This window comes from Pelodiscus sinensis, chromosome 1, assembly GCF_049634645.1.
Source record: "Pelodiscus sinensis isolate JC-2024 chromosome 1, ASM4963464v1, whole genome shotgun sequence".
NCBI classification, from domain to species: domain Eukaryota; kingdom Metazoa; phylum Chordata; order Testudines; family Trionychidae; genus Pelodiscus; species Pelodiscus sinensis.
This window is the reverse complement of record NC_134711.1, coordinates 1385473-1664522: the sequence shown is the minus strand read 5'-3', so window position 1 is coordinate 1664522 and position 279050 is coordinate 1385473. Positions and strand designations below refer to the sequence as shown.

Genomic DNA, 279050 nt, shown 5'->3' with positions numbered 1-279050 from the left:
GGAGAGGGCTCGGCACAGTGCGTAGGCTGGGTGGGGGAAGGGTGGGGGCTACTGGAGATGGGGGGGGGCTTGGCAGGGGCCGGGAGGGAGAAGGGAGATGGGGCAGTAGTTGGGGAGGCAGGTGCAGGTCAAAGGTCAGCCTGAGGAAGGAGGGACCAGGTCTGGGCTGTGTTTGGGAAGAGAGAATCCGGGGGGGGAGGTTACTGTAGGATGGGGACGGAAAGGGGGCAGGGCAGGGGTGACGGGACAGTGCAGAGGGGACACACTGGTGCCCATGAGGGGAGAAGGTTGTAGCAGTGGGGGAGGGAGACCCTGGTGGCCACATGAAGGGATCGTGGGGCCTGGGATGTGCCCAGCCCCTGGGAGCCAGAGCCGTGGGGCAGGGCAGCTGCCAGAGGCCAAGCCGGGCCGGGCGCTCACCTTGTTGGGGTCGTGGAGTCCGATCCAGACGCGATCCGTGGAGGTCGCCGTGCTGAGGTATTGGGCGACTATGTTGGTTTCTGCGTCATTGAGGATGGAGGCCAGATGGGCCCCAGTCTGCTCGTGCTGACACTCTATCTGCAGGGGGACATGGGCCAGGCCTGTCACCCTGGCGGAGGATGCTCATTGCCCCGGTGTGGGGTCCTGCTCCACCCGGCTGCAGCGGGGCAGTGGCAGGAGAGAGGAGAGAGAGTCCCCTCTCGGAGCCTGTTCCTGAGCCCCAGAGCCGGCACCCAGACAATTCACCTCAGCTGCCCCTCTTCAGAGCCAGTCACCAAACCCACTAACCTGCCCCACCCCATGGATCCTGGAAATGAGCCTCCTACCTCAGCATCTGACCACGTCAGCTTCTCAGAGAAGAACTTGTAGCAGTGGTCTCTGTAGTGGAACCAGCCACGGGAACAGGCTGCGGCCTTTCTCACCAATCGAGGCTGGAGAGCACGCTCCCTTTGGGGCGAGGCTGTTGTGGAGGCGAGAGAGGGAACGGAGCTGTCAGTAGCCGCCCGTCCAGATTCTCCAGACTGCCAAAAACACTGTGACATTTTGTCCTCTCCCAAAATGGCCCCTCTGTCCTATTGCCCCTCAGCTAAAAGAGCTGCCCCTCTCACCCTCTTTCGCTGTGGCAGTGAGGCTGTGCTACTGACAATGACCGGTGTCCCCTCCCCCATGGGACAGGCACTGAGGTGTCCTTAAGGAAGATGTGCAGCTCCTGTCATCAGTGGGGGGGAGAAGCAAGAGGGAGAACAGTGAGGTAATAGCCTCTCACATGTCTGCACACCAATGCAAGCAGGAGCTCCCTAAAAAGAGGGGGAAGCAGTGATGCCAACTCCCACACGAGGAGGAGGAGAAGGTATTTCCAGAAGAAACAGTAGAAATATTCATAGAAATATCCTATACAAAGAAAGGACAGGAGCAGGTATTAATAGGGGGATTTCAGTTTCCCGGCTCTTGGTTGGGAAAACGTGAACATTTCACAATGTCCTTGGGCTGTCTGAGGAGCGAAGGGGAAGAAGGTCCGAGGACAACAGTCACCTCAGGGCTAATTCTGACTCACAAGGAGAAATTGGTTGTGGATCTGAGGTTCTAAGGCAGCGAGGAGAAAGTGCCCCTGAACGCACAGAAGGAGGGAAGGGAAGGAGTGAGCATCGGCAGCAACAGCAATGGCATTGAACGAGGTTTATTTAATAAGCTCAGAACTGGCCGGTGAGGGCTCGTGGGAGGAAAGTCGAGGAGAAAAGGGAGTTCCTCAGAGCTGGCCATGTCTCCAAGAGACGATATTAAAGGTGCAACGGCGCATTCTCCCCACCCAGGGGCTGAGCTGCTGGCCGGGGTCTGGATCGATGGGTTGGGTGGGGCAGAAGCTCGGGGAACCCAGTTCTGATGGCTGCTCCCCCACGGTGCGGCTGGCCCCCTGGGTGAAATGACTTCACGTCCCATCGGGGCAAACAGAGCCTGGGGTGTCCAGGCCGAGGGGCCGGGCAGGGACTCACCTTCCAGCAAGGGGTTAAAGATCAGGCAGCCGAGGAGGCAGAGGCTGAAGAAGGCGACTGGGCCCATCGTCTCGCTTCCCTGGGGAGAAAACACACACGGGGGATGGGCGGGGGAGCCTGACACCCCCCTGGAAAAACTCCCCCCCCCATGGGGCATTTCCCGGGGGGGCTCTGAGGGGGGGGGGCCTGTGTGCTAAGGAGCCTGGCCAGGCTGAAGGGCCCCAGAGAGATCCCAGCCCCCAGCCTCGGGGTCCCTGCTCAGAGCCCGTCTCCCTGGCTCCAAAGGGCCCTTTGGTTCTCCCCCTCGCTGAGCCGCGCCCCAGGGACAGAACCAGACACCCAGCAGGGAGCCGGGTCCCAGCTCCGCAGGGCCTGGGCTCTGCAAGCCGCACGGCCAGGGACCCCCACACCAGGGCTGCAGGGGGGACTCCAGAGGGCAGCAGGGAGGCCGGGATCACTCAGGGGACCCAGGAACCGGATCCTCAGCACAGTGATTCTCAGAAGGGGCATTTGCCATCCCCCGCTGCCCCTCCCCCAGTGCTGGGCTGGCAGGGCCCCACACAGCCCCCCCATGGGACCGGGAGGGGGGAGCAGGCGGCGGGAGGGGGGAGTTTGGAAGGGCCCCAGGGCCAGGCGGGGGGCCGGTCTGTGTGCACATGGCTGGAATGGCAGCAGCAGGGGCAGCCCCTCGGCCACAGTCCTCTGGCCAGAGAGCAGGGTGAGTGCTGGGAGCACAGAGCCTCTTGTCTCCACCCAGCGCCCGGGACACCAAATACCCACTGACCCCCCCCCCGGGGCCTTTTCCCCCTCACAGGTGTGTGAACCACACTCATTTCCCCCCCATGGACCCTGAGTGTCTGGGAAGCCGACACTATGTGTGTGGGGTGGGGGAGAAGAGCGGAGGGGGGATAGTTGCTGCACCCCGGGGAGGGGCTGGATCCCCCTGGCACCGTGACGGGGAGAAGGGCCCAATGGGGGAGCCGCCCTGCGGAGCGCTGGTCCAGCAGGGACTGGGCACGGGGCCGGGGGCTGGGCCTCGCTGTGCACGGGAAGCAGTGAGACCCAGAGGGGTTCCTGGCGCACACAAGGCACCAGCCCAGCAATGGCCCCACTGCCACCAGCCACCAGCGCAGGGGGGAGACGTGGGAGGGAGCCGGGGACTCACCTGATTGTCGCTGGGGAGCTGCTCTGGTGCCGGGTCGGTCCAAGTGCAGCCTGACGGGGCACTGGCCCTGCCTGGGCATTTATAGACCAGTGGGGGAAGGGCTGAGAGGGGACCAGTTATCGATAGTGAACATGCAACTCCGAGAAGATGGCAGATACAGTCATTTCCTACCCACGCAAGTGGCGATAAGGGGAGTCACGACCCACCTGCCAGCTGGTCTGTGGCCAGGCGCACGTGCTTGTCAGGGCTCAGCTAAGAGATACGATAAAAGCTGGCCCTCCCGTCTCCCCCTGCCAGTGCTGAGATCCATGGGGCTGTAGGGAGCAAATGCAGAGCGCTCTACTTAGGAAGGAACAGCTGTAGCCAAAATGTAGTATTTTAGGGTTTGCAAAAGAGTATAGTAAGTATAATGAATTAACTTTGATAGGCGCTACACTAACCCTCCGTTAGTTTGAATTTAAATCGAACTAACGGAGCCCTTAGTTCGAACAAGGTAATCCTCATTCCACGAAGATTAAGCCTAGTTCGAACTAGCTAGTTCGAATTAAGGGGTATGTAGCCCCTTAATTCGAACTAGTGGGAGGCTAGCCCTCCCCAGCTTTCCCTGGTGGCCACCCTGGCCAACACCAGGGAAACTCGTATGCCACCCTCCTGGGCCCGGACCACTTAAAGGGGCACGGGCTGGCTACGGTGCCCGTGCCAGGTGCAAGCCTGCCAGCAGCCAGCCAGAAGACCCTGCACCTGGCACGGATCGAGCCACCCACCCGATGCCCCCCAGGCCTCCACCTCTTCCCAGGACCAGGCTGGCGGCTCCTGGGAGCTTGCCCAGGACTGCAAGAGGCGGGCACCCGCCTGGGCTAGTACGGACATTGTGGACCTCGTCCACGACCTCCGCACTAGGCACAGGAAAGTGGCCGTCTAGGGCAGGAGAGCTGCCAGCCTGGCCACCCAGGAGCAGGTGTGCAAGAGAATCAAGGGGGTCCAGTGAGACCCCCGACCCTGAGCCCTGAGCTTACAATGGTCGTCCGTAAGAAAAGCAAAAAAAGATTTTGAGGAACAGCTAGCCAAAAACTCAAAAAGAAATAAAAAAATGTTTTTTAAGTACATTAGAAGCAGGAAGCCTGCTAAAAAGCCTGTGGGTCCCCTAGATGATCGAGCTATAAAAGGAGCAATCAAATACGATAAAGCCATTGTGGAGAAACTAAATGATTTCTTTGCTTCAGTCTTCACGGCTGAGGACGTTGGGGAGATTCCTGAATCTGCACCATCCTTTGTGGGTGATGAATCTGAGGAACTGTCCCGGATTGAAGTGTCATTAGAGGAGGTTTTGGAACAAATAGAAAAACTTAATGTTAACAAATCTCCGGGACCGGATAGCATTCATCCAAGGGTTCTAAAAGAACTTAAATGGGAAATTGCTGAGCTATTATCTGTGGTTTGTAACCTATCCTTTAAATCGGCTTCCGTACCTAATGACTGGAAGGTAGCCAACATGACACCAATATTTTAAAAGGGCTCTAGATGCGATCCTGGCAATTACAGACCGGTAAGTCTAACTTCAGTACCGGGCAAATTAGTCGAAACAATAGTAAAGAATAAAATTGTGAAGCATGTAGAAGAGCATAATTTGTTGGACAAAAGTCAACATGGTTTCTGTAAAGGGAAATCCTGTCTTACTAATCTATTAGGGTATGTCTACACTACCCTCCTAGTTCGAACTAGGAGGGTAATGTAGGCATACCGCACTTGCTAATGAAGCCCGGGATTTGAATTTCCCGGGCTTCATTTGCATAAGCGGGGAGCCGCCATTTTTAAATCCCCGCTGCTTCGAACCCCGTGCAGCGTGGCTACACGGGGCTCGAACTAGGTAGTTCGGACTAGGTTCCTATTCCGAACTACCGTTACTCCTCGTGAAATGAGGCTACGACAAATCAGGAAAGAGATCTTGGAGTTATCATGGACAGTTCTCTGAAAACTTCCACACAGAGTGCAGCGGCGGTCAAAAAGGCAAATAGGATGCTAGGAATTATTAGGAAAGGGATAGAAAATAAGACCCAGAATATCTTACTGCCCCTGTATAAAACTATAGTACGCCCACATCTTGAATACTGTGTACAGATGTGATCTCCTCACCTCCAAAAAGATATTTTGGCCTTGGAAAGGGTTCAGAAAAGAGCAACTAAAATGATTAGGGGTTTGGAACGGGTCCCATACGAGGAGAGGCTAAAGAGACTGGGACTTTTCAGTTTAGAAAAGAGGAGACTGAGGGGGGATATGATAGAGGTCTATAAAATCATGAGTGGTGTGGAGAGGGCTGATAAAGAAAAGTTATTTATTAGTTCCCATAATAGAAGAACTAGAGGACACCAAATGAAATTAATGGGTTGCAGGTTTAAAACTAATAAAAGGAAGTTCTTCTTCACACAGCGTGTTGTCAACCTGTGGAACTCCTTGCCAGAGGAGGCTGTGAAGGCTAGGACTATAATAGAGTTTAAAGAGAAGCTGGATAAATTCATGGAGGTTAGGTCCATAAAAGGCTATTAGCCAGGGGATAAAATGGTGTCCTTGGCCTCTGTTTGTCAGAGGCTGGAGAGGGATGGTAGGAGACAAATCGCTTGATCATTGTCTTCGGTCCACCCTCTCTGGGGCACCTGGTGCTGGCCACTGTCGGTAGACAGGATATGGGGCTAGATGGACCTTTGGTCTGACCCAGTACGGCCGTTCTTATGTTCTTATGTTCTTATGTCCTGGGTCAGACCAAAGGTCCATCTAGCCCAGTAGCCTGTCTGCCGACAGTGGCCAACAGTAGGGACCCTGAAGGGGATGGACCAAAGACAGTGACCAAGCCATTTGTCTCGTGCCATCCCTCTCCAGCCTTCCACAAACCTTGGGCAGGGACACCACTCCTACCCCCTGGCTAATACCACTCCATGGACCCAACTTTCATGACTTGATCTCACTTCCCTTTAAACTCTGTTCTAGTTGTAGCCTTCACAGCCTCCTGCAGCAAGGAGTTCCACAGGTTGACTCTTTGCTTTGTGAAGAAGAACTTTCTGTTACTAGTTTGAAGCCTGCTACCCATTCATTTCATTTGGTGTCCTCTAGTCCTTCTTTATGGGAAGTAATGAAGAACTTTTCTGTATGCACCCTCTCTACCCAACTCCTGCTTTTAGAGACCTCTATCCTGTCCCCCCTGTGACGTAGTGGGGGAACCTGTCTGGTTTCTATGCTGCTGGCTCTGGGGTAACCCCCACTGCTGCCGTGGGTACCACGACCCAGCAAAACAGGATGAGTCACTATGCAAAGGGATCTCTCAACCAGTATGGCCAGACACCCCCCATGGAGAGGAACAAAGGAAGGTGGAATGCTGCCCTGGCTGGGGGGGCAGGGCTGGAAGAGTGTTGGTTAGTGGCTGTCTGGGAGCATGGAGGAGACAGCCTAGGGACAGGGGCTGGAGTTTAGGGGCCAGTCTCCCCCATCTCAAGGGGGCCTGAGGCATCCTAGCCCAGCTCTGTGACCAGATTACATCTGTGCTGTGCTGTATCCTGGAGAGGCAATAAACTTCCTCTATTCCACCGGCTGGTGCAGTCTGTTTGTGCCATTTCGGGGTGCAGGAGACGGGGGACCCCCAACGCGCCATCACACTCCCTCCGTCTCCTCTTTTCTAAGCAGAAAAGTCCAAGTCTCTTTAGCCTATCTTCATATGGGACCTGTTCCCAACCCCTGATCATGTTAGTTGCCCTCCCCTCTCCCAGCCTCTCTCTTCCCCTCTCCCACCTCCTTTTCCCAGTCTCCCCCAGTTTTGTTCAATAAAGACAGATTCAATTTTTGAACACAATTGTCCTTTATTTTGTACATCAAGAAGAGGGGCTAGGGAAGGGTAAGTGGAAGGAGGTGAAGGAGGAATGGGGCACGAGTCCCCAATGGGGAGGACTGGGGTGGCTCTGCGGGCTTCTGGGGGTGGAAGCTCTCCTGCAGCCCCCCAATTGCCCCCTCTCCCCAGATGGCAGCCTGCGGCAAGTGCAGCCGGGCTGATGGCCGAGTGGTGTGATGTGCCCAGTGTGGGCACTCAGGGCACTCCAAGCCAGGACTGCTTTGCAAGCGGGGCACCCCTTAGAACTGTCTGTCCGGGGTGGGGGGTCGGGACCCTTTAAGCGCAGCCCTCGGCTAGCCTGAGACAGCAGCTCCACGCTCTGAGTCCTCCTCTGATGCCCTGCCGGCACTGCTTCCGGCCATCCTTAAGCCCGGTTCAGGGTCCACTTAATGTGGACGTGCTAGTTCAAATTAGCAAAACGCTAATTCGAACTAGTTTTTTAGTCTAGATTCGTTAGTTCGAATTAGCTTAGTCTAGATCTAACTAATTTAGTTCGAATTAACGTTGTAGTGTAGACATACCAGGTCAGACTTAGTGTGTGGGGCTGCGGCCTGAGTCTAGCCGAGGTCTGTACTTAAAGGGACCCGACCCCACCTCGGACAGACAGTTCTCAGGTTTCTCTGCTTGCTGGTCCACCTCGCTGAGGGACAGCAAAGCATTCGTGTCTCAAAGTGCTCTGCTTGCCCTCGCTCAGGACACCACGGCACCCTGCAACATGGAACCAGACCTGTGCCTGGGCATGCCGGTGAGTCTCATGGGGTCCTTGCCATCAGCCCGGCTGCACTTGCTGCAGGCTGCCATGTGGGAGGTCCAATAGGGGGCTGTCAGGATCCAGGAGGCCCTGCGGGAGAGTGTGCACCCCGAGGAGCCCTCAGAGCCACACTGGTCCTCCCCACCGGGGGCTCGTGCCCCATTCCTCCCTCACGTCCTTCCACTTACCCCTCCCTAGCTTCCCTTCCTGATGTCAAATAAAAGACATGTGTTTTCAAAAATATTAACTGGGTTTATTGAACACAACTGGGAGGGGGAATGAAACTGTGGGGAGACGTGGGAAAGGAGGTGGGAGAGGGCAGGAGAGAGGGTGGGAGAGGGGAGGGGGAAAACTGGGAGGAGGGAGCTGGAAGGGGGAAGCAAGGGGAAGAAGGGGGAGGGGAAGCTCAGGGATCAGGGGTGGGCGTCTCGCCGGACCAACCGCCTTCCAGCACGGCGAGGGAGGGGGCCTCGGTGTCCCCTGGGGGATGGGATGGAGGGTGTGGAGGTGGAGGAGGAAGAGGTGGGAGGGGGGCAGGAGTGGGAGGAGGAACAGTAGTTGGGGGGGCAGGAGGCGCAGGACCGGCACAGGGCACCATGCTCTGCAGCAGGGCCTGCAGGTGACAGTTCCTCACTCGGTCCTCCACAAGCTGCTCCCGGCAGAGCTGCAGGTCTTCCCGCATCCAGGCCTCGATGGTGCAGTGCAGGGCTCCCAGGTGCTGGTCCCGGTACTCCTGCTGCATGGTGGCGGTCCGGAGCAGGCCGCAGGTGCAGGAGCGTGTCCCGGGCGGGGTGGTGCTCCCTGCACGAGCAGCGGGTGCAGCTGTAGAGAAAGAAGAGAAGTGGTCAGTTCTCCCTGGGGACGCAGAGGATGATGCCCAGCCCACCCCGCAACGTGAGGGCGACCGTGCCCTGCACCGTCAGAGCCGTTGTGCTTGCACAGAGGCCATGGTCAGGATGCCTGGCTCTCCCCGGGACTGGGAGCTGCCCCAAGACCGCACCCATGCGCCTGTGCCGTGTATAGTGCGGTCGGGGCGGGGTGGAGATGTCCCCTGCCTCTGTGTAGAGGGTGTGTGTGAAGGGAGAGAGTCCTGCTGGGTCCTGTCCCAGGGTTGGGAGAGTGTCAGGTCTCTTCACACACGCATGTGCCTATTGGGCCATGGCCCCTGGGTGTCACGCAGCTGGAGCCACCTGCCCAAGGGTGGCATGGCACGTGCTCGCATGTGCACAAGTGGCTGCGTGATCCGTGGGAGGCATGGCCCATGTGCGCGGCCCCTAGTCTCCCTCCCCACCTCCCCCCCAGGCAGGGGACAGTGCTGGCATTTACCCAGTATGGCTTCCCTGGCCAACCCTGCCGACTCTGGTGCCGGAACAGCTGGCGGTGGCCCCTCCGGTCCCAGCTCGCTGCCTCCCGGGCTGGCGCGGACCGCCCCACCACCCAGTAGTTGGTCGAGGGCGGGAAAGTAGGGGCAGGTGGCAGCCCCTGCTGTGGCGCCGCCCCCGGTGGCCCTGGCATACGCCTGCCGCAGCTCCTGGGTGCGCCTGTGTCCCTTTCAGCCCCTGCTGGCCCCTGGGTGCTGGGGGACTGGGCGGGGGACAGCTGGCTGTCGCTGGCTGCCTGGCTCATCGTGGGGCCACTGGGTCAGGGGCAGAGACTGCTGGCAGGGCTGGCTCCGGCAAGTGTCGTCTGGCCAGAGTCTACCCCTTTAAGTGCCCGGGGGGACATGACAGCAGTTTTGAGGTATCTAAAAGGGTGTTACAGGGAGGAAGGGGGAAAATTGTTCCCCTTGGTCTCTGAGGACGGGACAAGAAGCAAAGGGCTTAAACTGCAGCAGGGGAGGTTTGGGTTGGACAGTAGGAAAAGCTTCCTACCTGTCAGAGTGGTTAAGCACGGGAATCAATTGCCTGGGGAGGTTTTGGAATCTCCATCTGTGGACATATTTAAGAACAGGTTAAACAGACACCTGTCAGGGATGGTCTAGACGGTGCTGGATCCTGCCGTGAGGGCCGGGGACTGGACTCGATGACTATCGAGGTCTCTTCCAGTTCTAGTGTCTAGATCAGGGGTCTCCAAACTACGGCCCGCGGGCCGGATGCGGCCCGCGAGGCCCTCTCATCCGGCCCGTGGAGACCGTCCCTGGGGCGCCGCCGAACGGGCCCTTCTTGCCGCGGTGGGGGGGCCCTGTCAGGGGTGTGCGGCGTGTACTCACGCCGCGCCGGGGCAGGAGAAGCGGGCCGCTCCGCTGACAAGCGGCCGCGCGGCGGCAAACGGCGCAGGGGGCGGGGGTTAGCACGGGCGGCGTTCCCCCGCCCAGACTGACAGGGCAGCCGGCCAATCAGGGGGCAGGATGGGCGGTGGTGGTAACGCCCGCCCGGCGACGTGCGGGGGAATGTGAACCCCGGCGGGAACTTTAAAAAGGTGACCCCTGATTTAAATCGATATTAAATTCTTTCAGATCTCTCCTAAAACACCAGATCTAGTGCCTAAAATCAGCTTCTAGGTGAGGAAAAATGTTAATTTTTAATGCTTCATTTGTCCCTTGCTCCTTTTAAGTATTTTTCTCTCTGGATTTCTTCTCGCTGGCCTGAAGGGTGAGTTTTCCCCAGTGCATTAATGCAGTACCCCATAGCATGTGCCTGGCATGCTGCTAATTTGTTTTTGGAACAAGTACAGGCCAACAACTTGACGCACTTTCAGCAGTGCAAGGTCTTCATGGCTGAAGCAACAGCTGAGTTCCCCACGTCTGAAATATGTGAAGAACAATTTGAGAACAAACTTGTCCGATGATAATCTCAGGTCACTGTTGATGTTAGGGACAACAAATCTAAAGCCAGAAATGTCTGCTATTTTGGCATCCAGGAAACAATTTCACCATTCACACTAATACAGGTGTTCATGAGTAGTGTATCAATGTGTTATTAAATAATAACTGAATAAAATAATATTAAATAAATAATTAAAAGCAACATCCATGTTTTGATTGTTTTTTATTTGGACCTCAAGTGTGTAGTCGGCCCCTGAACTGCTGTTTGATAGTTAATGCGGCCCTCGGGCTGAAAAGTTTGGAGACCCCTGGTCTAGATTGTAAGACTGAAAACGAACGCCCTGCTTCCCATCTCATGATCACTGCTTCCCAGTTGTCACCCATCTCTACTTCACCTATTAGTTCCTCCGGGTACGTCTACACTACAGCGCTAATTCAAACTCACTGAGGGTATGTCTACACTACCCCGCTAGTTCGAACTAGCGGGGTAATGTAGGCATACCGCACTTGCAAATGAAGCCCGGGATTTGAATTTCCCGGGCTTCATTTGCATAAGCGGGGAGCCGCCATTTTTAAATCCCTGCTGGTTCGAACCCCGTGTAGCACGAGGTGTACTGGTAGTTCGGAATAGGAATCCTAGTCCGAACTACCTAGTTCGAGCCCCGTGTAGCCGCGCTACACGGGGTTCGAACCAGCGGGGATTTAAAAATGGCGGCTCCCCGCTTATGCAAATGAAGCCCGGGAAATTCAAATCCCGGGCTTCATTTGCAAGTGCGGTATTCCTACATTACCCTCCTAGTTCGAACTAGGAGGGTAGTGTAGTCATACCCTGAGTTAGAATTAGTTAATTCGAACTAAGCTAATTCAAACTAACACGTCTAGAACTAAAAACTAGTTCGAATTAGCGTTTTGCTAATTCGGACTAGCGCGTCCACACTGATTGGACGCAGGGGGGCATTTAAGGGCAGCTGAAACAGGTTCTGGCAGGGCATCAGGTCAGTAGTTGCTTTGTGTGGCTGCTGTCTGAGGCTATCTCTGAGGCTCGAGCTTAAAGGGACTCCCCTGGACAGCCGGTTCTCAGCTTTTTCTGCTTCCTTGCCAACCTCGCCGAGGGACAGCAAAGCGTTGCTCTCTGTGCCCGTCTGTGTCGATGCTTCCCTTCGGGGACGCCACCACAGGTGGCAACATGGAGCCAGAGCTCGCCCTGCACCTTCTGGTGCACTTTCTGGACTTGCTGCTGCAAGCCTGCCACCAATGGCTCGAGGCTGCCTGGCACCACCTGGTGCACGTCAGCCCCCTGCCTCTCCACCTGGCCGCCCTGGGGTCCGTGGAGGAACCGCGGCGGCGCCCCGGCACCGGCGTGCCCCGCCGCGTCTGACGTCTGGACACCAGCACCGAATGGTGGGACCGCATCGTCCTGGAGCGCTGGGAGGACCGACAGTGGACCCAGAACTTCAGGATGAGAAGGGACACCTTCCTGGAGCCCTGTGAGTGGCTCGCCCCTGCTCTGCGCAGAAGGGACACTCGCATGAGGCCCGCCATCCCCCTCCAGAAGCAGGTGGCCATCGCCCTCTGGAAGCTCTCCATGCCGGACAGCTACCGATCCGTCGGGAACCAGTTCGGCGTGGGGAGATCTACCGTCGGAGCGGTGCTCATGCAGGTATGGCGCTCGTCGGCCACTGCGCCGGGGCGGAGGGGGCTGCGAGGAGGGGATGGGCCGCCCCAGGGACAAAGGGGGGGCGGGAGGAGGCGAAAGTACCCCGCACCGGAAGGGTCAGTCTGTCCCGGCCGTAATACACGCCGCCAGGGGGGTTGCTTCTGGGAGTGAGGCGTGGGGCACTGCCAGGGCACGAATGCTCCCAGCCACCCGGATGCCCCACTGATTGGCGCTTTGCTGTGTCTCTCTCTGCAGGTGGTCAAGGCCATCAACCGGGTGCTGCTCCGCAGGGTGGTCCGCCTCGCCGACCCGGACACCGTCATCTGGGGCTTCGGCGCCCTCGGCTTCCCCAACTGCGGGGGGGCCATCGACGGGACGCACATCCCCATCCGTGCCCAGGAACACCAGGTATCCCGTTACGTGAACCACAAGGGGTACTTCTCCGTGATCCTGCAGGCCGTGTGTGACCACCGGGGACAGTTCACGGACATTAATGTGGGCTGGTCCAGCAAAGCACACGATGCCCGGGTGTACCGCAACTCCTCCGTGTGCCAGCGGCTGCAGGACAGAACCTTCTTCCCCGACCGCCACATCAGGGTCGGGGACGTGGACATGCCCGTCTGCCTGGTGGGGGATGCCACCTACCCACTGCAGCCCTGGCTCATGAAGCCCTACACGGGGCACCTCAATCCCTCCCGCCAGGCCTTCAATGCCAGGCTGACCAGGGCCCGCATCGTGGTGGAGGGGGCCTTTGGGCGACTGAAAGCCCGCTTTCGATGCCTCCTCACCCGTCTGGACCTGGCCGAGCACAACATCTCTCTCCATGTTGTGTGCTCCACAATTTCTGTGAGCGAAAGGGGGAGGCTTTCCTGCCAACCTGGATGGCTGAGGCTGACCGCATGGCTGGACACTACGGTCAGCCCCGCACCGCCGCCATCCGGGAAGCCCAGCGGGGGGCCGTCCGGATCCGGGAAGCCCTGTGGGAGAGCTTCCAGGTGGAGGAGAAGGACTGACCTCTCCCTTACATGCCCCACTGGGGCCTTCTTCCACCCTACCCCCCTTCTCCTTTCCCCTCCCTACCTACTGTAAAATAAAGACACCTGTTTTTCAACCAAAAACGTCTGTTTATTTCACATAACTGGGGTGGAGGGAGGGAGGAATGAGGGTGGGAGAGGGGAGGGGGAAACCTGGGACGAGGGAGCTGGAAGGGGAGGGAAGGGAAGAAGAGAAAGGAAAGCTCAGGGGTGGGAGTCCGGCTGCCTCTCCCGTCTCGCCACACTGCGGGTCCGGGGGCATCGGTGGGGAATGGTTGTGGAGGGTGGGGCAGGAGGGACGGGGGGTGTGGAGGAAGCAGGAGCGGGAGCAGGAGGGGGAGCTGGAGAGGCAGGGGGAGCAGCAGGGAGAGCAGGGGGAGCAGCAGGAGGAGCAGGGGGAGCAGGAGCAGGAGGAATTGGGAAGTGGTCTAGCAGGCTCTGGAGGTGGCCTCGCAGGGCACGGCCCTGCTCCTCCAGGGCCTCCAAACTCCTCCGGCGCAGCCTCAGGTCCTCCTGGACCCAGTGGTCCTGGAGACGGAGCTGTTGCTCCAGGAACTGGAGGTGTCGCCTCTGGTACTCCTCTTGGTTCCTGGCTCTCCTGCTTGCCCGGGCGTGGGCGGCTGCTGCAGGCGGTGTGGTGCGCCCTGCAGTCCCAGGTGCTGCAGCTGTGGTGCAACAAGACCAGCGGTCAATTACCCCAGGGGCCCAGGTGTGTGAAACTCAGCTCCCATCTGCAAGGCCAGGGCCCCTGCAGGCTCCCCAGCTGCTGCTCCATGGTGGGCAAGGCCCAGGCGCACGGTCCCGGGGCTCCCTCTCGCCCCAGCCCCCCGTACACATAAGGGGAGCACGATGGTACTCACAGGTGGACGCCTCCCTGGCCTCGGACGACACAGGCGAGCGGCTCTGTGGGGTGCCTCGGGGTTCCCGGGTCCTGGGCAGGCTGCCGGCAGGCTCCTCCTCCTCCTCCTCCGTCTCCAGGAGCGGTCCCTCTGCCCCGGGGTCTATCATGTCCCGAGGGGCAGGGACGGCATGAGCCCCCAGGAGGTGGTCCAGGGCGTGGAAGTGGGGGCAGGCCTCCGGGTCGGCCCCTGGTTGGCACGCCCAGGAGTAGGACTGCCGCAGGTCTTTGATCTTGCAGCGCACCTGCTCCCGGCTGCGCTGGTGGCCCCTGGCGGCCAGGCTGGTAGCCATGCGGCCGTAGACGGCCGCGTTCCTGTGGCTAGTGCGGAGATCGTGGACATTGGAGGCTTCCCCCCAAACCTCGATGAGGTCCACGATCTCCGCACTTGACCAAGCGGGAGCCCGCCTCTTGCGTCCCCGGGCAGGCTCCTGGGAGCCGCCAGGCTGGTCCTGGGGAGCATTGGAGGGCTGGGTGTCCTCGGGTGGCTGGCTCATGTTGTGGTAGATGCAGGGTCTGCTGGCTGGGTGCTGGCAGCCTTGCAACTGGCACAAACTGTGTAGCCAGCCCGTGGCCGCCTGCAGCAGCCAGCCCGTCCGAGGCCGGGACGGGGGCAGACAAGTTTGCCTGGTGTTGGCCAGAGTGGCCACCAGGGCAAGCTGGGAGGGGCTAGCCTCCCACTATTTCGAATTAAGGGTCTACACAGCCCTTAATTCGAACTAGTAAGTTCGAAGTAGGCTTAATCCTCCTGGAATGAGGATTACCTAGTTCGAACTAAGCGCTCCGTTAGTTCGAATTAAATTCGAACTAACGGAGCGCTAGTGTAGCGCCTATGAAAGTTAGTTCGAACTAACTTTGTAGTGTAGACATACTCTCCCTGTTTGTGAGCAGCAGGTCAAGCTGCGCACGGCCCCTGGTTGGATCCTGCAGCACTTGTACCAAGACGTTATCCCCAACATTCTCCAAACACTTCCTGGATTGTCTGTGTCCTGCCGTATTGGTCTCCCAACAGATGTCAGGGGGGTTAAAGTTCCCCATAAGAACTAGGGCCTGCGATCTGGAAACTTCTCTTAGTTGTCCTAAGAAAGCCTCATCTGCCTCATCCACCTGATTCGGCAGCTTGTAACAGACACCGACCACAACATCACTGCTGTTGGTTGCACCTCTAATCTTAACCCATAGACTCTCCGCTGGCTTTTCTCCCTCTATATACTGGAGTTCTGAGCAATGAGCAATCGTAGTGCTCTCTTACATACAGTGCAACTCCTCCTCCTCTTCTCCCTGCCTGTTCTTCCTGAACAGTTTATACCCTTCCATGACAGCGCTCCAGTCATGCGAGTCATCCCACCAAGCCTCTGTTATCCCAATTAAATCATAGTTCCTGGACTGGGCCAGGGCCTCCAATTCTTCCTGTTTGTTATCCAGGCTACTTGCATTAGTGTGCAAACACCTCAGATTACCAATTGATCACCCTACCCTCTCCATTCGAATCAGGGCTCCTCCTTTGTTGCTCGTTCCTCTTTGCATTTCTTCCCGGTATTCGACTTTCCCATTCACCTCAGGGTTTTGGTCACTGCCCCCACAACGAACCTATCCCCACTTTCACACCACAATCATTCACTGGTAAATCACGCGATGAGCCAACCCCACAGGACTTTGGGCTCCCAGAGATCTTTAGCTTAAGTACAAGGGGCGTTGTTGGAGGGCGAATGGGGAAGCCAAAACAACCCCCCTGAAGAAGAATGAGCAAGAGAGAAAGAAAGAGAGAGACAAGCAACCAGCTTCCCAATGAACGTTATTTATTTCTGGGTCATGAGTATAGATATATGAGGAGCCAAACACACAAAACTGTGACTATCTTAAATCTAACAGTTACAAGATTAAATCTAAATTTACAGATGTTAGGGTAGCTAACCATATAGCAGTTTACATAGGGCAGGGTCAGGAGGCTATGCTTGTGGGGGAGGGGAAGAGAGAGAGAGAGAGAGAGAGAGAGAGAGACCTCACCAGTCCATGGAGCTTGCACTGAGCGGGGTTCCCAGATGCTGATGGGAGCCGGGGGTCCAGAGGGCAGGAGACCAGCAGAGCAGAGCCCCCAGCACGATCAGACAGGAGATGAAGAAGCCTCAATGGAACTGATGCAGTTTAAATCCAGGTATCAGAACAGTTGTTCTTGGGCAAGGGTAGGAGTTTGTATAGAGACAGGACAATACAGTAGTTCAAAGAGACACTGCATGTGTTTAAGGGTTAACGGAGGTGAGACAATAGACTGATCACTCCTGGCTAGGGGGGATGTTCCTTGAAGGAATTCACAAAGCAACTAGACAGTTTCAGTGTCAATAGGATCCATGACTAGAACTGGTCTGATAATGACTAATTTGGGGGTGAGCAGGCCTGGGTTCATTAGCATCTGGAGCAGAGATTTCCCATCAGGCCATGCTTCTTTCCTTTCGATATCCCATAGTTCAGTGCAGTTCCTGCTTTGGAAGAGCTGGTCCCCATGTTGTATGCTACTGGAGATGTCTCTCTGGTCTATCTTCCATGCAGATGAGGCTGGGATGTCTCCTTAATTCTATCCCCCTTGTCTGGAGGGGTTAGCTGAGTCTTCCCCGGCCTTTTTATTGCTTTGTCTTTGATTCTAGCAGAGGCCTGGGGGAAGGGGATGGTTTCAATGAGTGTCACTCCTGGCTCCCCAAGAGCACAGGGCTGGTAGGTAACAAGTCCCCCCGTTGATGGGGTGCTTGCGCTGAGCAGGTATCCCCATCGCATCCTTAGTCCATGGTAGTGAGTCTGGTCTTCAATCCACTGTAGCCGTCGCATCACTCGTTGGATCCAGCAAACCAGTAGAATCAGACCAATTCCTAGTATAATTTGGAAACCAATGATCAGCACAATGGGGTGAAGCATAATATTTACAAGACCAGTTGCACTGGGGCTCCACCCAGCAAAATCTCCCACCAGGAGCGATGGCCTGTGTCTGCAACTCTAACTGCTAGCCGAGAGATCTCCTGGTTCTAGGGCTGAATCTCAAGTTTACCCTTCTCCCCCAGAGTTTGGAGTGTCTGAGGCTCGTGTTGTAAGGAGGTTACAATAGTTTAGTCCCTAAATAGCATTGAGACCCATGCCCAGTGCAATGGGGGGAATCTCCTTGTATAACTCAGGGTGGGCTCTGAAATGCTGTACAGTCCATATAGCACAGTAAGCGTGCTATCCCAGCTAACAATTGTGGTTACATCACAGAAACAGCGATGAATGTGAGGCACCGTGGGTTGAATCCAGTATCTATTATTTAATACAATGCTACCTCTTGTTGTTACACGCACACATGCTTTACCAATATAGACACTTCGGCTACGTCTAGACTACAAGCCTCTTTCAAAAAAGCCTCTTATGAAAAAGAGAGTGTAGACTATAGCCAATACTTTCGAGAAAGCAAGCCGCTTTTTCGAAAGAGAGCACCCAGGCAGTCTCATAGACTTGTAGACTTTAAGGTCAGAAGGGACCAACCATTACGATCATCTCGTCTGACCCCCTGCACAGTGCAGGCCACAGAATCTCACCCACCCCTCCTAGAATAATCCTCTCACCTATATCTCCAATATTGAAGTCCTCAAACGATGGTTTAAAGACTCCAACATGCATAGAATACCCCAGCAGGGACCCGTGCCCCATGCTCCAGAGGAAGGTGAAAAACCTCCAGGGCCTCTGCCAATTTACCCTGAAAGAAAATTCCTTCCCGACCCCAAATATGGCGATCAGCTGAACCCTGAGCATGTGGGCAAGACTCACCAACCAGACACCACCAAGAAAAGTTCTCTATAGTAACTTCTATCATCCCACCATTGGCCTATGTACCACTGATAGGGAAATGTCAATTAATTACCAAGATCGTGTTATCCCATCAAACCATCCTCTTCATAAACCCATCTAGCTCAATCTTGAAGCCAGGTAGGTCTTTTGCTCCCACTGCTTCCCTTGGAAGGCTGTTCCAGAACCTCACTCCTCTGATCAGCATCAGTCTCCGAAAAAGCACAGTTTGCATTACATAGCGCCTTTTTTTGAAAGAGCACTTTTGAATAAAGGGGTTCTTCCTCGTAAAACGAGGTTTTCCACGGTCAAAAAAACTGCCACATTCTTTCGATTTACAGAAAGAACGCAGCAGCAGTCTAGATGCAGGAGACGTTTTTTCAAAAAAACTCTGTAGTCTAGACACACGATAGCCCCCCCGAACCAAAATTATTACCCCCCCCTCTGGGTTACCCTGGCAGACTCTGAGTTGGCCTTGGCTCCCCCTCCCTACCAGCGACACTGCGCCTCTCCCTGATCTGCCAGCCGACAGAGCCCCAGGAATCTAGGTCATCTCCTTGGGGGTTCCAGTGGCTTTACTCACAAAAGCTTATATCCAAATACATTACTTAGTCTCTAAAGGCCAATATAGTTGCCCATCTATAATAGGGAGATAAGGACAACTCAAGAAACTACAGGTTAGTCAGCTTAATGTCAGTTCCAGGAAGATAATGCAGCTAACAACAAAGGAAACGGTTTGCAAACATCTAGCAGATAATAAGGTGATAAGTAATGGTCAACATGGATTTCTCTCTTGGATAAGATAACAAGCTGTGTGGAGAAGGGGGAAGTGGTAGATGTGGTAGAGATTTCAGTGTCATTTGGAACCGAGTCGCGTGGCCTTCTCATTAATAAACAAGGGAAATGCAACCGAGATGGGGCTGTTCCAAGGTGGGTGCATAACGGGTTGAGTAACTGCTCCCAGAGAATAGTTCTCAATGGGTCACAGTCATGCCAGATGGGACTAAAGCGTGGGGTTCTGCAGGGGGCAGTTTTGGGACCGGTTCTGTTCAGCATCTTCATCAATGATTTGGATGCTAGCCTAGAGCAGGGGTGAGCCATGGACCGCGTCTTGCCTGGATCTGGCCCCTGAGCTTGTGGAATCTCCATCGCTGTGGACAATTAAGAGCAGGCTGGACAGACACCTGTCAGGGATGATCGGACGGTGCCTGGTCCTGCCATGAGGGCAGGGGACTGGACTCGATGCCTCTCAAGGTCCCTTCCAGTTCTAGCAGTCTAGGATTTTTTGATTCATGCCAGTGTAGCCCAAGGTCCAGTGTGTTTCAGCAGCAGCCCTGGGAACTACAAGTTGTGGACTACAAACTGCGGCATGTTGGGAGAACTTCCTGGGTCCTGCCAGGACGTGCCCTCTGCCTCCAGCAGGGTCTCAGCAAGGATGGTGCTAGAAGCAGCACACAGGCTGCATGCTGAGAGGAGGGGCTGTTGAACTGTTTTTTACAGAATAAAGCCTGTTGCTGGTGATTTGTCGGAGTGGGTCTGGTCTGAGGTGCACTCACACACACACAACGCAGAGCACACCAAGCAGCCTCAGGCCTAGCCCTCCCCCCACAGTGGTGTAAGAAGTCACAAGCTTCCCCTATGCTGAATAACCTCACACTGGGCTAGCCAACAGGAGGGGTTACACCAGATTCTGTGAGCAAGTCCTGCCTCTCGCTCATAGCCCGTCTGTGCTTCACATCAGCAAAGCTTAGAGCTCTACTTTGGCCACGTCTCAGGCCTCATACCAAGCCTCTGATGCAAGGGCTTACATCTCAGGCTTTCGTCTTGCTACAGCAGTGTTCCTGAAACTGTGTTCCAGGGCACAGCCGTGTGCTGCGAGGCAGTCGGAGGTGTGCCATGGAGAACAACAGAATTCAAAATGGCCCCCTTAAAGGGGCACCTTTTTTTTCCCTCAATAACTTTCCCCCGACCCTTTTCCCCCAACAATAACAACAACAACCCCTTTTTTATGGCTCAGCAAAAAATGCATGGTGATCTTCATTAAAAAAATATTTTTTGGTGTTTCTTGGTCTTAAGAAGTTTAACAAACACGGTGCTACAGCACATGGCACGAGGCTTTTTCCTCTTCTGTGGTGAATTCCTGATTCTGCACCTTAACTTGGCCACTTGTTTCTCTGGAGCACTGGCCTGTTTGTTTTGTTTTGTAATTTTGCTGTTTCCTCCTGCACTTGGGAGGAACTGAGAAGAAGTACCAAAACGCTAACACAAGCAAAAGGCCAGAGCTCTCCATATCTGAAGATGTCAGGTGACAATAGGATGAAGATGGAGTCTTATGTGAACAAAATATATTTCGGCCCAATACAGGCTACAACTGATAACAGGGTTAGCAATAATTCTCATCGGCTTGTCTCAAAATAGTGAAAAATGGCAGAAAAACTTGGCTCCCTCCGTCCCTAGGCAGCTGCACATCACATGGAGTTCCTCGTGGAAAAGCAACGACCCTCTCCCTTCATTCCAAGTTCAGGATGCGGATGTGGTCACCTCATCTCAGAAAAGATCTCTTGGCATTGGAAAAATTAAGAAATGGGCAACCAAAATGATGAGGGGTTTGGAACGGCCGCCCCATAAGGAGAGATGAGTAAGACTGGGAGTTTTCAGCTTAGAAAAGAGAAGATTCAGAGGGATATGTCAGAGGTCTATAAAATCATGACTGGTGTGGAGAAAGTGAATAAGGGAAAGTTAGGTTATGTCTACACTACAGAGTTAGTTCGAACTAACATTCGTAGGCGCTACACTAGCGCTCCGCTAGTTCGAATTTGAATCGAACTAGCGGAGCACTTAGTTCGAACTAGGAAAACCTCATTTTACGAGGATTAAGCCTAGTTCGAACTTACTAGTTCGAATTAAGGGGTGTGTAGCCCCTTAATTCGAACTAGTGGGAGGCTAGCCCTCCCCAGGTTTCCCTGGTGGCCACTCTGGCCAACACCAGGGAAACTCTATGCCCCCCTCCCGGCCCCGGACCCCTTAAAGGGGCATGGGCTGGCTACGGTGCCCGTGCCAGGTGCAAGCCTGCCAGCACCCAGCCAGCAGACCCTGCACCTGGCACGGCACAGAGCCACCCACCCGATGTCCCCCAGCCCACCCCCTCTTCCCGGGACCAGGCTGGCGGCTCCCGGGAGCTTGCCCTGGACCGCAAGAGGCGGGCACCTTCCTGGGCTAGTGCGGACATCGTGGACCTCGTCCACGATCTCCTCACTAGGCACAGGAAAGTGGCCGTCTAAGGCAGGAGAGCTGCCAGCCTGGCCACCCAGGAGCAGGTGTGCATGAAAATCAAGGGGGTCCACTGAGACCCCCGACCCTGAGCCCTGAGCTTACAATGGCCGTCCTGGGTCAGACCAAAGGTCCATCTAGCCCAGTAGCCTGTCTGCCGACAGCGGCCAACCCTAGGGACCCTGGAGGGGATGGACCGAAAACAGTGACCAAGCCATTTGTCTCGTGCCATCCCTCTCCAGCCTTCCACAAACTTTGGGCAGGGACACCACTCCTACCCCCTGGCTAAGACTACTCCATGGACCCAACCTCCATGACTTGATCTCACTTTCCTTTAAACTCTGTTCTAGTTGTAGCCTTCACAGCCTCCTGCAGCAAGGAGTTCCACAGGTTAACTATTTGCTTTGTCAACAACAACAACAACTTTCTCTTACTAGTTTCAAGCCTGCTACCCATTCCTTTCCTTTGGTGTCCTCTAGTCCTTCTTTATGGGAACTCAGGAAGAACTTTTCTGTGTGCACCCTCTCCACCCAACCCCTGCTTTTAGAGACCTCTATCCTGTCCCCCCTCCGTCTAATCTTTTCTAAGCTGAACAGTCCCAGTCTCTGTAGCCTCTCCTCATCTGGGACCTGTTCCCAACCCCTGATCATGTTAGTTGCCCTCCCCTCTCCCAGCCTTTCTCTTCCCCTCTCCCACCTTCTTTTCCCAGTCTCCCCCAGTTTTGTTCAATAAAGACAGAGTCAATGTTGGAAGAAACGTTATCTTTATTTTGTACATCAATAAGAAGGAGGGCTAAGGAAGGGTATGTGGAAGGAGGTGAGGGAGGAATGGGGTACGAGCCCCCGATGGGGAGGACTGGGCTGGCTCTGCGGGCTTCTGGGGGTGGAAGCTCTCCTGCAGCCCCCCGATTGCCCCCTCTCCCCAGATGGCAGCCTGCGGCAAGTGCAGCCGGGCTGATGGCCGAGTGGTGTGATGTGCCCAGTGTGGGTACTCCGGGCAATCCAAGCCAGGACTGCTTTGCAAGCGGAGCACCACAGAGTACTGTCTGTCCGGGGTGGGGGTCGGGACCCTTTAAGCGCAGCCCTCGGCTAGCCTGAGACAGCATCTCCATGCTCTAAGTCCTCCTCTGATGCCCTGCCGGCACTGCTTCTGGCCAGCCTTAAGCCCTGTTCAGGGTCCACTCAATATGGACTTGCTAGTTGGAATTAGCAAAACGATAATTCGAACTAGTTTTTAGTTCTAGACACATTAGTTCGAATTAGCACTGTAGTGTAGACGTACCCTTATTTACTTGTTCCCATAGCACTTGAATGAGGGTTCACCACATGAAATGAATAGGCAGCAGGTTTAAAACAAACCAAAGGGAGTTTTTCTTTACACAGTGCACAGTCAACCTGTGGAACTCCTTGCCAGAGGATGCTGTGAAGGCCAAGACTTCAAAAAGAGTTCAAAAAAGAGCTAGATAGATTCATGGAGGTCAGGTCCATCAATGGCTATTAGCCAGAAAGGGTGGAAATGGTGTCACTAGCCTCTGTTTGTCTGTCTCCCTCCCCCCTCCCCGCGCCCCATGGGATGCCTTGGCAGCTGACAGGGCTTAGTACCCAGGCTCCCCCTGCTCAGCTTAGCTCAGGTCTTTGTCTTCTCCATGAGCTGGTTGGTTCCGGTCGGCCTGGGCGGGTGGAGAGTGGCAGGCGGGCGCTGCTGCTGTCCCCTGGTTTACACCCGCAGTCCCTGTGTCCAGGACACAGCAGCCCAGGCGCATCCTGCCAGGTGTTGCTGGGGGCTGCTCTCATCTCAGGTGGGACGAGGGGAGGCTGCTTTGACTGTGGGCGCCAGTGAACCCGCCCAGTGGGCGCCAGTGAACCCGCCACGAGTGGTCTGCGCGGTGCACTGCAGACGGGTGGCTCTGGGAAGAAGGATGAAGGCGTTTGAGGCACGTGGCCTGTTCTCGTCCATCCTCCCTGCTGAAAGCAAAGGCCCAGGGAGAACAATGGACCGGTGACCCCCCACAGTCTGAGCCGGGGAGCCCTGGGCCTGGCACTGCTCCCGCGCTCCAAGCCGTGAGGCTGTGCAGGGCTGGCTCCCTGGGAGATGCTGCCAGTGGGTCGGGGTATCGGATCGGGGGAGCTGGACCCATCGCAGGTAACAGAGGGGTCGTGTTTAAGGGGGGCTCTGGATCAGCTGCTCTCTCTTGAGTGACACCCGGCAGTAAACACCCCCCGGCCTTTGGCACCATGCTCAGAACCCAGAGCGAGCCCAACGTCGAACAGGCCTGGAGTCTGACCTGCCGCGTCACCCGGATCAGGCTCCCCTGTACCCAGAAACCTGCCACGGCAGGGACGTGGTTACGTGGCATGTGCCCGGTGTCCTCGCAAGGTACCTGATGCTGCAAAATGGCACAAAAGCCCCACGGTGCAAACCAGTCTGCTCTGGGGGGCAATTCTCTCCCTGCCTGGGGCGTGTGAGCGAGGGCCAGCAGCCAACTCCAGCGCCTTGGTCACCCCACAGGGCTTGGGGGCCAGGCAGCTCTCGGGGCCACACAGAGGTGCTGTGCACACTTCAGTGCCACTCTCGGTGCCACAACACTTCGGGTTTGCTAACAAAGAATCCGAGAACCCCAGGGCTGGCGGAGCCCTCGGGAATCATCGAGTGCAGCCCCCGCCCAACGCAGGACCAACCCCCACTCAGTCATCCCAGCCAGGGCTTGGTCAAGCCGGGACTTAAACACCTCTAGGGATGGAGATTCCACCCCCTCCTCAGGGAACCCGGCCTAGTGCTTCCCCACCCGCCTAGGGAAAGAGTTTTTCTTAATATCCAACCTAGACCTCCCCACTGTAACTTGAGCCCATTGCTCCTTGTTCTGCCGTCTGTCACTACTGAGAACAGCCTCTCGCCAGCCTCTTTAGAACCCGCCTCCCCCTCCTTCAGGAAGCTGACGGCTGCTCTCAAACCCTCCTCACTCTGCTCTTCCGCAGAGCAAGTGTAGGGCCGGTGTAGACACCCCATTGGATTGGATTGCTTGAATCGGCCCCTGGAAGGTGTCCCACAAAGCCCATCCTGACGGCTCTGGGCAGCGCTGTGGGACCAGGCCCCGTGTTCTTCAGGTGTTTTCAGCAGCAGAACTTTTACTCGAGTGACTTTTTTGGGGACTTCTTCCACCAGTGACTGTGGCTCCCAGACTCCTTCCCACAAATCCTCTCTATTTCTCCTCTTGAAATTCAGCTCAAAGGGTGAACTGTGCAGACCCGTGAAGCCAGGGATATGACTTCCGACCCGGCTACTGGAGAGATCTTACAAAGCACGGGTCCATGGGGACGAGGGATCCAGCGGGCGCGGTTGTCAGGGTCTGGCACGGATCCCCTCTCAGCCCGGGGCCGTATGATGCCTCCATTAGTGCTCTGGGTGGAGACCGAGTCCTGCCCCTCAGCCCAAAGGCCAGATCCAACCTGCCTCGCTCTAAGTTCCCCTCCTTCCTATCCAGTGGGGTCCAGGCTATTCAGGACCAGAGGGGGCTGGATGGACTCATCTACGTGGGGCCAGAGGAGACACACACAGACCTGCATGCTCAGGAGAGTTTATTGCTGCAGCCGTAGAGGGGGCAGGGATGTAACTAGCACAGAGACACTGGGGGGAGGCAGTTTGCAGCTGGAGACCTGAGATCCGTTCCCCCAGGGAGGGGAAGGCTTGGCTCTGGATGCCACAGAGCAGCCAAAAGGCTGGGACGTTGCCTGATCGTTCCCCAGGGGCCCGGTTCTTTGGGATAGGACAAGAAGCTTAAACTGCAGCAAAGGAGGTTTAGGTTGGAGCTTAGGAAAAGCTTCCTACCTGTCAGGATGGTGAAACACTGGAATAAATGGCCATCGTAGACAAGTATCTGGAGAGACCACAGCTGAGATGCCGGTTGCAAGAAGTGGCCGAAAAATTCCAGCAGAGGGTCGGGGAAGCCAATGGGAACCGGCCAATTGGAGCTGAGAGATTGTGCTGGGGGTGGGAGTAGCCAGTGGGAGCCAGCAGAGAGCCACGGGGAGCAGCCAGCCGCTCTGTGGGTCCTGCTGGGCTGCTGGCCGGGAGCTGCCTGGGTAAGCACCTCTAGCACCCCACCCCCTCCTGCACCCCACTCCTTGTTCCAAGTCACCCCACCCTCTCCCCAGGTCACCATTCAAACCTTCTGCATCCCCCCTGGTCCTCCCCCAAGTGAGAACTCCCTCCCACACCCTGCTCCCTCTACTCCATCCCTCCCCCAGGCCAGAATCCCCTCCTGCACCCAAACTCCCTCTCAGACCCTGTGACGGAGGGGGGGTTTTGTCCACCCTAGGGGTCCAGTGTGTTCACTCTGGTTTTGCATTCGCTGGTTGCTTTGTTGTGCTGTGACCGATTCCTAATATCCTGGGTGACTCGCCAGTGATTGTGTGCGTGTGCCTCAGTTTCCCTGGGCACTGCAGCACTATGCACGAGGAGCGGGAGGCCGGGCATGACTCCCTGTGCAAGTATGTTCAGTCTCTCAGGCCCTGAGGAGCAGGTGACAGCCAATAACATGTCCGAACTGGGACTGGGAGCAGGACAAAGCAGGAGGCGGGGCAGCCTGGGGGGCTGTGAGCAGTGGCTGGGAGTGTGAGTTGGTTTTTTCTGCTGGCTGGGGGAGAAGGGAGCCTAGCTGGCCTGGGGGGCCGGGGCCCAGGGCTGGGGCTCTGGGCCCCCTTTTTCCCCAAGATGGATGGCACTGGCTGCTCCTGGTTCCTGTAACAAGGAGTCTGAGCTACGCTGGGTCCTTGTCAACCAATAAACCTTCTCCCCTCCTGGCTGGCTGAGAGTCACATCTGACTGCGGATGGGGGTGCAGGACAAACAGGGTCGTTAAAGAAAACCTTCCCAAACCCAGGGGCGTCTCTCTCGGGGGAGAGGAGGAACCAGGCCCGGGGCTTGTTTGTCAGGGCGGCTCCGGGACACCCGGGCAGGCTCCGACACTCCAGCGCGGCGCAGAGGGTAGGACCCAGGCAGGACTGGACAAACGAGAGACCCCCCCTTACACTGTCCCCACAGCGCTGTGCACAAGGCAGAGGGCCCGGGGTCGTGTTGCCGAGGGCACCAGCGCGTGCGAAGGTCGGATGAGTAAATGGCCTTTCACACCCCAGCCCCTTTCCCTCTGCTGCTCCCCCCGTGGGTCTGTGACCTGCAGCAAAGCGCCCGTGTCCAGAGCTGTGTCCACAGGGGTCCCCCTCCCATCCGGGGAAAGGGGGAGACGGGCACTGAGCAGCGTTTCCACGGCTGCCCCGGCCCCTGCAAGTCCCTCAGGGCTGCTGCTGCCGCTATCTCTGCTGGCACTTGCTGCACACGCCCGGGGGAAGGGGGGTGAGGTGTGACCTCGACCTCCCCTCACCAGGCCATGCTGCCCCCTCCCCCGACACCCCACATGGCTCTGAGTGTAAGGGGACTGTTACCCCTTACTAAAACTCTGTGGGAGTTTTTTTGGTTTGCCAGCTCCCAGCTTCAGAAGGGGAAGGGTCCATGAGACTGACAGACCCCAGTGACAATGGAAAGCAGCCAACACTCCAGCTCAGCCTGACTGACAGGTTGGACAGGCCAGTGAGGAAGGGGAGAGGCCAGGCCCCGTCCTCCCTGTGAGCTGGGATTGTTCTGGCTCTCTCTGAGCAACCAGAGAGCTGAGACACAGCCCAAGGAGTGCAAGCTGTGTGCTGAGGGGCAGTTTTTGCAGCAGCTGGGCCTGACACACAGCTCAAGGAGCGCAGACCCTGTGTTGAGCAGCAGACTGGCAGTGCTCAGAGAGCAAAAAGGAACAGAGAAGCAAGGCAAGGAGCTAGAGACTGGCAAAGCAGCACAGCCTGCAGCTGGATGTGGTGAGCAGCTGGGAACTGCAAAGTGTGGGGAGAGGCTCTGGACTGGGAGAGGGGGCTGGCCACTTAGAGCTTGAGGCTGTGTGGTCACTGCCAGAGCAAACGTGTCCAGCCTGCAGCCCCTCCCTCCCCCGCAGCACATCCAAGGCCTCTAAGGAAGAGACTGTGGACTGTCCTTACACTCTGCAGGCTGCTGTTTTGATGTCCCCGTGCTACAGAGCAGGGCTGTGTGTTCTCATTGAACCTCTCTCATTTTTTTCTTATTCTATTCTCTTTAATCAGTTGATGTTTATTAAATTGTATTTGCTTTGAACCTGATGAAGTGATCACTGGGCCAAGAAGGCCTGCAGTGTAAAGAGAGCACCTCGGAGTGGGGACACCCTGACTCCTGCCCCTAGTGACTACAAGGTCGGGGATTAAGCCCCAGGAAACCTGGGCCCAGCCTTGTTGGGGTTTCAAGGGCTCTGCTACTCAGGAGAGTGGAGGGTGAGCCCTCAGGATCAGGGGAGCCGTGGGGTAAAGGAAGTGGGAGCGGGGACTCAGATCCTTTCTCTGGTCCATTTCACCGGGGTGGTATAGAAGCCAGGAAAGTTCCCCACAATAGCGGGACCATTCCCCCGCTTACATGAGGATGGGGCCTGGCCAGGCCGGGCAGGGGTGGAAGTGGCCCTTGGTTCCCATGGAGACGGAGCTGCCCGGAGCTCTCCCAGGCTGCCCCAGCCAGGAGCCCAGAGGCAGGGAGCCCGGCTCCTCCCGATCCTGCCTCCCCTCAGCCCCACGCCCGGCTGGAGCGCTCCTGCCCCTGCAGGGCTCCGCACAGCGCCTGAGTCCCCTTCACGAGGCTGCCAGCTGGGGCTGCCCTCCTGGGCCTGGCCTGCCGCAGCCCATTGCAGGGGGGAGCCAGCGCCAGCCCCATCTGGGGACTGTTTGCTCCTGGGGGCTCACAATGGTCCCCCCTGGATGCTCCCCGAGACCCAGCCTCTGTGCTCCCTCGTCCTGGGGAAATCGAGCCAGGCCAGGGCAGCCCGGGGAGCAGCACCCCCAGGTGCAAACCCAGCTGGCAAGAGTCGCCCCCAGCCTCGACCCCACAGTGAACCTGGCTGGGGGAGGGCCTCATGGCTCCATGCGCACCCCTTAGTCCTCAGTGGCTGCCACGGCCGTTAGAACAGCACCTGCAGGTGCCCAGTTTCTGTGGGGACAGACACGAGGGAGGGATTCTTCCCAGTGTGGGCGCCCAGAGGCACCCTGCTCCGGTGACACAGGCGGTGTCAATGCCTGCTCAGACACAGCTCAGGATAATACGGGTTTGACCCCTCTGGGAGGAGAGATGTTGCGGGTCTCCCTCGACAGACACACAGCTTTGTGTACAGTCGCCGGGCCAGCTTCAGTGTCAACATCAATGGTTCTGTTCCTGGGCAGAGGGTGGAGCCGGTGGCCAATTAGGTCTTTGTCCCCTGACGTGTAACGAGTTAAGGTTTGTCAGCCTCCCCTGGAATGTAGCCCTGGCAACCAACAAGAACTTCTACATCTTCCGAATGTCGTGTCCAACGCTGTATTTCTTCATCAAAGTTGGACGTCCAAGCTCTCCAGCCAGCGAACAGCGTCGCTGGTTAGATTGTGGGGATCCTTCAATGATCCAGGGAATTTTCATGTTGGGCATTCCGCGACAATGTGGTGCAGAGCTGGAGGACTTCCACAATCACAAAGTGGAGATGGCAAAATATTCCACATATGCAGTAGATAACCGCACCTGTCCTGAGGGGTCCTAAGCTGGTTTAGGACACAGCACAGTGTCTGGGGAAGATCGAAACCTTTCTGTTCAGTGGTGGAATCCTACACAAGATATTTGTGTGGGACGTCTGCTTGCTGCCATTCAGCTCGCTAGCTTTCCTGGATGTTGGCCGTCACTTCCTTCACTCGCTGCCAGGGGGCTTACGGGATCTTACACGCGATGATGGTGTCTGATCGAGGTATTTCTGGATGGGAAGAGGTTGGCTGCTGTGGTGGATACGTAGGTAGAGTCTGCATTCCTGCTGCCGTGGACGGATGCTCGGTGGGGCGATGTTTGCCAGTGGCGGTAACTGTTCTACGGCAGTGAGCTTTACAATTCCCGTTGTCACTTGCATGCGCGCCAGGCACTGACCTTGTGTTGCGACGCGTCGGGTGTCCCCCGACCCTGCACCCAGTCTGCAGCAGGATGAGACGCTGCCAGGAGAATAGAGAGAATGTATTGCTTCTGCGAGGTACAGCACGGCCCGGTTCTATGTGGGCATTGAAGTGAGGGGCAGGCAGCCTCAGACCCCTTGTGGGAGCGATCCACAGGCCCCTGACCCCCCAGTACTCAGCTTAGTCTCTTCTCTTCATGTTTTCCCAGCCAAGACAGTCCCTTCTCCAAACCACCCCCTCCCTTTGTCCAAAACCCTTCCCTGCTCTCCTGAGAACGGGTTGGGCCAGGGTCCACCTGACATGAGGTCCCTCAGGGTGACCCCCGCTGGACAGTGCTTACAGACACAGGCCAGTAGGGGTCGCCCACAGCTCAAGCATAGCGTCCAGTGAATGCCAGAGTGTACAGCACACCCACTACGTCACACCTGGCTGTCACGGGGTAAAAGGCAGGGGAGCACCCAAATCCGACATGCCCCGCAGAGAAGCCAGTTTCTAAACACTGGTGCCAATTTCCCTTTCCCTGTGGGTGGAGAAGGAACCACCCCTTGGATGTCTGTGGGCTGAGAGCTGTGTGACACTGGTGCATGTGAAAGGGAAACCCGGCCCTGCATCCCCTCTGACAGCCAGTAGGTGGCGCTGCGCCCCCACATGCCCACGGTCCATCCCGGGCTATGAGGGCCCCAGGTGGATCAGAACTGGAGCAGCTCTGGGCCCCGCACTGCACTGGGGGGTGTCTTGTGCCTCACAACTCGCCAGGGGTCCCCGAGATCCAGGCGGCAGCTGGAGCTCATGGAGGAGGGAAATACAGAGGGAGCCGCTGCCAATTGGGCTGGGAAAAGGGCCACAGCTGGATCCTCAGGGGTGTTCTCCAGGCCACTTTGCGGGGAGGAAAAAGACTCCACCCACCCACCTACTCACCTCCCTCGCAGGGCTCTAGCTAGTCCCTCTGTCTCCCCCTTATCCAGTTCCATCTGTCCGCCTGTCCCTCTGTCCTGAGATGTTTAGCTTGTGGTCTGAGAAAGGGAAATCCTGGCAGGAGCAGTCTGGCCTCTGAGGGCTGACTCCTTCCCATCCCTCCACGTGGCCTCTTTTCTGGCCCACTTCTTAGACAGCCTGCTCTGGGCTACCCCTTGCTGGAGTGGCACACCGGGGCCATGCCCTTCCCTTTATCTCTGCTCGCCAGGGCACCTGTTTGGAATCAGAGAATCCTAGAATCCTAGGGTATGTCTAGGTGTACCGGTAGTTCGGAATAGGAAGCCTAGTCTGAACTATCTAGTCCTTGCCGCGTGTAGCCGCGGGCACGGAGTCCAAACTAGCAGACATTTAAAAATGGCGGCGCCCGGCAAGATACTAATGAAGCCCGGGAAATTCAAATCCCGGGCTTCATTTGCAACTTCGGTTGCCTATGTTAACCACCCTAGTTCGAACTAGGGTGGTAGTGTAGACATACCCCTAGAGACTAGATCTGGAAGGGACATCGAGAGGCATCGAGTCCAGTCCTCTGCCCCCATGGGAGGACCCAGCACCCTCTAGAACATCTGTGACGGGGTGAAGCAACCCCGTCACCAGCCGCGGACGGAGGGATCGTCCACGGCTCAGGAAGCCGTGGGTTCAGCTCCGGTGGTGCAGGGGAGCCCGACGACGGATAGCTTCCATACGGGGATGTGGGGAGCAGTGGCCGGATGGAGGGAGAGTGGCGCAGGGGAGCCCGACGACGGACAGCTCCCGTATGGGGACGTGGGAGCAGCGGCCGGCCGGAGGGCGGGGTGAAAGCCGAGCGGTGACACCTGCTGATGATGTCGCCCGATGTCACCGGTGCTCCGGGGAGAAGGGGAGTCGGACACCCGGAAGCAGGGGAGGACGGCACAGGGAGGGATAAAGAGGGCCGGGTGAGCGAGGGAACAGGGGAGGTTGCAGAAGGAAAGGACTGGGCAGGTAACGGAGGCCCCGGAGAACCGAGGTGAAGAGAACCCCGGGACGGCCACACCAGGGTAGAGCGTGGGTCGGGCTCGCCGCTGGCAGGGTTGTAAGGCCCAGTGAGGGTCACGGAGCTGTGAGCAGACGAGTTTAGGGGCAAGCCCCCACCTGCTTCCACTGGGAGCAGAGCTCCTGGTGTTAGGGCCCTTGGCCGGGGTCTGGGAGTGAGGGAGGGCCCAGACCCCACCCTGCCAGTGGGGGTTATAGCCGCGCCTTGAGCGGCCTCGGAACAGTATTGATAAAGCACAGGCGGGCCACACGTGACACGTGGTGGAGAATGTGGGCAGGGTCCTGCGCCCTGTAGTAAGGGCAGGGAAATAGGGATACTCTAGTGGTAGTATCTGTCATCTAGGGTCAAATAAGCTACTCGAATGGCTGGTGGAGAACCAGTGACAGCTACAGATGAAGGTGCTGCAACAAATCTCAGCAGAATTCCAGAAGCAACAGTGCCAGCTGCTACACAAACGAAAGGAGAGCGGCTCCTCAAGTACAGAGGCTCCAGGTCAATGTACGGGGCCTATGGGGGGAGACGACGAGGTGACACTGAACACCGGCCTCCTGATTAGATTGGCCAAGTTAGGGCTGGAGGATGATGCCGAAGCCTTCTTAGTGACCTTTGAACGGGTGGCGACGGACGCTCAATGGCCCCAGGAACACTGGGCCACGATATCGGCCCTCTACCTTTCAGGCCCGGCGCAGCTGGCCTACCGTACCATGTCAGATCGGGACGCGCTATGCTACTATAAAGTTAAGGAAGCGATATTAGACCAACTGGGTATTTCACCCGAGACGTAAAGACAAAAATTCTGGGCCTCCAAGTATGGGACGGGGGAGCGCCCCAGGGCAGTGGCCCAGTGGATCAAGGAGGCCGGTATGCGGTGCTTGGAACCATCCACTAAGTCGGCATCACAGGAAGCTGACCTGGTGATCTTAGAGCCGTATCTGCAGGTACTGCCCCCCGAGGGCCAGCGATGGGTGCACCGCCACCTCCCCGGGACCCTCGAGGAAGCAGTCACATTAATGGAACATTTTATGGCTGCAGAAAATGTTCAGGAGAAGGAGAAGCCGGGGATAGGGGCCGGTCCAGCTGGACGAGGCGGCTCGGCCACACGGGGGAGGGAGACCCGGATTGAAGGGGGGTTAAGCCCGAATATTGCTCCCAGTCGAAGGATGGACCGGAGGCTAGCCCCCATGTGGCACGGCTCAGAAGGGAAGAATGGGGAAGAGGCTCGGAGCATTGAGGAGAAGTGGTCGGACTCCAGGACCCCGCCTCCCCCCGAAGGTGACCTGTTTCCAATGCGGTCAGGAGGGCCACTTCCGGAGAGAATGCCCGATGATGGATTGTATGTTTGGACAGCCTTCCTCGAGGAAAGCCCCAAGGCAGGAGGTAAGCAGAGGATGGATAACACGGAAGGTACAGTTGAATGGGAGGATGGTCGAGGTGGTATTGGACTCGGGATGTGGGCAAACCTTAATTCAGGCGGACTCCCTAGAGGCAGGGGTACTTTGCGGCTGCCCCGTGTGGATCCGGTGCATGCCCGGAGATACTCGTTCGTACCCAACCACGCGGGTGGTCCTGCACGATGGGCAACGGGGCGGGCCCCTGCAGGTGGCCGTGGCAGACCGGTTGCCGTATCCCGTCTTGTTGGGGAGGGATTGGTCCGGGTTTCGCCAGCTCTTACAGGGAAAAAACGAAACCCCTGGGGGACGAAGCAAAGCAGTCTGGGTGGCCCAGAAGGAAGGAAGCTCCCGCCGACCACCGCCTAGCAGCGGAGAGACTGAACGGCAATGACCCCGCACGGCGCTGGAACCGGATGTAGGGGATTTTATGGTATTACAACGGGAGGATCCGACGCTCCAGCACGCATGGGAAAACGCCCTGGTGATGATGGGGGATGAAGAGGGGGGAGGCAGGCAATCCGAGCAAGGACCATACTTCGAAGTCCAGGGGGACAAACTGTACCGGGTCCAGAGGGGGAGCGAACAACGAGGGGAAGAGGTCCAACTGCTCGTGCCTAAGGCCTGTCGGGGGAGGATGATGGAATTGGCACATGACAACCCTTGGGCGGGGCACCTAGGAGTGGAGAAAACCCAGCAACGAGTACTACAGCGGTTTTATTGGCCGGGGATATACCAGGACATTAAGAACTTTTGTGCCTCCTGCTCCCAGTGCCAACTAACTTTGGGGGCGAGGGTACCCCGGGCCGCATTGGTGCCCCCCCCCGGTCGAGGAACCCTTCGAGCGGGTGGATTTAGATCTTGTGGGGCCCCTCGAGCAGATGCGAAGAGGGCATCAGTACATCCTGGTCGGTGCGGTTCTGCATTGATTTTCGGAAGGTGAAAGCCATATCAAAGTTTGACGCGTACCCAATGCCCCGTATCGACGAGCTCCTGAAACAACTTGAACGGGCCAAATATTTGTCGACGATTGATTTAACAAAAGGGTACTGGCAGATCCCATTGTCACCAGAATCAAGGGAGAAGACAGCCTTCGCAACCCCGTTCGGCCTGTACCAGTTTGTCACCATGCCATTTGGTCTCCACGGAGCAGCCACTACTTTTCAACGACTAATGGACCGGATCCTCAGCGAGCATCGGGGCTACGCGGTCGCCTATATTGACGATGTCATCATCTTCAGCGCGTCTTGGGAAGAACACCTCCAACACCTAGAAACGGTATTGCAGGCACTCAGGCATGCGGGATTAACTGCCAACCCGAAGAAGTTCCAATTTAAGAACCACTTCACATTGGTAACCGACCACGCGCCCTTAAAGTGGATCCAGACAATGAAGGACACGAACGTCCGGGTATTACGCTGGTACCTGAGTCTGCAAACCTACCATTTTGAGGTGCTACATCGCCCGGGCAAGGACAATCAAAACGCCGATTGCCTCTTGCGCATACCCGAGGAAGGGTATGGGGAGGCAGCAAGTATAAGAACTACCAAAAGGGGGGAGGTGTGTGACAGGGTGAAGCAACCCCGTCACCAACCGCGGATGGAGGGATCGTCCACAGCTGAGGAAGCCGTGGGTTCAGCCCCGGTGGTGCGGGAGAGCCCGACGACGGACAGCTCCCATACGGGGATGTGGGAGCAGCGTCTGGCCGGAGAGCAGGGTGAAAGCCGAACAGCGACGCCCACTGATGACGTCACCCGACGTCACCGGCACGCCAGGGAGGAGGGGGTCTGACACCCGGAAGCTGGGGAGGGATAAAGAGGGCCGGGCGAGCGAGGGAACAGGGGAGGACGCGGAAGGAAAGGACGGGGCAGGTAACGGAGGCCCCGGGGAACCGAGGTGAAGAGAACCCCAGGACAGCCACACCAAAGTAGAGCGTGGGTCGGGCTTGCCGCTGGTGGGGTTGTAAGGCCCAGGGAGGGTCGCGGAGCCCATGAGCAGGCGAATTTAGGGGCAAGCCCCCACCTGCTTCCACCGAGAGCCGAGCTCCTGGTGTTAGGACCCTAGGCCAGGGTCCGGGAGTGAGGGAGGGCCCAGGCCCCACCCTGCCAGTAGGGGTTATAGCCGCGCCTTGAGCGGCCTAGGAACAGTACTGATAAAGCACACGCGGGCCACGCGTGACACCATCCCTGACAGGTGTCTGTCCAACCTACTCCTAAATATCTCCAGGGATGGAGATTCCACAACTCCCCCCTCCCACCCCCGGCAATTTATTCCAGTGTTTAACCACCCCGACAGGTACAAAGCTTTCCCTAATGTCCAACCCTAACCTCCCTTGCTGCACGTTAAACCCATTGCTTCTTCTCCTGTTCTCAGAGGCCAAGGAGAACAATTTCCTCCCCTCCTCCCTGTGACACCCTTTTAGAGACCTGAAAACCGCTAACATGTCCCCTCTCCGTCTTCCCTTTTCCAAACTAAACAAGCCCAAAATTCCTTCAGCCTTCCCTCATAGTTCATATTTTCTAGACCTTTAATCATTTTTGTTATTCTTCTCTGGACCTTCTCCAATTTTGCCCCATCTTTCTTGAAATATGGTGCCCAAAACTGGACATGACACTACCACCGAGGCTAATCACCACAGAGCAGAGCGGAAGAATGACTTCTCGTGTCCTGCTCACAACACTCCCAAGCACAGCTTAGTTTATGATACAGGCAAAAAGCAAGACCTAATAGCAAACATTGCAATGAAGCCATGTCCTAAGATAGAAGAAATGACCATAAGAAGCCATGGTCTCTTCCTGCCTTAACACCGGGGTCTGCATTTATGAGCGTACCCGATGCAAAACTACCAACAGCGCAAGCCATTCTTACCCTCTGTTGGGATTTTGTGGTTCCCAGAGAGCCAGGTGCTGGTCAGAATCAAGGGTCTTCGATACTTCAATTCAATAAGACTTTATTCCATGTGCACAAAGGGAGAGCCCCTGGGACTAAAATCCGCCAGAGCCCCTCGAACAAGGAGCCCCTCCCCTTGCTGTTTTATAGCACATGGCAGTTACATAACACTTTACATAACAAGTTATATAAGACAAACTTCTAAACCAATCAGATTCAACCTTTCTGTATATGGCTTTGTTTGTCACATGCTTGTCCTTCTCCACTCCACGGGTGTGTCTAGACTACAGAGTTTTGTTGACAAAAGTGGACTTTTGTCGACAAAACTATACCTGAGTCTACACTACCGCTGAGTTCTGTCGACAGAACTCAGCAGTTTTGTCGACGCTGGTAAACCTCATTTTACGAGGCATAACACCTTCTGTCGACAGAGTTTCTGTCGACAGAAGGTGTTATTGCATGTAAACTGTCCTTTGCGTCTACACTATCATGTCGACAAAGCAGCTTGCTTTGTCGACAGAACTCAATGTAGTCTAGACGCTCTTTGTTGACAGAAGTTTTGTTGACAGTATCTGTCGACAAAACTTCTGTCGACAGAAGCCTGTAGTCTAGACGTACCCCACATCTTGAGTTCACCCCCCTTCCCTTGGCCTTTTCTAGACTGTTCCTAAGGTGGTGAGCCACAGCATATTTCTTTCTGCATATCTACTTTCCAAACCACATTTTGTTTAAAATGAACACGTGCATACCCTTCACCCGCTAATCAGGAAATGGGGCTGGGAAGGTGAGAAAGAAGGATACAGAGCTTACAAGCCAAACATACAGAACTTAGAGCCTTCACTATACTTATTATCAGGGCTCGCCAAACCGCGGTGAGCCCCGCTCGCCAGCTGTGCTGTCCGGCTCTTCCCAAACCCGGCTCTTCTGGGTTACAATCTACTCGCCACGGATGAGTAGATTATATAATTTGTCGAGCCCTGCTTATTATATTCTTCTACAAACCCTAAAATCCTACATTTTGGCTACAGTTGTTCCTTCCTAAGTGGAGCGCTCTGCATTTGTCTGTGTTGAATTTCATGCCATTTACCTCAGACCATTTCTCTTCAAAAATCATTTTGAATTTTATTCTTGCCCCCAAAGCAGTTCTCTGTAGGGGAGCCCCAGCTCCACCAGGCAGGGAGGGGCAGGGGGACCCGTCACCAGCTGGGAAGAAGCCCAGGCAAGAACCTTGGAGCTGGGGGGGCACCAAGCCAGCCTGGGCTCTGGACGTCAGACCCGTCACAGCTCCACTGTGTAACTGTATCGAGCTGCATCCGATCTCTGTTCTATCCATTTCCCAGTCTCCTGCTCAGGGCGGCACTGGGGTGAGGGGTGGGGTGGGGGGCTCCTGGGCAGCTCCCGCAGACTCGGGCCTTGGCTCCCTGCCCCAAAGCAAAGGCTGGGATGGGCCCCATGTGGGAGGTGGGGGGAAGCATTGTGAACCCCGTCCCCCAGCACTGCATGGAGCTAGTTCTGTGCCCCTAATGCCAGCTAGTCCCCCCGAGAGCTGAGGCCAGGCCAGAGCCAGGCCCTTACAGTGACCGGCCCCTTGTCCCCTGCTCTGATTGGTTGCCCTTTTCTTAAGTTTGTCCAATGCCAAGAGATCTTTTCTGAGATGAGGTGACCACATCCGCATCCTGAACTTGGAATGAAGGGAGAGGGTCGTTGCTTTTCCACGAGGCACTCCATGTGATGTGCAGCTGCCCAGGGACGGAAGGAGCCAAATTTTTCTGCCAGTGTTAACTATTTTGAGACAAGCCGATGAGAATTATTGCTAACCCTGGGTATGTCTACACTACGCCGCTAGTTCGAACTAGCGGGGTAATGTAGGCATACCGCAATTGCAAATGAAGCCCAGGATTTGAATTTCCCGGGCTTCATTTGCATAAGCCTAGTTCCAACTACCTAGTTCGTGCCGTGTGTAGCCACGCGCCACGGGGTTCGAACGAGCGGGGATTTAAAAATGGCGGCGCCCCGCTTATGCAAATGAAGCCTGGGAAATTCAAATCCCGGGCTTCATTTGCAAGTGCAGTATGCCTACATTACCCCGCTAGTTCGAACTAGCGGGGTAGTGTAGACATACCCCCCTGTTATCAGTTGTAGCCTGTATTGGGCCGAAATATATTTTGTTCACCTAAGACTCCATCATCATCCTATTGTCACCTGACATCTTCAAATTTGGAGAGCTCTGGCCTTTTGCTTGTGTTGGCATTTTGGTACTTCTTATCAGTTCCTCCCAAGAGCAGGAGGAAAAATTACAAAACAAAACAAACAGGCCAGTGCTCCAGAGAAACAAGTGGCCAAGTTAAGGTTCAGAATCAGGAATTCACCACAGAAGAGGAAAAAGCCTCGTGCCATGTGCTGTAGCACCCTGTTTGTTAAACTTCTTAAGACCAAGAAACACCAAAAAATATATTTTGTAATGAAGAACACCAATGATTTTTTGCTGAGTCACAAAAAAAGAGGGTGTTGTTGTTGTTGGGGGAAAAGGGTCGATGGAAAGTTATTGAGGGGAAAAAAAGGAGCCCCTTTAAGGGGGCCATTTTGAATTCTGTTGTTCTCCGTGGCACACCTCCAACTGCCTCGCAGCACACGGCTGTGCCCTGGAACACAGTTTAAGGAACACTGCTGTAGCAAGACGAAAGCCTGAATCATAGAATCTCAGGGGCCAGATCCAGGCAAAACAGGGTCCATACCTCACCCCTGCTCTAGGCTAGCATCTAAATCATTGATGAAGATACTGAACAGAACCGGTCCCAAAACTGCCCCCTGCAGAACCCCACTCTTTAATCCTGCCTGGCACGACTGTGACCCATTGAGAACTATTCTCTGGGAGCAGTTACTCAACCCGTTATGCACCCATCTTGTAACAGCCTCATCTAGGGTGCGTTTCCCTAGTTAATTAACAAGAAGGTCGTGGGAGTCTGTTCCAAGTAACTTACTGAAGTCTATACCACATCTACCACTTCCCCCTTCTCCACACAGCTTGTTATCTTATCCAAGAGCGATACCAGGTTTTCTTATCCAAGAGAGAAAGCCATGTTCACCGTTACTTATCACCTTATTATCTTCTAGATGTTTGCAAACCGTTTCCTTTTTTTATTAACTCCATTATCTTCCTGGAACTGACATTAAGCTGACTAATCTGTAATTTCATGAGTTGTCCTTATCTCCCTATTATAAATGGACAACTATATTGGCCTTTAAAGACTACGTAATATGTTTGGACATAAGCTTTTGTGAGTAAAGCCACTGGAACCCCCAAGGAGATGACGTAGATTCCTGGGGCTCTGTCGGCTGGCAGCTCAGAGAGGGGCGCAGTGTCGCTGGTAGGGAGGGGGAGCCAAGGCCAACTCAGAGTCTGCCCGGCAACCAATAGGGAGTGAGATGCCCCTCCCAGGGAGTGCAGGAAAGGGGAGAAGCTGTTTTTGAAGTAGTCTGGAGCCAGCCAAGGCCAGGGCAGGACTGTCTGTGTGGAGAGCTAGTAAGCCCTAGGCCGACATACAGGGTCCCCCCTGAGACTGGCCTCTAGGGACCTGAAAGCAAGATCCCTCCACTGGGCTTTTCCTTCTCCACTCCCGATTCCCAGTTTGGAGAGTTTGCTGGGAAACGTCCCCAGCCAGGCTGAGTTAGCCCCCAGCTCCCTAGTGAGACCGGTCACCACATGGTCAGCTCTGCTCTGTGGCTAGTTCCGGGCTGCTGCCAGCTGGGTGTGTGTCTGGGCGCTGGGCGAGGAGACTGCAGGTTGGATGTTAGTACAGTTGTGTAATCTGCCCCTTGAGCCCTGCACCCCTTTGTGAAGAGGGGAAATCCTGGCACCGAAGCAGCCGGATTCCTGCTGCACCCACGGGGAGGTGGTTACCCCAAAGTTGGTACAATGGGGGCCATGGGAGGTGGCCAATGAAAGCTTGTGTTCGACTGATTCTGTGTGTGCTCCTCATGTACTCGCGTGATGTCTGTGTGTGGAGTTATGATTATGGGCTCTGTGCTGGTACTGGGAGTTTTCCCTGGATATAAAATGCCAGGAGGCAGACTCCATCTTGCCTTCAATTCTGCTACTGATCCCAGAGGCAGCCTTGCGAGGAACAGAGAGCTGAGAAGAATCATGGTACCATCCTGACATAGGATGTACACCAGAGACTTTTAAGTAGGAATAAGGGATCTTCCGGAAAAGGGTTTATTTTCTGCAAGATCCCGTCTAGACTGGCGCTTTTCTCCGGCAAAACCCCGAGCCGGAAAAAAGCGGCAGCCATGTTCATGCAAATGCCGCGGGGGATATTTAAATCCCCCGTGGAATTTGCAATTCCGAAGTGTCTCATTAACATCCCTTTCACGGAAAAGGGTGCCAGTGTAGACACAGCCTTAGATTTTAGATTCTAAAGGATTGGTCCAGTGCGATCTTGTGGGTAAGGTCCAAAATATTTTGTTAGTCTTTAAAGTGCTACCAGATCATTTGTTGTTTTTAAAGTTTATCCTCGTATATTAGTTCTCATTCGTTTGTTTTCCAGTACAGGTCCAGACCACCTCAGACAAGAGATGGAGCCCCTGCTGGACCCGCCTGGGCAGCAGAACGGCTCCTCTATGAACAGAACTTCTTCCTTCAGTGAAGTCCTCGTACATGCATGAAACCGCAAGGCCGCTTGAAGGGTATTCAGCCTGCTCAGTGCACACCATGGGTCTGCTGTGGTCTCTCCTGCAATCAGAGAGGGGTCCATCCGGCCCCACACACCTCTGCCTGCCTCAGCTGCCTATGGGAGACTGGTCAGTGTTGCCAGATTCATATTTTGACCTAGGAGAGCAAGGCTGGACTCCGATCATTTTGAAAATCAGCTGCCTCTAAAGTTGAACAAACGTTTTTGTAAATAATCATTGCAATGGTAAAATGCTAGAAATGCCCACGTGTGACTGTGGACAAAATAAATACAGTTCTGTCATTTGACTCCTGTATTTGATTTGGCCTCTCGTTAGTTTTGTAAATGAAGGCTGCAACTGCATCTACATTCCTGATTTGAAATATAAATGTACAGTATATGTGTGTATATAATATATACACACACACACACACACACACGTATGTACATATGCACACATATAAATATATATATTCATGCACATTATTTATATATATATACACACACAGTGCTTGGTTTGCGACAGTACGCCCCAGGACTGCATACCGGGTGGCTCCTATTTTCCCATCTTACTTGAATTGAATGGGATTCCCATCTGGTGTACAGGAACCTGTTTCCTGGAATGGCTTGGTTCCTGATGGAAGCGCACCTGGGACTCATGTCTCTTAAAGGAGCCTTGACCACATGCTTTTTCCTCAACAATTTTGAGCCTAGAGTGCCCTCATCTTTTTGCCTCTAGTGTGTGCGTGTGAAAAATAAAGTTGCCCTACAATAACGCAGTTAGTTAACCAAAGAGTTTCTACTTTTTACTTCTGGATACTTGAGTACAATGCTAGTTTTCCAGGAGGATACTTCGACTGTTACTGAGTTATGTTTGTTTCACAGCAGCAGTACTTTTACTCAAGTGACTTTTTTGGGGACTTTTCCCACCAGTGACTGTGGCCCCCAGACTCCTTCCCACAAACCCTCTCAATTCCTCTGCTTGAAATTCGGCTCAAAGGGTGAACTGTGCAGACCCGTGTGGCCTGGGACATAACTTCCAACCCGGCTACTGGAGAGATCTCACAAAGCAACAGTCCATAGGGATAAGGGATCCAGTGGGTGCAGCTGTCAGAGTCTGGCATGGATCTGCTCTCAGCCCAGGTCCATAGGATGCGTCCATTAGTGCTCTGGGTGGAGATCGAGTCCTGCCCCTCAGCCCAAAGGCCAGATCCAACCTGCCTCGCTCTGGGGTCCCCTCCCTCCCCTCCAGTGGGGTCTGGGCTGCTCAGTACCAGAGGGGGCAGGATGGACACATCTACGTGGGGCCAGGCATGGGGCAGAGGAGACACACACAGACCTGCATGCTCAGGAGAGTTTATTTCTGTAGCAGCTGCAGCTGTGGAGGGGGAGAGAGGGAGGGGGCAGGGGTGTAACTAGCACAGAGACACTGGGGGGAGGCAGTTTGCAGCTGGGGATGTGAGAGCTGCTCTTTCAGGGAGGGGAAGGACTGGCTGACGATGCAGCAAAGCCGAAAGTCTGGGACGTTGCCTGATGGTTCCCCAGAGGCCCGGTTCTTTGCAGCCCCGGCGCTGAGCTCCCCGTCGGGCACAGGCAATCGACTCCTTTTGCTAGAGACTGTACATGCAAAAAAAGAGCTTTCCCTGTCACTGTGACCATCGTTCCAGTTCCTATAACCCAGGAGGCAAGACAGAAATCACTGGGGTGGGGGAAGAGCAAGCGGGTGGTGCCCTGGCAGTGCCCCCCTCCCCGGATGGCATCGTGCGGAGAGACGACCCCGCGGCTGTGTCACCCACTCCCAGCCTCTGACAAAGTTTTTCTTATTGTCCAGCCCGAGCGTCTCTTGCTGCAATTCAAACCCTTCGCTTCTTGTCCTGCCACCAGAGGTTACTGAGAACAATTTTTCTCCCTGCTCCTTGCAACCCCCTTTTAGATATTTGGAAGCTGCTCTCCTGCCCCCTCTCCGTCTTCTCCTCTCCACAAGGAACAAACCCCATTTTGTCAACCTTCCCTCCCAGCTCATGTGTTCGAGAAGGTTCATCAGTTTCATTGCTCTGGACCTTCTCCAGTTTGTCCATATTTTCCCTGCAATGTGGTGCCAGAACTGGACACACTATTCCAGCTGAGGCCAATGTGGGGCAGAGCAGAGCAGAAGAATCGCTTCTCGGGTCTGGCTCCCAACACTCTGGTTCATGCCGCCCAGAAGGAGGTTTTCTGTTTTTGGCAGCCGTGTGGCACTTGTTGATGTGAAGTGATGGGATTAGAACAGCCCCTCTCCCGGACGGGTGAGCCGTGGCCAGAAAGGGGTTAAACAATCCCAGGCCAAACGGCTGGGAGTGAACTTGTCCGGGCGTGTGGGAGCAGTTGGCCAGTGACAAGTAGGACCAGCCAGGGCTGGGAGGCACATGGGCGGTGAATTAGAGGGAAGACTAGTTGGATGTGCAGTCCTGCCCAGCCAGCCACTAGCTCCAGTGCGGCATGGCCCAGCCAGCGGCGAGACTCTGGGGTGCGGGGCCCTGGCACCAGGGGGCAGCTCTCGGGCTTAGGCCACCAGGACGCAGGCAGGCGAGTGGTGCTGGTAACATGGGGAACCCAGCTACCTCCCCTGCACACGGTGCGGCCACCTCCCTCCCTGCATGAGCGGCTTCGCTCTGCTGCCGCCAGAGTTGCACCGGGGTGCGCCAGGGGCCGGGCACAGCACAGGATGGCCTCTCCCAGGAGCAGCTGTGGTGCAGGCCTTGGTGATTGACCCAGAGCTGGCCAGGTGGTTTTAAAGTCTTGGCCATGATGTTACGCCATTCCCGGGCATCTCTCAGCTCAGCTGTTGCGCGGAACGTGGCGCATATGTAACCCACACCTCTAGGCTGCACCTAGACTGCCTTTTGCGGAAAAACTTGCCAGTTGTCTACACTGGCTGCTTGATTTCACGCAAAAGCACTGACATTCTACTGTCCCAAATCAGTGCTTCTTGCACAAATGCTTTGACGTTCCCGTTCGGGCAAAAGACTTGGGGGAGAGGCTGTTTTGGAGGCGAGAGAAGGAGCGGAGCTGTCAGTAGCCGCCCACCCCCCTCACCCTCTTTCCCTGTGGCAGTGAGGCTGTGCTACCGACAATGACCGGTGTCCCCTCCCCCAGGGGACAGGCACTGGGGTGTCCTCAAGGGAGATGGACACCCCCTGTCTTCTGTGCCAGGGCGCTGGGGAGGTCGACAGAAAGGGGCAGCAAGGCGGTGGAGTCAGAACAGACGGAGACTGTGGGGTGAGGGCGGGGAGCACTGGGTGTCAGGGCGACACTGGTGGGGCAGGGAGCAGAAGGGAAGTTGGGCACAGGGGTACAGCACAGGCTGAAGGGACCCCATGTGCTACTTTGCTAACCTAACAGAGCCTGGGGTCTCCAGGCCGAGGGGCCGGGCAGGGACTCACCTTCCAGCAAGGGGTTAAAGATCAGGCAGCCGAGGAGGCAGAGGCTGAAGAAGGCGACTGGGCCCATCGTCTCACTTCCCTGGGGAGAAAACACACAAGGGGGATGGGCGGGGGAGCCTGACACCCCCCTGGAAAAACTCCACCCCCCCCCATGGGGCATTTCCCGGGGAGGGTTCTGGGGGGGGGCTGTGCGCTAAGGAGCCTGGCCAGGCTGAAGGGCCCCAGAGGGATCCCAGCCCCCAGCCTCGGGGTCCCTGCTCAGAGCCCGTCTCCCTGGCTCCAAAGGGCCCTTTGGTTCTCCCCCTCGCTGAGCCGCGCCCCAGGGACAGAACCGGACACCCAGCAGGGAGCCGGGTCCCAGCTCCGCAGGGCCTGGGCTCTGCAAGCCGCACGGCCGGGGACCCCCACACCAGGGCTGCAGGGGGGGACCCCAGAGGGCAGCAGGGAGGCCGGGATCACTCAGGGGGCCCAGGAACCGGATCCTCAGCACAGTGATTCTCAGAAGGGGCATTTGCCATCCCCCGCTGCCCCTCCCCCAGTGCTGGGCTGGCAGGGCCCCACGCAGCCCCCCCATGGGACCGGGAGGGGGGAGCAGGCGGCGGGAGGGAGGAGTTTGGAAGGGCCCCAGGGCCAGGCGGGGGGCCGGTCTGTGTGCACATGGCTGGAATGGCAGCAGCAGGGGCAGCCCCTCGGCCACAGTCCTCTGGCCAGAGAGCGGGGTGAGTGCTGGGAGCACAGAGCCTCTTGTCTCCATCCAGCGCCCGGGGCACCAAAACCCACTGACCCCCCCCCCCCCCGGGGCCTTTTCCCCCTCACAGGTGTGTGAACCACACTCATTTCCCCCCCATGGACCCTGAGTGTCTGGGAAGCCGACACCATGTGTGTGGGGTGGGGGGAGAAAGCGCAGAGGGGGGATAGTTGCTGCTCCCTGGGGAGGGGCTGGATCCCCCTGGCACCGTGACGGGGAGAAGGGGAGAAATGGGAAGCTGATCTGGTGCCGGATCGGTCCAAGTGCAACCCACATGGGGCACTGGCCCTGCCTAGCCATTTATTGACCAGTGGGGGAGGGGCCGAGAGGGGACCAGTTATCAATAGTGAACATGCAGCTCTGTGAAGATGACAGATACAGGGATGACAGATGTGAAGATGACAGATACAGTCACTTCCTACCCAGACAAGTGGCGATAAGGGGAATCACGACCCACTTGCCAGCTGGGCTGTGGCCAGGCGGACGTGCTTGTCAGGGCTCATCTAAGAGATACGATAAAAGCTGGTCCTCCTGTCTCTTCCTGCCAGTGCTGAGATCTATGGGACTGTAGGGAGACCTCTCAGGGCTATTTGAGTGAATAGGGTCAGACCCCAGTGGAGACCGTCTGGGAAGAACTATTGGGGTCACTGGCATCAGACCCCAGGGGGTAGAGTACAACATGGGGAGCGGTGGTATCTGGCTGTAACTCATACGTCCTGCATCTGTGAAAGGCGAGGGGCTAAGGCCTGCAGGGCAGCAGAGGTCACAGAACACTGAGTAGAGGGATCAGAGCAGGCATTGGGGGATACTGGTGGAAGTCAATTCTTTGCACAAAACAAACTGCGGAGTCAACACTGGCTCTCCATTGACAATAAAGGGAGGGGAAAGAAAAAAAGTCTCTCGTAGGGTAGAAGATTTTGGTGCCAAAACCAGGCATTTCCCTGATAGCAATCGAATCGCAGTGTGAACGGTCCCCCTGTTTTGTTGTCGAAGGGCAGGTTTGAGTGGCAAACTTTGGTTGTGGAGACCAGGCCTAAGGGTTTAGCTACACAGTAGCCCCAGGAGTGTGCAGCTCAAGAAGGCGTCACCGGGCCTGCTGTCGGCCCGCTGATAGGACAGAAATACGCAGTGAAGATGCCGTGGCCCAGACCCTGCCTAAGGTAGCCAACTTTCTACTCACACGCAACCAAGCAACCATGCCCCACCCCTTGTCCCACTCTTCCAGCGGGGCTCTGTCCTTTCTCTGTGGTTCCACATGTCCAATGTCTGTGGACCAGACCAAGCAGGGAGGGGCTGCAAATGCTTTGGGGACAGGAATAAAATTAAAAATGATTTGAACAAACCAGAGAAATGGTCTGAGGTAAATGGGATGACCTTCAGTAAGGAGAAATGCAGAGCGCTCCACTTAGGAAGGGACAACTGCAGCCAAAATGTAGGATTTTAGGGTTTGTATAAGAATATAATAAGTATAGTGAAGGCTCTAAGTTCTGTATGTTTGGCTTATAAGCTCTGTATCCTTCTGTCTCACCTTCCCAGCCACCGTTCCTGATTAGCAGGTTGGAATGGCTTGTGCTGTTGGTAGATCCGCCTCGGGTACACTCCTAAATGCAGACTCCGGTGTTAAGGCCGGAAGAGACCGTGGCTTCTGTGGTCATTTATTCTATCTTAGGACATGGTTTTATTGCAATGTTTGCTATGAGGTCTTGCTTCTTGTCTGCATCATAAACTAAGCTGTGCGTAGGAGCGTTGTGAGCCAGACACGAGAAGTCATTCTTCCGCTCTGCTCTGCACTAGTTAGGCCTCAATTGGAGTGTCATGTTCAGTTCTGGGCACCATATTTCAAGAAAGATGGGGAGAAATTGGAGAAGGTCCTGAGAAAAATAACAAAAATGATTAAAGCAGAGATTAAATATATCCGGGGATAGTTAAAAGTAGGTTAAACAGACACCGGTCAGGGATGGTCTAGATGGGGGTGGATCCTGCCATCAGGTCAGGGGACTACGCTCAATGACTCTCTTCCTAACAGTGTCTATGATTCTAAGACTGAAAACGAACACCCTGCTTCCCAGTTGTCACCCACCTCTACTTTCCCTCGTAGTTCCTCCCTGTTTGTGAGCAGCACGTCAAGTTGCGCATGGGCCCTGGTTGGATCCTGCAGCACTTGTACCAAGACATTATCCCCAACATTCTCCAAACACTTCCTGGATTGTCTGTGTCCTGCCGTAGCGATCTCCCAACAGATGTCAGGGGGATTAATATCCCACATAGGAACCAGGGCCTGCGACCTGGAAGTTCCTCTCAGTTGTCTGAAGAAAGCCTCGTCTACCTCATGCACCTGATTCAGCGGCCTGTAGCAGACACCAATCACAACATCACTGCTGTTGTTTGCACCTCTAAACTTAACCCATAGACTCTCAGCTGGGTTTTTCCCTCTATAAACTGGAGCTCTGAGCCATCCTAGGGCTCTCCTAGGGTATGTCTACACTACAGCGCTATTTAGAATTAGCTTATTTCGAATTAGTTCATTCGAAAAAAAGCTAATTCAGAATAACGCATCTCGACGTAAAAACTAATTCAAAATAGCGTTTTGCTATTTCGCCTTAGCGCGTCCACACTGATTGGACACTGGGGCGCATTTAAGGGCGGCTGAAACCGGTTCCAGCAGGGCATCAGGTCAGTAGTTACTTTGTGTGGCTGCTGTCTGAGGCTATCTGAGGCTCGTGCTTAAAGTTCTCAGCTTTTCCGCTTGCTTGCCTACTTGCCGAGGGACAGCAAAGCATTTTCCTCTGCACCTGTCTGTGTTGCTGCTCCAGTTCTCCTGAGGGCTAGGAACGATTCCTTTGATGTTATCCAGGAAAATGGGTCTGCTACGGTGTGTCTAGACTACAGGGTTTTTTCAAAAAACTTCCCTGCATCTAGACTGCTGCTGCATTCTTTCGAAAGTAAATCGAAAGAACGCAGCAGTTTTTTTCGACTGTGGAAAACCTCGTTTTACGAGTGTAACCCTTCTGCCGGGTAGGCCTGGCAGCAACCAGGGCTGGGTTCAATATCTTGGGATCCATCTCACACAGAACCGGCTCAAGCCTCCACCCAGTAATCTGGGACATTCACACATCCCTGCGTGCCTCTGAGGCTGTCTAGACTGTAGGGTTTTTTTTGAAAAAACTTCACCTGCGTCTAGACTACAGCCGCGTTCTTTCGAAATTAAATCGAAAGAACGCGGCTTTTCTTTCGACGGCGGTACTCCTCATTTCACGAGGAAGAATGCCTTTTTTCGAAAGTGCTCTTTCGAAAAAAGGCGTTCTTGAATGCAAACAGGGCTTTTTCGAAAGAGAGCATCCAGACTGCCTGGGTGCTCTCTTTCGAAAAAGCGGCTTTCTTTTTCAAAAGTACTGCTTGCGGTCTAGACGCTCTTTTTCGAAAAAGGCTTGCAGTCTTGACGTAGCCTGAGAGGCAATATTTCCCCACTCTTAAGCACAGGGTCTGAGTGCAGGAAAGAACCATTTAATGAAACGAGAGGCTGTGTTTACATTTCTACACTGGCCGTGAGTATTTGCACAAGAACACTGACCTTGTAATGTACAAAATCAGTGCTTCTTGTACCCTCTCGGTCTTCTCTTCTCCAAACTAAACAGGCCCAATTCTTCCAGCTTCCCTTATAGCTCATGTTCTCTAGACCTTGACTCATTCTTGTTGCTCTTCTCTGGACCTTCTCCAGTTTCTCCACATTTTCCTTGAAATGGACTGGACACAACACTCCGACTGAGGACTAATTAGTGCAGAGCAGAGCGGAAGAATGACTTCTCATGTCTTGCTTACAACACTCTGTCAGCCCACGTCCCCTGGGCTGTTCCACGAGGAAACCCTCGCTGTGTGCTCCCCATCACCAGCCCTGCCCCGAGTCCGGCGGATGGTCCTCGAAAATTTCACCTCTCAGTGGGTGAGTCAGCTGGCCAACGAGGTGAGGTAGGGGGGCCTCAGGCCCGCCCCCACTCCGAGCCCCGACCCAGGGCCCTAAGGACTTGGGACAGCGCCCCCAGTTCTGGTTGGTGGGGGTAAACCCACCCCAAAACATACCAACCCCCTGGGATCGTTACCCTGCCCTGGGTCGCTTCCTACCTCCCCCCACGGTGCCTCTCTTTCAGTCGGGTCTGCTCTCTCCGCCAGGGCTTCTCTCTCCGCCTCCTCGGCGCATCCAGACTGGGTTGCTCTCCCCGTCTCCTCCGCTCTCCTACCCCGCCTCTGGCGGCGGTGCCTCTTTTAAGCATCCCGCCACCGGGACGCCCAACGTGCCAAGGAGGGACCTACGTCGGCGCCTCAGGCCACTCCTCCTTCCTGCCTCTCTGCTAACTCTGGCTCAGCCCGGAGCCACCGGAGGCTCTGAACATGCACAGGTTTGGTGGGAGCCAGCCCTCTGGCTCCGCTGCTTCTCAGCGTCTGCAGGGGATCGCTGGACTCGGGCGCTTTCTGCCTGTTCACACCCCTGACCCCCTCCTTGTCCGCGGCAGAGCAGGCGGCGCAGCACTGGGGCCGGTGCGGCGACGCCAATTCTCCCCAGCACACCGGGAACGGTGCCTCCGCAGTGCGGGGCACGGACGTCGTCCCGTCACACACTCCTAAGCACAGCTTAGTCTATGATGCAGACAAGAAGCAAGACCTAATAGCAAACTGCCATAAAACCAAGTCCTAAGATAGAATAAATGACCATAAGAAGTCATGGTCTCTTCCTGCCTTAGCGTACCCAAGGCGGATCTACCAACAGCACAAGCCATTCCTAGCGCTAATCAGGAAGGGCGGCTGGGAAGGTGAGACAGAAGGATACAGAGCTTATAAGCCAAACATACAGGACTTAGAGCCTTCATTATACTTATTATAGTCTTATACAAATCCTAAAATGCTACATTTTGGCTGCAGTTGTTCCTTCCTAAGTGGAGCGCTCTGCATTTGTTCGTATTGAATTTCTTGCTATTTACCTCAGACCATTTCTCTGGTTTGAATTTTATTCCTATCCCCCAAAGCACTTTCCACTCCTCCCTGCGTGGTCTGGGCCACAGCTGTTAGCCGTGCAGGATCGCGGGGAAAGGGTAGAGCCCCACTGGAGGAGTGGGGTAGGGGGTGGGGCATGGATGCTTGGTTGCGTGTGAGTAGAAAGTTGGCTACCTTAGGCAGGATCTGGGCCATGGCATCTTCACTGCGTATTTCTGTCCCACCAGCGAGCTGACAGCTGGCCCAGTGACGCCTTCCTGAGCTACACACTTCTGGGGCTACTGTGTAGCTAAACCTTTAGGCCTGGTCTCCACAACCAAAGTTTGCCACTCAAACCTGCCCTTCAGCAACAAAACAGGGGGACCATTCGCACTGCGATTCGACTGCTGTCGGGGAAATGCCCCGTTTTGGTGACAAACAATTTTCACCCTACGAGAGACTTTTTTTCGTTTCCCCTCCTTTTACTGTCAATGGATAGCCAGTGTGGCCTCCGCTGTTTGTTTTGTGAAGACAATTGGCTTCTGCCAGTATCCCACAATGCCTGCCCTGAGCCCTCTGCTCAGTGTTCTGTGACCTCTGCTGCCCTGCAGGCCTTAGCCCCTTGCCTTTCACAGCTGCAGAAAGTATTAGTCACGGCCAAATACCACCGTTCCCCATGTTGTACTGTACCCCCTGGGGTGTGATGCCAGTGACCCCAATAGCTCTGCCCAGACATACCCACTGGGGTCTGACTCTACCCACCCCAATAGCCCTGAGAGGGTTCCCTACAGCCCCATGGATCTCAGCACTGGCAGGGAGAGACAAGAGGACCAGCTTTTATCGTATCTCTTAGCTGAGCCCTGACAAGCACGTGCGCCTGGCCACAGACCAGCTGGCAGGTGGATCGTGACTCCCCTTATCGCCACTTGCGTGGGTAGGAAATGACTGTATCTGCCATCTTCACAGAGTTGCATGTTCACTATCGATAACTGGTCCCCTCTCGGCCCCTCCCCCACTGGTCTATAAATGCCCAGGCAGGGCCAGTGCCCCGTCAGGCTGCACTTGGACCGACCCGGCACCAGAGCAGCTCCCTAGCGACAATCAGGTGAGTCCCCGGCTCCCTCCCGCATCTCCTCCCTGCGCTGGTGGCTGGTGGCAGCGGGGCCATTGCTGGGCTGGTGCCTTGTGTGCGCCAGGAACCCCTCTGGGTCTCACTGCTTCCCATACACAGCAAGGCCCAGCCCCCAGCCCCGTGCCCGGTCTCTGCTGGACCAGCGCTCCGCAGGGCGGCTCTCCCATTGGGCCCTTCTCCCCGTCATGGTGCCAGGGGGATCCAGCCCCTCCCCGGGGCACAGCAACTATTCCCCTCCGCTCTTCCCCCCCACACACACACATGGGCTGTGTCTACACTGGCCACTTACTCCGGAAAATCAGCCGCTTTTCTGGAATAACTTGCCAGCTGTCTACACTGGCCCCTTGAATTTCTGGAAAAGCACTGACGATCTACTTTAACATCATCAGTGTTTTTCCGGAAAAATTATGCTGTTCCCGTTTGGGCAAAAGTCCGTTTCAGGAAAACTGTTCCGGAAAAGGGCCAGTGTAGACAGCACAGATTTCTTTTCCGCAAAAAAGCCCCGATCGCGAAAATGATGATCGGGGCTTTTTTGCGGAAAAGCGCGTCTACATTGGTACGGACGCTTTTCCGGAAAAAGGGCTTTTCCGGAAAAGCATCCTGCCAATGTAGACGCACTTTTTCCGGAAATACTTATAACGGAAAACTGTTCTGTTTTAAGCATTTCCAGAAAATCATGCCAGTGTAGACGTAGCTGTGGTGTCGGCTTCCCAGACACTCAGGGTCCATGGGGGGAAATGAGTGTGGTTCACACACCTGTGAGGGGGAAAAGGCCCCGGTGGGGGGGGGGGTCAGTGGGTGTTTGGTGCCCCAGGCGCTGGGTGGAGACAAGAGGCTCTGTGCTCCCAGCACTCACCCCGCTCTCTGGCCAGAGGACTGTGGCCGAGGGGCTGCCCCTGCTGCTGCCATTCCAGCCATGTGCACACAGACCGGCCCCCCCGCCTGGCCCTGGGGCCCTTCCAAACTCCTCCCTCCCGCCGCCTGCTCCCCCCTCCCGGTCCCATGGGGGGGCTGCGTGGGGCCCTGCCAGCCCAGCACTGGGGGAGGGGCAGCGGGGGATGGCAAATGCCCCTTCTGAGAATCACTGTGCTGAGGATCCGGTTCCTGGGTCCCCTGAGTGATCCCGGCCTCCCTGCTGCCCTCTGGGGTCCCCCCTGCAGCCCTGGTGTGGGGGTCCCTGGCCGTGCGGCTTGCAGAGCCCAGGCCCTGCGGAGCTGGGACCCGGCTCCCTGCTGGGTGTCCGGTTCTGTCCCTGGGGTGCGGCTCAGCGAGGGGGAGAACCAAAGGGCCCTTTGGAGCCAGGGAGACGGGCTCTGAGCAGGGACCCCGAGGCTGGGGGCTGGGATCCCTCTGGGCCCTTCAGCCTGGCCAGGCTCCTTAGCGCACAGCCCCCCCCAGAGCCCCTCCCCGGGAAATGCCCCATGTGGGGGGTGGAGTTTTTCCAGGGGGGTGTCAGGCTCCCCCGCCCATCCCCCTTGTGTGTTTTCTCCCCAGGGAAGCGAGACGATGGGCCCAGTCGCCTTCTTCAGCCTCTGCCTCCTCGGCTGCCTGATCTTTAACCCCTTGCTGGAAGGTGAGTCCCTGCCCGGCCCCTCGGCCTGGACACCCCAGGCTCTGTTGGCCCCGATGGGACGTGAAGTCATTTCACTCAGGGGGCCAGCCCCACTGTGGGGGAGCAGCCATCAGAGCTGGGTCCCCCGAGATCCTGCCCCACCCGACCCATCGATCCAGACCCCGGCCAGCAGCTCAGCCCCTGCGTGGGGAGAATGCGCCGTTGCACCTTTAATATCGTCTCTTGGAGACACGGCCAGCTCTGCGGAACTCCCTTTTCTCCTCGACTTTCCTCCCATGAGCCCTCACCGGCCAGTTCTGAGCTTATTAAATAACCCTCGTTCAATGCCATTGCTGTTGCTGCCGATGCTCACTCCTTCCCTTCCCTCCTTCTGCGCGTTCAGGGGCACTTTCTCCTCGCTGCCTTAAAACCTCAGATCCACAACCAATTTCTCCTTGTGAGTCAGAATTAGCCCTGAGGTGACTGTTCCCCTCGGACCTTCTTCCCCTTCGCTCCTCATACGGCCCAAGGACATTGTGAAATGTTCCCAACCAAGAGCCGGGAAACTGAAGTCCCCCAATTCCGACCGGCTCCTCTGCTTTCTATTTAAAAGATTATTTCTGTTGTTTCTCCTGGAAATACCTCCTCCTCCTCCTCCTCGTGTGGGAGTTGCTGTCACAGTTTCCCCCTCTTTTTAGGGAGCTCCCCCTTGCATTGGTGTGCAGACGTCTGAGAGGCCCTTCCCGCACGGTTCTCCCTCCACTTCCAGTTTTGCAGTTTTCTGTTTCCCACCCCACACGTAGCCTCTGTTAAGTTCACCTCTGGGATTTTTCCACCTGCCTCTTTTCAACCTAGTTTCAAGCCCCGTCCCTAGGTTGGCAAACGAGCATGTGGGGTCCCTTCAGCCTGTGCTGTACCCCTGTGCCCCAACTTCCCTTCTGCTCCCTGGCCCACCAGTGTCGCCCTGACACCCAGTGCTCCCCACCCTCACCCCACAGTCCCTGTTTACTCTGACTCCACCGCCCTGCTGCTCCTTTGTGTCGACCTCCCCAGCGCCCTGGCACAGAAGACAGGGGGTGTCCATCTTCCTTGAGGACACCCCAGTGCCTGTCCCCTGGGGGAGGGGACACCGGTCATTGTCGGTAGCACAGCCTCACTGCCACAGGGAAAGAGGGTGAGGGGGGTGGGCGGCTACTGACAGCTCCGCTCCTTCTCTCGCCTCCAAAACAGCCTCTCCCCGAAGTCTGCGTGGTCTCCGGACTGGATCGGGGATGAACGCCACAGCCTGTCCCCGTGGCTGGGGTCGCTATGGAGACCACTGCTACGGGTACTACCGTGATTCCGTGACCTGGTTAGCGGCTGAGGTAGGAGGCTCTTCTCCAGGATCCATGGGGTGGGGCAGGTTCGTGGATTTGGTGACTGGCCCAAGGTGGGCGGGGGTTGAAGAGGTGGGGGCCCTGCGGATCAGGAACAGGCTCCGAGAGGGGACTCTCTCATGCCCCTGCCCCTCTGCAGCCGGGTGGGGCAGGACCCCACAGCAGGGCAACGAGCATCCTCCCGCAGGGTGACAGGCCTGGCCCATGTCCCTGCTGCAGGTGCAGTGTGAGAATCACCATCCCGGGGCCCATCTGGCCTCCATCCTCAATGATGCAGAAAGGGACGCGTTGGGCCAGTACCTCAGCAAGCTGACCTCCGGGGATGTCTGGATCGGACTCCACAACCCCTGCAAGGTGAGCGCCCGGCCTGGCTTGGCCTCGGGCTGCTGCCCCGCCCCACGGCTCTGTCTCCCAGAGGCTGGGCACATCCCAAACCCCACGATCCCTTCATGTGGCCACCAGGGTCTCCCTCCCCCACTCCTACGCCCTTCCCCCCTCACGGGCACCAGTGTCTCCCCTCTGCACTGCTCCTGTCTCCCATCCTCCACCCCACATTTTCCAGCCACTTTTCCCTGCCCAAGACTCGATCCCGCTCGCTCCCTTGGTCCCTTGTCCCCTGCTCTGAGTGTCCGGAGCTACCGGTCCTGTTGCCTTGGGGCCAGGCTGGCGCTGAGCCCTCGAGAGGGAAACGGCCCCGAGTCCCCTCCCCCGACCCCCAGCGTCTCCATCACAGACACACGTCGATTTTGCTCCCACCGGCTGAGACCAGCACAGGAAGCTCCCTGCCCCCCCGGCGGGCCCTGGCCCCTGGGGACTGCCCCCCCCCCGAGTGACTGCAGCTTGGGGCGGGGATTTGGTCCGTCGGCGAAGGGCTTGGGGGTCAGAAGGGAAAGTTGAGGGGCTGAACGTTACTGTGACGTCCGTGTCTCTGGGCTGCCCCTTCCCCCGCTCTCGCCCCGGCCTGAGCAGGGCCCTGCTGCATGCGGGTTTGGTGTGTCTATGGTGCTGCATCACCAGGGTCTCTTCTGCCTGGCCCCCCACAACCTTTCTCCCCTGGATCTGCAGGGCAAGAACTGGCTGTGGTCAGATGGCTCCCGCTTTCACTACACAACTTGGGTGCCCAATGAACCAAACAACCTTGGAGGCAAGGAGTACTGTGGTGAGGTGTACGCATCCACCGGTAAGCAGAGGCTCAAACACACCTGCTCCAGCAAAGGAGCCCCACCAGGACCCTGCGCACACCACACAGCCCGCTCAGGGCCTGGCCTCCTGTCCCATCTCCCTGCCTCTCCCCCGGCTCCCCCAGCTGATCTCTGTGACACAGGAAATGTCTGTTTCCATGGCAGCATCTCTAAGGTCCAAGTACCCACATCCAACTAGTCTTCCCTCTAATTCACCGTCCATGTGCCTCCCAGCCCTGGCCGGTCCTACTTGTCACTGGCCAACTGCTCCCACACGCCCGGACAAGTTCACTCCCAGCCGTTTGGCCTGGGATTGTTTAACCCCTTTCTGGCCACGGCTCCCACGTCCGGGAGAGGGGCTGTTCTAATCCCATCACTTCACATCAACAAGTGCCACACGGCTGCCAAAAACAGAAAACCTCCTTCTGGGCGGCATGAACCGGAGTGTTGGGAGCCAGACCCGAGAAGCGATTCTTCTGCTCTGCTCTGCCCCACATTGGCCTCAGCTGGAATAGTGTGTCCAGTTCTGGCACCACATTGCAGGGAAAATATGGACAAACTGGAGAAGGTCCAGAGCAATGAAACTGATGAACCTTCTCGAACACATGAGCTGGGAGGGAAGGTTGACAAAATGGGGTTTGTTCCTTGTGGAGAGGAGAAGACGGAGAGGGGGCAGGAGAGCAGCTTCCAAATACCTGAAAGGGGGTTGAATGGAACACGGAGAAAACTTGTCCCCAGTAACCTCTGGTGGCAGGACAAGAAGCAAAGGGTTTGAATTCCAGCAAGAGAAACTAAGGTTGGACAATAAGAAAAACTTTGTCAGAGGCTGGGAGTGAGTGACACAGCCGCGGGGTCGTCTCTCCGCACGATGCCATCGGGGGAGGGAGGCACTGCCAGGGCAGGCACCACCCACTTGCCCTTCTCCCACCCCAGTGATTTCTGTCTTGCCTTCTAGGTTATAAGAACTGGAATGATATTCCCTGCGAGAAGAAAAACACCTATGTTTGCAAGTACATGCTGCAGTGAGAGGAGCTGTTTGCCTGGGCCCGACAGGGAGCTCAGCGCCTGGGCTGCAAAGAACTGGGCCCCTGCGCACGATCAGGCAACGTCCCAGACTTTCGGCTGCTTTGCTGCATCAGGGGCCAGTCCTGCCCCTCTCTGAAAGAGCGGCTTTCAGGTCTTCGGCTGCAAACTGCCTCCCCCCAGTGTCTCTGTGCTAGTTACACCCCTGTCCCCTCCCTCTCTCACCCTCTACAGCTGCAGCTGCTACAGCAATAAACTCTCCTGAGCATGCAGGTCTGTGTGTGTCTCCTCTTTCTCATGCCTGGCCCCATGTAGATTGGTCCATCCAGCCCCCTCTGGTCCTGAGCAGCCCGGACTCCACTGGAGGGGAGGGAGGGGACCCTGGAGGGAGGCAGGTTGGATCTGGCCTTTGGGCTTAGAGGCAGGACTGGGTCTCCACCCTTGGCACTAAGGGAGGCATCGTACGGCCCCGGGCTGAGAAGGGATCCATGCCAGAACCTGACATCCGCGCCCGCTGGATCCCTCATCCCCATTTACTGTTGCTCTGTGAGATCTCTCCGGTAGCCGGGTCAGAAGTCATGTCCCTAGCCACACGGGTGTATACAGTTCACCCTTGAAGCCGAATTACAAGTGGAGAAATTGAGAGGGTTTGTGGGAAGGAGTCTGGGGGCCACAATCAGTCAGTTGAAAAAGTCCCCAAAAAAGTCACTTGAGTAAAAGTACTGCTACTTTGAAACATGTAACTCAGTAAACGTCAAAGTATCCTCCTGGAAAATGACTGGAGTAAAAGTACAAAAATATCTCATCTCAATTGTACTCACGTATCAGGAAATAAAAAGTAGCCGTTCCATGGAAATCTGTGGCTAATCAACTGCATTATTGTAGGGTTACTTTCTTTTTCACACACATATATCATATATATAGCAGCCCAGTGTCTGAGAGTCTGTAATGCCGAAATGCTGGCTGTTCCCTCTGGGGGGCGCTGTTGCCTGAAATGCTGGCTGTTCCCTCTGGGCGGCGCTGTTTCCTGAAATGCTGGCTGTATCCTCTGGGGGGCGCTGTTTCCTGAAATGCTGGCTGTATCCTCTGGGGGGCGCTGTTTCCTGAAATGCTGGCTGTTCCCTCTGGGTGGCGCTGTTGCCTGAAATGATGGCTGTATCCTCTGGGGGGCGCTGTTTCCTGAAATGCTGGCTGTTCCCTCTGGGGGGCGCTGTTGTTGAAATGCTGGCTGTATCCTCTGGGGGGCGCTGTTGCCTGAAATGCTGGCTGTTCCCTCTGGGGGGCGCTGTTGCCTGAAATACTGGCTGTTCCCTCTGGGGGGTGCTGTTGCCTGAAATGCTGGCTATTCCCTCTGGGCGGCGCTGTTTCCTGAAATGCTGGCTGTTCCCTCTGGGCGGCCCGTGCTGCATGGGGGACACGGGGCCCAAACAGTCGCTTGCGCCCCTTGCTCCCACGTGGCGGCCTGACTGAGCAGTGCAGAAGTCATCTGAGTACCACGATGGGAGGCAAAGAGGGGTGGGGCGATGACGTGCGGTCTGACAGCGGCTCCAGGCCCCGTCCCTAGCCATGAACATCACCGTCCCGTCCCCCTTGGCCTCCCGCCGTGGCGCTCGGCAGACTTCTGCGCTGCTCAGTCAGGTCACCGCGTGGGATCAAGCGGCGCAAGCGACTGTTTGGGCTCCCCGCCCCCCATGCAGCACGGGGAGTGCGAGGCCCAAATGGCCATTTGGGCTCCGCGGTCCCCTGAGTGAGAGGCAGGAGGGGGAGGAGAGCTGAGAGAGAGAGAGGGGGAGGCAGTAGGAGGAGGGGGAGAGAGAGAGAGAGAGACCGGAGGCTCAGGAGAGAAGACCGACATGGAGGAGAGACCTGAAAAGCCCGTCTTATGACGGGCTAATTGGCTAGTATATATATATATACACACACACAGAAAACCACCACACGTACACATTGTAGGCAAAAAGGTGTCGGCATTTTAGGCTCAAAGTTGTTGAGGAAAAAAAAATACTGTCGCGGTCCCTTTAAGAGCCGTGTGTCCCAGGCGCACTTCCATCAGGAGCCAAGCCATTCCAGGAAACAGGTGCTGGTACGCCAGAGGGGAATCCCATTCCATTCAAGTAAGATGGGAAAATAGGAGCGGGTATGCGGTCCTGGGGCGTACCGTCACAAAAGAAACACTCTGGGTATGTCTACACTACCCTGCTAGTTCGAACTAGCGGGGTAATGTAGGCATACCGCACTTGCTAATGAAGCCCGGGATTTGAATTTCCCGGGCTTCATTTGCATAAGCGGGGATCCGCCATTTTTAAATCCCCGCTCATTCGAACCCTGTGCCGCGCGGCTACATGCGGCACAAACTAGGTAGTTCGAACTAGGCTTCCTAGTTCGAACTACCGTTACTCCTCGTGGAATGAGGAGTAACGGTAGTTCAAACTAGGAAACCTAGTTCGAACTACCTAGTTCGTGCCGCGTCTAGCCACGCGGCACAGGGTTCGAACGAGCGGGGATTTAAAAATGGCGGAGCCCCGCTTATGCAAATGAAGCCCGGGAAATTCAAATCCCGGGCTTCATTTGCAAGTGCGGTATGCATACATTACCCTCCTAGTTCGAACTAGGAGGGTAGTGTAGACATACCCTCTGTGTGTATATATATATATATATATATATATATATAATATGCATGCAAATATATACTTGTATGTGTGCATATGTGTCTATGCAGGGCTTGACAAACTCCGGTGAGCGCTACTCGCAAGCCCCGCACCGCGCATGCGCCAGACCGGCACTGCACAGGCATGAAGCGCCGGTGCATGGGGAGCATGGAGCAACCAGCTGAAATCTAGTCGCCTCGGTCGAGTAGATTCAGCAGTTTGTCGAGCCCTGTATATATGTGTGTGTGTGTGTATATACATGTATTATATACACATATACTGCACATTTATATTTCAAATCAGGAATGTAGATGCAGTCGCAACCTTCATTTATAAATCTAAAGAGAGACCAAATTAAATACAGGAGTCAAATGACAGAAATGTATTTATTTTGTCCACAGTCACAAGTGGGCCTTTTCTAGCATTTTACCATTGCAATGATTATTTACAAAAACATTTGTTCAGCCTTAGAGGCAGCTGATTTTCAAAAGGATCGGAGTCCAGCCTTGCTCTCCTAGGACAAAATATGAATCCATCAACACTGACCAGTCTCCTGCAGGCAACTGAGGCAGGCAGAGGTGTGTGGGGCCAGATGGACGTCTCTCTGATTGCAGGAGAGACCACAGCAGACCCACGGGCTACGTTTAGACTGGCATGATTTTCCGCAAATGCTTTTAATGGGAAAGTTTTCCGTTAAAAGCATTTGCGGAAAAGAGCGTCTAGATTGGCACGGACACTTTTTTTTTTTTTTTGCAGAAAAGCGTTTGTGCCAATCTAGACGCGGTTTTGCGCAAGAAAGCCCCGATCGCCATTTTCACTATCGCGGCTTTTTTGTGTAAAACAGTTTTTAGTTGTCTGCACTGACCCTCTTGCGCAAAAACATTTCCGGAAAAGGGCTTTTGCCCGAATGGGAACGTCAAAGCATTTGCGCAAGAAGCCCTGATTTCAGACAGTAGAACGTCAGTGCTTTTGCGCAAATTCAAGCGGCCAGTGTAGACAGCTGGCAAGTTTTTCCGCAAAAGCAGCCACTTTTTTGGAAAACCTTGCCAGTCTAGACACAGCCCATGGTGTGTGCCGAGCAGGCTGAATACCCTTCAAGCTGCCTTGCAGTTTCATACGTGCAAGAAGACTTCATTGAAGGAAGAAGTTCTGTTCATAGAGGAGCCGTTCTGCTACACAGGCGGGTCCAGCAGGGGCTCCATCTCTTGTCTGAGGCGGTCAGGACCTGTATTGGAAAATAAATGAATGAGAACTAATAGAAAAACGAAGATAAACTTATAAAACAATAAATGGTCTGGTAGCACTCTGAAGACTCACAAAACGTGTAGATGGTTTCATGAGCTGTTGTGGCCCGGGCCAGTGGACGTTCATTACCCAGTCTGGCTCTCCCCCCCTCCCTAGTGTGGAGAGGACACACCGGCCTTTCTAGCCCGCGCTGAGATTCCACCCAAAACACACTGTTTCATCAGATGTCAGACTGGTTTAGTAACTGCAGACAGATCAATTGTACATAATTATAATCAAAGCAATGAGCATGTCCCGGGGGTCAGGGAAGTCTCACAGTCTGTGATTTCCACTGCCCGCTGCAACATTGTCTGCCCTGGGCTGGAGTTCCCATCCTGTCCCGTCTCCACAGCTCCCAGCCTCTGTTTGTGGAAAACAACTAGCAGTCTAAGATAGAGGTTAGTACCAGGGGGCATGATCACATGACCCTGCAGTGTTAATGCAGCAGCTCAGAAGCCGTCTGGGGAAGGTGGGCGATTAGCTCCTTCAACCTTCACTCTTCCCCCTAACGGCCATTAACTCACCAGCCAGGCCGTTGCTGTTTGCCTGGCTCTGCACGTTGGTGGTTGGTGTCTCGTCCACGTTCCTAGCACAAGGTGCAGACGTGGTTCATGCAGACAATAGAACAGCCGTAGCCAGGAACTTGTAGCCTCTGCCGTGACACCTCACGTGACCCATCCTGCGCCTAATACAACCATCGTCACATCACCACAATCTCCTCATGAAGGGACTAGTCCCACAGCGCTGACGAGAGCCAAAGGCCGGGGGGTGTTTAGTGCCGGGTGCCACTCAAAAGGGGCCAGATGATCCAGAGCCCCCCTTAAACACAACCCCTCTGTTACCTGCGATGGGTCCAGCTCCTCCGCTCAGATGCCCCTGACCCATTGGCAGCATCCCCCAAGGAGCCGGCCCTGCACTGCCTCGCGGCTCGGAGTGCGGGCGCAGGGCAAGGCCGAGGGCTCCCCGGCTCAGACCATGGAGGGGTCACCGGTCCATTGTCCCATTACTCTTCGGGTGACCAGTTCCCTCTGATTCTGACTGCGGCCTGATGCCCCTTGAACCCCGATCCCTTGCGGCAGGGCTCCATCCAAGCCAGTCGCTGCCCGTTCCGTGTGTTCCTCCCTAGCGGGGTCCTTCGCATTTCTCCTCCATCCTGTTGGCCTCAGGCCACGTCTCCAGCGTGGCCAGATCACTTGCAATTAGGAGCCTGTGTTTACCTTCTGTGCTCCGGCCGTGCAGCGGCTGCCTGGCCCCCTGCCTCCTGCCTAGCCCCCTGCCTAGCCCCCTGCAGGTTTTCCTCCTGACCCTGGTGGCTTCTTGCTCCCTGGTGGGATGGTTGTCCAAGTCCTTCTCGCTGCTGCTAACCCGGCGCTGGACTTGGCTGCCTGGAAAAAGTCAGCTTCCAGCGACAGTCTCTGCCACAGCCACAACAGTGACCTTGGCTCGGCCTTGTCCAGTTGGCACCTGCCCAGGCCAAAGCTGCCAGGGCCGTCTGTCCGCCAACCGAGGCTAATTCAGCCATATGCCCAGCGGGCGTGTCTGGTTCACTGGCTGAGGCCTCTGGACGGACACTTCTGCCCCAGCCTCTCCCATTAAGGGCTGCCTGGCGCTTCCCCCGACAGACTCCACATGTTTGCTGCCCGGCTGTGATGAACATGGGTCACTCGCAGGCCCCGAGTGATGAGGAGCCGCTGTCTGGGGAGGAGCAGGACCATGCGGTACCCTAACCCCCTCCCCCGCATTGGACATGTGTTCCTGGGGTTCAGTGGAATCACAGCGACAGCATCCCATGGGCCCCTCCGTCTGTGCAGGGGGCGTGGGACGAGTAACGGGAGGGGAGGAGAACGCCCGGCCTCCCGGCCACCCTCCTCCCCAGGGGCAAAGCAGGGACCTTGCCTCCCCCCAGACTTACTCCCTCTGCTGCTGCGAAGGACCAGACTGGATCTGGGCACTGCTGAGGGCGTCTGCTTGGGCACATTGCTCAAATTCAGGGCTGCTTACCCCCTGGACTGGAGACCTTTCCAAACAGGCCACAAACCAGTCACACCGAGCGCTTCAGCTGTCAATCTGGCCAGCAGGAAACCTCACGAGCAAAACCCCTCAGACATCCCAGCTCTCCCTGTGTCACCATCAGCCCTGGGCCTGCCCACAGGTGAGGGGTTATAGGACCCAATCTCACCAATCCCAGATAGGTCCCCCCAGTCCCAAAGAACCAGCCACAGTTCCCGGTCAATTTACATTTTGGATCTTGCCCACAAGATCACGCTGGGCCGATCCGTTAGAATCTAGCATCTCAGGGTTGATTAACAAAAGAAAGAAAAGCATGAGAGTGAAGAGGTTAAGGAGAATACATGACATGCATTGAATCTCCCAGCTCTTGATGCAGGCTCTCAGCAGAGATGTTACAAACTGCTAACTTAAATGTCTCTGCTGTACATCCTGTGTCAGGATGGGCCAACAATTCTTCCTGGCTCTCTGTTCCTCGCAAGGCTGCATCTGGTACCTTCCAAGCTGGAGCAGGTCACATGGCCCAGTGACCTATCCCTGTGCCCCATTGCAGCAGCCATGACATTGGCTGGTTTGCAGATACCAGACACCTTCCTCAGGTGTGTACTGGGCACCTTGAGAGCCATGGTCCCTAATGAGCATAGTCATTGACTGGACAGTCCTTCCTCACAGCAGGCAATCCAGGCTATCACTCTGTCTTGTGTGGAGAACACTCACAGTATCATCTTTATTAATGGAGATTGCCTGTCTCCTAGAGCTGAAAGGGACCTTGAAAGGTCATTGAGTCCAGTCCCCTGCCCTCACAGCAGGACCAAGTACCATCCCTGACATCATCACAGAGGCCACATTCATAACTCCACACACAGACATCACACGAGTACATGAGGAGCACACACAGAATCAGTAGAACACAAGCTTTCATTGGACACCTCCCATTGTACCGACTTTGGGGTCACCACCTCCCCGTGGGCATAGCAGGGATCTGGCTGCTCCCCTTAAAATCCAGAAACGTGACACCTAGTGATTCCCCTGCTCGCACAGGGCCGCCCAACCAGCAAGAGCTTCCGCCGGCCAGGCCGTTTGGTCCTTCAGAGCCGAATGGCACCTTGTGAGCCCCGTCTGGGAACCGTTCCTGACCTGCCACCTCACACCTGCCCTGGGACACCTTTCCCTCTGGGCCGCCTATCGGGGTGGCTGAATCTATCTAGGTTGGATGGACACCGGGCAGGGATGGTCCAGATGGTGCTGGGTCCTGCCAGGAGGGCGGGGGACAGGACTCAATGACCTGTCCAGGTCCCTGCCTGTTCTAGTGCCTGTGATTCTACAGTTCTCTGATTCTGTCTCTCTAGCGTTGCCAGTCGGCTCTCAACCGCCACATTGCGCAGCCGGGCCCTCTGCCAGGGGTGATCTGAAGCAGCTTTAAAACCACGTCCCAGAATTGACCACGGCTTATAGAGTCAGCAACCGGCACCTCAGTGAGCATGTGCCAGGCTCCCTGTCAGTTCTGCCCAGGACAGCACCGACCACGACATCACCCCTGTTGCTCCCACCTCTAAACTTACCCCATAGACTCCCAACAGGCTTTTCTCCCTCTAAATACTGGAGCTCCGAGCAATCCTAGTGCTCTCTTACATACAGAGCAAGTCCTCCTCCTCTTCTTCCTGCCTGTCCTTCCTGACCAGTCCATACCCTTCCATGACAGCGCTCCAGGCATGCGAGTCATCCCACCAAGCCTCCGATCAGTCAAATCATAGCTCTGGGACTGCACCAGGGGTTCCAGTTCTTCCTGTTTGTTTCCCAGGCTCCTTGCATTCGTGTACAGACACCTGAGATAACCGTCCGATTGCCCGACCTTCTCCATTCGAATCGGGGTCCTCCTTTGTTGCTCCTTCCTCCTTGTGTTTCTTCCCGGTATCTCACTTCCCCACTTACCTCAGGGCTTAGCTCATCCCCCGATGAACCTAGTTTAAACCTCTTCTTACTAGGGCCGTGTCGGCACCAGCACCTTTGTCAGCCGAGCGTTGGGGAGAAAAACACCCCAGTTCTAGGGGATGGTTTAATCCAGCGGCTACACAGGAGGGTGGACAGACGCACCACTGCTCTGCGGTACAGTCTCGGCTTGGAGCCTGCCTGCAAAGATGCTCTTCCCTTTCCGTTAATATCCCAACTACCCTAGCAACCCTTGTGCCTGAATCCGCATCCCGTGGTCGAAGAATCATTGCTTTTCCACGAGGAACTCCATGTGACGTGCCCAGGCAAGACAGGGTCCATACCTCACCCCTGCTCTAGGCTAGCATCTAAATCATTGATGAAGATACTGAACAGAACCGGTCCCAAAACTGACCCCTGCAGAACCCCACGCTTTAGTCCTGCCTGGCACAACTGTGACCCATTGAGAACTATTCTCTGGGAGCAGTTACTCAACCCGCTATGCACCCACCTTATAACAGCCTCATCTAGGGTGCGTTTCCCTAATTTATTAACAAGAAGGCCGTGGGAGTCTATTCTAAATAACTTACTAAAGTCTCTACCACATCTACCACTTCCTCCTTCTCCACACAGCTTGTTATCTTATCCAAGAGAGATACCACGTTGCTTTGACATAATTTGTTTTTACCAAATCCATGTTAACCGTTACTTATCACCTTGTTATCTTTTAGATCTTTGCAGACAGTGTCCTTTTTTTATTTGCTCCATTATCGTCCTGGAACTGACATTAAGCTGACTTATCTGTAGTTTCGTGAGTTGTCCGTATTTCCCTTTTTATAGATGGGCAACTAGATTTGCCTTTAAAGACTAAGTAATGTATTTGGGCATAAGCTTTTGAGCATAAAGCCACTGGAACCCCCAAGGAGATGACGTAGATTCCTGGGGCTCTGTCGGCTGGCACCTCAGGGAGAGGCGCAGTGTCGCTGGTAGGGAGGGGGAGCCAAGGCCAACTCAGAGTCTGCCTGACAACCAATAGGGAGTGAGTTGCCCCTCCCAGGGAGTTCAGAAAAGGGGAGAAGCCGTTTTTGAAGTAGTCTGGAGCCAGCCACAGCAAGGGCAGGACTGGCCGTGTGGGGAGCTAGTAAGCCCCAGGCCGGCATACAGGGTCCCCCCTGAGACTGGCCTCTAGGGATGTGAAAGCAAGATCCCTCCGCTGGGCTTTTCCTTCTCCACTCCTGATTCCCAGTTTGGAGAGTTTGCTGGGAAACGTCCCCAGCCAGGCTGAGTTAGCCCCCAGCTCCCTAGTGAGACCGGTCACCACGTGGTCAGCTCTGCTCTGTGGCTAGTTCAGGGCTGCTGCCGGCTGGGTGTGTGTCTGGGCGCTGGGCGAGGAGACTGCAGGTTGGATGTTAGTACAGTTGTGTAATCTGCACCTTGGGCCCTGCACCCCTTTGTGGAGAGGGGAAATCCTGGCACCGAAGCTGCCCGATTCCTGCCTGAAGAGGATCCCTGCCAGCAGAGACCAGCCCCCTGCAGTGACTGAGGAGTCCAGAGTCGTCTCTGAACCTGAGGATCATTCATGGACTTTGTGAGTGAACCATCTCTTAGTGAGTCAGTCGAGGGATTTGTTTTGGGGACCTCCTACTCCCTGAACGGTGTCCTCAAGCCAGGGAGGAAGGCTTTGGGATGTTATAACCTGCTGCACATGAAACCTGTGGAGGGATTTACCACTGTCTCCCGCTTGTGAGTCCTTTGGGCTGCGCGGAAGCCAGTCAGCCACCCTGTGAAACCACGGCAGAGAAGAACGTTGTGGTCATAGGTCATCAAGGACCCCAACAAAGTACGTGTACCAACGGGACACTGATCTTACATTCACTACATCGAGTCACATGACTGGGGCAACCACAGCGTGGGCACCGGTGAAGCTAAAAATAGTGTTTTACCCTGTTATGTTCTATTTGTCTCCTGTTTAATATAATTATTGTGTTGGATGTATTGTGTGTGTTTGTGTTATTTCTTGGAGGTCTCCAACTATCTGGCAAGTAAGTGGGGATTACCCTGTGGTTAGAATTTTCCTCCCAAGCTGCCCTGGTGACATTTTCTTCTCGCCCTTTTATGTCTTTAGCTAATTGGAGCTCGTTTTGTGTCTTGACCTTTCTAATTTTGCCCCTACGTATTTACGTTATTTGTATTCATCCTTTGTAACTTGATCTAATTTCCCCTTCTTGTGGCACTCCTTTTGGATTTTAGATCATTTGAGACCTCCTGGTTAAGCCAAGGTGGTCTCCCGCCGTACTTCCTATCTTTCCTTCTGCAATGGAATAGTTTGCTCGTCTGCCCTTAATAATGCCCCTTCGAAAAACTGCCAGCCGTCTTCAGTTGTTTGTCCTCTTTAGACTTGTTTCCCAGGGACCTTACGTACCAGCTCTCGGACTTTGCTAAAATCCACCTTCCTGAAATCCATTGTGTCCATGTTGCCGTTCTCCCTCCTACTCATCCTTAGAATCATGAACTCTAGGATTCCACGATCACTTCCACCCAAGCTGCCTTCCACTTTAAAATTCTCAACCCGTTCCTCCCTATTGGTGGAAAGCAAATCTAGGACAGCTTCTCCCCTCGTAGCTTTCTTCACTTTCTGAAATAAAAGGTGGGGAAAGCTACTAGGGGGAGGCTATTCTACAGGGCTGATGTTTCAGAAATGCACATTCCTAAGACATGCTCTATATCCTTTGTAGTTTGTTTGTTTCTGTATTTCTAATCAAAGGTTAAAATATTGCTCGCATTTGTCCTAATACCAGGTGAGTGAGCAAATGAAAATTGCTTAATAAGGAACAGCAGTGAGTTGTGTTAGCCCAATTATGCCATTTACATTCATACAGTATTTCTGGAGTTCTGCTTAGTACCTGGGAAACTGGGGTGCAGGGACTAGGGGCTGGGTCCCAGAGATCCCCAGAGGGCTGCCCCCTTCTGGGGCAGAAGAGCTGTTATCCTACAGGTTGCTCAGTGCACTCTGTGGGGTTCTGCAGGGATCCATGTTGGGACCAGCGCTGTTCAACATCTTCATCAGTGGATGAGATCATGGCGTAGAGACTCACTTCTAACGTCTGTGGAGCAGACAAAGCAGGGAGGGGTTACAAGTGCTTTGGGGGACAGGAATAAAATTCAGAATGATTTGGACAAAGCAGAGAAATGGTCTGAGGTAAATAGGGTGACATTCAATATGGACAAATGCAGAGCGCTCCACTTAGGAAGGAACAACTGCAGCCAAAATGTAGGATTTTAGGGTTTGTATAAGAATATAATAAGTATAGTGAAGGCTCTAAGTTCTGTATGTTTGGCTTATAAGCTCTGTATCCTTCTGTCTCACCTTCCCAGCCACCCTTCCTGATTAGCGGTAGGAATGGCTTGTGCTGTTGGTAGATACGTCTCAGATACGCTCATAAATGCAGACCCGGTGTTAAGGCAGGAAGACACCATGGCTTCTATGGAAATTTACTCTATCTTAGGACATGGTTTTATTGCAATGTTTGCTATTAGGTTTTGCTTCTTGTCTGCATCATAAACCAAGCTGTGCTTGGGAGTGTTGTGAGCCAGACACGAGAAGTCATTCTTCCGTTCTACTCTGTGCTGATTAAGCCTCAGTTGGAGTCTTGTGTCCCGTTTTGGGTTCTGCATTTCAAGAAAGATGTGGAAAAATTGGAGAAGGTCCAGAGAAGAGTAACAAAAATTATTAAAGATCTAGAAAACATGAGCTAGGAGGCAAGCTGAAGGATTTGGGCTTGTTTAGTTTAGAAAAGTGAAGACAGAGAGGGGACATGACAGTAGTTTTCAGGTATCTAAAAGGGTGTTTCAGGGAGGAGGGGGGGGATCCATCTCTTTGGCCTCTGATGACAGGACAAGAAGCAATAGGGTTAAACTGCAGCAAGGGAGGTTTAGGATCCTACCTGCCAGGGGGTATGTCTACACTACCCCCTAGTTCGAACTAGGGAGGCTAAAGGAGGCATTTGAAGTTGCAAATGAAACCCGGGGTTTAAATATCCCAGGCTTTATTTGCATCTTCCTGTCCGGGCACCATTTTTAAATCCCCTTAGTCCGAACTAAATGCCCGCAGCTACAGCGGCAGTCAAACGTTAACTCGAACTAAGTCCTTAGCTTGAGTTAACTGTTACACCTCATTCCACGAGTTCAGACTAAGGGGATTTAAAAATGGGAAGGAGTCAACCCCCAGAGGCCAGGCTGCCCCGCCGGGTTTTCGCTTTCTCAGACCACAAGCTAAACATCTCAGGAGGGACGGGCGGGTGGACAGACGGAACTAGATAAGGACACCGCGAGACAGAGGGACTAGCTAGAGCCCTGCGAGGGGGGTGAGTAGATGGGTGGGTGGAGTCTTTTTCTTCGCCCCAAAGTGGCCTGGAGAACACCCCCGAGGAGCCAGCTGTGGCCCTTTTCCCAGCCCAGTTGGCAGCGGCTCCCTCTGCATTTCCCTCCTCCATGAGCTCCAGCTGCTGCCTGGATCTCGGGGACCCCGGTGAGCTGTGAGGCACAAGACACCCCCCAGTGCAGTGCGGGGCCCAGAGCTGCTCCAGCTCTGATCCACCTGGGGCCCTCACAGCCGGAGATGGACCGTGGGCATGTGGGGGCGCAGCGCCACCTACTGGCTGTCAGAGGGGATGCAGGGCCGGGATTCCCTTTCCTATGCATGGGTGTTGCACAGATCTCAGCCCACAGACCTGAGGGGTAGTTCGTTCTCCACCCACGGGGAGAGGGGAATCGGCTCCAGTGTGTGGAAACTGGCTTCTCTGCAGGATTTGGAGTCTCCGAGGCCCGGTGTGACGGGGGCTTGAACCCCCGCACTAAGCACAGCGCCACTTCGGCTCTGGGGAGCGGGCTCTGAGCCGCGCTGGGTCTGCCGCCCATGCACAGCAGTGCGCCGAGATGCAGCGGGGCGTAGGACCCAGAGGAGAGGGAAGGCGGGGGATGCCACAGAGTCGCCCCGACACCATGCTGAGCACGGGGAGCTTAAAAGGAGGTTGGGACGCACACAATGGGGAGAAAGAGCCGGGAAGAAGCGAGGTGGAGGCTGGCTGCATTCTCCCCAGCAGGAGACTGGCCGTGGGGAGCCGAGAGGACCCCGACCTCGACCCCAGCAACTGGCCCCATCCAGAGAAGAGTGGAGAGGCCAGAACCCCAGAGAGGAACCCCGGCCGGACGTTGAGTGATGGGGTCAACTGGAACTCAGGGGCATGGCCAGTGAGGGAGGGGAGGCCATAGAGGGTTAAGAAACATAGAAGAGGCAGAGCGGGGGATACAGTGGCAGGGTGGTCCCCGGAGGTGGCCCCTGGACTCTGTTACTCCCCTCTCTGTGAATTACGAGCCTGTAACTCATGATACGTCCCCAATTACTGCTCCCCACCGGGGGTTGTGCTGTCTTGCTAGTTTATGGCTGGTTAAACAAACATGTCTGTTTCTTAAGTATCAGAGGGGTAGCCGTGTTAGTCTGAATCTGCAAAAGTGACGAGGAGTCCTGTGGCACCTTATAGACTAACTGAAGTGTAGGAGCATGAGCTTTCGTGGGCAAAGACCCACTTCGTCAGATGCATGTAGTGGAAATTTCTTGCTGATCTATGTCTGTTTCTTGCTGATCTCAAGCTTTCCTAGCCATGTTGTCCACTGTTAACTAGGCCTCATGCCTCAGACCGGCCCGTGGAGTTTGGGCATTTGGGAGAGATTCCTAACAGAGACTGGTCAAGATCTTACATACCTGTTCTTGGGCTTTTGGCCTTTCAGTGCTCTGTAAGCGAGGGGAGCCAAGCGCGGCCAGAACCGGCAGTCCCAGCAGAAAGGGTGGAGGCAGGAGACCCACAAGGGCCCCCGGAGACCCTTCAGGGCGTGAGCCAAACCCGGAGACTCACAGCAGCGGTGAGACGGGTCGGAGAGGGACTGAATCCTGAAGCTTTGCTTTGCCTTGCTCTGCCCCTTGTGCCGTGCGGGCAGCGTGCAGGTGTGTGTGTCCGTGGGGCTTGGCAAAGGAACTTGGGTCCTTGTTCTAATGGGATACGGCTCCCAAACTGTCAAACTCGGATCTCGAGAGCCTCTGGGGCCAGACAGCGGGAGAGGGCCCAAGCCATGGAGTTGGCTGGGGAGGCTGACAATGGGTCTCTGGGTGCAAGGAAGGTGGGATGCTCAAGTCTTCATGGCGAAGACGTGTGCCAGACCCTGAATCTGCTTAGCTGCCCACCCAGCTCCCTCCAGCCCCGGCTCCCTGCAGCTAGATTCAAAACTGCCTGTGTCCCTGTGGGTCCCAGCCCCCTGCAGCCAGCTGACGAGCCACCCGTGTCCCTCCAGGCCCAGGCCCGGCTCCCTGTCCTGGAAAAAGCTTCACCTGCCGGCAGCCAGAGCTGAGCTGGGATCTGCAGCCGGCACAGGCCGGGAGAGCTTCTGAACAAGCCTCCTGCCAAGCAGCTGATGTGGAGATGGGCTTCCTGCCAAGCAGCTGACTGGCCAGCTGGGGGGAGCTGATTGGCTGCGGCACCTGCAAGCCGCTGACGGGGCCGCCCAGGCGGTAGCAGATCGGTGCCAAGGGCTGATCCTCGCCCGGTGCTGAACACTCACTCTCGGGTCCCAGGGGTGACCCCGTCTGGTACCCCCAGTCCCAGCCCCTCACCTGACAGCTGTCACCCGGCTGGTTCACCCGCCGAGCCGTCCCGCCCGGTCGGTCTCCATGGGGGACCACGTCTCTGCTTCGATTCCCAACACGCCCGTTTTGGTTCGCTGGTTTCCTGTCCCGCATGGTCTCATCTGCCAGGCCGGGTCTGAACACCGCCCCGGGGTGGCATCAGGAAGCCCCTGGGTTTCCATCATTCCGCCTGTCTTATTTCTGAACCCTCCCCGGCTCACACCCAGCGGTGTGTCTCCCCTGCCCAGCGACGGAGCAAACAGGGGACAGAGGAGGTGAACCCGGGCGGACAGTCGCCGGCGTCTCACAGCATCCACACACGGCGCACGTTCCTGGTTCTAATCCCCGGCACAGGGGCGGGGCAGGCTGGCTGCAGCTCTGTACTGCCAGGGTTCAGGGGAGGCCCATCCCCAGAGCCAATGGGGCACAGCTGGCCAGACACCCCTCCAGCCGGTGAGCCCCAGAGACTGGGTGTGGCCTCCCCTCGCCATGCAACGCTGGGGCGCCTCCCCTCACCCTGGTGCCCCGTGTGCACAACAGTCTGAGTGTGTCACAGCCGTGCCTGGCATCACCCTCGCCCCGTGGTGCAGTGGCAGGTGGGTGTCATTAGCCCCGGCGCAGCCTGGGAACTGGGGAGGCCACACAGGAGGCCGCTGGTGGCCACGCCGGGAAGGGAACCCAGGGGTCCTGGCCCAGGCCGTCGGTGTCAGGGACAGGACGTGGTTCCTAGAGCCCCGTCGATGTGCCTGGAGCCCGAACCCGCTGGGCAGTGCGGGCTGCCTGTCTAGGGTGGCCAGAGAGCAAGTGTGAACAATTGGAACACGGGGGCGGGGCTAAGGGGTTGTAGAAGCAAAGCCCCAGACATTGGGACTGTCCCCTTGAAATCAGGACGGGTGGTGACCCTGGTGCGCCCCTCTCAGCACCCCATCCCGGGAGTCTGCGACGGCTCCCAGCTCCGGCTCCGCGTCCTTCCGCTCCGGCTCGGCGGGCTCCGGCTCCTGGCTCGGCGGGGCTGATGTTTGCACAACAGCTAGACCCATCGCGGCTCTGGGGAGCTCAGGGTGAGGGGTGGGCCAGACGAGAGAGGAAACGTTGGTTGTCACAGAGAGCTGGGGGGGGAGACCGAGACCTGCCCCTTAGCCCAAGGGCCAGGCCCAACCTGCCTCCCTCCGGGGTCCCCTCCCTCCCCTGCAGTGAGGTCCAGCCTGCTCAGGACCAGAGGGGGCTGGATGGACCCATCTACGCGGGGCCAGGCATGGGACAGAGGAGACACACACAGACCTGCATGCTCAGGAGAGTTTATTGCTGTAGCCGCTGCAGCCGTCGAGGGGGCAGGGGTGTAACTAGCACAGAGACACTGGGAGGAGGCAGTTTGGAGCTGGGGAACCTCAGAGCCACTCTCAGGGAGGGGCCGGACTGGCCCCAGATGCAGCAAAGCAGTGGAAAGTCTGGGACGTTGCCTGATCGTGCCCAGGGACCCGGTTCTTCGCAGCCCAGGCGCTGAGCTCCCCGTCCGGCCCAGGTGAGCAGCTCCCTCGCTAGAGTCGATACTTGCAAACGTAGGCGTTTTTTGTGCTACAGTTTTTATCATTCCAGTTCTTATAACCTAGAATGCAAGACAGAAATCCCTGGGGCAAGTGGGGCCATTCCTGCCCTTGCGAAGACCCCCCCCCCACATTGCACAGTGTGGAGGGAAGACCCCGCGGCTGCTCACGAGGCTGGAGGGGAAGCCCCATGTGCTCAGACAGGGCCAGACTCCCTGAGGGACGCTGGGTGTCAGTGTAACAGCGGGAGACTCCGGCTATTGTGCTGAGAGCCCGACGGGGCCGGGTAGCGCTAGGCACTGTGCCCACGCACACACTGCAGGACCATCCCGCCCCAGGGAGAGCCCAGCCTAAAGAGGCAGGAAAGGAAAGGAGTCCCACAGCGGGGAAGTGACTTGACCAAGGTCACCCAGCAGAGCGGTGGCAGGGCTGGGGATAGAACGCTCAGACTCAGGCGCATCAGGGCAGGGCGAGGCCGTAGCATGGCCCTGAAGAGTGAGTCACTCACAAATTGGCGAGGGGGCTTCCTCTGGTCAGCCAGGTCTGTGCTGTCGCCAGTGAATGGGGCGAGGCTTTCTGCCCCGCCCCACCCCCTGCGCCCAAACCAGCAGCTGGAGGCAGGAAGCTCCAATGGGCAGCTGGGGAGTCCAAGATCTGCTCTGTCCAGGCCTGACATCCCTGCGCGAGGGGCGGGGGAGGTGCAGCTGATGCTCTGGCCATGCAAGTTGTTACCACCACAGTCGGAGCCGCCCTGAGGTGCCTCTAACCTGCCGGGGGGGCAAAGCAGCCCCCTGCTGTCTCCTGCCTCACAGGGCAAAAGCCACCAAGAGACCGAACAAAGAATCCACCTGCCCCCTCCGGATCAGCCAGGGGGAGTCGCCGGGCTCCGGCCGTCCCTGTAACTGACCATCTGACAGGAGCCGCCCTCGCCCTGGGGCACGCGGGGGAGGATTCACCGGCTGAGATGGGGGGCAGAGGGAGCCGGGGGAGAGGCAGGGAGAGGGGCCAGGAGGCCAGCCCGCAGCGGGCTGCAGGGTGTGCGCAGGGTCCCGGCGAGAGGTCTGCTCACCGCTCTTCCTCAGCAGCTGGACGCAGTGCTCTTTGCCACGCTGGTTGTTTGGCTCCTTGGCGTTCCAGGCTCTGTAGCCGAACTGGGAGCCGTCCGACCACCGGAAGCGCCGGGCCTGCAGCCAGGGGAGAGGTTGTGGGTCTCGGGGAGGAGAGACACACCTGCGCCCCATGCAGCAGGGCCCTGCCCAGCCCGGGGGAGAGTCAGGCACAGGCTGGGCACCTGCCAAGCCCTTTGCCCGAATGAACCTCGGCACCAGGGTGCAGAAATGTTGGGGGTGCCCAGCACCTGCACCTCCCCCCCTGCCCAGTCGCCCTCCCATCCAGATTCCCAAGGCTCGGGGAGGGAATTGGTTGGAGAAGGGATGCCAGTTCTGGGTAGCTGTGTGGGCACCAGGCCACCAGGCCAGGCATCTTCCTGGTTGTTGGGGCACCATGGGGGGCAGGGGGCTTCCTGTGCTGGTCTCAGCCGGTGGGAGCAAAATCGACGTGTGTCTGTGATGGAGACGCTGGGGGTCGGGGGAGGGGACTCGGGGCCGTTTCCCTCTCGAGGGCTCAGCGCCAGCCTGGCCCCAAGGCAGCAGGACCGGGAGCTCCGGACACTCAGAGCAGGGGACAAGGGGCCGGTCACTGGAAGGGCCTGGCTCTGGCCTGGCCTCAGCGCTTGGGGGACTGGCTGTCTTGGAGGACACAGAACTAGCCCCATCCAGTGCCGGGGGAGGGGATCCCCAGGTGAGGGAGCGACCAGGACTGGCCTTAGCATAGGGCGCCACTAGGACCCAGGGTGCAGAACATTGTGTCTGCTGCGGGTGCAGACGTGCATCTGGGGGCGTCATCTGAGCTCCCCGCCTCAAGTGCCAAAACGCTGTGGGCCGGCCTGGGAGTGACCAGCACCGCGGGGCCGTGCAGAGGTCGAGGGGCAGAAGAACCAGGGGTCTTGGGCAGGGAAAAGGGTCTGGAAAACATGAGGGAGGGGGAAGAGAGAGGGGTTGTGGGGGGAGGGGGAGGGCTTGGCACAGTGCGGAGGCCGGGAGGGGGAAGGGAGACGGGGCAGTAGTTGGGGAGGCAGGTGCAGGTCAAAGGTCAGCGTTAGGACTGGGGGGACGAGGACCAGGCTGTATCTGGGAGGGAGAAGCCAGAGGGGAGGGGCAGGGGATGGTAGGATGGGGACGGGAAGGGGGCGGGGGCGAAAGGGGCAGTGCAGAGGGGAGACGCTGGTGCCCATGGGGTGGGGCATGGTGTAGCAGTGGGGCAAGGAAAACCGGGCAGCCCCATGAAGGGATCGTGGGGCGTGGGACCTGCCCCGCCCCGGGAAACAGCCAGTGGGGGGAGCAGCTGCCAGCGGCAGAGCCAGGCCGGGCACTCGCCTGCTGGGGGTCGTGCAGGCCGATCCAGACGTCGTCCTTCAAGCGCGCCGCGGAGATGTACACGGCCAGCCTTTGCGCTTCTGCCTCACCGAGGATGGAGGCCAGGTGGGCCCCGGGGCGGTGGTACTGACACTGCACCTGCAGCAGGGACGTGGGCCAGGCCTGTCACCCTGGACGCTGATTGCCCCAGTGTGGGGTCCTGCCCCGCCTGGCTGCACCAAGGCAGGGGCGGCTGAGAGGGGAGAGTCCCCTGAGCCCCGGAGCCAGGCACTAGCCACGTCAGCTCTGCAGCCTCCTCCCTCCCCCCCTCCCCCCACACACAAACCTCTCTAGGGATACAGCCCGGGTCTGTGGTGATCTCAACAAACCCCCGCAGCCCCTCCCAACACCCCACCCTGCCCCACAGATTCCTGAGAAAAGCCTCCTACCTCTGCGTCGTTCCAAGTCCTCTTACCGGCGAAGTAGGCATAGCAGTGTCCTCGGTAGGACAGCCAGTCACTGGGACAGGACGCCGCCCGCACGCCTGGTCCGAGAGAGGGGCCGGGCCGGGGAGAGAGGATTTGGGAGCTGACCTGCCGGCTCTCGTCCGTCCAGCTGCCCCATATCTCCCCAGGCCCTGTCAGCCTTTGCCCTCTCCCCAAAGGGCGGCTCCCGCCTGTGACGTTCTGTGGGGCTGCAGCCGCTCCCAAACAGCAGCGGCCGCTGCCTGGCCCCGTTGGCTTTGGCCGTGGGGCTGTGCTACTGACAGGCACCGCTGTCTCCTCGCCGAGGAAGGATGGGCGCCTGGCAGCAGGGAGCTCGGCAGGGAGGGGAGGCGGCTGAACCAGAGTCCGCAGGGGGCTGGGGGTGGGGACGGGGAGAATTCCTGGAGGACCCAGTGGACTAGGGAAAGGCAAACACAGAGCCTGCCCAACGAAGATCTGGGACGTGCCCGACCAGCAGCCTGACTGCGAAACTGGGGGAGATTGAAGCAGTTTGGAAGCCCGAAGGGGATCACTGGGTTATGAGCCCAACGAACATGGAGCTGAGGCAATTGTACCGTGCCAAGCCCCCGCATTCCTGGCCTCAGCCTCTGGCCCCGTGGAGCTGGGGGAGCCGCACACGTGACGGGTCCTGGGTTCAGTCAAGTGTTTGACGCACTTCCCCGGAGTATTCTCCCCAGCCGAGTGGGAGGCATCGAACCCTGCAATCCTGGGGCTGGAGGAGCCCTCGGGAGCCATCGAGTGCAGCCCCCGCCCAAGGCAGGACCAACCCGACTCAGTCGTCCCAGCCAGGGCTTGGTCAACTGGGACTTAAAGACCTGTAGGGATGGAGATTCCAGTCCTCCCTAGGGAACCCAGCCCAGGGCTTCCCCACCTGCCTAGGGAAATCGTTTTTCCTAATCTCCAACCTAGACCTTCCCCTCTGCAACTTGAGCCCATTGCTCCTTGTTCTGCCCCCTACCCCCACTGAGAACAGCCTCTCGCCAGCCTCTTTGGAGCCCCTCTTCAGGGAGTTGAAGGCTGCTACCAAATCCCCCCTCACTCTTTGCTTCTGCAGACTAAACTCCCTCAGCCTCTCCTCGTAGGTCGTGTGCTCCAGCCCCAGAATCATTTTGGTCGCCCTCCGCTGGACCCTCTCCAATGTGTCCACATCCTTTCTGTAGGCGGGGGCCCGGAAGAGGACACACTACTCCAGATGTGGCCTCGCCAGAGCCGACTAAAGGGGAAGAATCCCTTCTCTAGAGCTGCCGGCAATGCTCCTCCTAACGCCCCAACGTGCCATTCGCCTTCTTGGCTACAAGGGCGCCCTGCTGACTCATCTCCAGCTCCTCATCCCCTGTATCCCCTGCTTTGTGGCCAGGGCTGGGACCCTGAAGCTGCAGGGCTGAAGGCCGGGACCAAGTGGCCGTAGCCCAGGGGTTAGCGCTGGAAACGCCACAGCTGGGGTGCGGTGGCTAGTGGGGCCCTGGCAGAGGCGCTGAAGGGAGGCTGTGGGTTTTCTGTCGTGGGGAGGTTAAGGAACAGGTTGACAAACTCCTCTCACAGATACTGTGGCTTGGCCCTGGCTCCCTGGGGGTGGCTGGACTAGGGCCGTCTGGAGGCTCCTGCCAGCCCCCACAGGGCTAGGCGTCTTCAATAGCTGAGGGCCCACAGAAGGGAGGGAGCGGGAAGGCGGGGAGCTACCGACAGACGAGATGGGGGTGGGCGTGGGTGTGAACCCAAAATAAAGAGTGGAGGGACCCGTTCGGGACGTTATTGGCGCTTTCTGTTCCCTGCTGGGGATGGGATCCCCCAAGTCACCCCTAGGCAGCAGCAGGCCTGGGGGGAGGGTTTTAGCTCCCAGCCTGGCTCCCACACTCAGCCCCGTCGGGCTCAGAGACGCCCCCTGCTCTGAGAGCCAGGGCAGCAGGGCGCAGCCTCTCCCCTCGGGCAGGGGCTGAGCTGCTGGCCGGGTGTCACGTTACTGGATTTTAGGGAAGCAGTCAGATTACTGCTGCACCCATCGGGGGGGGGAGGGTTGCCCCAAAAGTGGTACAAAAGGGACCATGGGAGGTGTCAAACGAAAGCTTGCCTTCTACCGATTCTGTATCTGCTCTTCATACACCTGTATGTCTGTGTGTGGAGTTAGGAATATGTATTCTGTGTTAATACTGGAGGTTTCTCTGTATGGGATTGAGCAGTAGACGAAGAATGCTCAGCCTATGGACATGCTAATGAGCAAGTCTCCATGGACCAACAGCCTTCTATAGGCCAAGGACATACCTCAAGCATGGTGACTGATACCTAGGGGCTACCAGCAGGGAACACAGGGACAAGCCACTGGCCAGGTGACCTGCTGCAGCCAAGAAGAGGCCAGGAAGGAGGGATAAAGATGCCACGTGGCAGCCTCCATTTTGTCTTCAGAAATTCTCCTGAATCTAGATGCAGCCTCGCAGGGAATCATGAGCCAGGAAGAACTGTGGATCCATCCGGACATAGGATGTGCACCGAGGACTTTTAAGCCAGCAGCAGTAACATCTCTGCTCCAAGCCTGCATTGAGAACTGGGGGTATGTCTACACTGCATCCCTAGTTCGAACTAGGGATGCAAATGGAGACAATCGAACTAGTTAATGAAGCGGGGATTTAAATATCCCGCGCTCCATTAACATGATCTCGCCGGCGCGCTAGTTCGAATCACAGCTGATTCGAACCAGGAAGTGCGCGCCGGGACGCGTTAGTTCGGACTAAAGCCCTTAGTCCGAACTAATGTTACTCCCCGCTCCCCCCACTCCCCTCCCAGCCAGCTCCACTCCCTGCCGGCCAGTTCCCCCCCCCCCCATCTCCTGCAGCCAGCCTGTCACGTTGCTGGATCTTGAGGGGAGCAGCCAGATCACTGATGCACCCATAGGTGGGGGTGTTGGCCCCAAAAATGGTATAGGAGGGGGCCATGTGAGGTATTGAATAGAAGCTTATTATCTGATAATCCTATGTACGCTGTTCATGTGTTTGTATAATGTCTGTGTGTGCAATTATTAGCATGTACTTGTATGGACACTGAAGATTTCCCTGCATGTGGTTAAGCATTGGGCAGGGCCGAGCCTGTGGACATGCTAATTACCGAGGCCCTGTGGAACAATGGCTCTCAATGGGCCAAGGACACACCCAAAGAATGGGGGCTGTCATCTGAAAGCAGCCAGCAAGGAACACAGAGATTGGCCTCTGACCAGGTGACCTGCTACATACTAGAAGAGGCCAGGAAGGAGGTATAAAGAGGCCATGTGGTCGATTCCATTTTGTTCTCAGCTCAGCACTTCATCCCAGAGGCAGCATTGCAGGGAGCCGCTAGAGCCTGCATCGAGTACTGGGAGATTCGGTGCATGTAACGTACTATTCTTTAACAACCTTACTCTCAGGCTTTTCTTTCTTGTAATAGTAACCCTTTAGATATAGATTCTAAAGGATTGGCCCAGCGTGATTTGTGGGTAAGGTCCAGAGGGTAAATTGACCAGGGATCTGTGGCTGGTTTCTTGGAACCGGACAGAACTTGTTCGGGGTAGGTGGGATTGGGTGCTAGGACCCCCCACCTGTGTATGAGGCCCTGGGCCATCTGGGGCACGGATATTGCTGGGATGTCGGAGGGGTTTTGCTGGTGAGGCTTCAGGCAGGCAGCTGAAGCGCTCTGTGGGACTGGTTTGTGGCCTGCTTGGACAGGTCACCAGTCTGGGGGCTGTAAGGAGCCCCGGATTTGACAATTCGCCCTGAGCGGACGCCTTCAGTTGTGCCCAGACACGGCACGGACCGTCACACCCTGCCTGGGCATTTATCGACCGGTCGGGAGGGAAGGGGCCCAGGTATCCATAGTGAACATGCAAATCTGCGCAGATGGCAGATAGAGCCATTTCCTGCTCCGAAAAGCAGAGATAAGGGGAGCCGCAATCCACATGTCAGGTGGAAGTGCCATCAGGGCCCAAATAACAGATACAATCAGCCTGGTCCCTTCCCTGGCCTCCCCCTGTTCCAGCGCAGAGCTCCGTGGGGCTGTAGGGTGCGTCTCAGCACTGTCGGGGTGGCGAGCGTCAGACCCCACTGGGCACAGTCTGGGCAGCGCTAGGGGGGTGCTGGGATTAAATACGTTCTTCTGTTGATCACTGTCAATCTGTTCCCAGTGTTAGCTGTTGGGGTTTCCGTATACGACGATCGCGCCTTTGTGAAATCAACATGGAGTCCGGGGTGGTGAACCATGAACCCATCTTGTGATGGCACCAGCCACCGTGAGTCTGGACTGCGCCCGCGGGAACCAGTCCCATCCGGTTCTTCCCGCCAGAGACTGCCCAGAAACGGTCCATGAAGAGCCGCAGAAGAACGCTCTGAAAATATGCAACGTAGTATTATTGATCAGTGACGTGGTGATTAACAATAACACCAATAAAACATCGCACTCTCGGACCTCCTTTCACGGGACGTCTGCTGCTGCAACGGCTCACGGTTCTTTGCCGTTTGCATCCTAGCTGGTCAAATCCAGCTTCTTGCGCAGTCAGGCTGCCCTGTGCCAGTCTTATGGCAGGGAGCTGAGGACATGGGGGTGAAGGAGTCAGGGTTGGTGTGTATGTGCAGCTCAGGGTCAGGGGTTGGGGTGCATGATGGGCTCATGGCATAGGTTTGGGGGTGTGTGGGAGTACAAGGGTGTTGTGGAAGAAGCTGGGGATGTGGGGGTGCAGGAGTCAGGGACAGACCCCAGCAGGTACAGTCTGGGCAGCCCTATTGGGGTAACTTAGGACAGACTCCGGAGTGTACAGTCTGGGCAGAGCTATTGGGGTGACTGGGGTCCACCCCCAGAGGGTACCGTCTGGGGCAGATTCAGATGCCCTCAGCTAATTAGCAGAGCACCGCAGTGTCCATAGCTGGCAGCTTGTGTTTCTCTTGGTGGTGCACATCCTAAGTGCTAACAGCTAATATAGAATCCACCATTTAGTACGTACCAGACTATTGGTTGTCTTTTAAGTTTATCCTGTGAATCAATGTTTGCAGAGGGAAATGTTTAAGTGAGTCTTTGAAGACAAGAATGTTAATTGTAATCAATGAATGTGAAAGGAGGGACATAATGAAGGGATGGGTCATTGACACAGACTTCCTGGGAACCTGGGCGCAAGCAAACAATACATAAGAACTGCCAGGCTGGGTCAGACCAACAGACAGTGGGCAATACCAGATGCCCCAGAGGGAGGGAACACAACAGTTAATACTCACGTGATACTTCCCCTGTCACTCAGCTCCAGACACACAGAGGCTAGGGGCACCATTCCTATCCATTCAGGCTAATAGCCATTGATGAACCTAAACTTCATGAACCTATCTAGCTCTTTTTTGAATCCTGTTAAAGTCCTAACTTTCACCGCATCCTCCGGCAAGGAGTTCCACAGGTTGACTGTGCGCTGAATGAAGAAAAACTTTGGCATGTCACTGAGTTGTATTTAAAACCTACTTCCGTAGGTTTGAAACCCTCGAGAATGAAACAAAATGTTTCTTTGGCTCACAACAAAAGATGTTCCCTCAGACTTTTTGGGTTTTCAGCTGAGTCCCAGAACTGCTGATTCCCACAGTTCTTTCCATATTCCAGGGCCAAGCAGTTGGTAAAATCTGGTCCTTGCTACAAAGGACAAATGAACACATATGAAAAGGACAAATCAAATTTCAGAATATGCAATCATGTGCTGAAAGTGCCCGTCTGCTATGTACATTGGACAAACGTCTCAGACACTTCGTCAAAGGATCAATGCCCACAAAACAGATATCAGACAGGATCACAAAGAAAAATCAGTTTCTTGCCGTTTCATCCAGAAAGGACACTGTCTCAACGACTTAATTACCTGCATCCTGCTTCAAAAGCCTTTTAAGACTTCACTTCAAAGAGAATCCTCTGGACTGTCATTCATGCTTAAATTTGACACTTTACACTCAAGTTTGAATAAAGATGCTAATTATCTTACCCATTACAAAGATAGCTTCCCCAATTATCACCTCTAATATCATTAGCTCACAGACATTTACTTCCCCCTCCCCCATCCCCCTTCCGTTCTGAAATGTGATTTGTCCTTTTCATATGTGTTCATTTTTTAATTGTATCCTTTGGTATATATGGTTGTGACTATTTTCTTCCACTATTTGATCTGAGGAAGTGGGTCTGGCCCACGAAAGTTCATCACCTAATAAACCATCTTGTTAGTCTTTGAAGTGCTACATAGTCCTGTATTTTGTTTCAGCTACACCAGACTAACACGGCTACATTTCTGTCACTATCCTAATGCTGGGGTGAGTCAAATGCAGCCCACAGGCCGGATTCAGCCCCCCAAGCAATTGTATCTGGCTCGTGTGAGCCGCAGCCAGGCTCCCTGCCTCTCCAGTCCTTGCATGTTCGTCAGACTGCTGTGAGCACCTGGGGGAAGGCTTCACGTGCTTCCCTCATCCCCAGCACAATCTTGCAGCTCCCATTGGCCACTTTCTGGACAATAGGAGCTGCTTGTTTGCAGGACAGGCAGCATGCAAAGTACCAATCCGCCTCCAGGCTCGCATCATTCAGAGCAGCACATGGCTCCTGCCGACTGCTCTGCGTGGCCTGTGGGCACATGGAAGGCCAGTGTCACATTACTGAGTTGGAGGGAAGCAGCCAGATCGCTGCTGCACCCCTAGGTGGGGGTGTTGGCCCCAGAAATTGGTATGAAAGGGAGCCATGTGGGGTATTGAATGGGAGCTTATTGTTTGTTAATCTTATGTACGCTATTTATGTGAGTATATAATGTCTGTGTGTGTAGGTAGGAATCTGTAATCTGTGTGGAAGCTGAATATTTCTCTGAATGTGGTTAAGCATGGCTATGGACAGGCTGAGTAGCAAAGCCCTGTGGAACAATGGCTCTCAATAGGCTATGGACACACCCAAAGAATGGGGTTTGTCATCTGAGGGCAGCCAGCAGGGAACATAGAGATTGGCCTCTGACCAGGTGACTTGCTGCATACAAGAAGAGGCCAGGAAGGAGTATAAAGAGGCCATGCGGTCGATGCCATTTTGTTCTCAGCTCAGCACTTCATCCCAGAGGCAGCACTGCAGGGATTGAAGAGCCCGGAAGACCTGTGAACCCATCCTGATCGTAGGATGTGCAATAAGAACTTTTAAACCAGCAGCTGTAACATCTCTGCTAGAGCCTGCATCGAGAACTGGGAGATTCGGTGCATGTAACATACTGTACTTTAATAACCTTACTCTCATGCTTTTCTTTCCTGTAATAATAAACCTTTAGTTGTTAGATTCTAAAGGATTGGCCCAGCGTGATTTGTGGGTAAGATCCAGAGGGTAAATTGACCAGGGATCTGTGGCTGGTTTCTTGGAACCGGACAGAACTGGTTTGGGGTAGGTGGGATTGGGTGCTAGGACCCCCCACCTGTGTATAGGCCCGGGGCCGTCTGGGGCATGGATATTGCTGGGATGTCGGAGGGGTTTTGCTCGGGAGGCTTCAGGCAGGTTGATGAAGCGCTCTGTGAGACTGGTTTGTGGCCTGTGTGGAGAGGTCACCAGTCGGGGGCTGTAAGTAGCCCCGGATTTGAGCAGTTCGCCCTGAGCGGACGCCCTCAGCTGTGCCCAGACACGGCCCGGTCCGTCACAGCCAGGAGTCCAGCTGAGGAACCTGGTGGGCTGGTGGCCAGGAGCAATCCAGGTAAATGCCTCCTGGTCAGAGCCTGCATCTGGCATCCCAGCCCCTCCCTCTCCCAACCCTCTTGCCTCCTGTACTCCCCTCTTAAAACCTTTCCCCCCATCCCTTGCCTCCCTCCTATTCCCCTGCCCCAGGTCACAACCTCCTGATTCCCTCCCCTGGGCCAGAATCCTTTCCTGCAACCATACCCCCTCCCAGACCCTGCACCCCCCCTGTATCCCAGGCCCCTGTCCCAGGTCACAGTCCCCTCCTTCATCCAATCTCCCTCCCCGACCCCACCCCGCCTCCTGTACCCCAGCGCTTTACCCCAAGCTCCCCACTGCGCCAACCTCCCTCCCAGACCCCGCACCTCCTCCATTAATACTGTGGAAGAATGCAGCCTGCACCACTTTCCAAATTCCTAGCATGGCCCCCCATCAAACATTATTGTTCTCCCCCCCCCCAAATGGATTATCCAGTGGGTGAGTGAAGGAGGAATCTGGAGTCAAGGACTAAATACACAGTCAGGGGATGCAGCCAGCAACTCGGTGGCTCCGGATATAAGGAAATGGACAGCAATGGCTCCATGGCGCCATGTGCTGCCCCTTGTCTACAGGCCCTGAGCCCACAGCTTCTACTGGTCACGGTTCCCTATTACTGATCACTGGGAGCTGCAGGGGCAGTGTCTGCAGGCAAGGACAGTGTGTGGAGACCCCCTGCTCTGCCTCTCTCAGGGGCTGCAGGGACACGCCAGCCACTTCCAGGAGCAGCCGTCACCATGGGGATAATGACTCCAGCCAGGGCAGGTTCTCCTTCCCATACCCTGCACAGCAAGCAGGAGGCTCCCGGGGAGCAGCTCCAAGGCGGGGAGCAGCTCCAAGGCAGAGAGCACGAGCAGCATGACTGTGGCGGGAGGGCAAGTGAAGTGCCAGCACTTGAGAGCTTCCTGGCCAAACCAGTCAGGTTCCCCTGTCAGAGGCTTCAAGATCGACTGGTAGATCCCGATCGACTGGTTGGTGACCACTGGCCTCGCCTCTGTTTGGCAGAGGCTGGGAATGGGTGACAGGAGAGGGATCTCTTGATGGTTCCCTTTTCTGTTCACTCCCTCTAGGGCACCTGGCCTTGGCCATTGTCAGCAGACAGGACACGGGGCTGGATGGGCCTTTGGGCTGACCCAGTCTGGCCGCTCTTATGTTCTTATGTAAACCGCTGAGAATGATCATTGTTACATTCCCCTTACATGGTAGGTGGGCTCCTGAAATCACATCCCTGACCCCGTCTCCTATCCCGTTTGCAAGGCAAAGCCACTGTGCTCGGCATCTGAAACTGGACTTAGCGAGACAGTTTGCTCCCTTGTTCCTCTGGCACCATCGTGCACCCGCACCTCTTGGCTGTGCGCACGTGCAGGGCTGGGGCCAAAGGGGGCGAAGGCTCCATCGAGGTCTGTGCAGAGACAGAATCGGCCCACAGCTGGTCCTTTTCTGTAGGCCCATTCCAGAGCAGCATTTGTTGCTGTGGGAACTCCCTCCTCTGCCCTGGGCCTAGGCACTTATCCAGGAGTGCAAGCGGATACGGGACACTTGGCATGAGGGAGCAGGGTTACATAAAAGGCACGGGGCCGATGTTGTCTCTCTAGCTGTTATCACAGTACTATTTACCTACGAGGCAAACAGTGTATTCAAGGGAACCTGTACGTTGACAGAGGGTGTGACCGGGTAGTTTTTTTAGAGGCAAAGGTTCATCTAGCCCAGTAGCCTGTCTGCCGACAGTGGCCAGCACCAGGTGCCTTGGAGGGGGTGGACCAAAGACAATGATCAAGCGATTTGTCTCCTGCCATCCCTCTCCAGCCTCTGACAAACAGAAGCCAAGGACACCATTTCTATCCCCTGCTAATAGCCTTCCAGGGACCTAAGATCCATGAAATGATCTAGCTTTTCTTTAAACTCTGTTATAGTCCTAGCCTCCACATCCTTCTCTGGCAAGGAGTTCCACAGGTTGACTATGCGCTTTGTAAAGAAGAACTTCCTTTTATTAGTTTTAAACCTGCTACCCATTAATTTCATTTGGAATCCTCTAGTTCTTCTATTATGGGAACTAATAAATAACTTTATTCACTCTCTCCACACCACTCATGATTTTATAGACCTCTATCATATCCCCCCTCAGTCTCCTCTTTTCTAAACTGAAAAGTCCCAGTCGCTTTAGCCTCTCTTCATAGGAGACCCGTTCCAAACCCCTAATCATTTTAGTTGCCCTTTTCTGAACCCTTTCCAAGGCCAAAATATCTTTTTTGAGGTGAGGAGACCACATCTGTACACAGTATTCAAGATGTGGGCGTACCATAGTTTTATACAGGGGCAGTAAGATATTCTGGGTCTTATTTTCTATCCCTTTCTTAATAATTCCTAGCAACATATTTGCCTTTTTGACCGCCGCTGCACACTGTGTGGAAGTTTTCAGAGAACTATCCACGATAACTCCAAGATCTCTTTGCTGATCTGTCGTAGCCAAATTCGCCCCCATCATACTGTACGTATAGTTGGGGTTATTTTTTCCAACGTGCATTACTTTATACTTATCCACATTAAATTTCATTTGCTATTTTGTTGCCCAATCACTCAGTTTGGTGAGATCTTTTTGAAGTTCTTCACAGTCTGCTTCTGTTTTGACTATTTTAAACAGCTTAGTATCATTCGCAAACTTTACCACCTCACTGCTTACTCCTTTCTCCAGATCATTTATGAATAAGTTGAAAAGGATTGGTCCCAGGACTGACCCTTGGGGGACACCACTAGTTACCCCTCTCCAATGTGAAAATTTACCATTTATTCCTACCCTTTGTTTCCTGTCTTTTAACCAGTTCTCAATCCAAGAAAGGACCTTTCCTCTTATCCCATGGCCATGTAATTTACACAAGAGCCTTTGGTGAGGGACCTTGTCAAAGGCTTTCTGAAAATCCAAGTATACTATATCTACTGGATCCCCCTTGTCCGCATGTTTGTTAACCTCTGCAAAGAACTCTAAGGGTATGTCTACACTACCCCGCTACTTGGAACTAGTGGGGTTAATGTAGTCATCCGCAATTGCAAATGAAGCCCGGGATTTGAATTTCCCGGGCTTCATTTGCATGAAGCCGGCCGGCGCCATTTTTAAATGCCGGCTAGTTCGAACCCCGTGCCGCGCGGCTAATCCGAACTAGCTGTACTCCTCATTCCACGTGCACCCCTGCAACCTCAGTAGCACTTCCCGACTGTTCCCACTGGGGTCTGACCCCAATAGCCCTGCCCGGACTGTCCCCACTGTGGTCTTACCCCAATAGCCCTGCCCGGACTGTCACCACTGGGGTGTGACCCCAATAGCCCTGCCCAGACTGTACCCACTGGGGTCTGACCCCAATAGCCCTGCCCAGACTGTACCCACTGGGGTCTGACCCCAATAGCCCTGCCCGGACTGTCTCCAGTGGGGTCTGATGCTAGTGACCCCAATAACCCTGCCCTGACTGTACCCACTGGGCTGTGATCCCAATAGCACTGAGAGGGTTCCCTACAGCCCCATGGATCTCAGCGCTGCCGGGGGAGAGGGGAGGACCAGCTTTTACCATATCTCTTAGCTGAGCCCTGACAAGCACGTCCACCTGGCCACAGCCCAGCTGGCAGATGGGTCGTGACTCCCCTTATCGCCACTTGTCTGGGCAGGAAGTGACTCATCTGCCATCTTCACAGATTTGCATGTTCATTATCGATAACTGGTCCCCTCTCAGCCCCTCCCCCACTGGTCTATAAATGCCCAGGCAGGGCCAGTGCCCCGTCAGGCTGCACTTGGACCGACCCGGCACCAGAGCAGCTCCCCAGCGACAGTCAGGTGAGTCCCCGGCTCCCTCCCGCGTCTCCCCCCTGCGCTGGTGGCTGGTGGCAGTGGGGCCATTGCTGGGCTGGTGCCTTGTGTGCGCCAGGAACCCCTCTGGGTCTCACTGCTTCCCGTGCACACTGTGAGGGGGAAAAGGCCCCGGTGGGAGGGGGGGGGGGTCAGTGGGTGTTTGGTGCCCCGGGCGCTGGATGGAGACAAGAGGCTCTGTGCTCCCAGCACTCACCCCGGTCTCTGGCCAGAGGACTGTGGCCGAGGGGCTGCCCCTGCTGCTGCCATTCCAGCCATGTGCACACAGACCGGCCCCCCGCCTGGCCCTGGGCCCCTTCCAAACTCCCCCCTCCCGCCGCCTGCTCCCCCCTCCCGGTCCCATGGGGGGGCTGCGTGGGGCCCTGCCAGCCCAGCACTGGGGGAGGGGCAGCGGGGGATGGCAAATGCCCCTTCTGAGAATCACTGTGCTGAGGATCCGGTTCCTGGGTCCCCTGAGTGATCCCGGCCTCCCTGCTGCCCTCTGGGGTCCCCCCTGCAGCCCTGGTGTGGGGGTCCCTGGCCGTGCGGCTTGCAGAGCCCAGGCCCTGCGGAGCTGGGACCCGGCTCCCTGCTGGGTGTCTGGTTCTGTCCCTGGGGCGCGGCTCAGCGAGGGGGAGAACCAAAGGGCCCTTTGGAGCCAGGGAGACGGGCTCTGAGCAGGGACCCCGAGGCTGGGGGCTGGGATCCCGCTGGGACCTTCAGCCTGGCCAGGCTCCTTAGCGCACAGCCCCCCCCCCCGAAACCTCCCCAGGAAATGCCCCATGGGGGGGTGGAGTTTTTCCAGGGGGGTGTCAGGCTCCCCCGCCCATCCCCCTTGTGTGTTTTCTCCCCAGGGAAGCGAGACGATGGGCCCAGTCGCCTTCTTCAGCCTCTGCCTCCTCGGCTGCCTGATCTTTAACCCCTCACTGGAAGGTGAGTCCCTGCCCGGCCCCTCGGCCTGGATACCTCAGGCTCTGTTTGCCCCGATGGGACGTGAAGTCATTTCACCCAGGGGGCCAGCCCCACCGTGGGGGAGCAGCCACCACAGCTGGGTCCCCATAGCCCCTGCCCCACCAAGCCCATCGATCCAGACCCCGGCCAGAGCTCATCATGTAGTTTCTACACCAATACTTCCAGTGTTTCCATTTATTCCCCACTAGAAGATTTACCCGGCCTTGCCCGGATACTTAAATAAGTTCTTGTTTCTTCATTTGAATCGTTGCTCTGGGGTGGGGCTGGGGAGGAGGGGTGCAGGGTGCAGGCTGCTCTGGGGAGAGAGGACAACCCCAGCCCTCTCTCACCCCAGCAGCTTGGGGCCAGGTGAGACGCGCCTCTCCCTGGATGCTGTAGCCCCAGTGGGCCCAGTCGGGGGAGAAGTGCATGGCCCCAGATTCCCAGACAGACTCTCAGAAATCTATAGCAGAGAGCTGTCCCTTTCTCCGCCCCTGCCCCCTGCTGGCCCAGTGCGGTTACTGCTGTCCTGGTCCCATCTCTGCCCCTTGCTGCCCCCTGTGGGCATTCTGCAGCATAACTCCCTTCTACCAGCCCCCTCCCTTTCCATTTTATGAGAAACAATCCAGTTCCACACACATCCCATTGCCCTGGCACCACCGTACCCCGACGTTGCTTTAAGTTAGAGGAGAGGAAGCTGCCTACCAGATTCGGTGGTTCTCATCCTACCATTTAGCAGGAGTTCTTGAACAAACAGAAAGACAAGAAACTTCTCAAATCCATAGAGAGCTACTCCTTGCATCGGTGTATAGGCATCTGAGAGGCCGAGCACGTTCCCGCACGGATCTCCCTCTTGTTGCTCCTACGACCTCCCCCCACTTTTGTAGTTTTCTGTTTCCCACCCAACACGTAGCCTCTGTTAAGTTCACCTCTGGGATTTTGCCACCTACCTCTTTTAAACCTGGTTTAAAGCCCCGTTCCTAGGCTGGCAAAGTAGCACATGGGGTCCCTTCAGCCTGTGCTGTACCCCTGTGCCCCAACTTCCCTTCTGCTCCCTGCCCCACCACTGTCACCCTGACACCCAGTGCTCCCCACCCTCACCCCACAGTCCCCTTCTGCTGTGACTCCACCGCCCTGCTGCTCCTTTGTGTCGACCTCTCCAGCGTCCTCGCACAGAAGACGGGAAGTGTCCATCTTCCTTGAGGACACCCCAGTGCCTGTCCCCTGAGGGAGGGGACACCGGTCATTGTCGGTAGCGCAGCCTCACTGCCACAGCGAAAGGGGGCGAGGGGGTGGCAGCTCTTTTAGCTGAGGGGCTTCAGCCCCACTGAAAGCAACAGGAGAGAGGGGCCATTTTGGGAGAGGACGAAATTTCACAGTGTTTTTGGCAGTCTGGAGAAGCTGGACGGGCAGGTACTGACAGCTCTGCGCCCTCTCCCCCCTCCACAGCAGCCTCGCCCCGACGTGAGCGCTCTCTCCGGCCTGGATCGGGGATAAAGGCCACAGGCTGTCTCAATGGCTGGCTGCACTACAGAGACCACTGCTTGAAGTTCTTCCCTGAGCAGGTGACCTGGTCAGCGGCTGAGGTAGGAGGCTCATCTGCAGGATCCATGGGGAGGGGCAGGTTCGTGGGCAGAGCTGAAGGTGTTTGGTGATTGGCCCCAGGTGCAGGGTTGGGGAGGTGCGGGCGAGGTGACAGGGACAGGCACCAGGAGGGGACTCTCTCCCCACTCAGCAGCCCCTGCCCCGCTGCAGCCGGGTGGGGCAGGACCCTGCACCAAAGCAATTGCCGTCCTCCCCCAGAGTGACAGGCCTGGCCCATGTCCCTGCTGCAGGTGCAGTGTCAGCAACACCAGCCGGGGGCCCATCTGGCCTCCATCGTCAATGAGGCAGAAAGGGACATAGTGGTCGAGTATCTCAGCATCTCGGGCTCCAAGGATTATGTCTGGATCGGACTCCACGACCCCAACAAGGTGAGCGCCCAGCGCCGGATTGGCCTCTGGCAGCTGCCCCGCCCCACGGCTCTGGCTCCCCGGGGCTGGGCACATCCCAAACCCCACGATCCCTTTGTGTGGCTACCAGGATCTCCTTCCTGCACTCACGGGCACCAGTGTGTCCCCTCTGCACTGCCCCTGTCTTCTCTGCCCCCGTCCCCTTTCCGTCCCCATCCTACCTTAACCTCCCCCTCCCCTCTGGCTGCTCCCCCTCAAATACAGCCCAGCCCTGCTCCCCCCAACCTGGTCCCCCCAGCCTCAGGCTGACCTTTGACCTGCACCTACCACCCCAACTACTGCCCCCTCCCTTCCCCCTCCAAGCCCCCCACTGTGCTGAGCCTTCCCCTGCCCCCCACAGCCCGTCTCTCTTTCCCCTCCCCACATTTTCCCTGCCCGAGACTCAAGGTTCTGCTCTCGTTTGACCTCTGCACTGTCCCCAACTGCTGGTCCCTCCCTCAGCCTGGGGGTCCCGCCCTGGCCTGGTTCTCTGTAGGGGACCCCAGCTCCACCGGGCAGGGAGGGGCAGGGGGACCCGTCACCAGCTGGGAAGGAGCCCAGGCAAGAACCTTGGGGGAGAGGGGGAGGCACCAAACCAGCCCAGACTCTGGCCAAAAGGCCCGTCACAGCGTCCCCTGTGTAACCGCATCGATCTCCAGCCGAGCTCTGCTCCATCCGTTTCCCGCCCCTGCTCGGGGCGGCGCTGGGCCATGGGAGAGCCCAAGCAGCTCTCACAAACTCGGGCCTTGGCCGGGCCCTATGTGGGATGGGGGGGGGGAGGCGCTGTGAGCCGTTCTCCAGCCTGCTCAGCCATCCAGCTCTCCCCCTCCCCCGGCACTGCATGGAGCTAGTTCTGTGCCCCCCAAACCCAGCCAGTCCCCCCAAGCGCTGAGGCCAGGCCAGAGCCAGGCCCTTCCAGTGACCAGCCCCTTGTCCCCTGCTCTGAGTGTCCGGAGCTACCGGTCCTGCTGCCCTGGGGCCAGGCTGGTGCGGAGCCCTCGAGAGGGGAATTGGCTCCGAGTCCCCTCCCCCGACCCCCAGCGTCTCCATCACAGACACACGTCGATTTTGCTCCCACCAGCCAGGAAGCCCCAAGCAGGCCCTGGCCATTGGGGACTACCCCTCCCCCCACCCCCGAGTGACTGCAGCTTGGGGGGGGGATTTGGTCCGTCGGCGAAGGGCTTGGGAGGCAGAAGGGAAAGTTGAGGGGCTGAGCGTTACTGTGACGTCCGTGTCTCTGGGCTGCCCCTTCCCCCGCCCTCGCCCCGGCCTGAGCAGGGCCCTGCTGTATGCGGGTTTGGTGTGTCTATGGTGCCGCATCACCAGGGTCTCTTCTCCCCTGGCTCCGCAGGACAGAACCTGGGTGTGGACAGATGGCTCCCTCTTTGGCTACAGTGCTTGGAAACCTGGGGAACCACACAACCTGAACAACAATGAATTCTGTGTTGAGCTGCTGGTCACCACCGGTAAGGCAGAGTCTCAAACACACCTGCTCCAGCGAAGGAACCCTGCCAGGACCCTGTGCACACCACACAGCTCGCTCAGGCCTGGCCTCCTGTCCCGGCTCTCTGCCTCTCCCCCGGCTCCCCCAGCTGATCTCTGTGACACAGGAAATGTCTGTTTCCATGGTAGCATCTCTAAGGTCCAAGTAGCCACATCCAACTAGTCTTCCCTCTAATTCACCGTCCATGTGCCTCCCAGCCCTGGCTGGTCCTACTTGTCACTGGCCAACTGCTCCCACACGCCCGGACAAGTTCACTCCCAGCCGTTTGGCCTGGGATTGTTTAACCCCTTTCTGGCCACGGCTCACACGTCCGGGAGAGGGGCTGTTCTAATCCCATCACTTCACATCAACAAGTGCCACACGGCTGCCAAAAACAGAAAACCTCCTTCTGGGCGGCATTAACTCTGTATTGTAGACATAGCTTGACTGTTAAGAAGTTAAGCGCTGGAAACAATTGCCTAAGGCAATGTGGGATCTCCCTCCCTGGAGATTTCTGAGAGTAGATTATAGACAAGTGGGGATGCTCTAGTTGGTGTTTGGTCCTGGTTTGAGTGCGGGGGACTGGGCTAGAAGAGCTCTCAAGATCCCTTCCAGTTCTATATCTACATAAGAACATAAGAACGGCCGTACTGGGTCAGACCAAAGGTCCTTCTAGCCCAGTAGCCTGTCTGCTGACAGTGACCAGCACCAGGTGCCCCAGAGATGGTGGACTGAAGACAATGATCAAGCGATTTGTCTCCTGCCATCTCTCTCTAGCTTCTGACAAACAGAGGCCAGGGACACCATTTTATCCCCTGGCTAATAGCCTTGTATGGACCTAACCTCCATGAAATTATCTAGCTTCTCTTTAAACTCTGTTATAGTCCTAGCCTTCACAGCCTCCTCTGGCAAGGAGTTCCACAGGTTGACTACACGCTGTGTAAAGAAGAACTTCCTTTTATTAGTTTTAAACCTATATCTATAGTCTGGGTTCGACAAATCTCTGAATCTACTCGCCCGTTGTCACGGACCGGGCCGTGTCTGGGCACAACTGAGGGTGTCCACTCAGGGCGAATTGCTCAAATCCGGGGCTCCTTACAGCCCCCAGACTGGTGACCTCTCCAAACAGGCCACAAACCAGTCCCACAGAGCACTTCAGCAGCCTGCCTGAAGCCTCATGAGCAAAACCCCTCCGACACCCCAGCAATATCCGTGCCCCAGATGTCCCCGGGCCTATACACAGGTGGGGGGTCCCAGCACCCAATCCCACCTACCCCGAACAAGTTCTGTCCGGTTCCAAGAAACCAGCCACAGATCCCTGGTCAATTTACCCTCTGGATCTTACCCACAAATCACGCTGGGCCAATCCTTTAGAATCTATATCTAAAGGTTTATTATCACAAGAAAGAAAAGCATGAGAGTAAGGTTGTTAAAGAATAGTACGTTACATGCACCGAATCTCCCAGTCCTCGATGCAGGCTCTAGCAGAGATGTTACAGCTGCTGGTTTAAAAGTTCTTATTGCACATCCTACGATCAGGATGGGTTCACAGGTCTTCCAGGCTCTTCGATCCCTGCACTGCTGCCTTTGGGATGAAGTGCTGAGCTGAGAACAAAATGGCATCGACAGCATGGCCTTTTTATACCTCCTTCCTGGCCTCTTCTTGTATGCAGCAAGTCACCTGGTCAGAGGCCAATCTCTATGTTCCCTGCTGGCTGCTCTCAGGTGACAGCCCCCATTCTTTGGATGTGTCCTTGGCCCATCAAGTGCCATTGTCCCACAGGGCCTGGCTAATCAGCCTGTCCATAGAAATGCTTAACCACATTCAGAGAAATATTCAGCTTCCACACAGATTACAGATTCCTACGTGCACACACAGAAATTATACACTCACATAAATAGCGTACATAGGATCAGCAGACAATAAGCTCCCATTCAATACCCCACATGGCTCCCTTTTATACCAATTTCTGGGGCCAACACCCCCACCTAGGGGTGCAGCAGCGATCTGGCTGCTTCCCTCCAATTCGGTAATGTTACATCTGTGGCGCCCCATTCACGGATCTTGCGCATGAGCAGTGCGGGGCAGGCAAGTAGGTTTTGTTGCCATTTGTCAAGGCTTGTCTACAGTTATTGCTCACTTCTTGATATGCAGGTTGGGTATGAGATCTTCAGGTGGCCCATGGGTGGGTTTTGCCACCCTGATTCAGAGGCAGCCAGGGGCTATTTTGTCCCTAGGGCAATTGAGAGCTGCCTCAGGGCTGCTCTGACAGAGGCAGTAACAAATTGGATGTCTAGAGCGCAGGGGCGTCAGCCACACTCCCGCTGTCCCCGGTGCTGCGGAGGCCAGGACTTAGCAGGGAAGCTGTCTGCTGGGGAACCCCGGCTGGCCATCACGCCGCTTGCTGTTGTGTGCTGGCGTGGCGCAGGCGGTGGAGCAGGGCTAGTCCCTTTGGCTGGCGATCGCACAGAGCCCCGGCTGACCAGGGGACGCTCACGCGCTAATTCCGGAGGGACTCATTCCTCGTGGGCCGGGCCCGTCGCACGGATCCGCACTAATGCTCCTTCCCCCCATGCACACGGGGGAGGATCCCCCCCCCATTATCTCCTACTTAAACCTGTCCTTCATCCAGTCACTGAGCAGGAACAACGTCACGTGACCTGCCCGGCCAATCACACACGCAGGAAATGGAGGCGGGGAAAACGTTGCCCCACACGTGTGGGCCCCTGTCTCTGAGTGACGCTCCCGGGGAGCCTAATCTGAACTAGCTACTCCGTGTCGCGTGTAGCCGCGCGGCACGGGGTTCGAACTAGCCGGGATTTTAAAATTGAGGCTCCCGGATTATGCAAATGAAGCCCGGGAAATTCAAATCCCGGGCTTCATTTGCATGTGCGGTATGCCTACATTAACCACCCTAGTTCGAACTAGGAGGGTAGTGTAGACATACCCTGAGTGACGCTCCCGGGGTGGCTGGGCGCTGGGAACGGAGCCGTTCATCAGCCAGGCACCGCAGCGCTGCCCTGTGGGGGGAGATGCTGCCGCTGGCCCAGGCCCAAACCCCAACGTGGAGGAGATGGAGGTCGGGCCGGCCCATTCAGCCCCGAGCGAGCTGGGGCCCTCATCCGCAGCGTGTCTCCCCACGGGCCCCGACCCGGCCTCTGTGCTCTGCTCTCGGGCCTCCTGCGCAGCCGCGGGGTCGTCTCTCCGCACGATGCCGTCGGGGGCGGGGGTCACCGCCAGGGCAGGCACCACCCACGTGCCCTTCCCCCGCCCCACTGATTTCTCTCTTGCCTTCTAGGTTATAAGAACTGGAACGATGTTTCCTGTACATCGAAAAACGCCTATGTTTGCAAGTATCGACTCTAGCGAGGGGGCTGATCGCCTGCGCCCGACGGGGAGCTCAGCGTCTGGGACGCAAAGAACCGGGCCCCTGGGACACGATCAGGCAACAGACTTTCACGCGCTTTGCCCCTCCCTGAGAGAGCGCTTCTCAGTCCCCAGCTGCAAACTGCCTCCCCCCAGGGTACGTCTACACTACATGCCTCTGTCGGCAGAGGCATGTAGATTTGTTTGTTCAGCAAAAGTAAATGAAGCCGCGATTTAAATGATCGCGGCTTCATTTACATTTACATGGCTGCCGCGCTGAGCTGACAAACAGCTGATCAGCTGTTTGTCGACTCGCCGCTAGTCTGGACGTTCCCCCTGTCGACATCAAAGCCCTTTGTCGGCAGCCCTGGTAAACCTCATTCCACGAGGAATAACGGGGCTGCCGACAAAGGGCTTTGATGTCGACAGGGGGAACGTCCAAACTAGCGGCGAGCCGACAAACAGCTGATCGGCTGTTTGTCGGCTCAGCGCGGCAGCCATGTAAATGTAAATGAAGCCGCGATCATTTAAATCGCGGCTTCATTTGCCTTTGCTGATCTGTCTAATCTACATGCCTCTGCCGACAGAGGCATGTAGTCTAGACACAGCCCCAGTGTCTCTCTGCTAGTTACACCCCTGCCCCCTCTACGGCTGCAGCCGCTACAGCAATAAACTCTCCTCAGCATGCAGGTCTGAGTGTGTCTCCTCTGTCCCATGTAGATGGGTCCATCCAGCCCCCTCTGGTCCTGAGCAGCCCGGACCCCACTGCAGGGGAGGGAGGGGACCCCGGAGGGAAGCAGGTTGGGCCTGGCCCTTGGGCTAAGGGGCCGGTCTCGGTCTCCCCCCCCCCCAGCTCTCTGTGACAACCAACGTTTCCTCTCTCGTCCGGCCCACCCCTGACCCTGAGCTCCCCAGAGCCGCGATGTGTCCAGCTGTTGTGCAAACATCAGCCCCCTCCAGAGCCGGGAGCCAGAGCCCGCCGAGCCGGAGAGGAAGGACACGGAACCAGAGCTGGGAGCTATCGCAAACTCCCGGGATGGGGCGCTGAGAGGGGCGCACCAGGGTCACCACCCGTCCTGATTTCATGGGGACAGTCCCAATGTCTGGGGCTTTGCTTCTACAACCCTTTAGCCCCGCCCCCGTGTCACAATTGTTCACACTTGCTCTCTGGCCACCCTAGACAGGCAGCCCGCACTGCCCAGCGGGTTCGGGCTCCAGGCACGTCGACAGGGCTCTAGAAACCACGTCCTGTCCCTGACACAGACGGCCTGGGCCAGGACCCCTGGGTTCCCTTCCCGGCGTGGCCACCAGTGGCCTCCTGTGTGGCCTCCCCAGCTAACGACACCCACCTGCCACTGCACCACAGGGCGAGAGTGACGCCAGGCACGACTGTGACACACTCAGACTGTTGTGCGTATGGGTGTGAGCGGGGGAGGGTTCAGAAATAAGACAGGCGGAATGATGGAATCCCAGGGGCTTCCTGATGCCACCCCGGGGCGGTGTTCAGACCCGGCCTGGCAGATGAGACCATGCGGGACAGGAAACCAGCGAACCAAAACGGGCGTGTTGGGAATCGTGGCAGAGACGTGGCCCCCCATGGAGACCGACCGGGCGGGACGGCTCGGCGGGTGAACCAGCCGAGCGACAGCTGTCAGGTGAGGGGCTGGGACTGGGGGTACCAGACGGGGGCACCCCTGGGACCCGAGAGTTAGGGTTCAGCACCGGGCGAGGATCAGCCCTTGGCACCGATCTGCTACCGCCTGGGCGGCCCCGTCAGCAGCTTGCAGGTGCCGCAGCCAATCAGCTCCCCCCAGCTGGCCAGTCAGCTGCTTGGCAGGAAGCCCATCTCCACATCAGCTGCTTGGCAGGAGGCCTGTTCAGAAGCTCTCCCGGCCTGTGCCGGCTGCAGATCCCAGCTCAGCTCTGGCTGCCGGCAGGTGAAGCTTTTCCGGGAAAGGGAGCCGGGCCTGGGCCTGGAGGGACATGGGCGGCTCGTCCGCTGGCTGCAGGGGGCTGGGACCCACAGGGACACAGGCAGTTTTGAATCTAGCTGCAGGGAGCCGGGGCTGGAGGGAGCTGGGTGGGCAGCTAAGCAGATTCAGGGTCTGGCACCCGTCTTCACCATGAAGACTTGAGCATCCCACCTTCCTTGCACCCCGAGACCCATTGTCAGCCTCCCCAGCCAACTCCGTGGCTTGGGCCCTCTCCCGCTGTCTGGCCCCAGAGGCTCTCGAGATCCGAGTTTGACAGTTTGGGAGCCGTATCCCATTAGAACAAGGACCCAAGTTCCTTTGCCAAGCCCCACGGACACACACACCTGCAAATTCTCACGACAGCGTTAAAGCGTTTAATCGGTTTAATCACATGAATGTGTCCTTTCCCCCCAGCGGCCGCACTTGCAAAATAGCTGGGTCAGAATGACGTAATTAGTGGCGTGTTGCCTTTAGCAACCGATTGGCTCTGCATTGAGCCAGGCGGGCCACGGGCCAAAAGTTGGAGCCCCACGGCCCGACGGGAAGGAAGGAGGGGAGCGACAGAACAAGGACAATAGACTTTTTAAAAGCCTGGTTTGTGCCCTAGTTCTGTGGGGTGGAGGAGGGAACGGGCAGCACCCGGGGGCCACGGCTGGGGCAGTGGATCTAAAGAGGATGCAAAGCTGCTTTGCTTTGTGTTGGTCTGTCGATGCCGATGCCCGAGGCCCGGCCTGGCGAGGGTTAATAACCCCACAGAGCCGCTGGGAGGGACCCCACCCCCGGACAGCCCTGGGGCAGGCACCGGCTGGCTGCCCACGTTTGCAGCGGGACAGGATTGGGGCTGAAAGCAGGGCCCTAGTCTGGAGTCTTCCTACCAAAACAGGCCCCCAGCACCACCCTGGGGTGCACACCCAGCCCCAGCCCAGCCCCCGCTCACGGGCACCCTGCTGGCCCAGGCTGTCTGCTGGTCCCATCACTGCAGGGCTGTGGGGCCCCGAAGAGCGGCTTCCCTAGCACCTGGTGGGCTCCCTGTACTCGAGGGCTCTGGGAACTGGGCACCCCCAGCAGGGCTTGTGACCCTGCCAGGTAAGAGGCCTTTACCCGCACCGCTGCACCCCCTTTCTCCCCACCTCCCCGGGAGCTTACAGCCCTTTAGGGAAAGACCCCCCATGCTCAGACGCCCCTGAGCTGCCACCCCCATGGAGAGCAATGCTGGGTTCTCGCACGCCAGCGGAGAACAAAGGGAGCCGCTTGATTTCCACCGCGCTAACGTCTGAGATGCCAGCCAGGGGGCCTGCTCCGGGAGCGACGGGTAGAGGAAACTCCCCACCGAGGTCCCGCGGGGGTGTGAGAAGGCAGCAGAGCTGGCGGGGAGGTTTGCCAGAGGCTTAGAGACCCGGAGGGGGGCTCCGTCCCCTCGGAGTGGAAACAGCCGTGCAGCTCCACAACGCTTCCGGCCCTCTCGGCCGTGGCTGAGCCACTGGTGGGCTGAGACCACGGTCTGTTGGGCTGAGCAGTCATGTCCCCCTGGGCTGCCCCGTCGGTCTGCTGGGTCCCTCCGCCGCAGGCTCTCTGGGGCCAGGCTCCGTGGGGTCCTGGGGCATGTCGGGGGCTCCCAATACAAATCGCTAACGAGAATCATGAGAGGCAGCAGCAGGAAGGGCCCAGGGTCTGAACGAGGCAGGAACCCAGAATCCGGTGCAACACAGACGACGTTGGTACAGGGGTGGGACACCAGGGCTGGTTCAGAAGGAGGTCTTGGTGCGCCCCGGGAAGCGAGAGGATACCCCATTTTCCCCACTTCTCCACCCTCCTGCTCTGCTGGTGCCATCAGAGGACTTCCTCTCCTCCCATGGGCGTTCGTTTGCTTTAATGAAGTCACGAATGGCCTTCGCCTCCGTGGTCTGGGAGCTCTGCTGGAATTTCTCTGCCACCTCTTGCAACCTGCATTTCAGGTGTGATCTCTCCTGATACTTGTCTGCGATGGCGAAACCGGCTTTGTACATCTCAGCTGCCTCGGGCAGGGACTCCCGCTTGTAGAGGAGAAAGTCCCCCCAGTGAAGGTAGACGGCCTGCTGGCACCTCTTGCTGAGGCTGGACACCTCGCTCATGAAGTTGAGATAAATCTCTTCTTGGTAGCCAGGTGTCTTTTCTCCGAGCATTTCAGCTAGTGCCAGCTTTGCAAACACAGAGGCGGGATCTTTCTGCACAGCCATCTTGAAGGCCTCCGTAGCCGCTGCCAAGATTTCTTCTCTTCTCCCCGTGTCGGCCGCTGCCAGTTGTTGTTTGTAGCAGACACCAAGGTCGTAGTACAGGAGATGGTACGTGGGGTTCAGCGATATTGCCCTCTGTAGAATAGGAATTCTTTTCTCTGGGAACTGGGCTTGAAAGAACTTGGCTGCATTCCTCAGAACTTCAGGGTCTCGGCTATTCTGCACGTCTTCCAAGAGGGCTTCAGCTTGGCCTCTATCGGTCTTCTTAATGAGCCGGGCTAAATACACCTTCGCTTCATAGTTATGTGGCTGTTTCTGGATAATGTCTCCCAACTTCTCTTTGGCTTCCTTCCAAGACACAGAATCGTGCAAGTGGGTCCAGGAGGCGAAGGCTGCGATTACCGACCCAGCAAGAAATTCCCCATTGGCTTCGTCTTCTTCCAATGCCCTTTGGAAACACTCTGTGGCCTCTTGGCCGTGGCGGAAGCCGGCCGCCAGGAGAGACCAGCCTTTGTGTGCGTGGACCTCAGGGATCAGAGCTGCGTATGGCAAGTGGCTGTTCAGGGAGCAGCAGATCTGGCTCACCTTGTCCAGGTAACGCTCCACCACGTCGTAATGGGCCAGGTGATAGTAGATCCAGGCGTAGTTCCCGTAAATGACCAGGGCCTGGCGGGGGACGTTACCTGGGTGATCTCTGTGCAGGAACTTTTCACCTTCGCTAAGGCTTTGCAGAGCGTCCTCATATCGCCCTTGCAGGTGGCAGAGATAAGCCTGCAGGGCCAGGTACACGGCCTGGTTCGGGTAGGGAGTGTGGGCAATCCTCAGAGCCACCGTTTGGAGGATGTGAGCAGCGTCCACCTTGTCCCTGATTTCAAAGTCCCAGGTGAAGTGGCACTGGAGGGCCTGCAGCTTCTCCTTCAGCGGCAGGGAGCTGCAGAGAGAGGGAAAAGAAAACTCGATCAGGGCTGCACGCTAACTTGGGACAGTGGGTACTGAGCTCCTGCTGTGCAGCCAAACCCTTAGGCCTGGTCTCCACTACCAAATGTTGTCACCCAAACCTGCCTTTGGCAACAAAACAGGGGGAACGTTCGTACTGCAACTCGACTGCTGTCGAGGAAATGCCCAGACAAGAAAATACTTCCGCCCTACGAGAGACTTTTTTCTCTCCCCCCTGCCGTTTATTGTTGATGGAGAGCCAGTGTGGCCTCCGCTGCTGGTTTTGTGGAGAGAATTGGCTTAGAAAAAATTCCTAACTGTCAGGGTGGTCAAATATTGGAATAACTTGCCAAGGGAGGTGGTGGAATCTCCCTCTCTGGAGATATTTAAGAACAGATTAGATAGACATCAGTCAGGGATGTTGTAGACGGAGCTTGGTCCTGCCTTGAGGGCGGGGGGCTGTTCTCGATGACCTCTTGAGGTCCCTTCCAGTCCTAGTATTCTATGATTCTATGATTCCGCCAGTATCCCACATTGTCTGCCCTGAGCCCTCTGCTCAGTGTTCTGTGACCTCTGCTGCCCTGCAGGCCTTCGCCCCCTCCCCTTTCAAATGTCCGTGAAGTTTCAGCTATGGCCAGTTACCACCTTTCCCCGCACTGTACCTGCCCCCGCTTGTCCTATCACCTGCCTCTTGCAAGCGCCACACAGGTCACTGGCACTGCTCTCAATGTTCTAAATTCTTATTTTCCATCAGCCAGGCTCCCTGGTACCATGAATCCCCCCGGACATATCCGGGGGCGGAGAAGCAACCACGAACCATCTAACCTCATATATGTGAGGATGTCGAGAAAGTGACCTGCTCTGTTCTGGAGAAGCTCCCCTAATTCCGTCGCATTGCGCACCCAAACCCTAGCACCCTGCGGGAAAGGACGGTGAATCCCCCAAGGGAGAGCTCGGTCCCTGAGGACAGGAGGGGCTGTGGGAGCGTGGGGCCGACAGAAGGTGCTATGGAAGTGCTCAGTGCCGGTGCCACCACTGAGAAGGCCACGTCCGAGGCGGCCACAGGATAGGGGGACACAGAGCCGGTAAGAGGGAGGTGCTACCCGGCAAGTCACAGCCAGGGGAGCTGCCCAAAGAACAACGCAAACAGGCATCAGCTCCGATGGCCAAGCGCTCGCTTTCACCCAATGAGTCACCAGCCTGGAGAGTCACCAGGAAGCAACAATACATGAGACTGGGCACACACACCCCCGCCCCTGAGATTGCAAACCGGATTGCAGGCTCGGAAGCTGTTGGAATTAAGGAGCTGGACGGGTAGTCGACTGCCCGAGAAGCAGGAGCTAGTACTCAATCTCCCCTCCTCCCCCACCGCTCTGCACTCTTCAGATGACTGAGAGCAGCCGGCGTGCAAAGACACTGGCTTAGTCTCTGGTCCCCTGCTGGGTCTCAGGACAACCTCTCCGCCCCACCTCCGGGGCTGCCGCTCTGCGTTCTGAAAGGGACGGAGCAGCCGGTCCCGCGAGCCCCCTCCCACCCCTTTCCCCTGCTGCTCTTCATTAGGGACAAGGGAACCTCCATGCAAAGCTGCTGGCTCAGTCCCGCTTGCCCACCAGTAGCATCCCAGCTGGCAACCAAGGGCAGTCCCCACTGCTCTGGGCAGAGGAGCATCCATTCCAGGCAGCCCCAGCTGGGCTGGCAGGGCGCGGGGGAGCCTGGAAGGGAGAGCGGCAGCTGTGCTAAGGCAGCAGGTAGAGGACCGGGCGAGTTGCCTGCCTCCCAACAATGCCTTTGGGTTCCAGACCAGCGACTGCCGCTGGGTTTTCCCATCTGTCTGGGGACAGGACAGGCTTTGAAAGCCAGGAAGGGCGGACGCCAGGGCTTTGTTTTCTAGGCGTTCTCGTGGCGGGGAGGGAGAGGTTCCCGAGTAACGCGCCTGCCACGTTCTATACGGCGAAGCCTCCAAAAGTTTGCCTTTCCCCGCGGCGCTCTGGCCTGCAGCCTTCGCGGTGGGTGGGTCCGAACCGGCGTGCTCTCGCCGCCAGCTCCCCGTCCCTAATAACATAGGAGGCAGCGGGGACGGGGGCTTGTGCGGAGACCCGGGGGACCGGCTGCTCCGTCCCTTCCAGGATGCGGCGCGGCAGCCGAGCTGAGACTCCGCGCGAGCAGGAAGCCAGCGCTGTCCCTGCCCTTCCTTCAGGACTAGGGAAATGCCCTCGACTGCTCGATTAGCAAATTAATCGCCACCTAACGTCCCGAGTCGGAATTTAGTCCCTGCTCGCGCTGCACCCCCCTCCCCCGGCGCCCCGGCCCCCTACCTCATTGCGATCGGCCGTGTGCCCATCCTCTCCCGGCTCTGCCTTTCCTCCCAAGGTGTCCAAGGGCCCGGCTCCGGGAGAGACTCGTCTCGCGTCTGGGCCAGACTGGACTGTGCCCGCCAGAGGGAGGCTGCCCTTTATGTGCAGGCTGGCTGGCCGGCTGGTGACCTCATTGCTTTGGCTGGTGGGATGAATCGCAACCGAAAGTGAGAGTGAGCCGGGGAAAGAGAAACTGAAACTTCACTTTCAGCTCCCCGGCTGATCTGCAGCTTTGACCCTGCCTGGATTATCAGCTGCAGCAAGATAGCCAGGTGAACTTTGACCCTGAGCAAGATAGCCAAGTACACTTACATCTGGGCGTGGGCGTGTGTGTCTATTGGGGTGTGTCCAAGTGTAAGTGTGCATGTGTGTGTGTGTGTGTCCATATCCATGTCAATTTGTATGTGCGTGTCTGTGTGCGTGCATGTCCATGTGTGTGTGTCTGTGTGAGTGTTCATGTGTGTTCTTGTGGGTGTGTTTGTATGCATTCATGTGTGTGGCTGTGTGTCTATGTGTGTGTATGTCTGTGTGTTTGTGTATGTTCATGTTTGTGTGTGTGTGTCTATGTCCGTGGGGGGGTGGGAGTGAGTGTGCATGTGTGTTCTTGTGTGCATGTGCGTGTCTCTGTGTCTACATGTGAGTGTGTTCATGTGTATGCGTGAGTGTGCATGTGTGTTTATGTCCGTGAGGTGTGTGTGTCTGTCTGTGTTCATTCATGCGTGTGTGTCTGTATGCATGCATGTCCATGTGTGCGTGTGCACTCACACTCACACGCTTGCACAGGTAGAATCCCACCCTGGGCTTCCCAGCACATAAGGTTGCCAGGTGTCCTTTTTTTTTGCTCATCAACTTTGGTCCCCCCCCCCCCCACACACACACCTTTTTTCCCCATCAACAGAATTTTTTCCCTGGTGTTTTTTTTGGAGGTGGGGAGGGACATTTGGGATTTTTCGTGAACCATCTGGCAACCTGACCAGCCCCCCGAGGGGTCACTCCCCACCCCTCGCAGGGAGCACTTTGCTACGCGCCCTCAGCCCCACAGCCCAGAGCAGGGCCCAGTAGGACCGTGTCCCTACCCCCCGGGTGAGGCAGGGGCTCTCGGCTGCCTGCTGCTTCCTCGCCCTCTTTTGTGTCTTTCTCTTTCTATTTCCTCCCGGCCCCGCTCACTTTCATTTCTCGAGTTTCAGTCTCCTGAGTCATTGTGTGAAGAGCTGGCAGGGGCCCAAGACGAGGAGGGACAGCAGGAAACCGGTCACACACACACACCCCCTGCGGACACTCCCCCGCCCAAACACATGAACACACACACACACACACACACACACACACACTGCAGCAGGAAACCAGTCACACACACACACCCCCTGCAGACACTCCCCCGCCCACACACATACACACTGCAGCAGGAAACCTCTCATCCCCCCTCGTGGACACAACCCCACCTACCCACCCCCCCCCCCCCCCCCCACACACACACACACACACACACTGCTGCAAGAAACCCATCACCCACCCTCCTCCTGTGGACACTACCCCCCCACACACACACACATAATGCAGGAGGAAATCCATCACCCCCCCCCCCCCCCATGGACACTCCCCCGCCCACACACACACACACACACACACACACACTGCAGCAGGAAACCCATCACCCACCCTCCTCCTGTGGACACTCCCCTGCCCACCCACCCACACACACGCCGCCCCCCCCCCCCCCACACACACTGCACCTGGCTCTGTGGGACCCTGGCCAGGGTTGAAGGAGCTGGAGGGGCAGCGGCCGGACTCTGTCACCTCACGCCTGGCCTTTGTGCGGTTCCCTGCGGGGTTGAGGCCCTGGGATGCCAGGCTCGTGGGAGGGGCCCGGCTCCCCCCAGGCCTGTTATCCCGCCCCTGTTGCCAGCTCCCATCGGCCAGGTCGGCAGGGATGAGTCCTCCCCGATAACGAGGGCTGGGCTGGGGGGGAAAGGCTTGTTCCGAGCCAGCCCCCCCCCCCACCGGGGTGTCCGGCTGGCAGAGGGGCGGGGCCCACGCGAGCGCTTTCGGCCACCGTGGACGTACCAGTCACTCCAGAAACCTTTCCCAGCGGTTCCCGGGGGGGGGGCGCTCATGGAAGCCGTGCGCCCAGAGACGCACCCACTCCCTCCTTGCCCCGCATTGCACCAGGGTAGCACCTGCCCTAATGCGCACGCTCCATGGGAGCGCCAGGCAGGACCAGGCTGGGGTTTCTGGGGGGCGGGTGGGGGCCACAGGAAAGGACTTTGCCTGGCCTGAAGGAGGGGGGTGCACTCGCGGAGTGGCCTGCGGTTCAATGTATTTTTAGATCCGAGGGAAATCAGCACAGCCCGGAGAGAGACACGTAACCACTTCCCTATTTATTAAAAAGCGTAAGCAATTCCAGCGAGGGTGGCCAGGAGTCTGGTTTGAACCAGACAGTCCGGGATTTGCGCTGTCTGTCCAGGAAACTAATGGAGAAAATACCAGACAGAGAACTGCCGGGTGTTTTCTAACTGAGTGAGTTGTATTATGATCATGAGTATCAGTGCGTAGTTGTGCACTGCCTGGCTGGTCCACATGCTCACCCAGTGTGTGTGCGCCTACCAGCCAGGCAGCACGCAATGACGCAGTAGAGAGCAGGGGGGCGGGGGCCTGGTGGGATGGAATCTCCGGGGCCGGACTCGCCCGTGCGCCAGACAGGGATCTGCATGCGCCCGGACCAGCCCCGCTCCCCGCCGGCCAGTTCCCCCCCCATCTCACCCGGCCAGCGCCGCTCGCCCAACCCCCTCCCAGCCAGCCCCACTCCCCGCTGGCCAGTTCCCCCCCCCCATCTCCCCCGGCCAGCGCCGCTCGCCCAACCCCCTCCCAGCCAGCCCCACTCCCCGCTGGCCAGTTCCCCCCCCATCTCCCCCGGCCAGCGCCGCTCGCCCAACCCCCTCCCAGCCAGCCCCACTCCCCGCTGGCCAGTTCCCCCCCCCCATCTCCCCCGGCCAGCGCCGCTCGCCCAACCCCCTCCCAGCCAGCCCCACTCCCCGCCGGCCAGTTCCCCCCCATCTCCCCCGGCCAGCGCCGCTCCCCCTAACCCCCTTCCAGCCAGCCCCGCTCCCCTTGATCCTCTCCCAGTGTAGCCAGACAGGAACCCCCCTTGTAACATCCATTTTTGCTTGCCTGGAGCATCCAGGGCACACAGAACAGAAGGCCCAGGCTGCTGTGACCGTGAATGGCTGTAAACAGAGATACGCCAATTGCTGACCAAGAGGCTGCCAAGGAGTGTCCTTGACTTAACCCATAATGATAAGAACACACAGCCATCCGCGGCGGGGGGGGGTGGGGGGGGGAGGAATCTCTCGCCCAGTAAAAAAAATGTCTAGTGCTCACAATTTAGCTATCTCTCTTGCAAGTGTAAATTAACTTTAAACTTGCTTGTAAGAACTGGCGCCACAAAACGGACCAGTACAATTCGGCATCTTAGATAAGAAAGAGGATACGGGCCCCCAGGGGCATATAGATGGGTCCAGCAGCGCATTTTCTCTGAGTGTCAATCTACCATCTATCTGCTGGTCGGGTTAGGTGTTTGATCTCCCGAGGTTCCAGAGGGGACGCCCACCTCGTATTCGTCTTTCCTAGGAATTGAGAGACCGGCCCTGGCCTGACACGCTGGAGTCGAGAGGCACAGAAAGGGGTAAAAATTGTACCTGGATGTGTCCTTTGCTTAAGTATATATATACATAGTGTTAGAGCTCTTTAAAGATTAAGCTGTCACTTGGTACCATTATTTCTATTTTCTATCTTTACCTTTTTCCTGTAACCATTTTTTTAAGATCTATATATATATTTGCTAGCATTTAAGAAATAGAGCAATAGCCATTGTAACCATATGATTTATAAGCTTCTTTAATAAACCTGTAACTGTTTAAGCTTTAACCTGACTCCTTCAGTTGCTGTAATAGAACCAAGCAGAATTTAAAAGAACTTCAGCCGGTCATAATGGGACAGACATAGGGAGAGCTTGGGCGTTTGGATCTGTGTCACTCCCAGGTGACAAGATCCGTTGGGGCACTTTTCAGCCTTTCCTAGGCTGCCCGCTGCGAAGGAACTTTGTGTTCTAGCAGCTAAAATCTAAGGTGTAAGAAGCTCTTCCTATATAACGGGGCATCTGTTGGCCTGCTGGCCACCCTCTGCGACGGGACCCCGGTCCTAGCAGTAAAGACACGGACGTTAAACCTTTTCTAGGAGACATACCCACACACACTGCCCTGACCGTCGGCTGACAGAATTGGCGTAGTCGGCAGGATTGTGCTATTGGTTCAAATACAGCAGCATGAAGCCAGTGACGACTGACATGGATTTTAGCTGTATAGAAAAGGAGTTTGCCCAAGAGGGATGGGGCAATCCTAAATGGGATAAAGAGATTTTAGGGAAAGGCGCTTGCATCTGGCTGTTAAAGGGTATGTGGCAAGCAGCCTGCTCTAGCTACTGGAACTTAGAAGCAGAGCTGATAAGGGTGCAGAAAGAGAGATACGAACTCTGGGAACAATGCCAGAACCTGGATACCCGGATGCGAACCCTAAATAAGGACATGGAGCACCTACAGGAACAGCTCCTCCTGAGGCTAGAGAGGGGAAGGAGAAAGTAATTAATGGAGAAAAATGAGCTTTTGGAGCTGGCTTTAGAACGTTGCTGGCTCAAACCCCCGCTCTCCCGCCTTTCACTGTAACCAAGATAAAACAGTACAGCATTCCAGCCGAAGCTATGGCTCCGGGCTGTGAACTAATTAAGATTTGGAAAAACGGGGAATCTTAATTCGTACCTACTCCCCGTATAATTTGCTCAGGAAGCATGCTCGCTGGGAATGAGCCCCCTCCCATGAAGAAGCTCTGAGACAGCTGATAAACGAGATACGCACTTATCAGTCTATGGGTCTGATTCACCCGAATGCCCTATTTCATTTGTACCTCACTGTGGGAAACACAGAGATGTCCTATGCCTTATGGCAAGAAGGAGAAACGGTACCCTGCCGTCCCATACAGTTTGGCTCGAAGTTATGGCAGGGGTCACAGTCAAATTACTTGCCTTATGAAAAAGTGCTTCTGGCAGCCTACACAGCACTAAGAGAAACAGAGGAGCTAACCCAGGCATGTCCAAAGTCCGGCCCGCAGGCCAATTGTGGCCCGTGTTCCGGTTTAATACGGCCCCACAGGTAATTTGGCAATATCTATCTTTTATGGCCCCCAACGAATCCATATGTATTGAGATGAATACATTGTAAAATCTCAGTTAATGTCAGTTGGTCTAAATCAGTTATAAATATATTTGGACACAACATGTATACTTGGTGTTATTTTCCTGTTCATATTTTTTGAACTTAAAAGTTGACAGACAACCTTTATTACCAATAATATGTAATGTACTTTACAATGTTCCTGACATATATTTCAGCTTCTTGGATTTTTTTTTTCATCTGGCCTTCAGATATGAAAGGCAGAGTGATTTAACACCTGTTTAGATTTGTCATCTATGTGACGAAATGAAAAGTATGCTGTTTGCAATAAACTTTGCATAAAATAGTTAATTTGCATTTAATTTTAATGGTTCAAAGAATGTCAGGCAAAATGGTCGGCCCTCACGCATGTTCACTTCATCAAATCTGGCCCTCTTTGAAAAAAGTTTGGACACCCCTGAGCTAACCCAAGCTCAAGCCATAACACTTCACACTCCTCTCCCAATCATTAAGCCCATATTGGAGGGAAAGGAGTTGCCACCGGGAATAGCCCAAAGGAAAATGACTGTCCAAAGATGAGCGCTCTATTTACACCACAGACTTTGCTGCAGCATGGATGTTATGAAAACCCTATACTGTGAAGTTTAAAATTAGTAATAGCTGACTGCAATAACACACAGTCAGATTTACCTACTCAAAGGAATCAGGAGGTGTGTATGGAGCTAATTAGAAAGCGCACCCTCCTTACCAAATTGATACTGAACAAACCTGTGTCATTGAGAAAAGTCATTTAGCAGAAATCAGGACGTATCATAAGAGGGAAAAGCATGTGAAAGTAAAAAGTGAACTCCGAGGGAGTGTAGAAAGAATTAAGTGATTGTTGTAATATGTGAAGAGAAACCTGCTTTAAAAATGACACCTCGTTTCTTTGCAGCGTCTTTCTTAAGCACTGTGCAAACCATGTAGGCAAAGAAACAATCAAATGTAAACATTTGTCTACGGACACTTTTGTTAAATCTGAAGAAAAATTAGGGATTCTACTGAAACTTAATTGGTTAACTGCACAAAAGAATAAGCTCTATATATGGTAACTCTATTTTGTACGTTTCAAATGAACTAGTTTTATTTTGTTTTGGACAATGTCCTCTTGCTTAAAATTGCAAACAGACAAAGCACAAATTGGTTAGTGCTTCTGTTAGGCATTCAACTTTTAAGGTTAAATTTGCTCTCTAAGAAAAACCAAGTTATTGTTTTAAGAATCCAAACTCTGAAACTTCACTGTGTCTATGTTCAAGGCTGAGTTGATAATACTTTTGTCTTGCTCTCAGATCCAAGGTTGTAAGTGGGTGAAGACTGATTTTCTGTTCTGAAGAAGTGTGAAACCAACTGTCCCTCATAAGTAAGCCTGTAACATTGTACATATGATTCTTTTTAGGAAAATAAAAGCTTTTTGCTTGCAGGAACAGTAACTGGCCAACCAACACCTTGTGCTAAGGAAAAGCATTATAGCTTCACACATTAAGCCTGATCTGTGGTACAAGAGGGAAACTGAGGCATGCCACTGTTGGGGAAGGCTAGCAACTCAGAGGTAACTCAAGGGAGTGGAAGGTCACGAGTACCAATAAAGCGCCCTTGTTCTAGGAAAGTTGTAGCTCACTTGCCCATAGAAGTGTTAAGGAACTAGCTGCAACAGGTTCCCCTAGCAGATCTTAGGCAGTATTTTAAGTTATAATGAGCCACCCTGATGGGGGTAGAGATGTTTTTTTGTTTTTCAGATCATCAGAAAGCGCTGGTGCCCGCTGAAGAAAAACAACAAACAACAACAACAAACACCATGGTTCTGTGTCATGACACTATGGCTACGTCTACACTGGCCCCTTTTCCGGAAGGGGCATGTTAATTTCAGAAGCCGTAATAGGGAAATCCGCGGGGGATTTAAATATCCCCCGCGGCATTTAAATAAAAATGTCCGCCGCTTTTTTCCGGCTTTTAAAAAAGCCGGAAAAGAGCGTCTACACTGGCCCCGATCCTCCGGAAAAAAAGCCCTTTTCCGGAGAATCTTATTCCTACTTCAAAGATCCTCCGGAATAAGATCCTCCGGAAAAGGGCTTTTTTCCGGAGGATCAGGGCCAGTGTAGACGCTCTTTTCCGGCTTTTTTAAAAGCCGGAAAAAAGCGGCGGACATTTTTATTTAAATGCCGCGGGGGATATTTAAATCCCCCACGGATTTCCCTATTACGGCTTCTGAAATTAACATGCCCCTTCCGGAAAAGGGGCCAGTGTAGACGTAGCCAATAAGTTTGTGTTCCGTCCAAGTTTGTCTTGTGTGTCTTAATTGTAATACGAATTGCAAATATTGTTGTGTGTAAGATATTGTTTGAATGAAAACATACTTTGAGTAAAGCAGAAGCATTAATTTAAACCAACAAAATTAATAATTGGGCCCAATCAATTGGCAACTTTAAACTTTAGTGAAAGGATAATAGTTAAGTAATTGTTTAGGCTAGGAGAATGTTAACAATGTCTCCACAGGTAAATAAAGAAGAAACTGGAAAGAAGCAAGGAGTGCATCACGTGAACAGAAGGACTAGGAGTGAGGTACCAGCCCTCTTCCCCACCGGATTGGTTTTGCTTTAATAGCTCTAGAGCGCCAGAGATAATAAAAAATCTATAAGAAACAACACAGGCAAGTGGGACATCAGCATATTTAAGTAAAGATGCCCACAACAACGAGGAAACTAGTAACCCACCATTGCAATAACAGCTACTTGTCCTGCTACTCATTGGTGCCTGATGCCTTAAAAGGCCTCACGAATTATGGAATTGCATGGGTTAACAATTAAACATCTGTGAACCATGCTTGGTCCTATAAGAGAAACAGTGACTCTAGTCAACGTAACCTCCTTCAAGTCACATACATAGAACAAATACACGCTAATAGCAATGGGGAATACAGGGCCTTGGGCCGCCCCCATTCACACATTTATTTTGTTTATTGTAACAACATGAACACTACGAGGACAAAAACTACACAGTCCTCCGAGTTAAAGCTTGTATGGAATATTGTGGGTCAGAAGCTAAACACTGACATCAGGCCACTGAAGTTGGACCTACTGACTCCCACTGGGGCTTACCACTTAAAGCCCAGACAAAGGTAACCCCTGAGGCATGGCTGTCATTTGTTAAACAATGGCCATTGCTAACTTGCTCTCATGTAGATATTATTAACCAGGACTTTGAGGACAAAATAGAGCCTCCCAATTGTGCATCATGCCCTGAACAGACCCCTGTCCCAGAACCAGGACAACTGTCACTGGTCCTTACCTTGGTGATGTTCCACACTGGTATAGACCAGCTGTGGGCTAGACTGGCTAATCAAATTGGCAAGTGCCCAATTAGGCAATGACGGGCCTTAGCAGATACCATCACAGATTGATTTAGGCCTGGAAACTCTGTCAGCAACACTTATGTCATAGCCTAGAAATTGTATGAAAATCCAGGCTGGTAGATGCAGTAATATCCAGTGCCCGTGGAGGCCTAGACACCAGCCAAGCCAACCAACTGATCCTGAATAGTTTGAAGGATCTGTCCAGCTCTGTGTCCACTTCACTAAACTTAAACACATATTTGGACCAGAGACTAATTCGATTGTTAATTAATGGAACTAAATTAAAGGAATTAGAAGGCCAGTGTTGAAGAATAGGATAGCTTTAACCATCCTGCCCTTATGGTGGTGAGTCCCCATCTCCCCCGTGCCTACCCATGGGAGTGGGGAAGTAAAGAATCCATGAGGACCCAAAGGCCCACAGATGGGAAATGGAAAAACAGATTAGATACGGTGGTGCAAAGATTAAACAATCAGCAGACCCCTACGGGCAGTCCGATCAGTAAGGAATTCTTCCCTACAGGTAGCACCTCTCCTAGCCACACTGTGCCACTCAAAGAGTCTAAATATGCACCTGGAGACACTGTGGTAATTAAACACCCCAGTTTGGGAATGCAAACCTGCGTACGGCACTCCTACAAGGGACAAGGAGTCTGGACCACTGCAGACGCTGGGCTAACACCAATAACCGTTACTGAGGCTTGGATTGTATCCAAGACCGGCGAACTTTTTGTTTTATTACAGGAAACTGAGCCAATGGCCCTGAACAGTGCTCCAGTGGGATGGATCCCTCCCAGCACTGGTGTGGATCTGGGAAACCATCATGAACTTTTTGTATATATACTGCTTGCAATCGCTGTTGTTATAGACTGAACTATAGAAAAAAAAACCCTAAGCTGAAGCAAGACATAAGAACATAAGAACGGCAGGACTGGGTCAGACCAAAGGTCCATCTAGCCCAGTCTCCTGTCTGCCGACAGTGGCCAGCACCAGGTGCCCCAGAGATGGTGGACCGAAGACAATGATCAAGCGATTTGTCTCCTGCCATCCCTCTCCAGCCTCTGACAAACAGAGGCCAAGGACACCATTTTATCCCCTGGCTAATAGCCTTTTATGGACCTAACCTCCATGAAATTATCCAGCTTCTCTTTAAACTCTATGATAGTCCTAGCCTTCACAGCCTCCTCTGGCAAGGAGTTCCACAGGTTGACTACACACTGTGTGAAGAAGAACTTTCTTTTATTAGTTTTAAACCTGCTACCCATTAATTTCATTTGGTGTCCTCTAGTTCTTCTATTATGGGAACTAATAAATAACTTTTCTTTATCAGCCCTCTCCACACCACTCATGATTTTATATCCCTCTATCATATCCCCCCTCAGTCTCCTCTTTTCTAAACTGAAAAGTCCCAGTCGCTTTAACCTCTCCTCATATGGGACCCGTTCCAAACCCCAAATCATTTTAGTTGCCCTTTTCTGAACCCTTTCCAAGGCCAAAATTTCTTTTTTGAGGTGAGGAGGCCACATCTGTACACAGTATTCCAGATGTGGGCGTACCATAGTTTTATACAGGGGCAGTAAGGGTATGTCTACACTACAGCGCTAATTCGAACTAACTTAGTTTGAATTAGTTAATTCGAACTAAGCTAATTCGAACTAACGTGTCTAGAACTAAAAACTAGTTCAAATTAGCGTTTTGCTAATTCGAACTAGCATGTCCACATTAAGTGGACCCTGAACCGGGCTTAAGGATGGCCGGAAGCAGTGCCGGCAGGGCATCAGAGGAGGACTTAGAGCGTGGAGATGCTGTCTCAGGCTAGCCCAGGGCTGTGCTTAAAGGGTCCCGACCCCCACCCCGGACAGACAGTTCTCAGGGGTGCCCCGCTTGCAAAGCAGTCCTGGCTTGGAGTGCCCGGAGTACCCACACTGGGCACATCACAGCACTCGGCCATCAGATCGGCTGCACTTGCCGCAGGCTGCCATCTGGGGAGAGGGGGCAATCGGGGGGCTGCAGGAGAGCTTCCACCCCCAGAAGCCTGCAGAGCCAGCCCAGTCCTCCCCATCGGGGGCTCGTACCCCATTCCTCCCTCACCTCCTTCCACTTACCCTTCCCTAGCCCCTCTTCTTGATGTACAAAATAAAGGACAATTGTGTTCAAAAATGGAATCTGTCTTTATTGAACAAAACTGGGGGAGACTGGGAAAAGGAGGTGGGAGAGGGGAAGAGAGAGGCTGGGAGAGGGGAGGGCAACTAAAATGATCAGGGGTTGGGAACAGGTCCCAGATGAAGAGAGGCTACAGAGACTGGGACTTCTCAGCTTAGAAAAGAGGCGACGGAGGGGGGACAGGATAGAGGTCTCTAAAAGCAGGAGTGGGGTGGAGAGGGTGCATACAGAAAAGTTCTTCATTAGTTCCCATAAAGAAGGACTAGAGGACACCAAAGGAAAGGAATGGGTAGCAGGCTTCAAACTAATAACAGAAAGTTGTTCTTCACAAAGCAAATAGTCAACCTGTGGAACTCCTTGCTGCAGGAGGCTATGAAGGCTAGAACTAGAACAGAGTTTAAAGGGAAGTGAGATAAAGTCATGGAGGTTGGGTCCATGGAGTGGTATTAGCCAGGGGGTAGGAGTGCTGTCCCTTGATCCCTGCCCAAGGTTTGTGGAAGGCTGGAGAGGGATGGCACGAGACAAATGGCTTGGTCACTGTCTTTGGTCCATCCCCTCCAGGGTCCCTAGGGTTGGCCGCTGTCGGCAGACAGGCTACTGGGCTAGATGGACCTTTGGTCTGACCCAGGACGGCCATTGTAAGCTCAGGGCTCAGGGTCGGGGGTCTCAGTGGACCCCCTTGATTCTCTTGCACACCTGCTCCTGGGTTGCTACCGGGAGTGGGGCGCGGGGCACTGCCAGGGCACGAACGCTCCCAGCCACCCGGGCGCCCCACTGATTGGCGCTTTGCTGTATCTCTCTCCGCACTTGACCAAGCGGGCGCCCGCCTTTTGCGCCCCCGGGCAGGCTCCTGGGAGCCACCAGGCTGGTTCTGGGGAGCAGTGGAGGGCTGGGAGCCCTCGGGTGGCTGGCTCATGGTGTGGCAGGTACAGGGTCTACTGGCACGGGTGCTTGCAGCCTTGCAATTGGCACAAACTGTGTAGCCAGCCCGTGGCCTTTAAGGGCTCGGGGCCGGGAGGGGGCAATAGAGTTTCCCTGGTGTTGGCCAGAGTGGCCAGCAGGGAAACCTGGGAAGCCTTAGCCTCCCAGTAGTTCGAATTAAGGGTCTACACAGCCCTTAATTCGAACTAGCTAGTTCGAACTAGGCTTAATCCTCATAAAATGAGGTTCGAACTAACGGAGCGCTAGTGTAGCGCCTAGGAAAGTTAGTTCGAACTAACGTCCGTTAGTTCAAACTAACTTTGTAGTGTAGACATACCCTAACAGATTAGTAAGACAGGATTTCCCTTTACAGAGGGAAAGTCAAAAGTCCCTTTGACTTTTGTCCAGCAAACTATGTTCTTCTACATGCTTCACAATTTTATTCTTTACTATTGTTTCGATCATTTGCCCGGTACTGAAGTTAGACTTACCGGTCTGTAATTGCCAGGATCGCCTCTAGAGCCCTTTTTAAATATTGGTGTCACGTTGGCTACCTTCCAGTCATTAGGTACGGAAGCCGATTTAAAGGATAGGTTACAAACCACAGATAATAGCTCAGCAATTTCCCATTTAAGTTCTTTTAGAACCCTTGGATGAATGCCATCCGGTCCCGGAGATTTGTTAACATTAAGTTTTTCTATTTGTTCCAAAACCTCCTCTAATGACACTTCAATCCGGGACAGTTCCTCAGTTTCATCACCAACAAAGAACGGTGCAGATTCGGGAATCTCCCCAACGTGCTCAGCCGTGAAGACTGAAGCAAAGAAATCATTTAGTTTCTCCACAATGGCTTTATCATCCTTGATTGCTCCTTTTATGGCTCGATCATCTAGGGGACCCACAGGCTTTTTAGCAGGCTTCCTGCTTCTAATGTACTTAACAAACATTTTGTTATTTCTTTTTGAGTTTTTGGCTAGCTGTTCCTCAAAATCTTTTTTTGCTTTTCTTATTACATGTTTACACTTGATTTGACAGTGTTTATGTTCCTTTCTATTTATCTCACTAGGATTGGACTTCCACTTCTTAAAAGATACCTTTTTGTCCCTCACTGCTTCTTTTACATGGTGGTTAAGGCGCGGTGACTCTTTTTTAGGTCTCTTGCTATGTTTTTTAATTTGGGGTATACATTTAAGTTGGGCCTCTATTATGGTGTCTTTAAAAAGTTTCCATGCAGCTTTCAGGGATTTGGCTCTAGTCACTGTGCCTTTTAATTTCTGTATAACTAGCCTCCTCATTTTTGTGTAATTTCCCTTTTTGAAATTAAATGCCAGGGTGTTCTTCCCACCACAGGAATGTTGAATGTTATTATATTATGGTCATTATTCCCAAGCGGTCCTGTAACAGTTATCTCCTGGACCTGATCCTGCGCTCCACTCAGGACTAAATCGAGAATTGCCTCTCCCCTTGTGGGTTCCTGCACTAGCTGCTCCAAGAAGCAGTCATTTAAGCCATTGAGAAATTTTATCTCCGCTTCTCTTCCTTAGGTGACATGTATCCAGTCAATATGGGGGTAATTAAAATCCCCCATTATTATAGAGTTCTTTATTTTGGTAGCCTCTCTAATCTCCCTCAGCATTTCAATGTCAGTATCGCTGTCCTGGTCAGGTGGTCGGTAATATATCCCTACTGCTAATTTCTTATTATTGGAGCATGGAATTTCTATCCATAGCGATTCTATTGAACATGTTGATTCACTTAATATTTTTATTTCATTTGATTCTACATTATCTTTCACATACAGTGCCACTCCGCCACCCACCCGGCCTGCTCTATCCTTTCTATATATTTTATATCCCGGTATGATTGTGTCCCACAGATTTTCCTCATTCCACCAGGTTTCAGTGATGCCTATTATGTCAATCTCCTCATTTAATACGAGGTACTCTAGTTCACCCATCTTATTAGTCAGACTCCTAGCATTTGTGTACAAGCACTTTAAAAATTTGCCACTGCTTATCTGTCTGCCCTTCCCTGATGCATTGGATTCCTTTGTATGCGGTTGTTTGTCTGCTCTGGTCCATGGTTTGTCCTCTCCCCTCCTCTCTTTCTGACTACAGCTTAGAGAATCTCTATCAATGGATTCTCCTCTAATAGAAGTCTCTCTCCGATTTACGTGCATCTCCGCACCAATCGGCTTTCCCCCATGTCTTAGTTTAAAAGCTGCTCTATGGCCTTTTTAATGTTTAGTGCCAGCAGTCTGGTTCCACCCTGGTTTAGGTGGAGCCCATCCTTCCTGTATAGGTTCCCCCTCTCCCAAAAGTGTCCCCAGTTCCTAATAAATCTAAACCCCTCTTCCTTACACCGTCGTCTCATCCGCGCATTGAGACTCTGAAGCTCCGCCTGCCTACCTGGAAGGTGGGTAGAAGGTGGTAGAAGGTGAGGCGGGGACAGAGGGTGAGGGGGAAGTAGAGGGTGAGGGAGAGGTAGAGGGTGATGGGGGGCATAAGAACATAAGAACGGCCGTACTGGGTCAGACCAAAGGTCCATCTAGCCCAGTATCCTGTCTACCGACAGTGGCCAGCATCAGGTGCCCCAGAGGGGGTGGACCGAAGACAATGATCAAGCGATTTGTCTCCTGCCATCCCTCTCCAGCCTCTGACAAACAGAGGCCAAGGACACCATTTTATCCCCTGGCTAATAGCCTTTTATGGACCTAACCTCCATGAAATTATCTAGTTTCTCTTTTAACTCTGTTATAGTCCTAGCCTTCACAGCCTCCTCTGGCAAGGAGTTCCACAGGGCAGGCTGAGCAGGAGGAGCAGGAACAGGCACAGGACCGGGGAAGGCCATCGCCTCCCGAATAGCAGTGCAAATAGCAGTGCGCTGCTGGACAAACTCGTCCAGCAAGCGACGGCGCCACTCTGCCTCTGCCTGCATCCTCTGTGTAAATGCGTCCTGCATCCCTTGCAGGACCGAGATGTGCTGGCACCCCAGGCTCACATACGTGCGCCAGTGCGGACAGGATCCCTGCAGCCATCTGGGTGGTGAGGCAGGTGCGGCGCTCTCCCCCTGGACAGCTGGTGCGGCGCTCTCCCCCTGCACAGCTGGTGCGGCGCTCTCCCCCTGGACAGCTGGTGCGGCTGTGGAGGACAAGAGGGAAGAGTCGTCCGTCAGGCATGCTCACACTTTCCCTGAGAGGTCGTGCCCTCCTTCTCCGCAGTCAGTGCCTGGCCTAGAGTCAGGGGATGCTCATGTGGTCTCAGCAAGGCGTGGTGTGGCCTGGCCCGTAGCCACGGCCTCCCTGCAGCCCAGAAGGTGTGCAGGCCACATCCTGTCTCCCCCCCACGCACTCCCCATGGCCAAGCAGCACAGACAAGTGTCAGGCCTCAGTTGGGGTCCCCCAGGTGGCTGAGAGGCCTGAAGCTGTGTGGCAATCCCAGCGTCCCCAACCCATGCCTGCACCTGGCATCAGTGTCTGTAGGAGCAGGTGGTGCCTCGCAGCCATGCGGGTGCAGGGATAGGATGGCCCTCCCTGTGCTTGGCCACGTGTCCCCCCCCCCAGCTGTGATCAGTATGACACGTCACAGCACTGCACCATCCACTTTGCTCCTGCCTCCTCTGCCCTGTGCGTGTTGGACCCTCACAGCTCTCACCTGATGGTCCCTCCCCAGTGTCCCACGTTGTCTGGGAGGCCTCCTGCGTCCGGCTCCAGGGTGAGGGGCACTGTGCTCTTGGTGTCCTCCTCCTCCTCCTCTTGGAGCTGCTGGTCTTCTGGGGTGTCTGCTGCACAGGGGTCTCCATCAACCTTCTCTGGAGACGGGGGGTTCCCCTGCCCCCAGGCTCCGGGTCAGCTGCTCATAGTAGGCACAATAGCATGCTGCTTGCCCAGAGCGGGAGCTGCGCTCACAGGCCTTAACATATCCCTGCCGCGGCTCCTTCACCTTGGCTCTGACCTGGTCTAGTGTGCGGGGGTGGTGGCCTTTTCGGCAAGGCCATCAGCCATTCTGCCATAAATGTCCACGTTCCTCTGCCTGGACTTCAGGGCCTGGAGAGACTCCTCCTCGGACCAGAGCTCCAAGAGGGCTTTGAGCTCAGGCGCAGACCAGGAGGGTGTCTGGCGTCTGGTGCCCTTGCTTGCTGCGGGGATGTGTCCCTGAAGGGCCAGGAGGGTCTCGGGGGGCTTGTCCCTGGGACATGGCTCTGGGTGAGCCTTCCAGCAAGAGCCAAGCAGTCAGAGTCCTGGTTGGAGCTGGCTTGCTGCCACAATGCTACTCCTGGCTGTCTGTGCCTTTAAAAGATGGCTGCAGGCAGGAACAATAGAGGTAAAAGGTCTGGTAAAAGGTCACGGCTTCTTCCTGGAGGCCTTCATTTTTGAAAAAAAAACAAACATCCCCGCATCCACCCTTCCCTTTTTTCGACAGATCTCATTTCGACAGATCTGGTTCTTTTTTGAACCCCTTTAAAGTCCTAGTCTTCACCTCATCCTCTGGCAAGGAGTTCCACAGGTTGTGTACGGAGGGAAGAAAAACTTCCTTTAATTTTCGACAGATCTCTGTGGAAAATAGCGTTATTCCTCAGAAAACGAGGTTTACCACAATCGACAAAACCGCCGCGTTCTTTCGATTGTAGCATAGACGCGGGTGAAGTTTTTTCGAAGAAAGCCAGCTGTTGTCAAAAAAATGGTGTAGTCTAGACACACCCTTTCTATTGATTTACTCATGCACTTGTGCTAACCATTCACACTACCCATGTGAAAACTGTTGCATCCCCTCCCCGGCCCCTATTGATTCTTACAGATCCACGCACCCCCCGTGGCACCGCTCAGCTCATCCTTCCCATCATTAGCTACCTCCTCTGCGACGACCCCACAGGCGTCGCTCTAGGACTTCCTTTCCCTTCCTGCAGAATTAGGGGTCACTAAATGAAATGAATAGGCAGCAGGTTTAAAACAAATGAAAGGAAGTTTTTCTTCCCACCGTGCACAACCTGTGGAACTCCTTGCCAGAGGATGAGGTGAAGACTTGGACTTTAAAGGGGTTAAAAAAGAACCAGATAATTTCATGGAGGTTGGGTCCATCAATGGCTGTTAGCCACGATGGGTAGGATGGTGTTTGCCAGAGGCTGGAAATGGGTGACAGGAGAGGGATTACGTGAGGATTCCCTGTTCTGTTCCATCCCTCTGGGGCACCTGGCATTGGCCACTCTGGGCAGACAGGACACGGGGCTGGCTGGATTGTTGGTCTGACCCAGGGTGGCCGTTCTTATGCTACGTAGAAGAGAACACATTTCAAAACGACAATGGCATTACTGGCTAGCCTAGATAAGAAACTGTGTGCGCTACGCTTCTCCCCCACTCTCAGACTCTCAAACTGAAGGCGTCTCTTCAGAGAAACAAACAGGAATTAACACCCCAAACCGGTGTTCACACTTATTTCAATGACCCCCAAAGAAAACAGGCGAGGGCTCGGAGCGAGTTTTTCAGCTGATCGAGAGGCTATTCCCCTGTTGGGATCTGCCAAACAGCTGGGGGAAACTGAGGCAGGCAGCTCAAGGGTGCAGCCTGGGAGAATCGAGGGGGCTAAGCAACATGAGCCCGCCCCGTTTTGAGAAGTGGGGCTGTTCCGGCGGCCTGAAGCCTTTCCAATGGCGTATGTGAGGACACATGTTGGCTTCTGCCACTGCCTCCAGGGCAGGCCCCCTAGCTCTGGGCTGCGGTTTCCCTTCTGGGCCCCATGTAACCTTCACCCTGCAGTAACAACGGTCCCACACGTGCCTCTCACTCTCACTATGACTGCCGGTTCTCTCGCCTGCCAGAGGAAACCACAGACCTCTGGCCAGCAAAGGGAAAACCCCACGAAGTCAAACCGCAGCACAAAACAGGAAACCCGGCCCCTGCCAAGAGCCTCCGAAGGGTCGAAAACGCCTCCCAGGCTAACAGGCCCCCTCTGAGACATCGCACAGGAGCAAACCCCTTGGCAATACGGGCACATCGGCCACAGGCGAACTCCCCCGGCAGCCACGTCACCTGCCTGCCAACAGGAGGCTCCTATTCAGGGAACCGTCCCCTTCCCCGGACACCTGGCCGGACGTGGTTTGCACGAGCCACCTCAGAAATACACCACAGCCCTACTGCCCTGGTGGCCGGGGTCGAGGGGTGTTGCTGTGGGGTGCAGAGCGTCAGACCGCCCCCCCCCCCAGCTCAGGGCAGGTGGGGGACGGAGGAGAGTCCCTGGACTCGGGAGCCGAGCGGGGGAAATGTTGATGGAATGGTCTTGCTTTCCCGTAGGAGTCAGGCGCAGGCTAAGCTGTCTGTCGCAAAAGGAAGTTTTCCAGTGCCTGGCTAGAGACGGTGTGGGGGGGAGGGCAGATGGGGCTGGGTTTCCTGGGTTTCCCTGGCATCTTCCTGGCCCGAGCAGGTTACTGCAGGTCACATGGTCCATCGACCTTGTCATGGCTCCTTCCCCACTCTGGCGTGATAAATGCAGAAGTGGGGGCCAGCAAGTGTACCCCAAAGCCTTATCTACCAGGCTTTGGTATAAAACTTCCCCCAAAATCTTAAAAACCTAGATCTTGGGAATAAAACTTCCGCTGCCACCACCCAAATATTAATAACGAGATTAGGGGAAAGATCATTTGGGAAATCTCACCCCTAAAATAAAAATCAGGGCACACTATTAACCACTGCCAGGTTAATAAAAAGAAAGGAAAGAACTTTTATTATTACAACAATATTCCCGTTGTAGGCATAATGACTAGATAGGAAGGTAACAAAATATACTCCTGGAGAAACTCCATGGGCCTAGAACTTAGTTACAAAGAAAAGCCAAAACATCTTTTAAACAGTGCCAGATCTCAGATCCCAGACCCAACCCTTAAAACAATAAAACATAATGAAACGACCTAAACTTTACCCTACTTACAGAAAATGAAGAATGGTGTCTTGGAGAGAGAGAGACATGCTTGTCCCTCTCTGTAGCTGCAAAGCACACACCCAGGGTATGTCTACACTAGAAAGTTAGTTCGAACTAACGGACGTTAGTTCGAACTAACTTTCCTATGCGCTACACTAGCGCTTCGCTAGTTCGAATTTGAATCGAACTAGCGGAGCGCTTAGTTCGAACTAGGTAAACCTCATTTTACGAGGACTAACGCCTAGTTCGAACTAGCTAGTTCGAACTAAGGGCTGTGTAGCCCTTTAGTTCGAACTAGTGGGAGGCTAGCCCTCCCCAGGTTTCCCTGGTGGCCACTCTGGCCAACACCAGGGAAACTCTATGCCCCCCTCCCGGCCCCGGACCCCTTAAAGGGGCACGGGCTGGCTACGGTGCCCGTGCCAGGTGCAAGCCTGCCAGCACCCAGCTAGCAGACCCTGCACCTGGCACGGCACAGAGCCACCCACCCGATGCCCCCCAGCCCACCCCCTCTTGCCGGGACCAGGCTGGCGGCTCCCGGGAGCTTGCCCTGGACCGCAAGAGGCGGGCACCTTCCTGGGCTAGTGCGGACATCGTGGACCTCGTCCACGATCTCCGCACTAGGCACAGGAAAGTGGCTGTCTAGGGCAGGAGAGCTGCCAGCCTGGCCACCCAGGACCAGGTGTGCATGAAAATCAAGGGGGTCCACTGAGACCCCCGACACTGAGCCCTGAGCTTACAATGGCCGTCCTGGGTCAGACCAAAGGTCCATCTAGCCCAGTAGCCTGTCTGCCAACAGCGGCCAACCCTAGGGACCCTGGAGGGGATGGACTGAAGACAATGACCAAGCCATTTGTCTCGTGCCATCCCTCTCCAGCCTTCCACAAACTTTGGGCAGGGACACCACTCCTACCCTCTGGCTAATAGGACTCCATGGACCCAACCTCCATCACTTTATCTCACTTCCCTTTAAACTCTGTTCTAGTTGTAGCCTTCACAGCCTCCTGCAGCAAGGAGTTCCACAGGTTAACTATTTGCTTTGTCAAGAAGAACAACTTTCTCTTACTAGTTTCAAGCCTGCTACCCAGTCCTTTCCTTTGGTGTCCTCTAGTCCTTCTTTATGGGAACTCAGGAAGAACTTTTATGAATGCACCCTCTCCACCCAACCCCTGCTTTTAGAGACCTCTATCCTGTCCCCCCTCCGTCTCCTCTTTTCTAAGCTGAACAGTCCCAGTCTCTGTAGCCTTTCTTCATATGGGACCTGTTCCCAACCCCTGATCATGTTAGTTGCCCTCCCCTCTCCCAGCCTTTCTCTTCCCCTCTCCCACCTCCTTTTCCCAGTCTCCCCCAGTTTTTTTCAATAAAGACAGAGTCAATGTTGGAAGAAACGTTATCTTTATTTTGTACATCAATAAGAAGGGGGGCTAGGGAAGGGTAAGTGGAAGGAGGTGAGGGAGGAATGGGGTACGAGCCCCCGATGGGGAGGACTGGGCTGGCTCTGCGGGCTTCTGGGGGTGGAAGCTCTCCTGCAGCCCCCCAATTACTCCCTCTCCCCAGATGGCAGCCTGCGGCAAGTGCAGCCGGGCTGATGGCCGAGTGGTGTGATGTGCCCAGTGTGGGCACTCAGGGCACTCCAAGCCAGAACTTCTTTGGAAGCGGGGCACCCCTTAGAACTGTGTGTCCGGGGTGGGGGTCGGGACCCTTTAAGCGCAGCCCTCGGCTAGCCTGAGACAGCATCTCCATGCTCTAAGTCCTCCTTTTATGCCCTGCCGGCACTGCTTCCAGCCATCCTTAAGCCCGGTTCAGAGTCCACTCAATGTGGACTTACTAGTTCGAACTAGCAAAACGCTAGTTCGAACTAGTTTTTAGTTCTAGACGCGTTAGTTCGAACTAGCTTAGTTCGAATTAACTAATTCGAACTAAGTTAGTTCGAACTAGCGCTGTAGTGTAGAGGTACCCCCAGAGAGACAAAAGGGAGAAAGAAAAAACCCAAATTCCTTTGTCCCAGTTTGAAAAGTCCCACCTACATTCCTATTGGTCACTCCACCTGGCTAGGTGTAGTTAACCCTTTAATCCCCAGGCTGCTGGCTAACCCTCATAATCATGACAGACCTATCCTTGTGTCCCAAGTCAGCAACCATTATTCTGACTGGCTTGCAGCTATCTAGACATTCCCCAGGTGTGTCCAGGCACCTAGAGATTCATTGTCTCCTTGCTAATCAGCACAGCCACTGGCTGAACATTCTTTGCCCATTGCTCTGCCTCAGACAGAGAACCTTCCAGCATCAACACAGAGTCCATAATTATAACGCCACATACAGACATTAGACAAGTACATGAATAGCACATACAGAACCAGTAGAAGATAAGCTTTTGTTTGACACCTCACATGGCCCCCTTTGTACCAACTTTTGGGGCAACTCCCCCCCCCCCCACAGGTGCAACAATGATCTTTAGAGTCCGATAATATGACAAGGGTGTCCTCCTCCCCTCCACAGCCTCCCTCATCATGTCCCCTTGTCAGCTGCCCTGGCCCATGCTCCAGGAAAGGGGGATCTCCTTGCACTCACCCGTCCCAGCCGTGGCCCCTGGGGTCCCAGGCCGGCGGCCCGAGGCCCTTCGAGTTCAGCTGTACCTCGGACTGGCCCCTTGGTGCCGCAGGGGCTGGACTGATTCAGCCCTGTAGGTGTGAGGGGTCCGAACGGGCCCTGCCCTGGGGGGAGGGGGTGGGCACTGACCTCAGGACCAGACCGGGTCTGACCCCCTGCTCTGCCCAGGTGTTCTCGAATGGGCTGCTGTTTTCAGAGCTGGCCCAGGTGTCCGGGACACAGAGTTCTGCAACCCCCCATTGTGCGATCCCCAGCCCGTGTTCACAGCTCCCTTGCCAACGAACGGCCCCAGACGCGCTCCTGGGAGATTCCTTGGCTGTGACTGGGGATGTAAACGTGCAGACTCTCAGATTTACACCCTGCCAGGAGCAACCATGCAGCAACATCCCACAGCGCGGGCCCCGAACGACAGGCGTCCTTTGAGAGGAGTTTTGCAGCTCGTGTCCTTCCATGCGGTGCCGGACATGGCCTGTGCTGTCTGCAGTCTGGCACCCCTGCATGAAGGGTGGGTGTGGGGCTCTGGGGCATGGCGCAGAGGTACAGAGCACCACAGCTGGGCTAATGGCAGAGACTCCGAACACGGCATCGCAGAAGCAGCAAACAATGGGAAATGTAGCAAGCCCGGTGATGAGCGTGTGACGCTGGCAGACGAGGTGTGATGCAAGGGAAGAGATCTGTCCTTCTCTGAACACCCCAGCACTCAGGAACGGAAGGGCTAAGCCCAGGTAGCTAGAAAGTGCTGGCAGGGGGCCGGGAGAGCCAATGGGAGAAGGGGTTGAGGTTTGAAGTAGACGGGGAATACGCCTGCTCGTTTTCTTTGTGTGAGTTTAAACCAGTAGCTGTGGGGGAAAAGGATGAATTGATCCGGACAAGACTACCCTGCCTAAAAAAGAAATGCCCGGACACAGAAAGGGATGGGGCTTGGCACACGGATATGTGAGTAGATAGGGAATGTCTATTTAGATGCAATCAGGTTATTTTCTTTGTTTTCTCGTTAGGTTAAACTTTCCATGCTGGGTCCATGTGCCCCGCCCCACCCTGATACACTGTAACTTTAAAGCTGAATCCCAGGGATGCAATTCTCTGTGTTTTAATCTGTGTTTTAATCACTACCAGCTAATTGAGGCCAATTCGTCTCCTAGCACTAGACACGCTCCCTTGCACGGGTGGGGGAGCAAGAGGGCCCTGGCTGCAGGGAAGCTGGCGGGTTCCTGAGACAGAGCAGGACTGGGGGGCTCCGGCCAGCCTTCACTCCCAGGTGGCAGGGCCTGAGGCAAGGCCTGGGGGTGCTAGGCTGCAGAGGGGCCACCAGGACAGGCAAAGAGAGCAGGTACCCACCCCTTGCCAATGAAGAGTCACCACGTCAGATGCAGTTTGCCTGAGGTAAGGGCTAGATGAAACCTGCCGTGAGTCACTGAGGCCAGGTAAGCACAGGTCTGAGGGGGTTCCCTGAGGGGGGAGGACCCCAAAGTGTAGGGGCCCTGCCCTAGGACAGGACTAGCGGAGAGGGTGCTGTGGGCAGGCGAGGGGTGCTCCAGGGCTGGAGAGCTAATTCCCAGAGTGGCCACCAGGAGGCGCCGTGGGGCCAAGTACTCACCCCTCCACATGTGTGTACTAAACTCTGTGCCACCTGCCCACCTGCAGGGAGGGATTCAGGGTTCCCCCCGGATTGCAGGGGACTGTAAAACTATAATAGGGCCAAGACCCAACCTCTGCAGGCCCCTGCCTGCAAGGGAGAGCCAAGAGCTCTGTGTTACCAACCAGCCATGGGGAGGGGAGCTTGTTAGACATCTAAGTTGAGGACGTTGGGGAAATTCCCAAATCGGCATCGTCCTTTGTGGGTGACGAATCTGAGCAACTGTCCCGGATTGAAGTGTCATTAGAGGAGGTTTAGGAACAAATAGAAAAACTTAACGTTAACAAATCATCGGGACCGGATGGCATTCACCCAAGGGTTCTGAAAGAACTCAAATGGGAAATTACAGAACTATTATCTGTGGTTTGTAACCTATCCTTTAAATCGGCTTCCGTATCTAATGACTGGAAGGTAGCCAACGTGACACCAATATTTAAAAAGGGCTCCAAAGGTGATCCTGGCAATAACAGACCAGTAAGTCTAACTTCAGTAACGAGCAAATGAGTCGAAGCAATAGTAAAGAATAAAATTGTCAGACACGTAGAAGAAGATAATTTGTTGGACAAAAGTCAACATGGTTTCTGTAAAGGGAAATCCTATCTTACTAATCTATTAGAGTTCTTTGCAGGGGTTAACAAACATGCAGACAAGGGGGATCCAGTAGATATAGTATACTTGGATTTTCAGAAAGCCTTTGACAAGGTCCCTCACCAAAGGCTCTTGTGTAAATTACATGGCCATGGGATAAGAGGGAAGGTCTTTCATGGACTGAGAACTGGTTAAAAGACAAGAAACAAAGGGTAGGAATAAATGGTAAATTTTCACATTGGAGAAGGGTAACTAGTGGTGTCCCCCAATGGTCAGTCCTGGGACCAATCCTTTTCAACTTATTCATAAATGATCTAGAGAAAGGGGTAAGCAGTGAGGCAGTTAAGTTTGCAGATGATACCAAACTGTTTAGGATAGTCAAGACAGAAGCAGACTGTGAGGAACTCCAAGAAGATCTCACCAAACTGAGTGATTGGGCAACAAAATGGCAAATAAAATTTAATGTGGATAAGTGTAAATTAATGCACGTTGGAAAAAATAACCCCAACTATACGTAAAGTATGATGGGGGCTAATTTGGCTACGACAAATCAGGAAAGAGATCTTGGCATTATCATGGACAGTTCTCTGAAAACTTCCACACAGAGTGCAGCGGCGGTCAAAAAGGCAAATGGGTTGTTAGGAATTATTAAGAAAGGGATAGAAAATAAGACCCAGAATATCTTACTGCCCCTGTATAAAGCTATGGTACGCCCACATCTTGAATATTGTGTACAGATGTGGTCTCCTCACCTCAAAAAAGATATTTCGGCCTTGGAAAGGGTTCAGAAAAGGGCAACTAAAATGATTAGGGGTTTGGAACGGGTCCCATATGAAGAGAGGCTAAAGCGACTGGGACTTTTCAGTTTAGAAAAGAGGAGACTGAGCGGGGATATGATAGAGGTCTATAAAATCATGAGTGGTGTGGAGAGAGTGAATAAAGAAAAGTTATTTATTAATTCCCATAATATAAGGACTAGAGGTACCTAATGAAATTAATGGGTAGCAGGTTTAAAACTAATAAAAGAAAGTTCTTCACACAGCGTGTAGTCAACCTGTGGAACTCCTTGCCAGAGGAGGCTGTGAAGGCTGGGACTATAATAGAGTTTAAAGAGAAGCTAGATAATTTCATGGAGGTTAGGTCCATAAAAGGCTATTAGCCAGGGGGAAAATGGTGTCCCTAGCCTCTGTTTGTCAGAGGCTGGAGAGAGATGGCAGGAGACAAATCACTTGATCATTGTCGTCCGTCCACCCCCTCCAGGGCACCTGGTGCTGGCCACTGTCGGCAGACAGGCTACTGGGCTAGATGGACCTTTGGTCTGACCCAGTACGGCCGTTCTTATGTTCTTATCAGACCGAGAGCTCCCTGATGCACCAGCCTGCCCCACTCCACCCCCCTGGTCTTCCTGCCCTGCCATGGGGGATCCCTCACTGCTCCTGCCCTCTCTGCTCCACCAGGGTGGGGGTGGGAGGCTGGTGTAACACCCCAGGATGTGGGAGCAGAGCGGGGGGCAGGTCCCCATCTGCAGGGGATCATGGGTCAGGAGTCTCAGAAGGGGGGGCAGTTCAGTGCCCTCCAGGGAGGGTGGGGCCCTGGGTCCGTGCTCTGGGACAGGACACTAGTGTTGGGGGCCGGGCTGTGGGGTGGAGAGCCAGGCAGACCCTGTCCCAGGGCCCAGGAGTTTACACAGAGCCAAGCCCAGCCCCCAGACCAGGGACTGGCTGCCCCAAGTGCCCAGCTCGGAGGGGAGATGGGGCTGGAGGGGCAGGAGCCCATCTGTCCATGTGTCTGTCCGTGTGTCTGTCCGTGTGTCTGGGCGGGTGTCACAAGCTGGGCGGGAGCTGGGCCTGAGCCCAGAGATGGAACAAGCAGGGACTGTCCCAGTCAAAGCCCAGAGGCCCCGAGGGGGGGAGGACGGGCCCAGCGCTTTCTGGGGCAGGCCAGGGTGGCGAAAGGCCCGACAAGAGCTGGGCCACAGGGTCGGGGTGATGGGTGAGGGCCTGACCGGGCCCCATGGCACAGGCTGGTGTGGGTGTGGAGTGGGGGGGGGAGGTAGGGATGTAACAGGGGCAGACGGGAGGAGACGCCCCAGCCGGCATGTCGGTTCGGGTAGTTGTTGTATGAGGCCATGGTTGTTGGCATGGCGACCGGTGGTCAGCCGAAGGGGTCCGTAGGCCCTGAGGCAGGGGACGCCAAGCCAAGGGGCCCAGCCAGGCACAAGCCAGCGGCACTGCTGTGTCGGCCGGGCAGCAGGCCCCCCACGAGTCCTCAGGGGGGTCCCGAGACATAAGACAAGCCAAGAAGGAGTTTGAAGAGTCGCGAGCCAAAACCTCCAAAAGCAACAGCAGAATATTCTGTACGTCCATCGGAAGCAGGAGCCGGCTCGACAGCCAGCGGGGCCCTGGACGCTGGAGATGCTAAAGGAGATGATCCAGTCTTAGCAGAGAAGCTAAATGAATTCCTTGCTTCGGTCTCCACGGCTGAGGTGTCAGTAGAGGAGGTTTTGGACCGATCGATAAACTAACAGTAACACGACACCGGGGCCGATGGCGTCACCCAAGAGTTCTGAAAGCACCCAAATGGGAAAGGGAAGAGAACGTGGCAGCCGAGGCCTCAGCGTGAATCCGTGACTAACCCGCCTGCCCTGAGCTGGGGGGGACGGTCTGACGCTCTGCACCCCACAGCAACACCCCTCGACCCCGGCCACCAGGGCAGTAGGACTGTGGTGTATTTCTGAGGTGGCTCGTGCAAACCACGTCCGGCCAGGTGTCCGGGGAAGGGGACGGTTCCCTGAGCAGGATCCTCCTGTTGGGAGGCAGGTGACGTGGCTGCCGGGGGATTTCGGCCTGTCGCCGATGTGCCCGTATTTCCAGTGTGTTTTCTCTTGTGCAAAGTCTCAGAGGGGGCCTGGTAGTCTGGGAGGCATTTTCGACCCTTCGGATGCTTTTGGCAGGGCCGGGTTTCCTGTTTTGTACTGTGGTTTGACTTCGTGTTTTTCCTTTCCTGGCCAGAGGGCCGTGGTTTGATCTTGCAAGGTATTAGTAATAGTAATAATATTATCTGAAGTGATGGCTTGCACACGTCATTGGAAAGGCTTTGAGCTGCCAGAACGGCCCCATATCTCAAAATGGGGCGGGCTCAAGTTGCTTAGTCCCCTCGATTCTCCCAGGCTGCCTCGGTTTCCCCCAACTGTTTGGCAGGTCCCAACAGGGGACTAGCCTTTCAATCAGCTAAGAGCCATCGAGGGAAGAGAGCAGGAACTCGCCCCCAACCACTCGCCTGTTTTCTTTGGGGGTCATTGAAATAAGTGTGAACACCGGTTTGGGGTGTTAATTCCTGTTTGTTTCTCTGAAGAGACGCCTTCAGTTTGAGAGTTTGAAGTGGAGGAGAAGTGTAGCGCACACACAGTTAATTACAGTGCCTAGCCAACGGCACAGTTTTAGTTTTGAAATGAATTCTATTCCACTTAAGAATGGCCAGACTGGGTCAGACCAAGGTTCATTTAGTCCAATGTTGTGGGTCTCCATCTATCAATGTACAGGTCTAGGTACAGGCGCTGGGATCCACAGTCGCTGGGACAGCTTCAGTGTAAATGTTGATGCCGGCCCATATATGGAGGTTGGTGGAAAGGGGACGAATGCACCTCCCCTCCCACTTCCATGGGGCTGATTCTGGACGGGCTGGGGCATCTCCTCCCCGATGCTCCAGCCGGCCGAGGGAAGACTGGGGCTGATCTCCCCTGCCCGGAACAAGGCCAAGGGCGGGGCTAGGCCCTGCGTCCCCCGCCTTCTCCAGCCGGCTCCGTCTGCAGCTTCCCACTCGCTCCCCTACACCAATGCCCGGCAGCCCACAGTGTCAGCAGCCGCCCCCTCTGCAGGCTGCCAGCCACAGCGGCCAGTCAGAGGCGACAGAGAATGGCTCCCACCGCCAATGCCCGGCCGGCACTGAGGGGAAAGGCCCCAGCCCTCTGGGAGCTGTAGTCCCCCCCTCGTCCCCTGCATCCCCCAACACGGGGAGGGAAGCGGGGGAGGCAAAAAAGGACTCCAACTCCCAGCATGCCGTGCAGCTCTCCTGTGGTGCGTGTGAGAAGCCTGCCCGGTGGGTGGGATGGGGCAGGGTACGGACCAGGCCTGGGCAAAACCCCCTTGGCCCGCGGGCGCAGCGGGGAGCCCCAGACAGACTCCTTGCCTGCCCCCCTCCTGGCGCTGCTGAGAAAAGCTGCAGTGGGGCTGTGTTTGAGCCACCGTGAGCCTTCCCATTCTGCCCCCACCCCCGGGGGTCTGGCCGGTGGGAGCTGCCTGTTATCAACTGGCACCTTGCAAAGCCCCCTGCTCCCTCCCCTCAGGCTCGTAGCTGCTCAAAAACCACCTGGCCCCTGTGCCGGGGCAGGCAGGGGGTCTGCTTGAGAAGGCTGCTGGCTGGGAGTCAAGTAGGTAAGGCTCCCAGCCAGAGCCTGCCTCTAGCATCCCAACCCTTTGCCCCCACCCCACATAACCCCAAACCTCTGCCCTCTCCTACCCCCATAGCCTACCCCAGATCCTGCACTCTAATCCCCTACCTCAGGTCACAACCCAAACCGCTGCACCTCCTCCTGCACCCCAGTTCCCTGCTCCAAGTCACAACCCAAATCGTCTGCTCCCAAACCCTCTGCCACCCTCCTGCACTCATATCTCCTCCCAAGTCCTGCACCAGGGTTCCCGCTAACCTTTTCCATCCATGAGCGGAGCGGGTTTTGTCTTGTGCACCAATACTGAGGTCATGGGCGCTTGTTTGGAGGTCTGCCCCCGTGGCAGCCAGATGATTCATTTACAGTATATACTCGAGTATAAGCCGACCCGAATATAAGCTGAGGCACCTAATTTTACCACAAAGAACTGGGAAAAAATATTGACTCGAGTATAAGCCTGGGGTAGGAAATGAGGCAGCGACTGGTAAATGTAAAAAATGAAGATAGATACCAATAAAATTACATGAATATTTATTTCAAAGAAAAACAATAACCTAGCTCTGTAAGTGGAAAAGGGGGTCAACAAAAACAATATGGTATCAAAAATACCGTAACTCCCACTCAAAGTCCTCCCGCCAATCCAATGAGCCCCTGAAAGGCCGCCTGCAAGAAAGCGCCCAGTGCCAGCACCAGTCACACACGGGAACAGACGCTCGGACACTCGGCCCAACCAGCTCAGCCCCCGCTGCCCCTGCCCGGACCTTTCCCAGGCCAGAGCCCCTCTCAGCTGCTCCCCGAGCCTCCCTGCCGGCGGCCCCGGGGCGAGGCCGCTGGCTCCGAGCAGCACCTGCGGGCGCACCCGCAACCCAAGCGGCCGGCAGAGGCTCTGAGCGCCCCGCGCAACGACGGCCCCCAACACACGGAGCCCAGCCCGCTCACGGCAGCACCCCCCGCCCTGAGCGCCTCGGTTACCGGGACCAGAGCTCCGGGCTCACGCGGCTAGACCCAGCCGGCGGCAGAGACGCGCTGAGCCCGCCCACGAGCAGGAGGCACGAAGCCGTTTCTGGAAAGGCCCCGCCACGCAGTCCTCAGTTCTCGAGACGCTGACTCGAGTATAAGCCGAGGGGGGCATTTTTCAGCACAAAAAATGTGCTGAAAAACTCGGCTTATACTCGAGTATATACGGTATATAATTAAATGTGATGGAAGGAAGAACACGAACACATGGATCATTAACAAGGTGCTGGACTTTCAGGCTGTGTCTACATTGGCACCCCTTTCCGGAAAAGGGATGCTAATGAGACCAGTCAGAATTGCAAATGCAGCGGGGGATTTAATTATCCCCCGCGGCATTTGCATGAACATGGCTGCCACTTTTTTCCGGCTCGGGGTTTTGCCGGAGAAAAGCGCCAGTCTAGACAGGATCTTGCAGAAAATAAGCCCTTTTCCGGAAGATCCCTTATTCCTACTATTTTGGCGCTATTTCGGGATACTTCCCGAACCCCCAGAGAGCGTATTCCGCGTCTTGACAGCGCCCGGTATTGGGAAATACCTTCCGAAGTAACCGGTGCGTTATTCCGACGTCCCTGTAAGCCTTGTTCCATGAGGAGGAAGGGATGATTCGGAATAGCGCTCTATTTCGAAATGCGCTCGAAAGGAGCTAGGCCATTTGCAGAGCCTCACAGGGGGGCGGGGGCATGGTAGCTTGGTTGTGTGTGAGTAGAAAGTTGGCAACCTAACACAGGGTCTGGGCCACTGCATCTTCACTGCTTATTTCTGTCCTTCCATAGAAGCAACAGCTGGCCTGGTTATATTTTCCTGAGCTACACACCCTTGGGCCTGCCGTCCAGCCAAACCCTAAGGCCTGGTCTCCACTACCAAATTTTGTCACCCAAACCTGCCTTCAGCAAAAAGCAGGGGGACCGTTCACATTACCATTCGACTAATGTCGGGGAAATGACCAGTTTCAGCGACAAAATACTTCCACCCTACGAGAGACTTTTTTTCTTTTCCCTTCCCTTTATTGTCGATGGAGAGCCAGAGAGGCCTCTGCTGTTTGTTTCGTGGGGAGAATTGGCTTCTGCCAGTATCCCACAATGCCTGCCTGAGACCTCTGCTCAGTGTTCTGTGACCTCTGCTGCCCTGCAGGCCTGTGCCCCTGCCCTTTCAAAGCGCCAGGAAGTATCAGTAATGTACAGTTACTACCATTCCCCATGCTGTACTGTACCTCCTGGGGTCTGATGCCAGTGATCCCATTAGGCCTGACCAGATTGTCCCCACTGGGGTCTGACCCTAATCACCCCAATAACACTGAGTGGGCTCCGTAGAGCACCATGGATCTCAGCACTGTCAGGAGGAGACAGGAGAACCAGCTTTTACTGTTTCTCTTAGCTGAGCCCTGACAAGCACGTCCGCCTGGCCACAGCGCAGTTGGCAGGTGGATTGTGGTTCCCTTATCTCTGCTTGTATGGGCAGGAAGTGACTGTATTTGTCATTTTCACAGATTTACATGTTCACTATCAATAACTGCTCCCCTCTCAGCCCCTCCCCCACTGGTCTATAAATGCCCAGGCAGGGCCAGAGCCCCGTCAGGCTGCACTTGGACCGACCCGGCACCAGAGCAGCTCCCCAGCGACAATCAGGTGAGTCCCCGGCTCCCTGCCATGTCTCCCCCCTGCGCTGGTGGCTGGTGGCAGCGGGGCCATTGCTGGGCTGGTACCTTGTGTGCACCAGGAACCCCTCTGGGTCTCACTGCTTCCCGTACACAGCGAGGCCCAGCCCCAGGCCCCGTGCCCGGTCCCTGCTGGACCAGCGCTCTGCAGGGCTCCCCCGTTGGGCCCTTCTCCCTGTCACGGTGCCAGGGGGATCCAGCCCCTCCCCGGGGCGCAGCAACTATCCCCCTCCGCTCTTCCCCCCCCCCACACACACACATGGTGTCGGCTTCCCAGACACTCAGGGTATGTCTACACCACAGCACTAATTCGAACTACCTTAATTCGAATTAGTTAATTCGAACTTAGCTAATTCGAACTAGTGCATCTAGACCTAAAAACTAGCACGTCCACATTGAGTGGACTCTGAACCGAGGTTAAGGCTGGCCGGAAGCAGTGCCGGCAGGGCATCAGATTAGGACTTAGAGCGTGGAGCTGCTGCCTCAGGCTAGCCGAGGGCTGTGCTTAAAGGGACCCGACCCCCACCCCGGACAGACAGTTCTCAGGGGTTCCCCGCATGCAAAGCAGTCCTGGCTTGGAGTGCCCTGAGTGCCCACACTCGGCACATCACAGCACTCGGCCATCAGCCCGGCTGCACTTGCTGCAGGCTGCCATCCGGGGAGGGGGTTGTCAATTGGGGGGCTGCAGAAGAGTTTCCAATCCGAGGAGCCCGCAGAGCCACCCCAGTCCTCCTCATCGGGGGCTCGTACCCCCATTCCTCCCTCAACTCCTTCCACTTACCCCTCCCTAGCCCCCCTTCCTCATGTACAAAATAAAGGACACACGTGGTCAAAAATAGAAACTCTCTTCATTGAACAAAACTGGGGTAGACTGGGAAAAGGAGGTGGGAGAGGGGAAGAGAGAGGGTGGGAGAGGGGAGGGCAACTAAAATGAAGAGGGGTTTTGAACAGGTCCCATATGAAGAGAGGCTAAAGAGACTGGGACTTTTCAGCTTAGAAAAGAGGAGACTGAGGGGGGATATGATAGAGGGCTATAAAATCATGAGTGGTGTGGAGAGGGTGCATAAAAAAGTTCTTCATTAGTTCCTATAATAGAAGGACTAGAGGACACCAAATGAAAGGAATGGGTAGCAGGCTTCAAACTAATAACAGATAGTTCTTCTTCACAAAGCAAATAGTCAACCTGTGGAACTCCTTGCGGCAGGAGGCTGTGAAGGCTACAACTAGAACAGAGTTTAAAGAGAAGTTAGATAAAGTCATGGAGATTAGGTCCATGGGGTGGTATTAGCCAGGGGGTAGAAATGGTGTCCCTGGCCTCTGTTTGTGGTAGGCTGGAGATGGATGGCACGAGACAAATGGCTTGGTCAATGTCTTCTGTCAAGCCCCTCCAGGGTACCTGGTGTTGGCCGCTGTCGGCAGACAGGCTACTGGGCTAGAGGGACCTTTGGTCTGACCCAGTACGGCCATTCTTATGTTCTAAGCTCAGGGCTCAGGGTCGGGGGTCTCACTGGACCACCTTGATTTTCATGCAAACCTGCTCCTGGGTGGCCAGACTGGCAGTTATCCTGCCCTAGACGGCCACTTTCCTGTGCCTAGTGTGGACGTCGTTGGAGGCATCCCCCCAAACCTCAGTGAGGTCCACGATCTCCGCACTAGACCAGGCGCAAGCCACCAGCCTGGTCCCAGGAAGAGGGGGAGGGCTGGGTGGCAGCGGGTGGCTGGCTCATGCCATGCCAGGTGCAGGGTCTGCTGGCTGGGTGCTGGCAGGCTTGCACGTGGCACGGGCATCGTAGACAGACTGTGGCCCTTTAAGGGCTCCGGGGCCGGGAGAGGGGCAGACGAGTTTCCCTGGTGGTGCCCAGAGTGGCCACCAGGGCAAGCTGGGAAGGGCTAGCTTCCCACTAGTTCGAATTAAGTGGCTACACAGCCCTTAATTCGAACTACTTTATTTGAACTAGGCGTTAGTCCTCGTGGAATGAGGTTTACCTAGTTCGAATTAAGTTTGTAGTGTAGACATACCCTCAGAGTCCATGGGAGGTGGGGGGGAAATGAGTGTGGTTCACACACTGTGAGGGGGAAAAAGCCCCGAGGGGGGGGTCAGTGGGCTTTGGTGCCCCGGGTGCTGGGTGGAGACAAGAGGCTCTGTGCTCCCAGCACTCACCCCGCTCTCTGGCCAGAGGACTGTGGCCGAGGGGCTGCCCCTGCTGCTGCCATTCCAGCCACGTGCACACAGACCGGCCCCCCGCCTGGCCCTGGGGCCCTTCCAAACTCCTCCCTCCCGCCGTCTGCTCCCCCTCCCGGTCCCATGGGGGGGGGGCTGCGTGGGGCCCTGCCAGCCCAGCACTGGGGGAGGGGCAGCGGGGGATGGCAAATGCCCCTTCTGAGAATCACTGTGCTGAGGATCCGGTTCCTGGGGCCCCTGAGTGATCCCGGCCTCCCTGCTGCCCTCTGGGGTCCCCCCCTGCAGCCCTGGTGTGGGGGTCCCTGGCCGTGCGGCTTGCAGAGCCCAGGCCCTGCGGAGCTGGGACCCGGCTCCCTGCTGGGTGTCCGGTTCTGTCCCTGGGGCGCGGCTCAGCGAGGGGGAGAACCAAAGGGCCCTTTGGAGCCAGGGAGACGGGCTCTGAGCAGGGACCCCGAGGCTGGGGGCTGGGATCCCCTGGGGCCCTTCAGCCTGGCCAGGCTCCTTAGTGCACAGCCCCACCTAGAACCCCCCCCCCCAGGAAATGCCCCATGGGGGGGTGGAGTTTTTCCAGGGGGGTGTCAGGCTCCCCTGCCCATCCCCCTTGTGTGTTTTCTCCCCAGGGAAGCGAGACGATGGGCCCAGTCGCCTTCTTCAGCCTCTGCCTCCTCGGCTGCCTGATCTTTAACCCCTCGCTGGAAGGTGAGTCCCTGCCCGGCCCCTCGGCCTGGACACCCCAGGCTCTGTTTGCCCCGATGGGACGTGAAGTCATTTCACCCAGGGGCCCGGCCCCACCGTGGGGGAGCAGCCATCAGAGCTGGGTCCCCATAGCCCCTGCCCCGCCCGACCCATCAATCCAGACCCCGGCCAGAGCTAAGCCTCTGCGTGGGGAGAATGCGCCGTTGCACCTTTAATATCGTCTCTTTGGGTCCGTCTACACTAGTCCCCTTGTTCGAACTAGGGAGGCTAATGAGGGCGACCAAAATTAGCTGTTAAATCAAATTCCAGGAGGAATAACAGCTAATTTGTGTTAGGGCTTTACTTCAAACTCCCGTTTCCCTGCCGTGTGTAGTCGCGGGCAGTTATTCCGGGCTAGTCAATTTCCAAAATGGCGACCGCCCGGGAACATGCTAATGAAGCGCACGATATTTAAATCCTGCGCTTCATTTGCAATTTCAGTCGCCCTGCTGCCCTTTTGTGTCGACCTCCCCAGCGCCCTGGCACAGAAGACAGGAGGTGGCCATATTCCTTGATGATACCCCAGTGCGTGTCCCGTAGGGGAGGGGACAGAGGTCATTGTCGGTAGCGCAGCCTCACTGCCACAGAGAAAGGGGCGAGGGGAGGCAGCTCTTTTAGCTGAGGGGTTTCAGCCCTGCTGAAAGCAACAGGAGAAAGGGGCCATTTTGGGAGAGGACGAAATTTCACTGGGTATGTCTACACTACCCTCCTAGTTCGAACTAGGAGGGTAATGTATGCATACCGCACTTGCTAATGAAGCCCGGGATTTGAATTTCCCGGGCTTCATTAGCATAAGCGGGGAGCCGCCATTTTTAAATCCCAGCTGCTTCGAACCCCGTGTAGCGCGGCTACACGGGGCTCGAACTAGGTAGTTCGGACTAGGGTGCCTATTCCGAACTACCGGTACACCTCGTTTCACGAGGAGTAACGGTAGTTCGGAATAGGACCCTAGTCCGAACTACCTAGTTCGAGCCCCGTGTAGCCGCGCTACACGGGGTTCGAAGCAGCGGGGATTTAAAAATGGCGGCTCCCCGCTTATGCTAATGAAGCCCGGGAAATTCAAATCCCGGGCTTCATTAGCAAGTGCGGTATGCATACATTACCCCGCTAGTTCGAACTAGCGGGGTAGTGTAGACATACCCACTGTGATTTTGGCAGTCTGGAGAAGCTGGACGGGTGGGTACTGACAGCTCCGCTCCCTCTCCCCCCTCCACAACAGCCTCGCCCCGACGTGAGCGCTCTCTCTGGCCTGGATCGGGGATAAAAGCTGCAGCCTGTCGCCTTGGCTGGCTCCGCTACAGAGACCACTGCTTTAAATTCTTCCCTGAGAAGGTGACCTGGTCAGCGGCTGAGGTAGGAGGCTCTTCTCCAGGATCCATGGGGCGGGGCAGGTTCGTGGGCAGGAGCTGAAGGGGTATGGTGGCTGGTTCTGGGGGTGGGGGTTGAAGAGGTCGGGGGGGCCGAGATGAATTTGTTGGGGCCCGGCCATGGGGCTCAGGATCAGGCTCCGAGAGGGGACTCTCTCTCCTCTCATCGGCCCCTGCCCCGCTGCAGCCTGGAGGGGCAAGGTCCCACACCAGAGTAACGTAGGGTTACCAGGTAGGCTTAAAAAAATATCAGACACACTTCATGGGGGCCGGGGGGGGGAGACCAGCTGGGAGGGGAGCGGTGCTGGCCAGGAGGAAAGGGGGGACCAGGAGGAAGGAGGAGATCTGGGAAGTAGAGCTGGTGGGGAGGCGTCGGGGGCTGGCCAGGAGAGATGTGGGGAGAGGTGGCCTATAGGAAGCAGGGCTAGTCATGGGGGAAAGGAGTCAGGGGCTGGCCAGGTGAGATCGGGGGGGGCGGCTGATGGGAAGCAGAGCTGGTCGGTGGGGTCAGCGGGTCGGGCGGAGTGGGGCTGGTCGGGAAGTATCGGGGGGGGGGTGGCCAGCGGGAGTGGGGCTGGCCGGGGGAGCTCAGGAGGAGGAGGAGAGAACAGGCTGCCGGATGCAGCGCTAGCGGAGGGTGCAGTGGGGCTGGCTGGGGAAGATCAACCGGCTGGCGGGAGGTAGAGCTGGTGGGGGCGGGGTTTGGGCACAGCGGGGCTGGCTGGGGAAGGTTGGGAGGAGACGTGGGGGAGACCCAAATGGCTGGAGGGAGCAAATCGTCCGGCGGGGAGCAGGACTGACCCGGGCAGTGCAGATCCCTGGGCGGTCTCGTCCCCCGCACGGTCCAGCGAAGCGCGAGTCAGTCCGGCTGCGGCTCCCCCAGGCACTTGACCAGCGCGCAGGAGCACGGACCGGGCTGCCCCTCCTCCTCACACGCAACCAGGGCCCCCAGCGCCGATCGCACCCCCTCCCAGCCACTCCCCCCGCCCTCGCCAGGCTGCCGGGCGCCCCGCCGGAAAACCAGGAAATACCGGACATTGCACATTGCACATTGCACAGGTCCGGTGTTTTCTGAATTTTTTTACCAGACAGAGCCCAAAAAAACCAGATTGTCCAGTAGAAAACTGGACCCCTGGCAACCCTAGGGCAATGAGCATCCTCCCCCAGAGTGACAGGCCTGACCCATGTCCCTGCTGCAGGTGCAGTGTCAGCGTCACCAGCCGAGGGCCCATCTGGCCTCCGTCCTCAGTGATGCAGAAAGGGACGTAGTGGCTCACTACGTCTCCCAGTCGACCCCCAATGATCACGTCTGGATCGGACTCCACAACCCCAACAAGGTGAGTGCCCGGCCCGACTTGGCCTCTGACAGATGCCCCGCCCCACGGCTCTGGCTCCAAGGGGCTGGGCACATCCCAAACCCCACGATCCCTTCACGTGGCTACCAGGGTCTCCCTCCCCCACTCCTACGCCCTTCCCCCCTCATGGGCACCAGTGTCTCCCCTCTGCACTGTCCCGTCACCCCTGCCCCCACCCATTTCCGTCCCCATCCTACCGTAACCTCCCCCCCCCCCCCGACTTCTCCCCGTCAAACACAGCCCAGACCTGGTCCCTCCATCCTCAGGCTGACCTTTGACCTGCACCTGCCTCCCCAACTACTGCCCCATCTCCCTTCTCCCTCCCGGCCCTACCAAGTCCTCCCACTGTGCCCAATAGCCCCCTCCCTTCCCCCTCTCGGCCCGCGCACTGTGCCGAGCCCTCTCCCTCCCTCCCACAGCCTGTCTCCCATCCCCCATCCCATGTTTTCCAGACGCTTTTCCCTGCCTAAGACTTGTGTGACGGACTGGGCCATGTCTGGACACAACTAAGGGCGTCCGCTCAGGGCGAGTTGCTCAAATCCGGGGCTCCTTACAGTCCCCCTGACTGGCGACCTCTCCAAACAGGCCACACACCAGTCCCACAGAGCGCTTCAGCTGCCTGCCTGGAGCCTCCCGAGCAAAACCCCTCCGACATCCCAGCAATATCCGTGCCCCAGATGGCCCCGGGCCTATACACAGGTGGGGGGTCCTAGCACCCAATCCCACCTACCCCGAACAAGTTCTGTCCGGTTCCAAGAAACCAGCCACAGATCCCTGGTCAATTTACCCTCTGGACCTTACCACAAATCACGCTGGGCCAATCCTTTAGAATCTATATCTAAAGGTTTATTATTACAAGAAAGAAAAGCATGAGAGTAAGGTTATTAAAGTACAGTACGTTACATGCACCGAATCTCCCAGTTCTCGATGCAGGCTCTAGCAGAGATGTTGCAGCTGCTGGTTTAAAAGTTCTTATTGCACATCCTACGATCAGGATGGGTTCACAGGTCTTCAATCCCTGCAATGCCGCCTCTGGGATGAAGTGCTGAGCTGAGAACCAAAATGGCATCGACCACATGGCCTCTTTTATTCCCTTCCTGGCCTCTTCTTGTATGCAGCAAGTCACCTGGTCCGAGATTCCTACCCACACACACAGACATTATACACTCACACAAATAGCGTACTTAAGATCAACAAACAATAATCTCCCATTCAATACCCCACATAGCTCCCTTTCATACAGATTTCTGGGGCCAACACCCCCACCTAGGGGTGCAGCAGCGATCTGGCTGCTTCCCTCCAATTCGGTAATGTGACAACTTGATCCTCGGAACACCCCCGACTGCTGGTCGCTCCCTTGGCCTGGGGGTCCCGCCCTGGCCTGGTTCTCTGTAGGGGAGCCCCAGCTCCACCGGGCAGGGAGGGGCAGGGGGACCCGTCCCCGGCTGGGAAGGAGCCCAGGCAAGAACCTCCAGGGGCACCGAGCCAGCCTGGGATCAGGGATCTGGCCAACAGACCCGTCACAGCTCCCCTGTGTAACCACATCGACCTCCATCCGAGCTCTGCTCCATCCCCTTCCTGCCCCTGCTCGGGGTGGCTCTGAGTCAGTGGTGGGGGCAGAGGAGGAGAAGAAGGATCCTGGGCAGTTCCTGCAGACTCGGGCCTTGGCTCCCTGCCCCAGAGCAGAGGCTGGGCCGGGCCCCATGCGGGAGGGGGAGGTGCTGTGAGCCGTTCTCCAGCCTGCTCAGCCATCTAGCTCCCTCTCCCCCGGCACTGCATGGAGCTAGTTCTGTGCCCCCCAAACCCAGCCAGTCCCCCCGAGAGCCGAGGCCAGGCCAGAGCCAGGCCCCTAAAGTGACCGGCCCCTTGTCCCCTGCTCTGAGTGTCCGGAGCTCCCGGTCCTGCTGCCTTGGGGCCAGGCTGGCGCTGAGCCCTCGAGAGGGAAACAGCCCCAAGTCCCCTCCCCCGACCCCCAGCGTCTCCATCACAGACACACGTCGATTTTGCTCCCACCGGCTGAGACCAGCACAGGAAGCCCCCTGCCCCCCCGGCGGGCCCCGGCCCCTGGGGACTGCCCCCCCACCCCCCCCCCCCGAGTGACTGCAGCTTGGGGCGGGGATTTGGTCTGCCGGCGAAGGGCTTGGGGGGCAGAAGGGAAAGTTGAGGGGCTGAGCGTTACTGTGACGTCCGTGTCTCTGGGCTGCCCCTTCCCCCGCCCTCGCCCCGGCCTGAGCAGGGCCCTGCTGCATGCGGGTTTGGTGTGTCTACGGTGCCGCATCACCAGGGTCTCTTCTGCCCGGCTCCCCACAACCTTTCTCTCCTGGCTCCGCAGGACAAGACCTGGGTGTGGACAGATGGCTCCGTCTATTGCTACAATGCTTGGAATGTCGGGGAACCAAACTACAGTGCAAACATAGAGTTCTGTGGCGAGTTGGTGACCTCTACAGGTGAGCAGAGACTCAAACACCCAGAAAGGAGCCCCGTCAGCCCCTGTGCACACCACACAGCCCGCCGAGGGCCTGGCCTCCTGTCCCGTCTCCCTGCCTCTCCCCCGGCTCCCCCAGCTGATCTCTGAGACACAGGAAATGTCTGTTTCCATGGTAGCATCTCTAAGGTCCAAGTAGCCACATCCAACTAGTCTTCCCTCTAATTCACCGTCCATGTGCCTCCCAGCCCTGGCCGGTCCTACTTGTCACTGGCAAACTGCTCCCACACGCCCGGACACGTTCACTCCCAGCCGTTTGGCCTGGGATTGTTTAACCCCTTTCTGGCCACGGCTCACACGTCCGGGAGAGGGGCTGTTCTAATCCCATCACTTCACATCAACAAGTGCCACACGGCTGCCAAAAACAGAAAACCTCCTTCTGGGCATCATGAACCGGAGTGTTGGGAGCCAGACCCGAGAAGCGATTCTTTTGCTCTGCTCTGCCCCACATTGGCCTCAGCTGGAATAGTGTGTCCAGTTCTGGCACCACATTGCAGGGAAAATATGGACAAACTGGAGAAGGCCCAGAGCAATGAAACTGATGAACCTTCTCGAGCACATGAGCTGGGAGGGAAGGTTGACAAAATGGGGTTTGTTCCTTGTGGAGAGGAGAAGACGGAGAGGGGGCAGGAGAGCAGCTTCCAAATACCTGAAAGGGGGTTGCAAGGAGCAGGGAGAAAACTTGTCCCCAGTAACCTCTGGTGGCAGGACAAGAAGCAAAGGGTTTGAATTGCAGCAAGAGACTCTCAGGTTGGAGAATAAGAAAAACTTTTTGTCAGAGGCTGGGAATGGGTGACACAGCCGCGGGGTCGTCTCTCCGCACGATGCCATCGGGGGAGGGGGCACTGCCAGGGCATCACCCACTTGCCCTCCCCCCATCCCACTGATTTCTGTCTTGCCTTCTAGGTTATAAGAATTGGAACGATATTTCCTGCGAAAGGAAAAAGCCCTACCTTTGCAAGTACAGATTCTAGCGAGGGGAGCCACTCGCCTGTGCCCAATGGGGAGCTCAGCGCCTGGGCCCCTGGTACATGATCAGGCAACATCCCAGACTTTTGGCTGCTTTTCTGCATCGGGGGCCAGTTCTGCCCCTCTCTGAGAGACTGGCTCTCAGGTTCCCAGCTGCAAACTGCCCCCCCCCTCAGTGTCTCTGTATTAGCTATACCCATGCCCCTCCATCTCTCCCCCTCTATGGCTGCAGCAGCTATGGGAATAAACTCTCCTGAGCATGCAGTTCTGTGTGTGTCTCCTCTGTCCCATGCCTGGCCGCATGTAGATGTGTCCATCCGGCCCCCTCTGGTCCTGAGCAGCCCGGACCCCACTGGAGGGGAGGGAGGGGACCCCTGAGGGAGGCAGGTTGGGCCTAGGCTTAGGGGCAGGACTGGGTCTATGCCCAGAGCACTAATGGAGGCATCATACGGCCCTGGGCTGAGAGTGGATCCATGTTATCCCCCAACAACCGCGCCCACTGGATACCGCATCTCCATGGACTGTTGCTTTGTGAGATCTCTCCGGTAGCCGGGTCGGAAGTCATGTCCCTGGCCACACGGGTCTGCACAGTTCACCCTTTAAGCTGAATTTCAAGCGGAGGAATAGAGAGGATTTGTGGGAAGGAGTCTGGGGTCACAGTCAGTGGTGGGAAAAGTCCCCAAAAAAGTTATTTGAGTAAAAGTACTGTTCATTTGCAAGAACTGTAACTTGCTAAAAGTCAAAGTATCCTCCTGGAGAACTACTTGGCTACGTCTACACTGGCATGATTTTACGGAAATGCTTTTAACGGAAAAGTTTTCCGTTAAAAGCATTTTCGGAAAAGCACGTCTAGATTGACAGGACGCTTTTCCGCAAAAGCACTGTCAGCCGACGGTCAGGGCAGTGTGTAGTGTGTGTGTGTGTGTTATACACACGAGACTTCAACTGCTGAGACCGGGGTCCCTTCGCAGCGGGCATCCTGGAGAAGGTTGACGGGTGCCCCAAGAAGTTTACAGGGAGAGCTTATTACACCTCAGATTTCAGTTGCTAGGATACAGGATCCCTTGGCAGCAGGCAGTCTAGGGAAGACTGAGAGATGCCCCAACAGATCTGTCACCTGGGAGTGACACGATCCAAAACGCCAAAGCTCCTCCTATACCCTTCCCTTATGACCGGCTGAAGTTCTTTTAAATTGTGCTTGGTTCTGTTACAGCAACTGAAGGAGTCAGGTCACAGCTTAAACAGTTACTATTTTATTGTTGCAGGGTAAGCTTAGCTGTTAAATTCTACTGCTGTGTTACAGATAACACAGCCACTACAAAGGACAGGACTGAAATTACACAAGTACAGGCAGTCCCCGAGTTACGCGAATCCGACTTACATCAGATCTGCAGTTACGAACGGGGTTTTTCTCGCCTCGGAGGACGGGAGTGGCGGGACGCCCAAATGCACCGCGGTCCTGCCCCCCGCCTCCTCCGGGGCGAGAAAAGCTGCTCCGCGTCTCCCTGGTGTGCTGGGGGGAAGCCCCCCCCAGCAGACCAGGGAGACGCTGAGCAAAGCCGCAGAGCATGCGGGCAGCGGGATAGCCCAGACGCGCCGCGACTGTCCCGCTGCCGGTGTCCTCCAAGGCTTTGCTCCCCGTCTGCTGGTCTCTCCCTGGTCTGCGGCGCGTCTGGGCTGTCCCGCTGCCCCCGTGCTCCGTGGCTTTGCTCCACGGCTCCCTGGTCTGCTGGAGACCAGCAGAGCAGGGAGACGGGGAGCAAAGCCACGGAGGACCCGGGCGGCGGGATCGCGGTGCGTCTCAGTCCGCCGCCCGTGTCTCCCTGGTCTGCTGCGCCCCCCCTCCCCCCCAGGAGACCAGGCTTTTCTCCGGACCCTGTGGTAGAGCAGCTGGGGCGCTGCCGGTTGGTCCTGTAGCGCTGCTCTGGGCACTACTGGACCAACCCAGCAGCACCCCAGCTGCTCTGCCCCAGGCGTCCCCAAGTCAGCCGCTGCTGAAACTGACCAGCACTCACTACAGGAAGCCCGAGGCAGAGTTGCTCTGCCCCAGGCTTCCTGGAAACAGCTGCTGATCAGTTTCAGCAGCAGCTGACTTGGGGACGCCTGGGGTTCTTAAGTTGAATCTGTATGTAAGAACTGACGTCCAGATTCAGCCTTTTGAAACTGATCAGCGGCTGATTCCAGGAAGCCCAGGGCAGAGCAACTCTGCCTCGGTCTTCCTGTATTCAGCCGCTGGTCAGTTTCAGCAGCGGCTGAATCTGGATGCCAGTTCCGACTTACATACAGATTCAACTTAAGAACAAACCTACAGTCCCTATCTTGTACGTAACCCGATGACTGCCTGTACCATGAAACCCTTTTGGTTCTCTGAGCTCTTATTAAATGCATGCAAAATAGACACCTAACAGGTATATATTCTCACCCCTGCGTTCCAGACTTGGCATGGCCAGCGTCTTTCTCTCAATCCCTCAGGAAGAAGTAGGGCGAGGTTGGGCGTTCCACCAACCTCGGGTGTCAATCAATACCTGCCAGCAGGTGTAGATGATTGGAGCTCAAATGGGGTTGGCTACTAAACCCCTCTTTATACCCCTTGGGTCACGTAGGCTTCTTCCTGGTCTCAAGTGGCCAATTAGGAAAAATGGCTTTGAACGCCAGGTTTCCCAGGAAGGGTGCAAAGCATAATTCACACCTGGGAAAATGCAGACAATGGGCACCTCTGGTATGTGATGGGCGAAGATTCCTCTCCTGGGACAGTGCAGGTATGTCAATTACTGGTACTAGCCATCAGGGCGACGGGAGGCCCCGGTCGTCAGCTAGCCCATTTACTGTCTAGTTTCTGTTTATGGTAGAGTCAGGGACAGGCAGCACACCTGTGTTCCCAGGGCATCAAAGGCTGACTGCCTTTCTCTTGCGCTCTGGAGGGGGACGAGGGAAAAACAAGATGGGGTTCATGTCTGGCTACATTCCACCCCCTTGACATGCCTCACTGTGTCCCAGAATGCAAGGCGGTGGTGATGCCAGCACCTTTTGCCCTCCTTGGAGGAAGCTAAAATCGCCCTATCGGCAGGGTCTGATCAGATCATTTTGGATCAAGGGATTGATTAGGATCGCTTCCCAACGCCATATACTGGATTTGTGCAGAGGAGGTAGCAGTGTACACAAAACACCTAACAATACATAGAAGCATGCAGCAAGCAATTACAACAAGTAAAATGGTTAATATAGTATTTACAATAGAGTGAAGGAATGAAGTTAACCAAAGTCCTAGGTGTTGGGCTAGCCAATCTAGCCATGAGGCTTTTTCATTCTCAGTTACAGCGTGTATTATTTTAACAGCGCCCTTTATAGCAAATGCATCTTGTTTAATTTGTAAGCAGCAAGATTGGTTAATTATCGCACATACTCCCCCCTGCTGGGCTAAAACTGCATCTAAGGCTATTCACTAATGCCTTCTCCAGCTCAGCTACTCCAAGCCAGGGCGGAAATGTGCGGGTGAACTGGTGAAAAATCTGTAGGGCGTTCTATAAGGGGGTACAGGGGGAATCTTCTTGGCATCCGGTGCAGGAAACTTCCAAGGTTAGTGAGACCAGGAGCCATAATGTGGGGGTGTACAGTGAGCCCCCTAGTGAGCAGCGCCCTATTTAATTCAGTGGCAGATACTTGTAGGCTTTCTGCCTGCAAATGAAAAAGAGTCCTGGCTCTTCCTTTAGAATAGGGGAGTAGGGTCCCTTATACCACCCTGTTCCAGTGTGTCCTCGTGGAATGAGGAGTACAGCTAGTTCGGATTAGGAAGCCTAATCCGAACTAGCTACTCCGTGCCGTGTGTAGCCACGCGGAACGGGGTTCGATCTGCCGGCATTTAAAAATGGAGCCGGCCGGCTTTATGCAAATGAAGCCTGGGAAATTCAAATCCCGGGCTTCATTTGCAAGTGTGGTATGCCTACATTACCCTCCTAGTTCGAATTAGGAGGGTAGTGTAGATATACCCTATGATTCTATGATTCCTTCTGACAGCCAGTAGGTGGCGCTGCGCCCCCACATGCCCACCCTGGATATGAGGGCCCCAGGAGGATCAGAGCTGGAGCAGTTCTGGGCCCTACACTGCACTGGGGGGTGTCTTGTGCCTCACAGCTCACCAGGGGTCCCCGAGATCCAGGCAGCAGCTGGAGCTCATGAAAGAGGGAAATGCAGAGGGAGCCGCTGCTAACTGGGCTGGGAAAAGGGCCACAGCTGGATCCTCGGGGGATGTTCTCCAGGCCACATTGGGGGGAAGAAAAAGACTCCACCCACCCACCTACTCACCCCCCTCACAGCGCTTTAGCTAGCCCCTCCCCAGGCAATTTATTCCAGTGTTTAACCACCCTGACAGGTAGGAAACTTTTCCTAATGTCCAACCTAAACCTCCCTTGCTGCAGTTTAAGCCCATTTCTTCTTGTCCTGTCCTCAGATGCCAGGGAGAACAATTTCCCCCCTTCATCCCTGTGACACCCTTTCAGATACCTCAAAACTGCTCTCATGTCCCACTGCTTAGTGAGGAGGGAGAAGCAGTAACAGGAAACTTGGAAATGGCGGAGATGCTCAATGACTTTTTTGTTTCGGTCTTCACCGAGAAGTCTGGAGGTGTGCCTAACGTAGTGAATACAAGCAGAGAGAGGGTAAGTTTAGAAGATAGGATACACAAAGAACAAGTTAAAAGTCACTTAGGAAAGTTAGATGTCAGCAAGTCACCAGGTCCTGATGAAATGCATCCCAGGATACTCAAGGAGCTGATAGAGGAGGTATCTGAGCCTTTAGCTATGATCTTTGAAAAATCATGGCAGACAGGGGAGATTCCAGAAGACTGGAAAAGGGCAAATCTTGTGCCCATCTATAAAAAGGGGAATAAGAACAACCCAGGAAACTACAGACCGGTCAGTTTAACGTCTTTCCCAGGGAAGATAATGGAGCAGGTAATTAAGGAAATCCTATGCAAACACTTGGAAGGTAATAAAGTGATAGGGAATAGCCAGCATGGGTTTGTGAAGATCAAGTCATGCCAAACTAATCTGATAGCTTTCTTTGATAGGATAACGAGCCTTGTGGATAAGGGAGAAGCGGTGGATGTCATATACCTAGACTTTAGTAAGGCATTTGATACGGTCTCGCATGATATTCTTATTGATAAACTAGGCAAATATAACTTAGATAGGGCCACGATAAGGTGGGTGCATAATTGGCTGGATAACCGTAGTCAGAGAGTTGTTGTTAACGGTTCTAAATCCTGCTGGAAAGGGATAATAAGTGGAGTTCCTCAAGGGTCTGTTTTGGGACCCGTACTGTTCAATATCTTCATCAATGATGTAGATATTGGGATAGAGAGTACGCTTATTAAGTTTGCAGATGATACCAAACTGGGTGGGGTTGCGACTTCTTTGGAGGATAGGGACATAATTCAAAATGACCTTAGCAAGTTAGAGAAATGGTCAGAGGTAAACAGGATGAGGTTTAATAAAGAGAAATGCAAAGAGCTCCACTTAGGAAGGAACAATCAGTTCCATACATACAAGATGGGAAGCGACTGTCTAGGAAGGAGCATGGCGGAAAGGGATCTTGGGGTTATAGTGGACCACAAGTTGAATATGAGTCAACAGTGTGATGCTGTTGCAAAAAAAGCAAATATGATTCTAGGTTGTATCAACAGGTGTGTTGTAAGCAAAACTCGTGAAGTCATTCTGCCGCTCTACTCTGCACTAGTTAGGCCTCAGCTGGAGTACTGTGTCCAGTTCTGGGCGCCACATTTCAAGAAAGATGTGGAGAAATTGGAAAGGGTACAGAGAAGAGCGACAAGAATGATTAAAGGTCTAGAGAACATGACCTATGAAGCCAGGCTTCATGAACTGGGCTTGTTTAGTTTGGAAAAAAGAAGATTAAGGGGGGACATGAGAGCGGTTTTCAAATATCTAAAAGGGTGTCACAAGAAGGAAGGAGAAAATTTGTTCCTCTTGGTTTCTGAGGACAGGACAAGGAGTAATGGGCTTAAAGTGCAGCAGGGGAGGTTTAGATTGGACATTAGGAAAAAATTCCTAACTGTCAGGGTGGTCAAATATTGGAATAAATTGCCAAGGGAGGTGGTAGAATCTCCCTCTCTGGAGATATTTAAGAAGAGGTTGGATAGACATCTGTCAGGGATGGTGTAGGTGGAGCTTGGTCCTGCCTTGAGGGCGGGGGGCTGGACTCGATGACCTCTTGAGGTCCCTTCCAGTACTATTATTATATGAACTCTATGAACTCAGTCTTCTCCTTTCCAAACTAAACAAGCCCAATTCCTTCAGCCTCCCTCATGGCTCATGTTTTCTAGACATTGAATCATTCTTGTTGCTCTTCTCTGGACCTTCTCCAATTTCTCCACATCTTTCTTGAAACGTGCTGCCCAGAACTGGAGACAAGACTCCAAATGAGACCTAATCAGCGCAGAGCAGAGCAGAAGAATGACTTTTCCTCACTGAATGTCATCCCATTTACCTCAGACCGTTTCTCTGGTTTGTCCAAATCATTTTGAATTTTATTTCTATCTCCCAAAGCACTTGCCACCGCTCCCTGCTTGGTCTGGGCAACAGGACCTCAGGGAAAGGGCAGGGACTCACTGGAGGGTGGGGCATGGTAGCTTGGTTGCGTGTGAGTAGAAAGTTGGCTACCTTAGGCTGGGTCTGGGCCACTGCATCTTCACTGCTTATTTCTGTCCTACCAGCGAGCTGACAGCTGACCCGGTGACACCTTCCTGAGCTACACACCCCTGGGCCTGCCGTGCAGTGAAACCCTTAGGCCTGGTCTCCACTACCAAAATGTTGTCACCCAAACCTGCCTTCAGCAACAAAACAGGGGGACCATTCGCACTGCGATTCAACTGCTGTGGGGGAAAAACCTTCTTCCCTACGAGACACTTTTTTTCTTTTTCCCTCCCTTTATTGTCGACAGAGACCCAGTGTGGCCTCCACTGAGTTTTGCATCCCACCAGCATCCCACAATGCCTGTCCTGTGCTCTCTGCTCAGTGTTCTGTGACCTCTGCTGCCCTGCAGGCCTGTGCCCTCCCCCTCCCCTTTCAAAGCTCCAGGAAGTGTCACCCAGACAGTTACTACCGTTCCCCATGCTGCACTTTACCCTCTGGGGTCTGATGAAGGTGAGCCCAATAGGCTTGTCCAGACTGTCCCCACTGGGGTCTGACCCTAGTCACCCCAATAGCACTGAGAGGGCTCCCTACAGCCCCATGAATCTCAGTGCTGGCAGAGGGAGACAGGAGGACCAGCTTTTACTGTATTTCTTAGCTGAGCACTGACAAGCATGTCTGCCTGGCCACAGCCCACATGGTGGTTTGGTCGTGGCTCCCCTTATCTCTACTTGCCTGGGCAGGAAATGACTGTACCTGCCCTTCTTCACAGATTTGAACAATCTCGGTTGATACCTCCTCCCCTCTCAGCCCCTCCCCTACTGGGCTATACACGTCCAGGCATGGCCAGTGTCCTGTGCAGGCTTGGACAGAACCAGCACCAGAGCAGCTACCCAGAGACAATCAGGTGAGTCCCCGGCTTCCTCCTGGCTTCCCCCTGCTTCTCCCACCTTCTAGAACACATGAGCTGGGAGGGAAATTGAAAAAAATAGGGTTTGTTCCTTGTGGAGACGAGAAGACGGAGAGGGGATAGGAGAGCAGCTTTCAAATACCTAAAATGGGGTTGCAAGAGCACCCATGGCCGTGTGGATGCTCTCTTGTGCAAGAAAGCTCTGATGGCCATTTTAGCCATAAGGGTTTCTTGTGCAAGAAATCCCTGCCGAGCATCCATACTGCCCTCATGTGCAGGAGCTTCTGTGCAAGAGGGCTTACACCTGATAAAAAAGAGCGTAGCGCTTGCGCAAGAAGCCCTCTCTTACCACGCCGTACTGTAAATTTCCTTGTGCAAGAGCGGGCGGGCAGTGTGGCGCTCTGTGGATTCTTGCTCACGTAGAGCTGTACATGCGCAAGAAGCTGCGAGTGTAGACATGGCCTTTTTTATCAGGTGTAAGACCTCTTGCGCAGGAGCTCTTGCACAAGAAGGGAGCATGGACGCTCAGCTTTGCTAAAATGGCCGTCGGAGCTTTCTTGCGCAAGAGAGCATCCACACCGCCATGGGTGCTCTTTCGCAAAAGCACAGCTCGCACATGGCAGTTTGGACATTTTCTTGTGCAAGACTTCTTGCACAAGAACCCTTGCACGAGATGTTCTTGCGTAAGAAGCCGCCAGTGTAGACACAGCCCAGGATCAAAGTTGTTGAGCAAAAAAAAAATGCGGTCGCAGCCCCTTTAAGAGCCATGTGTTCCAGGCTCTTCTGTCTGGAGAGAAGCCGCCCCAGAAAACAGGGAGTCTAATTCAATTCAAGTAAGATGGGAAAATAGGTGCCAATATGCCGTCCTGGGCGTACCAAAAAAGCACTGTGTGTGTGTGTGTGTGTGTGTATATATAAATGTGCATGCATATATATACTTATATGTGTGCATATGTAGTTATGTGTGTGTGTATATATATATATGTATATATTATATACACATATACTGTACATTTATATTTCAAATCTGGAATGTAAATGTAGTCGCAGCCTTCATTTATAAAGCTAAAGAGAGACTAAATTAAATACAGATATCAAATTACAGAACTTTATTAATTTTGTCCACAGGCACAAGTGGGCCTTTTTAGCCTTTTTAGACTTGCAATGATTATTTACAAACCCGTTCATTCAACCTTAGAGGCAGCTGAGTTTCAAAATGATGGGAGCCCAGCCTTGCTCTCCTAGGACAATATATAAATCCAGCAACACCGAAGAGTCTTCCTGAGGCAGCTGAGGCAGGCAGAGGTGTGTGGGGCCTGATAGACCCGTCCCTGATTGCAGGAGAGACCACAGCAGACCCATGGCGTGCGCCGAGCAGGCTAAATACCCATTAAGCGGCCTTGCAGTTTCCTTCGTGCAAAAGGACTTCATTGAATGAAGAAGTTCTGTTCAGCAGAGGAGCCATCCTTCTGCCCAGGTGGGTCAGATGGTTTCATGAGCTGTCGTGGCCCTGGCCAGTGGACGTTCTTTACCCCGTCTGCCTTTCAAACCCGCACTGAGATTCCAGCTAAAACACTGTTTCGGTCAGATGTCAGACTGGTTTATTAACTGCAGACAGATCGATTGTACGTAATTATAAGCAAGGCAACGAGCATGTCCCGGGGGTCAGGGAAGTCTCACAGTCCGTGATTTCCAGTGCCCACTGCGACGTTGTCTGCCCTGGGCTGGAGTTCCCGTCCTGTCCCATCTCCACAGATCCCAGCCTCTGTTTGTGGAAAATGACTAGCAGTCTAAGATGGAGGCTAGTACCAGGGGGCATGATCACATGACCCTGCAGTCTCAACGCAGCAACTCAGAACCCGTCTGGGGAAGGTGGGTGATTAGCTCCTTCAACCTTCACTCTTCTCCCTAACGGCCCATTAACTCACCAGCCAGAACGTGGCCGTTTGCCTGGCTCTGCACGTTGGTGGTTGGTGTCTCGTCCACGTTCCTAGCACAAGGTGCAGACGTGGTTCATGCAGACAATAGAACAGCTGTAGCCAGGAACTTGTAGCCTCTTCCGTGACACCTCACGTGACCCATCCTGCGCTGAATACAACCATCGTCACGATGCCACAATCTCCTCATGAAGAACACAGGGCCTAGTCTCACAGCGCTGCCCATAGCCATCAGGATGGGCTTTGTGGGACACCTTCCAGGGTCCGATTCAAGCAATCCAATCCAATGGGGTGTCTACACCGGCCCTACACTTACTCTGCAGAAGAGCAGAATGATGGGGGGGTTGAGAGCAGCTGTCAGCTTCCTAAAGGGGGAGTTCTAAAGAGGCTGGCGAGAGGCTGTTCTCAGGGGTGGCAGATGGCAGAACAAGGAGCCATGGTCTCTGGTTGCAGTGGGGGAGGTCTAGGTTGGAGATTGGAACAAAGTATTTCACATAGCGGGTGAGGAATGGGTTTCGTAGGAAGTGTTTAAGCCCCTAGAGGTGTTTAAGTCCCCGTAGGGGTAAATCGAGGCAGTCCATGGTATTTTGCTAAGAACCCCTATTCAATCCTAAATTTGAGACAGGCCTGGGAACATACATCACAAGCAGTTAACATGACCCTGGTTGCCCTGGCAACCACATTCCAAGAGGGCCTCGCTCCGATGAGACCCTGGCTGGTATCAACACAAACTTTGTGGACGTTGTTCTCACGGTCTCCTAGATAATAAAACTGGAACCCAAGGACTATGCCAGCGTGAGGCAGTATCACCCCGCAGTAGATGCATCATAATTTCAGCAGCCAAAGTTGCCATTAACATGTCTGTTTTGTTTATGCTGGCTTATTTAGCTTGTTAGGAATAACTACCTGTATTATTGATAAGATGTTTAACTGGCGGTGGGCAGAGATGCTGTGTAACCTTCATAGTTTATTGGCTTATGTGCTCATTTCGTTTTTCCACTAGAACCTATGAAATTTCTTCCCCTCCGTCCATCTGCTACCTATACAATCTATTGTAATGTTTTGATTAACGAGTGCTCACCAGGTTAACCCTTGATTGGTACTCCACCAGGGTATGTCTACACTACAGAGTTAGTTCGAACTAACGGAGGTTAGTTCGAACTAACTTTAATAAGCGCTATACTAGCGCTCCGCTAGTTCGAACTTAATTCGAACTATCGGAGCGCTTAGTTCGAACTAGGTAAACCTCATTCCACGAGGATTAAGCCTAGTTCAAACTAGCTAGTTCGAATTAAGGGCTGTGTAGCCCCTTAATTCGAACTAGTGGGAGGCTAGCCCTCCCCAGGTTTCCCTGGTGGCCACTCTGGCCAACACCAGGGAAACTCTATGCCCCCCTCCCGGCCCCGGACCACTTAAAGGGGCACGGGCTGGCTACTGTGCCCATGCCAGGTGCAAGCCTGCCAGCACCCAGCCAGCAGACCCTGCACCTGGCACGGATCGAGCCAGCCACCCGATTCCCCCCAGCCCTCCCCCTCTTCCTGGGACCAGGCTGGAGGCTCCCGGGAGCTTGCACGGGACCGCAAGAGACGGGCACCCGCCTGGGCTAGTGCGGACATCGTGGACCTCTTCCACAATCTCCGCACTAGGCACAGGAAAGTGACCGGCTTGGGCAGGAGAGCTGCCAGCCTGGCCACCCAGGAGCAGGTGTGCATGAAAATCAAGGGGGTCCACTGAGACCCCCGACCCTGGGCCCTGAGCTTACAATGGCCGTCCTGGGTCAGACCAAAGGTCCATCTAGCCCAGTAGCCTGTCTGCCGACAGCGGCCAACTCTGGAGGGGATGGACCAAAGACAGTGACCAAGCCATTTGTCTCGTGCCATCCCTCTCCAGCCTTCCACAAACCTTGGGCAGGGACACCACTCCTACCCCCTGGCTAATACCACTCCATGGACCCAACCTCCATGACTTGATCTCACTTCCCTTTAAACTCTGTTCTTGTTCTAGCCTTCACAGCCTCCTGCAGCAAGGAGTTCCACAGGTTGAGTCTTTGCTTTGTGAAGAAGAACTTTCTGTTACTAGTTTGAAGCCTGCTACCCATTCCTTTCCTTTGGTGTCCTCTAGTCCTTCTTTATGGGAACTCATGAAGAACTTTTCTGTATGCACCCTCTCCACCCAACTCCTGCTTTTAGAGACCTCTATCCTGTCCCCCCTCCGTCTCCTCTTTTCTAAGCTGAGAAGTCCCAGTCTCTTTAGCGTCTCTTCATATGGGACCTGTTCCCAACCCCTGATCATTTTAGTTGCCCTCCCCTCTCCCAGCCACTCTCTTCCCCTCTCCCACCTCCTTTTCCCAGTCTCCCCCAGTTTTGTTCAATAAAGACAGATTCCATTTTTGACCACAATTGTCCTTTATTTTGTACATCAAGAAAAGGGGCTAGGGAAGGGTAAGTGGAAGGAGGTGAGGGAGGAATGGAGTACGAGCCCCCGATGGGGAGGACTGGGCTGGCTCTGCGGGCTTCTGGGGGTGGAAGCTCTCCTGCAGCCCCCCGATTGCTCCACCTCCCCAGATGGCAGCCTGCGGCAAGTGCAGCCGGGCTGATGGCCAAGTGGCGTGATGTGCCCAGTGTGGGCACTCAGGGCACTCCAAGCCAGGACTGGTTTTCAAGCGGGGCACCCCTGAGAACTGTCTGTCCGGGGTGGGGGTCGGGTCCCTTTAAGCGCAGCCCTCGGCTAGCCTGAGACAGCATCTCCACGCTCTAAGTCCTCCTCTGATGCCCTGCCGGCACTGCTTCCGGCCAGCCTTAAGCTCTGTTCAGGGTCCACTTAATGTGGACATGCTAGTTCGAATTAGCAAAACACTAATTCGAACTAGTTTTTAGTTCTAGACGCATTAGTTTGAATTAGCTTAGTTCGAATTAACTAATTCGAACTAAGTTAGTTCGAACTAACTCTGTAGTGTAGACTGACCCCTACAGAAACCCACTCTTTAGTCCTGCCTGACATTACTGTGACCCATTGAGAACTATTCAGTCACCTTATAACAGCCCCATCTAGGTTGCATTCCCCTAGTTTATTAATAAGAAGGCCAGGGGAGTCCATTCCAAATGCCTTACTAAAGTCTATACCACATCTACCACTTCCCCCTTCTCCACCCAGCTTGTTATATTAGCAAAGAGAGATACCAGGTTGCTTTCACAGAATTTGTTTTTTACAACTCCATGTTGACCGTTACTTATCACCTTGTTATCTTCTAGATGTTTGCAAATGGTTTCCTTTGTTATTAGCTCCATTATCTTCCTGGAACTGACTTATCTGTAGTTTCTTGAGCTGTCCTTATTTCAGTTTTAAAGATGGGCAACTATATTTGCCTTTAGAGGCTAACTAAGGGTATGTTTACACTACCACCCTAGTTTGAACTAGGGTGATAATGTAGGCAACCGGAGTTGCAAATGAAGCCTGGGATTTGAATTTCCCGGGCTTCATTTGCATAAAGCCAGGAGCTGCCATTTTTAAATGTCCGCTAGTGCAGACTCTGTGCTGCGCGGCTACACGCGGCACGGACTAGGTAGTTTGGACTAGGCTTCCTAGTCCGGACTACCATTACTCCTCCTTTATTTGGGTGTAAGCTTTTGTGGGAAAACCCACTTTGTCAGTTGTATGGGGTGCAAATCACAGAGGAAGGATATATATTTATATGTACTAGCATATCAGCAGAAAGGAGTTACTTATCAAGTTTAGGACCAGCGTTCACAAGGGCAGTTCAGTAAGGGTGGATGTGGCTCACTCCCAGCAGTTGAAGGGGAGGTGTGAATACCAAGAGAGGGAACAATTCAATTTTTAAGTAATTTTAACTTCTTTTCCTATTTTACCTTCTGAACCGATTTCATTTTCACCAGCATTCCCGATGCGAGGCGAACCATCACCACCAACTTTGATAAAAACTGAAACAAAGACGTTATTCAGCACCTCTGCCATTTCCACATTTCGTTGTGTTGCTTCTCTCTCTTCCTTGAGTAATGGTTCTACCCTGTCCTTGGTCTTCCTCTTGCTTCTAACATATTTAAGTGACATTTTATTCTTGCCCTTTATGTCTCCAGCCAATTGGAGCTCGTGTTGTGTCTTGACTTTTCTAATTTTGCCCCTATGTTTTTGTTATTTGTTTTCATCCATCATGACTTGATCTAATTTCCCCTTTTTGTGGCACTCCTTTTGGATTTTTTAGATCATTTGAGACCTGCTGGTTAAACCAAAGTGGTTTCTTGCCATACTTCCTATCTTTCCGTCTGCGATGGAATAGTTTGCTCGTCTGCCCTTAATAATGCCCCTTTGAAAAACTGCCGGCCATCTTCACTTGTTTGTCCTCTTTAGACTTGTTTCCCAAGGACCTTACGTACCAGCTCTCTGAGTTTACTGAAATCCACCTTCCTGAAATCCATTGTGTCCATGTTGCTGTTCTCCCTCCTACTCATCCTTAGAATCATGAACTCTAGGATTCCACGATCACTTTCACCCAAGCTGCCTTCCACTTTCAAATTCTCAACCAGTTCCTCCCTATTGGTGGAAATCAAATCTAAGACAGCTTCCTCCTCGTAGTTTTCTGCACCTTCTGAAATAAAAAGTGGGGAAAGCTACTAGGGGAGGCTATTCTACAGGGCTGATGTTGCAGAAATGCACATTCCTAAGACGTGCTCTGTAGCCTTTTTGGTTTGTTTGTTTGTTTCTGAATTTGTAATCAAAGGTTAAAAATATTGCTTGCATTTGCCCTGGTACCAGGCGAGTGAGCTGATGAAAATTGCTTAATAAGGAGCAGCAGTGAGTCATGTTATCCCAACTATTCCATTTACATTCATACAATATTTCTGGAGTTCTGCTTAGTACCTGGGAAGCTGGGGTGCAGGGGTGAGGGTTTGGGGCCCAGAGATCCCCAGAGGGCTGCCCCCTTCTGTCCTACCAGCCCTGTGCTCTTGGGGGCCAGGGAGTGACATTCATGGAAAACCATCCTCCCCTCCTTCCCCTAAGCTTTTGCTAGAATCTGAGAAAGCAAGGAAAAGGCCAGGGAAGACACAGCTAAACTAATTAAGGAAACACCCCAGCCTCATCTGCATTGAGGATAGAACTCATTAGCATACAACATGGGGACCAGCTCTTCCAAAGCAGGAACCGCACTGAACTATGGGATACCGAAAGCAGAGAAGCACGGCTTGATGGGAAATCCCTGGTCCAGATGCTAATGAACCCGGGCCTGCTCACACCCAAATTAGTCATTATCAGACCAGTTCTAGTCATGGATCCTATTGACATCCAAATACCGAAACTGCCTAGTTGCATTTTTCAAGGAACATCCCCCATAGCCAGGGGTGATCAGTCTCTATTGTCTCGCCTCTTTCTATTCGAACTATCCCTATATAAACTCCTACCCCTGCCCAAGAACAACTGTTCTGATACCTGGATTTAAACTGCATCAGTTCCACTGAGTCTTCTTCATCTCCTGTCTGATCGTGCGGGGGGCTCTGCTCTGCTGGTCTCCTGCCCTCTGGCCCCCAGCTACCATCAGCATCTGGGAACCCCGCTCAGTGCAAGCTCCATGGAGTGGTGAGGTCTCTCTGGGTTTGTCTACACTACCGCCCTAGTTCGAACTAGGGTGACTAATGTAGGCATTCAGGTTTGTTGGATTTAAATATCCCGGGCTTCATTTGCATGTTCCTGGGCGGGCGTTATTTTTAAATACCTGTAGTTCGAATTACCTTCCCGCGTCACCTGCGTACCTGCAGGTGCTGTTCTAACGGCCGTGGCAGCCACTGAGGACTAAGGGGTGCGCATGGAGCCATGAGCCCCCCCCCAGCCAGGTGCACTGTCAGGTTGAGCTCTGGGGCGACTCTTGCCAGCTGGGTGTGCACCTCGGGGTGCTGTTCCCCGGGATGACCTGGCCTGGCTCGACTGCCCTGCGACGAGGGAGCACAGAGGCTGGGTCTCTGCTTCGTTGCTTGGGGAGCATCCGGGGGGGGGCCATTCTGAGCCCCCAGGAGCAAACGTTCCCCAGATGGGGCTGGCGCTGGCTCCCCCCTGCAATGGGCTGCGGCAGGCCAGGCCCAGGAGGGTAGTCCCAACTCGCAGCCTCGTGAAGGGGACTCAGGCGCTGTGCGGAGCCCTGCATGGGCAGGAGCGCTCCAGCCGGGCGTGGGGCTGAGGGGAGGCAGGGTCGGGAGGAGCCGGGCTCCCTGCCTCTGGGCTCCTGGCTGGGGCAGCCTGGGAGAGCTCCGGGCAGCTCTGTCTCCATGGGAACCAAGGGCCACTTCCACCCCTGCCCGGCCTGGCAGGGATGGCATGAGCCCCCAGGAGGCGGTCCAGGGCGTGGAAGTGGGGGCAGGCCTCCAGGTCGGCCCCTGGTTGGCACGCCCAGGAGTAGGACTGCCGCAGGTCTTTAATCTTGCAGCGGACCTGCTCCCGGCTGCGCTGGTGGCCCCTGGCAGCCAGGCTGGCAGCCATGCGGCCGTAGACGGCCGCGTTCCGGTGGCTAGTGCGGAGATCGTGGACATTGGAGGCTTCCCCCCAAACCTCGATGAGGTCCACGATCTCCGCACTTGACCAAGCGGGAGCCCGCCTCTTGCTTTCCGGGCAGGCTCCTGGGAGCCGCCAGGCTGGTCCTGGGGAGCAGTGGAGGGCTGGGTGTCCTCGGGTGGCTGGCTCATGGTGTGGCAGGTGCACGGTGTGCTGGCACGGGTGCTGGCAGCCTTGCAACTGGCACAAACTGTGTAGCCAGCCCGTGGCCCTTTAAGGGCTCCGGGGCTGGGAGGGGGGCAATAGAGTTTCCCTGGTGTTGGCCAGAGTGGCCACCAGGGAAACCTGGGAAGGATTAGCCTCCCACTAGTTTGAATTAAGGGTCTACACAGCCCTTAATTCGAACTAGCTAGTTGGAACTAGGCTTAATCCTCGTAGAATGAGGTTTACCTAGTTCGAACTAAGCGCTCCGCTAGTTCGAATTAAGTTCGAACTAATGGAGCGCTAGTGTAGCGCCTATGAAAGTTAGTTCGAACTAACTCTGTAGTGTAGACGTACCCCCAGAGTGTTCATTTTTAATGTTTAAGGCAACACCTCCTCCCTTTTTTCCCTACCTATCCTTCCTGAGCAAGCTGTACCCTTCCATACCAACATCCCAATCGTGTATTATCCCACCAAGTTTCTGTGATGCCAACAATGTCATAATTGTGCTTATTTATTATCACTTCCAGTTCTTCCTGCTTATTTCCCATACTTCTCGCATTTGTATATAGGCATCTAAGATACAGATTTGACCTTGCCTCCTAGTTTTGCCCTGACTCTCCTTTCTCTGTGCCATTATAGCCCACGCTCCCTCCCATTTCCGACCCATCTCCCAGGTCCCCATGTTCTCCACTTACCTGTGGGCTTTGCTCACCTGTCCCCGTCGAACCTAGTTTAAAGCCTCCTCACTAGGTTAGCCATTCTGTGTCCAAGTAGGGTCTTCCCCCTACTCGAAAGTTGAACGCCATCTCTGCCTAGCAGTCTTGACCCAATATGGCCATTCTTATGTTCATATCAGACTGGCAGCTCCCTGCTGCACCAGCCTGGCCAGCCCCACCCCCGGTTCTTCCTGCCTTTTTATGGGGGATCCCTCACTGCTCCTGCCTTCTCTGCTCCACCAGGTTGGGGGTGGGAGGCTGGTGGAACACCCCAGGATGTGGGAGCAGAGCGGGGGGCAGGTCCCCCTCTGAAGGGGATCCTAGGTCAGGACTCTCAGAAGGGGGGGCAGTTCAGTGCCCTCCAATGAGGGTGGGGCCCTGGGCCCGTGCTCTGGGACAGGACACTAGTGTTGGGGGCCGGGCTGTGGGGTGGAGAGCCAGGCAGACCCTGTCCCAGGGCCCAGGAGTTCACATAGAGCCAAGCCCAGCCCCCAGACCAGGGACTGGCTGCCCCAAGTGCCCAGCTCGGAGGGGAGATGGGGCTGGAGGGGCAGGAGCCCATCTGTCCGTGTGTCTGTCCGTGTGTCTGGGCGGGCGTCACAAGCCGGGCGGGAGCTGGGCCTGGGCCCAGAGATGGAACAAGCAGGGACTGTCCCAGTCAAAGCCCAGAGGCTCCGAGCGGGGAGGACGGGCCCAGCGCTTTCTGGGGCAGGCCAGGGTGGACAAAAGGCCCGACAAGAGCTGGGCCACAGGGTCGGGGTGACGGGCGACCATCGGAAGCAGGAGCCGGCTCGACAGCCAGCGGGGCCCTGGACGCTGGAGACGCTAAAGGAGATGATCCCGTCTTAGCAGAGAAGCTAAATGAATTCCTTGCTTCGGTCTTCACGGCTGAGGTGTCAGTAGAGGAGGTTTTGGACCGATCGATAAACTAACAGTAACACGACACCGGGGCCGATGGCGTCACCCACGAGATCTGAAAGCACCCAAATGGGAAAGGGAAGAGAACGTGGCAGCCGAGGCCTCAGCATGAATCCGTGACTAACCCGCCTGCCCTGAGCTGAGGGGGACAGTCTGATGCTCTGTACCCCACAGCAACACCCCTCGACCCCGGCCACCAGGGCAGGAGGACTGTGGTGTATTTCTGAGGTGGCTCGTGCAAACCACGTCCAGCCAGGTGTCCGGGGAAGGGGACGGTTCCCTGAACAGGATCCTCCTTTGGGAGGCAGGTGACGTGGCTACCGGGGGATTTCGGCCTGTTGCCGATGTGCCCGTATTTCCAGTGTGTTTTCTCTTGTGCAAAGTCTCAGAGGGGGCCTGGTAGTCTGGGAGGCATTTTCGACCCTTCGGATGCTCTTGGCAGGGGCCGGATTTCCTGTTTTGTGCTGTGCTTTGACTTTGTGTTTTTCCATTCCTGGCCAGAGGGCCGTGGTTTGATCTTGCAAGGTATTAGTAATAGTAATAATATTATCTGAAGTGATGGCTTGCACACGTCATCGGAAAGGCTTTGAGCTGCCAGAACGGCCCCACATCTCAAAATGGGGCGGGCTCAAGTTGCTTAGCCCCCTCGATTCTTCCAGGCTGCCTCGGTTTCCCCCAACTGTTTGGCAGGTCCCAACAGGGGAATAGCCTTTCAATCAGCTAAGAGCCATTGAGGGAAGAGAGCGGGAACTCGCCCCCAACCACTCGCCTGTTTTCTTTGGGGGTCATTGAAATAAGTGTGAACACCGGTTTGGGGTGTTAATTCCTGTTTGTTTCTCTGAAGAGACGCCTTCAGTTTGAGGGTTTGAAAGTGGAGGAGAAGTGTAGCGCACACACAGTTAATGACAGTGCCTAGCCAACGGCACAGTTTTAGTTTTGAAATGAATTCGATTCCACTTAAGAATGGCCAGACTGGGTCAGACCAAGGTTCATTTAGTCCAATGTTGCGGGTCTCGCTCTATCAATGTACAGGTCTAGGTACAGGCGCTGGGATCCACAGTCGCTGGGACAGCTTCAGTGTAAATGTTGATGCCGGCCCATATATGGAGGTTGGTGGAAAGGGGACGAATGCACCTTTCCCCCCCCCCCCCCCCATGGGGCTGATTCTGGACGGGCTGGGGCATCTCCTCCCCGATGCTCCAGCCGGCCAAGGGAAGACTGGGGCTGATCTCCCCTGCCCGGAACAAGGCCAGGGGTGGGGCTAGGCCCTGCGTTCCCCGCCTTCTCCAGCCGGCTCCGTCTGCAGCTTCCCACTCGCTCCCCCACACCAATACCGGCAGCCCACAGTGTCAGCAGCCGCCCCCACTGCAGGCTGCCAGCCACAGGGGCCAGTCAGAGCCGACAGAGAACGGCTCCCACCGCCAATGCCCGGCCAGCACTGAGGGGAAGGGCCCCAGCACTCTGGGAGCTGTAGTCCTGCCCTCGTCCCCTGCGTCCCCCAACACGGGGAAGGAAGCAGGGGAGGCAAAAAGGACTCCAACTCCTAGCATGCCGTGCAGCTCTCCTGTGGTGCGTATAAGAAGCCTGCCCGGTGGGTGGGATGGGGCAGTGTATGGACCAGGCCTGGGCAAAACCCCCTTGGCCCGCGGGCTCAGCGGGGAGCCCCAGACAGACTCCTTGCCTGCCCCCCTCCTGGCGCTGCTGAGAAAAGCTGCAGTGGGGCTTTGTTTGAACCGCCGTGAGCCTTCCCACGCTGCTCCCGCCCCCAGGGGTCTGGCCGGTGGGAGCTGCCTGTTATCAACTGGCACCTTGCAAAGCCCCCTGCCCCCTCCCCTCAGGCTCGTAGCTGCTCAAAAACCACCTGGCCCCTGGGCTGGGGCAGGCAAGGGGTCTGCTTGAGAAGGCTGCTGGCTGGGAGTCAAGTAGGTAAGGCTCCCAGCCAGAGCCTGCCTCTAGCATCCCAACCCTTTGCCCCCACCCCACATAACCCCAAACCTCTGCCCTCTTCTACCCCCATAGCCTACCCCAGATCCTGCACCCTAATCCCCTACCCCAGGTCACAACCCAAACCCCTGCACCTCCTCCTGTACCCCAGTCCCTGCTCCAGGTGACAACCCAAACTCCTGCACCTCTTTCTGCACCCCAGTTCCCTGCTCCAGGTCACAACCCAAATCGTCCGCTCCCAAACCCTCTGCCGCCCTCCTGCACTCATATCTCCTCCCCGGTCCTGCACCAGGGTTCCCGCTAACCTTTTCCATCCATGAGCGGAGCGGGTTTTGTTTTGTGCACCCATACTGAGGTCATGGACGCTTGTTTGGAGGTCTGCCCCCGTGGCAGCCAGATGATTCATTTATATAATTAAAATGTGATGGAAGGAAGAACACGAACACATGGATCATTAACAAGGTGCAGGACTTTCAGGCTGTGTCTACATTGGCACCCCTTTCCGGAAAAGGGATGCTAATGAGACCAGTCGGAATTGCAAATGCTGCGGGGGATTTAATTATCCCCCGCGGCATTTGCATGAACATGGCTGCCGATTTTTCCGGTTCGGGGTTTTGCCGGAGAAAAGCGCCACTCTAGACGGGATCTTGCGGAAAATAAGCCCTTTTCCGGAAGATCCCTTATTCCTACTATTTTGGCGCTATTTCGGGATACTTCCCGAACCCCCAGAGATCTGCTCTGAATCTGCTCTGTCCACACTTCCAGGGGACTCCTAGGGGGCCAAGAAGAGCCAACGGCAGCATTGCTCAGACTGTGGCAGCGGTGGCGCGAGCTCCAGGCCCCTTGGAGTCACTGAGGGGACGTCTGCACTGCGGCGCTATTTCGGGATACTTCCCAAACCTCCAGAGAGCATATTCCGTGTCTTGACAGCGCCCGGCATTGGGAAATACCTTCTGAAGTAACTGGCGCGCTATTCCGACGTCCCTGTAAGCCTTGTTCCACGAGGAGGAAGGGACGATTCGGAATAGCGCTCTATTTCGAAATGTGCTCGAAACGAGCTAGGCCATTTGCAGAGCCTCACTGGAGGGGGGGGCATGGTAGCTTGGTTGCGTGTGAGTCGAAAGTTGGCAACCTTAGGCAGGCTCTGGGCCACTGCATCTTCACTGCTTATTTCTGTTCTTCCATAGAAGCAACAGCTGGCCTGGTTATATTTTCCTGAGCTACACACCCCTGGGCCTGCCGTCCAGCCAAACCCTTAGGCCTGGTCTCCACTACCAAATTTTGTCACCCAAACCTGCCTTCGGCAACAAAACAGGGGGACTGTTCGCACTGCGATTCGATTGCTGTCGGGGAAATGCCCGGTTTCAGCCACTAAATACTTCCACCCTACGAGAGAATTTTCTTCTTTTCCCCTCCCTTTATTGTCGATGGAGAGCCAGTGTGGCGTCCGCTGTTTGTTTCATGAGGAGAATTGGCTTCTGCCAGTGTAGCCTTCCTCTCCACCTGGTTACCTTCTTTAAAGCCAATCTCCTTACAGGTTTTGATGGACAGGGTTCTTCTGTATCCTGCCACCCACTCACCTTTATTTTTTCTGATGGATTTATTTGGCGGTGCCTCCACCCCCCTCGCTCCTTCCTGGCAAGGTCACCAGGGCAGCTTGGGAGGAAAATTCTAGCCCAGGGTAATCCCCATGTATTTGCCAGATAGTTGGAGACTCCCAGGCTGTGTCTACACTGGGCCACTTATTCCGGAAAAGAAGCCGCTTTTCCAGAATAACTTGCCAGCTGTCTATACTGGCCGCTTGCTTTTCAGGAAAAGCACTGATGATCTACTGTAAAATTGTCAGTGTTTTGCCGGAAAAAATATGCTGCTCCCATTCGGGCAAAAGTCCTTTTCCGGAAAAACTGTTCCCAAAAAGGGCCAGTGTAGACAGTAGTCTTTTCCGCAAAAAAGCCCTGATCGCGAAAATGACGATCAGGGCTTTTTTCCGGAAAAGCGCGTCTACATTGGCCACGGTCGCTTTTCCGGAAAAGCATCCTGCCAATGTAGACGTGCTTTTTCCGGAAATACTTATAACGGAAAACTGTTCCGTTTTAAGCATTTCTGGAAAAGGGTGCCAGTGTAGACGTAGCCCCAGAAAATAGCACAAACACATACACTATAATAAACACAAGTATATTAAACAGGAGACAAATAGAACAGAACAAGGTAAAACACTCTTTTTAGGGTCACCGGTACCCAGCAACTGTAAGATCAGTGTCCTGTTGGTACGCGTACTTTGTTGGGGCCCTTGATGACTGTTGACCACAAAATCCTTCTCTGCAGTGGTTTAGCAGTGGGGCTGACTAGGTCCAGTACAGCCCAAAGGACTCACATGGGAGAAGGCAGTACATCCCTCCACAGGGTTAATATGCTTCAGATAATAAAATCCCCAAACAAATTCCCTGCCTGACTAACTAAAAATTGGTGCACTCACACACTCCAGGAATGAGCCTCAGGTTGAGAGATGACTCAGTCACTGCAGGGGGCTGCTCTCTTCTCGCAGGGATCCTCTTCCGGCAGGAATCAGGCTGTTTCGGTCCCAGAATTTCCCCTCACCGCGAAGGGGTGCAGGGCTCAAGGTGCAGGCCACACAACTGCACCAAAATTCAAACTATAACCGCCTAGCCCAGCATTCAGACCCACAGAGCAGGCAGCAGCCTTGAACTCGCAGATAGGGCCGAGCTGACCATGCGGTGACTGTCTCACCCAGGGAGCTGGAGAGCCAACTCAGCCTGGCTGGGGAAGCCTCCCAGCAAACTCCACAAACTGGGAATCAACAGTGGAGACATAAAACCCAGCTGAGGGATCCTGCCTTCAGAGGCTAGTTCTCAGGGGGAACCCTGCATGCAGGCCTGGGGCTTACTAGCTCCCACACAGCCAGCCCCCCCCTTGCCCTGGATGGCTCCAGACTCCCCTCAACAATGGCCTCTCCTTCCCCCTGGGAGGGCATCTCAGGGTATGTCTACACTACCCTCCTAATTCGAAATAGGAGGGTAATGTAGGCATACCGAAATTGCAAATGAAGCCCGGGATTTGAATTTCCTGGGCTTCATTTGCACAAGCGGGGAGCCGCCATTTTTAAATCCCCGCTAGTTCAAACTAGGAAGCCTAGTTCGAACTACCGTTAATCCTCGTGAAATGAGGATTAACAGTAGTTCGAACTAGGCTTCCTAGTTCGAACTAGCGGGGATTTAAAAATGGCGGCGCCCCGCTTATGCAAATGAAGCCCAGGAAATTCAAATCCCGGGCTTCATTTGCAATTTCGGTATGCCTACATTACCCTCCTATTTCGAATTAGGAGGGTAGTATAGACATACCCTCACTCCCTATGGGTTGCCGGGCAGACTCTGACCCTGGTAGGGAGGGGGAGCCAAGGCAAACTCAGAGTACCTCTCCCTGAGCTGTCAGCAGACAAGGTCCCAGGAATCTAAGTAATCTCCTTGGGGGTTACACCAGTATCCCACAGTGCTTGCCCTGAGCCCTCTGCTCAGTGTTCTGTGACCTCTGCTGCCCTGCAGGCCTGTGCCCCCCCCCTTTCAAAGTGCCAGGAAGTATCAGTAATGGCCAGTTACTACCATTCCCCATGCTGTACTGTACCCCCTGGGGTCTGACCCCAGTCACCCCAATAGCACTGAGAGGGCCCCCTTCAGCCCCATGGATCTCAGCACTGTCAGGGAGGACCAGCTTTTACTGTTTCTCTTAGCTGAGCCCTGACAAGCACATCCGCCTGGCCACAGCACAGTTGGCGGGTGGATTGTGGCTCCCCTTATCTCTGCTTGTGTGAGCAGGAAGTGACTGTATCTGCCATCTTCACAGATTTACAAGTTCACTATCGATAACTGCTCCCCTCTCAACCCCTCCCCCACCAGTCTATAAATGCCCAGGCAGGACCAGTGCCCCGTCAGGCTGCACTTGGACCGACCCGGCACCAGAGCAGCTCCCCAGCGACAATCAGGTGAGTCCCCGGCTCCCTCCCGCGTCTCCCCCCTGCGCTGGTGGCTGGTGGCAGCGGGGCCATTGCTGGGCTGGTGCCTTGTGTGCGCCAGGAATCCCTCTCGGTCTCACTGCTTCCCGTACACAGAGAGGCCCAGCCCCCGGCCCCGTGCCCGGTCCCTGCTGGACCAGCGCTCTGCAGGGCGGCTCCCCCGTTGGGCCCTTCTCCCTGTCACGGTGCCAGGGGGATCCAGCCCCTCCCCGGGGCGCAGCAGCTATCCCCCCTCTGCTCTTCCCCCCCCACACACACACATGGTGTCGGCTTCCCAGACACTCAGGCTCCATGGGGGGAAATGAGTGTGGTTCACACACTGTGAGGGGGAAAAGACCCCGGGGAGGGGGGTCAGTGGGTTTTGGTGCCCCGGGCGCTGGATGGACACAAGAGGCTCTGTGCTCCCAGCACTCACCCCGCTCTCTGGCCAGAGGACTGTGGCCGAGGGGCTGCCCCTGCTGCTGCCATTCCAGCCACGTGCACACAGACCAGCCCCCCGCCTGGCCCTGGGGCCCTTCCAAACTCCTCCCTCCCGCCACCTGCTCCCCCCTCCCGGTCCCATGGGGGGGCTGCGTGGGGCCCTGCCAGCCCAGCGCTGGGGGAGGGGCAGCGGGGGATGGCAAATGTCCCTTCGGAGAATCACTGTGCTGAGGATCCGGTTCCTGGGTCCCCTGAGTGATCCCGGCCTCCCTGCTGCCCTCTGGGGTCCCCCCCTGCAGCCCTGGTGTGGGGGTCCCTGGCCGTGCGGCTTGCAGAGCCCAGGCCCTGCGGAGCTGGGACCCGGCTCCCTGCTGGGTGTCCGGTTCTGTCCTGGGGCGCGGCTCAGCGAGGGGGAGAACCAAAGGGCCCTTTGGAGCCAGGGAGACGGGCTCTGAGCAGGGACCCCGAGGCTGGGGGCTGGGATCCCTCTGGGGCCCTTCAGCCTGGCCAGGCTCCTTAGCGCACAGCCCACCCCCCCAGAACCACTCCCTGGGAAATGCCCCATGGGGGGGTGGAGTTTTTCCAGGGGGGTGTCAGGCTCCCCCGCCCATCCCCCTTGTGTGTTTTCTCCCCAGGGAAGCGAGACGATGGGCCCAGTCGCCTTCTTCAGCCTCTGCCTCCTCGGCTGCCTGATCTTTAACCCCTCGCTGGAAGGTGAGTCCCTGCCCGGCCCCTCGGCCTGGAGACCCCAGGCTCTGTTTACCCCGAGGGGACGTGAAGTCATTTCACTCAGGGGGCCAGTCCCACTGTGGGGGAGCAGCCATCAGATCTGGGTCCCCATAGCCCGTAATCCACCCAGCTCATCGATCCAGACTCCGGCCAGCAGCTCAGCCTCTGTTTTGGGAGAATGCGCTGTTGCACCTTTAATATCGTCTTTTTGGGTACATCTACACTAGTCCCCTAGTTCGAACTTGGGAGGCTAATGAGGGCGACGAAAATTGCAAATAAAGAGCGTGATTTAAATATCGCGCGTTTCATTAGCATGTTCCCGGGCACTCACCATTTTGGAAATTGACTAGCCCAGAATAACTGCCCGTGTCTACACGCGGCAGGGACACGGGAGTTCGAAGTAAAGACCTTAATTCGAATTAGCTGTTAAACCAAATTCCAGAAGAAAGAACAGCTAGTTTGTGTTAGGGCTTTATTTCGAACTCCTGTTTCACTGCCACGTGTAGTCGCGGGCAGTTATTCCAGGCTAGTCAACTTCCAAAATGGCGACCGCCCGGGAACATGCTAATGAAGCGTGCGATATTTAAATCCTGCGCTTCATTTGCAATTTCAGTTGTCCTATTAGCCTCCCCAGTTCAAACTAGGAGGCTAGTGTAGACGTACCCTTTGAGAGACGGCCAGCTCTGCGGAACTCCCTTTTCTCTTCGACTTTCTTTCAATGAGCCCTCACCGGCCAGTTCTGAGCTTATTAAATAACCCTCGTTCAATGCCATTGCTGTTGCTGCCGATGCTCACTCCTTCCCTTCCCTCCTTCTGCGCGTTCAGGGGCACTTTCTCCTCGCTGCCTTAAAACCTCAGATCCACAACCAATTTCTCCTTGTGAGTCAGAATTAGCCCTGAGGTGACTGTTCCCCTCGGACCTTCTTCCCCTCCGCTCCTCATACGGCCCAAGGACATTGTGAAATGTTCATGTTTTCCCAATGAATATCTGGGAAACTGAAGTCCCCCAATTCCGACCGGCTCCTCTGCTTTCTATTGATAGGATAGTTCTGTTCATATTTCTATAGTTTGTTCTGGAAATACCTCCTCCTCCTCCTCCTCCTCCTGTGGGAGTTGGCATCACTGCTTCCCCTCTTTTACAGGGAGCTCCTCCTTGCCTTGGTGTGCAGACGTCTGAGAGGCCGTTCCCGCACGGTTCTCCCTCTTGTTGCTCCCTCCTTCTCCTCCTCCCCTCTCCCGGCTTTTGCAGTTTTCTGTTTCCCACCCCACACGTAGCCTCTGTTAAGGTCACCTCTGGGATTTTGTCACCTGCCCCTTTTCAACCTAGTTTCAAGCCCCGTCCCTAGGTTGGCTAACGAGCACGTGGGGTCCCTTCAGCCTGTGCTGTACCCCTGTGCCCCAACTTCCCTTCTGCTCCCTGCCCCACCAGTGTCGCCCTGACACCCAGTGCTCCCCATCCTCACCCCACCATCCCTGTTTACTCTGACTCCACCGCCCTGCTGCCCCTTTGTGTTGACTCCCCAGCGCCCTGGCACAGAAGGCAGGGAGTGTCCATCTTCCTTGAGGATACCCCAGTGCATGTCCTCAAATGACAGTAGTCACTGTGGGTATGTCTACACTACCCCGCTAGTTCGAACTAGCGGGGTAATGTATGCATACCGCACTTGCTAATGAAGCCCGGGATTTGAATTTCCCGGGCTTCATTAGCATAAGCGGGGAGCCGCCATTTTTAAATCCCCGCTGCTTCGAACCCCGTGTAGCGCGGCTACACGGGGCTCGAACTAGGTAGTTCGGACTAGGGTGCCTATTCCGAACTACCGGTACACCTCGTTTCACGAGGAGTACCGGTAGTTCGGAATAGGACCCTAGTCCGAACTACCTAGTTCGAGCCCCGTGTAGCCGCGCTACACGGGGTTCGAAGCAGCGGGGATTTAAAAATGGCGGCTCCCCGCTTATGCTAATGAAGCCCGGGAAATTCAAATCCCGGGCTTCATTAGCAAGTGCGGTATGCATACATTACCCCGCTAGTTCGAACTAGCGGGGTAGTGTAGACATACCCTGACAATAGCACAGCCTCACTTCCGCAGCGAAAGGCGAGGGGGTGGCAGCTCTTTTAGCTGAGGGGCTTCAGCCCTGCTGAAAGCAACAGGAGAGAGGGGCCATTTTGGGAGAGGACGAAATTTCACAGTGTTTTTGGAAGTCTGGAGAAGCTGGACGGGCGGCTACTGACAGCTCCGCGCCCTCTCCCCCCTCCACAACAGCCTCGCCCCGACGTGAGCGCTCTCTCCGGCCTGGATCGGGGATGAAGGCCGCAGCCTGTTGCCGTGGCTGGTTCCGCTATGGAGACCACTGCTTTAAATTCTTCCCTGAGAAGTTGACCTGGTCAGCGGCTGAGGTAGGAGGCTCTTCTGCAGGATCCATGGGGCGGGGCAGGTTCGTGGGCAGGAGCTGAAGGGGTCTGGTGGCTGGTTCCGGGGGTGGGGGTTGAAGAGGTGGGGGGGCGAGATGAATTGGTTGGGGCCCGGCCATGGGGCTCAGGAACAGGCTCCGAGAGGGGACTCTCTCTCCTCTCATCGGCCCCTGCCCCGCTGCAGCCTGGAGGGGCAAGGTCCCACACCAGAGTAACGTAGGGTTACCAGGTAGGCTTAAAAAAAATATCAGACACACTTCATGGGGGGTTGGCTGGGAGGGGAGCGGTGCTGGCCAAGAGGAAGGGGGGGCCAGGAAGAAGAAGAGGGACTGGAAACCAGAGCTGGTGGGAAGGGGTCGGGGGCTGGCCGGAAGAGATGGGGGTAGAAGTGGCCTATGGGAAGCAGAGCTGGTCGTGGGGGGAGGGAGTCAGGGGCTGGCCGGGTGTGATCAGGGGAAGCGGCTGACGGGAAGCAGAGCTGGTCGGTGGGGTCAGCGGGTCGGGGGGAGTGGGGCTGGTTGGGGAGTATCGGGGTGGGGGCCAGCAGGAGTGGGGCTGGGCAGGGGAGCTCAGGAGGAAGAGGAGAGAACTGACTGCTGGACACAGCGCTGGCGGGGGGAGCAGTGGGGCTGGCTGGGGAAGATCAACTGGCTAGCGGGAGGTAGAGCTGGTGGGGGCGGGGTTTGGGCACAGCGGGGCTGGCTGAGGAAGGTTGGGAGGAGAAGTGGGGGAGACCCTACCAGCCAGCCCCGAGGGGGCGGGGAGGGAACAAATTGTCCGGCGGGGAGCAGGACTGACCCGGTGTGACGGCACGTTGGGGTCCCCCGCCTCCTGCACCCCCGAAATGGCACAAACAGACTCCACCAGCCGGTAGAATAGAGGTGGTTTATTGCTTCTCCAGGATACAGCACAGCACAGATGTCATCTGGTTCCAGGGGAGGCCTAGGATGCCTCAGCCCCCCTTGATATGGGGCAGGAGTCTCGGCTTCTAAACCCCCCAGCCTGTTGCTGAGGCTGCTTCCTCCATGCTCCCAGACAGAAACTAACTCACTCTCCTCAAGCCCTGCCCCTCAGCCAGGGCACCATCCACCTTCCTTTGTTCCTCTCCATGGGGGGTAGCCGGTCAGACAGGTTGAGACACCCTCTTTGCATAATGACTCATCGCCTGTCTTGCTCGGTGGGGCTACAGACAGTAGCCAGTGAGTTAGCAAGTTCTCCCCCACTACGTCACAGTTCTCCCCCCTCTGAGAGCGAACTGAGCAGGGTCACTCCGCTCGTGACCTAGGGAAGTTCGGGTCCGCTGCGTGGGAACCCGCCCTGGGGACATGGGTGCTCCCCTTGACTCGGGCCAGCCACGGCGAGGCCCCACATGAGCTGGCTTCCCTCTGTCCACTCGCAGCACCGCTCCGGGGGGACTGGCACAGGCCTGTCCTCGGGGGTCACACCCACCCTTCCGCTGGCCTTGATCTCTGGCCAGGGTCTCTCGGGCCGGGGCCATAAGCCCTGAGAGCCCTCTCTGGACAGCCAGGGCAGCTTCCACCCCCGATGCTCCATCCCGGGGGGCTTCCCCTCCCATAACTCTCTCAGCGAGCCCAGAGGGTCCTTTATCTGGGGAAGAGACCCCCAAGCTGCTTTCCTCCTGTCTTGGGCCTGCCCGCCCCTCTGGCAGGAGTCACAGGACCGGCAGTACCGCTGCATGGCTGCAAAAATTCCCTGGACAGTAGAAGTGTTGGAGCAGCGTCAGCCGGGTGCTCCGGATCCCCCGGTGGCCCCCAACGGGGACGTCGTGGGCCAAATACAGCAGCTTGAGGCGATATTTTCGGGGGACGACCAGCTGCCGCTGGACCCCCCATGCCCTCACCTTCCTGGGGGGAAGCCATTCCCGGAATAGGAGTCCACGCTCCCGCAGGAATCTCTCCTGGCCACCTCCTCCCAGGGGCTGAGCTGCACGGAGGCCAGCCTGGTCCCTCAGCCTCTGCAAGGAGGGGTCTGCCTGCACCTCAGCCTGGAATTCAGCTGCTGAGGCAGGGATCGGGACCTGTTCCCCACCTTTACCTAGGTCCGGAGTCCCAGCCTGGCTGGACCCCGTGTCTGCTGGGGTGGGACCCTGAGGACGCTGCCAGGAGTCCTTCCCTGGACCCAGGTGGCCAGCCCCCCGCTGGCTCTGGCTACGGGTGGTGACTAGAGCCCGCTGGGATTCATGGGGCCACTGCTCTAGGTCATTTCCCATCAGCACCTCGGTGGGCAAGTGCGGGTGCACCCCCACTTCCTTGAGGCCTTCCTTCGCCCCCCATTTCAGATGCACCCTGGCTACAGGCACCTTAAACGGGGACCCGTCTATGCCCTTCAGGGTCAACTGAGTGTGGGGTAGTATCCGGTCTGGGGCCACTATGTCGGATCGGGCCAGAGTCACCTCCGCCCCCGTGTCCCAGAAGCCCGTCACCTTCCTACCATCCACCTCCAGGGGTATGAGGCACTCGCTCCGCAGGGGCCGTCCTGCCCCCACCCGGTACACGGAGAAATCCGCCTCCTGAGAATCAGACCTCCCAGGGGAGGTGCACTGAGCATCCTTCCCCTCTCTCTGAGCTGAGGTTTGCCTGCCAGCCCCTGCCTCTGGGGCAGCCTGCCCTTCCTCCCGCCCCAGCCAGTTAACCCTGGAAAGTCCCAGGTCATGAGACCTCGTGCACTAAGCCCTCTTGTGGCCTTTTTGCCCACTGCGATGGCAAGTTAGGCTTTGGGCTGTCTCTGTCCAGGCCCTGGCTGGTTCTCTGGGGCACGGACGTCCTGTTCCTTGGGCTCGCCTCGTAGTTGACTCCCTCCGTCGCTCAGCCAACATCTGGTCTCTGCGCGATTCCCTTTCTCTCCGGGACTCCCGTTCACACCCGGACCGGCTCTCCGTGAACTCATCTGCCATCCTCCCGGCCTCCTGGGGGTCCCTGGAAGCTCCATTCACGGGGTGCAGTGAATCCCGCTCCTGACACCAGTGTGAGGGCGCTTTGGGGTCCCCCGACTCCTGCACCCCCGAAATGGCATGAACAGACTCCACCAGCCGGTGGAATAGAGGTGGTTTATTGCTTCTCCAGGATACAGGACAGCACAGATGTCATCAGGTTACAGGGCAGGCCTAGGATGCCCCAGCCCCCTTTGATATGGGGCAGGGGTCTCGGCTTCTAAACCCCCCAGCCTGTTGCTGAGGCTGCTTCCTCCATGCTCCCAGACAGAAATCAACTCACTATCCTCCAGCCCTGCCCCCCAGCCAGGGCAGCATCCACCTTCCTTTGTTCCTCTCCATGGGGGTACCTGGTCAGACAGGTTGAGACACCCTCTTTGCATAGTGACTCATCGCCTGTCTTGCTCGGTGCGGCTACAAACAGTAGCCAGTGAGTTAGCAAGTTACCCCCCACTACGTCACACCCGGGCAGTGCAGATCCCTGGGCGGTCTCGTCCCCCGCACGGTCCAGCGAAGCGCGAGTCAGTCCGGCTGCTGCTCCCCCAGGCGCTTGACCAGCGAGCAGGAGCACGGACCGGGCTGCCCCTCCTCCTCACACGCAATCAGGGCCCCCAGCGCCGATCAGCCCCCACCTCCCAGGCTCTCCCCTCGCCCCCGCCAGGCTTCTGGGCACCCAGCCGGAAAACCAGGAAATACCGGACATTGCACATTGCACAGGTCTGGTATTTTCTGAATTTTTCTACCAGACAGAGCCCAAAAAAACCAGATTGTCCAGTAGAAAACCAGCTCCCTGGCAACCCCTGGGGCAATGAGCATCCTCCCCCAGAGTGACAGGCCTGACCCATGTCCCTGCTGCAGGTGCAGTGTCAGCGTCACCAGCCGAGGGCCCATCTGGCCTCAATCCTCAGTGACGCAGAAAGGGACAGAGTGGCCGACTACGTCACCAAGTTGAGCCCCAAGGATCATGTCTGGATCGGACTCCACAACCCCAACAAGGTGAGCGCCCGGCCCGGCTTGGCCTCTGGCAGCTGCCCCACCCCATGGCTCTGGCTCCCAGGGGCTGGGCACATCCCAAACCCCACGATCCCTTCATGTGGCCTCCAGGGTCTCCCTTCCCCCCTCACGGGCACCAGTGTGTCCCCTCTGCACTGCCCCTGTCCCCTGCCCCCTGCCCCCTTTCTATCCCCACCCTACCGTAACCTCCCCCTCCCCTCTGCCTTCTGCCCCCCAAACACAGCCCAGACCTGGTCCCCGCAACCTCAGGCTGACCTTTGACCTGCACCTGCCTCCCCAACTACTGCCCCGTCTCCCTTCCCCCTCCCAGCCCCTACCAAGCCCCCCCACTGTGCCCAATAGCCCCCTCCCTTCCCCCTCCCAGCCCACGCACTGTGCAGAGCCCTCTCCCTCCCTCCCACAGCCTGTCTCTCATTCCCCACCCCACGTTTTCCAGCTGCTTTTCCCTGCCCAAGACTTGATCCTCTGAACACCCCCGACTGCTGGTCGCTCCCTCGGCCTGGGGGTCCCGCCCTGGCCTGGTTCTCTGTAGGGGAGCCCCAGCTCCACCGGGCAGGGAGGGGCAGGGGGACCCATCACCAGCCGGGAAGGAGCCCAGGCAAGAACCTCTGGGGGGCGGGTGGGGACACTGTGCCAGCCTGGGATCTGGAATCTGGCCGGCAGCCCCGTCACAGCTCCCCTGTGTAACCACATCGACCTCCATCCGAGCTCTGCTCCATACGCTTCCTGCCCCTGCTCGGGGTGGCTCTGAGTCAGTGGTGGGGGCAGAGGAGGAGAGGGAGGCTCCTGGGCAGCTCGCGCAGACTCGGGCCTTGGCTCCCTGCCCCAGAGCAGAGGCTGGGCCGGACCCCATGCGGGAGGGGGAGGCGCTGTGAGCCGTTCTCCAGCCTGCTCAGCCATCTAGCTCCCCCTCCCCCGGCACTGCATGGAGCTAGTTCTGTGCCCCCCAAACCCAGCCAGTCCCCCCGAGAGCCGAGGCCAGACCAGAGCCAGGCCCTTACAGTGACCGGCCCCTTGTCCCCTGTTCTGAGTGTCTGGAGCTACCGGTCCTGCTGCCTTGGGGCCAGGCTGGCACTGAGCCCTTGAGAGGGAAACGGCCCCGAGTCCCCTCCCCCGACCCCCAGCGTCTCCATCACAGACACACGTTGATTTTGCTCGCACTGGCTGAGACCAGCACAGGAAGCCCCCTGCCCCCCCGGCGGGCCCTGACCCCTGGGGACTGCCCCCCCCCCCGAGTGACTGCAGCTTGGGGCGGGGGTTTGGTCCATCGGCGAAGGTCTTGGGAGGCAGAAGGGAAAGTTGAGGGGCTGAACGTTACTGTGACGTCTGTGTCTCTGGGCTGGCCCTTCCCCCGCTCTCTCCCCGGCCTGAGCAGGGCCCTGCTGTATGCGGGTTTGGTGTGTCTATGGTGCAGCATCACCAGGATCTCTTCTGCCCGGATCCCCACAACCTTTATCCCCTGGGTCTGCAGGACAAGACCTGGGTGTGGACAGATGGCTCCGTCTATTGCTACAATGCTTGGAATGACGGGGAACCGAACTACGGTGGAGGCAGGGAGTACTGTGGCGAGTTGTGGACTTCCACCGGTAAGTCAGAGACTCAAACACACCTGCACCCAGAAAGGAGCCCCGCCAGGACCCTGTGCACACCACACAGCCCGCCGCGGGCTTGGCCTCCTGTCCCGTCTCCCTGCCTCTCCCCCGGCTCCCCCAGCTGATCTCTGTGACACAGGAAATGTCTCTTTCCATGGTAGCATCTCTAAGGTCCAAGTAGCCACATCCAACTAGTCTTCCCTCTAATTCACCGTCCATGTGCCTCCCAGCCCTGGCCGGTCCTACTTGTCACTGGCCAACTGCTCCCACACGCCCGGACAAGTTCACTCCCAGCCGTTTGGCCTGGGATTGTTTAACCCCTTTCTGGCCACGGCTCCCACGTCCGGAAGAGGGGCTGTTCTAATCCCATCACTTCACATCAACAAGTGCCACACGGCTGCCAAAAACAGAAAACCTCCTTCTGGGCGGCATGAACCGGAGTGTTGGGAGCCAGACCCGAGAAGCGATTCTTCTGCTCTGCTCTGCCCCACTTTGTCCTCAGCTGGAATAGTGTGTCCAGTTCTGGCACCACATTGCAGGGAAAATATGGACAAACTGGAGAAGGTCCAGAGCAATGAAACTGATGAACCTTCTCGAACACATGAGCTGGGAGGGAAGGTTGACAAAATGGGGTTTGTTCCTTGTGGAGAGGAGAAGACGGAGAGGGGGCAGGAGAGCAGCTTCCAAATACCTGAAAGGGGGTTGCAAGGAGCAGGGAGAAAACTTGTCCCCAGTAACCTCTGGTGGCAGGACAAGAAGCAAAGGGTTTGAATTGCAGCAAGAGACGCTCGGGCTGGACAATAAGAAAAACTTTGTCAGAGGCTGGGAATGGGTGTGACAGCCACGGGGTCTTCTCTCCGCACGATGCCATCGGGGGAGGGGGGCACTGCCAGGGCACCACCCACTTGCCCTTCCCCCATCCCACTGATTTCTGTCTTGCCTTCTAGGTTATAAGAAATGGAACGATGTTTCCTGCGAAAGGAAAAAGCCCTACCTTTGCAAGTACAGATTCTAGCGAGGGGGCCACTCACCTGTGCCCGATGGGGCACGGTCAGGCAACGTCCCAGACTTTCGGCTACTTTGCTGCATCGGGGCCAGTTCTGCCCCTCCCTGAGAGACTGGCTCTCAGGTTCCCAGCTGCAAACTGCCTCCCCCCTTCAGTGTCTCTGTGCTAGTTACACCCCTTCCCCTCCCTCTCTCCCCCTCCATGACTGCAGCTGCTATGGGAATAAACTCTCCTGAGCATGCAGGTCTGTGTGTGTGTCCTCTGTCCCATGCCTGGCCGCATGTAGATGTGTCTATCTGGCCCCCTCTGGTCCTGAGCAGTCCGGACCAGCAGCCATCCAGCTCCCCTTCCTGCCCCAGCAGACCAGGGACACGGGGAGCAAAGTCGTGGAGCACGTGGGCAGCGGGACAGCTGCGGTGCGTCTGGGCTGTCCCGCTGCCCCTGAGCTCCGCGGCTTTGCTCCGCGTCTCCCTGGTCTGCTGGAGACCAGCAGACCAGGGAGATAGGGAGCAAAGCCGCCGAGGACCCGGGCGGCGGGACCGCGGTGCATCTCGGTCCACCGCCCGCGTCTCCCTGGTCTGCTGGGGGGGGGCGCAGCTAGTGCGCCCCCCCCCCCCAGCAGACCAGGCTTTTCTCCGGACGCCTGTGGTAGAGCAGCTGGGGCGCTGCCGGTTGGTCCCGTAGAGCTGCTCTGGGCACTACTGAACCAACCCGGCAGCACCCCAGCTGCTCTGCCCCAGGCGTCCTGATTCAGCCGCTGCTGGTCAGTTTCAGCAGCTGCTGAATCAGGACGCCTGGGGCAGAGCAGGTTGGGTGTTGCTGGGTTGGTCCAGTAGTGCTGAGGAGCGGTGCTACTGGAGCAACCCAGCAGCACCCCAGCTGCTCTGCCGCAGGTATCCCCAAGTCAGCCGCTGCTGAAACTGACCAGCGCTCACTATAGGAAGCCCGAGGCAGAGTTACTCTGCCCTGGGCTTCCTGGAATCAGCCGCTGATCAGTTTCAGCAGCAGCTGACTTGGAGACGCCTGGGGTTGTTAAGTTGAATCTGTATGTAAGTCAGAATTGGCATCCAGATTCAGCCTGTTGAAACTGATCAGCAGCTGGTTCCAGGAAGCCCGGGGCAGAGCAACTCTGCCTCGGTCTTCCTGTATTCAGCCGCTGGTCAGTTTCAGCAGCGGCTGAATCTGGATGCCAGTTCCGACTTACATACAGATTCAACTTAAGAACAAACCTACAGTCCCTATCTTGTACGTAACCCGAGGACTGCCTGTACCATGAAACCCTTTTGGTTCTCTGAGCTCTTATTAAATGCATGCAAAATAGACACATAGCAGGTATATATTCTCACCCCTGAGTTCCAGACTTGGCGTGGCCAGCGTCTTTCTCTCAATCCCTCAGGAAGAAGTAGGGCGAGGTTGGGTGTCCCATAGACCTCGGGAGTCAATCAATACCTGCCAGCAGGTGTAGATGATTGGAGCTCAAATGGGGTGGGCTACTAAACCCTCTTTATACCCCTTGGGTCACGTAGGCTTCTTCCTGGTCTCAAGTGGCCAATTAGGAAAAATGGCTTTGAACACCAGGTTTCCCAGGAAGGGTGCAAAGCATAATTCACACCTGGGAAAATGAAGACAATGGGCACCTCTAGTATGTGATGGGCGAAGATTCCTCTCCTGGAACAGTGCGAGCGTGTCAATTACTGGCACTAGCCATCAGGGCGACGGGAGGCCCCGGGTCGTCAGCTAGCCCATTTACTGTCTAGTTTCTGTTTATGGTAGAGTCAGGGACAAGCAGCACACCTGAGTTCCCAGGGCATCAAAGGCTGACTGCCTTTCTCTTGCTCTCTGGAGGGGGACGGGGGAAAAACAAGATGGGGTTCATGTCTAGCTACATTCCACCCCCTTGACATGCCTCACTGTGTCCCAGAATGCAAGGCGGTGGTGATGCCAGCACCTTTTGCCCTCCTTGGAGGAAGCTAAAATCGCCCTATGGGCAGGGTCTGATCAGATAATTTTGGATCAAGGGATTGATTAGGATCGCATCCCAACGCCGTATACCGGATTTGTGCAGAGGAGGTAGCAGTGTACACAAAACGCCTAACAATACATAGAAGCATGCAGCAAGCAATTACAACAAGTAAAATGGTTAATATAGTATTTACAATAGAGTGAAGGAATGAAGTTAACCAAAGTCCTAGGTGTTGGGCTAGCCAATCTAGCCATGAGGCTTTTTCGTTCTCAGTTACAGCGTGTATTATTTTAACAGCGCCCTTTATAGAAAATGCATCTTGTTTAATTTGTAAGCAGCAAGATTGGTTAATTATCGCACATACTCCCCCCTGCTGGGCTAAAACTGCATCTAAGGCTATTCACTAATGCCTTCTCCAGCTCAGCTACTCCAAGCCAGGGCAGAAATGTGCGGGTGAACTGGTGAAAAATCTGTAGGGCGTTCTATAAGGGGGTACAGGGGGAATCTTCTTGGCATCCGGTGCAGGAAACTTCCAAGGTTAGTGAGACCAGGAGCCATAATGTGGGGGTGTACAGTGAGCCCCCTAGTGAGCAGCGCCCTATTTAATTCAGTGGCAGATACTTGTAGGCTTTCTGCCTGCAAATGAAAAAGAGTCCTGGCTCTTCCTTTAGAATAGGGGAGTAGGGTCCCTTATACCACCCTTTTCCAGTGTGTCCTTTCTTTGGGGTATGGTGGGTAGCACAGTAACTATCATTAGCGGCTGTGCAATGCAAGGCAAGCAGCAAGTCGTGTAGGACCTGATCCGCTGCAAAAAGCTCTGCCCTAGCACACAGGTTTGGGAGTAGGGTGTTACTGGTTACCAGTGTGGGGTTGTATATTTGACCGGTGTTAGGAATAATGAATAATGACTGATTGTACCAGGCTTTTCCTTCCGGTTATTGGCTGAAGTTTAGGGGAATAATGGTGACATTGCTAGATAGTGGTGTGCCACCTTGGGAGATGTTATATCCCCAGCACCTTAAGGGTTTTTGGTGGGTTGCACTGGGATAGACATCCCAGACTTTTAATATCTCATTAAAACTTACAATGTGGGTACACTGCTGATCCCCTAAGTACCCGAGGTGGGGTCTGGTACCATTTTTGTTCTCAAAGCAGATGGGGTATGCTTCCCTGGAGGTTCCTGTGATATACTCCAGAGGTTGACCCCATAGTGTAGGTTGCCGTTGTCCACGCCACCCCCAAGTTCCTTTCCCAGAGCCATTCCGAAGATCCAGGTGGTCGGAGTCGCTGTCGTTGAACCAGGCTGGTCCCCATCTCAGGATGTCGCTCTTGTTCCACTAGCTGTTCAAGTTTAGAGGAACAAATTAAATCCCTAGTCCTGTGGAAAGGGTGCCTGGGATCGGCGGAGGCTGCTGTGGCCACAAGGAACGTTACAACAAGTCCAAACATCATGCTGTCGCTCGGATCGGGGTCTGTCACACAGCCAAGTTTGATTCTAAAAGAAAGCACAAAGTCAACCGGTCTTGGATACATTCCAAGCCTTAGTTATAGTTATTGGCATCCTTACAGAACTTGAGGTGGTCCACTTCCCTTTTCCTTTATAAGTTTGGAGAACGTGTGTCTGTGTTCCAAGGCTGGGGTGTTTAATTACAACGGTGTTCCCAGGAGCATATTTGGGAGCCATTATCTGATTGTATTACTTGGGATGTTGGGACGAGTGCTGTTGAGTGGTTTAGTCCTGTGACGGTTGACAGCTCAGTTGCTAATCTGGGTACTGAGGGACATGCATTTCTACCTCTCCACTTCTGCAGCAGAGGCTTTTACATTTTTGCAGTTTCATATTTGCATTCTTATATTCAGTCACTTTGAGGAACACCTCATTACAGGTTTTCCATAGAAGCCAAACTACAGCTGTTTCCCTCCTCATTGGAGCCAAGGGTTAACATATCCACAAGTAGTTAGCCAATTGGTCTTCTAGGTCTGAAATTGTATGGACAGCAGCTAACACTTGATCAGACCAAGGGCTATGCCCGAACCTTTGCAAGATTTTGTTCAAAAGGGGTAACATCTTTTACAAATGCCAATGTCTCAGTCTTCTCTCTGGGAGCCTTCTTAAAAGACTGATTACATTTAAACATTTTCTAGTATTCCCAACCTCCTATTGGGACTAAAATAGCAATACCAATACCTCCTTTTTTTCTTTCTTTCAGGGGATAAGGCAACACGCCACATTTATTGAACATACATAGATCAATCAATACTTATTATATGCATATGATACATACATTACACTCATGTACTCTTACACACCCACAAGCACACTCCATCTTGTTGTTACCAAAGGTTGCTCCCCCTTTTGTATCTGTTCTCACATTTAGCATTGTGCAAACATAAATCCTTTTAGATTTTCATTGTTATGTTTGACTCCTTTTTCCCATCTTTCTTTCTGGAGGGCTACAATTTGAACTTTCTAATCTCAGGTAGTTTGCTGATCAAACTTAGCTATTACCTGCAAAGCTTCTTTGTGCTGCCAGCTAGGGCATTTGCACCACAAAGGAAATGACAACCTGTTGTGGCTCCTGGAGCCTCCACAGCATTTTAATTTGTTTGCAGTTTTTACCCCTTCTACAATATACAAGGCATGTCACAGGAAAATGTGCAATCTTTGTTTACAACACTACTTAGCCACATTCAGCTTTGCATAGGGTGTAACACTTTCTTTATGCTTACAGTTTTCCTGTACTTTCATTAAACAACTTGGACTGAAATGGTCTTACTTGAAAATAAACCAAACCAATTTGTTTTAAACCTACAAACAAGATTACTGGACCTTGAAAACCTCATTTATTTACACTATATATATTGTGACGCCCCCAGGCCGTCCCGCGGCGTTAGTCCCGAGGGCTCTCCACTGTCCTACAGTTCCGAGTTCCCCGACGTCGCCTATTCACGCGTTTGTCTTCATTTTCCCGCTCCCTAACAAGGCGGGAGGGGAAGGGGGGCTCGGGCCCGCCCACTCTCACGGGCCCCAGCCCAGGGCCCTAAGGGTTCTGGTCCAGTGGTCCCGAACCCGGCTGACGGGGTGCAAACCCTTAACTTGTCAGCCCACCAGTCATTCCTGACTCTGCCCTGGGCTGCTTCCTTCCCCTCCGGCTCTCGTACTCACCGACACGCCGCTGTCCGGTCCACCCGCTCACCGGGCTTAGTGCTGCTGCCGCTGAGTCTCTTCTCCCGTCTGCGGGGCGCTCCGCTCGGCTCCCTCGCTCTCGCCCCCTTTCCTGGGCACCGCGGAGCCATTTTAAAGTTTGCGCCGGGGTCGCGGCCTCGGCGTCCTGCGGCGGTCCCGCCCCTCGCACCGGGGAGTCCTCCCGTTGCCGGGGCGATGGGGTCCTGGTCTCCGGGGCGCCCAGATGACGTCATCCGGGGTGCCTAAGGCCGACGCGCTCCGCGTTGCCGCCGAACACCGCGGGCAGCGGCGCGCGGCCTCCCGTTGTACAGCGCGGCAGGGACGGGGCTCTCCGCCGCGAGCGGGGCTGCCCCGTCACAATATATATGTATATTTACACACAGATACACATACATTCTCTCTGAACCTTTCTTACACTATTTCTACATAGCTGTACAACAATTACATTCCCTTTTTATTCATTGGGGTAGTTAAGTTCCAATAGAATCCCCTCCCTTTAGAGTTTTAGAGTTCTTTTAGCAGTCTCTATAATCAAATGTACGGATTTGAGTCAAATTTGCCTGGATTATTTACAGATATTCCTTTGGAAAAAGGGCCCATTTTTCCTTCAGAATGGCTGCAAAGAATCCACAATTTTCTTTCTACAACATTTTAGCATTTACACAACTGCTCACTTCTCTCCATTCTCTGTAGAGTTAAATTCTCTGTGGGTTTTTCTTTTCTTAAAACAATTTCTTATCTCTAAAAATAAAAAAAAAAACTGGCCGGCTATGTCTACACTGGCATGATTTTCCGAAAATGCTTTTAACGGAAAAGTATTCCGTTAAAAGCATTTTCGGAAAAGCGCGTCTAGATTGGCAGGATGCTTTTCTGCAAAAGCACTTCTTGCGGAAAAGTGTCTGTGGCTAATCTAGACGCGGTTTTCCACAAAAAAGCCCCGATCGCCATTTTCGCGATCGGGGCTTTTTTGCAGAGAACAGTACTGTGATGTCTACACTGGCCCTTTTGCGCAAAAGTCTTTTGGAAAAAGACTTTTGCCCAAACGGGAGCAGCATAGTATTTCTGGAAAAGCACTGACAATCTTACATGAGATCGTCAGTGCTTTTGCGGAAATTCAAGCGGCCAGTGTAGACAGTGGCAAGTTTTTCCGCAAAAGCAGATGATTTTGCAGAAAAACTTGCCAGTCTAAACACAGCTGCCTTGTTTCAGATATTACTCTTGTAAGTATTGTTTTAAGGATTTAGATTTCCAGTACATGTACTTGCTGCCTTTTTCTCAGTTCTACCACAAGGCCTTCAATCTATCTGTTACCTGCCTGCTTGTCTGGGCCTGATCCTGTGTTCCTTGCTAAATGGAACGTGGCTCTTTTCCACAGACTCAGGCTTTGTCCCATTCTTTAACTTGCAGGCAGTTCTATACTTACAGAACCGCACCCACGACTCCTCAGGATTTCCCCAATCCTTTTCTAACATTTCTCTATCACATTTTGGGTTGCCCCAACCTTCCTGGGCAAAATTCTTTTCTACTTTACTGAAATCAGTATTTACCATGACTAGCTTCATGTTGCTGTATTTAAACCTATAACACAATCCTGCCGACTACACCAGTTCTGTCAACCGACAGTCAGGGCAGTGTGTGTGTGTGTTACACCCAAGTCTTCAATTGCTGAGACGCAAGATTCCGTTATAGTGGGCAGCCTAGGAGGCTGAAGGGTGCCCTGAAAAAAAGACTTAACATCTGTGCCTTTACCGCTAGGACCAGGGTCCCGTCACGAAGGGCAGCCAACAGGCTGACATTCGCCTCGGAATTTATAGGAAGAGCTTATTACATCTCAGATTTCAGCTGCTAGGATACAGGATCCCTTTGCAGTGGGCAGTCTAGGGAAGACTGAGAGATGCCCCAACGGATCTGTCACCTGGGAGTGACACGATCCAAAAAGCCCAAGCTCTTCCTATACATGTCCCTTATGACCGGCTGGAGTTCTTTTAAACTGTGCTTGGTTCTGTTACAGCAACTGAAGGAGTCAGGTCACAGCTTAAACAGTTACTATTTTATTGTTACAGGGTAAACTTAGCTGTTAAATGCTACTCGTGTGTTACAGATAACACAGCCACTACAAAGGACAGGACAGAAATTACACTAATAAGTCACTTACAGGTACCATGAAACCCTTTTGGTTCTCTGAACTCTTATTAAATGCATGCAAAATAGACACCTAGCAGGTATATATTCTCACCCCTGCGTTCCAGACTTGGCGTGTCCAGCGTCTTTCTCTCAATCCCTCAGGAAGGAGTAGGGCAAGGTTGGGTGTCCCACAGACCTCAGGAGACAATCAATACCTGCCAGCAGGTGTAGATGATTGGAGCTCAAATGGGGTGGGCTACTAAACCCCTCTTTATACCCGTTGGATCACATAGGCTTCTTCCTGGTCTCAAGTCGCCAATCGGGAAAAATGGCTTTGAACGCCAGGTTTCCCAGGAAGGGTGCAAAGCATAATTCACACCTGGGAAAATGCAGACAATGGGCACCTCTGGTATGTGATGGGGAAAGATTCCTCTCCTGGGACAGTGCGGGCCTGTCAATAACTGGTACTAGCCAGCAGGGCGACGGGAGGCCCCGGGTCGTCAGCTAGCCCATTTACTGTCTGGTTTCTGTTTATGGTAGGGTCAGGGACAGGCAGCACACCTGCTTTCCCAGGGCATCAAAGGCTGACTGCCTTTCTCTTGCTCTCGAGGGGGGAGGGGAACAAGATGGGGTTCATGTCTGGCTACAGATGTCTCAATTGAGGGCCACATCAGTGAGAGCTGGGAGTTATGGGAGGAAGTTTTTTTGCTGATTGTTCCCTGGGTCAATGGCCCTCAACCCATAACAGGTTCCCCATCCCTGCCATAAAAGAAGAAACCATTGAAACCTTTTGCACTGGACATAAAGAGCAAAAATGAAATTTGATAAACTAACATGAGAGTTAACATGCGTAATCTGTTTAATCATTTAAATTAAACCTTTCTCCCCAGCTGCAGCACCAGCAGAATGGCTTTGGTGTCTTTATGTAATTAATGGTGAGTTTCCATTAGCAACCGGTAGTCCGCGGAAAGGTTTGCATTGACCCAGGTGATCCACAGGATGCATGGCGGAGAGAGCTGCCCCCCAGGAGAGCGGCATGGGCCAGGGCAGGAGGGTTAAATCTTGGCACGCCACTTCGGAAAGGTTGCCAACCCGTGATCTAGGTGATACTTGGTCCTGCCATGAGGGCAGGGGACTGGACCGGAGGATCTCTCAAATTCCCTTCCAGTCCTAGTATTCTATCGGTATGTCTACACTACCCTCCTAATTCGAACTAGGAGGGTAATGTAGGCATACCGCACTTGCAAATGAAGCCCAGGATTTGAATTTCCCAGGCTTCATTTGCATAAAGCCGGCCGGCGCCATTTTTAAATGCCGGCAGTTCGAACCCCGTGCCACACGGCTACACGCGGCACGGAGTAGCTAGTTCGGATTAGGCTTCCTAATCCGAACTAGCTGTACTCCTCGTGGATGGTTTAATCCAGTGGCTACACAGGAGGATGGACAGAGGCACCACTGTGCTGCTGTACAGTCTGTGAGGTAGATACAGTTTTGGTACTTCTTATCAGTTCATCCCAAGTGCAGGAGGAAACAGCAAAATTAAACAACAAAACAAACAGGCCAGTGCTCCAGAGAAACAAGTTGCCAGTTTAAGCTGCAGAATCAGGAATTTACCACAGAAGAGGAGAAAGTCTCGTGCCATGTGCTGTAGCACCGTGTTTCTTAAACTATTTAAGACCAAGAAACACCAAACAATTTTTTTTTGAGGAACACCAAGGATTTTTTGTTGAGCAAAAAGAAAGGGGCGGGGCTTGTTGGGGGAAAAAGGTCATGGGAAAATTATCGAGGGGAAAAAAAGGTGCCCCTTTAAGGGGGCCATTTTGAATTCTGTTGTTCTCCATGACTCACCTCCAACTACCTCGCAGCACTCGGCTGTGCCCTGGAACACAGTTTCAGGAACACTGCTGTAGCAGGACAAAAGCCTGAGATGTAAGCCCTTGCATCAGTGTCTTGGTATGAGGCCTGAGACGTGGCCAATGTAGAACTCTAAGCTTTGCTGATGTAAAGCACAGACGGGCTATGAGCGAGAGGCAGGACTAGTTCACAGAATCTGGCAAGAATCAAAACATCATAGACTCCTAGAACTGGAAGGGACCTTGAGAGATCATCGAGTCCAGTCCTCTGCCCTCACGGCATGGCCAAGCACCATCTAGACCATGGGTTCCCAAACTGGGGGGGCGTGAAGAAATTCCAGGGGGGGCACGAGGCAACCCAGCCCCTCCTCCATCAAGTTTTGCTGCCATGGTCAGTTCCTTTTTTTTTTTTTTTGCTCAACAAGTTTTGCTGTTGGGGGGAAGGGGCGTGATCTAGAGATGTCTAACCTGCTCTTAAATATCCCCACCCAGCGGTAGAGATTCCACAATCCCAGGGACCAGATCCAGATCCAGGTCCATACCTCACCCCTGCTCTAGGCTAGCATCTAAATCATTGATGAAGATACTGAACAGAACCGGTCCCAAAACTGACCCCTACAGACCCCACGCTTTAGTCCTGCCTGACATTACTGTGAACCATTGAGAACTTTTCATTCACCTTATAACAGCCCCATCTAGGGTGCATTTCCCTAGTTTATTAATAAGAAGGCCACGGGAGTCCATTCCAAATGCCTTACTAAAGTCTATACCATATCTACCACTTCCCCCTTCTCCACACAGCTTGTTATCTTATCCAAGAGAGATACCAGGTTGCTTTCACAGATTTTTTTATAACTCCATGTTGACCATTACTTATCACCTTGTTATCTTCTAGATGTTTGCAAATGGTTTCCTTTGTTATTAGCTCCATTATCTTCCTGGAACTGACATTAAGCTGACTTATCTGTAGTTTTTTGAGTTGTCCTTATCTCTCTATTATAGATGGGCAACGATATTTGCCTTTAGAGACTAACTAATTTATTTGGGCGTAAGCTTTTGTGGGAAAACCCACTTTGTCAGTTGTATGGGGTACAAATCACAGAGGAGGGATATATATTTATGTGTTCTAGCATATCAGGAGTAAGGAGTTACTTATCGAGTGTAGGACCAGTGTTCACAGGGGCAGTTCAGTAAGGGTGGATGTGGCTCACTCCCAGCAGTTGAAGGGGAGGTGTGAATACCAAGAGAAGGAAAAATTCAATTTTTAAAGTAATTTTAACTTCTTTTCCTATTTTACCTTCTGAACCGATTTCATTTTCACCAGCATTCCCAATGCGAGGGGAACCGTCACCACCAACTTTGATAAAAACTGAAACAAAGACGTCATTAAGCACCTCTGCCATTTCCACATTCCCTTGTATTATTTCTCCCTCTTCACTGAGTAATGGTTCTACCCTGTCCTTGGTCTTCCTCTTGCTTCTAACATATTTGGATGACATTTTCTTCTTGCCCTTTATGTCTCTAGCCAATTGGAGCTCGTGTTGTGTCTTGACCTTTCTAATTTTGCCCCTACGTATTTATGTTATTTAGAACGTAAGAACATAAGAACGGCCCTACTGGGTCAGACCAAAGGTCTATCCAGGCCAGTATTCTGGCTGCTGACAGTGGCCAATGCTGGGTGTCCCAGAGGGAATTAATCAAACAGGTAATGATCAAGTGATCTCTCTCCTGCCATCCATCTCCGCCCTCTGACAAACAGAAGCTGGGGAAACCATTCCTTACCAGACTGGCTAATGGCCATTTGTGGACTTAACCTCCAAGAATATATCTAGTTCTCTTTTAAACCCTGTTATCGTCCTAGCCTTCACAGCCTCCTCAGGCAAGGAGTTCCACCTGTTCCACCTCATTGCAGGAGGAGTAACAGTTAATCCGAACTAAGGCCTAAATTCAGATTAACTTCTGACTGCCGTGTGTAGCCGCAGGCAGTCAGTTCGAACTAAGGAGATTAAAAATGGCGGCGCCCGGGAACATGCAAATGAAGCCCAGGATATTTAAATCCCGGGCTTCGTTTGCAAGATCGAATGCCTACGTTAGCCTCCCTAGTTCCAACCAGAGGGCTAGTGTAGACATACCCTGCGGGATGATCTAGATGGTGCTGGATCCTACCGTGAGGGCAGGGGACTGGACTCGATGACTATCGAGGTCTCTTCCAGTTCTAGTGTCTAGATTCTAAGACTGCAAATGAATGCCTTGTTTCCCTGGTTGTCACCCACCTCTTCTTCCCCTATTAGTTCCTCCCTGTTTGTGAGCAGCTGGTCAAGCTGCGCACGGCCCCTGGTCGGATCCTTCAGCACTTGTACCAAGACGTTATCCCCAACATTCTCCAAAAGCTTCCTGGATTGTCTGTGTCCTGGTCTATTGGTCTCCCAACAGATGTCAGGGGGATTAAAGTCCTCCATGGGATCCAGGGCCTGTGAAGTTTCTTAGTTGTCCGAAGAAAGCCTCATCTACCTCATCCACCTGATTCGGCGGCCTGTAGCAGACACCGACCACAACATCACTGCTGTTGGTTGCACCTCTAAACTTAACCCATCGACTCTCCACGGGCTTTTCTCCCTCTATATACTGGAGCTCTGAGCAATCATAGTGCTCTCTACACTAGCCCCCTATTTTGGAATAGGGAGGCTAACGTAGGCATTCGGAATTGCAAATCAAGCCCGGGATTTAAATCGAACTACCTGTTAAACCACATTCCAGGAGGAATAACAGGTAGTTCGGAATAGGGCTTTCATTCGAAATACCGGGTCCCTGCAGCGTGTAGACGCGAGCAGTTAGTCCAGACTTGTAAATTTCAAAAATGGCGACCGGATGGGATCTTGCAAATCAAGCACGGGATATTTAAATCCTGGGCTTGATTTGCAATTCTGAATGCCTAAATTAGCCTCCTTATTCCGAAATAGGTGTCTAGTGTAGACATACCCTTACATACAGTGCAACTCCTCCTCCTTTTCTCCCTGGCTGTTCTTCCTGAACAGTTTATACCCTTCCATGTCAGCGCTCCAGGCATGCGAGTCATCCCACCAAGTCTCTATTATCCCAATTAAATCATAGTTCTTGGACTGGGCCAGGGCCTCCAGTTCTTCCTGTTTGTTATCCAAACTTCTTGCATTGGTGTGCAACCACCTCAGATAACCAGTTGATCACCCTACCCTCTCCATTCAAATCAGGGCTCCTCCTTTGTTGCTCGTTCCTCTTTGCGTTTCTTCCCAATATCCGACGTTTCCATTCACCTCAGGGTTTTGGTCACTGCCCCCACAACGAACGTATCCCCACTCTCACCCCACAGTCATTCACTGGTAAACCACGCGATGATTAAACCCCTCAGGATTTTGGGCACTACAGGGATCCCTAGCTTGGGTACAAGAAGCGTTGTTGGAGAGAGAATGGGGAAGGCAAAACAACCCCCCCCCCCCCGAAGAAGAATGTGTGAAAGAGAAAGAAAGAGAGAGAGAAGCAACCAGCTTCCCACTGAAATTATTTATTTCTGGGTCATGAATATAGATATATGGGGAGCCAAACACACAAAACTGTGACTATCTTAAATCTAACAGTTACAAGATTAAATCTAAATTTACAAATGTTAGGGTAGCTAACCATATAGCAGTTTACATAGGGCAGGGTCAGGAGGCTATGCTTGTGGGGGAGGGGAAGAGAGAGAGAGAGAGAGAGAGAGACCTCACCATACCGTGGAGTTTGCACTGAGCGGGGTTCCCAGATGGTGATGGGAGCTGGGGGTCCAGAGGGCAGGAGACAAGCAGAGCAGAGCCCCCAGCACAATCAGACAGGAGATGAAAAGCTCTCAATGGAACTGATGCAGTTTAAATCCAGGTATCAGAACAGTTGTTCTTGGGGCAAGGGTAGGAATTTTTATAGGGACAGGACAATAGTGCGAAGAGACATTGGATTTGTTTCTGGGTAAATAGAGGTGTGACAATAGACTGATCACCCCTGGCTATGGGAGATGTTCCTTGAAGGAGCTCACAATGCAACTAGGCAGTTTCAGTATTTGGATGTCAATAGGATCCATGACTAGAACTGGTCTGATAATGACTAATTTGGGGGTGAACAGGCCTGGGTTCATTAGCATCTGGAGCAGAGATTTCCCATCATGCCATGCTTCTCTGCTTTCGATATTCCAGGGTATGTCTACACTAGCCCCCTAGTTTGAATGAGGATGGCTAATGTAGGCATACGAAATTGCAAATGATGCCTGGGATTTAAATATCCCCGGCTTCATTTGCATGTGCCCGGGTGGGCGCCATTTTTTAATCCCCTTAGTTTGAACTGACTGCCCGTGGCTACTTGCGGCAGTCAGAAGTTAATCTGAACTAAGTCCTTAGTTCGGATTAACTGTTACTCCTTCTGCAATGAGGTGTGTACTAAGTTGAGGGTCAGTAACATGGAGTCAGCAGGCCTAAATAGAGGCCTGTAATATGAAAACAGCAACAGGCCTGCAATCTAGTGAGCAAGACTTTGGTTCAGTAACACCGGAGCCAAGAAAGAGGCCCTATTGATAACTGTGTGATTGTGGAAGTTAGGTCGAGAATGGAAGGACACAGGGAGGCACTGGGTACAGACTGTGAGCCAAAGGGGAGTAACAAACATCTTAATAAGAAATGTCTTGGTACAAAGACTCCCTAAAAACTGATGCACATACCGACCTAGGTTCAGGCCCGGGTCGAGATTGACAGCTTGAAGGATAGTAAGTAAGCCCCCCTTCCATAAGGTGAGGGGTGGTAACTAGGCAACAGAGGGTGGTAACCTGGTACGTAAAGAAGTGATGTAAGTTGTTTGTACCTGTCTATAAAAGGACACTGTGGAGGATGCTCTCCGGCCGACATGGGGGGGGGGGGGGCGCACTAGGCACCTGAACGGCAGGTCCCTAAACTTCTGATATACGGCAGTAGGCCTGCCCGGTATTGGTACCTTGTCAACGCGGGCCATAGTGCCCAGTGGTGTAACATTGTATGACCTCTGATACCAACTGGTAGAGCTTCGCATTTGACAATAAACCTGCTCGGTTGATTTCAAACCTTGTCTGCATCTGTCGTTTCCGGGGCCTCTCAGAGATCTCCTGTGTTGACCCAAGTGCATGGGGTCTAACACTCTAGATAAAGGGAGTACCAATCGTTACGCACACAGCTGAAAGTTTATCATCACCGACGGAGTAGAGGTCCTGTCAGGAGCGTGCCAGGATGACCCTGACGAGACGATGCTAACACATACAGTCCAGACCACCGAAGGTACCGAGGTACAGAACACCGAAGTACGACAAACAGAACCGGTCCCAAAACTGACCCCTGCAGAACCCCACTATTTAGTCCTGCCTGACATTACTGTGAACCATTGAGAACTTTTCATTCACCTTATAAGAGCCCCATCAAGCTTGCATTTCCTTAGTTTATTAATAAGAAGGCCATGGGAGTCCATTCCAAATGCCTTACTAAAGTCTATACCACATCTACTACTTCCTCCTTCTCCACCCAGCTTGTTATATTAGCAAAGAGAGATACCAGGTTGCTTTCACAGAATTTGTTTTTTACAACTCCATGTTGACCATTACTTATCACCTTGTTATCTTCTAGATGTTTGCAAATGGTTTCCTTTGTTATTAGCTCCATTATCTTCCTGGAATTGACATTAAGCTGACTAATCTGTAGTTTCTTGAGTTGTCCATATTTCACTTTTTATAGATGGGCAACTAGATTTGCCTTTAGAGACTAACTAATTTATTTGGGCGTAAGCTTTTGTGGGAAAACCCACTTTGTCAGTTGTATGGGGTACAAATCACAGAGGAGGGATATATATTTATATGTACTAGCATATCAGGAGTAAGGAGTTACTTATCGAGTGTAGGACCAGTGTTCACAAGGGCAGTTCAGTAAGGGTGGATGTGGCTCACTCCCAGCAGTTGAAGGGGAGGTGTGAATACCAAGAGAGGGAAAAATTCAATTTTTAAAGTAATTTTAACTTCTTTTCCTATTTTACCTTCTGAACCGATTTCATTTTCACCAGCATTCCCGATGCGAGGCGAACCATCACCACCAACTTTGATAAAAACTGAAACAAAGACGTTATTAATCACCTCTGCCATTTCCACATTTCCTTGTGTTTTTTCTCCCTCTTCCTTGAGTAATGGTTCTACCCTGTCCTTGGTCTTCCTCTTGCTTCTAACATATTTATGTGACATTTTCTTCTTGCCCTTTATGTCTCCAGCGAATTGGAGCTCGTGTTGTGTCTTGACTTTTCTAATTTTGCCCCTATGTATTTATGTTATTTGTTTTCATCCTTCATAACTTGATCTAATTTCCCCTTTTTGTGGCACTCCTTTTGGATTTTTTAAATCATTTGAGACCTCCTGGTTAAACCAAAGTGGTTTCCTGCCGTACTTCCTATCTTTCCGTCTGCAATGGAATAGTTTGCTCGTCTGCCCTTAATAATGTCCCTTCGAAAAACTGCCAACCATCTTCAGTTGTTTGTCCTTTTTAGACTTGTTTCCCAGGGACCTTACGTACCAGCTCTCTGAGTTTACTGAAATCCACCTTCCTGAAATCCATTGTGTCTATCTTGCCGTTCTCCCTCCTACCCATCCTTAGAATCATGAACTCTAGGATTCCACGATCACTTTCACCCAAGCTGCCTTCCACTTTAAAATTCTCAACTCGTTCCTCCCTATTGGTGGAAATCAAATCTAGGACAGCTTCCTCCTCGTAGATTTCTGCAACTTCTGAAATAAAAGGTAGGGAAAGCTACGAGGGGAGGCTATTCTACAGGGCTGATGTTGCAGAAATGCACATTTCTAAGACGTGCTCTGTAGACTTTTTGGTTTTTTTGTTTCTGAATTTGTAATCAAAGGTTAAAAATATTGCTCGCATTTGCCCTGGTACCAGGCGAGTGAGCTGATGAAAATTGCCTAATAAGGAGCAGCAGTGAGTTATGTTACCCCAACGATTCCATTTACATTCATACCATATTGCTGGAGTTCTGCTTAGTACCTGGGAAGCTGGGGTGCAGGGGTGAGGGGTTGGGGCCCAGAGATCCCCAGAGGGCTGCCGCCTCCTGTCCTACCAGCCCTGTGCTTTTGGGAGCCAGGGAGTGACATTCATGGAAAGCCATCCTCCCCCCCTTCCCCTAAGCTTTCACTAGAATCAGAGAAAGCAAGGAAAAGGCCAGGGAAGACACAGCTAAACTAATTAAGGAAACACCCCAGCCTCATCTGCATTGAGGAAAGAACTCATTAGCATACAGCATGGGGATCAGCTCTTCCAAGGCAGGAACCGCAGTGAACTCTGGGATACCGAAAGCAGAGAAGCAAGGCCTGATGGGAAATCTCGGCTCCAGATGCTAATGAACCCAGGCCTGCTCACACCCCAAATAGTCATTATGGATCACTTGTTCTGCCATTCCCTCCAGATCGTCTGGCACCAACCGCTGTCAGAAGACAGGACTCCACTCGATGAACCATGGATTGACCCGGTGGCCATTCTTATGTTCCCCTGGAGGGACGATTCCACCAGCCCATAAGTCTCCCTGCTGAGGATGGATGCTGAGAGTCAGCCTACATTCCCTGCTTATTAATTCTAGCCCATCCTTCCTAATTCCTCTCCCTCGTCTGCGCATCCTCGTTGCTAATCCCTCCCTGCCCTGGGCTTCGTCCCCTTCGGATAGTTGAGGACTTGTATGTAGTGTGCAGGGAGCAGGGCAGGAGCACTAGATATGGGGAGCTCTTAGGGTATGTCTACACTACCACCCTAGTTCGAACTAGGGTGTTTAATGTAGGCATCCAGAGTTGCAAATGAAGCCCAGGATTTGAATTTCCTGGGCTTCATTTGCATAAATCTGGGCGCCACCATTTTTAAATATCCGCTAGTGCGGACTCCGTGCCGCGCGACTACACGCGGCATGGACTAGGTAGTTCGGACTAGGCTTCCTAGGCTTCCTAGTCCGAACTACTGTTACTCCTCAAAAAGAAATAACAAAATGTTTTTTAAGTACATTAGAAGCAGGAAGCCTGCTAAAAACCTGTGGGTCCCCTAAATGATCGAGATATAAAAGGAGCAATCAAGGACGATAAAGCCATTGCAGAGAAACTAAGGCTGTGTCTACACTGGCACCCCTTTCCATAAAAGACACTTTGCAATTGCAAATGCCGCGGGGGATTTAAATATCCCCAGCGGCATTTGCATTTACATGGCCGCCGCTTTTTTCCGGCTCGGGGTTATACTGGAGAAAAGCGCCAGTCTAGACGCGATTTTCTGGAAAATAAACCTTTTTCCGGAAGATCCCTTATTCCTACTTGATTAGGATCTTCCCCCTCCTCGAAAGTTGAACGCCATCTCTGCCTAGCAGTCTTGATCCAGTATGGCCATTCTTATGTTCTTATCAGATTGGCAGCTCCCTGCCGCACCAGCCTGCCCAGCCCCACCCCCTGCTCTTCCTGCCCTGCCATGGGGCTGCCCCATCCCCCTGCTCTTCCTGCCCTGCCATGGGGCTGCCCCACCCCCCTGTTCTTCCTTCCTTGCCATGGGGCTGCCCCACCCCCCTGTTCTTCCTTCCTTGCCATGGGAGATCCCTCACTGCTCCTGCCGTCTCTGCTCCACCAGGGTGGTGGTAGGAGGCTAGTGGAACACCCCAGGATGTGGGAGCAGAGCAGGGGGGCAGGTCCCCCTCTGTAGGGGATCATGGGTCAGGAGTCCCAGAAGGGGGGGCAGTTCAGTGCCCTCCAGGGAGGGTGGGGCCCACGCTCTGGGACAGGACACTAGTGTTGGGGGCCGGGCTGTGGGGTGGAGAGCCAGGCAGACCCTGTGCCAGGGCCCAGGAGTTCACATAGAGCCAAGCCTGGCCCCCAGACCAGGGACTGGCTGTCCCAAGTGCTCAGCTCGGAGGGGAGAAGGGGCTGGAGAGGCAGGAGCCCATCTGTCCGTGTGTCTGTCCGTGTGTCTGGGCGGGCGTCACAAGCCGGGTGGGAGCTGGGCCTGGGCCCAGAGATGGAACAAGCAGGGACTGTCCCAGTCAAAGCCCAGAGACCCCGAGGGGGGAGGACGGGCCCAGCGCTTTCTGGGGCAGGCCAGGGTGGGCGAAAGGCCCGACAAGAGCTGGGCCACAGGGTCGGGGTGATGGGCGAGGGCCTGGCCGGGCCCCGTGGCACAGGCTGGTGTGGGTGTGGAGTGGGGGGGAGGTAGGGGTGTAACAGGGGGGAAGGTAGGAGACGCCCCAGCCAGCATGTCGGTTGGGGTAGTTGTTGTATGAGGCCACGGTTGTTGGCATGGCGACCGGTGGTCAGCCGAGGGGGCCAGCAGGTCCTGAGGCAGGGGACGCCAAGCCAAGGGGCCCGGCCAGGCACAAGCCAGCGGCACTGCTGTGTCGGCCGGGCAGCAGGCCCCCCACGAGTCCTCAGGAGGGTCCCGAGACATAAGACAAGCCAAGAAGGAGTTTGAAGAGTCGCGAGCCAAAACCTCCGAAAGCAAAAGCAGAATATTCTGTACGTCCGTCGGAAGCAGGAGCCGGCTCGACAGCCAGCGGGGCCCTGGATGCTGGAGACGCTAAAGGAGATGATCCAGTCTTAGCAGAGAAGCTAAATGAATTCCTTGCTTCGGTCTCCACGGCTGAGGATGTCCAACCTGAGCCATTCTTGTTAGGTGACAAATCTGAGGAATTGTCCCCGGCTGAGGTGTCAGTAGAGGAGGTTTTGGACCGATCGATAAACTAACAGTAACACGACACCGGGGCCGACGGCGTCACCCAAGAGTTCTGAAAGCACCCAAATGGGAAAGGGAAGAGAACGTGGCAGCCGAGGCCTCAGCATGAATCCGTGACTAACCCGCCTGCCCTGAGCTGGGGGGGACGGTCTGACGCTCTGCACCCCACAGCAACACCCCTCGACCCCGGCCACCAGGGCAGTAGGACTGTGGTGTAATTCTGAGGTGGCTCGTGCAAACCACGTCCGGCCAGGTGTCTGGGGAAGGGGACGGTTCCCTGAGCAGGATCCTCCTGTTGGGAGGCAGGTGACGTGGCTGCCGGGGGATTTCGGCCTGTCGAAATGTGCCCGTATTTCCAGTGTGTTTTCTCTCGTGCAAAGTCTCAGAGGGGGCCTGGTAGTCTGGGAGGCATTTTCGACCCTTCGGATGCTCTTGGCAGGGCTGAGTTTCCTGTTTTGTGCTGCGGTTTGACTTTGTGTTTTTCCTTTCCTGGCCAGAGGGCCGTGGTTTGATCTTGCAAGGTATTAGTAATAGTAATAATATTATCTGAAGTGATGGCTTGCACACGTCATTGAAAAGGCTTTGAGCTGCCAGAACGGCCCCACATCTCAAAACGGGGTGGGCTCAAGTTGCTTAGCCCCCTCGATTCTCCCAGGCTGAACCCTTGAGCTGCCTGCCTCGGTTTCCCCCAACTGTTTGGCGGGTCCCAACAGGGGAATAGCCTTTCAATCAGCTAAGAGCCATCGAGGGAAGAGAGCGGGAACTTGCCCCCAAGCACTCGCATGTTTTCTTTGGGGGTCATTGAAATAAGTGTGAACACCGGTTTGGGGTGTTAATTCCTGTTTGTTTCTCTGAAGAGACGCCTTCAGTTTGAGAGTTTGAAAGTGGAGGAGAAGTGTCGCGCACACACAGTTCATTACAGTGCCTAGCCAACGGCACAGTTTTAGTTTTGAAATGAATTCTATTCCACTTAAGAATGGCCAGACTGGGTCAGACCAAGGTTCATTTAGCCCAATGTTGCGGGTCTCGCTCTATCAATGTACAGGTCTAGGTACAGGCGCTGGGATCCACAGTCGCTGGGACAGCTTCAGTGTAAATGTTGATGCAGGCCCATATATGGAGGTTGGTGGAAAGGGGAGGAATGCACCTCCCCCTCCCCATGGGGCTGATTCTGCACAGGCTGGGGCATCTCCTTCCCGATGCTCCAGCCGGCCGAGGGAAGACTGGGGCTGATCTCCCCTGCCCAGAGCAAGGCCAGGGGTGGGGCTAGGCCCTGCGTCCCCCACCTTCTCCTGCCAGCTCCATCTGCAGCTTCCCCCACACCAATGCCCTGCAGCCCGCAGTGTCAGCAGCCGCCCTCTCTGCAGGCTGCCAGCCACAGGGGCCAGTCAGTGCCGACAGAGAACAGCTCCCACTGCCAATGCCCGGCCGGCATTGAGGGGAAGGGCCCCAGCCCTCTGGGAGCTGTAGTCCCCCCCTCGACCCCTGCGTCCCCCAACACGGGGAGGGAAGCGGGGGAGGCAAAAAAGGACTCCAACTCCCAGAATGCCATGCATCTCTCCTGTGGTGCATATGTGAAGCCTTCCCAGTGGGTGGGATGGGGCAGGGTACGGACCAGGCCTGGGCAAAACCCCCTGGGCTCATGAGCGCAGCAGGGAGCCCCAGACAGAATCCTTGCCTGCCCCCCTCCTGGTGCTGCTGAGAAAAGCTGCAGTGGGGCTTTGTTTGAACCGCCGTGAGCCTTCCCATGCTGCCCCGACCCCCAGGGGTCTGGTCGGTGGGAGCTGCCTGTTATCAACTGGCACCTTGCAAAGCCTCCTACCCGTCCCCTCAGGCTTGTAGCTGCTCAAAAACCACCTGGCCCCTGGGCCAGGGCAGGCAGGGGGTCTGCTTGAGAAGGCTGCTGGCTGGGAGTCAAGTAGGTAAGGCTCCCAGCCAGAGCCTGCCTCTAGCATCCCAACCCTTTGCCCCCTACCCCACAAAACCACAAACCTCTGCCCTCTCTTACCCCCATAGCCCACCCCAGATCTTGCACCCCAATCCCCTACCCCAGGTCACAACCCAAACTCCCGCACCTCCTCCTGCACCCCAGTTCCCTGCTCCAGGTCACAACCCAAACTCCTGCACCTCCTCCTGCACCCCAGTTCCCTGCTCCAGGTCACAACCCAAATTGTCCGCTCCCAAACCCTCTGCCTCCCTCCTGCACTTCTATCTCCTCCTAGGTCCTGCACCAGGGTTCCCTCTAACATTTTCCATCCATGAGTGGAGCGGGTTTTGTCTTGTGCGCCAATACTGAGGCCTTGGGCGCTTGTTCATCCGTGCCCGCCCACCCCCGTAATAGCCAGATGATTCATTTATATAATTAAAATGTGATGGAAGGAAGAACACAAACACAGGGATCGTTAACAAGGTGCAGGACTTTCAATGTTTAGTTAATATGAAGTCAAATCAAAAGAAAACGCTGCCGAGTTGTCAGCGCGGTCGAAGATCCGCAAAGCTGCTCTGAATCTGCTCTGTCCACTCTTCCAGGGAACTCCTAGGGGGCCTAGAAGAGCCAACGGCAGCACTGCTCAGACTGTGGCAGCGGTGGCCGAAGCCCCAGGCCTGTTGGAGTCACTGAGGGGACGTCTGCACTGCGGCGCTATTTCGGGATACTTCCCGAACCCCCAGAGAGCGTATTCTGCATCTTGACAGCGCCCGGTATTGGGAAATACCCTCCGAAGTAACCGGCGCGCTATTCCGACGTCCCTGTAAGCCTTGTTCCACGAGGAGGAAGGGACGATTCGGAATAGCGCTCTATTTCGAAATGCGCTCGAAACGAGCTAGGCCATTTGCAGAGCCTCACTGGAGGGGTGTGTGGGGGGATGCGGAACAGAGGTAAGGGTTTGCAGAGCCTCACTGGAGGGGGGGGCATGGTAGCTTGGTTGCATGTGAGTCGAAAGTTGGCAACCTTAGGCAGGCTCTGGGCCACTTCAACTTCACTGCTTATTTCTGTTCTTCCATAGAAGCAACAGCAGGCCTGGTTATATTTTCCTGAGCTACACACCCCTGGGCCTGCTGTCCAGCCAAACCCTTAGGCCTGGTCTCCACTACCAAATTTTGTCAGCCAAACCTGCCTTCGGCAACAAAACAGGGGGACCATTTGCATTGCGATTCGACTGCTGTCGGGGAAATGCCCGGTTTTGGCGACAAAATACTTCCACCCTACGAGAGAATATTTTTCTTTTCCCCTCCCTTTATTGTCGACGGAGAGCCAGTGTGGCGTCCACTGTTTGTTTCATGGGGAGAATTGGTTTCTGCCAGTATCCCACAATGCCTGCCTGAGCCCTCTGCTCAGTGTTCTGTGTCCTCTGCTGCCCTGCAGGCCTAACCCCCCCCCCCCTTTCAAAGTGCTAGGAAGTATCAGTAATGGCCAGTTACTACCATTCCCCATGCTGTACTGTACCCCTGGAGTCTGATGCCAGTGACCCCAATAGGCCCGACCAGACTGTCCCCACTGGGGTCTGACCCCAGTCACCCCAATAGCACTGAGTGGGCTCCTTACTGCCCCATGTATCTCAGCACTGTCAGGGGGAGAGGGGAGGGCCAGCTTTTACAGTATCTCTTAGCTGAGCCCTGACAAGCACATCCGCCTGGCGACAGCACAGTTGGCGGGTGGACTGTGGCTCCTCTTATCTCTGCTTGTATGGGCAGGAAATGACTGTATCTGCCATCTTCACAGATTTGCATGTTCACTATTGACCCCTGCTCCCCTCTCGGTCCCTCCCCCACTGGTCTATAAATGCCCAGGCAGGGCCAGTGCCCCGTCAGGCTGCACTTGGACCGACCCGGCACCAGAGCAGCTCCCCAGCAACACTCAGGTGAGTCCCCGGCTCCCTCCCGCGTCTCCCCCTGCGCTGGTGGCTGGTGGCAGTGGGGCCATTGCTGGGCTGGTGCCTTGTGTGCGCCAGGAACCCCTCTGGGTCTCACTGCTTCCCGTGCACAGCGAGCCCCAGCCCCCGGCCCCGTGCCCAGTCCCTGCTGGACCAGCGCTCTGCAGGGCGGCTCCCCCGTTGGGCCCTTCTCCCCGTCACGGTGCCAGGGGGATCCAGCCCCTCCCCGGAGCGCAGCAACTATCCCCCCTCCGCTCTTCCCCACACACACACACATGGTGTCGGCTTCCCAGACACTCTGGGGGTATGTCTACACTACCCCCCTAGTTTGAACTAGCGGGGTAATGTAGGCATACCGCATTTGCAAATGAAGCCCGGGATTTGAATTTCCCGGGCTTCATTTGCATAAGTGGGGCACCGCCATTTTTAAAACCCCGCTGGTTCGAACCCTGTGCAGCGCGGCTACACGGGGCACGAACTAGGTAGTTCGAACTAGGCTTCCTAGTCCGAACTACCATTACTCCTCATTCCCCGCCCATCCCCCTTGTGTGTTTTCTCCCCAGGGAAGCGAGACGATGGGCCCAGTCGCCTTCTTCAGCCTCTGCCTCCTTGGCTGCCTGATCTTTAACCCCTCGCTGGAAGGTGAGTCCCTGCCTAGCCCCTCGGCCTGGAGACCCCAGGCTCTGTTTGCCCCGATGGGACGTGAAGTCATTTCACTCAGGGGGCGAGCCCCACCATGGGGGAGCAGCCATCAGAGCTGGGTCCCCATAGCCCCTGCCCCACCCGACCCATTGATCCAGACCCCGGCCAGAGCTCAGCCCCTGCGTGGGCAGAATGCACTTTTGCACCTTTAATATTGTCTCTTTGGGTCCGTCTACACTAGCCCCCAGTTCGAACTAGGGAGGCTAATGAGGGCGACCGAAATTGCAAATGAAGCACGGGATTTAAATATCACGCACTTCATTAGCATGTTCCCGGGCGGTCGCCATTTTGGAAATTGACTAGCCCTGAATAACTGCCCACGACTACACACGGCAGGGAAACGGGAGTTCAAAGTAAAGCCCTTAATTTGAATTAGCTGTTAAACCAAATTCCATGAGGAATAACAGCTAATTCGTGTTAGGGCTTTACTTCGAACTCCTTTTTCCCTGCCGTGTGTAGTCGCGGGCAGTTATTCCGGGCTAGTGAATTTCCAAAATGGCGACCGCCCGGGAACATGCTAATGAAGCGCACGATATTTAAATCTCGCGCTTCATTTGCAATTTCGGTCGCCCTCATTAGCCTCCCTAATTCGAACTGGGGGCTAGTGTAGACGTACCCCTTGAGAGACGGCCAGCTCTGCGGACCTCCCTTTTCTCTTCAACTTTCCTCCCATGAGCCCTCACCGGCCACTGCTGAGCTTATTAAATAAACCTCGTTCAATGCCATTGCTGTTGCTGCCGATGCTCACTCCTTCCCTTCCCTCCTTCTGTGCGTTCAGGGGCACTGTCTCCTCGCTGCCTTAGAACCTCAGATCCACAACCAATTTCTCCTTGTGAGTCAGAATTAACCCTGAGGTGACTGTTCCCCTCGGACCTTCTTCCCCTTCGCTCCTCATACGGCCCAAGGACATTGTGAAATGTTCCCAACCAATAGCTGGGAAACTGAAGTCCCCCAATTCCGACCGGCTCCTCTCCTTTCTATTGATAGGATATTTCTGTGAATATTTCTATAGTTTCTCCTGGAAATACCTCCTCCTCCTCCTCCTCCTGTGGGAGTTGGCATCACTGCTTCCCCCTCTTTTTAGGGAGCTCCTGCTTGCATTGGTGTGCAGACGTCTGAGAGGCCGTTCCCGCACGGTTCTCCCTCCTGTTGCTCCCTCCTTCCCCTCCTCCCATCCCCCGGCTTTTGCAGTTTTCTGTTTCCCACCCCACACGTAGCCTCTGTTAAGGTCACCTCTGGGATTTTGCCACTTGCCTCTTTTCAACCTAGTTTCAAGCCCCCGTCCCTAGGTTGGCAAATGAGCATGTGGGGTCCCTTCAGCCTGTGCTGTACCCCTGTGCCCCAACTTCCCTTCTGCTTCCTGCCCCACCAATGTCGCCCTGACACCCAGTGCTCCCCACCCTCACCCCACCGTCCTCTGTGTATTCAGACTCCACCGCCTTGCTGCTCCTTTGTGTCGACCTCCCCAGCACTCTGGCACAGAAGACAGGAGGTGGCCATATTCCTTGAGGACACCCCAGGGCATGTCCCCTGGGGGAGGGGACAGAGGTCATTGTCGGTAGCGCAGCCTCACTGCCACAGAGAAAGGGGGCGAGGGGGGGCAGCTCTTTTAGCTGAGGGGTTTCAGCCCTGCTGAAAGCAACAGGAGAGAGGGGCCATTTTGGGAGAGGATGAAATTTCACAGTGTTTTTGGCAGTCTGGAGAAGCTGGACGGGTGGGTACTGACAGCTCCGCGCCCTCTTCCCCCTCCCCAACAGCCTCGCCCCGACGTGAGCGCTCTCTCTGGCCTGGATCGGGGGTAAAAGCTGCAGCCTGTCGCCGTGACTGGTTCCGCTATGGAGACTACTGCTTTAAATTCTTCCCTGAGCAGGTGACCTGGTCAGCGGCTGAGGTAGGAGGCTCGTCTCCAGGATCCATGGGGCGGGGCAGGTTAGTGGGCAGGAACTGAAGGGGTCTGGTGGCTGGTTCTGGGGGTGGGGGTTGAAGAGGTGGGGGGGCCGAGATGAATTGGTTGGGGCCCAGCCATGGGGCTCAGGAACAGGCTCCGAGAGGGGACTCTCTCTCCTCTCATCGGCCCCTGCCCCACTGCAGCCTGGAGGGGCAAGGTCCCACACCAGGGCAATGTAGGGTTACCAGATAGGCTTCAAGAAAATATCAGACACACTTCATGGGGGGGGGAGGGTGGCTGGGAGGGGAGCGGTGCTGGCCAGGAGGAAGGGGGGGGAGTCAGGAAGAAGAAGAGGGACTGGGAAGCAGAGCTGGTGGGGAGGGGATGGGGGCTGGCCGGTGGAGATGGGGGGAGAGGCAGCCTATGGGAAGCAGAGCTGGTCTTGGGGGGACGGAGTCAGGGGCTGGCCGGGGGAGCTCAGGAGGAGGAGGAGAGAACAGGCTGCCGGATGCAGCGCTGGTGGGGGGCGCAGTGGGGCTGGCCGGGGAAGATCAACCGGCTGGCAGGAGGTAGAGCTGGTGGGGGCGGGGTTTGGGCACAGCGGGGTTGGCTGGGGAAGGTTGGGAGGAGAAGTGGGGGAGACCCAACCGGCCGGCCCCGAGGGGACGGGGCGGGCGCAAATCGTCCAGCGGGGAGCAGGACTGACCCGGGCAGTGCAGATCCCTGGGCGGTCTCGTCCCCCGCACGGTCCAGCGAAGCGCGAGTCAGTCCGGCTGCGGCTCCCCCAGGCGCTTGACCAGCGCGCAGGAGCACGGACCGGGCTGCCCCTCCTCCCCTTACACGCAACCAGGGCCCCCAGCGCCAATCAGCCCCCACCTCCCAGCCCCTCCCCTCGCCCCCGCCAGGCTTCTGGGCACCCAGCCGGAAAGCCAGGAAATACCGGACATTGCACATTGCACATTGCACAGGTCTGGTATTTTCTGAATTTTTTTACCAGACAGAGCCAAAAAAAACCAGATTCTCCAGTAGAAAACCGGACCCCTGGCAACCCCTGGGGCAATGAGCATCCTCCCCCAGAGTGACAGGCCAGGCCCATGTCCCTGCTGCAGGTGCAGTGTCAGCGTCACCAGCCGAGGGCCCATCTGGCCTCCATCCACAGTGACGCAGAAAGGGACAGAGTGGCCGACTACGTCACCAAGTTGACCCCCAGCCATCACGTCTGGATCGGACTCCACAACCCCAACAAGGTGAGCGCCCGGCCCGGCTTGGCCTCTGGCAGCTGCCCCACCCCACGGCTCTGGCTCCCAGGGGCTGGGCACATCCCAAACCCCACGATCCCTTCATGTGGCTACCAGGGTCTCCCTTCCCCCCTCACGGGCACCAGTGTCTCCCCTCTGCACTGCCCCTGTCTCCCCTGCCCCCTGCCCCCTTTCCATCCCCATCCTACTGTAACCTCCCCCTCCCCTCTGGCTTCTGCCCCCCAAACAGAGCCCAGACCTGGTTCCCCCAACCTCAGGCTGACCTTTGACCTGCACCTGCCTCCTCAACTACTGCCCCGTCTCCCTTCCCCCTCCCAGCCCCTACCAAGCCCCCCATCTCCAGTAGCCTCCACCCTTCTCCCTCCCAGCCCACGCACTGTGCCGAGCCCTCTCCCTCCCTCCCACAGCCTGTCTCCCATCCCCACCCCACGTTTTCCAGCCACTTTTCCCTGCCCAAGACTTGATCCTCTGAACACCCCCGACTGCTGGTCGCTCCCTCGGCCTGGGGGTCCCGCCCTGGCCTGGTTCTCTGTAGGGGAGCCCCAGCTCCACCGGGCAGGGAGGGGCAGGGGGACCCATCACCAGCCAGGAAGGATCCTAGGAAAGAACCTCTGGGGGGGGGGGCACTGAGACATCCTGGGATCTGGGATCTGGCCGGCAGCCCCCCCCCCACAGCTCTCCTGCGTAACCAAATTGAGCTCCATCCGAGCTCTGCTCCATCCACTTCCTGCCCCTGCTCAGACCGGCACAGGGCCGGGGCAGTGAGGGGAGCGAGGCTCCTGGGCAGCTCGCGCAGACTCGGGCCTTGGCTCCCTGCCCCAGAGCAGAGGCTGGGCCGGGCCCCATGCAGGAGGGGGAGGCGCTGTGAGCCGTTCTCCAGCCTGCTCAGCCATCCAGCCCCCCCTCCCCCGGCACTGCATGGAGCTAGTTCTGTGCCCCCCAAACCCAGCCAGTCCCCCCAAGCACTGAGGCCAGGCCAGAGCCAGGCCCTTACAGTGACCGGCCCCTTGTCCCCTGCTCTGAGTGTCCGGAGCTCCCGGTCCTGCTGCCTTGGGGCCAGGCTGGCGCTGAGCCCTCGAGAGGGAAACGGCCCCGAGTCCCCTCCCCCGACCCCCAGCGTCTCCATCACAGACACACGTCGATTTTGCTCCCACCGGCTGAGACCAGCACAGGAAGCTCCCTGCCCCCCCGGCGGGCCCCGGCCCCTGGGGACTGCTCCCCCCCCTCCCCCCCCGAGTGACTGCAGCTTGGGGGGGCGGGATTTGGTCCATCAGCGAAGGGCTTGGGGGGCAGAAGGGAAAGTTGAGGGGCTGAACGTTACTGTGACGTCCGTGTCTCTGGGCTGCCCCTTCCCCTGCTCTCGCCCCGGCCTGAGCAGGGCCCTGCTGTATGCGGGTTTGGTGTGTCTACGGTGCCGCATCACCAGGGTCTCTTCTGCTCGGATCCCCACAACCTTTCTCCCCTGGATCTGCAGGACAAGACCTGGGTGTGGACAGATGGCTCCGTCTATTGCTACAATGCTTGGAACGATGGGGAACCAAACTACGGTGGAGGCAGGGAGTACTGTGTCGAGATGTGGAGTTCCACCGGTAAGCAGAGTCTCAAACACACCTGCACCCAGAAAGGAGCCCCGTCAGGACCCTGCACACACCACACAGCCCGCCGAGGGCCTGGCCTCCTGTCCCGTCTCCCTGCCTCTCCCCCGGCTCCCCCAGCTGATCTCTGTGACACAGGAAATGTCTGTTTCCATGGTAGCATCTCTAAGGTCCAAGTACCCACGTCCAACTAGTCTTCCCCCTAATTCACCGTCCATGTGCCTCCCAGCCCTGGCCGGTCCTACTTGTCACTGGCCAACTGCTCCCACACGCCCGGACAAGTTCACTCCCAGCCGTTTGGCCTGGGATTGTTTAACCCCTTTCTGGCCACGGCTCACCCGTCCGGGAGAGGGGCTGTTCTAATCCCATCACTTCACATCAACAAGTGCCACACGGCTGCCAAAAACAGAAAACCTCCTTCTGGGCGGCATGAACCGGAGTGTTGGGAGCCAGACCCGAGAAGCGATTCTTCTGCTCTGCTCTGCCCCACATTGGCCTCAGCTGGAATAGTGTGTCCAGTTCTGGCAGCACATTGCAGGGAAAATATGGACAAACTGGAGAAGGTCCAGAGCAATGAAACTGATGAACCTTCTCGAGCACATGAGCTGGGAGGGAAGGTTGACAAAATGGGGTTTGTTCCTTGTGGAGAGGAGAAGACGGAGAGGGGGCAGGAGAGCAGCTTCCAAATACCTGAAAGGGGGTTGCAAGGAGCAGGGAGAAAACTTGTCCCCAGTAACCTCTGGTGGCAGGACAAGAAGCAAAGGGTTTGAATTGCAGCAAGAGACGCTCGGGCTGGACAATAAGAAAAACTTTGTCAGAGGCTGGGAATGGGTGACACAGCCACAGGGTCGTCTCTCCGCACGATGCCATCGGGGGAGGGGGCACTGCCAGGGCAGGCACCACCCACTTGCTCTTTCCCCACCCCAGTGATTTCTGTCTTGCCTTCTAGGTTATAAGAAATGGAACGATGTTACCTGTGAAACAAGAAGGCCCTATCTTTGCAAGTACAGATTCTAGCGAGGGGGCCACTCACCTGTGCCCAATGGGGAGCTCAGCACCTGGGCTGGAAAGAACCGGGCCCCTGGAGCACAATGAGGCAACGTCCCAGACTTTCGGCTGCTTTTCTGTATCGGGGGCCAGTCCTGCCCCTCCCTGAGGGTATGTCTACACTACCCCGCTAGTGCGAGGCGTACAGATAGTTCGGAATAGCTTGCTAGTCCGAACTATCTAGCCCGTGCCGCGTGTAGCCGCACGGCACGGGATTCGAACAAGCCGGCATTTAAAAATGGCGCCGGCTGGCTTATGCAAATAAAGCCCGGGAAATTCAAATCCCGGGCTTCATTTGCACGTTCGGTATGCATACATTACCCCGCTAGTTCGCACTAGTGGGGTAGTGTAGACAGACCCTGAGAGACTGACTCTCAGGTTCCCAGCTGCAAACTGCCTGCCCCTCCTCAGTGTCTCTGTACTAGCTACACCCCTGCCCCCTCCCTCTCTCCCCCTCCACGGCTGCAGCCGCTACAGCAATAAACTCTCCTGAGCATGCAGGTCTGTGTGTGTCTCCTCTGCCCCATGCCTGGCCCCACTCGAGGGGAGGGAGGGGACCCCTGAGGGAGGCAGGTTGGGCCTAGGCTTAGGGGCAGGACTGGGTCTCTGCCCAGAGCACTAATGGAGGCATCGTACGGCTGTGGGCTGAGAGCGGATCCATGTCAGCCCCCAACAACCGCGCCTGCTGGATACCGCATCCCCATGGACCCGTGCTTTGTGAGATCTCTCCGGTAGCCGAGTCGGAAGTCGTGTCCCTGGCCACACGGGTCTGCACAGTTCACCCTTTACGCTGAATTTCAAGCGGAGGAATAGAGAGGATTTGTGGGAAGGAGTCTGGGGGCCACAGTCAGTGGTGGGAAAAGTACCCAAGAAAGTTATTTGGGTAAAAGTACTGCTACTTTGCAAGAACTGTAACTCACTAAAAGTCAAAGTATCCGCATGGAAAACTACTTGGCTACGTCCAGACTGGCATGGTTTTCCGGAAATGCTTTTAACAGAAAAGTTTTCCATTAAAAGCATTTTCAGAAAAACGCGTCTAGATTGGCAGGACGCTTTTCCGCAAAAGTGCTTTTTGCAGAAAAGCGTCCGTGGCCTATCAAGACGTGCTTTTCCACAAAAAAAACCCTGATCGTCATTTTCACAATCAGGGCTTTTTTGCGGAAAACAAATCTCTGCTGTCCCTTTTTCGGAAAAAGACTTTTGCCTAAACGGGAGCAGCATCGTATTTCCGCAAAAGCACTGACAATCTTACATGAGATCGTCAGCGCTTTTGCGGAAATTCAAGCGGCCAGTGTAGACAGCTGGCAAGTTTTTCTGCAAAAGCAGATGATTTTGCGGAAACTCTTGCCAGTCTAGACACAGCCCTTGAGTAAAAGTACAAAAGTATCACATCTCCATTGTACTCACGTATCCAGAAGTAAAAAGTAGCCGTCCCAGGGAAATCTGTGGGTAACCAACCACGTTATTGTAGGGCAACTTTATTTTTCACACACACACACACACACACACACACACACACACACACACACACACACACACACACACACACACACATATTGCAGGAAAAAAGGTGCCGGTACTCCAGGCTCAACAGAGGCATAGTGAGGGTGTTATGCGCCCGGGGGTGAAGGCAAAATTGGCACCCTCCTCCTGCCAGACCAGAATCCCCTTCTGCACCCAAACGCCCTCCCATACTCTGTGATGGAGTGGGGATTGTGTCCATCCTGGGGGTCCACTGTGGTCACTGGTTTTGCATTCAGTGGTTGCTTTGTTGTGCTGGGTGCGATTCCTGCTGTCCTGGGTGGCTCTCCAGGGACTCTGTATGTGTGTGTGTGTGTGTGTGTGTGTGTGTGTGCGTGCCTCAGTTTCCCTGAAGTGGCTGGGAGTGTGAGTTAGATTTTTCTGCTGGCTGGGGGAGAAGGGAGCCTAGCTGGCCTGGGGGGCTGGAGCCCAGGGCTGGGGCTCTGGGCCCCCCTTTTTCCCCAAGATGGATGGCACTGGCTGCTCCTGGTTCCTGTGACAAGGAGTCTGAGCTACGCTGGGTCCCTGTCAACCAATAAACCTTCTCCCCTCCTGGCTGGCTGAGAGTCACATCTGACTGCGGATGGGGGTGCAGGGCTGGGACCCCCCGACACACCATGACAGACACACACCCCCGGATCCCAATCCCCTGCCCCTTTTGCACTCAACCCTCCATCCCACCATAGAAACGTGCAGCCCTTGACCACTTACCAATACCTTGGAGTGGCCCCCCCATCAAAAGCTATTGCCCCCCCCCCCCGGGTTGCCCTTCCCCTTCAGATTCACTGCAGTGCTCAGAAGTGAAGGGCAACCAGCCACCGGCCCCACAGCCAGTCCCATCCCCCTCCTGTGATCCTACAAACAGGGTCGTTAAAAAACCTTCCCAAACCCAGGGGCGTCTCTCTCTGGGGAGAGGAGGATTCAGGCCTGGGGCTTGTTTGTCAGGGCGGCTCCGGGACACCCGGGCAGGCTCCGACACTCCAGCGCGGCACAGAGGGTAGGACCCAGGCAGGACTGGACAAACGAGAGACCCCCCCTTACACTGTCCCCACAGCGCTGTGCACAAGGCAGAGGGCCCGGGGTCGTGTAAATGCCGAGGGCACCAGCGCGTGCGAAGGTCAGATGAGAACCCCAGCCCCTTTCCCTCTGCTGTTCCCTCCCGTGGGTCTGTGACCTGGGGCAGCAAAGCGCCCGTGTTCAGAGCTGTGTCCACAGGGGTCCCCCGGGGAAAGAGGGGGACGGGCACTGAGCAGCGTTTCCACGGCTGCCCCGGCCCCTGCAAGTCCCTCAGGGTATGTCTACACTACCCCGCTAGTTCGAACTAGCGGGGTAGTGTAGACATACCCTCAGGGCTGCTGCTTCCGCTATCTCTGCTGTTGCATGAGCGCCAAGCACTGACCTTGTTGTTGCTGGATAAAAGGCAGGGGAGCGCCCAAATCCGACGTGCCCTGCAGAGAAGCCAGTTTCCACACACTGGTGCCGATTCCCCTCTCCCTCTGGGTGAAGAAGGAACCACCCCTCGGATGTCTGCGGGTTGAGATCTGTGTGACACTGGTGCACATGAAAGGGAAACCCGGCCCTGCATCCCCTCTGACAGCCAGTAGGTGGTGGTGCGCCCCCACGTGCCCACGGTCCACCCAACAATTAGCTTGTTGTGTGAGAAAGGGGAAACCTGGCAGGGACAGCCTGGCCTCTGAAACTAGGTCAAGTTTCAAAGGATGAAAACAAATAACATAAATACGTAGGGGCAAAATTAGAAAGGTCAAGACACAAAACAAGCTCCAATTGGCTGGAGACAGAAAGGGCAAGAAGAAAATGTCACATAAATATGTTAGAAGCAAGAGGAGGACCAAGGACAGGGTAGAACCATTACTCAGTGAAAAGAGAAAAAAAATACAAGGAAATGGGGAAAGGGCAGAGGTGCTTAATGACGTCTTTGTTTCAGTTTTTATCGAAGTTGGTGGTGATGGTTCGCCTCACATAGGGAATGCTGGTGAAAATGAAATCGGTTCAGAAGGTAAAACAGGAAAAGAAGAAGTTAAAAATTACTTAGAAAAGTCTGCCCGGACTGAACTGCCCTTGTGAACACTGGTCCTATGCTTGATAAGTAACTAGACAACCACCTAACCTCAAGATGATTCTTACCAACCACCACAGGACATACCACACTAATACCAACCCTGGTACCTTCCCTTGCAACAAACCCCGTTGCCAGCTTTGTCCACATATTCATTCTGCTGATACCATTATTGGACCTAACCAAGTGAGTTATAAGATCAAGAACACATATTCCTGCGCCTCCAGAAATATAATCTATGCTATCATGTGCCGAAAGTGTCTGTCTGCTATGTACATTGGACAAACATCTCAGACACTTCGCCAAAGGATTAATGCCCACAAAACAGATATCAGACAAGATCACAAAGAGAAAACAGTTTCTTGCCATTTTAACCAGAAAGGACACTCTCTCAATGACTTAACCACCTGCATTCTGCTACAAAGACCTTTTACATCTGCACTTGAAAGGGAATCCTCTGAACTGTCATTCATGCTAAAATTCGACACTTTCCAAAAAGGACTCAACAAACATTTGAACTATCTCACCCATTACCAAGATAGTTTCCCCAATTATCACCTCTAATACCATTACCTCACAAACATCCCACTCTCCCTACCTCTAATATCATCAATTCACAGACACTTACCTTCCTTCCTCCCCCCCCCCCCCCCCCGCATCCCCCTCCTGTTCTGCAATGTGATTTGTCCTTTTCATATTTGTTCATTTTTTTTAATTGTATCCTTTGGTATATATGGTTGTGACTACTTTCTTCCACTATTTGATCTGAGGAAGTGGGTCTGGCCCACGAAAGCTCATCATCTAATAAACCATCTTGTTAGTCTTTAAAGTGCTACATTGTCCTGCATTTCCCTTCTTTTGATACGCTAGTACAGGCAGTCCCCGGGTTACATGGATCCGACTTACATCGCATCCCTACTTACAAACGGGGTGAGGCAACCCTGCACTAGCCGCTTCCCCCCAGCAGACCAGGGAGACGCGAAGCTAGCACCTCCCCCCCCAGCAGACCAGGGAGACACGAAGCTAGCACCTCCCCCCCAGCAGACCAGGGAGACGCGGAGCGGCTTTTCTCAGCAGACACCTCAGCTTGAGAATAAAGGACCGAGGGAAGTGAGGTGTGGGAGAATAAAACTGAGCTCTGGAGAAATGTTTGGCTAGAGTTTCCCCTACAATACGTACCAGTTCTGACTTACATACAAATTCAACTTAAGAACAAACCTACAGTCCCTATCTTGTACGTAACCCGGGGACTGCCTGTACATATAAATATATATCCCACCTCTGTGATTTGCACCCCCTACAACTGACAAAGTGGTTTTAACCCACAAAATCTTATGCCCAAATAAATCAGTAGGGCGAATATAGTTGCCTGTCTATAAAAAAAGATATAAGGACAATTCAGGAAACTACAGAGAAGTCAGCTTAATGTCAGTACCAGGAAAATAATAGAGCAAATAACAAAGGAATCTGTTTGCAAACATCTAGAAGATAATAGGGTGATAAGTAACAGTCAGCATGGATTTGTAAAGAACAAATTATGTCAGAGCAACCTGGTATCTCTCTTGGATAAGATAACAAGCTGTGTGGAGAAGGAGGAAGTGGTAGATGTGGTATAGACCAGTGTTTCTCCACCAGTGGTACGAGTACCCTTAGGGTAGTTGAGAGAAGTCTGGGGAGTACATCAACACAACTGATATTTGGAGAAAACTGAATTTTTGTTTTAAGTTTTACGACGCTTTATTATTTTTGTACTTTTTACACCCAAAAATGCCATCGCTCACCCTGCTACGATTAAATTGTTTAATCAAATATGTTGCAATGGTAGAAAAAAATGTTGTGTGTCTGAAAACTGTAGATACTGGGGTACTTATATATATCGATTTTAAAAAAACGGTTTCTTTATATAAAAAAAGGTTGAGAAACACTGATTTAGACTTTAGTAAGGCATTTGGAACAGACTCACATGACCTTCTCACTAATAAACTAGGGAAATGCATCGTAGAAGGGGCTGTTTTGAGGTGGGTGCATAACTAGTTGGATAACTGCTCCCAGAGAATAGTTCTCAATGGTTCACAGTCATGCCAGGCAGGACTAAAGCGTGGGGTTCTGCAGGGGTCAGTTTTTGGGCCGGTTCTGTTCAGTATCTTCATCAATGATTTAGATCAGTGTTTCCCAATTGTATTTGGCCACAGAACCCTTTTCAGTTTAAAAGAATTTCAAGGAACCACTAGGGGTTGCCAGGGTAAAAGTTGTCAAAAAAAAAAAAAAAAGAAAGGAACGAAAGTTCTCGCGGAACTTTTACTTTCACTTCGTGGAAGCCCAGGATTCCACGGAGCACCATTTGGGAAACACTGATTTAGATGATAGCCTAGCGCAGGGAGTGGGGGGAACGCAGGGGCTTGCCTGGATCTGGCCCCTGAGGCTCATGCCTTTTTTTGTTTGTTTGTTTCTCACTTGTGTGTGGCTCCCGACTGATTTTTCTGTGAGTCAGCCGTCCCCAACCCGAGAAATGTTCCCCACCCCTGGCATACAGATCGTGCTGATAAAGTTTGCAGATGACACCCAGCTGGGAGGGGTTGTGAGTATCATTCTGGGCGGCATCAGCAGGAGTGTTATGAGGAAGACACGAGAACTAATTCTTCCCCTCTACTCTGGACTGGTTAGGCCTCAACAGGAATACGGTGTCCAGTTCTGGGCCCCATGTTTCAGGAAAGAAGTGCAGAAACTGCAGAGGGTCCAGCGAAGACCAAGAAAAGTGATTCAAGCTCTAGAAAACCCGAGCTAAGAGGGAAGATTGAAAGAACCGGGTTTATTTAGTCTGGAAGAGAGAAGACTGAGAGGCAGTGCCGGACCGAGCCATACTGTGCCCTGGGCAGTGGGAAGGCGGTGCCTGGTTGACATGGTAAGGGACGCTGCACCCCCGGGCAAGTGACACATGTGCGGCCGCGCCCCCGGGTGCCAACCTATGGGGGGCACCGCATTGAAGTGATAAGGGGCGCTGCATGCCCAGGCGCACAGCGTATCCGCGGTTCCACTCCCGGGCGCGCGGCACACCTTACCACTTCAATCAGGCGTCCCCCCCATAGATTGGCATGCTGAGCAGCTGCCCGGCTAGCCCCCCCCCCCCCGTTAATCTGGCCCTGCTGAGAGGCAACATGATGACAGCTTCCAACTACCTGAAAGCTTGTTACTAGGGCTGTCAAGTGATTAAAAAAATTAATTGCGATGAATTGCGCGATTAAAAAAACTAATCACAATTAATCGCACAATTAATTGTGCTATTAAACAATAATAACAACAACAATAACCCCGGGCTCCATGCTGAACTGCCTCTTTGAAATGCCGCCACGGTGACCTGAGCTGGGGGGAAGGGCTAAAGGGCTTGAGTCAGCCTGCTTCACACCTGCCAGGTGTGAGCTATAAGACTGGCCCAGCCTGCACCTTTCCCCCTTTGTTTCAAGGACAGACCTGAAGCAGATGTCATGAGGAGTCTTTTTGTTACCCCAGTGGAAGCTGGATTCCTTTGCTAGTCCAGCTGGTGGCTAAAGAGTTGACATCACTGAGAGCTGAAATCATTGGTTTGGCTGGGAGCTGGAGCCCTGCCAGGCGAGGAGTGGTGACCAGCATGGTGCGGCTGGTATGAGCGGTGGCCGACAACCAGCAGAGCGTCCAGTAGCGTGGGACAAGACAGCTTACCCACAGATTTCCATGGGACGGCTACTTTTTACTTCTGATACGTGAGTACAATTGAGATGTGATACTTTTGTACTTTTAATCTAGTAGTTTTCCAGGAGGATACCTTGACTTCTACTGTGTTACATGTTTTTCAAAGCAGCAGTACTTTTACTCAAGTGACTTTTTTGGGTACTTTCCCCACCAGTGACTGACTGTGGCCCCCAGACTCCTTCCCACAAATCCGCTCAATTCCTCCACTTGAAATACGGCTTAAAAGCTGAACTGTGCAGACCCGTGTGGCCTGGGACATAACTTCTGACCCGGCTACCGGAGAGATCTCACAGAGCACGGGTCCATGGGGATGCGGTATCCAGCAGGCGCGGTTGTTGGGGGCTGACATGGATCTGCTCTCAGCCCACGGCCGAACGACGCCTCCATTAGTGCTCTGGGTGGAGACCCAGTCCTGCTCCTAAGCTCAGATCCATCCTGTCTCCCTCCGAGGTCTCCTCCCTCCCCTCCCGTGGGGTCCGGGCTGCTCAGGCCCAGAGGGGGCTGGATGGACCCATCTACGTGGGGCCAGGCATGGGACAGAGGAGACACACACAGACCTGCATGCTCAGGAGAGTTTATTGCTGTAGCGGCTGCAGCTGTAGAGGGGGCAGGGGTGTAACTAGCAGAGAGACACTGGGGGGAGGCAGTTTGCAGCTGGGGACCTGAGAGACGGTCACTCAGAGAGGGGCAGGACAGGCCCTGGATGCAGCAAAGCAGCCGAAAGTCTGGGATGGTGCGTGATCATGCCCCAGGGGCCCGGTTCTTTGCAGCCCAGGCGCTGAGTGACCTGTCGGACCCAGGCAAGTGGCCCCATCACTAGAGTCTGTACTTGCACAGGTAGGGGGATTTATAGTCACAGGGAACATCGTTCCAGTTCTTATAACCTAGAAGGCAAGACAGAAATCACTGGAGCGGGGGAAGGGCAAGTGGGTGGTGCCTGCCCTGGCAGTGCCCCCTCCCCCAATTGCATCGTGCGGAGAGACGACCCCGCGGCTGTGTCACCCAATCCCAGCCTCTGACAAAGTTTTTCTTATTGTCCAGCCTGAGCGTCTCTTGCTGCAATTCAAACCCTTTGCTTCTTGTCCTGCCACCAGAGGTTACTGGGGACAAGTTTTCTCCTTGCTCCTTGCAACCCCCTTTCAGGTATTTGGAAGCTGCTCTCCTGCCCCCTCTCCGTCTTCTCCTCTCCACAAGGAACAAACCCCATTTTGTCAACCTTCCCTCCCAGCTCATGTGCTCGAGAAGGTTCATCAGTTTCATTGCTCTGGACCTTCTCCAGTTTGTCCATATTTTCCCTGCAATGTGGTGCCAGAACTGGACACACTATTCCAGCTGAGGCCAATTTGGGGCAGAGCAGAGCAGAAGAATCGCTTCTCGGGTCTGGCTCCCAACACTCCGGTTCATGCCGCCCAGAAGGAGGTTTTCTGTTTTTGGCAGCCGTGTGGCACTTGTTGATGTGAAGTGATGGGATTAGAACAGCCCCTCTCCCGGACGTGGGAGCCGTGGCCAGAAAGGGGTTAAACAATCCCAGGCCAAACGGCTGGGAGTGAACTTGTCCGGGCGTGTGGGAGCAGTTTGCCAGTGACAAGTAGGACCGGCCAGGGCTGGGAGGCACATGGACGGTGAATTAGAGGGAAGACTAGTTGGATGTGGGTACTTGGACCTTAGAGGTGCTACCATGGAAACAGACATTTCCTGTGTCACAGAGATCAGCTGGGGGAGCCGGGGGAGAGGCAGGGAGACGGGACAGGAGGCCAGGCCCTCAGCGGGCTGTGTGGTGTGCACAGGGGCTGGCGGGGCTCCTTTCTGGGTGCAGGTGTGTTTGAGACTTTGCTTACCGGTGTAAGCCAACACCTCGACACAGAACTCCCTGCCTCCCCTGTTGTTTGGTTCCCCAGGATTCCAAGTATTGTAGTGATAGAGGGAGCCATCTGACCACACCCAGGTTCTGTCCTGCGGAGCCAGGGGAGAAAAGACCACGGTGATGATGCGGCACCATAGACACACCAAACCCGCATACAGCAGGGCCCTGCTCAGGCCGGGGCGAGAGCGGGGGAAGGGGCCAGCCCAGAGACACGGACGTCACAGTAACGCTCAGCCCCTCAACTTTCCCTTCTGCCCCCCAAGCCCTTCGCTGACGAACCAAATCCCCGCCCCAAGCTGCAGTCACTCGGGGGGTCAGTCCCCAGGGGCCAGGGCCCGCCGGGGGGGCAGGGGGTTTCCTGTGCTGGTCTCAGCCAGTGGGAGCAAAATCGACGTGTGTCTGTGATGGAGACGCTGGGGGTCGGGGGAGGGGACTCGGGGCCGTTTCCCTCTCGAGGTCTCAGCGCCAGCCTGGCCCCAAGGCAGCAGGACCGGTAGCTCCGGACACTCAGAGCAGGGGACAAGGGGCCGGTCACTGTAAGGGCCTGGCTCTGGCCTGGCCTCAGCGCTCAGGGGGACTGGCTGGGTTTGGGGGGCACAGAACTAGCTCCAGGCAGTGATGGCAGGGGTGGGGCTGAGTAGGCTGGAGAACAGTTCCTCCCCCCCCCCACCAGAGGTTCTTGCCTGGGCTCCTTCCCAGCCGGTGACGGGTCCCCCTGCCCCTCCCTGCCCGGCAGAGCTGGGGCTCCAAAACAGAGAACCAGGCCAGGGCGGGTCCCCCAGGCCGAGGGAGAGACCAGCAGTTGGGGGTGTTCAGAGTTTCAAGTCTTGGGCAGGGAAAAGCAGCTGGAAAACGTGGGGTGGGGATGGGAGACAGGCTGTGGGAGGGAGGGAGAGGGCTCGGCACAGTGCGTGGGCTGGGAGGGGGAGGGGCGGGGCTATAGGAGACAGGGGGAGGGCTTGGCGGGGGCTTCGAGAGGGAAGGGAGATGGGGCAGTAGTTGAGGAAGCAGGTGCAGGTCAAAGGTGAGGTTACGGTAGGATGGGAAAGAAAAGGGGGTGGGGGCAGGGGAGACAGGGGCAGTACAGAGGGGAGACACTGGTGCCCGTGAGGGGGGAAGGGTGTAGGAGTGGGGGAGGGAGACCGTGGTGGCCACACAAAGGGATCGTGGGGTTTGGGATGTGCCCAGCCCCGGGGAGCCAGAGCCGTGGGGCGGGGCAGCTGCCCGAGGCCAAGCCAGGCCGGGCACTCACCTTGTTGGGGTCGTGGAGTCCGATCCAGACACGGGCATAGGAGGTCGACATGCTCAGGTAATGGGCCACTACGTCCCTTTCTCTCTCACTGAGGATGGAGGCCAGATGGGCCCTGGGATGGTGTTGCTGACACTGCACCTGCAGCAGGGACATGGGCCAGGCCTGTCACTCTGGGGGAGGACGCCCATTGCCCTCGTGTGGGGTCCTGCCCCACCAGGCTGCAGTAGGGCAGGAGCTGGTGAGTGGGGAGAGAGAGTCCCCTCCTGGTGCCTCTTCTTGAGCCCCAGGGCCAGGTGCCAGCTGATTCACCTCCCCCATTTCCCCTCCACGACTTCAGCCCCTGTGCCCGGGGCCAGTCACCAAACCCACTAACCTGCCCCACCCCATGGATCCTGTACACGAGCCTCCTACCTCAGCCGCCGACCAGGTCACCTTCTGTGGGAAGAACCTAAAGCAGTGGTCTCTGTAGTGCATCCAGCCATGGCGACAGCCTGAGGCCTTTCTCCCCGATCCAGTTGGGAGAGAGCGCTCACGTCGGGGCGAGGCTGTTGTGGAGGCGAGAGAGGCAGCGGAGCTGTCAGTAGTTACCCATGTAGTTTCTCCAGACTGCCAAAAATTCTGTGAAACTTTGTCCTCTCCCAAAATGGCCCCGCTCTCCTGTTGCTTTCAGCAGGGCTGAAGCCCCGCAGCTAAAAGAGCTCCCCTCTCTTGCCCCCTTTCTCTGTGGTGTCTTCATTAGAGATGGCCACCTCCTGTCTTCCGTGCCAGGACGCTGGGGAGATTGACACAAAGGAGCAGCAAGACGGTGGAGTCTGAATAGACAGGGGACTGAGGGGTGAGGGTGGGGAGCACTGGGTGTCAGGGCGACACTGGTGGGGCAGGGAGCAGAAGGGAAGTTGGGGAACAGTCTCCCAGACGTCTGCACACCAATGCAAGGAGGAGCTCCCTAAAAAGAGGGGGAAGCAGTGATGCCAACTCCCACAGGAGGAGGAGGAGGAGGAGGAGGTATTTCCAGAACAAACTATACAAATAGGAACAGAAATATCCCATGAATAGAAAGCAGAGGAGCCGGTCAGAATTGGGGGACTTCAGTTTCCCGGCTCTTGGTTGGGAACATTTCACAATGTCCTTGGGCCGTCTGAGGAGCGAAGGGGAAGAAGGTCCGAGGGGAACAGTCACCTCAGGGCTAATTCTGACTCACAAGGAGAAATTGGTTGTGGATCTGAGGTTTTAAGGCAGCGAGGAGACAGTGCCCCTGAACGCACAGAAGGAGGGAAGGGAAGGAGTGAGCATCGGCAGCAACAGCAATGGCATTGAACGAGGTTTATTTAATAAGCTCAGAACTGGCCGGTGAGGGCTCATGGGAGGAAAGTCGAGGAGAAAAGGGAGTTCCGCAGAGCTGGCCGTGTCTCCAAGAGACGATATTAAAGGTGCAACGGCGCATTCTCCCCACCCAGGGGCTGAGCTCTGGCTGGGGTCTGGATCAATGGGTCGGGTGGGGCAGGGGCTATGGGGACCCAGATCTGATGGCTGCTCCCCCACGGTGGGGCTGGGCCCCTGGGTGAAATGACTTCACGTCCCATCTGGGCAAACAGAGCCTGGGGTCTCCAGGCCGAGGGGCCGGGCAGGGACTCACCTTCCAGCGAGGGGTTAAAGATCAGGCAGCCGAGGAGGCAGAGGCTGAAGAAGGCGACTGGGCCCATCGTCTCGCTTCCCTGGGGAGAAAACACACAAGGGGGATGGGCGGGGGAGCCTGACACCCCCCTGGAAAAACTCCACCCCCGTCCCATGGGGCATTTCCCGGGAAGGGTTCTGGGGGGGGCTGTGCGCTAAGGAGCCTGGCCAGGCTGAAGGGCCCCAGAGGATCCCAGCCCCCAGCCTCGGGGTCCCTGCTCAGAGCCCGTCTCCCTGGCTCCAAAGGGCCCTTTGGTTCTCCCCCTCGCTGAGCCGCGCCCCAGGGACAGAACCGGACACCCAGCAGGGAGCCGGGTCCCAGCTCCGCAGGGCCTGGGCTCTGCAAGCCGCACGGCCAGGGACCCCCACACCAGGGCTGCAGGGGGGGAACCCAGAGGGCAGCAGGGAGGCCGGGATCACTCAGGGGACCCAGGAACCGGATCCTCAGCACAGTGATTCTCAGAAGGGGCATTTGCCACCCCCGCTGCCCCTCCCCCAGTGCTGGGCTGGCAGGGCCCCCCGCAGCCCCCTCATGGGACCAGGAGGGGGGAGCAGGCGGCGGGAGGGAGGAGTTTGGAAGGGCCCCAGGGCCAGGCGGGGGGCCGGTCTGTGTGCACATGGCTGGAATGGCAGCAGCAGGGGCAGCCCCTCGGCCACAGTCCTCTGGCCAGAGAGCAGGGTGAGTGCTGGGAGCACAGAGCCTCTTGTCTCCACCCAGCGCCCGGGGCACCAAACACCCACTGACCCCCCCCCCCCGGGGCCTTTTCCCCCTCACAGGTGTGTGAACCACACTCATTTCCCCCCCATGGACCCTGAGTGTCTGGGAAGCCGACACCATGTGTGTGTGTGGGGGGGAGCGGAGGGGGGATAGTTGCTGCGCTCCGGGGAGGGGCTGGATCCCCCTGGCACCGTGACAGGGAGAAGGGCCCAACGGGGGAGCCGCCCTGCGGAGAGCTGGTCCAGCAGGGACAGGGCACGGAGCCGGGGGCTCAGCCTCGCTGTGTACTGGAAGCAGTGAGACCCAGAGGGGTTCCTGGTGCACACAAGGCACCAGCCCAGCAATGGCCCCGCTGCCACCAGCCACCAGCGCAGGGGGGAGACGCGGGAGGGAGCCGGGGACTCACCTGATTGTCGCTGGGGAGCTGCTCTGGTGCTGGGTCGGTCCAAGTGCAGCCTGACGGGGCACTGGCCCTGCCTGGGCATTTATAGACCAGTGGGGGAGGGACCGAGAGGGGACCAGTTATCGATAGTGAACATGCAACTCTGGGAAGATGGCAGATACAGTCATTTCCTGCCCAGGCAAGTGGCGATAAGTGGAGTCACGATCCACCTGCCAGCTGGGCTGTGGCCAGGCGCACGTGCTTGTCAGGGCTCAGCTAAGAGATACACTAAAAGATGGTCCTCCCATCACCCCTGACAGTGTTGAGATCCATGGTGCTCTAGGGAGCCCTCTCAGTGCTATTGGGGTGACTTGGGTCAGACACCAGTGGGGACAGAATGGACAGGCCTATTGGGGGCACTGGCATCAGACCATGAGGATAAAGTACAGCATGGGGAATGGTAGTAGCTGGCTGTTACTGATACTTCCTCGAGATTTGAAAGGCGAGGGACACAGGCCTCCAGGGCAGCAGAGGTCACAGAACACTGAGCAGAGGGCTCAGGGCAGGCATCGTGGGATGCTGGCAGAAGCCAATTCTCTCCAAAAAACAAACAGCGGAGGCCACCCTGGCTCTCCATCGACAATAAAGGGAGGAGAAAAGAAAAAAAGTGTCTCGTAGGGTGGAAGTATTTTGTCGCCAAAACCGGGCATTTCCCCGACAGCAGTCGAATCGCAGTGCGAACAGTCTCCCTGTTTTGTTGCCGAAGGGCAGGTTTGGGTGGCAATATTTGACAGTGGAGACCAGGCCTAAGGGTTTAGCTTCACAGCAGGCCCAGGGGTGTGTAGCTCAGGAAGGCATCACCGGGTCAGCTGTTGGCTCGCTGGTAGGACAGAAATGAGCAGTGAAGATGCCGTGGCACAGACCCTGCCTAAGGTTACCAACTTTCTACTCACACACAACCTGCCCCACCCTCTGCCCCACCCCTCCAGTGAGGCTCTGGCCTTTCCCTGGGGCCCCACACGGGGCCGGCTTTACGAAGTTTCACGAGGAGTAACGGTAGTTCGGAATAGGAACCTAGTCCGAACTACCTAGTTCGAGCCCCGTGTAGCCGCACTGCACGGGGTTCGAAGCAGCGGGGATTTAAAAATGGCGGCTCCCCGCTTATGCTAATGAAGCCCGGGAAATTCAAATCCCGGGCTTCATTAGCAAGTGCGGTATGCATACATTACCCCGCTAGTTCGAACTAGCAGGGTAGTGTAGACAGACCCTTTCAGATTAGGACAATCATGTATGTTTCGATAGTTGTACAACTGATTTTCAGACATAGGCTCTGGGGGAAAGGGGAGTGCAGGAGTTTTATGATACTGCAGCCAGATGGGGGCATGGCCCCAATTGGAGGTTTGTGGCCAGGCTGCATTTTGAAATAAAATACTATGACAAACACAAAGAGTTTCTGCATTGTCTTTATTTCTGAGAAGGGCGGGGAACCTGTTTTGAGTCAGGGGTCACTGACCACAGAAAAGTCAGTTGGGGCCACACAAGTGAGATGCAAAGAAAACCCTCCTCCAACCCCCCCCCCCCAAGCTTCACTAATGTGGCCCCAACTGTGTTGGTGGGAGCAGGGGACAATACTGGGGAAGGGCGCTAGTGGGTGCTTCGGTAGGGGACAGGGTGCCAGTGGGGACAGGTTTTTCAGGCTGGGGAGAGGGAACAGGGAGCTGGGGAGTGAGGACAGGGGGCCAGTGGGGGCAGAGAGTCCCCTGCACCCACCTCCCAGGATTCTCCCCCCCCCACTTCCCCAGAGGGAAGCTGGCACATGCCTGCCCCAGGGCCAACGCCCCCCCTTGCAGTGCAGTCAAATCCCCTTTTGCACCTGCTCCAGGGCCAAACCCCCCTCCTGCGGCACAGCCAACCCCCCACACACACCTGCCCCGGGGTCAAACCCTGGGGCTGACCCCCTCTCCCACGGTGCTGGGAAACCCCTGTGCTCGACTCACCACTCCTGCGATGAAGAGAAGCTCCTGTGCTCCCCCTCCGGGGCCAACGCTCTCTCCCGCAGCGCGCCCGGCCCACCGCAGAGCTGTGCAAGGGGAGCAGCGAGCGCACTTCCGGAACCCCCGGAAGTGGTCAGAGCTGCAGGGAGGACGTCCATCCAACCCGTGGGAAGCTGGCACTACGCTAGAGGTAGGTATTGGGGGGCTTCTCAGGGGTGGGGGGAAAAGGTAGTGGGGACGCCTGTACACCTCGCGATCGACTGGTCGATCACGATCGACTGGTAGGTGACCACGACATTAGGATACAGGGCCCTCTTAGGCGCAGGGCCCGATTCTGGGGAATAAGTGGAATCGGCAAAGCCGGCCCTGGTCCCACACGTCTAACGTCTGTGGAGCAGACCAAGCAGGGAGGGGTTACAAGTGCTTTGGGAGATAGGAATAAAGTTCAAAATGATCTGGACAAACTGGAGAAATGGTCTGAGGTAAATAGAATGACATTCAATAAGGACAAATGCAGAGCGCTCCACTTAGGAAGGAACAACTGTAGCCAAAATGTAGCATTTTAGGGTTTGTATAAGAATATAAGAAGTATAATGAAGGCTCTAAGTTCTGTATGTCTGGCTTCTAAGGTCTGTATCCTTCTGTCTCACCTTCCCAGCCGCCCTTCCTGATTAGCGGTAGGAATGGCTTGTGCTGTTGGTAGATACGCATCAGTTAAGCTCATAAATGCAGACCCCGGTGTTAAGGCAGGAAGAGACCATGGCTTCTTATGGTCATTTAGTCTATCTTGGGACATGGTTGCTTTTAGGTCTTGCTTCTTGTCTGCATCATAAACTAAGCTGTGTATAGGAGTGTTGTAAGCAGGACACAAGAAGTCATTCTTCTACTCCGCTCCGCTCCGCTCTGAGCTGATTAGGCTCATTTGGAGTCTTCTGTCCAGTTGGGGGAAGTTTTATACCAAAGCCTGGTAGATAAGGCTTTGGGGTACACTTGCTGGCCCCCACTTCTGCATTTATCATGCCAGAGTGGGGAAGGAGCCATGACAGTCCCCGTGAGGCAGGTGCAGTCCGTGCCACACACAGAACGGGCAGCGACTGGCTCGGACGGAGCCCTGTGGCAAGGGATCGGGGCTGAAGGCGACCACAGGCTGAAGACAAGGCCACAGGGAGAATCAGAGGGACCCCGTTACCAGGAGAGAAGTGAGTGCCCTCCCCCGCCCACCTGGCCCAGAGGCGATGAGCCGGCACTTTGTTATCTCAGCTCAGTGCAGGCTGGGGCCTAACAGACCGGAAGGGTGAGATTGCAAAGGACATTGCACTTGTGGCTCCAACTGCCGCCTTGCAGTGGGGCAATGGACCGGTGACCCCCCATGGTCTGAGCCGGGAAGCCCTGGGCCTGGCGCTGCACCTGCACTCTGAGCCGCGAGGCTGTGCAGGGCTGGCTCCCTGGGGGATGCTGCCAGTGGGCCAGGGTATCGGATCGGAGGAGCTGGACCCATCGCAGGTAACAGAGGGGTCGTGTTTAAGGGGGGCTCTGGATCAGCTGCTCCCTCTTGAGTGACACCCGGCACTAAACACCCCCCAGCCTTTGGCACCATGCTCAGAACCCAGAGCGAACCCAACGTCGAACAGCCCTGGAGTCTGACCTGCCGTGTCGCCCGGACCAGGCTCCCAGTACCCAGAGCCCTGCCACGGCGGGGACGTGGTTATGTGGCATGTGCCCGGTGTCCTCGCAAGCGACCTGATGCTGCAAAATGGCACAAAAGCCCCACGGTGCAAGCCAGTCTGCTCTGGGGGGCAATTCTCTCCCTGCCCGGGGCGTGTGAGTGAGGGCCAGCAGCCAACTCCAGTGCCTTGGTCACCCCACAGAGCTTGGGGGCGAGGCAGCTCTCGGGGCCACACAGAGGCGCTGTGCACACTTCAGTGCCACTCTTGGTGCCACAACACTTCGGTTTTACTAACAAAGAATCCTAGAACCCCAGGGCTGGCGGAGCCCTCGGGAATCATCGAATGCAGCCCCCACCCAACGCAGGACCAACCCCCACTCAGTCATCCCAGCCAGGGCTTGGTCAAGCCAGGACGTAAACACCTCTAGGGATGGAGATGAACAGAACCAGTCACAAAACAGACCCCTGTGGAACCCCACTTGTTCTGCCTTCCCAGCAGGATTGTGAACCATTAATAACTACTCTGTGAGTACGGTTATCCAGCCGGTTATGCAACCACCTTATAGTAGCCCCATCTAAGTTGTATTCGCCTAGGTTATTGATACGAATATCATGCGAGACCGTATCAAATGCCTTACTAAAGTCTAGGTATATGACATCCACCGCTTCTCCCTTATCCACAAGACTCGTTATCCTATCAAAGAAAGCTATCAGATTGGTTTGACACGATTTGTTCTTTACAAATCCATGCTGGCTGTTCCCTATCACCTTGCCACTTTCCAAGTGTTTACAGACGATTTCCTTAATTACCTGCTCCATTATCTTCCCTGGCACAGAAGTTAAACTAACTGGTCTGTAGTTTCCTGGGTTGTTCTTATTTCCCTTTTTATAGATGGGCACTAGATTTGCCTTTTCCAGTCTTCTGGAATCTCTCCTGTCTCCCATGATTTTCCAAAGGTGATAACTAGAAGCTCAGATACCTCCTCTATCAGCTCCTTGAGTATTCTAGGATGCATTTCATCAGGCCCTGGTGACATGCAGGCATCTAACTTTTCTAGGTGATTTTTAACTTGTTCTTTTTAAATTTTACCTTCTAAACCTACCCCCTTCCCACTAGCATTCTCTATGTTAGGCATTCCTACAGACTTCTCGGTGAAGACCGAAACAAAGAAGTCATTGAGCATCTCTGCCATTTCCAAGTTCCCTGTTACTGTTTCTCCCTCCTCACTGACCCGTGGGCCTACACTCTCCTTGGTCTTCCTCTTGCTTCTAATGTATTTATAAAAATTCTTCTTGTTGCCCTTTATTCCCGTAGCTAGTTTGAGCTCATTCTGTGCCTTTGCCTTTCTAATCTTGCCCCTGCATTCCCGTGCTGTTTGCCTATATTCATCCTTTGTTATTTGTCCTACTTTCCATTTTTTATAGGACTCCTTTTTTATTTTTAGATCATGCAAGATCTCGTAGTTAAGCCAAGGCGGTCTTCTGCCATATTTTCTGTGTTTCCGACACATCGGAATAGCTTGCTTTTGGGCCCTTAATAATGTCTCTTTGAAAAACTGCCAACTCTCCTCAGTTGTTTTTCTCCTCAGTCTTGATTCCCATGGGACCTTACCTATCAGCTCTCTGAGCTTACCAAAATCCACCTTCCTGAAATCCATTGTCTCTATTTTGCTGTTCTCCCTTCTATCCTTCCTGAGAATTGTGAACTCTGTGATTTCATGATCACTTTCACCCAGGCTGCCTTCCACTTTCAAATTCTCAACTAGTTCCTCCCTATTTGTTAGGATCAAATCTAGAACAGCTTCTCCCCTGGTAGCTTTTTCAACCTTCTGAAATAAAAAGTTGTCTCCCGTGCAGTCCAAGAACTTATTGGATAGTCTGTGCCCCGCTGTGTTATTTTCCCAACATATATCTGGATAGTTGAAGTCCTCAATCATCACCAAATCTTGGGCTTTGCATGATATTGTTAGAAAATCCCGTTGAGAGTGTTTAGGGTAAGTTTAGAGGTGGGAGCAACAGGGGTGATGTTGTGGTCGGTGCTGCCCTGGGCAGAACAGACGGGGAACTTGGCACATGCTCACTGAGGTGCCGGTTGCTGATCCTACAAGCCGTGGTCAATTCAGGGAAGTGGTTTTAAACCGTTTCAGATCACCCCTGGCACGGGGCCCGGCTGTGCAATGGGGTGGATGAGATCCGACTGGCAGTGCTAGAGAGACTGAATCAGAGAATCGTAGAATCACAGGTACGAGAAGGGAAAGGGACCTGGACAGGTCATCGAACCCCGTCCCCTGCCCTCCCGGCAGGACCCAGCACCATCTGGACCATCCCTGCCCGGTGTCTGTCCAACCTAGATGGATCCAGCCAGCCCGATAGGCAGGCCAGAGGGAAAGGTGTCCCAGGGCAGGTGTGAGGTGGCAGGTCAGGAACGGTTCCCAGACTGGACTCATGAGGTGCCATTCGGCTCTGAGGGACCAAACGACCCGGCCGGCAGAAGCTCTTGCTGGTCTGGAGGTTCTTGCACAAGCACCCAGCAGGGGAGTCACTAGCTATCACGTTACTGGATTTTAAGGGGAGCAGCCAGATCCCTGCTGCGCCCACGGGGAGGTGGTGACCCTAAAGTTGGTACAAAGGGGGCCATGGGAGGTGACCAATGAAAGCTTTTGTTCGACTGATTCTGTGTGTGCTCCTCATGTACTCGTGTGATGTATGCGTGTGAAGTTATGAATGTGGCCTCTGTGATGATACTGTGAGTGTTCTCAACTAGAGACAGAGTGATAGCCTGGACTGCCTGCTGTGAGGAAGGAATGGCCAGTCAATGACTATGCTCATTAGGGACCACGGCTCTCAAGGTGCCCAGTACACACCTGAGGGATGCGTCTGGAGCCTGCAAACCAGCCAATGTCATGGCTGCTGACATGGGGCACAGGGATAGGTCAGTGGGCCATGTGACCTGCTCCAGCTTGGAAGGTACCAGGGATGGATATAAAATGCCAAGAGGCGAACTCCATCTGGCCTTCAATTCTGCTACTGATCCCCGAGGCAGCCTTGCGAGGAACAGAGAGCCGGGAACAATCGTTGGCCCATCCTGGCATCGGATGTACAGCAGAGATGTTTAAGATAGCAGTTTGTAACATCTCTGCTGAGAGCCTGCATCGAGAACTGGGTGATTCGATGCATGTCATGTATTCTCCTTAACCATCTAACTCCGTGCTTTTCTTTCTCTTAGTAAAAAACCTTGAGATGTTAGATGCTAAAGGATTGGCCCAGCGTGATCTTGTGGGTAAGATCCAGAGTGTAAATTGACCTGGGATCTGTGGCTGATTCTTTGGGATGGGGAGGACCCATTCAGGGTAGGTGAGATTAGGTCCTATAACCCCTCACCTGTGGGCAGGCCCAGGGCTGATGGTGGCACAGGGAGATCTGGGATGTCTGGGGGGTTTTGCTCGTGAGGCTTCCTTCTGCTTGGATTTGCAGCTGAAGCACTCGGTGTGACTGGTTTGTGGCCTGTTTGGAAAGTTCTCCAGTCTGGGGCTGTAAGCAGCCCCGAGTTTGAGCAATTCACCCTGAGCAGACGCCCTCAGCAGTGTCCAGACCCGGCCCGGTCTGTCACAGCAGCAGAGGGGGTAAGTCTGGGGGAGGCAAGGTCCCTGCTTTGCCCCTGGGGAGGAAGGTGGCCGGGAGGCCGGGCGTTCTCCTCCCCTCCCGTTACTCATCCCCCGCCCCCTGAACAGACGGAGGGGCCCGTGGGATGCTGTCGCTGTCATTCCACTGAACCCCGGGGAACACATGTCCAATGCGGGGGAGGGGGTTAGGGTACTGCATGGTCCTGCTCCTCCCCAGACAGCAGCTTCTCATCACTCGGGGCCTGTGAGTGATCCATGTTCATCACAGCCGGGCAGCAAACACGTGGAGTCTGTCGGGGGATGTGCCAGGCAGCCCTGCATGGGGGAGGCTGGAACAGAAGTGTCCGTCCAGGGGCCTCGGCCAGTGAACCAGGAACGCCCCCCGGGCACGTGGCTGAATTAGCCTCGGTTGGCACCAAACAGCCCTGGCAGCTTTGGCCGGGGCAGGTGCCAACTGGACAAGGCCGAGCTGAGGTCACTGCTGTGGCTGTGGCAGAGACTGTCGCTGGGAGCTGAGGTTTTCCAGGTGGCATCGCATTGGCAGCAGCGAAAAGGAATCTTGGCCTTCCCACCGGGGAAAGAGAAGCCACCGGAGCCGGGAGGAAAACCTGCAGTGCAAGGCAGGGGGCCAGGCCGCTGCTGTGGGGCCTGAGCACAGAAGGAAAACACAGGCTTCTAACTGCAAGTGATCTGGGCATGCTGGAGACGTGGCCCGAGGCCAACAGGATGGAGGAGAAATGCGAAGGGCCCCGCCAGGCAGGTGCAGTCCATGCCACACACAGGGAACGGGCAGAGACTGGCTTGGACGGAGCCCTGTGGCAAGGGATAGGGGCTCAGGGGGGGCACAGGCCGAATGCAAGGGCACAGGGAGAGTCAGAGGAACCCCGTTACCAGGAGAGCTGTGAGTGCCCCCCCGCCCACCTGGCCCTGAGGCGATGAGCCGGCACTTTCTTATCTCAGCTCAGGGCGGGCTGGGGCCTAACGGACCGGAACGGTGAGATTGCAAAGGACATTGCAGTTCTGGCCCCAACTGCTGCCTTGCAGTGGGGCAATGGACCTGTGACCCCCCATGGTGTGAGCCGGGGAACCCTGGGCCTGGCGTTGTGCCCACGCTCCGAGCCCTGAGCCTGTGCAGGGCTGGCTCCCTGAGAGATGCTGCCAGTGGGTCGGGGTATCAGATCAGAGGAGCTGGACCCTTTGCAGGTAACAGAGGGGTCATGTCTAAGGGGGGCTCTGGATCAGCTGCTCCCTCCTGCCATGTTGCCCGGATCAGGCTCCCCTGTACCCAGAAACCTGCCACGGCAGGGATGTGGTGACATGGCATGTGCCCAGTGTCCTCACAAAGGACCTGATGCTGCAAAGTGGCACAAAAGCCCCACGGTGCAAGCCAGTCTGCTCTGGGGGGCAATTCTCACCCTGCCCAGGGCGTGTGAGTGAGGGCCAGCAGCCAACTCCAGCGCCTTGGTCACCCCACAGAGCTTGGGGGGCCAGGCAGCTCTCGAGGCCACACATAGGCGCTGTGCACACTTCAGTGCCACTCTCGGAGCCACAACGCTTCGGTTTTACTAACAAAGAATCCGAGAACCCCAGGGCTGGCGGAGCCCTCAGGAATCATCGAGTGCAGCCCCCGCCCAACGCAGGACCAACCCCCACTCAGTCATCCCAGACAGGGCTTGGTCAAGCTGGAACGTAAACACCTCTAGGGATGGAGATTCCACCCCCTCCCCAGGGAACCCGGCCTAGTGCTTCCCAACCCGCCATGGGAAATAGTTTGTGCTAATATCCAACCTAGACCTCCCCCACTGCAACCTGAGACCATTGCTCCTCATTCTGCCCCCACTAAGAACAGCCTCTCGCCAGCCTCTTTAGAACTCCCCCTTTAGGGGTACGTCTAAACTACATGCCTCTGTCGGCAGAGGCATATAGATTTGTTTGTTCAACAAAGGCAAATGAAGCCGCGATTTAAATGATCGCGGCTTCATTTCCATTTACATGGCTGCCGCGCTGAGCCGACAAACAGCTGATCAGCTGTTTGTCAGCTCAGCGTAGCAGCCATGTAAATGTAAATGAAGCCGCGATCATTTAAATCGTGGCTTCATTTGCCTTTGCTGATCTGTCTAATCTACATGCCTCTGCCGACAGAGGCATGTAGTCTAGACACAGCCTAGGAAGCTAATGGCTGCTCTTAAATCCACCTCACTCTGCTCTTCTGCAGAGTAAGTGTAGGGCCAGTGTAGACACCCCATTGGATTGGATTGCTTGAATCGGCCCCTGACAGGTGTCCCATAAAGCCCATCCTGATGGCTCTGGGCAGCGCTGTGAGACTAGGCCCCGTGTTCTTTATGGGAGGATTGTGGCGTTGCGACAATGGTTGTATTCAGTGCAGGATGGGTCACGTGAGGTGTCACGGCAGAGGCTACAAGTTCCTGGCTACGGCTGTTCTATTGTCTGCATGGACCATGTCTGCACCTTGAGCTAGGAACGTGGACAAGACACCAACCACCAACATACAGAGCCAGGCAACAGACCACGGTCTGGCGGGTGAGTCAATGGGCCGTTAGGGGGAAGAGTGACCGAGAAGGAGCTAATCGCCCACCTTCCCCAGACAGGTTCTGAGCTGCTGCGTTGAGACTGCAGGGTCATGTGATCATGCTCCCTGGTACTAGCCTCCATCCTAGACTGCTAGTCGTTTTCCACAAACAGAGGCTGGGAGCTGTGGAGACGGGACAGGACGGGAACTCCAGCCCAGGGCAGAAAATGTCACAGCGGGCAGTGGAAATCACGGACTGTGAGACTTCCCTGACCACCGGGACATGCTCGTTGCCTTGCTTATAATTACGTACAATTGATCTGTCTGCAGTTAATAAACCAGTCTGACATCTGACCGAAACAGTGTTTTAGCTGGAATCTCAGTGTGGGTTTGAAAGGCTGGTGTGTCCTCTCCACACTGAGGGAGGGGCAGACTGTGTAATGAATGTCCACTGGCCAAGACCACGATAGCTAACGAAACCATCGACATGTTTTGTGAGTCTTTAAAGTGCTACCAGACCATTTGTTGTTTTCCAAGTTTATCCTCATTTTTCTATTACTTCTCATTCGTTTGTTTTCAGAACGGCTCCTCTATGAACAGAACTTCTTCATTCTATGAAGTCCTCGCACACGCATGAAACCACAAGGCCACTTGAAGGGTATTCAGCCTGCTCGGCGCACACCATGGGTCTGCTGTGGTCTCTCCTGCAATCAGAGAGGCGTCCATCCGGCCCCACAAACCTCTGCCTGCCTCAGTTGCCTGCGGGAGACTGGTCAGTGTTGCCGGATTCATATTTTGTCCTTGGAGAGCAAGGCTGGACTCCGATCATTTTGAGAATCAGCTGCCTCTAAGGTTGAATGAATGTTTTTGTAAATAATCATTGCAATGGTAAAATGCTAGAAATGCCCATGTGTGAGTGTGGACAAAATAAATACATTTCTGTCTTGTATTTGATTTGGTCTCTCTTTAGTTTTATAAATGAAGGTTGCGACTACATTTACATTCCAGATTTGAAATATAAATGTACAGTATATGTGTATTATACACACACACACACACACACACACATATGCACACATATAAGGATATAAATGCATGGATATTATATACATCTATATATATACACACACACACACACACACATACATATGCACACATATAAGGATATAAATGCATGGATATTATATACATCTATCTATATATATATATATATATACACATACATACACACACACACACACAGTGCTTTTTTGATGACGATGTGCCCCAGGTCCGCATACCAGCTCCTGTTTTCCCATCTTACTTGAATCAAATGAGATTCCCCTCTGGTGTACCAGCACATGGTTCCTGGAATGGCGTGGCACTTGACGGAAGCGCGTGTGGGACACACGGCTCTTAAAGGGGCCACGACTGCATTTTTTTTCCCTCAACAATTTTGAGGCTAGAGTGCCCGCACCTTTATGCCTACAATGTGTATGTGTGTGTGTGTGTGTGTGTGTGTGTGTCTGTCTGTCTGTGTGTCTTTGTGTGTGTATGTATATATGAATATGCATATATATGTGTGTGAATATATGTGTGAAAAATAAAGTTACCCTACAATAACGCAGTTAGTTACCCATAGCTTTCAATGGGAACGTTACTTTTTACTTCTGGATATCTGAGTACAATTGAGATGTGATACTTTTGTACTTTTACTCAAGTCATTTTCCAGGAGGATACTTTGACTTCTACTGAGTTACATGTTTTTCACAGTAGCAGTACTTTTACTCAAGTGACTTTTATCGGTACTTTTTCCACCACTGACTGTGACCCCAGACTCCTGCCCCAATCCTCTCTATTCCTCCACTTGAAATTCAGCTTAAAAGACTCGTGTGGCCAGGGACAGGACTTCCGACCTGCCTACCAGAGAGATCTCACAAAGCACGGGTCCATGGGGATGCGGTATCCAGCGGGCGTGGTTGTCGGGATCTGGCACGGATCCCCTCTCAGCCCGGGGCCGTACGATGCCTCTATTAGTGCTCTGGGTGGAGACCCAGTCCTGCTCCTAAGCCTAGGCCCAACCTACCTCCCTCTGAGGTCCCCTCCCTCCTTTCCAGTTGGGACCAGGCTGCTCAGGACCAGAGGGGGCTGGATGGACCCATCTACATGGGGCAGAGGAGACACACACAGACCTGCATGCTCAGGAGAATTTATTGCTGTAGAATTGCAGCCATGGAGGGGGAGAGAGGGAGGGGGCAGAGGTGTAACTAGCACAGAGACACTGGGGGGAGGCAGTTTGCAGAGGAGGACCTGAGAGCTGCTATCTCAGGAAGGGGCAGGACTGGCCCTGGATGCAGCAAAGGAGCCGAAAGTCTGGGATGTTGCCTGATCGTGTCCCAGGGGCCTGGTTCTTTGTAGCCCAGGCGCTGAGCTCCCCGTCGGACCCAGGCGAGCGGCCCCCTCGCTAGAGTCCGTACTTGCAGAGATAGGGGTGTTTCCATTCACAGGGAGCATCATTCCAGTTCTTATAACCTAGAAGGCAAGACAGAAATCACTCGGGAGGGGGAAGGGCAAGTGGGTGGTGCCTGCCCTGGCAGTGCCCCCTCCCCCGATGGCATCGTGCGGAGAGACGACCCCCGGCTGTGTCACCCATTCCCAGCCTCTGACAAAGTTTTTCTTATTGTCCAGCCCGAGCGTCTCTTGCTGCAATTCAAACCCTTCGCTTCTTGTCCTGCCACCAGAGGTTACTGAGGAAAGTTTTCTCCCTGCTCCTTGCAACCCCCTTTAGGTATTTGGAAGCTGCTCTCCTGCCCCCTCTCCGTCTTCTCCTCTCCACAAGGAACAAACCCCATTTTGTCAACCTTCCCTCCCAGCTCATGTGCTCGAGAAGGTTCATCAGTTTCATTGCTCTGGACCTTCTCCAGTTTGTCCATATTTTCCCTGCAATGTGGTGCCAGAACTGGACACACTATTCCAGCTGAGGCCAATGTGGGGCAGAGCAGAGCAGAAGAATCGCTTCTCGGGTCTGGCTCCCAACACTCCGGTTCATGCCGCCCAGAAGGAGGTTTTCTGTTTTTGGCAGCCGTGTGGCACTTGTTGATGTGAAGTGATGGGATTAGAACAGCCCCTCTCCCGGACATGTGAGCCGTGGCCAGAAAGGGTATGTCTACACTACAAAGTTAATTCGAACTAACAGACATTAGTTCGAACTAACTTTAATGGGCACTACACATACAAACCGCTAGTTGGAACTTAATTCGAACTAGCGGAGCACTTAATGCGAACTAGGTAAACCTCATTCCACGAGGACTAACGCCTAGTTCGAATTAAGTAGTTTGAATTAAGGGCTGTGTGGCTACTTGATTCGAACTAGTGAGAGGCTAGCCCTCCCCAGCTTGCCCTGGTGGCCACTCTGGGCACCACCAGGGAAACTCTTTTGCCCCCCTCCTGGCCCCAGAGCCCTTAAAGGGGCAAGATCTGGCTACGGTGCCCGTGCCAGGTGCAAGCCTGCCAGCACCCAGCCAGCAGACCCTACACCTGGCACAGCACGAGCCAGCCACCCACTGCTACCTACCCCTCTACCTTTCTGTTATTAGTTTGAAGCCTGCTACCCATTCATTTCATTTGGTGTCCTCTAGTCCTTCTATTATGGGAACTAATGAAGAACTTTTCTTTATGCACCCTCTCTACACCACTCATGATTTTATAGTCCTCTATCATATCCCCCCTCAGTCTCCTCTTTTCTAAGCTGAAAAGTCCCAGTCTCTTTAGCCTCTCTTCATATGGGACCTGTTCCCAACCCCTGATCATTTTAGTTGCCCTTTTCTGAACCTTTTCCAAGGCCAAAATATCTTTTCTGGGGTGAGGAGATCACATCTGTACACAGTACTGAAGATATGGCGTGCCACAGTTTGATACTTCTCCTCCTCCTTCTTCTCCTGTCTTCCCCCTTCCAGCTCCATCCTCCCAGGTTTCCTCCTCCCCTCTCCCACCCTCTCTCTTCCCCTCTCCCACCTCCCTTTCCCAGTCTCTCCGAGTTTTGTTCAATAAAGAGAGTTTCTATTTTTGAACACACGTGTCCTTTATTTTGTACACCAGGAAGGGGGGCTAGGAAGGGGTAAGTGGAAGGAGGTGAGGGAGGAATGGGGTACGAGCCCCCGAAGGGTAGGACTGGGGTGGCTCTGCGGGATTCTCGGGGTGGAAGCTCTCCTGCAGCCTCCCGCTTGATCACACACCCCCCCGGATGGCAGCCTGAGGCAAGTGCAGTTGGGCTGATGGCCGAGTGCTGTGATGTGCCGAGTGTGGGCACTCAGGGCACTCCAAACCAGGACTGCTTTGCTGTCCTTCATCGACTTAGACAAGCGGGGAACCCCTGAGAACTGTCTGTCCGGGGTGGGGGTCAGGTCCCTTTGAGCACAGCCCTTGGCTAGCCTGAGGCAGCAGCTCCACGCTCTAAGTCCTAACCTGACACCCTGCCGGCACTGCTTCCGGCCAGCCTTAACCTCGGTTCAGGGTCCACTCAATGTGGACATGCTAGTTCGAATTAGCAAAATGCTAATTCAAACTAGTTTTTAGGTCTAGATGCACTAGTTCGAATTAGCTTAGTTCGAATTAACTAATTTGAATTAAGTTAGTTCGAATTAGTGCTGTAGTGTAGACATACCCAAAGGGGTTAAACAATCCCTGGCCAAACGGCTGGGAGTGAACTTGTCCGGGCGTGTGGGAGCAGTTGGCCAGTGACAAGTAGGACCGGCCAGGGCTGGGAGGCACATGGACGGTGAATTAGAGGGAAGACTAGTTGGACGTGGGTACTTGGACCTTAGAGATGCTACCATGGAAACAGACATTTCCTGTGTCACAGAGATCAGCTGGGGGAGCCGGGGGAGAGGCAGGGAGACGGGACAGGAGGCCAGGCCCTCAGTGGGCTGTGTGGTGTGCACAGGGTCCTGGCGGGGCTCCTTTGCTGGAGCAGGTGTGTTTGAGCCTCTGCTTACCAAAGGCGGCCATCAGCTCGCCACAGTACTCCCTGCCTCCACTGTTGTTTGGTTCTCCTGTGCTTACCGGTGTGGGCCAGCAGCTGGACACAGAACTCATTGCCTAAGGCGTTGTTTGGTTCGCCGATGTTCCAAGCTTTGTAGCGAAAGAGGGAGCCATCTGACCACACCCAGGTCTTGCCCTGCAGATCCAGGGGAGAAAGGTTGTGGGGAGCCGGGCAGAAGAGACCCTGGTGATGCGGCACCATAGACACACCAAACCCGCATGCAGCAGGGCCCTGCTCAGGCCGGGGCGAGGGCGGGGGAAGGGTCAGCCCAGAGACACGGACGTCACAGTAACGCTCAGCCCCTCAACTTTCCCTTCTGCCCCCCAAGCCCTTCACCGACGGACCAAATCCCCGCCCCAAGCTGCAGTCACTCGGGTGGGGGGTGGCAGTCCCCAGTGGCCAAGGCCTGCCGGGGGGGCAGGGGGCTTCCTGTGCTGGTCTCAGCCGGTGGGAGCAAAATCGACGTGTGTCTGTGATGGAGACGCTGGGGGTCGGGGGAGGGGACTCGGGGCCGTTTCCCTCTCGAGGGCTCAGCGCCAGCCTGGCCCCAAGGCAGCAGGACCGGTAGCTCCGGACACTCAGAGCAGGGGACAAGGGGCTGGTCACTGTAAGGGCCTGGCTCTGGCCTGGCCTCGGCTCTCGGGGGGACTGGCTGGGTTTGGGGGGCACAGAACTAGCTCCATGCAGTGCCGGGGGAGGGGGAGCTGGATGGCTGAGCAGGCTGGAGAACGGCTCACAGCGCCTCCCCCTCCCGCATGGGGCCCGGCCCAGCCTCTGCTCTGGGGCAGGGAGCCAAGGCCCGAGTCTGCGGGAGGCTCCAAGCTGCGACCCTCGTCCCATCCCCTGTCCAGAGCCGCCCTGAGCAGGGGGCAGGAAATGGATGGAGCAGAGCTCGGATGGAGCTCGATGAAGTTACGCAGGGCAGCTGTGATGGGGCTGCCGCCCTGGAGGTTCTTGCCTGGGCTCCTTCCTAGCCAGTGACGGGTCCCCCTGCCCCTCCCTGCCCGGTGGATCTCGGGCTCCCCTACAGAGAACCAGGCCAGGGCGGGACCCCCAGGCCGAGGGAGCGACCAGCAGTCGGGGGTGTTCAGAGTTTCAAGTCTTGGGCAGGGAAAAGCAGCTGGAAAACGTGGGGTGGGGATGGGAGACAGGCTGTGGGAGGGAGGGAGAGGGCTCGTCACAGTGCATGGGCCGGGAGGGGGAAGAGAGGGGGCTACTGGGCACAGGGGGAGGGCTTGGCAGGGGCTGGGAGGGGGAAGGGAGATGGGGCAGTAGTTGGGGAGGCAGGTGCAGGTCAAAGGTCAGCCTGAGGTTGGGGGGACCAGGTCTGGGCTGTATTTGGGGGGGAGAAGCCAGAGGGGAGGGGGAGGTTACTATAGGATGGGGACGGAAAGGGGGTGGGGGGCAGGGGTGACAGGGCAGTGCAGAGGGGAGACACTGGTGCCCATGAGAGGGTAAGGGGTAGCAGTGGGGGAGGGAGACCCTGGTCGCCACATGAAGGGATCGTGGGGCTTTGGAGCCAGAGCCGTGGGGCCGGGCGCTCACCTTGCTGGGGTTGTGGAGTCCGATCCAGACGTGATCCGTGGAGGTCAGTGTTCCGAGGTAGTTGGCCACCGCGCCCCTTTCTGCGTCATTGAGGATGGAGGCCAGATGGGCCCTGGTCCGGTCATACTGACACTGCGTCTGCAGAGGGACATGGGCCAGGCCTGTCACCCTGGCGGAGGATGCTCATTGACTTATGTGGGGTCCTCCCCCACCCGGCTGCAGCGGGGCAGGGGCGGATGAGGGGAGAGCGAGTCCCCTCTCGGAGCCTGTTCCTGCGCCCCAGGGCCAGTCCCCAGATGATTCATATCACCCCCCCCCCCCACCGCTTCAACCCCCACCCCCGGAGCCAGTCACCAAACCCACTACCCTGCCCCACCCCATGGATCCTGGAGACAAGCCTCCTACCTCAGCATCTAACCAGGTCAGCTGCTCAGAGAAGAACTTAAAGCAGTGGTCTCTGTAGTGGAACCAGCCACGGTGACAGTGGGCTGTGGTGTTTATTCCCAGTCCAGTCCGGAGAGCGCTCACACGTCGGGGAGTGGCTGTTGTGGCGGCGAGAGAGGGAGCGGAGCTGTCAGGAGCTGCCCGTCTTGCTCATCCAGACTTCCAAAACCGCTGTGACACTTTGTTCTTTCCCAAAATGGCCCCTCAGCTGAACCGGCTGTCCCCCCCCCCCCCATTTCGCTGTGGCAGTGAGGTTGTGCTACCGACAATGACTGCTGTCCACTCCCCCTTGGCGGTGTCCTCAAGGAATATGGCCTCCTCCTGACTTCTGTGCCAGGGCGCTGGGGAGGTCGACACAAAGGAGCAGCAGGGTGGTAGAGTCAGAGCAGATGGGGACTGTGGGGTGAGGGCGGGGAGCACTGGGAGTCAGGGTGACACTGGTGGGGCAGGGAGCAGAAGGGAAGTTGGGGCACAGGGGTACAGCACAGGCTGAAGGGACCCCACGTGCTCGTTTGCCAACCTAGGGACGGGGCTTTAAACTAGGTTGAAAAGAGGCAGGTGGCAAAATCCCAGAGGTGACCTTAACAGAGGCTACGTGTGGGGTGGGAAACAGAAAACTGCAAAAGTGGAAGTGGAGGGAGCAGCAAGAGGGAGAACCGTGCGGGAAGGGCCTCTCAGACGTCTGCACACCAATGCAAGGAGGAGCTCCCTAAAAAGAGGGGGAAGCAGTGATGCCAACTCCCACACGAGGAGGAGGAGGAGGAGGTATTCCCAGAACAAACTATACAAAATAGGAACAGAAATATCCTATCAATAGAAAGCAGAGGAGCCGGTCGGAATTGGGGGACTCCAGTTTCCCGGCTCTTGGTTGGGAAAACGTGAACATTTCACAATGTCCTTGGGCCGTATGAGGAGTGAAGGGGAAGAAGGTCCGAGGGGAACAGTCACCTCAGGGCTAATTCTGACTCACAAGGAGAAATTGGTTGTGGATCTGAGGTTTTAAGGCAGCGAGGAGAAAGTGCCCCTGAACGCGCAGAAGGAGGGAAGGGAAGGAGTGAGCATCGGCAGCAACAGCAATGGCATTGAACGAGGGTTATTTAATAAGCTCAGAACTGGCCGGTGAGGGCTCATGGGAGGAAAGTCGAGGAGAAAAGGGAGTTCCGCAGAGCTGGCCGTGTCTCCAAGAGACGATATTAAAGGTGCAACGGCGCATTCTCCCCACGCAGGGGCTGAGCTGCTGGCCGGGGTCTGGATCGATGGGTCGGGTGGGGCAGGATCTCGGGGGACCCAGCTCTGATGGCTGCTCCCCCACGGTGGGGCTGGGCCCCCTGGGTGAAATGACTTCACGTCCCCTCGGGGTAAACAGAGCCTGGGGTCTCCAGGCCGAGGGGCCGAGCAGGGACTCACCTTCCAGCGAGGGGTTAAAGATCAGGCAGCCGAGGAGGCAGAGGCTGAAGAAGGCGACTGGGCCCATCGTCTCGCTTCCCTGGGGAGAAAACACACAAGGGGGATGGGCGGGGGAGCCTGACACCCCCCTGGAAAAACTCCACCCCCCCATGGGGCATTTCCCGGGGAGGGGTTCTGGGGGGGGCTGTGCGCTAAGGAGCCTGGCCAGGCTGAAGGGCCCAGAGGGATCCCAGCCCCCAGCCTCGGGGTCCCTGCTCAGAGCCCATCTCCCTGGCTCCAAAGGGCCCTTTGGTTCTCCCCCTCGCTGAGCCGCGCCCCAGGGACAGAACCGGACACCCAGCAGGGAGCCGGGTCCCAGCTCCGCAGGGCCTGGGCTCTGCAAGCCGCACGGCCAGGGCCCCCCACACCAGGGCTGCAGGGGGGGACCCCAGAGGGCAGCAGGGAGGCCGGGATCACTCAGGGGCCCCAGGAACCGGATCCTCAGCACAGTGATTCTCAGAAGGGGCATTTGCCACCCCCGCTGCCCCTCCCCCAGTGCTGGGCTGGCAGGGCCCCACGCAGCCCCCCCATGGGACCGGGAGGGGGGAGCAGGCGGCGGGAGGGGGGAGTTTGGAAGGGACCCAGGGCCAGGCGGGGGGCCGGTCTGTGAGCACATGGCTGGAATGGCAGCAGCAGGGGCAGCCCCTCGGCCACAGTCTTCTGGCCAGTGAGCGGGGTGAGTGCTGGGAGCACAGAGCCTCTTGTCTCCATCCAGCGCCTGGGGCACCAAAACCCACTGACCCCCCCCCCCCCCCCGGGGCCTTTTCCCCACTCAGTGTGCACGGGAAGCAGTGAGACCCAGAGGGGTTCCTGGCGCTCACAAGGCACCAGCCCAGCAATGGCCCCGCTGCCACCAGCCACCAGCGCAGGGGGAGACGTGGGAGGGAGCCGGGGACTCGCCTGATTGTCGCTGGGGAGCTGCTCTGGTGCCGGGTCGGTCCAAGTGCAGCCTGACGGGGCACTGGCCCTGCCTGGGCATTTATAGACCAGTGGGGGAGGGGCTGAGAGGGGACCAGTTATCGATAGTGAACATGCAAAGCTGTAAAGATGGCAGATACAGTCACTTCCTGCCCAGGCAAGCACAGATAAGAGGAGCCAAGACCGACCTGCCAAGCGGGCTGTGGCCAGGCGCATGTGCTTGTCAGGGCTCAGCTAAGAGATACGGTAAAAGCTGGTCCTTCTCTCTCCCCCTGGCAGCACTAACGTCTGTGGACCAGTCAAAGCAGGGAGCGGTGGCAAGTGCTTTGGGGGATAGAAATAAAATTCAAAATGATTTGGACAAACCAGAGAAATGGTCTGAGGTAAATGGGATGACATTCAGTGAGGAGAAATGCAGAGCGCTCCACTTAGGAAGGAACAACTGCAGCCAAAATGTAGGATTATATAAGAATATAATAAGTATTTTGAAGGCTCTAAGTTCTCTATGTTTGGCTTATGAACTCTGTATCCTTCTGTCTCACCTTCCGAGCCACCTTTTCTGATTAGCGGGTAGGAATGGCTTGCGCTGTTGGTAGATACGCCTTGGTATGCTCATAATGCAGACCCTGGTGTTAAGGCAGGAAGAGACCACAGCTTCTATGGTCATTTACTCTATCTTAGGACACGGCTTCATTGCAATGTTTGCTATTAGGTCTTGCTTCTTGCCTACCTCATAAACTAAGCTGTTGTCATTCTTCCACTCTACTCTGCGCTGATTCGGCCTCAGTTGGAGTCGTGTGTCCAGTTTTGGGTGCTGCATTTCAAGAAAGATGTGGAGACATTGGAGAAGGTCCAGAGAAGAGTAACAAGAATGAGTCAAGGTCTAGAAAACATGAGCTCTGAGGGAGGCTGAAGGAATTGGGCTTGTTTAGTTTGGAAAAGAGAAGACGGAGAGAGACATGACAGCAGTTTTTAGGTCTCTAAAAGTGTGCCACAGGGAGGAAGGGGGCAAATTATTCTCCTTGGCCTCTGAGGACAGGACAAGGAGCAATGGGCTTAAACTGCAGCAAGGGAGGTTTAGGTTGGACATGAGGAAAGACTTCCTACCCGTCAGGGTGCTGAAACACTGGAATTAATTGCCTGGGGAGGTTGTGGAATCTCCATTGCTGAAGATATTTAAGAGCAGGTTGGACAGACACCTGTCAGGGATGCTCTGGATGGTGCTGGGTCCTGCCATGAGGAAACTGGACTCGATGACCTTTCGAGGTCCCTTCCAGTTCTAGTGTCTAGTATTCTAGGATTCTAAGATTGCCAACGAGCGCCCTGGCGAGCAGAGGTGAGGGGAAGGGCGTGCCCCCTGTGTGCCACTCCGGCAAGGGCCAGCCCAGGGCGGGTTGTCCAAGAAGTGGGCCAGAAAAGTGGCCACATGGGGAGATGGGAAGGAGTCAGCCCCCCAGAGGTCGAGCTGTCCCTGCCAGGTTTTCCCTTTCTCAGACCACAAGCTAAACATCTCAGGACAGAGGGACGGGCGGGCGGACAGATGGAACTAGATAAGGACACCGCGAGACAGAGGGACTAGCTAGAGCCCTGCGAGGGGGTGAGCAGATGGGTGGGTGGAGTCTTTTTCTTCCCCCCAAAGTGGCCTAGAGAACACCCCCGAGGATCCAGCTGTGGCCCTTTTCCCAGCCCAATTGGCAGCGGCTCCCTCTGCATTTCCCTCCTCCATGAGCTCCAGCTGCCGCCTGGATCTCGGGGACCCCTGGTGAGCTGTGAGGCACAAGACACCCCCCAGTGCAGTGTGGGGCCCAGAGCTGCTCCAGCTCTGATCCACCTGGGGCCCTCATAGCCCGAGATGGACCGTGGGCATGTGGGGGGCAGCGCCACCTACTGGCTGTCAGAAGGAATCACAGAATCATAGAATACTAGGACTGGAAGGGAACTTGAGAGATCCTCCAGTCCAGTCCCCTGCTGTCATGGCAGGACCAAGGATCACCTAGATCACGGGTCGGCAACCTTTCCGAAGTGGCGTGCCAAGATTTAACCCTCCTGCCCTGGGCCATACCACTCTCCTGGGGGGTAGCTCTCTCCCCCATGCACCCCGTGGACCACCTGGGACAATGCAAACCTTTCCGCGGACTACCGGTTGCTAATAGAAACTCACCGTTAATTACATAACAGTGTAATGGTCCGTACCCTGCCCCATCCCACCCACCGGGCAGGCTTCTCATACGCACCACAGGAGAGCTGTACGGCATGCTGGGAGTTGGAGTCCTTTTTTGCCTCCCCCGCTTCCCTCCCCGTGTTGGGGGACGCAGGGGACGAGGGCGGGACTACAGCTCCCAGAGGGCTGGGGCCCTTCCCCTCAGTGCCGGCCGGGCATTGGCGGTGGGAGCCCCTGTGGCTGGGAGCCTGCGGAGGGGGCGGCTGCTGACACTGCGGGCTGCCGGTATTGGTGTAGGGGAGTGAGAGGGAAGCTGCAGAAGGCAGGAGAAGGCGGGGGACACAGGGCCTATCCCCACTCCTGGCCTTGCTCTGGGCAGGGGAGATCAGCCCCAGTCTTCCCTCGGCCGGCTGGAGCATCCAAAATCCGCCCCATGGGGAGGTGCATTCGCCCCCTTTCCACCAACTCCCGTATACTGGCCGGCATCAACATTTACACTGAAGCTGTCCCAGCGACTCTACACAAAGCTCTATGTTTGTAGAGGGAGACCCGCAGCGCCCCACGTCCCACAGGTCACTGGGCAAACCCTATTAACCGGAGCTGTACCTGAGCAGGCATTGACACCACAGGAGCAGAGTGTCTCTGGGTGCACCTTTAGGGAGAACATCTCTCTCTAGTGCCCATCACCATGGTACCTAGGCCCCTACACCGACTAGCCAACAGCCTTTGGCTCCTGATGGTCCAGGAGCAGTTCAGAGCCAGCCTGTGCAGCCAGAATGCCCCACGGTGGCACCTTGGACCTTTGTCCATCCAGCGAGCCCTGAGCTACCATGGACCTCCCACGGCAGCAGCCAAAGCACCAGCCCTGATACCCCGTGCGGGCGCCTCTCTGGGTGTCTCTCCACCTGCACTTCATTGTGCCCATCACCATAGCCTCTGTCCTTAAGGATCGGAGATGATGGTCTCCACTCCATTTACGGTCATCTCTGCAGGTGGGTGAACATAAGAGCATAAGAGCAGCCAGACCTGGTCAGACCAATGGTCCATGTAGCCCAGTGTCCTGTCGGCCGACAGTGGCCAATACCAGGTGCCCCTGAGGAAGGGAACAGAACAGGGAATCCTCACATGATCCCTCCCCTGACACCCACCTCCAGACAAACAGGGGCTAGGAACCCCATACCTACCCATCCTGGCTTATAGCCATTGAGTGACCTAACCTCCATGAATCTAACTAGCTCTTTCTTGAACCCTGTTAAAGTTCTAGCCTTCACCACATCCTCTGGCAAGGAGTTCCACAGGTTGACTGTGCAGTGGGGCACTTGAGGTGGATGTTTTCCAGGGCGGAACCTTGCCAAGAGATACCTCACAGGTTTCGTACTGAGCATTAAAGTAGCAGGACTCGAGTTTTATCTGCTCTCCAGTGCCAGTGAGGACACTCTGGCTCTGCCTCCCCTGAGTTTCGCTCGACAGGATGGTCTGAGGGCTGGGCCAGAGGTGGAATTCCTTGCCAGCCCTACTCCCCTCCCAACCAGAGCACAGAGCTGCGGCTGACTCTGGCTTCTGGGTTCACGGAGAGGGAGAACCAGATAATATGGCACTTGCTGGCATGAGGGGTCACAGATCAGGTCTTGGGTCTTACTCCTCTGAAAGACCCATAAACTGTAGGCCCAGCCCCCACGCCTGTTCCCAGCTCAGTCCATCCCTTCCTGCCAGTGGGGCAGGACCGTGCAGCGGGCAGGGGATGGGCTTGGAGCCTTGTCTTACAGGTCACCCTGACATCTCAGCTGCCCCATGGAAACCAGCAGGCTGTGAGCAGCCGGCGGGAGGTCTGAGAGCAGAGATGGGGCTGAGCGATCACCGTCCGCAACAGGCGAAATCCAAAAATGACAGCCGGCGGCGCCTATTTCTGTTCTATGTTTGGGGCGCAGGCGGGCGGGGCTGTCATGAACAGAGACAGAGGTGTGTGCACTAAGCGCCAGAGGTGTCAGGTCCTGTTCTGCCTGTTGGCGTTATATACCCCCCCTCCACTCACCACCCACTCTGAGAACAATGAAGAATCTCCCCCCCCCCCGACTTAAGAACAATACAGGATTCCCCCTCCCCCCCCCCCCCCAGGGCTCTCTGCCCCCAGCTGGGAACCATGAAAGCTGCTGGCTGCTGAGCTGTGTGGTAAATCCGGGCAGCCGTTCCCACCCATCAAGGCTCTGAAACTCCAGCCGCGGCGCCTGCACCGTGAGAGACGGTCCTGGTGTTTTCCTGTGAGCGCTACCTGCCCGCAGGTGCTGCTCGCCCCACGCGATGGAATGTGGCCCCCCTGCTTCCTGCTTAGCCGGCAGCAGAGTGGGCAGGGAGGTTTTCTGTTGGCAGAGAGCCCCGGGCGGTGTTACCCGCCCACATTTCTCTCTCTGTTCCACACTTCAGGGACACCCACCCGTACCCAATTCCTAGGGCTCAGGGTGTAACTTCCTGCGGGTCTGCAGGAGCTTTTACCACTGAAAGAGCCTCACACAGTCATATTCTCAGTCTCTATTTATTGATAATTTGCAAGCAAGCAGAAGACACATGTTAAGCCCACAGCGTCAGGCTCACCAGTCCTAATCAGGGCCCGCAGACTTTCCCTATTAGCCAGGCAAGATCAGTCTCTCTGGGTCCAAGATGCTGCCCGTCACAGCTGTGCGGAGGAGTCCTGGCACCTCTGCTCTTAGGCTGCATCTTGGAGGTGAGTTCTTCTTCCAGGTCTTCCCTCCTTCTTCTTGCTGTTCCTTTCTTCCTCTCCTCTTTCTTTCCACCCTCCCTCCCTGCTCCTGTCTCCTTCTTGGATCTCAGCTTACAAAGTGACACTTGAGTCTTGCTTAGCTATGCCTTAACCAATTATTTTAGTATAAACTTAAAAACCCACAAATAGTCTGGTAGCACCTCAAAGACTAACACAACATGTCGATTTACAGTGCTACCAGACTGTTGTTTTTTTAAATTTATCCTGTACAGACTAACCCGGCTAGCCCCTGAAGCTTTTTAATCTAATGTTACTAACCAGTCATAACGTACTGTAACAGAATTACATGACCAGTCCTACCCCCCCACCTTTGTTGATTTACACCTAGCAAAAGGAACAGACAGAAACAGTGACGAACCAGACAGAGATCACACCGACAAACACGAGGAAAGCGAGGACCATAATCGTAGAATGAGGATCCCACGACCTCAGCTATTGAGAAGCAGTTTCTGGCCAGACGAAATGCTGTGAACTAAGTTTTCTCTACCCATCTGGAGATCTGTTTCTTTATCTGGTGCCAGTGGGGGCCATTAGAGCGAGATCTCCTTCCTAGCAGCCTGGTGTGATGCTATTTTAATGTCATTTAGATAGAGTGTGAGCTGCTGCTCTTCAGACTGGCTGCAGAGGAAGGCTTTAGGCCTTCATGGAATCATAGAATCATAGAGCTGGAAGAGCTGGAAGAGCTCTCAGGAGGTCAAGTCCAGGCCCCTGCCCAAGGCAGAACCAATCTCAACTTAATCAACCCAGCCAGGGCTTTGTCAAACCGAAAATTAAAAATCTCTAGCGGTGGAGATAGGAGAAACCAAACTGTTAGGGTACGTCTAAACTACATGCCTCCGTCGACGGAGGCATGTAGATTAGCCAGATCGGCAGAGGGAAATGAAGCCACAATTAAAATAATCGCGGCTTCATTTAAATTTAAATGGCTGCCCTGCTCTGCTGATCAGCTGTTTGTCGGCAGATCGGGGCAGTCTGGACGCGACGCGCCGACAAAGAAGCCTTTCTTGATCGGCACAGGTAAACCTGGTTTCACACCCTTATAAGGGTGGCACCGTCCCCTCGGAGTGGAAACAGCCGTGCAGCTCCAGAAGCTCAAATCTCCTCAGCAGCGACGCTTCCGGCCCTCTCGGCCATGGATGGGCAGCTGATGGGCTGAGACCACAGTCCGTTGTCTGTCTGCTGGGTCCCTCCACCGCAGGCTCTATGGGGCCAGGCTCTGTGGGGTCCTGGGCCATGTCGGGGGCTTCCAATACAAATCGCTAACGAGAATCACGACAGGCAGCAACAGGAAGGGCCCAGCATCTGAACGAGGCAGGGACCCAGAATCCGGTGCAACACGCATGGCGTTGGTACAGGGGTGGGGCATGAGGGCTGGTTCAGAAGGAGGTCTTGGTGCACCCTGGGAAGGGAAAGGATCCCCCACTTTCCCCACTTCTCCACCCTCCTGCTCTGCTGTTGCCATCAGAGGACTTCCTCTCCTCCCATGGGCGTTCGTTTGCTTTAATGAAGTCACGAATGGCCTTCGCCTCCGTGGTCTGGGAGCTCTGCTGGAATTTTCCTGCCACCTCTTGTAACCTGCTTCTCAGGTGTGGTCTCTCCTGATACTTGTCTGGGATGGCAAAACCGGCTTTGTACATCTCAGCTGCCTCGGGCAGGGACTCCCGCTTGTAGAGGAGAAAGTCCCCCCAGTGAAGGTAGACGGCCTGCTGGCACCTCTTGCTGAGGCTGGACACCTCGCTCATGAAGTTGAGATAAATCTCTTCTTGGTACTCAGGTGTCTTTTCTCCGAGCATTTCAGCTAGCGCCAGCTTTGCAAACACAGAGGTGGGATCTTTCTGCACAGCCATCTTGAAGACCTCCGTAGCCGCTGCCAAGATTTCTTCTCTCCTGTCCATGTCAGCCACTGCCAGCTGTTGTTTGTAGCAGACACCAAGGTCGTAGTACAGGAGATGGTACGTGGGGTCCAGCGATATTGCCCTCTGTAGAATAGGAATTCTTTTCTCTGGGAACTGGGCTTGAAAGAACTTGGCTGCATTCCTCAGAACTTCAGGGTCTCGGCTATTCTGCACGTCTTCCAAGAGGGCTTCAGCTTGGCCTCTATCTCCCTTCTTAATGAGCTGGGCTAAATACACCTTCGCTTCATAGTTATGTGGCTGTTTCTGGATAATGTCTCCCAACTTCTCTTTGGCTTCCTTCCGAGACACAGAATCGTGCAAGTGGGTCCAGGAGGCGAAGGCTGCAATTGCCAAACCAGCAAGAAATTCCCCATTGGCTTCATCTTCTGCCAATGCCCTTTGGAAACACTCTGTGGCCTCTCTGCCATTGCGGAAGCCGGCCGCCAGGAGAGACCAGCCTTTGTGTGCGTGGACCTCAGGGATCAGAGCTGCGTACGGCAAGTGGCTGTTCAGGGAGCGGCAGATCTGGCTCACCTGGTCCAGGTAACGCTCCACCACGTCGTAATGGGCCAGGTGATAGTAGATCCAGGCGTAGTTCCCGTAAATGACCAGGGCCTGGCGGGGGACGTTACCTGGGTGATCTCTGGCCAGGAACTCTTCAGCTTTCTTAAGGCTTTGCAGAGCATCCTCATATCACCCTTGCAGGTGGCAGAGATAAGCCTGCAGGGCCAGCAACGCGGCCTGGTTCAGGTAGGGAGTGTGGGCAATCCTCAGAGCCACCGTTTGGAGGATGTGAGTGGCGTCCACCTTGTCCCTGATTTCAAAGTTCCAGGTGAAGTGGCACTGGAGGGTCTGCAGCTTCTCCTTCAGCGGCAGGGAGCTGCAGAGAGAGGGGAAAAGGAGACTCGATCAGGGCTACATGCTAACTTGGGGGGCAGCGGGTACCAAGCACACCAGACCACCTGACGCACTCCAGCCCCTGCAATCCATGGCACACACGACTGGCTGGCCATGCGGGTCACTGTCTGGCTCAGCAGGAGTCACGGTTCAATATATAACCTGGGGCCCAAGAAGGCGACAGCAGAGACAGATCAGGAGACCCAGAAATGGAAAGACCCGAGGGAAGTGGAATTGACCAGCAGATCTAAGAGCAGAGCAGCCAAGAATTCTCTGCACGACGGTGAGCTGCAGCCACCAGGACCCAGACAAGACTGATCTGACCTGGCCCACAGGGGACGTTCCCCTGCCTGATCCGGGCTGGTGAGCAGGGCTCTGTGTGCTTGCCGTGTGATCTGCCTGCGTGGGGATTGGTAATAAACAGAGAGTAAGGCCATGGCTGCGTGAGGCTCTGTCACTGCTAAAGGGGCCTGCAAAGCCCCTGAGCCCTAGGAACTGGGAAGAGGGGCATGTCCCAGCGTGTGGGCGTGACAGGGAATTTTGAGCAGGTAACATCATCCCCTCCTACACACCAACCCTCTACCCCAGCCGTGATCCCCACTGCACCCTCCACACCCCTCAGCCTCAGCCCAAAGAACGCTCTGAACCCGCCGCCCAGTCCAGCGCCCCCTCTGGCCCCACAACTCTCACCCGTAGCCCCACACCAGAGCCCTCCCCCTGCCCAGCTTCCCCAGCCTGCTGAAAATGAGCGGGTCAGTGAGGGTGGGGAGAGCAAGTGGGGGGTGGGGTGGGGTGGGGTGGAGTGAGCGGGGTGGGGCCTCAGGGACAGGGCAGAGCGTCTCTGGAGGGGAAGAGCAGGACACGGTTGCTTGGTTGCGTGTGAGAAGAAAGTTGTCAACCCTGAGCTCATCCCTGTCCCACCAGCGAGCCGACAGTTGGCCCGGTTACGCCTTCCTGAGCTACACACCCCTGGGCCTGCCATGCAGCCCAACCCTTAGGCCTAGTCTCCATTACCAAATTTTGTCACCCAAACCTGCCTTCAGCAACAAAGCAGGGGGACCAGTCGCACTGCGATTCGACTGCTCTCGAGGAAATGCCCGGTTTCGGCAGCAAAAAACGTCCACCCTGCGAGAGACTTTTTTTCTTTTCCCCTCCCTTTATTATCGACAGAGAGCCAGGGGGGCCTCCGCTGTGGGTTTTGTGGAAAGAAATGCCTGCCTGAGCCCTCTGCTCAGTGTTCTGTGACCTCTGCTGCCCTGCAGGCCTGCACCCCTGCCCTTTCAAAGCACAGAGAAGTCTCAGCTATGGCCAGTTACCACCGTTCCCCGTGTTGTACCTGCCCCCGCTTTTCCCATCACCTGCCTCTTGCAAGCGCCGCACTGGTCACTGGGGCTGCTCGCAATGTTCTGAATTCTTATTTTCCACCAGCCAGGCTCCCTGGTACCATGAACCCCCCACGGACATATACTGGGGAGGGGCAACCAGGAACCATCTGACCTCATATATGTGGGGATGCCCAGAAAGTGACCTAAGCACACTGTTCTAGAGCAGCTCCCCCAGTTCTCCCTTTGTCCCAGGGCTGCCCCAAGCCCCAGCCCCTTGGGGAAGGGCCAGTGAGTCCCCCAAGGGACAGCTCGGTCTGTGTGGACAGGAGGGGCCTTGGGAGCGTGGGCCCAACAGAAGGTGCTATGGAAATGCTCAGCACCAGTGCCACCACGTCTGAGGAGGCTGAGGGCCGGGGGGGGACACAGAGCCGGCGAGAGGGAGGTGCTACCCGGCAAGTCACTGCCAGGGGAGCTGGCCAAAGAACAATGCAAACAGGCGTCAGCTCCGATGGCCGAGCGCTCGCTTTCGCCCAGTGAGTCACCAGCCTGGAGAGTCACCAGGATGCAACGTTACATGAGACTATGCGAGCAGGCTCGGAAGCGGTCGGAATTAAGTGCCTGTGCTCTCCCCACCCAACGCCTCCAGTCCCCTTACCTCATTATGATCAGGCACGAGCCCAGCCCAGCCCGGGAAGGGACGGCTCTTCTCCCGGCTCTGCGTTTCCTCCCAAGGTGTCCAAGGGCCCGGCTCTGGGAGATACCCACCTCGCATCTGGGCCCGACTGGACTCTGCCCAGCAGAGAGAGGCTGCCCTTTATGTGCAGGCTGCGCTGTGGCTGGTGACCTCATTGCTTTGGCTGGTGAGAAGAATCGCAACCGAAAGTGAGAGTGAGCCGGAGAAAGTGAAACTGAAATTTCACTTTCAGATACGTGGCTGTTTGTTATGGGCAGCTCCTGGGGGACACTTCTGAGAGCTTCAGTTCAGGTTGAATTGCTTCGAAACCGGGTTACTTCCAGCCCAGGACTGGGGTGCCCTCCACGCTAAAGCACTAAAGCAGCCAGACCCAGCACTTCTGCCTCAGCCTGTCTGGAAAGAGCCCAGCGCTCCAGTGATTACTGCTGCCGGTACAGTCCTTTAGGCTGTTGACAAGTTCTGCTACCTGGGAAGCGTGCTGTCCTCTAGCATAAACGTGGATCATGATGTATCTGCTCGACTAGCCAAAGCCAGCGCTGCCTTTGGGAAACTGAGCAAATGCCTATGGAACGACCATGGTATGAAACGCCGTACCCAGCTAGCTAGTTGTCCTGACTGTCCTGCAGTATGGCTCGGAGTCATGGACAATATATCATTGTCATGTTTTGAACCTCGATCAGTTCCATATGCGTTGTCTGAGGAAGATTGCCCATGTGAACTGGTGGGACAAAATTCCTAATACGGAGGTTCTTAAGCTGTGTGGTGTCATGGGCGTATGGAAGCAATGCTTATGAACCAATAGTTTCATGGAATACTAGGACTGGAAGGGACCTCGAGAAGTCATCGAGTCCAGTCCCCTGCCCTCATGGCATGACCCAGTACTGTCTAGACTAGTGGTCCCCAATGTGGTGCCTACGGGCACCATGGCGCCCACTGAGGCATTTACATGTGCCCACCAGGTGCTCGGGGCTGGCCGTGCCCCGGGCGCACAGCGCATGCGTGGTGCTGTTTCTGGGCACATGGCACATGGGCGGTGCCGGCCTTGGGCATGCGGCTATGGGGGGTGCCGACCGCAGGCGCGCAGCGAATGTGCGGCCCCGCGCTCGGATGCGTGGCGCATGGGGAACGCCGGCCCCGGGCATGCGGCTATGGTGGGCACCGGCCCCGAGTGCGTGGCTATGGTGGGCACTGGCCCTGGGTGCGCAGCTATCAGGGGCACTGACCCCGGGCACACGGCTATGGTGGGCGCTGGCCCGGGCCGCACCGGGAATTGGTGGCCCCACCCCCGGATGTGCGGCACATGGGGTTGCTGGCCCTGGCGTGTGAGTGGCCCCGCCCCCAGGTGCCCGGCAGCTCCAAAAGGTTGGGGACCACTGGTCTAGACCATCCCTGATAGACATTTATCTAACCTGCTCTTAAATATCTCCAGAGATGGGGATTCCACAACCTCCCTAGGGTTTCGCTGCATTGGTCATGTTATGAGGAAGGATGATACACGGACACCAAAGATGGTCTTCTACGGCCAGCTTATTCATGGAAAGCCCTCTATCAGTGGTCAATATAAGCGCTATAAAGACATCTTAAAGACTAATATGAAGTCATGAGGCATATCTCCCAATGATCTGGAAACTCTAGTTCAGGACAGATTGTCCTGGTAACAAACCATTGTACAGGCTCTTAATTGCTTTGAGAGTCGGTGTATCCAGGCATTGCAGGAAAAGCGGAGGATCCGAAAAGAACAAATTTAAATCGCCGCTTCATTTTGCTATGTCTAGTAAACTCATCTACATGGCTCCGTCAATGGCGCCATGTAGTCTAGACATACCCCTAGTGACCGATGAGGTGGGAAAAGCTGAAGTACTCAAATCAAAAAGGGGGCGTGATGCCGAAAAGTTTGGGAACCACTGATCTAATCAAACTACAAAGGACAGAGTGATGGATGGTATCTAAGTAATATTAGAGGGTGGTAACCTGACAATGTCAGAGGGTAGTAACCTGCCACATGAGCAGTGAGGTGTGATTTGTTTTTACCTGTATATAAAGTGGTGTTTTTGGTGGGGTTAGGGTTAGGGTTAGGTGTGACGTAGGGGGCAGTGGAAATTTCCAACTGATTGAGTCATTCCATTGTGTACATATGCGTGGTGATTGGGTAGAGTCTACCGACAACTGTTACTGTACTTCATTTAAAAATAAACCTAGCCTGGCACCTTCCATCCTTCTCTGAGTTGTGGTCTTTGGGGGCCCTCACGGGGTCTGCTGTGGGGACTAAGTGCACAAGTTGACAATGCCCTATATCCCTGAGCACACACACAAGGGCTGTGTCTACACTGGGCCACTTATTCCGGAAAATCGGCCGCTTTTCCGAAATAAGCTGCGAGCTGTCTACACTGGCCCTTGAATTTCCGGAAAAGCAATGACGCTCTGCTGTACAAAATCAGCCGCTATTCCGGAAAAACTATTCTGCACCTGCTCGGGCATAAGTCCTTATTCCGGAACACTGTTCCGGAAAAGGGCCAGTGTAGACAGCCCAGTAGTCTTTTCCGGAAAAAAGCCCCGATCGCGGAAATGACGATCGGGGCTCTTTTCTGGAAAGCGCGTCTACATTGGCCACGGACGCTTTTCCGGAAAAAGGGCTTTTCCAGAAAAGCATCCTGCCAATGTAGACGCTCTTTTTCCGGAAATACTTATAACGAAAACTATTCTGTTTTAAGCATTTCCGGAAATTCATGCCAGTGTAGACGTAGCCAAGCAGCCTTCTGGTTATCATCATCAATGGAGCCAGAGACCTGTGAGGACACCGCGGCAGTAAATCCTGACCCCGATGAATAACTACACTGTGTTTTTGATTACTGTGCTCATTCTTCACGTGTTCCAAACTTCTCCAGATCTCCACCCCATTGCTCTTTGCACTGTAACAAGAGGAGCCAGGCCCGCTGTCATTTCCAGCAGAACTCTCCGTTCATGCGATGTCAAGGCAATAGAGGTGCAGGGCTTGTCTACAATCTGCAGCATAAGGCAGGAGGTGTTTTCCATGCTTGCCACAGCAGTTGGAAGCTAAGTAGTGTCCATGCTTGCCTTGCTATGGCATCTGCACAGATAACCAGGGGGAAAAGGGTGCAAAAAGATTGTAGGCCATTGCTTCCGAGAAGGGAGGGAGGGAAGAGATGACTACGTGAGGCTGATGACGGGTACCTAGATCCACTCATGGCAATGTTTCTGTCCCATCAGGCACTGGGAGCCTAACCCAGAATGCAAAGGGGCAACAGGAACGGTGGGGATAGCTACCCACAGAGCAGTGCTGTTAAAGTCGAAGGTAGCCACACCACTGGGGTCACACTCTGTCGACTTCATGCACCCAGTGAGGACACGCATCTTTGATTTTGTAAATTTGGGGGCTAAAAAAATCGCCCTTATTAAATTCAACCTAATTTCATACTGTTGACTACCCTAAGACAGGTAACTTGGGCGACGCAAACAGCAAACCTTACTGTGGTGTGTTCCACGTAGTAAGGTTGGTTCTCCTGTCGACTCCGCCTACTCTTCTCGTCCTGGTGGAGTACAGGAGTCGACGGGCGAGTGCTCAGAGGTTGATTTATTGAGTCTAAGGAGACCCGATAAATTGACCACCGTTGGATCAATCACTGCTGTGTTGATCTATACCATAGGAGAGACAAGCCCTAAAAAGTGAACTCAGAGGTGAGTCAGACACTGTATGATAGACATTGTGGTGCCTAGATCACTGATATTGCCTCTTTTTGACAATTGCAACAAATATTGTACAAATTTGCTATATACTATCGTCCTGTTTACATCCACCTGTCCTCACCGTGTCTGAAGTTAGCACTATTGGGTGCATACCTGCATTTCAAAGCTGTTTGTTCCTGAGGTAACACCACAAGGTAAGTTACATCCAGTCTGGCCAGCCCATTGTGACTGGACTATTCAAACTTGATGACCCATTAAAGGCAATTAATTCTCATAATGAGCCGCAGAAGAGGCCCCTCCCAGCACAATTTATGAGGAGCAATAGACAAAAGCACAAGGGTGACTTGGGCTTTTTAGAACCAGCTTTTTATATACGGCCTCAAACAGGGTCAGTAACTGAGCAACTTACAACTGTTGTCAACAACCTTTCACTAACAGAGAATTTGGCAACAGGCGCCTGGACAGGCTGTGCTCGGTGCGGTTGTACAGAACAGCCTCCATGTGACACCCGTGCCATGCCAAGATGGGGAAGATCCGCACCAGCCTCAATGCTGCTCCATCTGCTGCACCCGCCCTGCGTCTCAGGGGCCCCCAAACTTGGCGAGCTTCTCGCAGATATAGAGGTCCCGCTTGGCACAGCTCTGAGGATAGAACTTCTCCTTCTGGATATACACGCAGCCCTTGGCTCCTGAGACCTGGAACCTGCCAAGCACAAGTCCTGTTTCACTGCCAGGCAGGGGGGACAGCCACAGGCTGGGGCTTTTCCCCCTTCTCGGCTGCGTTGGGTAGGAATTGTTTTCATCGGAACGTAAGAACGGCCATGCTGGGTGGGTCCATCTTGCTCAGTGTCCTGTCTTCCAACAGTGGCTGATGCCAGGTGCCCCAGAGGGAGCGAACAGAACTGGGAATCCTCAAGGGAATATCTACACTGACGTTATTTCCATATACCCTAGCGTGTCTACACAGCAAGCCATTATTTCGAAATGATGGTGAGCCGGAGGACTCCGTACTCCGATTCCTGTAACCCTCCTTTCTCAAGGAGCCAGGGAAGTCGGAGGACGAGTGCTCTTCCTTCGACTTCCTGCTGTGTCGGCAGCGCCAAAAGCCGAGGGAAGCTATTTTGATTTCCGCTGCGCAATTGGCATAGCAGAATTTGCGTCGCTGAATTTGGTTTTTTGCCCTGCTGTAGACATACCCCAAGAGATCCCGCCCCCTGATGCCCACCCCCAGCTTCTGACTGACAGTAGCAAGGGACACCATGTTGTGATGTTGGGGGCATCTTGTTGGTCGCTAGGCTTGGGCTGTCTGCTCCGGGCCCTGTCTGTGAGCACGGCCCAGCAGGGGGCAGACACTGCCCCGACCCGTTCTGGCTGGGGGAAGGGAAGGAGGTGGGAACCAAGGAAGGACGTGGGGGGAGGAAGAGTTAGTCTGGGGCTGGAAACATGATGGAGACAGCTTAGGGAGGGGGCTTGGAGACCAAGGCCTCAGGCACCCGCCTTAAGAGGTCTGGGACATCCTAGCCCCCCTCCTATTACCACATCACGTCTATGCTGTGCTGTATTCTGGAAACTCAATAAACCCCTCTATTCTGCTGGTGGGTGGAGACTGTTCTGGCTGCTACGGGGGTGCAGAATCGGGGGAACGCCAGCGACGCCATCACACACGTACATTTGAAAGCGCATTTGTAACCCACACACCAAGGCTATGTCTACACTGGCGCGATCTTGCGCCAGAGCTATGCAAATGGGGCTAAGCGTGGAATATCGCCGAGCCTCATTTGCATATCTAATGAGCCGCCATTTTTGCAGAAGAGGCTCTTGTGCAAGAAGAAGCTGCCTACACGGCCCCTTCTTGCGCAAGAAAACCCCTCTTGCGCCATGCTGTTATGCTGATTATTTTCAGGAAGAACGGCCTTGCGCAAGAGGGGTTTTCCCTTGCAAGAAGGGGCAGTGTAAACAGCTCCTTCTTGCGCAAGAGCCTCTTCCGCAACAATGGCGGCTCATTAGATATGCAAATGAGGCTCGGCAATATTCCACGCTTAGCCTCATTTGCATAGCTCTGGCGCAAGACCGCGCCAGTGTAGACACAGCCCTAGCGTGGTTCACTGGCTCATGCAGTGGCACCTAGACCACAGCAACAGATAAGCTCAAGAGACCTAAAGGCCCAAGGCTGACTACCAGCTGGCTTCATCGCTCAAGCTGTAGCAGCAGCGCCTACAGGAAACTCCAGAGGTCCCAGGTTCAAATCTGTCTGATGGCAGTTAAGCATTCACCATAATGCACAAAGGAAGGGGGCCAGACTGACAAACCTCCATGGGTCTTGCCTCTTAAGTGGGAAGAAAACCAAATCTATACACTGGGGCTGTGTCTAGACTGGCAAGTTTTTCCGCAAAATCATCTGATTTTGCAGGAAAACTTGCCAGCTGTCTACACTGGCTGCTTGAATTTCCGGAAAAGCACTGATGATCTCCTATAAAATCATCAGTGCTTTTCTGGAAATACCATGCTGCTCCCGTTTGGGCAAAAGTCTTTTTCCGAAAGACTTTTGCGCAAAAGGGCCAGTGTAGACAGCATAGTACTGTTTTCCGCAAAAAAGCCCTGATCGCGAAAATGGCGATCGGGGCTTTTTTGCAAAAAACTGTGTCTAGATTGGCCACGGACGCTTTTCCGCAAAAAATGCTTGTGCAGAAAAGCATCCTGCCAATCTAGACGTGCTTTTCTAAAAATGCTTTTAACGGAAAACTTTTCCGTTAAAAGCATTTTCGGAAAATCATGCCAGTGTAGACGTAGCCTGGCACTTTACACCAGCAAGGCTAGGCACTGAGGAGTCAGGCCTGCTTTGTATGTGGTTCCCACCAGGCCAAGATGAGTGAGTTTATTCAACACACTTCCAGAGGTGAAAGAGACAAGCTTGAGAGCTGCACAGAGCCCTTCTTCAGGGCTGGGGAAGATACTCAGGGCTGACCTACATGGCCAAGTTACTGCACTAAAACTTTCTCACCCCCTGAGCACACCAAGTTTCGTGGCAGTGTACTCGGGCTGCCTATACCCCTCATGGAGGTGGGTTACACACAGTTGCGTTAAAGGTGGATTGTTGTGGACAGACCTGCTCAGAAACCAGCTGGCCATTTTCCAATATTCTCCTGTCGTTAAATGGAAGAGAAACCTGCTGTTGGTTGTAACCGTGAACCCCATGTAGGGTGGAGAACCTGCACCATTCACAGCATTCCCTGGTTTGGCACGCCTGTGATGGGCCCGCGCACGGAGGAGCAACGTACAGCTGGAAGGAGAAGCGGGAGCCATCCGCCCACGTCCAGTTCCCGATGTTATTGTCATAGGTCAGCCCCGTCCAGAAGGGCGAGTAGTAACGATCTCGCTGGCGTGGGTAGAAGTGCTTGGAGGTCTCGCGTTGCAAGAACTCCTGCTCCAGACAGCAAAGGACAATGATCAGCCCCTCCCTGAAAGACCCTGTTCTCTTTGAAGGCGTCTGGGGGAGATGAGAGGCGGAGCCCTTCTGGAAATCAGGCCAATAATTTAATTGCCTTAAATCAAGGTAGAGGTGTCTCACGCTAGGCTCCTGGTCTCCGGGACCCTCCCAGGGACGTGCACTGCGACCCCAGATCCCCTGGCTTCTAGGGCCTGATTTAACTACCAAACCACCCGACCCCTTTGTGTTGGGCCCAAATAAGATTATTCTTGGCAGGAAGGAGGAATAAAAGCAGGAACCGCAGACTCAGGAGCTACCAAGCCAGAGTCACCAAAGGCCCATCCTGTGCAGTGGTTCATTGCCGTGAGGGGCTAGTGCTGGGTGCAGTCCCACAAGGTGGAAAAAACCTCATATTGCACCTCGTCCACTGTCCACTATGTCAGCATGGAGACCCTGCTGCTAGGACCCCCCAGCTAGCTGCTCTGGTCCTGCCCAGAAACACAAAGTTCAACGGCCCTGTCCACATGGAATCCCAGGGCTGGAAGAGACCGCAGGAAGCCATCGAGTCCAGCCCCCTGCCCAAGGCAGGTTAACCACGTCTCCTAGTTCACGATGCTAAATGCACTTCTCAGGCAGGCAGGAATCTCCCCCTGAACTCGGGTTTCCTAAGGGTATGTCTACACTACCCCGCTAGTTCGAACTAGCGGGGTAATGTAGGCATACCGCACTTGCTAATGAAGCCCGGGATTTGAATTTCCCGGGCTTCATTTGCATAAGCGGGGAGCCGCCATTTTTAAAACCCCGCTGGTTCGAACCCCGTGCAGCGCGGCTACACGGGGCACGAACTAGGTAGTTCGAACTAGGAAGCCTAGTTTGAACTACCTAGTTCATGCCCCGTGTAGCCGCGCTGCACGGGGTTCGAACCAGCAGGGTTTTAAAAATTGTGGCTCCCCGCTTATGCAAATGAAGCCCGGGAAATTCAAATCCCGGGCTTCATTTGCAAGTGCGGTATGCCTACATTACCCCGCTAGTTCGAACTAGCGGGGTAGTGTAGACATACCCTAACTGATTTGCTTCGGTGTCCCGGGTTCCAGGAACTCCTCAGTAGTGAGCTCCATAAATTGCTATTTCACCCTGCTCCTTGCTTGCCAGGAGGGGCGGCGGGTGTGCTCCGCTGAGGAAGGCAAGCCCTAGCCCAACCCCTTCCACCCGAGGCCCCGCCCCTGGAGCCAAGCCCCACCCACCTAGCCCAATACTTCCTGGCCAGGGCTGTCGTGCTGAGGTCCTAGCCCCATCTCTCTCTGGTGGTCGGGGAGCCGGGTTCCAGGTTTCCTGGTAGCTGGGGTGCGTAGGCAGTGTTGGGAAGGCTGTGCCTTTCCTTGCCTGCATTACCCGCCGCCCCTGATCGCTAGCTCCCAAAGCTCAGTCATTTGCAATGGGACTCCCCAGTCCTGGCGCTAACTAATGAGGGGGAAACCTTCTTTAAATGCCCTTTGTGCTCCTGAAAGGACCTGCGATGACAGAAGCAGAGACCAGCCTCTGAGGACAAGCTGAGGGTGTTTGCTCCGATAAGCCAGGCCTTCCTTGGGCTCCAAAAAGGACGATAGCAAGGAAGTTAACTGGTCTCTAAAAAGTTCCCAGTTAACACCACTGGGAACTCAATGGAGGGGGTTGCTCCCGACCTGGCTCTGGGCTGGACCTGGTGCTCTAGAGGTGAAAGGCCTCATGTTCCAATCCATATCCCCCTGCCAATTGGTCTCTCCTCCCCAGCGTGCCACAGACACTCAGGGTGCATCTAGACTGCAAGATTTTGCGCAAAAACTTGCTAGCTGTCTACACTGGCCGCTTGAATTTGTGCAAGAACACTGACTTTGTAATGTACAAAATCAGTGCTTCTTTCGCAAATACTTTCCCGCTCCCACTCGGGAAAAAGCCCTCTTGCACAAGAATACTTGCACAAGAGGGCCAGTGTAGACAGGGAAGAACTGTTTTGCGCAAAAAAGTCCCGATGGCTAAAATGGCGATCGGGGCTTTCTTGCGCAAAATCGCGTCTAGACTGGCCATGGATGCTTTTGCACAAAAGCACTTTTTGCGCAAAAGCATCCGTGCCAATCTAGACGCGCTTTTGCAGAAATACTTTTAACGGAAAAACGTTTCCGTTAAAAGTATTTCCGCAAAATCATGCCCGTCTAGACGCAGCCTCGGTGTTTATATACAAGTCTTATCAGCAACCAATATCAACAGAGAGGAGAACCGGGGGAGGGGGTTCTGTACCAGCTCCTTCTTCGTTTCGATCTTCACCAGGCTGGCCGACATCGAGGTACAAGCTTTTAAGCCCCTGTGCCAGGTTTTGACGCTCGTGGCAAAGAAGTAACATCTGTTGCCCCATTGGTCCCAGCCCACCTCACACATGCTGCAGTTGTCCTCTTGAAGAAAAGGGAAACAAGACAGGCTTTCAGTCCTCACCCTCCACGAGCATTGTGGTACTGCAGCTCCGCACTGCGGGGTGTGAAGGATGATGGGAAATTCCCCTCGCTTAGAATTCTAAACCCCTGACCCATCCTGGCCTGCCTCTTCTCGCACTGAATAGTTCCGCTGGACCTACTGCCTTTGACCGTCAGCCCCTTTCTTCAGCAACAAATGGGGTACACAGCAAATGGGTACCTCGTCTCAGCGGAGAGCGCAGGTCCTGGATTGAGGTACAGTCATAACCCCATCTTCCATGAACAGGTGTAACAGGAAGATGGAGACAAGAATTTCTAGCCCCTGATGGTCTATGGATGTGATGGTCACAACAAAAGGAAGAGAGTCCGATCAGAAACAGATCGGGAGCAGAGGAAACAGACAAGGATATAAGGATGGAAGGAAAGCTAGAGAAGGATCTAGGGAGGGAGGAATCAAGAGACGGGTCAGAACAGAGGTGAAGGAGAGAATAGCTGAGGCTCTAAATACGTCTACACAGCAGCGTTATTTCGAAATAACAAAGAGTGTGTCTACACAGCTAGCCATTATTTTGAAACTAGCCAATTAGCCCATCATAAGACGGGCTTTTCAGGTCTCTCCTCCACGTTTCTCTTCTCTCCTGAGCCTCTGGTCTCTTGCTCCATCTCTCTCTCTCTCTCTCTCTCTCTCTCTCTCTCCTCCTCCTCCTACTGCCTCCCCCTCTCTCTCTCTCAGCTCTCCTCCGCCTCCTGCCTCTCTCTCTGTCTCTCTCTTTCTCTTCTCCCCCTCCTGCCTATCACTCGGGGGACCACGGAACCCAAACGGCCGCTTCCGCCACTCGCTCCCACGCGGCGGCCCGGCTGAACGGCGCAGAAGTCAGCTGAGCGCCACTGCGGGAGGTGAAGGGGGGGTGGGATGGTGATGTTCACGGCCAGGGGTCGGGGCCTGGAGCTGCTGTCATGCCACACGTCACTGCCCTGCCCCACTTCGCCTCCCGCCGTGGTGCTCGGCTGACTTCTGCACCACTTAGCTGGGCCACCGCAGGGGAGCAAGTGGCCGTTTGGGCTCCTCTGCGGCGGTCCGGCTGAGCGGCGCAGAAGTTAGCCGAGTGCCACAGCGGGAGGTGAAGGGGGGCGCGAAGGGGGGCGGGGCAATGACGTACAGCCAGGGAGGCAACAGCGCCGCCCAGAGGGAACAGCCAGCATTTCAGCGTTACAGAGTCATAGACATTGGGCTACTACATATATGATACTGTCAAGCTGGAGGACTTAGTCTGACTGCTGTAACCCTCATTTTACGAGGAGCAAGGGACGTCGAAGAAAGAGCGTTCTCCCTTCGACTTCCTGCTGTGGAGAAAGCCGAGTTAAGCTACTTTGACTTCAGCTACACAACTGACATAGAGGGGCGGGAGGAATTGGTGGATAGGCAGAGTCTCTTCCTCCCAGGCTGTAGCTGTGGTTCCTTACCTTTGCCAGTTGTCAGCTGCTGCAGTGTCTCCGAGAGGACGATGTTTTCTATTTCAAGGATCTCCAGCTGCTCCTCTGATTTCTTGGTCAGATGGTAAACTTTAAAGAGACGAGAACGGAAAAGACGGTGGTGCCCAGAGCTAGCCGGTTGCTACAGCACCTGTCACCCCAGCGCTCTTTACAGTGCCACCTACTGACTGACAGCGGGAATGCAGAGCTTGAGTCTCCTCTTGCGTCAGCTAGTTTAACACTAGTCGAATTCCCATGAGATCACAGGAGTCATTCCGTATTTACTCAAGGACGCGCAAGAGGAGAACCGGCACCGTTGTTTTTGCTGGAATATGTAAGAATGAATAGGGGTCTGGGATAGCTATACATTAGGGGTAAAGGGATCCAGGCAGACCAGGTACTGCCCTTTGAGCATGTTTTTCCCCTTCATTCTTGCAGTTTGGAAAATAGAGAAAGAGTCCGGCCAAAGCAGGTATTATCCTTTCTGATGTATAAATATGCTCTTTCCCTCTGTTCTTGCAGCCTAAAAAAATAAATAAGCAGCAGCTGCTTTTTTTTTGTTATGTCTCTTGGGGTATGTCTACCCTAGCTCGTTAGTTCGAGCTAGGTAGGTAAATGAGTGCAACCGGAGTTGCAAATGAAGCCCGGGATTTAAATATCCCGGGCTTCATTTGAATCTTCCCGGGCGCCACCATTTTTAAATCCCCCTCAGTCCGAACTCCGTGCCCGTGGCTACACGCGGCACGGAGTAGGTAGTTCTAATTAGGATCTCTAATTTGAACTACCGGTACACCTCGAGCAGACAGGATACTGGACTAGATGGACCTTTGGTCTGACCCAGTCTGGCCGTTCTTATGTTCCTATGTTAACACTGGGGGTACGTCTAGACTACAGGCTTTTGTCGACAGAAGTTTTGTCGACGGATACTGTTGACAAAACTTCTGTCGACAAAGAGCGTCTACACTACATTCAGTTCTGTCGACAAAGCAAGCTGCTTTGTCGACATGGTAGTGTAGACGCAAAGGACAGTTTACATGCAATAACACCTTCTGTTGACAGAAACTCTGTCGACAGAAGGTGTTATGCCTCGTAAAATGAGGTTTACCAGCGTCGACAAAACTGCTGAGTTCTGTCGACGTTATGTCGACAGAACTCAGCGGTAGTGTAGACGCAGGTATAGTTTTGTTGACAAAAGTCCACTTTTGTCGACAAAACTCTGTAGTCTAGACACACCCTGGGATTGGTCTATTATCAGATTGAAGTGATAGAATTATCAATCATGCTGAAAAGGCAGAAGAGGTCAATAAATATTTCCGTTGGGGAAAATAGAGGAAGATGATGTCCTCATTTCAGATTGTGATGGTGATCCTCCTTCCATTCCAGTGGTATCCCAGGAGGATGCTGAACAGCAGCTGCTAGAGACAGACTTTTCTGAGTTTCAGAGGGGCAAGCGTACTAGTCTGTATCTGCAATGAGGAGCCCTGTGGCACCATAAAACCACTCTGTCAGATGCATGGCGTGGAAATCACCGACACATCAAAAGAAGGGAGTAATTCAGGGCCAGTGTTCGTCTGAGTCTGTAAAACACTCACCCCGCTGAGCCATTACAATCACCAGAATCAGCAAGAGCAGGCAGAGAGGCATAAGGATTATGGCGGGGCGACGCCATGGAGTTTCTAATAGGAAGGAAATGGAGCACATAAACACACGTTCCCCTCTGCTTGGGAGGTTCAGCCGGGAACCCTCTCCTGATGTGAAGTGTCTACGCCAGTAGCCAAGTGGTAGGAGGTCTCTCCTGGGATGTCTTCTATGTCCCAGCTGAATGTCCTACCCTCTAGTCTCCTGGGTATTCTGGGACACACACCTGGCTGTCTTTTGCACAGACTCCAAGGCATAGACATGCACTAAGGGGTCAGGCCCTACTGGGAGGCCAGGTGCAGGGACATGTAGTTTGAGAATCCTGTTTCAGGGCTCCTGGAGCTTTGGCTTGTGGTGGGGCTTGGAGTAGCTCATTAGTTGTGGCGTGGTACCAGGATCTAGGCATTAGCAAAGCCATCTACAGGTTGAACCTCTCTAATCCGGATCCAGAGAATGTTCTGGACCATGGGAGGTCAATGTTGTCTAGCAGCATTACCAACACATCCACTGCTTACTGGGCTCTTGGAAGACCTTGAGGAGTACATCAGAGCTAAATAACAGCACAGAACACTGAGAGCCAGGACTGGTGGCTGTAAAAAAACATTATGGGGCCATGGGAAACTTGGCCACACCCATGCTAAGCGGACATCTGGCTAACTAAAAACATGCCAAACAACAGGGCTACATCTACACTGGCATGATTTTCCGGAAATGCTTTTAATGGAAAAGTTTTCCGTTAAAAGCATTTTCGGAAAAGCGCGTCTAGATTGGCAGGACGCTTTTCCGCAAAAGCACTTTTTGCAGAAAAGCGTCCGTGGCCAATCTAGATGCGCTTTTCTGCAAAAAAGCCCCGATCGCCATTTTCGTGATCGGGGCTTTTTTTGCGGAAAACAAATCTCTGCTGTCTACACTGGCCCTTTTGCGCAAAAGTTTTTCGGAAAAAGACTTTTGCCCAAACGGGAGCAGCATAGTATTTCCGCAAAAGTACTGACTATCTTACATGAGATCATCAGTGCTTTTGCAGAAATTCAAGCGGCCAGTGTAGACAGCTGGCAAGTTTTTCTGCAAAAGCAGATGATTTTGCGGAAAAACTTGCCAGTCTAGACAGAGCCCAGATGTGTCCGGACCAGAGAGATCTGAACTAGAGAGGTTCAGCCTGAACCAGCAGAAATGTAGGTGCCTAGGAAAAGTATGTTGGGGTATGTAAGAATTAATAGGGGCCTGACATGACTATACATCAGTGGAGAAGGGGTCCAGCCAGAACAGGCCTTGCCTTTGAGTATGTTTTTTTCCCGCTTGTGTGTGCAATCTGGAAAGATAGATTAGAGCCCAGCCAAAACAAGTATTATCCTTTCTAATGTATAAACATGCTTTCCCCTCCAATCTTGCAACCTAGAAAGATAGATAAGCATGAAGCTACTCTTCTTGGTTATGTCTCTTAGGATGTGTCTACACAGCACCCTAAACTCAAAATAAGATAGGCAATTCGCGCTATGCAAATTGCGTATCTTATTTTGAAACAATTTTGAAATAGCTTATTTTGAAATTTGCGACGTCTACACAGCACCAAATTGCAAAATAACGTGCTATTTCGAGCCATCCCTTATCCCTCATGCAATGAGGTTTACCGGTTTGGCAAAAGAGCGTGCCCGTTATTTCGAGAAATATTTTGAAATAACAGGTGGCTTGTGTAGATGTGGGGCAGCTATTTCAGGTTACTTCCAGTATCCCAAAATAGCTGTGCAGTTTAGACGTATCCTTACGTATTCTCTCTTGCTCTGTAAAAAATATTGTCAGGGTCACTTTTCTTGTAATCCCTGTAACCTGCTGATTCGGAAAGTCTGTAGTGTGGACCAGTGTTGATTTAATTAGAAATTCTCTATATAGTAATTAGGGGAGGGTATAATAATATTCATCACCTGCCTGCTAACATTCATGATATGGAAGTTAACGTACTAAATAAGGTTTTAGGGGAAGTAGTGAGAGACGTGTGAATTAACATACTAAAATTGATAAAAGGGTGTAACTGGAGCCAAATTGTTACGTTACATTGGAGGTCCGAGGTAAGCATGCGTCCTCAATAGAGCAGTTTGTTTATCCTATCCGCTCCTGGGTCTCCTGTTTCTTCTCTAACAATGTAAGTACCTAGTGGGTTAAGCGGCAGCTGTGCGGCAGATTTAAGAAAGGCAGGAGCACCTGAATGTTGAACTTAGGGACCTAAAAAAGGGGGTAGGCCCTACACCCCTCGGTGAAACTGGCCTTTCTTCTCTCTGTACTCAGCTCCCTGTGTGTAAAATGGGGGTGCTCGTACTGCCTTTCTCCCACAGGGCTATTTAAGTTTCTGCAATGAGAGACTCGCTGGGACCCTGAGCTGGAGTGAGGCCTGTAGACCAGTGTTTCTTAAACTGTATCCCGTAGCACACCGGTGAGCCGCAAGGCAGTCGGAGGTGTGGTACGGAGAACAACAGAATTAAAAAGGGCTGCCCTTAAAGGGGCAGGAGACCTTTTCTTTTTTTCAATAACTTTCCCCAGACTGCTTTTTTTCCTCGATATCTTTCCCCCTCGCCCTTTTTCTCCTAACTTTTTTTTTTTTGCTCAACAAAAAATCCTTGGTGTTCCTCATAAAAAATTATTATTGTTTGGTGTTCCTCAATCTTAAAAAGTTTAAGAAACACTACTCTAGACACTACTTTATTACCACCTTCTCCTTCACAACTAAATTAAACAGGCAGGCAGCCAAGGCACCCTCTCCTCATGGCCTTATAGCACCCGGCTCCCTGCCGCTTGGATGGCATGGGAATTCCTTGTGTCCTGCGCCCTAGAGCTGTGTCTAGACTGGCCAATTTTTCCAGAAAATCAGCCGCTTTTCTGGAAAAACTTGCCAGCTGTCTACACTGGCCGCTTGAATTTCTGCAAAAGCACTGACTTCCTACTGTAAGAAATCAGTGCTTCTTGCGGAAATACTATGCTGCTCCCGTTCGGGCAAAAGTCCCTTTTGCGCAAAAAGGGCCAGTGGAGACAGCTCAGATTTGTTTTCCGCAAAAAAGCCCCGACTGCAAAAATGGCGCTCGGGGCCTTTTTGCGAAAAAGCGCGTCTAGATTGGCCATGGACGCTTTTCCGCAAAAAGTGCTTTAGCAGAAAAGCGTCCGTGCCAATCTAGACGCTCTGTTCTGAAAATGCTTTTAACGGACAACTTTTCCGTTAAAAGCATTTCCGGAAAATCATACCAGTCTGGACGTAGCCTAGATGTTCTGGTAAGGCAGCCTGCAGTCATGGACCCCAGCAAAATGGGGGTCACTCATTACCAGAAACCTTTCCTGATCCCCCCAGAGAGGGGCACCCCATGGCCCAGCTCCCTGCCACCAGAACCTTCCCTGACCATGTCCCGGGGCAGCCCCCCTGCCAATTCTGGCCCTGGTCAGTGAATTAAGGAGGCAGATGGGATGTTGTGTGCACGGCAGTGCCGGCCGGAGGGAGGATTTGGCACAGGCTGGAGGGAGCGGCTCTGCCGTGAAGCAACGAGAGGCAGAGGAGCTTTAGGGATCCTCCTCTTCCCCTTATTGCGCTACAGCCTCTTGTTTCGCATGGGAAGAAAACGCCGCGTTCTGTGTTTCTTCGCTGTCGCGGCAAGAAGGTGCGTGGCACGGAGGAGCGGGCAAGGCCGGGCCCAGACTAGGGAGGGGGTCAGAGTGGCAAAGGGGGCGAGGGGATTGAGTGTCTCCCCCCGGCTAGAGGAGGAGATACCTGCAGCTGCGGTGTCAGCAGCCGGTCCATCCTGCTTGGCTTGGTAGATGACATTTATGTGGGAGGGGGTGCCTTTCACTTTCCTCTGCTGCACAGGCATGGGGGCCCGCAGGGACAGGCACGGGAAACACCTCGAGAGAGTAAAAGTCGTGTGTCAGACTGGCAGGAATCCTGAACATGACCCAGGGAATCGTGTTTTCTTTTTAAAAAAAACCCTGAAATGATGTTCCGGTCTGTTTCTCTTCCTTTGCCAATCCATTGGGGAGAGGGATAGCTCAGTGGTTTGAGCATTGGCCTGCTAAACCCAGGTTTGTGAGTTCAATCCTTGCAGAGGCCATTTAAGGATTTGGGGCAAAAATTTGTCAGGGATGGTAATTGGTCCTGCTGTGAAGGCAGGGGACTGGACTTGATGACCTTTCAAGGTCCCTTCCAGTTCTAGGAGATAGGCAATCTCCATTAATTTATTTTTATTGGGAGAAGGTCAGGCCTCTCCCCGACGGGAGATCCGAATTCGCTTCTCACCCCTCAGAGAGGGGAACGGCCGTCCAATTCCTATTACTGTATTCACTTTGCACCAAGGGTATGTTTAGACCACACGCTTCTTTCAAAAGAAGCTTTTTCCGGAAGAGCTCTTCCAAAAAACTTCTTCTGAAAGGAAGCATCCGCACAGCAAAAGTGCATCGAAAAAGCAATCTGCTTTTTCAAAAGATAGCGTCCACACTGAGTGGATACTCTCTCGCATTTAAGCTGTGATTACTATGGTTCGAGTGGTCCCCACAGCACCTGTTCTTTTTCCTGGAGGCCTCTTCTTTCAGAAAAGCTCCCTCTTCCGCGTCCACACACGCCTTTTTCTGAAAGAGCCCTTTCGGAAAAGGTGTTCTTCCTCGTAGAAAGAGCTTTACCAATGTCGGAAAACCCCTGCGTTCTTTCGATTTTCTTTCACAAGAAAGCAATAACAGTGTGGGCGTAAGTGAAGTTTTTTCAGAAAAATGGCCATTTTTCCAAAAAAAAAACCCTGTAGTCTAGTTACACTCCAGCACTTCAAGATCTGGATCTATTTAGCTTCACTATGAGGAGGTTCAGAGGTGACTTTCTCACAGTTTCTATGAACCTCCACAGGGAGAAGGTAAATTGGCTCCAGTACCAAGCTAACAGACTCACATGATCCAATGGGAGGAAGCGGAAGAAAGTTCACACTAGAGATGAATTGTGCATTTTTCATCGTGAGAGTGATTCTCCAGGGTCCTGGTGAATTCTTTCCTGGGGCCTGTGCTCTACAGGCTCTAGATGGGGGGGAACCTAAGGTCCGACTTGGCTGGATCCAGCCCCTGAGGCCCAGGGCTCCCCCGTCAGCACTGGGGAGCCCGCCTTGGTGGTTTTTTTTTTTTTTGCTTCTCAGCCCACACCTGATTTTTCTGCAGGTCAGCAGTCACTGAATTAAAAGCGGTTCCCCACCCCGATCACAATCTACGAATCTATTCTATGCCCCCCTGCCCAATGGCTTCCCCTCATCCCACCACTCTCACACTGTCCCCCTCCCAGGCCTCCTGCTGCCCCCGAGTCCACTCTCCGCCCCAGGAGGCAGGGGCAGGGGCTGGTGCGTGTCCTCAGCCCTAAGGCCCCTGCACAGCTCTGCCCTGTGCCCCGCCCTGACATTTGTGAGATCCAGCGTCTGGCACCGGTGCAGCAGCTGCTGCTGCAGATACCCAAATCCCATGACCCACGACCCGTCCGTGAGAATTACCCGGCCTGGCCCTGCCCCACAACCACCCCCAGCTGGGGGAGCTGCCATCTGACCCCTCCATCTCCCATCCCAACTTGGTCCTAAGCAGGGGCAGGCTGGCGTGCCCCACTACCTCCCTGAATGGGCTGCTCCTCCCCAGCCTGAGCAGCTATGGGGCTGCACCCGGTGCACCTGGGCTGTGCCTGATACGGACGGGGGCTGGCTCTGAGGAGCTGCAGCAGCCTGCCCAACATCCCCCGTCCCCCGTCTTCCTCCCGCCCCCTCATCCCACACATCCCCCTGCCCCCGCCTCCCTCCCCCCCCTCAACCCACACATCCCCCTGCCCCCACTCCCTCCTGCCCCCTCATCCCACACATCCCCCTGCCCCCGCCTCCCTCCCCCCCCAACCCACACATCCCCCTGCCCCCACTCCCTCCCGCTCCCTCATCCCACACATCCCCCTGCCCCCGCCTCCCTCCCCCCCCAACCCACACATCCCCCTGCCCCCACTCCCTCCTGCCCCCTCATCCCACACATCCCCCTGCCCCGCCTCCCTCCCGCCCCCTCATCCCACACATCCCCCTGCCCCCACTCCCTCCCGCCCCCTCATCCCACACATCCCCCTGCCCCGCCTCCCTCCCGCCCCCTCATCCCACACATCCCCCTGCCCCCACTCCCTCCCGCCCCCTCATCCCACACATCCCCCTGCCCCCACTCCCTCCTGCCCCCTCATCCCACACATCCCCCTGCCCCCGCCTCCCTCCCGCCCCCTCATCCCACACATCCCCCTGCCCCCACTCCCTCCCGCCCCCTCAACCCACACATCCCCCCTCCCTCCCACCCTCTCATCCCACACATCCCCCCTCCCTCCCACCCTCTCATCCCACACATCCCCCTGCCCCCGCCTCCCTCCCGCCCCCTCATCCCACACATCCCCCTGCCCCCACTCCCTCCCACCCCCTCAACCCACACATCCCCCCTCCCTCCCACCCTCTCATCCCACACATCCCCCCTCCCTCCCACCCTCTCATCCCACACATCCCCCTGCCCCCGCCTCCCTCCTGCCCCCTCATCCCACACATCCCCCAGCCCCCACCTCTCTCCCGCCCCCTCATCCCACACATCTCCCTGTCCCCGCCTCCCTCCCACCCTCTCATCCCAAACATCCCCCCCTCCCTCCCACCCTCTCATCCCACACATCCCTCTGCCCCCACTCCCTCCCGCCCCCTCATCCCACACATCCCCCTGCCCCCGCCTCCCTCCCCCCCCTCAACCCACACATCCCCCTACCCCCGCCTCCCTCCCGCCCCCTCATCCCACACATCCCCCTGCCCCCACCTCCCTCCCCCCCCTCAACCCACACATCCCCCTACCCCCGCCTCCCTCCCCCCCCTCATCCCACACATCCCCCTGCCCCGCCTCCCTCCCGCCCCTCATCCCACACATCCCCCTGCCCCCACTCCCTCCTGCCCCCTCATCCCACACATCCCCCAGCCCCCGCCTCCCTCCCGCCCCCTCATCCCACACATCCCCCTGCCCCCACTCCCTCCTGCCCCCTCATCCCACACATCCCCCAGCCCCCGCCTCCCTCCCGCCCCCTCAACCCACACATCCCCCTGCCCCCACTCCCTCCTGCCCCCTCATCCCACACATCCCCCTGCCCCCACTCCCTCCTGCCCCCTCATCCCACACATCCCCCTGCCCCCGCCTCCCTCCCGCCCCCTCATCCCACACATCCCCCTGCCCCCACTCCCTCCTGCCCCCTCATCCCACACATCCCCCTGCCCCCGCCTCCCTCCCGCCCCCTCATCCCACACATCCCCCAGCCCCCACTCCCTCCCGCCCCCTCATCCCACACATCCCCCTGCCCCCACTCCCTCCTGCCCCCTCATCCCACACATCCCCCTGCCCCCACTCCCTCCCGCCCCCTCATCCCACACATCCCCCTGCCCCCACTCCCTCCTGCCCCCTCATCCCACACATCCCCCTGCCCCCACTCCCTCCCGCCCCCTCATACCACACATCCCCCTGCCCCCACTCCCTCCTGCCCCCTCATCCCACACATCCCCCTGCCCCCGCCTCCCTCCCGCCCCCTCATCCCACACATCCCCCTGCCCCCACTCCCTCCTGCCCCCTCATCCCACACATCCCCCTGCCCCCGCCTCCCTCCCGCCCCCTCATCCCACACATCCCCCTGCCCCCACTCCCTCCCGCCCCCTCAACCCACACATCCCCCTGCCCCCGCCTCCCTCCTGCCCCCTCATCCCACACATCCCCCTGCCCCCGCCTCCCTCCCGCTCCCTCATCCCACACATCCCCCTGCCCCCGCCTCCCTCCCGCCCCCTCATCCCACACATCCCCCTGCCCCCGCCTCCCTCCTGCCCCCTCATCCCACACATCCCCCTGCCCCCACTCCCTCCCGCCCCCTCATCCCACACATCCCCCTGCCCCCACCTCCCTCCTGCCCCCTCATCCCACACATCCCCCTGCCCCGCCTCCCTCCCGCCCCTCAACCCACACATCCCCCTGCCCCCCTCCCTCCCGCCCCCTCAACCCACACATCCCCCTGCCCCCGCCTCCCTCCTGCCCCCTCATCCCACACATCCCCCCGCCTCCCTCCCGCCCCCTCATCCCACACATCCCCCCGCCTCCCTCCCGCCCCCTCATCCCACACATCCCCCTGCCCCCACCTCCCTCCTGCCCCCTCATCCCACACATCCCCCTGCCCCCACCTCCCTCCTGCCCCCTCATCCCACACATCCCCCTGCCCCCACCTCCCTCCTGCCCCCTCATCCCACACATCCCCCTGCCCCGCCTCCCTCCCGCCCCCTCATCCCACACATCCCCCTGCCCCCACTCCCTCCTGCCCCCTCATCCCACACATCCCCCTGCCCCGCCTCCCTCCCGCCCCCTCATCCCACACATCCCCCTGCCCCCACTCCCTCCCGCCCCCTCATCCCACACATCCCCCTGCCCCGCCTCCCTCCCGCCCCCTCATCCCACACATCCCTCTGCCCCCACCTCCCTCCCGCCCCCTCATCCCACACATCCCCCTGCCCCCACCTCCCTCCCGCCCCCTCATCCCACACATCCCCCTGCCCCCGCCTCCCTCCCGCTCCCTCATCCCACACATCCCCCTGCCCCCGCCTCCCTCCCGCCCCCTCATCCCACACATCCCTCTGCCCCCACCTCCCTCCCGCCCCCTCATCCCACACATCCCCCTGCCCCCACCTCCCTCCCGCCCCCTCATCCCACACATCCCCCTGCCCCCGCCTCCCTCCCGCCCCCTCATCCCACACATCCCTCTGCCCCCACCTCCCTCCCGCCCCCTCATCCCACACATCCCCCTGCCCCCACCTCCCTCCCGCCCCCTCATCCCACACATCCCCCTGCCCCCGCCTCCCTCCCGCTCCCTCATCCCACACATCCCCCTGCCCCCACCTCCCTCCCGCCCCCTCATCCCACACATCCCCCTGCCCCCCCACTCTCCCCATGCACCTGTCCCAGTGTCTCTCTCGGCCGCTCTTCACGGTCCCTCAGCCCACTGCAGCCCCCTGACCCGCGCAGGGGCGGCCATTTTGTCTGTGGACGGCTTCATCCTCCCTGACGGCAGTGGGCGATGATGGCCGTCTTTGCTCAGGGCGGCTCCCTCGCCCCCCAGCCGGCCTCAGGCCCTGGCGCCCGCCGTGCTGGCCTGGCCCCCGGGTGCCAATGGGGGGGCGGCACCAATTCTGAGTCAGGGGAAATTCTCCATTTCCCCCCGAGTAACGCCCCGAGGGCGGGAGAGGGGGTGGCAAAGTGGGGTTCCCACCTCCATGGCCGCAGCCCCCCATCCCTGGCAGGGACACACCCAGTGCCACTTGCAGGCAGCCCCGGTGGCGGGCTCGTAGCCCGGCGGTGCCCCGTGGCTGTCGGGGAGATGCGCTAGCTGCCCTGGGTTATGGCAGCCCATGCCTAGGTGCCTTGAGTTCAGCACCCAAGGCTCGGGGATCCCCACGGAGGACCAAGGCGTGTGCATGGAGCCATGGGGTCCTTCCCCAGCCAGCCAGGCACGGTGTGGGGCAGGGTGGGGGGCCCCCACCGAGGACCACAGAAGCTGTGAGGTCTTTCCTCAGCCAGCCAGGTCCAGCCTGGGGCCACTCTTGCCAACCAGGATTGCACCTGAGGCTGCTGCTCCCCGGGCTACCCTGGCCTGGCTCAGTTTCCCCGGGATGAGGGAGCACAGAGGCTGGGTCTCTGCTTCGTTGCTCCAGGAGCATCCGGGGGGGGCATTCTGAGCCCCCAGGAGCAAACGTTGCCTCCCCCCTGCAATGGGCTGCGGCAGGCCAGGCCCAGGAGGGCAGCCCCAGCTGGCAGCCTCGTGAAGGGGACTCAGGCGCTGTGCGGAGCCCTGCAGGGGCAGGAGCGCTCCAGCCGGGTGTGGGGCTGAGGGGAGGCAGGGTCGGGAGGAGCCGGGTTCCCTGCCTCTGGGCTCCTGGCTGGGACAGCCTGGGAGAGCTCCGGGCAGCTCCGTCTCCATGGGAACCAAGGGCCACTTCCACCCCTGCCCGGCCTGGCCAGGCCCCATCCTCAGAGCCATGTGGGGTGTTGGGAGGAAGAGGGGGACAGCACGGCCTGGCGAGGGGAGACTGTGGTTACAAGGGGGATCTGAGGGGCACAGGGTCCACACCAGCTGTTTCAGGGGGAGGGATACCTGATGGACTTTTGGGGGATGAGGAAACCGCATGAGGCCCCTCAGGGTCACAGGCAGCCTGTTCTGCCTCAGTTCCCCAACCTCCCCCACTGTTCCTGTCTCACTCTCAGGCGCCCCTGAGCAGGGTCGTTCTTGGTTCAGCTCCTGCCACTGAAAAAGCTGTTAAAGCAGGCGCAAAGCAAACCGGCACCAATGTCTGAGTAGCAGTGTAAACCTTCAGACAGGAAAGAAGCGTTCATGTATGCAAAATGCTGCCTTCCTACAGAAGGTGTGCGGACCTGCTCACCGAGAATGCCCATTGAAACCAAAGGGACGGCTGTCAAACCCCAAAGAGCAAAGATGTTGATAATTGTATCTCCCCCCTCTTCATCCCCGGCATGAAGGGGCGATGTCTGTGAATTCATTCCATTCGTTTGAACTCTGGGGGAAGAGAATGTCTAAGCTACTTGGATTTGGGGAGCGTAATCTTTAAATCGTTGATTATAGCTCCGGGGGGAATTCTGTGCCAAAAATTTAAAAATTCTTCCAAATTCTGTGTATCTTATTTGTCAAAATAATGCAGGACACGCACACCAGTTTCACATATCTTGGCAATGTATTTACACTAGCATACTCGAAAAGAATCACACTTGGGTTGTGTCTACATTGGCACCCTTTTCCGGAAAAGGGATGCTAATGAGACACTTCGGAATTGCAAATGCCGTGGGGGTTTTAAATATCCCCCGCGGCATTTGCATGAACATGGCTGCCGCTTTTTTTCCAGCTCGGGGCTTTGCCGGAGAAAAGCGTCAGTCTAGATGGGATCTTGCGGAAAATAAAGCCTTTTCCAGAAGATCCCTTATTCCTGATTTTGAGAGAAATAAGGGATCTTCCGGAAAGGGTTTATTTTCCGAAAGATCCCGTCTAGACTGGCGCTTTTCTCCGGCAAAGCCCCGAGCCGGAAAAAAAGCGGCAGCCATGTTCATGTAAATGCCGCGGGGGATATTTAAAACCCCCACGGCATTTGCAATTCCGAAGTGTCTCATTAGCATCCCTTTTCCGGAAAAGGGTGCCAATGTAGACACAACCCAGCTGTTCAGGATTCTCTAAACACATGAAAATTAATTAATACAGTTATGCGCCCAGCTACAAGGAACGCAGGCCAGGCCTACGGCAAGGGGACCCATCCCCCAATGTCCTGGCTTCTCTCTGAGGATCCTGGAAGGCGGAGAGTCGTTAAAGGATGTAGGGGATCACAGCTCAGCATGAGCTCCCAGTGCAGCGTGATCCTGGGACGTGCATAGAGGGGATTGGTGAGTCGGAGCAGGGAGGGATTTCACCGCTGCACGCGGCACTGGTGAGCTTGACACTCAATACTGCGTCTCGTTGTGGTGCCTTTTCCTCCTTTCCTGCAGATGAAGGCCAGAAGGGGGCCCACCGATTATCTGGACTGACCTGGCACCTTTCACAGGCCGTTACATCTCACCCAGATACCTCTGTCCCCAGCCCAAAGATTTCAAGTAGACCCAGAGCTTTCAGTCCTCAGGAAACTAACCAGAGGCTGCCACAGCCTAAGTCCTGGTTTCCCCAGAATCAGGCCCTGAGTTTCTGCACTGCAGGGCCCCAAGCAGCTCCAAGTATGTCCAGCTACTGGTATGTCAAACTCCAGGGCTGTGTCTAGACTGGCCAGTTTTTCCGGAAAATCAGTCGCTTTTCCGGAAAAACGTGCCAGCTGCCTACACTGGCCACTTGAATTTCCGCAAAAGCACTGACTTCCTACTGTAAGAAATCAGTGCTTCTTGCAGAAATACTATGCTGCTCCCGTTCGGGCAAAAGTCCCTTTTGTTTTCCGCAAAAAAGCCCAGATCGCGAAAATGGCGATTGGGGCTTTTTTGCGGAAAAGCGCGTCTAGATTGGCACGGACACTTTTCCGCAAAAAGTGCTTTTGCAGAAAAGCGTCCGTGACAATCTAGATGCTCTGTTCTGAAAATGCTTTTAACGGAAATCTTTTCTGTTAAAAGCATTTCCGGAAAATCATGCCAGTCTAGACACATCCCAGGTGTGTCCAGCTCCAGGTGTGTCCAGCTCCTGGTGTGTGCAATTCCAAATGTGTCCAACTCCAGGTGTGTCCAGCTATCAGTGTGTCCAATCCCAGGTGTGTCCAGTTCCTGGTGTATCCAGCTCAAGATGCATCCAACTCCAGGTATGTTCAGCTCCCGGTGTGTCCAGCTCCCAGCGTATCCAGCTCCAAGGATACCCAGCTCCCGGTGTGTCCAGCTTCAGGTGTATCCAGCTCCCAGCGTGCCAAGCTCCTGGTGTGTCCAGCTCCCGGCGTGTCCAGCTCCTGGCACGTCCAGCTCCCGGCATGTCCAGCTCCCGACGGTCCAGCTCCTGGCATGTCCAGCTCCTGGTGGTCCAGCTCCCGGTGTGCCGAGCTCCTGGTGTGTCCAGCTCCTGGCATGTCCAGCTCCTGGTGGTCCAGCTCCCGGTGTGCCGAGCTCCCAGTGTGTCCAGCTCCCAGTGGTCCAGCTCCCAGTGTGCCGAGCTCCTGGTGTGTCCAGCTCCCGGCGTGTCCAGCTCCCGGCATGTCCAGCTCCCGGCATGTCCAGCTCCCGGCGTGTCCAGTTCCCGGTGTGCCGAGCTCCCAGTGTATCCAGCTCCCGGCGGTCCAGCTCCCGGCGGTCCAGCTCCCGACGTGTCCAGCTCCCAGCGGTCCAGCTCCTGACGTGTCCAGCTCCCGACGTGTCCAGCTCCCGGTGTGCCGAGCTCCTGGTGTGTTCAGCTCCCAGCGTGTCCAGCTCCCGGCGTGTCCAGCTCCCAGTGTGCCGAGCTCCTGGAGTGTCCAGCAGTGTCCACTGCAAGGACCTTCCCTAGGGGCAAACATTGTAACAGGTCCAGCCGGGCCCACTGCCATGGGTGTGGCAGGCCAGGCCCAGGAGGGCCGCCCAGCCCCGGTAAGGGAGACGCGGGTGCTGAGCTGAGCCCCAGCTGGCTGTGGGGGGTGAGGGGAGCCGGGTGCCCTGCCTCTGGGCTCCTGGCTGGAAAGCCTGCGAGAGCACCGGCCAGCTCCGTCTCCATGGAAACCAAGGACAGCTTCCTCCCCCCCCCCTCTTTGGCCCAGCCAGGCCCCGATACTCAGAGCCATGTGGGATGCTGCGGGGTGTGGGGGCAGCATGGCCTAGTGAACGGAGGACGAGGTCACAGGGGACACCTGAGGGGGCAGGGTCCACACCAGTTGTTTCAGAGTGAGGGGTACCGGTGGGTGGGTGGGGGGGGATGAGGAGACCTCGTGTGGCCCCTAAGCGGATCACAGCCTGAGCTCCCTCGGTTCCCAACCCACCCACCCTCACTGACCCTGTCTCTCTCTGAGGAGCCCCTGCACCGGACCACTCTCAGCTCAGCTCCTGCCACTTAAAAGGCCGAGCGGGGAGCAAATGCTGTCAAAACAGGCAAAAATCAAACCTGCTCCAGCGTCTGAGGGGGCAGCTAGCCCAGAGGCTGTCCCACCGAGGAAAGCTGGGCCGGAGAAAGGAGAGGCCAGCCAAGAGTCCCCAAAGAGTGGAGAACTCAGCCAGGAGCCCCCCAAGAAGGGAAAGACCAGCCCAGAGTCCCTCAAGAAGGAAGAAGCCAAGCAGGAGGCCCCCAAGAAGGGAGAGTCCAGCCAGGAGCCCGCCAAGAAGGGAGAAGCCAAGCAGGAGCCCCCCAAGAAGGGAAAGACCAGCCCAGAGTCCCTCAAAAAAGAAGAAGCCGAGCAAGAGGCCCTAAAGAAGGGAGAGGCCAGCCCAGAGGTCTCCAAGAAGGGAGAGACCAGCCAAGAAGCCCCCAAGAAGCCAGTCTTCCCCTTTGGCAGTAAGCATGTGAAGAGCAATGGGACATCACAACACAACTCCCATGGGGACTGACGCCTGGGCTACACTGGAAAATTAAGTCAGCCTGACTACGTCACTCAGGAAAGTGGAAAAGCCACACCTCTGAGCGGCGTAGGGAAGCCGGCCTAGCCCCCAGTGTAGACAGCACGAGGCTGATGGAAGAATTCTTCTGTCGACCTAGCTAATGTCTGGATTAACTACAGTGACGGGAGAACTACTGGCCTTTTCTGTGTGGGAAGGAGGCCTCCCAGGCCACACCGTAGGATAAACAAAGGAGGCGGTCTCCTGGGTTGGCCCAAGCCATGTTGAAAAAAACCCTGGAATAGTTTCCAGGGCCATTGGAATGCAACTTCCCTGCTCCCGGCCTGGCCCTTACTCCTCCCAGATGGAGAAGGACGTCAGCCTGGCGCAGCCCATCCCTCACGCTGTATGGTATTGGCGAGAGCAAGGGACAGCCTGCTGCGGTGTTGGGGCCCTTAGCCCGGGAGAACCCTGGCTGGAGTTGTAGGTGCTACACTGGCCCTGAGGTCCACGGGTGGAGATATGAGTGCCTAGGAAGCACCTCGCCAGCCTGGTGTGGCTTTGAAGGGGCGTTTTCAGTCCTGGCTGGCTAGGTCTGCTTTTGGGTTCCTGAGAATTAGACCCAGAGTCTCAGGAGAGGGGCTTGACTCGTCTCTTCCCCTTCCTTTTCTCCCCTTCCATTAGAGATTCCTTTTCGGCCTCATCACTGGCGGCTGGTGACGTTGCTGCTGGGGTTCTGCTGCCTGCTTTTGCTCAGCATACTGTTCGTCTTGATTGCCGAGTGTGAGTATCTGCCAGAGAGCCTGCTTTCACCAGGCGCATGGTGTGGCACAGGGACCCCCTTGCTGGCTCATAACTGCCCCTTGGCCCCTGTGGAAAGGGGGTTCCCTTGTGTATCTGTGGAGCAGTAATCCGGCCTTTGTATCTGGAGTATCGCGTCCAATAGCTGGAGTCCTGGACCCCCCACTACAGAAAGGATGTGGACACATTGGAGAGGGGCCAGTGGAGGGCAACAAAAATGATTTCGGGGCTGGAGCACATGACCTATGAGGAGAGGCTGAGGGAGTTGGGTTTGTTTAGTCTGCAGAAGAGAAGAGTGAGGGGGGTTTGATGCAGCCTTCACCTCCCTGAAGGAGGTTGCCAGGAGGCTGGAGAGAGGCTGTTCTGAGTGGGGGCAGATAACAGAACAAGGAGCGATGGTCTCAAGTTGCAGTGGGGAAGGTTTAGGCTGGATATTAGGAAAAACTATTTCTCTAGGAGGGTGGGGAAGCCCTGGGCTGGGTTCCCTAGGGAGGGGGTGGAATCTCCATCCCTAGAGGTTTTCAAGTCCCAGTTTGACCAAGCCCTGGCTGGGATGATTGAGTCGGGCTTGGTCCTGCTCTGGTCAGGAGTTGGACTTGTTGACTCCTGAGGTCTCTGCCAGCCCTGGGATTCTATTGTTTTTATCTAGGGAACTCCACTGGCCACTGTAGGAGGCTGAGGTGCATCCCAGATCACCCACTTCTCCCATGACCCCCCAGTCCCCTTTCCTGCACAGATTCTCAGACTGCCTGAGAACCCTTTTTGGAAATGCTGCTGTAAATCGGGCTGCTTCCTGTTGTGCGTGAGTGAGGGACATCCATATGGGAAGGGCGAGGCACGACCAGCTCCCTGTAACGACTTTTCCAGTTCCATCAAGATCCATTCCCCTTTTCTTCTGCAGAGCAGGAATAGCTCAGTGGTTTGAGCATTGGCCTGCTAAACCCAAGGTTGTGAGTTTAATCCTTGAGGGAGCCATCTAGGGCAAATCTATTAAGGATGGTACTTGGTCCTGCTATGAGGGTAGGGGACTGGAGTCAATGACCTTGCAAGGTCCCTTCCACCTCTGTGAGATGCTATATCTCTATATATTATTATTATTATCCCTTGCTCTTCGCTGCCCTTCCACTGGCTGATGGATGGCTAAGACGGTTTTGAGACGCACACCTGCCGGCACTTGCAAGCACCCGAAGGATGTGAAATAGTTAGAGGCGCTGCTTCACTCTCAAAGTGGAAAGGAGAAAACGGTACTTGCATGGCCCATCCCCCCTTGCTGCACCGCTAGTTTCACATGGGCCGTTTGTCTTTGTGCCTTTCAGATTTGCATATTTCAGCAACAGCCAACAGAAAGATGGCAACGCTCCAAAGAGAGACCCAGAAACTCAAGGATTCAGTGAAGCAGCAGGCAGGAGGCAAAGGTGAGGGAGGAGTTAATTAAGGGGCTGCTCTTTTCACAAAGATGGGGAGCAAGTGTCATGGGGTAAGATTTATCCCAGCGTGTAACCGGCTGTAATATGACAGGTGGTCTGGGCTGAGCGGGTCAAATCGGGATGAATTGCTTAGATCCAGGGCTACCTAGAGCCCACGACTGGGGTTTTCCTCTATAAGGCACCAAAACAGACAGAGTACTCCAGCTGCCGCTCTGGCCAGTAAGAAGTTGCACAAGCAAATCCCCTTAGGCACTCCAGCTTTACCTGTGCCACAGACAGCCCCGCTCTTTGCACAGGTGAGAGGTTATGAAAACCATCTCACCAACTCCAAACAGGTCCTCCTGAGCCCCTGTATAAAACTATGGTACGCCCACATCTTGAATACTGTGTACAGATGTGGTCTCCTCGCTTCAAAAAAGGTATACTGGCATTAGAAAAGGTTCAGAAAAGAGCAACTAAAATAGCTAGGGGTTTGGAACGGGTCCCGTATGAGGAGAGGCTAAAGAGACTGGGTATTTTCAGTTTAGAAATGAGGAGACTGAGGGGGGATATGATAGAGGTCTATAAAATCATGAGTGGTGTGGAGAGGGTGAATAAAGAAAAGTTATTTACTTGTTCCCATAATATAAGAACTAGAGGACACCAATTGAAATGAATGGGTAGCAGGTTTAAAACTAATAAAAGAAAGTTCTTTATACAGCGCATAGTCAACCTGTGGAACTCCTTGCCAGAGGAGGCTGTGAAGGCTAGGACTATAACAGAGTTTAAAAAAGTGCTAGATAATTTCATGGAGGTTAGGTTCATAAAGGGCTATTAGCCAGGTGATAAAATGGTGTCCTTGGCCTCTGTTTGTTAGAGGCTGGAGAGGGATGGCAGGAGACAAATCGCTTGATCATTGTCTTTGGTCCACCCCCTAGGGCACCTGGCACTGGCCACTGTCAGCAGACAGACTACTGGCCATTCTTATGTTCTTATTAAAGGCCCAGCCGCAGTCCCAGGTCAATTTATACCTCAGCTCTTACCTGAAAGAGAATCCTCGAGCATCTAAAATGTAGAGGTTTGTTAATAAAAAGAAAGAAAAGGCTGAGAAGAGATTGCTAAAGAAAGCGCATTCCACACATCAGCCACCAAGCTCTTGATGTAGGCTCGTAGCAGAGATGTAACAAACCACTGGGTTAAAAGTCTGGGGTGTACCTCCTATGTCAGGATGGATCAGCAAATCCTTCCCGGCTCTCTATCCTTACCAATGGTGCTTCTGGAGCAGAGGGCAGGAGCAAAAATAAAAATGGAGGAACCCGCAGGATCCTTTTATAATTTTGTCCGTGCGGCGGGAAATCCTTTGTTCTCCTCCCAAAATGGAGATCATTGCAAGACCACTAACCTGCCCGGGTCCATTAGGCAAGCGACCACAGGGCCTCCTCGTCTGCGGGTTTCCAGCAGACTCCCCCAGGGCTGTGTCTACACTGGCCGCGAGTATTTGCGCAAGAACACTGACGTTCTACTGTATGAAATCAGTACTTCTTGCGCAAATATTCTGACACTCCCGCTCAGGGATAAGTCCTCTTGTACAAGTGTTCTTGCGCAAGAGGCCAGTGTAGACAGGTAACATCAATTTCTTGCACACGAGAGCGTCTACACTGGCACGGATGCTTTTGCGCAAAAGCAAATCTTTTGCACAAAGGCACGTGCCAGTCTTGACGCTCTCTTACTCAAATACTCTAATGCAAAAACTCTTGCGTTTACAGTATGGGCGCTAAATCTTGCCAGTCTAGACGTAGCCCAGGTGTTTATTGGCCACACTTAAGAGCCATTGTCCATTGTGACGTCGTGGGGGGCTGAGTTCACTTTTGTGGTCGCGGTGTGCACTCACTGTTCACTCTGTTGTGCTGTGTGTGATTCTTACTGCCCTGTGCTGCTCTGTAGTGACTCGTGTGTATGTGTGTGTGCGTGTGTGTGTGCGATGCCCAGCGGGGATGGGATCTCTGGGGGAGAACTCCCGAGGAGAGGCATGTAGGCAAAGGCCCAGGCTGGCCTGACACCTGAGCTAGGTGGAGGATTCAGTCTGGTGACACTTTGCCCAGGAATCTGAACAAAGCAGGAGGCGGAGTCTGGGGGGCTGTGACCAGTGCCTGTGAGCATGAGTTAATTTCGGCTGGCTTGGGGGAGAAGGGAGCCTGGCTGGCTTGGGGAGCCAGGCGGGGGTCCAGAGTGGGGGCTGTGGGCCCCCCGTCCCGAAGATGGATGGTTCTGACGGCTCCTGGTTCCTGTAACAACAAGTCTGGGCTATGCTATGTCCCTGGGAACCCACAAATCCTCTGTTCTACTTTCCGGCTGAGAGTCGCGTCTGGCTGTGGAGGGGAGGTGCAGGGCCCGTGACGTCCATGCAGCATCCATGCAGCAGAACTATTCACAGAATCGCCGTTCCCCACCATAGGTGGTCGAGGCCTAGTGCTCCCCCCCAGAGAACATGTAAATACAAGCAGAGAGCCCATACAAAACCCATACAAGTAGACGAGTAGCAGAAACAGAATGAGTGCGGCTTGAGCTTTGACGAGAGACCTCACGTGGCTCAGAATTTGGGGGCACACACACCCCAGTGAGCGCAACAGTGATCTGCACGTTCACATGAAAAGCCAATAACGTGATGCCGGCCAGCTTCAGGTGGGTTCTGCTGGGGCCTGGCCACAAAAGATGCATCCGAGCCCCGCAGAAAGGAAACTCACCCGCTATGTTTTGTCTTCCAAGACAGCACATGCGCCACGTGTCTGGACGACTGGGTGCAGCGTGGCGATGCCTGCTACCTTTTCTCCAAAGAGCTTGCAATGTGGACAGAGTGCATTGAGTACTGTAAGAAGCAGGGCGCCCAACTCGTTAAGATGGACACTCAGGGAGAACTGGTAAAAACATGGTTTCTATTCTCTCTCTCCCCCCCCCCCCCCCGACACTAATATTTGACCCAATGGATAATATCAATAGGCTGAAGGATTGGTGGGTTCCCCCTAGTGGGAGGGAATTATAGGTTGAACCTCTCTAGTCTGGCGCCCTCGGGACCTGACCGGTGCCGAACCAAAGAATTTTCCGGATCTTCAGAAGAGAAGAGGGAGGGGGGATTTGAGAGCAGCCTTCAACTCCCTGAAGGGAGGTTCCAAAGAGGCTGGAGAGAGGCTGTTCTCAGTAGTGACAGATGGCAGAACAAGGAGCGATGGTCTCAAGTTGCGGTGGGAAAGGTCCAGGTTGGATATTAGGAAAAACTACATCACTAGGAGGGTGGTGAAGCACTGGAATGGGTTCCCTAGGGAGGGGGTGGAATCTCCATCCCTAGAGGTGTTTTAAGTCCTGGCTTGACAAAGCCCTGGCTGGGTTGATTGAGTTGGGATTGGTCCTGCCTTGGGCAGGGGGCTGGATAGATGGTCTCCTGAGGTCTCTTCCAGCTCTATGATTCTAATATTGTCTAGCAGCCTTACTAACACTTCCTCTGCTTACAGGGCTGTTAGAGGGCATTTAGGGGTTAATTAGAGCTAAATAACAGCACAGAACACTGAGAGCCAGGTCCGGTTACTGTAAACAAATTTTATGGGGCCAGGGGAAACTTGGCCATGCCCATAAAAAGTGGACATCCAGATAACTAAAATCATTCCAGGCCATGGATGTTTCTGGACCAAAGAATTCTGGACTAGAGAAGCTGAATGCCCCGTGGTTCTCAACCAGGGATACATATACCCATGGGGGGTGCCTTAAGGTCTTTCAGGGGGAACAACAACTCATCCGGCTACTTGTAGAACTCTACAAACCTGCGGATATC

General features: G+C 55.2%; 11 protein-coding genes and 1 pseudogene across 12 annotated transcripts in view; 6 read left to right on the top strand and 6 right to left on the bottom strand.

Moving 5' to 3' along the window:
• Positions 1-3230, bottom strand: part of LOC102452476 (C-type lectin BfL-2-like) — a 5705-nt gene extending 2475 nt beyond the window's left edge. Inside the window, exons 1-4 of the mRNA XM_075924603.1 lie at positions 3136-3230; positions 1971-2049; positions 807-940; positions 421-558 (exon numbers count right to left, since the gene is read on the bottom strand). Of these exons, the coding sequence (XP_075780718.1) occupies positions 421-558; positions 807-940; positions 1971-2037 (339 nt within the window). The 5' untranslated portion in view covers positions 2038-2049; positions 3136-3230. The remainder of the gene's footprint in view (positions 1-420; positions 559-806; positions 941-1970; positions 2050-3135) is intronic.
• A 47108-nt stretch (positions 3231-50338) lies between these two features.
• On the top strand, positions 50339-55805 carry LOC102443836 (C-type lectin BfL-2-like). Its single transcript, XM_075924586.1, has 6 exons — positions 50339-50381; positions 51903-51981; positions 53191-53324; positions 53556-53690; positions 54402-54516; positions 55473-55805. Exons 2-6 carry the CDS (start codon positions 51915-51917, stop codon positions 55541-55543), a joined length of 522 nt encoding a protein of 173 aa, XP_075780701.1. The 5' UTR covers positions 50339-50381; positions 51903-51914; the 3' UTR covers positions 55544-55805.
• A 15531-nt stretch (positions 55806-71336) lies between these two features.
• LOC102447747 (C-type lectin-like) lies at positions 71337-217477 on the bottom strand. Its single transcript, XM_075924592.1, has 6 exons — positions 217394-217477; positions 216232-216310; positions 74492-74586; positions 74064-74201; positions 72698-72812; positions 71337-71690 (listed from the first exon to the last, which is right to left on the bottom strand). Exons 2-6 carry the CDS (start codon positions 216296-216298, stop codon positions 71623-71625), a joined length of 483 nt encoding a protein of 160 aa, XP_075780707.1. The 5' UTR covers positions 216299-216310; positions 217394-217477; the 3' UTR covers positions 71337-71622.
• On the top strand, positions 85700-94138 carry LOC142827938 (C-type lectin lectoxin-Thr1-like). The gene is made up of 6 exons (XM_075924577.1): positions 85700-86069; positions 86936-87014; positions 88482-88618; positions 88868-89005; positions 90375-90489; positions 93806-94138. Exons 2-6 carry the CDS (start codon positions 86948-86950, stop codon positions 93871-93873), a joined length of 525 nt encoding a protein of 174 aa, XP_075780692.1. The 5' UTR covers positions 85700-86069; positions 86936-86947; the 3' UTR covers positions 93874-94138.
• Positions 95051-101445, bottom strand: LOC142827929 (interferon-induced protein with tetratricopeptide repeats 5-like). The gene is made up of 2 exons (XM_075924541.1): positions 101311-101445; positions 95051-98990 (listed from the first exon to the last, which is right to left on the bottom strand). The coding sequence occupies exons 1-2, from the start codon at positions 101334-101336 to the stop codon at positions 97592-97594; spliced, it is 1425 nt and encodes a 474-aa protein (XP_075780656.1). The 5' UTR covers positions 101337-101445; the 3' UTR covers positions 95051-97591.
• Positions 123083-141270, top strand: LOC142826464 (C-type lectin Cal-like). Its single transcript, XM_075918866.1, has 7 exons — positions 123083-123093; positions 131731-131869; positions 134701-134779; positions 136035-136168; positions 137382-137519; positions 139870-139984; positions 140929-141270. The coding sequence occupies exons 1-7, from the start codon at positions 123083-123085 to the stop codon at positions 140994-140996; spliced, it is 684 nt and encodes a 227-aa protein (XP_075774981.1). The 3' UTR covers positions 140997-141270.
• Positions 164664-175129, top strand: LOC142826477 (C-type lectin-like). Its single transcript, XM_075918947.1, has 6 exons — positions 164664-164756; positions 165842-165920; positions 168197-168330; positions 172154-172291; positions 173781-173895; positions 174849-175129. The coding sequence occupies exons 2-6, from the start codon at positions 165854-165856 to the stop codon at positions 174914-174916; spliced, it is 522 nt and encodes a 173-aa protein (XP_075775062.1). The 5' UTR covers positions 164664-164756; positions 165842-165853; the 3' UTR covers positions 174917-175129.
• Positions 197590-204655, top strand: LOC142827928 (C-type lectin BfL-2-like). The gene is made up of 6 exons (XM_075924526.1): positions 197590-197652; positions 198228-198306; positions 200124-200257; positions 201364-201501; positions 202988-203102; positions 204058-204655. Exons 2-6 carry the CDS (start codon positions 198240-198242, stop codon positions 204123-204125), a joined length of 522 nt encoding a protein of 173 aa, XP_075780641.1. The 5' UTR covers positions 197590-197652; positions 198228-198239; the 3' UTR covers positions 204126-204655.
• An 11205-nt stretch (positions 217478-228682) lies between the features above and the next one.
• LOC142826475 (C-type lectin BfL-2-like) lies at positions 228683-235719 on the bottom strand. 2 transcript variants are annotated; one of them, XM_075918935.1, is made up of 5 exons: positions 235599-235719; positions 234153-234289; positions 233748-233885; positions 232156-232337; positions 228683-229693 (listed from the first exon to the last, which is right to left on the bottom strand). In XM_075918935.1, exons 1-5 carry the CDS (start codon positions 235663-235665, stop codon positions 229687-229689), a joined length of 531 nt encoding a protein of 176 aa, XP_075775050.1. In that variant the 5' UTR covers positions 235666-235719; the 3' UTR covers positions 228683-229686. The 2 variants fall into 2 exon arrangements, with proteins under 2 accessions (XP_075775050.1, XP_075775054.1); XM_075918939.1 differs by having other exon boundaries at positions 228692-229693; positions 232223-232337.
• A 5173-nt stretch (positions 235720-240892) lies between these two features.
• Positions 240893-246543, bottom strand: LOC142827925 (interferon-induced protein with tetratricopeptide repeats 5-like; annotated as a pseudogene).
• Positions 246544-250373: 3830 nt separating this feature from the next.
• LOC112545267 (natural killer cells antigen CD94-like) lies at positions 250374-263645 on the bottom strand. Its single transcript, XM_075918925.1, has 7 exons — positions 263518-263645; positions 262735-262865; positions 258944-259027; positions 257343-257441; positions 255709-255860; positions 253286-253428; positions 250374-250710 (listed from the first exon to the last, which is right to left on the bottom strand). Exons 2-7 carry the CDS (start codon positions 262832-262834, stop codon positions 250590-250592), a joined length of 699 nt encoding a protein of 232 aa, XP_075775040.1. The 5' UTR covers positions 262835-262865; positions 263518-263645; the 3' UTR covers positions 250374-250589.
• An 8600-nt stretch (positions 263646-272245) lies between these two features.
• LOC106731764 (natural killer cells antigen CD94-like) overlaps positions 272246-279050 on the top strand; it is an 11338-nt gene continuing 4533 nt past the window's right edge. Inside the window, exons 1-4 of the mRNA XM_025183006.2 lie at positions 272246-272979; positions 273705-273803; positions 275138-275236; positions 277994-278145. Coding sequence (XP_025038791.2) covers positions 272565-272979; positions 273705-273803; positions 275138-275236; positions 277994-278145 — 765 coding nt within the window. The 5' untranslated portion in view covers positions 272246-272564. The remainder of the gene's footprint in view (positions 272980-273704; positions 273804-275137; positions 275237-277993; positions 278146-279050) is intronic.

Bases quoted from the DNA above. Each gene is read 5' to 3' on its own strand.
- LOC112545267 (XM_075918925.1), bottom strand. From the start codon at position 262,834: ATGCCTGTGCAGCAGAGGAAAGTGAAAGGCACCCCCTCCCACATAAAT. The intron at 255,861-257,342 runs GTAAGGAACCAC...CTTTTCTTCAAG, and splicing joins GCAGCTGACAACTGGCAAAG to AGGACAACTGCAGCATGTGT. The intron at 250,711-253,285 runs GTACGTTGCTCC...TGTGCTTGGCAG, and splicing joins TCCCGCTTCTCCTTCCAGCT to GTTCCAGGTCTCAGGAGCCA.
- LOC102447747 (XM_075924592.1), bottom strand. From the start codon at position 216,298: ATGGGCCCAGTCGCCTTCTTCAGCCTCTGCCTCCTCGGCTGCCTGATC. The intron at 74,202-74,491 runs GTAGGAGGCTTT...TCCCTGCTGCAG, and splicing joins GGACTTGGAACGACGCAGAG to GTGCAGTGTCAGTACCACCG. The intron at 72,813-74,063 runs GCGAGTGCCCGG...CCCTGGCTGCAG, and splicing joins GCCTGCACGACCCCCAGCAG to GCCCGGCGCTTCCGGTGGTC.
- LOC142826464 (XM_075918866.1), top strand. The intron at 134,780-136,034 runs GTGAGTCCCTGC...CCTCCACAACAG, and splicing joins CTTTAACCCCTCGCTGGAAG to CCTCGCCCCGACGTGAGCGC. The intron at 137,520-139,869 runs GTGAGTGCCCGG...CTGGCTCCGCAG, and splicing joins GACTCCACAACCCCAACAAG to GACAAGACCTGGGTGTGGAC.
- LOC142827928 (XM_075924526.1), top strand. From the start codon at position 198,240: ATGGGCCCAGTCGCCTTCTTCAGCCTCTGCCTCCTTGGCTGCCTGATC. The intron at 200,258-201,363 runs GTAGGAGGCTCG...TCCCTGCTGCAG, and splicing joins TGACCTGGTCAGCGGCTGAG to GTGCAGTGTCAGCGTCACCA. The intron at 201,502-202,987 runs GTGAGCGCCCGG...CTGGATCTGCAG, and splicing joins GACTCCACAACCCCAACAAG to GACAAGACCTGGGTGTGGAC.
- LOC142826477 (XM_075918947.1), top strand. From the start codon at position 165,854: ATGGGCCCAGTCGCCTTCTTCAGCCTCTGCCTCCTCGGCTGCCTGATC. The intron at 165,921-168,196 runs GTGAGTCCCTGC...CCTCCACAACAG, and splicing joins CTTTAACCCCTCGCTGGAAG to CCTCGCCCCGACGTGAGCGC. The intron at 168,331-172,153 runs GTAGGAGGCTCT...TCCCTGCTGCAG, and splicing joins TGACCTGGTCAGCGGCTGAG to GTGCAGTGTCAGCGTCACCA.
- LOC142826475 (XM_075918935.1), bottom strand. From the start codon at position 235,665: ATGGGCCCAGTCGCCTTCTTCAGCCTCTGCCTCCTCGGCTGCCTGATC. The intron at 233,886-234,152 runs GTAGGAGGCTTG...GTCCCTCTGCAG, and splicing joins TGACCTGGTTAGATGCTGAG to ACGCAGTGTCAGTATGACCG. The intron at 232,338-233,747 runs GTGAGCGCCCGG...CTGGATCTGCAG, and splicing joins GACTCCACAACCCCAGCAAG to GGCAAGACCTGGGTGTGGTC.
- LOC102443836 (XM_075924586.1), top strand. From the start codon at position 51,915: ATGGGCCCAGTCGCCTTCTTCAGCCTCTGCCTCCTCGGCTGCCTGATC. The intron at 51,982-53,190 runs GTGAGTCCCTGC...CCTCCAAAACAG, and splicing joins CTTTAACCCCTTGCTGGAAG to CCTCTCCCCGAAGTCTGCGT. The intron at 53,325-53,555 runs GTAGGAGGCTCT...TCCCTGCTGCAG, and splicing joins TGACCTGGTTAGCGGCTGAG to GTGCAGTGTGAGAATCACCA.
- LOC142827938 (XM_075924577.1), top strand. From the start codon at position 86,948: ATGGGCCCAGTCGCCTTCTTCAGCCTCTGCCTCCTCGGCTGCCTGATC. The intron at 87,015-88,481 runs GTGAGTCCCTGC...CCCCCTCCACAG, and splicing joins CTTTAACCCCTCACTGGAAG to CAGCCTCGCCCCGACGTGAG. The intron at 88,619-88,867 runs GTAGGAGGCTCA...TCCCTGCTGCAG, and splicing joins TGACCTGGTCAGCGGCTGAG to GTGCAGTGTCAGCAACACCA.
- LOC142827929 (XM_075924541.1), bottom strand. From the start codon at position 101,336: ATGGGCACACGGCCGATCGCAATGAG. The intron at 98,991-101,310 runs GTAGGGGGCCGG...CTCTCTCTGCAG, and splicing joins ACACGGCCGATCGCAATGAG to CTCCCTGCCGCTGAAGGAGA.